The 224,731-nt window shown below is 44.5% G+C and overlaps 1 protein-coding gene and 3 long non-coding RNA genes across 4 annotated transcripts, besides 23 other annotated features; 2 read left to right on the top strand and 2 right to left on the bottom strand.

Moving 5' to 3' along the window:
• Positions 12,701–13,267: an enhancer, noted in NCBI's record as "H3K27ac-H3K4me1 hESC enhancer chr5:141659605-141660171 (GRCh37/hg19 assembly coordinates)". NCBI's record gives its function as "activates a minimal SCP1, AML or CMV promoter by ChIP-STARR-seq in naive H9 embryonic stem cells {active_cell/tissue: H9 hESC(naive)}" and the evidence as "EXISTENCE:reporter gene assay evidence [ECO:0000049][PMID:30033119]".
• Positions 13,268–13,834: an enhancer, noted in NCBI's record as "H3K27ac-H3K4me1 hESC enhancer chr5:141659038-141659604 (GRCh37/hg19 assembly coordinates)". NCBI's record gives its function as "activates a minimal SCP1, AML or CMV promoter by ChIP-STARR-seq in naive H9 embryonic stem cells {active_cell/tissue: H9 hESC(naive)}" and the evidence as "EXISTENCE:reporter gene assay evidence [ECO:0000049][PMID:30033119]".
• Positions 46,083–46,874: an enhancer, noted in NCBI's record as "H3K27ac hESC enhancer chr5:141625998-141626789 (GRCh37/hg19 assembly coordinates)". NCBI's record gives its function as "activates a minimal SCP1, AML or CMV promoter by ChIP-STARR-seq in primed H9 embryonic stem cells {active_cell/tissue: H9 hESC(primed)}" and the evidence as "EXISTENCE:reporter gene assay evidence [ECO:0000049][PMID:30033119]".
• Positions 46,875–47,667: an enhancer, noted in NCBI's record as "H3K27ac hESC enhancer chr5:141625205-141625997 (GRCh37/hg19 assembly coordinates)". NCBI's record gives its function as "activates a minimal SCP1, AML or CMV promoter by ChIP-STARR-seq in primed H9 embryonic stem cells {active_cell/tissue: H9 hESC(primed)}" and the evidence as "EXISTENCE:reporter gene assay evidence [ECO:0000049][PMID:30033119]".
• Positions 56,105–56,833: an enhancer, noted in NCBI's record as "H3K27ac-H3K4me1 hESC enhancer chr5:141616039-141616767 (GRCh37/hg19 assembly coordinates)". NCBI's record gives its function as "activates a minimal SCP1, AML or CMV promoter by ChIP-STARR-seq in naive H9 embryonic stem cells {active_cell/tissue: H9 hESC(naive)}" and the evidence as "EXISTENCE:reporter gene assay evidence [ECO:0000049][PMID:30033119]".
• Positions 60,184–60,684: an enhancer, noted in NCBI's record as "H3K27ac hESC enhancer chr5:141612188-141612688 (GRCh37/hg19 assembly coordinates)". NCBI's record gives its function as "activates a minimal SCP1, AML or CMV promoter by ChIP-STARR-seq in naive H9 embryonic stem cells {active_cell/tissue: H9 hESC(naive)}" and the evidence as "EXISTENCE:reporter gene assay evidence [ECO:0000049][PMID:30033119]".
• Positions 69,827–69,876: an enhancer, noted in NCBI's record as "active region_23317". NCBI's record gives its function as "activates an Ori minimal core promoter by ATAC-STARR-seq in GM12878 lymphoblastoid cells {active_cell/tissue: GM12878}" and the evidence as "EXISTENCE:reporter gene assay evidence [ECO:0000049][PMID:35858748]".
• Positions 76,730–76,899: a silencer, noted in NCBI's record as "fragment chr5:141595973-141596142 (GRCh37/hg19 assembly coordinates)". NCBI's record gives its function as "represses an EF-1alpha promoter that drives an FKBP-Casp9 reporter gene in an ReSE screen in phorbol 12-myristate 13-acetate-treated (for megakaryocytic differentiation) K562 erythroleukemia cells {active_cell/tissue: K562(+PMA)}" and the evidence as "EXISTENCE:reporter gene assay evidence [ECO:0000049][PMID:32094911]".
• Positions 87,102–87,602: an enhancer, noted in NCBI's record as "H3K27ac hESC enhancer chr5:141585270-141585770 (GRCh37/hg19 assembly coordinates)". NCBI's record gives its function as "activates a minimal SCP1, AML or CMV promoter by ChIP-STARR-seq in primed H9 embryonic stem cells {active_cell/tissue: H9 hESC(primed)}" and the evidence as "EXISTENCE:reporter gene assay evidence [ECO:0000049][PMID:30033119]".
• Positions 91,000–92,199: an enhancer, noted in NCBI's record as "P300/CBP strongly-dependent group 1 enhancer chr5:141580673-141581872 (GRCh37/hg19 assembly coordinates)". NCBI's record gives its function as "activates an origin of replication core promoter dependent on BRD2, BRD4, P300/CBP, MED14 and CDK7 cofactors, with strong dependence on P300/CBP, by STARR-seq in HCT116 cells {active_cell/tissue: HCT116}" and the evidence as "EXISTENCE:reporter gene assay evidence [ECO:0000049][PMID:35650434]".
• Positions 100,246–138,896, top strand: LOC107986455 (uncharacterized). Its single transcript, XR_001742907.3, has 3 exons — positions 100,246–100,382; positions 123,795–123,910; positions 136,335–138,896. It is a non-coding gene; the product is annotated as an uncharacterized LOC107986455 (long non-coding RNA).
• Positions 105,708–106,237: an enhancer, noted in NCBI's record as "H3K27ac-H3K4me1 hESC enhancer chr5:141566635-141567164 (GRCh37/hg19 assembly coordinates)". NCBI's record gives its function as "activates a minimal SCP1, AML or CMV promoter by ChIP-STARR-seq in primed H9 embryonic stem cells {active_cell/tissue: H9 hESC(primed)}" and the evidence as "EXISTENCE:reporter gene assay evidence [ECO:0000049][PMID:30033119]".
• Positions 107,211–108,106: an enhancer, noted in NCBI's record as "H3K27ac-H3K4me1 hESC enhancer chr5:141564766-141565661 (GRCh37/hg19 assembly coordinates)". NCBI's record gives its function as "activates a minimal SCP1, AML or CMV promoter by ChIP-STARR-seq in naive H9 embryonic stem cells {active_cell/tissue: H9 hESC(naive)}" and the evidence as "EXISTENCE:reporter gene assay evidence [ECO:0000049][PMID:30033119]".
• Positions 108,107–109,003: an enhancer, noted in NCBI's record as "H3K27ac-H3K4me1 hESC enhancer chr5:141563869-141564765 (GRCh37/hg19 assembly coordinates)". NCBI's record gives its function as "activates a minimal SCP1, AML or CMV promoter by ChIP-STARR-seq in naive H9 embryonic stem cells {active_cell/tissue: H9 hESC(naive)}" and the evidence as "EXISTENCE:reporter gene assay evidence [ECO:0000049][PMID:30033119]".
• Positions 111,537–111,737: a silencer, noted in NCBI's record as "peak5506 fragment used in MPRA reporter construct". NCBI's record gives its function as "represses an SCP1 promoter by STARR-seq MPRAs in K562 erythroleukemia cells {active_cell/tissue: K562}" and the evidence as "EXISTENCE:reporter gene assay evidence [ECO:0000049][PMID:32103011]".
• Positions 111,964–112,482: an enhancer, noted in NCBI's record as "H3K4me1 hESC enhancer chr5:141560390-141560908 (GRCh37/hg19 assembly coordinates)". NCBI's record gives its function as "activates a minimal SCP1, AML or CMV promoter by ChIP-STARR-seq in naive H9 embryonic stem cells {active_cell/tissue: H9 hESC(naive)}" and the evidence as "EXISTENCE:reporter gene assay evidence [ECO:0000049][PMID:30033119]".
• Positions 118,049–118,343: a silencer, noted in NCBI's record as "tiled region #837; K562 Repressive non-DNase unmatched - State 21:Repr". NCBI's record gives its function as "represses a minimal TATA promoter and a strong SV40 promoter by Sharpr-MPRA in K562 cells {active_cell/tissue: K562}" and the evidence as "EXISTENCE:reporter gene assay evidence [ECO:0000049][PMID:27701403]".
• LOC124901096 (uncharacterized) lies at positions 124,920–129,733 on the bottom strand. The gene is made up of 2 exons (XR_007058978.1): positions 129,344–129,733; positions 124,920–129,066 (listed from the first exon to the last, which is right to left on the bottom strand). It is a non-coding gene; the product is annotated as an uncharacterized LOC124901096 (long non-coding RNA).
• NDFIP1 (Nedd4 family interacting protein 1) lies at positions 138,867–184,528 on the bottom strand. Its single transcript, NM_030571.4, has 8 exons — positions 184,270–184,528; positions 161,412–161,499; positions 160,965–161,095; positions 157,490–157,577; positions 155,449–155,573; positions 152,678–152,744; positions 148,631–148,736; positions 138,867–141,576 (listed from the first exon to the last, which is right to left on the bottom strand). The coding sequence occupies exons 1-7, from the start codon at positions 184,330–184,332 to the stop codon at positions 148,633–148,635; spliced, it is 666 nt and encodes a 221-aa protein (NP_085048.1). The 5' UTR covers positions 184,333–184,528; the 3' UTR covers positions 138,867–141,576; positions 148,631–148,632.
• Positions 147,840–147,929: an enhancer, noted in NCBI's record as "active region_23316". NCBI's record gives its function as "activates an Ori minimal core promoter by ATAC-STARR-seq in GM12878 lymphoblastoid cells {active_cell/tissue: GM12878}" and the evidence as "EXISTENCE:reporter gene assay evidence [ECO:0000049][PMID:35858748]".
• Positions 184,099–184,168: a silencer, noted in NCBI's record as "silent region_16470". NCBI's record gives its function as "represses an Ori minimal core promoter by ATAC-STARR-seq in GM12878 lymphoblastoid cells {active_cell/tissue: GM12878}" and the evidence as "EXISTENCE:reporter gene assay evidence [ECO:0000049][PMID:35858748]".
• Positions 184,239–184,368: a silencer, noted in NCBI's record as "silent region_16469". NCBI's record gives its function as "represses an Ori minimal core promoter by ATAC-STARR-seq in GM12878 lymphoblastoid cells {active_cell/tissue: GM12878}" and the evidence as "EXISTENCE:reporter gene assay evidence [ECO:0000049][PMID:35858748]".
• Positions 184,239–184,777: a biological region, named in NCBI's record as "H3K27ac hESC enhancer GRCh37_chr5:141488095-141488596".
• Positions 184,276–184,777: an enhancer, noted in NCBI's record as "H3K27ac hESC enhancer chr5:141488095-141488596 (GRCh37/hg19 assembly coordinates)". NCBI's record gives its function as "activates a minimal SCP1, AML or CMV promoter by ChIP-STARR-seq in naive H9 embryonic stem cells {active_cell/tissue: H9 hESC(naive)}" and the evidence as "EXISTENCE:reporter gene assay evidence [ECO:0000049][PMID:30033119]".
• Positions 184,429–184,698: a silencer, noted in NCBI's record as "silent region_16468". NCBI's record gives its function as "represses an Ori minimal core promoter by ATAC-STARR-seq in GM12878 lymphoblastoid cells {active_cell/tissue: GM12878}" and the evidence as "EXISTENCE:reporter gene assay evidence [ECO:0000049][PMID:35858748]".
• Positions 190,120–204,643, top strand: LOC105378204 (uncharacterized). The gene is made up of 3 exons (XR_944368.3): positions 190,120–190,268; positions 194,999–195,188; positions 204,512–204,643. It is a non-coding gene; the product is annotated as an uncharacterized LOC105378204 (long non-coding RNA).
• Positions 191,916–192,116: a silencer, noted in NCBI's record as "peak5504 fragment used in MPRA reporter construct". NCBI's record gives its function as "represses an SCP1 promoter by STARR-seq MPRAs in K562 erythroleukemia cells {active_cell/tissue: K562}" and the evidence as "EXISTENCE:reporter gene assay evidence [ECO:0000049][PMID:32103011]".
• Positions 204,644–224,731: the final 20,088 nt, after the last annotated feature.

Here is a 224,731-nt window from a genome sequence, read left to right as displayed (position 1 = left end):
AGAGTTTCACCATGTTGGCCAGGCTAGTCTCAAACTCCTGTCCTTAGGTGATCTGCCTGCCTTAGCCTCCCAAAGTGCTGGGATCACAGGCGTGAACCACTGTGCCCGGCCAGAAAGGGCTTATCTGACCTCCCTGTCCAAAATAGTCCACCTTTCAACCTCCCACCTCCCCTTAGCCTAGTTTATATTTCATCACTACCTGCTCTTATTTTATATTTACATTTTTTACTTTAGGTGTTTATTGTCTGTCTTGTCTACTAGAATGTAAGCTCTATGAGGGCAAGGAGTTTGTCTTTGCTCACCATTATATTCCCAGTGCCCAGGAAGCTGGCTTATGGTAGGTGCTTAATAAAAATGTGTTGAATGAACAAATGAACAAATGAATGAATTTACTGGGCGTTCATGCACCACGGCACTGTGTAAGGCACTTTACATATTATATATACATTTGTTCATCCTCACAATTATTATCACTACAAAGTGACTCCTCCCTTTTTTTTTTGAGACAAGGTCTTGCTCTGTCACCCACTCCTGCTCACTGCAGCCTTGACCTCCCAGGCTCAAGTGATCCCCCAGCCTCAGCTCCCTGAGTAGCTGGGACTACAGGGTGTGCCACCACACCTGGCTGGCTAATTTTGTTTATTTATTTATTTATTTATTTTGTAGAGCTGGGGTTTCGCCATGCTGTCCAGGCTGGTCTCGAACTTCTGAGCTCAAACGATCCGCCCACCTTGACCTTCCAAAGTGCTGGGATTACAGGCATGAGCCACTGTGCCTGGCCCATGTGACTCCCATTTTAAAGACAAAGGAAACCAGGTTAAACTCTGAGCTTTGCACAGCAGAGAGAAACTTCCACATGCTGCTCCCTCTGCCTGGAATCCCCTGCCTCCTATTCATTCCTACTTGATGTACTTGACCTTCAAGGTCAACTCGGTCATCTTTTCCTCCATGCAGCCTCTCCTGTGTCAAGCTGGTCAGGTGTCCCTCTGCCACTTAGTGTAGGCTGCCTGGTTTCTCATCCCACCTCCAACAGCAGCTGGGTGGTGTAGGGAGGTTACTTAACCCCTCTTGCATTTTAGTCTCTGCATCTAAAAGGAGGGAGAAAATAGTACCTGCTTCATGAGACAGTTGTGAAGATTAAATAAGGTAAGTAATGACCTTCAAAGAGTGCCTGACATGTGGTAAGTGCATTTGTCTGCACTTCATTGACCATGCTGTGTTATAACTGTTTGTTTAATGTCCATCCCCTTTGCTATGGTTTGAATGTTTGTGTCCCCTCCAAAATTTATGTTCAAACTTAATCCTTGATGCAACAGTATTAAGAGGTGGGGCCTTTAGGAGGTGATTACATAATGAGGACAGAACCCTTATGAATAGGATTAGTGACCATATAAAAGGGCTGGAGGGAACTAGTGAGGTCCTTTTGCCCGTCCATCCCTTCTACCATGTGAGGATACATCATTAATCTCCTCTGGAGGATGCAGTGTTCAAGATGCCATCTTGGAGGCAAAGACCGGGGCCCTCACCAGACACCAAAGGTGCCAGCACCTTGATCTTGGACTTTCCAGCCTCCAGAACTGTGATAAATAAATTTCTATTGTTTAGCCAGGCGCAGTGGCTCACGCCTGTAATCTCAGCACTTTGGGAGGCCAAGGCGGAAGGATCACGAGGTCAGGAGATCGAGACCATCCTGGCTAACACGGTGAAACCCTGTCTCTACTAAAAATACAAAAATTAGCCGGGCGTGGTGGTGGGCATCTGTAATCTCAGCTACTCAGGAGGCTGAGGCAGGAGAATCGCTTGAACCTGGGAGGTGGAGGTTGCAGTGAGCCGAGGTCGCGCCATTGCACTCCAGCCTGGGCATCAAAGTGAGACTCGGCCAAAAATAAATAAATAAATACATAAATAAATTTCTATTGTTTATAAAGGACCCAGTCTCAAGGATTTTGTTATAGCAGAACAAATAGACTAAGACATTCTCTTACTAGTCGAGTGTTACTGGAAGGCAGGACCACACTAACACTTAACACAATGCATGGCACACAGTGGGTTAATGATCACTGTTTGCTAAGTCAACAATAGTAATAGTAAAAGCTGACATTCAGGGTGTTCCTTTTATATGCCAGGCCAGATGCCAAACACTTGAAATGGATTAGCTCATCACCTAAGCCTCCCCACAAAACCATGAGGCACTATTATTTTTTGTCATTTTACAGATAAGAAAACTGAGGCCTTCAAAGTTTAAGCAAATTACCACCCAAATAGTAAATGGTGAAGCCAGTATTCAAACTAAAAGGAAGGAAGGAAGAAAGGAAGGAAGGAATGAAGCAAATCAACTTGACCTTACTATTGGCTTAGCCAACCCAGAGCTCAAGGGGATTAGTGTACACTTGTGTGTAAAAGGGCTGGAGAGCTAATAAACTTGCAGATCTCCCACCCCGAATCCCTAACCTCCCTCTGGCTCCAGCCTAAGTAATACAATGGCAGCTAATTGCTTCCTGCTGCCCTGATGCTATCTCTGCCTATCAAGCACCCAGCTTGGCGGGGGCGGGGGGTGGTGCAGATCTCATTTTCCCCTGGAGACTTGTCTTTGTTCACCTCTGGTTGAGGGTTGGGGGGGCATGGTGTGCAAGCCCCGTGGATTTCCTTGCCTCTCCACTTCCCTCTACAACAAATTCCTGCAGAGGAATGTACGTACCAAAGCCACCTGATGAATAAATCATCAAACCCCGAGGAGCAGAGCACAGACTGCAGCCTCCATCCTCACTCTTCCAAAATCAGGAGAGAGAGAAAAAAATTCCATCTCTGAACACCACATTGGGGGAAGTTTCCACTTGCCCTGAGTTTCAACCCCTTCAGGGACTGTCGGAGACACATGGCCGAGTGCTGCTAGCACCCAGCGCACAGAGCGGGTTGGGCTTGTCCAAGGCTGGAAACAAACTGAGTTGGTCTGGTCTTTCATAGGTGGTCCTGTTAGCCTAGGAAATGGGTGCTGAGAAAAGAATAGTAGATGTGCTGCTTGAAGGCCACAACACAGGAAGGATGGAGTAGTCCAAAGAATGTGGGTTTCATGGGTGGCCTTGGGTTCAAATCCCAGCTCTGCATCCACTGGGTAGGGAACCTTAGACCAGTTCCTCATCCCTTCTTCGCTTCAGTTTCATCATCTGTAAAATGGGTATCATAATTCTCATCTGACTTGATTGCTGTTGGGATTAAGAGGGATGTTGGCAGTAAAATACCAAGGACAGAGGAGCTAGAAGGCACACTGTAACAGTTAGTTCCATTCCCTCAGAGGAAGAGAGAGGGCCAGAGCGGGGCTGAGGAGAGCTGCTCAGACAACGGGTCCCCTATCTCTAATACAAACGTACTCTTTAATCACTGCTCTCCAGGTCACATGGCTGTGACCTGTTGATTATCATTCACCGTCATACTCGTAGGAACATGAGTTTACTGCCAAAGGCCTTTGAGATGCACAGTACAGTTTCAAACATGCTCCCTGGACACTGAGTATAGTGCTCAAGGCTTCTCTTCCATAATTAATTTATCCAATAAATATTTGTTGAGCACTGACTATTTGTCAGGCCTGGGAGCTGGGATGAACCCGACAGACGTAGAGCCTGCCCTCTGGAAGCCTGGCCATCCAACTGGGGGGACAATACTCATGCTTGGTGGCAACGCTAAATGCAAGGCGATAATGTAAGTTACACTGCTGGGCCCCTTGATTCCGGGTTTTTCATAGAGCCCTTTTATACGGATGACATGAAATGAAGGCACCATTTGTTGAAATGAAGAAATGTAAACACTCTGCAAAGGCATCCATGATGCCCAGAAGGTGAAGCATGCCATGGTACCAGTCTCTCAAAGCAGCCAGTAGAGGAATGGGACCCTTCCCTACAGGCAAGGCCGCTGGCACTCCAGGAAGTGAGGTGCCCTCCTCACATGGGATTGCTGGAAGAAACAGGCTGTGCATACTGGCTTTTCTCGACTCCTATGCTGATATTCTTTCCATGGTGTCAGGGAATTCATGCCATCATGTCCCCTCTCTGAGGATTTCAGACCATCGACTGAACAAGGTAACTGAGGGCCAGAGTAAAGCTGGGGAAAGTCGGATCAGAGCTTACAGGGCCTTGAATACTAAAAGAACAGTGCTGGTTTTCTGAGCAGGGCAAGCGAGTTATGAGCTGTACTTGGGAAAGGGGAGCACTGAAAAGGCAACAGTCATGGGAATTGTATAGTATCAGCGATCGTTGTTGAGGCCAGTGCTCGCCCCAATCCTGCTGTTACCAAGCTCATTTTAGAGATGAGGAAAAGGAGGACCAGAGAGGATATGCCAATTGCCCAAAGCCACATAGCTGGTAAAAGGGATTTGAACTCACAGCCTGTACTCCTGGATGCTGCCTTACTATCTGGGTGAGAAAGAATGAACTAGAGAAAAGGTTGTGGAGAAGGAGGGAGGCTGGTGTGCAATGGAGGAGACCCGTGAGAAATATCAGCAAGAGGCTTGTGCCTTCCCACACCCTGGGCCAGGCTATTGCTGGCGTCGTCCTCCGACAGGACTTGCCCTTTCTGCTGTGTCCCCTGCTACAGCACTCTTTCACTTTTTGCAGTCTATTGAAAGCTGGTCCACCCATCCCAAAAGCTACTCTCTTTCCTTACCTCTCATTGCTCTGATGGCCTCCAGCCCCTAACTCTGCCTTTGAAGCCAGGATCAGGATATGGTTCTGCCGCCTTCTGGCTGTGCAACCCAGACTAGTCTCTGGAGCTGTTTCCTCATTCGTCAGAAGGATGTCAGAAGACCTACTCACAGCCAGGTATGGTGGCTCGCGTCTGTAATCCCAGCACTTTGGGAGGCGAAGGCAGGCGGATCACTTGAGGTCAGCAGTTTGAGACCAGCCTGGCCAACATGGTGAAACCTCATCTCTAGTAAAATACAAAAAAATTAGCCATGTGTGGTGGTGCATGCTTGTAATCCCACCTACTCAGGAGCTGAGGCAGGAGAATCACTTGAACCCAGGAGGCGGAGGTTGCAGTGAGCCAAGATCGTGCCACGCACTCCAGCCTCGGCGACAGAGCAAGACCCTGTCTCAGAAGAAAAGAAAAGAAAAGAAAACCTATTCACTGGAGTTCTGTAATAATTAATGAAAGGCATTTCTCTTTCATTTTCATTTCTCTTTCATTTCTAAAAATCAAAGCACTGTGTGTGTATGATGAGTGGCTTCTCATGAATATTGCTGCATTGCCACTGGACTGACTGTGTGTGTGGCTTGTTTTTTGTTTTTTTGTTTGTTTGTTTGTTTGTTTTGTTTTGTTTTTGGCCTCTTGTCTGCCCCTCTGTGGTAAACTCCACAGGGAACCTATCATACTGAGGCCTCCACTCTCGGTCTGTCTTGCTGCAGAAATGTTCTGGATACCACAACGGCCAGCCACAGCCGAGGGGCCAGCCTGCTGGGCCTTCCCCACCACCCGCCAGCCTTTTCCTGTGTCTGGTGTGAACTCTTGTTTCCGAGGCAGCTGCAGCCCTGCACAATTCCACGATTTGCCTCCTTCCCATGTAACCCATTTCAGGATTAGCCAGCCAGGAGGTCATAAAATGCAAAAAGGAAGTGGGAGCATCCCACAATTGTAGGAACCTGGACTCTAAGGGAAGTAACCTGTCTGTAGGTCTGTCTGCCTTTGGGGAAATGGGCCATAAATTGTAGCCTTAAGGGCTGGTGAAAGGATATGAGCTATTTATAAAAAGTCTTGGGCTTTTGAATTGCCTCTTTAAAGAGGCAATAGTTTTCTCTTGGGTAATTGGGGCTTGGTATCAAGGGCTCAAATGTTTCAGCAAACAAAGCCCCCAGGGCACAGCTGGGGAGAGTGAGGCTGAGGAGTGTTTGCAGGAAAGGATAGGAGCCACAGAGAAGGGCCTGGCCATGGGTCGGACAGTTCTGCTGTACATTCACAGGCTCCACTGTGTACCAGGCCCGGCTGGTCACTGAGCACATATAGATTAACTTATGCCTAAAGATTGTTCTCTTCCTTCAAAAACTAGCAGGTGGGCCGGGCGCGGTGGCTCACGCCTGTAATCCCAGAACTTTGGGAGGCTGAGGCGGGCAGATCACAAGGTCAGGAGTTTGAGACCAGCCTGACCAACATGGGGGAAACCCTGTCTCTACTAAAAATACAAAAGTTAGCCAGGCGTGGCGGCCCGCGTCTGTAATCCCAGCTACTTGGGAGGCTGAGGCAGGATAATCACTTGAACCCGGGAGGCAGAGGTTGCAGTGAGCTGAGATTGCACCACTGCACTCCAGCCTGGGCGACAGAGCGAGACTCCGTCTCAAAAAAAAAAAAAAAAATCTAGCAGATGGGCTGGGCACAGTGGCTCATGTCTGTAATCCCAGCACTTTGGGAAACCGAGGCCAGAGGATCACTTGAGGCCAGGAGTTCAAGACTAGCCTAGGCAAAACCCCATCTCTCAAAAAAAAAAAAAAAAAAAAATTAGCCGGACATGGTGATGCATGCCTGTGGTCCCAGCTACTAGAGAGGCTGAGGCAGGAGGATCACTTGAGCCCAGAGTTCGAGGCTGTAGTAAAGTACGATTGTATCACTGTACTCCAGCCTGGGCGATAGAGTCCTGTCTCAAAAACAAACAAACAAAAAAAGAAACCAAAAAATCAAACAAAAAACAAAAACAACTAGAAAGAGCAGATATGTGAGCCATGCAAATGTTCCTGGAGGTTTGCAGAAAATGCTGTGACTTCGCACATGTTGTTTCTTCCACCTTGAACACTCCTCCTTAGTCCCTTCTTTTTTTTTTGTTTTTTTTTTTTTTGAGACGGAGTGTCACTCTTGTGGCCCAGCTGGAGTGCAATGGCACGATCTCGGCTCACTGCAACCATCGCCTCCTGGATTCAAGTGATTCTCCTGCCTCAGCCTCCTGAGTAGCTGGAATTACACGCGCCTGACACCACACCCAGCTAATTGCTTGAACCGGGGAGGCGAAGGTTGTGGTGAGCTGAGATTGCGCCATTGCACTCCAGCCTGGGTAACGACAGCGAGATTCCATCTCAAAAAACAACAACAACAACAATAAAACACTACAAGTCCACCAATGGGTTATTAATTAAACAAATTGTGATAGAACACAGTGGAGTATTATGCAGCCATAGAGATTTTGTTCCAATATGGAACAATCTCCAAGAAAAATAAGCGTTAATTGGTGAGTATGGCATGCTCCCACTTCTGTAATTATACATGAGTTTGTTTGACTGTGGGGAGACTATTTCTGGAAAGATACACAAGGAATTCCAACATCACTGGCCTCTGGGGAAGGGATGTGTGGAGACTTTTCATGCTCTACCCTTTTGTGTTTTTAAATTTTGTATCATATGCAAGTAATACCTATTCAAAAAAAGAGATAAAGCTTGAAATTTATTTGTAAATTAAAAAAAAAATCCGTCAGATCTAGCTTATAAATACAGCAGGAAAGAAAGAAAAATTCAGTGCTCAGTTCTTGTGTTTCAGTTTATAGTCCCCCAGCACCCTGTACCGCTGCCTTGCACTTATTATACTTGGGGAGATTAATTAGTGAGTCTGAAGTATTTGCTATTACTCATGTTCCCCATAAAGTGTAAACTCCTTGAAGTTATGAAGAGTATCTCTCATATACTTTGCTGTATCTCTGGTGCCTGCTAAACAACAACAACAATAAAACAAAACAAAAACCCTTTTAAAATGATGTTGACCTCTGACAGCTTAAATTCATCCTCTTCCAGGGAGCCTTGCTTGATTGCTCACAAAACATCTCCTAATTTTTTTTTCTTTTTTTTGAGACAGAGTCTTGCCCTGTTGCCCAGGCTGCAGTGCAGTGGTGCAATCTTGGCTCACTGCAACCTCCACCTCCCAGGCTCAAGCAATTCTCATGCCTCAGCCTCCTGAATAGCTGGGATCACAGGCACCTGATACCATGCCTGGCTAATTTTTTTTTTTTTTAGTAGAGACGGAGTTTCACTATGTTGGCCAAGCTGGTCTGGAACTCCTATCCTCAAATGATTCACCGGCCTCAGCCTCCCAAAGTGCTGCAATTACAGATGTGAGCCATTGTGCCCGGCCAAATATCTCCTAATTTTTAATGTCTGCCTGGTTTTCTTTCTTTGATTTATTCAACCAATATTTCTGAGTGCCTACTAAGTGTCAGACACCTCACAGTTCTATTTTGCCATACAGTCTTTTGCTCATATTTCTTTCCTCCTCCATTTGATCACTGCAAGGTGCAGGATTTGTATCTTATCCTTAGATCTCCTCATAGAACTTTTTAAACTTAATTAAGTTACTATTATTTTTAATTTAAATAAATTATGTATTCATTTATTTTTAATAAACAGCTTGCTCTGTTGCCCAAGCTGGTCTCAAACTCCTGGGCTCAAGCTATCCTCCTGCCTGGGCCTCCCAATGTGCTGGGATTACAGGCATGAGCCACTGCGCCTGGTCTCCTCATACAACCTTGAACATTACCTCGCACATAGTACATGCCAAGTATGTTTTTGTCACATAAGTGAGGGGATTATTTCCAATTTATGTTCTAACCAAATGAGTTAATACAAATAAATAACATGGGTGCAAACACTGATTTCCTGTTTTGCCCTCACAGCAAGCCATTGAGATCAGCACATTTTTGCAGATGAGGACACAGGCTAGAGCATTCGGTGACTTGATCAGGTCACACAACTACTAAGAGGTGGAGCCCGGACTCTAGCCCAGGCTGGCCTACCTCTGGGAACCCTCAGAATGTGGGAGAAGCACCATGTTACCTCCTGTCCAGGCTCCAGGCTACATTTCTGAGAAGGCCTTGAGGGTAACACAATGGGAAATGGCTCCTCTGGTCTCACAGGTAACATTCTGGGACCTCCTCCTGCGGCTAGGCAGTGGCAGGGTAGATTTTTTAAGGGATTGCTTTAATGACAATGGCATTTTATGCCAGTGGTTCGGTCTGGGAACAAGCAAAGAGCACCTACAGCTGCACCACAAAGGAAGATGTCATAGGTGGGCGGCCAATACCTGGGGAAGGGGGCAGTGTTCCCACCAAAGAGGTAGAGGGGTGGTGGGGAAGCAGAGCAGCGGCACAGAGCAAGGGGGAGTGACAGCTTGGAATGAATAGGGCTCTCTGAGCCTTGTGAAGGCCAGGCCAAGGACTCCATCATTTAGGTGATAATACCACCAAATAATCCAGCCCAGAACCCAGTTCTGGCCTGGGTAGAGAAAAGGTAGGGGTGGACAGGGCTGCTAGTCAGGGCAGCCAGGTCCCTGTGAGTTTGGAAGTCTGGTCAGGAGCAGCACCACAGAGGGTCGCAGGGGTGAATGGCACAGAGGAATACAGCGAGACTGCAGGACTTGGCGGCTAGACCCATGGAACACAGCTAAATCTCGCGCCCCAATAATAAAATGAAAAATTATTAGAAAAGAAAAGCCGGCAAGTGCAATAATCTACCAGGAGCAAGCAGAAAGCCTCCATGTGCAGGTACAACATATGCTTGCTGGCGAACGCAGGCATCTGCTACAAGCATGATCGTTTGACTCTCTGTGCCAGGCATCGTGTGAGACAGTTTGCCTTTTTCATCCCATGTCATCCAACAGCCCCGGCAAACAAGGTGCTCTCACCATTTATAGATGAGGAAACAGGCTGTGGCCCAAGTCTCATGGCTGGGAAGTGGTGGAGCAGGTGTTCAAACACAGCTCCATCTCACCTCAAAACACAGGCCTTGGATCCCCAAGTTCTACAAGGCACTTCCTGCCAGATGCACGCTCAGCACTTAACATGCACGATCTTGTCTAATCCTTGCAGCCACCCAATACCTAGTGTTACAAATCAGGGCCAGGACCAAGGTGAGATGAGTGTGTTGGGATTACAGGTGTGAGCCACTGTGCCCGGCCTACGTGCCTTTATCTTAAGACAGGATCATTATTACTGATTTTTTCTTTTGCTTCAGGCTCCGGGCTGGCTTGGTATGAGTTTCCTTTATTTAAATGTTTGATGCTTTGTTCATCGCAGATTTTTTTGCATTGATTTTGACTCTCTAAAAATATTGCATTTAAGTATTATTCATCTTGATGACTGAGGTTTTAGGGAGTATCCCTTAAATTTTATACTCACAGCACCTGTCTTGCTCACCTTCCCTGGTCCTAGCCCTGAATTTGCCCGCTTTTCAGATGAGGAAACTGATATGTGGGCAAGGGGGAGGTTGCGTTATTTGCCTTGATTACAGGGCTGGTAAGTGCTAGAGCAGAAATGAGAACTCAGACAGTCCAGAGCCCATTGTCTTAAAATAAAACTAAACCTTAATTCCATGTTGAGTTTTCAGGGATCTGTGTCTTGTGGTCAGGGCATTTCTATCTCGGTTTGTCCTGTGGTTTCCGGGCATCACATTCACCCTCTTTGCTCCCATCTGGTGCTTCCTCACCCCCAGGACCCTGAGCCCTATCTGACTTTCCAAACTATCCTCCACCCACCCGCCTCCCTGGAACTCTTCCTTTCTGGTGCCACTACGCCTGGCTAATTTTTTTGTTTGTTTTTTTTTTGTTTTTTTGAGATGGAGTCTGGCTCTGTTGCCCAGGCTGGAGTGCAGTGGCACGATCTCAGCTCACTGCAACCTCCGCCTCCCGGGTTCAAGTGATTCTCCTGCCTCAGCCTCCTGAGTAGCTGGGATTACAGGTGCATGCCACCATGCCTGGCTGAATTTTTGTATTTTTAGTAGAGATGGGGTTTCACCATGTTAGCTAGGATGGTCTTGATTTCTTGACCTCGTGATCCGCTCGCCTTGGCCTCCCAAAGTGCTGGGATTACAAGCATGAGCCACCGCGCCCAGTCAACTTTTTTGTATTTTTAGTAGAGATGGGGTTTCGCTTTCTTGGCCCGGCTTGTCTCAAACTCCTGGCTTGTCTCAAACTCCTGGCTTCAAGTGATCTGCCCAGCCTCTCAAAGTGCTGGGTTTACAGGCATGAGCCACCATGCCGGCCAACTTTTGATTCTCACAAACCAGATGTGGTTTCTCCATCCTCTGTAGGAAAGGCCTTCTGTGTGCACATTCTCTGTGAAAGGTTCTCTACCCTCTCCTGCATAGGCCGTTTCTGGACTCGTCTTACTCGTCTTCCCAGACAAGTCAACTCCCTGGGGCCAGAACTGCAGGAGGAAGCAAGTTTAATCTTACTCATGTTTAAATGGCCTCAGTACCTGGCCTAATGCTTTATTCATCATAAACACTTAGAAAAGGGTTTAAAAAGAAATTCAGCGTTAGTGATGATCAGCACGCAGGCTCTGCATCCAGACTGACTTTGTTCAAATCCCAGTACTGCCACTTATTAGCTATCTGACTTTAGGCAAATTACTCAACCTGTCTGTTTCCTCAACTACAAAATGGATATAATACTCAACAACTTAATGCAAGTTTCTGGTACACCGGACTCACAGAACACACTCACCAAATGTTAGCTATAATTATTATTAGGAAAATTAATGTGCTAGCCATTTACAGGATGGATTAGAGAGGCAGAGTACAGGTCAGAGATTAGCCAGGAAGGCCCTGAGCTAGAGTGGGGTAAAGAGGACAGAAAAAGTCAGGAAGGATACAAAGAAGACAGGGAGGTCAGGGTGAGCTGAAGGCATTGTTTGCGGGGATGGGTGGGTGTGGGGGTGTGTGTGTGTGTGTGCAGGCTCAGATCGCTGGCTCCTGGGACCTGTTGACACCATTTCTGCATCAGAGAAACCATGGGCCAACTTGTCCTGACCAAATGCTGATGGAGCCTAAGACCCACAACATGGTGCAGCCAAAGGGAAGCTGCGAACAGATAGATTCCAAACTGCAAAAGGAAAAGCAAAGAGCGAATCCTTAGGGCGACAAGTCAGCAAACCTTCCTGTCCCTCAGACAAAATTGTTGGTGGGAATTTGCTGCACGTCCTCTTCTGGCCCCAGAGGTGCTGAGTTTTTTATGGAGGGAGGTGGGAGTAGGGGTCCTTGGCAAACCAGCTGGAGAGCAGCGCACCCCCCTCGCATGCAGGGGCATTTGGTCAAGTGGCTGGAAGGAAGGGCCATGGGAAGGCCATAAAGGGCAGCCTGACCCAGGGCCTCTGGTCATGCCGTGCCAGAAGGGCCAGGATCAGGGTTGAGCAGAGGACTTTCCCTGGCAGGACGCCAGGCAAGAGGGTTACTTTTCTCATTTTCTTCCCATCTCTCCCTGCTCCGTTGGCCCCTCTGGCACACTGAGCTTCAAGCTCCTTCCTCTCCACAAACCGAGGGGTTTTAATGTTGGATGAAAATAAATCTGCCTACCGTCGAAGACTCTGGAAATAAAAAGAATTCTCTCCTCAGAGTGACAGGTTGACTCGAGGGGGGCCAAAAAGCCACCTCCATTTGGTGCCTGAAATTCCTGCCGCCTGGGGTCTGACCCTGGAGGTGTCATTATCACCTAGTAGCATCGTTAATGTCTGGGGAGGGGCCCTCTGGAGGCCTGGCTGGGAAGGCTGAGGCCCCAGGGAGGCACAAGGAAAGGGCTCCAGACCAAATCTCCCTGGGGACTCGCTAAGAAAGGAAGGAGGCCTTAGACGAAAGGGGACTCAGAGGAGTTGAGAGACAAATACAGCCTATTTCACAGATTCCTGAGCACATCCTGTCTCCCGGAGAACCAGGATGTGGCGCTTCCTCAGGTCTCTTTGTACCAGTATTGGCTTCTGGGCCAAGAATGTCCCAGCTAAATCCTGAAAAATCACACGGCTCACCATAAACCACCCTCCTCCCTTTCTCAGTACCCTGGCCCCAGACTTCTGGGGAAAACAAAACACAACCCAGAGAGTTTCACTGCAGTCCCCAGGGGCTGGGAATGGAAGCAGCAGTGGGAGCTGAGCTCTTCAAAGCCAGTCATGACATCAGAACCGCTGACATCTCTACTCCCACCAAACTGGTTCAGTGCTTCTGAGAGGGCCTCAGGCTGGCCCTGCTTGGAGGAAAGCTCCAATTAGAGGGTGCGTTCCAGATAGCCCGTGGGAAGGCCGGCTGGGCAGGCTCACAGTGGTCAGTGCTGCCATCAATCACTCAGCAGGCGGTGTGTTTGGCAACGCTGGCCTTTGCTTTGTGGCTGACTAGTGACTAGCCGTGTGACCCTAGGCAAGTGACTTCATCTCTCTGGGTCTCAATTTCCTCTGCTATGAAATGGAGCTGATAATGGATGCTACTGCCTAAGATCTCTGAGAATTAAATGCTTGCCAACTTTAGGATAGAGACCCAAATACCCAACCCACCTGGGAAGCCCTGCAGGCCCTGGCCCTGCCTGCCTGCCCGTCACTGCGGGCTGCTCTCCCTCCTGCTTGCCCCTCCAGCTGCTTGGGCCTATCTCAGGTCCTCAGCACTCAGCCATTCCACTCGGCCCCCAGAATATGAGCTTCCTGGGAAATCTCTTCCCCTCAGTAACTCCTGCCTAGACCCCTGCCCCTCTTTGAATCAGGCCCCTGCTCTAACCTCTTGGAATACCCTCTTTTCCCCTCCACAGCTCTTGGGCATGGTCCATCTTTGGACATTGGTTTAGGTAATTTTGTGTTCAGGGTTAGCTCCTCTGGCTACACTGTGAGCTCCTGGAAGACAGAGGCTCTTGTCTTATTCACTGTGTAGCCTCAGTGCCCAGTATATAGCTGGTGCTCAATAAATCTTGGCTCAATGAAAAAAAATAAAATGAGATGGTGCAGGCAAAATACCAGGCACAGCTCAGTACCATTCACAGCCACAGCCGCTTTGGCTGCTGGTGTGAGGCTGCTGATCCAAGACCCTCCAGGGGAGAAGATGATAGAGACAGGCTGCTCCCTGCAAGCTGAAAAAGATGAGCCAGGAAGACAAGGTTGACATCAACAGGGAATAGTCAGGGGCAATATTGAATTAAATATTCCACTGCAGGGTGTAATTGCTTCAGAAGCTCAGAGAAAAAGGAGCTAATGAGTGCAGAGAAAAAGTATATCAGAAAAAATAGAACTAAAGCCAAAAGAAAAGTGGCATTGGACTAGCAAAGGAGAGTGGGGTAGAATTCAGGTAGGAGGAAAATCATCCTTCAACTAGCTACCATTTACCGTTAGTACTAGCAGTACTTATCATCAGAGTCGTCATTGAGCCAATATTCAATTCCGCATTTACAATGGGGCCAGGTATTTTACCAAGCCTTTTTTAGAACTATTTTGTTTGACCTTTGAAACATCCCTAAGAAAGTTCTTTCATTATCACTATTTTAGAGGTAAGGAAGTGAAGGCTCAGAAAGTGTTCTGTAATTTTCCCAAGAGCATATCACTAGTAAGCAGGAAATCTGAGATTCACACATAGACCACTTCCAGACTGAGGGGCCAGGTGAAAGCTGGGACAGCCAGGCAGCAGCACTTACAATGAATGGGACAGCAAGCCTGGAACCATATGGCAGTGAAGCTGGAATGAGGATGATGCAATGAATGCTGGCTTAGGGGTGGCATGGCTGGTCCATTCTAGTACAGAATGGGTGGGAAGGGGCAGGGACAAGGAGCAGTATTTCAGAGTTGACAGTCTGAGCCCATGGGCTGGGGTGGCCATGCGGGCCATGAAGTGAAAGAGATGGATGGATGCAGGGGATATTTTATTTCTTTCTTTTTCCCTTTTTTTTTTTTTTTATTTGAGACACAGTGTCACTCTGTTGCCCAGGCTGGAGTGCAGTGGCATGATCTAGGCTCACTGCAACCTCCTCCTCCAGGGTTCAAGCAATTCTCCTGCCTCAGCCTCCCAGTAGCTGGAATTACAGGTACATGCTGCCACGCCCAGCCAATTTTTGTATTTTTAGTAGAGACGGGGTTTCACCATGTTGGCCAGGCTGGTCTTTCAAGATCTGCCTGACCTCAAGTGATCCACCCGTATCAGCCTCCCAAAGTGCTGGGATTGCAGGCATGAGCCACTATGCCCGGCCTGCAGGGGATATTTTAAGGAAGAAATAGAGCCAGAGACCTGACTGGCTGTATGTGGGAGCAGGAGGGAGGATTTAAAGGCTATCATTTAAAGAGAACTCTGGAGTTTTAAGTCAAAGCATAATGTGAGTTCATCCCCCATCCTCTCAACAGTACTTGAGGAATTTCTTTTGACAGTCTTCCTCAGAACTTAGGAACCACCTGTTTTTCCCCACTCCCTAGTATTTTAAAGGTATCCTCCCCTGAGTCCAGTGGTGTACTGGTGCTGGCTCATAAGAGCCAACTGCACACATCTTGTCCCAACTCCATTGTTCAGCAACATCATGTTGGTTGTTTGAAATCAGCCATGGAGGGGTGGAAATCCGCAAATGCCGCGGATCAGTGCTTTTATTTTCCTGTAGAGCTGGTTGTTAAACATTTACCAGCACATGTCTGCCTGGATCCAACTTAAATTTCTCCCACTGCACATCAGGAATTTTTCCCTTCCTGCTGTGAATGAAGAACAAAGAGGGAGGATGAATAGATTCAAGAAAGGTTGCAATGGAGTCCCCTGTCAGGAAGCTCACCTCTTGAGCTAAAGTTAGTTACAATAACTACCATTCCCTAAAGACCAGCTTTGTGCCAGAATCTGAACTAGAACTCCACTTGTGTCATCTAATTCAATCATCTCATCAGTGATAGGGATGTATGAGGAGTAGGTCCTATGGTCAAACCCCTCTTACAGATGAAACTGAGGCTCAGAGAGGTTAAATCACTTGCCCAAGGTCACTCAGGCAGCAAATGACAGAGTTGGGGTTCAATCCAGGAAGGTCTGTCCCCAGATCCCTTGCACTTGACATGTAGGCAGTTTCTTTTCAGGAGACCTTTACAGCCTTCTACCCGGATCAGTCTTGACTAGTCCTCTTCTTAGCAGTACTGACCACCCACCTTGCCTAGTCAGTTGGGATCCTCACTAGGATCAGAAAACAACTCTGACTGGTTTAGCAGAAAAAGGATTTGTTTAGGGGTTACAAGGTAGCCCACAGAATTGCTAGAAAAGTAAAGAATTAAACTTGGAAAACAAGCAAGAATCAAGGGAAATGGACCCCAGTCCCCACCTGGTGAGGATACCAGTGTCATCACAACACCACTGGATGCTGGCACCAGCTTTGCTTCTGTTGACAGCTGCTCATGGCTGCCACTACCCAGGATGAATTCTCTTTTCCTGCTTCTCTGCATCACCAGTCCTAGGCCCTGAGTCCCAGTGGCAGCATCAATCACTTGGCCTCATCATAACCTCCAGAAGGGAAGGATGGGCTTCTATAGTGAGAAGTAGGTCCTTCCATCAGGATTCTTACAGTGGAGAGATCCCCAAGCATCTATGGGGGTTCAGTTGCCAGGGAGCTTCCAAGAGCTCTGTTGCTTGCACACACTGGTTTTCCCTAAACCCTTGGCCACTTACACATAGTCAGCTTGTTTGTGTTTCTTTGACCTGCTTGCAGACATTCAGAATATCACCCACGTACAGGTATGTGGCTCATGCCTGTAATCCCAGCACTTTGGGTGGCCCAGGTGGGAGGATCACTTGAGCCCAGGGGTTTGAAACCAGCCTGGGCAACATAGTGAGACCCCATCGCTACAAAAAAATTAAAAATTAGCTAGGTGTGGTGGCGCACAACTGCGATCCCAGCTATTCGGGAGGCTGAGGTGGGAGGATTTCTTGAGCTGAGACGTTTGAGGCTGCAGTGAGTTTTGATCAAGCCACTGCACTCCAGACTGGGCAACAGAGTGAGACCCTATGTCAAAAAAAAGAAATGTCACTCAGGACTTTTCTTATTCTGTTCTATATATATATATATATATATATATATATTATATATGTTATATATAATTTATATAATATATAATTTATATATAATTTATATATTCTATATATAAATTATATATAATATATATTATATATAATTTATATAATATATTATATATATTTATATAGAACAGAATAATATATATTATATATAATATATATTATATATAATTATATATAATATATAATATATATTATATATAATATATATATTATTTAATATAATATATAATATATATAATATATAATCTATTATATATTATATATATAATATATATCTATATCTATATATATATTATTTTATTTTATTTTTTTTCTTTGGAGACAGAGTTTTGCTCTTGTTGCCCAGCCTGGAGTGCAATGGCGCCATCTCGGCTCATCGCAACCTCCACCTCCTGGGTTCAAGCGATTCTCCTACCTCAGCCTCCCGAGTAGCTGGGATTACAGGCATGTGCCACCATGCCCGGCTAATTTTTGTATTTTTAGTAGATACAGGGTTTCTCCATATTGGTCAGGCTGGTCTCAAACTCCCAACCTCAGGTGATCTGCCTGCCTCGGCCTCCCAGAGTGTTGGGATTACAGGCGTGAGCCACCGCGGCCAGCTATATTTCTTTCTTCACCATGTTAGGATATATTCAGTTACAAATGTGTAAGACTCATAAACCACTGAGCAACATGTCTGCCCCAGCCAAGGACTTTATTTCTGCCCCAGCCAAGGACTGATCCTGATGCCACAGCCAGGTGCAGTTCCTCCCTGAGGTTTACATGGGGCAGTGCCAGCTGTTGGTAGCCAGTTAGGTTATCTGAGGTATCGTCTGCCTTCCCAGGAATCTCTGTGGGCTGAGTGCCCTCAGCTGTACTTCCAATCTAAAGGTGATGGAGTGAGTCATTAAGGTAGGTGTGGGACTGGGGCTACCGATACTAGCTTTGTTCAACAATGCTCCTCTGTTGAAAATTCTTTTTCATTTAGCGTGACTCACTCTATTTATTTATATTTATTTATTTTAATAGGGACCATTGCAATGGGGTCTTGCAGTGAGGGAGAAAGAGTGGACTCAATTCCCTCACTCTTTTTTTTCTTTCTTTTTTTTGTTTTTTTTGAGATGGAGTCTCTCTCTGTCACCCAGGCTGGAGTGCAGTGGCGAGATCTCAGCTCACTGCAACCTCCAACTCCCGGGTTCAGGTGATTCTCCTGCCTCAGCCTCCTGAGTAGCTGGGATTAAAGGCCTCCACCACCATGCCCGGCTAATTTTTGTATTATTAGTAGAGACAGCGTTTCACCATATTGGCCAGGCTGGTCTCGAACACCTGACTTCCAGTGATCTGCTAACCTCGGCCTCCCAAAGTGCTGGGATTACAGGCATGAGTGACTGTGCCCAGCCTCACTGTCTTTTTAGAAAGAGTGCCTGGTCTCCTTTGGGTCTCTGGGCCTTCGTGGCACAGGTTCCATAGCAAAATATTATAATAATGACAATAAACAGAGGGGAGAGAGAAAGGAAGACAAAACTTATAAAGATGAATGGCTCAAATGTATTAAAAATATAATCTGGCCAGGCGCGGTGGCTCATGCCTGTAATCTCAGCACTTTGGGAAGCCGAGGCGGGCAGATCACGAGGTCAGGAGATTGAGACCATCCTGGCTAACACAGTGAAACCCCATCTCTACTAAAAATACAAAAAATTAGCTGGGCGTTGTGGCAGGCACCTGTAGTCCCAGCTGCTCAGGAGGCTGAGGCAGGAGAATGGCATGAACCCAGGAGGCGGAGCTTGCAGTGGGCCGAGATTGCACCACTGCACTCCAGCCTGGGCAACAGAGAGAGACTCCGTATCAAAAATAAATAAATAAATAAATAAAATAATAATCTTCAGTCAACCTCAAAGTCACCCAAGCCAGGCCTGCATTTCAGGAGGTTGCAGATATTATATTATCCCAAGTACATCATTATCCTTAGAGCATCTTTGCCTCTAGATTGATTTGTTTAGAGAATGTGTGGCACAAAGTCCTCAGTGACATCTGGGCTATGTTTCCTAGAAAGGTTTTGTCGGAAACCTACCAACCTACCACATGCCCCCATCCTTTTAAAAATTAATAGACTTATTTATTGAGTTATTTACTGAGTTATTGAGTTGAGACAGGGTCTCACCTTGTTGCCCAGGCTGAAGTGCAGTGGTGTGATCACAGCTCACTGCAGCCTCAACCTCCCAGGCTCAAGTGATCCTCCCACCTCAGCCTCCCAGATAGCTGGGACTACGGGCGCATGCCACTATACCCAGCTAATTTTTCAAATTTGTGTAGAGGTGAGGTCTTACTATGTTGCCAGGGCTGGGACTTTATTTTTTACAGCAGTTTTGGATTTACAGAAAACTTAAGCAGAAAGTACAGAGTTTCCATATAAGCTTTTTTCTCTCTCTCACAGTTTCCTCCATTATTAACCTCTTGCATTAGTGCAGTGTATGTGTTACAATTGATGAGCCCATATTCATAAATTATTACTTACCAAAGTCCATAGTTTACATTAGGCTTCACTCTGTGTTGCACCTTCTATGACTTTTGACAAATGTGTAAGGACTTGGATCCACCATTACAGTATCATACAGAATCTTTCCACTGCCCTAAAAATCCCGTGCATTCCTCTTATTCATCCTTCCTTCCCTCCCCAGTAAACTCTGGCAACCACTGACTGATCTTGTACTGTTTCCATAGCTTTTCCTTTTCCAGAATGTCATATAGTTAGAAACATATAGTAGGCAGCTTTTTCAGATTGACTTCTTTCACTTATCAATATATATTTAAGTTTCCTCTGTGTCTTTTCATGGCTTGATAGCTCATTTCTTTTTAGCTCTGAATAGTATTACATTGTGGACGAACCACAGTTTGTCTATTCACCTGTTTAAAGACATCTTGGTTGCTTCCAAGCTTTGGCAATTATAAATAAATCTGCTATAAATATTCCTGTTCAGGTTTTTGTACAGAAATCAGTTTTTAACTCCTTTGGGTAAATACTAAAGAGTGCAATTGATCATATGGTAAGAGTAGGTTTAGTTATGTAAGAAACCGCCACGCTGTCTTCCAAGGGGGCTGTATCATTTTGCATTCCCAGCAGCAATGAATGAAAGTTCCTGTTACTCTGCATCCTTATCAGCATTTGGTGCTGTTGGTGCCTTTAGAGGTACCCAGGGCGTCTCCTAGAAATTTTTTTTTTTTTTTTTTTGATACAGGGTCTCACTCTGTCTCCCAGGTTGGAATGCAATGGCACAATCTTGGCTCACTGCAACCTCTGCCTCCTGGGTTCAAACAATCCTCCTGCCTCAGCCTCTTGAGTAGCTGGGACTATAAGCATATGCCACCATGTCTGGCTATTTTTTGTATTTTTAGTAGAGATGAGGTTTCACCATGTTGCCCAGGCTGGTCTCAAACTCCTGAGCACAAGCGATCTGCCTGCCTTGGCCTCCCAAAGTGCTGGGATTACAGGTGTGAACCCACCGTGCCCAGCCCTAGAAAGGTTTTATCTTGCAATCAACCTACCCATACCCTCATCCTGTTTTTTATTTTAAAAAATTATTGTTTTTAAGTGTATTAGTCTGTTCTCACACTGCTAATAAAGACATACCTGAGTCTGGGTAACTTATAAAGGAAAGAAGTTTAATGGACTCACAGTTCCACATGGCTGGGGAGGCCTCACAACCATGGTGGAAGGCAGAGGAGGAGGAAAGTCACGTCTTACATGGCGGCAGGCAAGAGAACTTGTGCAGGCGAACTCCCATTTATAAAACCATTAGATCTCACAAGACTTATTCCCTACCATGAGAACAGTATGGGGGAAAACGCCCCCATGATTCAATTATCTCCACCTGGCCCTGCCCTTGACATGTGGGGATTACTACGATTCAAGGTGAGATTTGGGTGGGGACACAGTCAAACCATATCATTAAGTCTTTAAATTCAGGAGTAATTTGTTACACAGCATGAGGTAACTCATATAGGAGCCCTAAGCCACCACCAACTTTAAGGTATGGGAGTCAGCCATGTCAAACCCTCCAGTCTCAGTCAAGCTTTCAGATGACTGCAGCCCTCACTAATATGTGACTGCAATCACATAAGAGAACGAAAACATTCCTGGACCACAGAAACCATTTATTTCCTAGACTTCATCATGACTATCCAATGGAAGTTCAGGACTATCTTTGATTCTTCTCACTTAGCAGAACTAGGGAGGAAAAAAGGGAGCAACTCTGTGTTCTAATCCTGGCTTAGTTGCTTGTTAGCCACCCATCAATAAACAAGAACCTTTACTTTCTAGGGCTTCAGTTTCCTGAGTAATAAAATACTCTCTCCCTCTCCCTCTTTTTAAATTGTCATTATTATAATATTTTGCTATAGAGCCTGTGCCATGAAGGCCTAGAGACCCAAAGGAGACCAGCTGCTCACTCTCTGTCTCTTTCTCTTTCTTTCTTTTCTTTTCTTTTTTTTCACAGGGTCTTACTTTGTCACTCAGGCTGGAGTGCAGTGGCACAATCACAGCTCACTGCAGCTTCAACCTCCCAGGCTCAAGCTATGCTCCCACCTTAGCCTCCTGAGTAACTGGAACTACAGGCATGAGCCACCACACCCAGCCAATTTTTTATATTTGTAGAGATGGAGTCTCACTGTGTTGCCCAGGCTGGTCTCAAACTCCAGGGCCCAAGCAATCCTCCTGCCTTGGCCTCCGAAAGTGCTGGGATTATAGACCTGAGCCACTGCACCCAGCCCAGGTACTCTTTCTAAAAAGACAGAGTAAGGAAGTTGAGTCCTCTCTTTCTCCCCCACTGCAAGACCCCATTGCAGTGGTCTCTATTAAAAAATAAAAATAAGACAGAGTGATGCTCAGTGGAAAGGAATTTTCAACAGAGAAGCATTGTGGCAGTGCCTTGCAAAGTGTTACTTATCGAACAAATTTCAAGTGTCATGTTAATGGAGGGGACCAGCAGTGAAAATTTCAAAGTGATGTCTATCTGACTTTGGACCATTTTATCAGATTTCTTCTCCATAGCAGAGTTATTGTTGAATTGCATTTGGGGTATTCTTAAGCTAAGACTGTAGGCACACCTCTAATGGCCTGATGGGAGAGGTCAGCCAAAAATTAAAATTCGCAGCATAATCCACAATGTACCTAATCCACTTGAACATAACTATCCTCAACAAAACATTTATATAATTATTAACCATGCAGACTGCTCCATCCTTCCTTCCCTCCACTTCTTTCTTTCTTCCTTTCCCCTTTCCTGTCCCTTTTAGAGATGGAGTCTTGCTCTGTTCCTCAGGCTGAAGTGCAGTGGTGCTTATTGCAGACTTGAACTCCTGGGCTCAAGCGATCCTCCTGCCTCAGCCTCACAAGTAACTGGGACTATAGGTACATGCCACCATGCTGGGCTAATTTTAAAAAATTTTGTTTTGTAGAGACAGGGTCTCACTATGTTGCACAGGCTGATATGAAACTCCTGACCTCAAATGATTCTTCTGCCTTGGCCTCCCAATGCTTTGGGATTACAAGCAGGAGCCACCATACCTAGCCTGGTTCTACCTTAGAACAGTAAAAACTAAAATAATAACCATAGTGATTACAATTTTTGGGGCACTTACTATGTGCTGAGCACTGTGCTGAGTACTTTACATTCCATTATCTCAATTAATCCTCTCCCAATCCCATGGTTAAATATTATCCCTCTTTAACTGATTTAGAAAAGATTTTGATTTCCAGGTAAAGATGGAGGATTGAATACACATAACTGTGTTTGTACACATCTAAAACTCCACTAAAAGAGTAAATTGATTACATCTGTGTGGTATAGCAAAGAAAGAGTAATTTTTATTTTTTGAGACAGAGTCTCACTCTTGTCGCCCAGGCTGGAGTGCAGTGGCATGATCTTGGCTCACTGCAACCTCCACCTCCCGGGTTCAAGTGATTCTCCTGCCTCAGCCTCCTGAGTAGCTTGGATTACAGGCGCCTGCCACCATGCCCAGCTAATTTTTGGACTTTTAGTAGAGACGGGGTTTCACCATGTTGGCCAGGCTAGTCTTGAACTCCTGACCTCAGGTGATCTGCCCGTCTCAGCCTCCCAGAGTGCTGGGATTACAGGCATGAGCCATCGCACCCAGCCTAAATTTATTTTTTTTTAAGAGCCAAAGAATGTCTAGCACATATTATGGGCTCATAAATATTTATAGAATAAAGCAATGAATGAAGAAATTAATAAGCTTACAAAGTAAATAAAATAGACATTGAGATAACACTGACAAAAATTTGGAAGCAGGGATAAATATCAACTGACTTTGCAGACTTCAGAAAGTTGACTCCTAAGTCAGGTGTGGAGAAAGCCAAGGGGCAGCCAGATTATACATCCCCCAAAGGCTCAGGAATAGGGAGCACTGGTTAACTCCTAAAGTAGGGGTAGAGTGGAGCTAAAAGCAGGGTGCTGGTTAAAACTTGGTTTAAGAAGCTGTTAAAGCCAGGCATGGTGGCTCACGCCTGTAATCTCAGCACACTGGGAGGCCAAGGCAGGCGAATCACCTGAGGTCAGGAGTTCGAGACCAGCCTGGCCAACATGGTGAAACCCCATCTCTACTAAAAATACAAAAAAAGAAATTAGCCAGGAATGGTGGTGCACACCTGTAATCCCAGCTACTCGAGAGGCTAAGGCAGGAGAATTGCTTGAACTCAGGGGGCAGAGGTTGCAGTAAGCCCAGATTGTGCCACTAGACTCCAGCCTGGGCGACCGGGCGAGACTCCATCTCAAAAAAAAAAAAAAGCTGTTAAAGCCCAGATCCCCTCCCCCACTTCAGGAGTGACTCCCCATGTCCTTGCCTCAGTAGAAGATTTAGGTTTCTTTTGAGAAGAGGGTAGAATGGGAAGACTCTGGGCTGGAGAGAAATCTACAGCTGAAGGTAAAGGCACCACGGAAAAACATGGATTAAGCAACGTTGACATACTGAATGCTAAGACACAACCCCAGCTTCAACAGCTTCTTTCCTGCCTTGGTTCCCAGAAAGCTGGCAGCCAGTCTTGTACTCTCCTGGTAGTGCTGTAGGAGTTATTAAGAAATTATTTTAGGCAGATAGAGAGGAAAAGGGGTCCTTGGGAAGTTTTCGTTTTTAAAGCAGCTCTTGGAGCCAGGCCGGCACATTTGATATGCAAATGAAGGCCATTAGAAACTGGGTCCACCCAAACACGGCAATTCTCTTTGCCTTCTTGCCCTTGCCCCATATGTTCCTGGCAACATGGTTACCCCCACATATCCCCACGTGTGTAGAACATCATGGCGCCCTGCATTTGCATATTAAAAGGCTAGGGTGAAAAGGTCAGCTTTTACGTGAATGACATGCCTGCTCAAACCAATTCCTTAAGCCCTATGCAGGCCTGGAGCGGTGGCTCACGCCTGTAATCCTATCACTTTGGGAGGCTGAGGTGGGCGGATTGCCCAAGCTCAGGAGTTTGAGACCAGCCTGGGCAACATGGTGAAACCCCATCTCTACTAAAAATACAAAAAATTAGCCGGGCGTGGTGGTGCATAACTGCAATCCCAGCTACTGGGGAGGCTGAGGCATGAGAATCACTTGAACCTGGGAGGCGGAGGTTGCAGTGAGCTGAGATCATGCCACTGCACTCCAGCCTGGGCAACAGAGGGAGATTCTGTCTCAAAAAAAAAAAAAAAAAAGGCCCTATGCAAATCAGACACCACTTCCTCCAGCCTCTACAAATACCTGGCTGATATCCACTGCACTTGGCGTTTACGCTTTCGGCTTTGGAGCCCCTGTCCTTCTGTCTCTGTATGGGGGAGCTTCTTCCTTCTGTCTTCTCCCTTCCTTCTTGTCTATTAAACTCTCCGCTCCTTAAAACTACTCCACTTGTGTCGGTGTCGTTTTTTCTAATTCGACGCAAGGCAAAGAACCTGGTGTTCCTCCACTCATTGGAGCTGTATCAGTAGGAGACTAGAATCCCTTCTCTGGGGAATCTGACTAACCCAAGAGGAAAGATCCAAAATAGAAAAATCAGAAGTGTCCCATATATTATCCTGTATTTGTGTACTAAATTTTTCTGGCAGAATGACTGCTTGCTGAAAAAAAATAAAGATAGCTTAAAGTAGGTACTTTTTTATGGTTTTGCAAATTCTGGAGAACAGGGACTGCTTCTTCCTAAACAAGATCTCCAGTCTTGCTATTAGTCTAGAATAGTGAATATATATTCCATAAATGCTTGCTGAGTGAAAAAAAAAAATCTCTTATTACTTGATTACCCAGTTGAGAATAACTATGTCAAAAAATCTCTGAGATCATATGAATATATTTCTATATTTTCTTCAAATAATAATACATTAAATTATAAACTTCTAACAGTGAACAATTAATGGTTATTGCCACAATGCAAAAAATAAGATTAAATTAAGGGCTTTATGACTGCAGGAACCATTTCTATATTTTTTGCAATTTTATCCCCAGTGCCAACTAGCAATACATGGCACTTACTAAGTAGTACTTAAAAATCCTTGGTGGATATCGCTGAAGTATCATCCTTCTTGATTTTTTTCATTTGTTTCTCACTCACTTATATATTTCTTTTGAATAAGTGTAATAATTTAATGTGTGGCTTTGGTAATAAGTCTTCATGAACTGAAATTAGATGTAGTCAAGTCTTCTCTTCCAAGGTGAAATATGACTTTCTTTTCTCAGTCTTTGCTTCCCTAGATTAAATCACCAGGTAGCTCACTGTTAAGTTTCAAATAAAATATGGTAATTTAAATGCTAAAAAAAGAAAGAAAAATCAGAAGTTTCCCAATGAAGGAGTCAGTCAGATCAGCATACTGCAAACATCAGGGTCAATAAGCCCCACACACTCAGAGCTACCAGTAAGTACCTCGTTCTTTTTTTTTTTTTTTTTTTTGAGATGGAGTCTCGCTCTGTCGCCCAGGCTGGAGTGCAGTGGTGTGATCTCTGCTCACTGCAAGCTCTGCCTCCTGGGTTCATGCCATTCTCCTGCCTCAGCCTCCCTAGTAGCTGGAATTAAAGGTGCCCACCACCATGCCTGGCTAATTTTTGTATTTTTAGTAGAGACGGGGTTTCACTGTGTTAGCCAGGATGGTCTAGATCTCCTGACCTCGTGATCTGCCCGTCTCGGCCTCCCAAAGTGCTGGGATTACAAGCATGAGCCACCACGCCCAGCCAAGTACCTCATTCTTAACTATGAACAAACATATTTATCTCACTAGATACTTGGGGACAGCGAAACGAAAGGTAGAGACTAAAACAAACATTTAAAGAAGCATGTTGGGCTGGGGGCAGTGGCTCACACCTGTAATCCCAGCATTTTGGGAGGCCAAGGCGGGCAGATCACAAGGTCAGGAGATTGAGACCAGCCTGACCAACATGGTAAAACCCCCGTCTCTACTAAAAATACAAAAATTAGCCAAGTGTGGTGGCGTGCGCCTGTAATCCCAGCTACTCAGGAGGCTGAGGCAAGAGAATCGCTTGAACCTGGGAGGCAGAGGTTGCAGTGAGCCAAGACTGTGCCATTGCACTCCAGCCTGGGCGACAGAGTGAGACTCTGTCTCAAAAATAAATAAATAAATAAAGAAGTATGTTGGAAGAAGTAGAAACAGTATATAAAGAAGAAATCTTTTTAAAAAAACTATCATTACTATTTTTAGTGTCAAGAGATTTTTGCATTCCTGAAAAAAGAACAGTATGCTATAAAAAAGGAATATTCAGAGAATAACAACAATAACAACAACAAAAAAAAACTCCTGGAAATTTAGCACAAATTTAAAACTGAATAGAACTGTTGGAAGACAAAACTGAGGAATTCTCTTAGAAAGTAGAGTAAAAAGACAGAGATAAAAAATAAGAGAGAGGTAATAAGAAAAATGGAGGACCTATCCAGGAGATTAATCTTCAATTAATAGGGGTCCCAGAAAGAAAGAATACAGAAAACGAAGGGGAGGAAATCATTAAAGAAATGAATCAGTCAGGGTATGAAGAGAGCCATGACATGTGATATAGGATAAGGGATTTGTTTTGGGAGCTGGACTATACACAATTGTGAACCTGGTGGGGCAGTCTCTGCAGACTGCTGCCTTTGTAACTAGCATTGGGCCTAAAATCTCCATAGACTGGGCAGTTGGGAAGGAAAGCTGAATGTGGATGAGAGCAGGCACAGAGTGGAATCCAAAAAGACAAACTGGAACCCAGGTCTTTTTCTCACTGCCTCCAACCTCAATGCCACGGGTGATCTACAGTAGAATCCGGTACCCTCTCCACCACCACAGAATCACACACACACCAGCCAAAGAACTTGCAGTGTCTAAAGGAACAGTTATGGTAGAGCTAATGGAGCTGTGAGTCCAGGTGCTGCCCCAAACCAGTTAGGTGAGGCAGCAGGTGCATCAGGGCCTGGTGCTGGACACCAACCTTCAGAGCATAAAATATGGCTGCCACTTCATTTCTAGCTTCCAAATCTGCTACAAAATGGCCTTGGTGGCCAACAGTAGCCTGACACCATACAGATAAGGAAACACGAGGGGGCCTAGTTCTAGCTTAGCTAGGACAACAGTACAAAGCCACCACAAGAAATAATTCAATAACATTTATCAGGATAGAAAGATATGTTTAGCTGGGTGTGATGGCTCACACCTGTAATCCCAGAACTTTGGGAGACTGAGGCGGGCGAATCACCTGAGGTCAGGAGTTCAAGACAAGCCTAGACAACATGGGGAAACCCCATCTCTACTAAAAACACAAAAATTAGCTGGGCGTAGTAGTGCGTGCCTGTAATCCCAGCTACTCGGGAGGCTGAGGCACAAGAATCGCTTGAACTTGGAAGGCAGAGGTTACAGTGAGCCGAGATCATACCAGTGCACTCTAGCCTGGGTGACAGAGCGAGACGCTGTCTCAAAAAAACAAAAACAAAAACAAACAAAAACAGAAACAAAAAACAGAAAGACATGTTTAATTGAGTCCACAGAGCACTCTAAATAATGGATGAAAAACAGGCTCACATCAAGGCACATTGTTGTGAAATTTCAGAAAACTGGGGACAAAGAGAAAACAAATTCCCAGAAAGAAATAAAATAGGTTTCAGGCAAAGAATCATGACATCGGATGATTCGACAGCAACTCTTTTTTTTTTTTTTTTTTTTTTTTTTGTCCCTTGTGACGGAGTTTCGCTCTTGTTGCCCAGGCTGGAGTGCAATGGTGTGATCCCAGCTCACCGCAACCTCTGCCTCCCAGGTTCAAGCGATTCTCCTGCCTCAGCTTCCCGAGTAGTTGGGATTACAGGCATGCACCACCGCGCCCAGCTAATTTTTGTATTTTTAGTAGAGACGGGGTTTCTCCATGTTGGTCAGACTGGTCTTGAACTCCCGACCTCAAGTGATCCGCCCACCTCAGCCTCCCAAAGTGCTGGGATTACAGGCGTGAGCCACCACGCCCAGCCTCTCGACAGCAACTCTGAAAGTCAGAAGACAATGAAACTGTGTCTTCAAAATTCTGAAGAAAAATGACTTGCAACCTAGACTCCCACACCCAGATTATCAGTTAAAAGTAAGGGCAGAAGAAAGCATTTTCAGCAAAGGTCTGAGGAGGCCCCTGACTAATGTAATCCACCTTAGAAGAGCTGAGAGTCTGGCAGCAGGGAACCAGCAGCAGCAGGAGGTGAAGGGGCTCCTGGGAGACAGAACAGAGAGAGCCCGAGCAAGAAGCTGCTGCTGAGGCCAGGGGAAAACCAGGCCCAGCTGGAGAGCTCAGTGGATCTGCAGGGACTTCGCCGATGGGAAGCTGAAAGAATGTCTAAGTATTTAAGGACGGGTGCAGTGGCACCAGCCTGTAATCCCAACACTTTGGGAGGCTGAGGCTGGGGAGGATCCCTTGAGCCTGGGAGTTCAAGGCTGCAGTGAGCCATGATTGCACCACTGCACTCTGGCCTGGGTGACAGAGCAAGACCTTGTCTCTAAAAAATAAATAAATAAATAAATAAGAAAAGAACGTCTTTATATTTTAATGTATTGAGAGGAGACTCACAATTAGGGATTCTTTAGGTTGAATTTATGATCATCATAGAAAATACTTAGCAAACAATAAAGACACATGCACACGTATGTTTATTGCGGCACTATTCACAATAGCAAAGACTTGGAACCAACCCAAATGCCCATCAATGATAGACTGGATTAAGAAAATATGGCACATATACACCATGGAATACTATGCAGCCATAAAAAAGGATGAGTTCATGTCCTTTGTAGGGACATAGATGAAGCTGGAAACCATCATTCTCAGCAAACTATCGCAAGGACAGAAAACCAAACACCTCATGTTCTCACTCATAGGTGGGAATTGAACAATGAGAACACTTGGACACAGGAAGGGGAACATCAGACACCGGGGCCTGTGGTGGGGTGGGGAGAAGGGGGAGGGATAGCATTAGGAGATATACCTAATGTAAATGACGAGTTAGTGAGTGCAGCACACCAACATGGCACATGTATACATATGTAACAAACCTGCACGTTGCACACAGGTACCCTAGAACTTAAAGTATAATAATAAAAAAAAAAAAGAAAAAAAAAAGAAAATACTTAGCAAACAAAAAAATATGAGTATTACCTCCAGGGAAAGCAAAAATTGTACAGGAAAGACAAATATGCATAAAATACTACTGGTAAACAAATGTTTGTTCAACCATGAGGGTGTCACCTAAACCACATGCACTTCCTTGGGCCCTAGGGAGTTGGGAGGGACAGCTTCTCGTCTTTGTCACAGAGTACAGAGGAAGAGGAGCCCACCAGGACCGAAGCTTGCATTCCCAGTAAAGAAGCTGGCAGAAGGGGAGGAAGGAAGGAAGGGCTGAGGAGGAAAGAGGAGGCTCCCTGGACAGGGACAGGAATGTACACAAGGACAAAGCAGACTCAACAGGGCAGCCTGCAGGTGTTCATTTTTGAATAAGTGCTTCCAGAGAGCACATAGCAGGAGTGCAAGTAATATCTTCTGAATGCATGAATGCACGAGCAAAAGTCAGGAAGCTCTTTAAGGGCTCAGAGTCACCTTCCTGAACCCTAAGCAGAGTTAAGGTGGATGTGTTTTGAGGCTGTCATTAGGAAAAGAGTGCTGGAAGGCCAGGTTTCCCAGCAAGGCCTACGTGTGATGGTACCCTGGAGCTGCCCCTACCAGCTCTCAAGAGCTCAGTGTTAAGTTTTCAGGAAATTTACAAGCCAGTTGTAGCTCAAAACTGGCCATGGTGGGAGAATTATTAACACAGCAGAAATCCATAAAAAATTACAAATGAGGTCTTTTTAAAAATTTCAGAAAGCTGTTGTTAGGCCGGTTACAGTGGCTCACGTCTGTAATCCCAGCACTTTGGAAGGCTGAGGAGGGCAGATGGTTTGAGGTCAGGAGTTTGAGACCAGCCTGACCAACATGGTGAAACCCGGTCTGTGCTACAAATACAAAAAAATTAGCTGGGTGTGGTGGCACGTACCTGTAATCCCAGCTACTCTGGAGGCTGAAGCAGGAGAATCGCTGGAATCCGGGAGGCAGAGGTTGCAGTGAGCCCAGATCACATCACTGCACTCCAGCCCGTGCAACAGAGCAAGACTCAAACTCAAAAAAAAAAAAGAAAAAAGAAAAAGCTGTTGTTAAACATTTACCAGCACACCACAGCCTACATGTGCTAAAAGAGAGAAAAATAGACACAGACGGAGTGAATAGGGAAGGTATAGTGCTAATGTTAATTATAAAAGCTAACATTTATGGAGCAAGTACTATATGCCACATGCTAGATTTGTTGCTTTAATATAGTGTCTCACTTAATTTTGTAAAGCTCTGTGAGGGAGATAATTATTTTTTACCTACTTTACCCACATTGGGACTAAGGCCCAAAGAGACTAGTAGATTGCTTAAGGATATAAGCACCAGTAACTGGAAATCAAACTTCATGCCTCAAATTTAAAGCCCAAGCTCTTAACTATAACACCACAGTCCAGGCAATATTGCAAAGTGGTTAAGTGTGAGGATGCTGGACTGATGTGCATGGATTCATATGGTGGCTCTGACACTGACCTTGAGTGAGGTAATCAATCACTCTATGCCTCAGTTTCCTCATCTGCAAAATGGAGTGAATAATAGTATCTTCCACATGAAGTCGTACTTTCCCCACAGCCCAGCACTTAGCCTGGTACTAACAACAAAGTTAGTTGTTATTGCTTGAATTATTGACAAAGTTTGACAGTTTCTATTTTATCTATATTTGATGAGACTGACTCAAAAAAACTAACATTTGATCTCTGGAGGATGCATAAGAAATGAGTTCATTGGTAGCCCTTGAAGAGAAGTGGGGACAGATGCGGAAGGGAGGCTGAATCAGTCAAGATTTACGCAGAAACAGAAACCACACCAGTCATTTGAACAGAGAGAACTCAATATAAAGAATTGTGAATGTGATGTAAAGTTGCTAATCAGGTAACTGAAAAGGTAAAAAGAGAACGCATCAACTTTGTATAGACAGAACCACTGCAGGAAGCAGCTGCCAGCCCTGGGGCTGGAAAAACAAAAGGAAGAGTTGGAATTAAATTATTAAAACTGGGCCAGCCGCGGTGGCTCATGCCTGTAATTCCAGCACTTTGGGAGGCCGAGGCAGATGGATCATGAGGTCAGGAGTTGAAGACCATCTTGGCCAACATGGTGAAACCCCATCTCTACTAAAAATACAAAAATTAGCTGGGCATGGTGGTGGGCGCCTGTAGTCCCAGCTACTCAGGAGGCTGAGGCAGAAGAAGAATCGCTTGAACCCAGGAGGCAGAGGTTGCAGTGAGCCGAGATCGTGCCATTGTCGCCTGGCGACAGAGTGAGACTCTGTCTTAAGAAGAAAAAAAAATTATTAAAACTAAGAAGTTTGGAGAGGGGCCCTCCTATCATGTGCTGGGGCAGAGACCCCTGAGGAGGAGGGCACCAATGGCTACTGCTGGTGTCTGTGAGCAGGAGGCAATGAAGCTGATGGTAGAAAAACTACAAACATGGCCAGGCGCGGTGGCTCACGCCTGTAATCCCAACATTTTGAGAGGTTGAGGTGGGCGGATCACTTGAGGTCAGGAGTTTGAGACCAGCCTGGCCAACATGGCGAAATCCCTTCTCTACTAAAAATACAAAAATTAGCCAGGCGTGGTGGCATGTGCCTGTAATCCCAGCTACTCAGGAGGCTGAGGCAGGAGAATCACTTGAACCCTGGAGGTGGAGGTTGCAGTGAGCTGAGATCGCGCCACTGCACTCCAGCCTGGGTGACAGAGCAAGACTCCATCTCAAAAAAAAAAAAAAAAAAAAAGAAAAGAAAAAGAAAAAGAAAAACTACAAACTGGATTCGACTGCAGCTTCAGGACGGAGTTGCTGCTTCTGGGTGAAGCAGCGCTGCTGGGGTGATGTTCACGGTGAGGAGGCAGACGGGAAGCCGACAGGAAGGAGCGAGTCCCTTCTTCCTCCTCTGGCCTTACCATCTCCCTGGCACCGTTACTGGGAGAATCTAACATGAAGCAGCTGACAAAGCAGAAATGTGCTTTGCAAAGAACCCCAGCCCTAGCACCCAAAACCTGAGAACAAAAGGCTGGGCTGGGGCTGAGAAACAATAACTTAATAACTAGCACAGAGGCTCCTACCGAATACCTATTTTACCTTTTCAATTTTATTTCAGGGAAAGTGTTACTTAATTTTAAAAATACATAAAATTTAAGTTTAAAAGAAAAGGAAACCTGACATTTGTCACTGAGCTTGGCCTGTGATATATGCTTGGCCCCAATTAAGTACTTCATACACAATTATTGAATGAATGAGCGAGTGGAAAGAATTCATGCAAGCACACATTTGCAATCATTTGTCAAAAGCTACTCTGTGCATTGTTCTAGACGTTGAGGATATGGTGGGAAACAAGCACAGTGCCTACTTCCACGGTGGGGGTGGGGAGCAGACTAAACAAGTAAACAAGTAAATGCATTTATTTCAAACAGTGACAAGGAGTAGGAAGGGCATAAACATGGTGATAGTGCAGTTAGGATGGGGTATAGTGGGAGAGCACTGTGGATAGGGCAGGGCCTTCTCTGTGATGGTAATATTTAAATTGAGACCGGAGGCCAGGCGCAGTGGCTCATGCCTATAATCCCAGCACTTTGGGAGGCAGAGGAGGGCGGATCACCTGAGGGCAGGAGTTGGAGACCAGCCTGGCTAACATGGTGAAACCCCGTCTCTACTAAAAACACAAAAATCTGCCAGGCGTGGTGGCGCATGCCTGTAATCCTAGCTACTTAGGAGGCTGAGGCAGGAGAATTGCTTGAACCTGGGAGGCATAGGTTGCAGTGAGCCCAGATCACGCCACTGCACTCCAGCCTGGGCAACAGAACGAGACTTTGTCTCAATAAAAAATAAAGACTGGAAAGATGACAAAGGACCAGTCCCACAAGATCTGAAGGAAGAGAGTTGGAGGTGGAGGGAGCAGCAGCAAAGACCCTGAGACAGGGGAGAGCTTGGTGTGTTCCAGGCAGTGACTGAAGGGCTGGGGACAGGAGTGTGCTGAGGGAGAGAGAGGGCAGTATCTGAGCCATCAGAGCCCAGAGGTCCCCATCTGGATCTAGCTGGGCTTAGGAGACTATGGTAAAAGGTTTGCAGTTTACCATGATAGCATTTTTAGCGGAAGTTAAAATCAGATTTGTATTTCTCAAAGATGACCCTGGCTGCTGGGTGGAGAATGTATCACAGTGGCCAAGAGCTGAAGGAGGGTTTGTGATTGTGGATGCTGGTGAGGATGTGGAGAAAGGGAACCCTCATACACTTTTGGTAGGAATGTAAGTTAGTATGGCCACTATTGAAAACTGTGTGGAGGTTACTCAAAAAACTAAAAATAAAACTACCAGATAATCCAGCAATCCCACTACTGGGTGTTTATCTAAAATAAAGGAAATCAATACATCAAAGAGATATCTGCACTCCCATGTCTATTGCAGCACTAGTCACAATAGCCAGAATATGGAATCAGCCTACGAGCTCATCAGTTCATGAATGGATAAAGAAAATGTGGTACACGTATACCATGCAATACTATACAGCCATAAAAAAATGAAACCTGTCAATTGCAAGAATGTGGATGGAACAGGAGGTTATTATGTTAAATGAAATAAGCCAAGTGCAGAAAGAAAAATCGCATGTTCTCACTTATATAAGGAAGCTAAAAAAATGGATCTTATGAAGACAAATTGGTGGTTATGAGAGGCAGGTAAAGTTGGGAGGAGGGAGTGAAGAGAGGTTGATTAATGAGTACAAATACACTGTTTGATAGAAGAAATAAGACCCAGTACTTGATAGATCAGTAGGGTGACTATAGTTAATGGTAATCTATTGTATATTTCAGAATAGCTAGAAGAGAATAATTCAAATGTTTCTAGCATGAAGAAAAGACAAATACTGAAGGTGATGGATATCCCAATTATACTGATTTGATCTCTATAAATTATATACATGTATTAAATTATTGCATGAACCACCAAAATATATTTATTATGTATGAATAATAAAATAAAAAATGAAAAACAGTGGAAGGAAGGGACTGTATTAGTCTTCTAGGGCTGCCATAACAAATTAGCATAAACTGAGTGGCTTAAAACAACAGAAATTTATTCTCTCAGCTCTCTACAGGGCTGAAGTCTGAAATTAACATGGCAGCAGGGCCACGCTCTCTCCGGAGGCTCCAGGGAAGAATCTTGTCCCTTTCAGCTTCTAGTGGTCCCAGGTCCTCCCTGGTCTGTGGCATCCCTCCAATCTCTGCCTCTTTCTTCACGTGGCCTTCTCTCTGTGCCTTCTGCCCTGTGCGTCTATGCTTCTCTTTTTATTTATTTATTAATTTGTTTTAGAGACAAGGTCTTGCTCTGTCATCCAGGCTGGAATGCAGTGATATAATCATAGCTCACTGCAGCCTCAACCTCCTGGGCTCAAGTGATCCTCTCACCTCAGCCTCCTGAGTAGCTAGGACTCTAGGCGCATGCCACTGTGCCTAGCTCTCTCCTCTTTTGGTAAGGGCACTTGTCATTGGTCTTAGGACCCATTCGGTTAATGCAGGATGATTTTATCTTAAATTCCTTAATTACATCTGTAAAGACTTGTTTAACTAATAAGGTGACATCCACGGGGACCAGGGATTAAAAGTTGGACATATCCTTTTGAGGGGCACATTTCAACCCACTGCAGAGACCAATGAGAAGATTAATGCAGGCATGCAGGTGAAGGGCTATAGTGGATTAGAGTAGGGAAGTGACTGCAAAGATGGAAAAAAGTGGATGGGTTGGGTGGATGGTCATTAGTCAGGGTTCTCCAGAGAAACAGAAGCTATAGGAGATTATATATGTGTGTGTATGTAAGGATGTGTGTGTATATACATATATATGTGTTTATATATACACACATGTATTATATGTGTGTGTATGTGCATGCATATATATATATATATATATATCTATCATGGCTAGGCACCATAGCTCATACCTGTAATCTCAGCACTTTGGGAGGTTGTGGCCAAAGGATTGCTTGAGCTCAGGAGGTTGAGGCTGCAGTGAGCTGAGTTTATACCACTACACTCCAGCCTGAGCAACAGAGCAAGACTCTGTCTCAAATATATATATATATATGTATTATATGTGGGATTGGCTCACATGATTGTGGAGGCTGAGAAGTCCCAAGATCTGCAATTGGTAATCTGGAGACCCAGGAGAGCCAATGCATAGTTCTAGTCTGAGTCCTGAGGCCTGAGAACCAGGAGAGTTGATAGTGTAAGTTCCAGTCCAAAAGCTGGCAAGCAAACGTCCCAGCTTAAGAAGTCAGGCAGGAGGAGTTCCCTCTTATTCAGTTTCTTTTTGTTCTATCCAGGTCTTCAGCTGATTGAATGAGACCCACCCGCCTTAGAGAGGGCAATCTGCATTACTCAGTCTACCAATTCAAATCTAAATCTCATCCAGAGTGACCCTTACAGACACATCCAGGAGAATGTTTGGCCAAATATCTGGATACCCTGTGCCCAGTCAAGTTAACAGAGGAAGTTAACCATCACAGGTGGGCAGTAAGGGACAAAAGGAGGAAATAAAAATCTCATGTTCCAGGAAGAGATATATACTTGAGAGTAGCCCTATTCAGGGCCAGATGGCAGAGGTGGAAAGACAGGACCTCAGAGAAGGCAGAGGCTGGTGAATATTGCCCTACTGGAGAAGAAAGCTGAGTCACTTTAATGCTGATTACCCTCTTGCAGCATCTTTCTTCCCCCATCTCTGGAAAAGTATTTCCCTGCCAACTATGGAGGCACATTTCTCGTTTAGGAGGACATTAGTTGGCTGTGATGGCATTATCACCAAGTGAATGGATCAGTGCGAAGCTAAATTGCACTGGGCACCATCTTCTGAAACCTTTCCTCTATACCTCCAGTTCATGCAGGACTGCTCAGGGATATATAATTAGTAATGATTTATCATGCTGCCTAAATTCTGTAGCATTGCTTTTGCAATGAGAGTGGTAGTTCTTTGTTTGTTTGTTTTTTGAGATGGAGTCTCGCTCTGTCTCCAGGCTGGAGTGCAGTGGCGTGATCTTGACTCACTGCAACCTCTGCCTCTCCGGTTCAAGCGATTCTCCTGCCTCAGCCTCCTGAGTAGCTGGGACTACAGGCACGTGCCACCATGCCCAGCTAATTTTTGTATTTTTTAGTAGAGACAGGGTTTCACCATGTTAGCCAGGATGGTCTCAATCTCTTGACCTTGTGATCTGCCTGCCTCAGCCTCCCAAAGTGCTGGGATTACAGGCGTGAGCCACTGGGCCCAGCCGAGAGTGGTGATTTTTATATCAGTGAAATTAGGAGAACTATGGCTACACTATAGACCTTCCAACTTCTACCATCTTATTGTTTTCTTCTTATATTAAGATAGACTCCTCTGAGATTTTGATATATAAATATACTCTACAGAATTTCACCCCAGTATTTAGAGAGGATCTTCCTCCAAGGTCTGTTCTAGGGAAAGACACTGTATTAGTTACCTATTGCTGTGCAACAAATTACCTCACAACTTAGTAGCTTAAACAACAAACATTTATTCTCTCACAGTTTCTGTGGGTCAGGAATCCAAAAACAGCTAAAACTGTGTGGTTCTGACTGTCTCGCATGAGGTTGCAGTCTAAATGCTGGCTGGGGCTACCATCATCTGAAAGTTTGACTGGGTGTGAAGGTTGCTCTTCCAAGTCGTCTCACTCACATGGTCATTATGAAGAGACCTCAGTTCCTTGCTGGCTGGCAAGGAGGCCTAAGTTCCTTGCCGTGTGAGCCTCTCCATAGTGCTGCTTGAGTGTCCTCACAACATGGCAGTCAGCTTCCCCCAGGAAGAGTGAGCCCAGAGAGAGAGCAAGGAGGTAGCTGAAAGGTCTGTTATGATCTGAGCTTGGATGTCACACACTTCATCATTTTGGCCACATCCTGTTTGTTAGAAGTGAGTTACTAAGTCCAGCTCACATTCAAAGGGAGGGGAATTGCTACTTGAAGGGAAGAGCATCAAATAATTTGTGGGCATATTTTATATGTCCAGGTACTCTGGGAGCTTGTTTCTGACACCAAGCAGGCTCTGAGAATGGCTATTTTTTATTTAATTTTATTATTGTTATTTTTGAGATGGAGTCTTGCTCTGTCACCCAGGCTGGAGTGCAATGGCACAATCTCGGCTCACTGCAACCTCCACCTCCTGGGTTCAAGCGATTCTCCTGCCTCAGCCTCCTGAGTAGCTGGGATTACAGGCACCCACCACCATGCCCAGCTAATTTTTGTATTTTTTAATAGAGGTGGGGTTTCACCATGTTGGTCAGGCTGGTCTTGAACTCCTCACCTCAGGTGATCCACCCTCCTCGGCCTCCCAAAGTGCTGGGATTACAGGGGTGAGCCACCACACCTGGCCTGAGAATGGTTATTACACAGTAAAGGATGGATTTTATTTTATTTATTTTTTTATTTTTTGACAGGATCTTGCCCTGTCACCCAGCCTGGAGTATGGTGGTTTGGTCATAGCTCACTGAAGCCTTGACTCCCTGGGCGCAAGTGATCCTCCCACCTCAGCCTCCCAAGTAGCTGGGAACACAGGCACACACCACGATGCCTGGCTAATTGTTTTATATTTTTGTAGAGATGGGATCTCTCCATGTTACCCAGGCTGGTCTTGAACTCCTAAACTCAAGTGATGCCTCCACCTCGGCCTCCCAAAGTGCTGGGATTACAAGCAAGAGCCACTGTGCCAGGCCGAATCTTTCAGACCATGCATATTCAGAAAAACTGAGCCACAGGTTAGGATTAGATCTCTCTCCCTCCCCATGAGTTGGGTGGTAAGAACACCAATAGCAACAGCACAACAACAATAATAGTACCTATTATTTGCTGAGCACACTGGAGAATGTTCACATTTCAAGAGCAGGAGCACTGCCTGTCTAGTTCTCTATTGCCAGCACTTAAAAGCAGGTGTTAAGTGAATACTTAGGAATAAATGAATACATTTCTCATTTTAATCTCACAAGAACCTAATGAAGTAGATACTATGATTGTTCTCATTCTACACATGGAAAAACTGAGGCACAAGGAGATTAAGTAATTTGCCAGAATGACATGGCTAATAATGGTAGTTCGGATTAGAACTCCAACTATTTGACACCAAACACCACCACTACTCCCATTGGCCATAGAGAAATAGATTGATGACTCACAATTACAGAACAAATGCTGGTAACGATGGGTTGGCTTGGACTAATGGAAGATGAGGCTTGAATTAAAATAAAACACTGGATAATCCAAAAACCACTTTCATTTGGCTCAGGAATATAGCCAGAAACATATTCTCAGAGGAGCAGCTACATTCAAACCATCTGGACTTGGCTTCCATCTTTACCCAAGGCTGACATTTTCTGGAAGGGATCCTCAAAGGATGCAGCCCTGTCCCCCACTCCCCAACCAGCTGCCCTGAGCTAGTGCATCCCTGAGAGCCTCTAGAAAAAGAACACCCACAAACACTTCCAGAAGCCGTGTCCCTGTTTTTTAATCTCTCTCTTCCTGAAGTCTTGCTTGTAACTCTTGTTTTGCAAATAGCATATTTCTTCCTACCATGCCCTCAGGAAGAAAATATATTCCTTAATTTGAATAAACAACCTGTGATTCACGTTGGAGGGACTCTGTATGAGGACCAGAGAAAGGTCCATTTCCCAACACGTGCTGGAGGGGCCAGCTGAGAGTTGTTTGTGTCACAGGATTAAACTCCAGCTCATATTCTGACTTATTAAATATACCCAAGTCTTTTGGTTTCTCAGAGCCCTTCCTGCCAACTGCAGCAACCACAGGCGGATACCACTGTGAGCACAGCCCAGATGTGGGAGCGCGAGTGAGTGGAGAGAAATGCTGGGAAGACCAGCCGAAGCTTCAAACACAGGGCAGGCCTCCCTCAAGTGGAAACCTGGAGTCGGCGTGGCTGCCGCTCGGCTCTGGTCCTGACCCAGTGAGTGATAGGCAAGGTACCCACTCTTTCTGGACTCAGTTTCCTTCTCAAGAATTCGGAGATAACTGCAGGGCCTTCCTTCTCCGAGGAGTGAGGTAAATATGCCAAAGGAAGCTCACTCCAATGTGGATAAAGACAAAAGGGTGAATTGGCTCTGAGAGTCTCATGGGTTGAATCTGACTTGTGGACGTTTTTCAAAAAAACCAGCCTGGGCCCGGTGGCTCATGCCAGTAATCCCAGCACTTTGGGAGGCCAAGGGGGCCGGATCACCTGAGGTCAGGAGTTCAAGACCAGCCTGGCCAACATGGCAAAACCCCGTCTCTAGTAAAAATACAAAAATTAGTTGGGTGTGGTGGCGGCTGCCTGTAATCCTAGCTACTCGGGAGCCTGAGGCAGGAAGAATTGCTTGAACCCGGGAAGTGGAGGTTGTAGTGAACCAAGATCATGCCATTGTACTCCAGCCTGGGTGACAGAGCGAGACACCATCTCAAAAAAAACAAAACCAAATGTTCCCCAAATTTAAATTAGTTGCTAATATTAAAAAACAAAGAGGTTTTACTTTTTAAAAAATTCAGATACCCAAGAATTGGAAAATCTGACATCAGACAGGTTGCATCCCCAAAGGGTACAATGAACCAAAGCTAAGTACTGGCTAGCACTGACTTTAGACAGGGCAGAATCTTACCAGTTTACCACAGTCTCCACCACTCTCTGTTGTCAACCCTATTTTACATTCATCATTATCTAAATGTAACTTAAGTATTTTATTTGATTTTTCATATGTCAAAATTATAAGGTTTCCTTCCAGATTTCCTGTTTGTAAAATTTCACATAGTTCATTAAAGCTGAGCTTAGAGGATGTTCTCGCTTTGCAGATACTTTGTGTGTATGTTAGTTTGTTGACTGGATAATCCTGGTTCTTATAAACTTTTGGGTTTGGAGTTTTTACCATAACTCCAGAGGTAGCTGGCCAGCCTGAGAAGTGGCAGAGTACTAAGAGAAGAGAGGATACAGAGGGAATGTATGGCCCATACTCCACTCAGCCTTAAGATTAAGATCTAGGCTGGGTGTGGTGGCTCACACCTGTCATCCCAGCACTTTGGGAGGGAGGCCAAGGTGGTTGGATCACCTGAGGTCAGGAGTTCGAGACCAGCCTGGCCAACATGATGAAACCCCATCTGTACTAAAACTACAAAAAATCCGCCAGGTGTGGTGGTGCACGCCTGTAATCCCAGCTACTTGGGAGGCTGAGACTAGAGAATCACTTGAACCCGGGAGGCAGAGGTTGCAGTAAGCCAAGATCATGCCATTGCACTCCAGCCTAGGCAACAAGAGTGAAACTCTGTCTAAAAAAAAAAAAAAAAAAATTCCACAGTCACATGAGACCTGGACTAGACTTAAGTGGATGGGGATGGAAAGGAGGTAGTCTTTGCCACACTTAAGGTTTTTTTTGTTTGTTTTTTGTTTGTTTGTTTTTTTGAGATGGAGTCTCGCTCTGTCACCCAGGCTGGAGTACAGTGGCATGATTTCGGCTCACTGCAACCTCTGCCTCCTGGGTTCAAGCAATTCTCCTGCCTCAGCCTCCTGAGTAGCTAGAATTACAGGCATGCGCCACCACGCCTGGCTAATTTTTTTTGTATTTTTAGTAGAGACAGGGTTTCACTATGTTGGCCTGCCTGGTCTCAAACTCCTGACCTCAGGTGATCCTCCCGCCTCGGCTTCCCAAAGTGTTGGGATTACAGACGTGAACCACCACACCCCGGGCTGCCACACTTAAATTTTTTTTTTTTTTTTTTTGGAGATGGAGTCTCACTCCATCACCCGGGCTGGAGTGTGGAGTGCAGGGGTGCGATCTCGGCTCACTGCAACCTCTGCCTCCCAGGTTCAAGCAGTTCTCCTGCCTCAGCCTCCCAAGTAGCTGGGACTAGAGGCACATGCTGCCATGCCCAGCTAATTTTTTTGTATTTTTAGTAGAGACAGGGTTTCACCGTGTTGCCCAGGCTGGTTTCCAACTCCTGAGCTCAGGCAATCTGCCTTCCTTGGCCTCCCAAAGTGCTAGGATTACAGGCGTGAGCCACCGCGCCCGGCCACACTTAGATTTTAATCCAGCACAGGAGTCAGCAAACCTTGGCCAGTGAGATGGTCACCTGTGGGTTTTTTTTTTTTAACTTATTTATTTTTCTGCTTGAAGGGGACAAGCAAAGTCACCTATTTTTGAGAATAAAGTTTTATTGGAACACAGCCATACCCATTTATTGCCATATTGTCTATGGTTGCTTTTGCCTTAGGAAGGTGGCATTGAGTAGTGTCAACAGAGACCACGCAGCTGGCAAGTCTAATATGTTTACTATCTGCCCTTTTATAGAAAATGTTGCCAAGCCCTGATGTAGTACCTTGGGTTGCTAGGAACAGAGGCCCACCCAGGTTAGCTCTGTTTGTGGTCAGAACGTAACAGGAAATGTGCTAGATGCCAAGGGCATGAGCTACAGAAAAATCAGGCCTTGGCCAGGCGTGGTGGCTCACGCCTGTAATCCCAGCACTTTCAGAGGCTGAGGTGGGTGAATCACCTGAGGTCAGGAGTTCGAGACCAGCCTGACCAATATGGTGAAACCCCGACTCTACTAAAAATACAAAATTCGGCCAACGCGGTGGCTCATGCCTGTAATCCCAGCACTTTGGGAGCCCAAGGCAGGCGGATCACAAAGTCAGGAGATCGAGACCATCCTGGCTAACACAGTGAAACCTCGTCTCTACTAAAAATGCGAAAAATTAGCCGGATGTGGTGGCGGGCGCCTGTAGTCCCAGCTACTTGGGAGGTTGAGGCAGGAGAATTGCTTGAATCCAGGAGGCGGAGCTTGCAGTGAGCCGAGATCGAGCCACTGCACTCCAGCCTGGGTGACAGAGTGAGACTCCATCTCAAAATAAATAAATAAATAAAATAAAATAAATAAAAAATATAAAATTAGCCGGGCATGGTGGCACATGCCTGTAATTCTAGCTACTCAGGAGGCTGAGGCAGGAGAATTGCTTGAACCTAGGAGGTGGAGGTTGCAGTGAGCCGAGATCGTGCCATTGCACTCCAGCCTGGGCAACAAGAGCGAAACTCCATCTGGAAAAAAAAAGAAAAAGAAAAATCAGGCCTCAAGAAAGCTAAATCCCACAGGTTTTCCTTGTGGGATTTCTGTTTCTCTCTCTTTCTTCTCTGCTCTTTTTCCACTGCCAACCTTCCTCCACTTACTTTGTCTGTCCTCAGCTTGCACCAAGCTCCTCAGGACTACCCAGGCCCCATCTACATCATGCAATTCCCCAAATGGCCTTTCAGCTTTGGTTTCCATTGCTAATGGCCCCAGCCTCTGAGTTTCCCAATTCTAAACTCCCAGGGGAGGAATTTGATTGGCCCAGATCATCTTTTCAAGTCTATGGGCCTTGGAGATTCTTAGCTAGCCTGTGGCTGCCCCCTCCTCTCAGTCAGGGCTCTGTCCCCCTGCCATCAATATCAGTGACCATGGAGCATTGTCCCATGGAGCAGAAGGTGTTGTCCACTTAGCAGGGGTGGCAGGCATAGAGCCCTCATTTAGAAGGGAGTGCAGCAGGGCAGGAACACTTAGCTAACTCAACTTGTGAAAGACCTGGTCATTTATCAAAATCAAAGGTCATTCTTCTAGCTTGCTTATTCACAACATTGACTGAAAAGTGAAAGTCTGAATTATCAACATGCCCACTATGAGAGGTGGTACAGAGTCCTCCTGAAGTTTGCAGATGGGTATAAGGTCAGCAGAGGGAGAGAAGAGCCAGATCAACTGCCATCAATTGGTGGGATTTCAGACATTAGAGCCTTCTCCTCTCTAAACTGGCAGGAGAAGAAGGGGCAGGAGGAAACCTAGCCTGGCAGAACTTGTTCTGGTTCCGCCACAAACAAACCGGTGATGAATGCGTTACTTTCCTTCCTCCCACCTCACCCCAGGCCTCAGTTTCCCCACTGATTGAAAGCTTAGAGCCTTCCCAGTGATGATCAAACTGTGCCCTGCAGCACCAGCACTTGGAGGGCTTGTGACAACACATGCTGCTGGTTCCTACCCCTGGAGTTTCTGGCCCAGCAGGTCTGGGTTGGGGCCTGAGAATCTGCATTTCTAACAAGTTCCCAGGACTTGCTGATGCAGAGGACCCAAGCCCACACTTGGAGGGCCCCTGGTCTAAATCATCGCTAAGGCTCCTTCCAGCCATGGCACCCTGGTTCTAGTCTGCTCCTGGGGTTAGGTTTGGTGAGATTCCTGGTCAGTGTGGAGCACTGGGATTGTGTGCCAGGGAAACCTCTTGCTTGTGTTAAGAGGCCTTTCCTGAGCTGAGTAGAGATCTGATTGTGCCCCCCCCCCCCCCGCCACTACCACCTTTTTTTGCCTCTCACCACCACAAGGACCATTTTACCAGAGAGTCCTGGGCTCCAGAAATACCCAGCCGCCTTCCCAGTCTGCTGGAAAATGTTGACTTTCTGTTTCCCTCCTTGGCCAAATTTTGTGGGCAGCGTGGCTCCCCGACACGTAGGCCGCACAATTGGCTCTCACAACTCACTTCCTCAAAGGTGATCCCATGTCGTTCTGCTGTCCATGATAAACAGCTCCAGACTGGGCAGCCCAAACCCAGGGGAAAGCCAGCCTGCTGTGGATCTGGAAAGTTCCCCACAGGCAGAGAGATGGCAGCTGTTTCTCTGGCCCAGGCTGAGGCCAAGCCACAAGCTGGGAGGACAACTTGGAGCTCAGGCGTCCAACCAGGGCTGCAAATTGCCCCTGCAGGGCCCGGCCGAGTCTGAAGGAGCCAGAGGAGGCGGAACTCTGAGTGACGGCTGAGTGGGGAGACACCCTTCATCATCTTGCTAAGTCACTAAGAGGTTTCTGAAACAGGTGGCTCAAATTTCCTTGAAAACCCAGAATAATCCCCCATTTGAAGTGTGCGCGAATCTTGTTGTCACCACCTAGTATTAATGGGCAGGCACCGCAGAAGGGAAAAGGGGTTTTCGGCTGCATTTTTGCACACTGACTTGCCTGACAAGCTCAATAAAAGCTTAAACAAATATTAAAAAACACACAGAGAGTCAGGCTGGTTTAAATTAACTTCCCAAGCACTTCACCTACTGTAGGAAGAAATTATAACAAAATGTCAGAGCAAAAATAAACCGCGCATGGAAATAAAAATAAAACATGAAATGCCCTCTTACAACTAACTGTTCAGTACGATTTAGTTCATAACAACATATCATTGTACATGAAGTTTTCATAGTCCTAAAGTGTATTTGGGCATTAGGAATGTTGACTTTGAAAATTTCATATTTTACACGTTGGGAATCTGTCCCTTTCCCAGAAGTCTTATAGATGTAAACCACTTTAAAACCAAACCAAAAAAAAATTCTCTGTTAACTCTGAAATAATTCTTCCACATAGAATATGCTACTTGACTTATGACCCCAAATTCCATTTCTCTTAGGTGTTCGCATCCTTAGCCTGCTGCGTAGGCTCCACAAAGACCCTGCTCCTCAGTCTTGGAGAAGAAGGAAAGCGTTTGGGGTTGAGATATGACAGGTTCAACTCTGGCCATCTTGAAATCTCACCCAGAGGTGGAGTTTGTGAAGGGGAAAGATCCTTTGTAATCCTTGAGCTGTGGCTTGTTAAATCCTCCAACCTCAGTGCTTATACTGAGCTGGATATACAGGTGCTTCTTGATTTACAATGCAGTTATCTGCCGATAAACCCACTGTAAGTTGAAAATGTCGTAAGTGGAAAACCCATTTAACACACCAACCTTACCAAATATCATAGCTTAGCCTAGCCTACCTTCAACACTTACAGTGCTCAGAACACTTACATTAGCCTACAGTTGGGTGAAATCATCTCACACAAAGCCTATTTTATAACAAAGTGTTGAATACCTCATGCAACTTATTGACTACTGTACTGAAAGTGAAAAACAGAATGGTTGTATGGGTACTCGAAGTACAGTTTCTACTGAATGCGTGACACTTCTGCGTCACCGTAAACTAAAAAAAATCATAAGTTCAACCATCATAAGTCGGGGAGTATGTGCCCTGAAAGATTAAAGGAGAGGGATGCTTGGAGATCTCTTTCCAGGATAGAATTAAGAGACAGAAGGAAAGCAGGGGAAGGACAGAGAAAGGAAAGGAAAGGAGAAGGTAGGAAGGGAGGGAAGAGGAAGAAATTTCAGAAAGGAGGGGAGAAAAGAGGGGAAAGAGAAAGAAGAGAAAATTTAAAAAGCAAGGAAGAGGCCTGGCGCGGTGGCTCACGCCTGTAATCCAGTACTTCGGGAGGCCGAAGCGAGCTGATCACTTGAGGTCAGAAGTTTGAGACCAGCCTGGTCAACGTGGCAAAACCCTATCTCTATTAAAAATACAAAAATTAGCTGGGCATGGTGGCACACGCCTGTATTCCCAGCTATTCGGGAAGTTGAGACAGGAGAATCTCTTGAACCAGAGAGGTGGAAGTTGCAGTGACCTGAGATTGCGCCACTACACTCCAGCCTGGGCAACAGAGTGAGACTCTGTCCACCACCCCACACCCACCCCCGAAAAAAATTAAGGAAGAAAAGATGGAAGGAAGGAGGGAGAAAGGCAGGCAACTGGGCATTTCCTGCCCAGTTCATTCATCTTGTAAAAGTTCTTTCACAGGCTGGTAACTCCTACTTGGTTTGTTAAGCCAAGCTGATACACCCTGGCTTTCTAGCCAGGCAGAGTGTGGGGGCTGAGAAAGACTTTGTGGGCCTACGTGTCCCTTCTTCCCCTGCCAGATTTCTGTCACACCTCAAAGGTGATTTTCTTTTCTTTTTCTTTTTTTTTAAAGACGGAGTCTCGCTCTGTCGCCCAGGCTGGAGTGCAGCGGTGCAGTCTCAGCTCACTGCAGGTTCAAATGATTCTCCTGCCTCAGCCTCCCAGGTAGCTGGGATTACAGGCACATGCCCAACTAATTTTTGTATTTTTAGTAGAGACAGGGTTTCACCATCTTGGCCAGGCTGATCTTGAACTCCTGAACTTGTGATCCGCCTGCCTCAGCCTCCCAAAGTGCTGGGATTACAGGAGTGAGCCACCACGCCTGGCCTCAAAGGTGATTTTCTGGGCAAGAGTTTTCTGGCAGGGACTGGGTGGCGCAGCCTGGTAGGGTCTTCCGTGTCTGCCTCCCAGCCAGAGTTTCCATGGGAGACCCTTACTGGCCTCAGAAAAGCCAGCTTCCCCTTCCTCTGGTGTTTTCTGGGGGGCTCCCACAGAGTGCTCCTGCATCAGAAAGGAGAGCCAGAGGCACCCCAGGAGAGCAATGAGAAGGAAACATGCAGCCGTTTGGCGCATGTAAGGATACGCAGGTGTAAGTACGTTAAGTGGTGTCTCCATATGTAGACGCATGTATGGGTGCCTGTGTATCTTTCCTGGTGAGCTAATTACCACCTTCCCGAGAGCCTGGGAAGTGACTCACTATCTGGCAGAGTATGGACAGCCATGCCAGGGACTCAGGCCCAGCCATCCCTCCAGAATGGACTGGAGGCTGTAGAGAACCACACAGATCCAGCGTGCCAAGGTCCAGTCCAAACAGCAAACAGATGAAAAAATGCAACTTATTTCTCTAATCTGCTTGTGCTGATCGTGCCAGAAACAAATACCAGCAGGCCTGGATAAAATGTTTCTGTTCATTTGCCTCGGCTCTGAGCCACCAGCCTCAGAGTGGAAGGAAAAAGAGCAGATTCTGGGGGTGTTTTGTCTGGCTTGCTGGGCCCTTCTGCCCCTTTCCCCTCTGGAAAGGAGGGACGTGGCGTTATCTGGAGCCCCCCACACTCAAGACCTGAAACAGCCCCTTCAGTTTCCCACAAACAAGTTTCAGAAGCGGAAACTGGTGGTGGCTCCCCAGGGTAGAAATTGAGAGCTCAACACTAAACCACTTCCTTTGCCTGGTAACAATGCATGAGGAATTTCCACAAATCCCCTTAGTTGTCATGGCTTCCGCTCCTCAACCTGGGAGAAGACAGCCTGGGACATTCCACCTCCCACCTCCAACCTCTTTTGATCTATTTGGCTCCTGGAGGGGCTTGGAGATCAACAACATACATTTCCCTTCCCTATTTTTCCACCAGGAGACAAGAAACATCCAAGTCTGACCAAGCGTGAGAAGAAGCCCAGCCCAGCCCAGCCCTGCAGCATCACCAAGGGCTGTTTTCTAGGTTTGGAGAAGAAAGGAGCTTAAAGGAAGGGGTTGCGGACAACCCAGGAAGTAGAGTACAGTGCTAAGGGTGTGACCTTGTAGAGTCAAACAGACCTGGGCCCATGAATGGTCTCCACCACTTTTGAGCTGTGTCGCATTGGGAGGTGACCTGAGCTCTCTGATAATCAAAGGTCCTCAAAAGATGGTCATGAGGGGCCAATGACAGAGGTGTTTTGTTTTTTTTTTGTTTTTTTTTTTTTTGAGACGGAGTCTTGCTCTGTCGCCCAGGCTGGAGTGCAGTGATGTGATCTCAGTTCACTACAACCTCCGACTTCCTGGTTCAAGCAATTCTCCTGTCTTAGCCTCCCGAGTAGCTCGGATTACAGGCGCGTACCACCACGCCCAGCTAATTTTTGTATTTTTAATAGAGACAGGGTTTCACCATGTTGGCCAGGATAGTCTTGATCTCCTGACCTCGTGAACCACCCGCCTCGGCCTCCCAAAGTGCTGGGATTACAGGCGTGAGCCACCGTGCCTGGCCAATGACAGAGGTTTATAAAGCACTTAGCACTCTGCTGACAATCAGTAAGCACTTGATCACTGTGAGCTGCTGCTGCAGTGACCCCAAAGGTCTACTCCCTTGAGACTCTTCAGCCTTTCACAGCAGAACCTCAGTGCCCCTCACCTGCCATGAGGGTTATAGGTCTATGTGCACACAGACCACAGCCACCATGTGCTCCAGCCCATAAAGACCCTTAGAAAAACACCCGGTGTGCATGCCAATGTCCATGCCAGCAGTGCTTCCCACACATGCTCCTGGAGCTTCCTGCCCATTCTCAGGGTACCAGTGGAGTGCTGGGTTCTGAGCAGAGGCCAGGAGAATGAGGCCCTGCCAAGCTCTGGACCTCACTCAGCCACCGGAGATCAGGGCAACTGTGCTTGTGTCAGAACTGGTCTAGCCTCAGTCCCTCATTTTCAAAGTGTGCTGGGAAGAATCACCACCTTATTGGAGCCTCAGATCCTCCACCTGGAAAATGGGATGGTGTTATGAACTAAATTGTGTTTCCCCAAACACAATTCATATGCTGAAGCCCTAACCCCCAATGTGACTGTATTTATGGAGATAGGACCCAAAAGGAGGCAGGAGGGGTTAAATGAGGTCATAGGCTATGGTTTTAATCAGATAGGACTGGTGTCCTTATAAGAAGAAGAAGAGACACCAGAGACTCTCTGTCTTGGTGTGTGCACAGAGAAGAAGCCATGTGAGGAAACAGCAAGAAGGTGACCATCCGCAAGCCAAGAAGAGAGGCCCCACCAGAAACCAACCTGGCCAGCACCTTGATCTTGGACTTCTAACCTCCAGAACTGTGAGAGAATAAATTTCTGTTGTTTAAACCACATAGTCTATGGTATTTTCTTATGGCAGCCCAAGTAGCCTCATATAAAGAGGTGGACTGAATCGGCACCCTGTGAAGGAAGAGTGTGCATTAGAGGGGCCCCAGCGACCAGCCACCATGGAAGGCAGGCACAGGGGGGCTGGGGAGATGGGCTCCTGATCCTCCATACCCATATCATTGGAGACGGCATATATCATGGCTAGGGTTTATATATATATATATATTGGGGTTTAATTACCTATTTTTTTTTTTAAGAAACTTCTCTTGCTGAATAATTTTTTGAAACCACCGGACTGAAGGATTTCTCATCCCTGTGCTGAAGAATTGTGGAGTCACAGGACTCAGGGACCTGCCCAGATTTAAGGGTCTGTGACTTGGGAGAAATCTTGGTTTCCAATATTAATGGAACATTTAGCCGGAACCAGGCTGCCTTACACGCTTTACACACATTAACACATTCAATCTTCTCCTAAGCCCTCCAAGATAGGTCTGCTTGTCATCACCATTTTGCGGATGAAGAAACTATGGCTCAGATGGGTTCACTCACTTGCTCAGGGTCATGCAGAGTGAGCTGTTTGATTCTAAAGCCCATGTCTATCTTCCACCATCCTTGAAGAAGGGAGAGGAAGTCACTAGGTAGTCATTCTGTCAGCAAGTATCACCCGCAACCCCATGTAGCCAAAAACCTGCCATATATAGTGAGGAATCTCCTCATACCATCTCAGGATCTCAGGACATAAGTCAAGGGGTTGGTTTCCTAATTCTCCTTGGAATTCTATGTATCTCATAAACATGGGTTCAGATCTGTTGTTCCAACGTATTTTTGCATTTTATGCTACATATTTGGATTAGGACTTTTTAAACACTAAAATGAATTTATATAAAGTGAGTAGATTGTCATTTTGAACTCAGTGTTTCTTAATGTTTTCTTACTGGACCTGCAGGATGAACAATGCCTCATTAAACATTCCAGACATTCAAGAAAGGATGAGTGGAATAAAACTGTCATTATTTGCGGAGGAAGGATTAGCTACATAGAAACCCCAAAATAATATGCAGATACAGCGTTTGAATTAATAAGAGAGGTCTGCAAGATTGCTGGATACAAGAATCATTTGCATTTCTATAGAATTTCTATACATCAGCAACAATCAGTTGCAAAATGTAAATTTCTTATAAAGATGCCCATTTCTAATAGGCACCAAAACATTTTTAAGCACCTAGGAATGAACACCAAGGATTCCCACACACAGAGAAAAGTCTACATAATGACACAGAGATAAGGTGGACATCTGAAAGCCAAGAAGAAAGCCTCAGAAGAAATCAACCCTCCTGGCATATTGTTCTTGGACTTTCAGCCTTTAAGACAGTGAGAAAATAAATTTCCATTTTTTAAAAAGTACTTAGAGGCCAGGCACGGTGGCTCACACCTGTAATCCTCGTACTTAGGAAGGCCAAATTGGATGGATTGCCTGAGCTCAGGAGTTCGAGACCAGCCCAACATGGTGAAACCCTGTCACTACTAAAATACAAAAAATCAGCTGGGCATGGTGGCGTACACATGTAGTCCCAGCTACTCAGGAGGATGAGGCACAAGAATTTCATGAACCTGGGAGGCAGGGGTTGTAGTGAACTGAGATTGTACCACTGCACTCCAGCCTAGGTGACAGAGTGAGACTCTGTCTCAAAAAAAAAAAAGGACTTGGGAATAAATCTATAAAAGATACACAAAACTGTCTTAGTCCATTTTGTATTCCTATAAAGGAATACCCAGGGCTGGGTAATTTATATATTAAAAAAAAGGCTTATTTGGCTCATGATTCTCATGACTGGAAAGTTCAAGATTGGGCATCTGCATCTGGTAAGGGCTTCAGACTGCTTCCACTTACGGTGGAAGTTGAAGAGGAGCTGGTGTGTGCAGAGTTCGTATGTCGAAAGAGGAAGCAAGAGTGTGAGAGGGGAGGGGGATGCCAGGCTCTTTTTAACAACCAGCTCTTGAGGAAACTAATGAGTGAGAGTGAATGAGTGAGAACTCATTCACTCCCCAGCCACACCTCAAGGAGGGCATTAATCTAGTCATGAGGAACCTGCCCCCATGACACAAACACCTCCCATTAGCCCCTACCTCCAACATCGAGAATCAAATTTCAACATGAGGCTTAGAGGGGTCAAACACCCAGAACTCTTTATGGAAAAATGATCAAGCTCTAAATGCTACTTTTAAAAGTGGGAGGATCACTGAGGAGTTTGAGACCAGCCTGGGCAACACAGCAAGATCCTATCTCTATAAATTTTTTTTTTTTTCAATTAGCCAGATGTGGTGACATGTACCTATAGTCCCAGCTACTTGGGAGGTTGACGGAGGAGGATCACTTGAACCCAGGAGTTCAAGGCTGCAGTGAGTATGATCATTCCACCATACTCCAGCTTGGGTGACAGAGTGAGATCTTGGTTCGGGGGTGGTGGGGGGTGGGTGGCGGGGAAAGCCCTAAATAAATGAAGAGAAATGCAATGTTCTTAGGTAAAAAGATTCAATATCATAACTGTCAATTGCCTTTAACGCAACACCTGTAAAAATCCCAACAGGCTTTTTTTTTTTTTTTTGAGATGGAGTCTCGCTCTGTGCCCAGGCTGGAGTGCAGTGGCGCGATCTTGGCTCACTGCAAGCTCCACCTCCCGGGTTCACGCCATTCTCCTGCCTCAGCCTCCTGAGTAGCTGGGACTACAGGCCCCTGCCACCACGCCTGGCTATTTTTTTTTTATTATTAGTAGAGATGGGGTTTCACCGTGTTAGCCAGGATGGTCTCGATCTCCTGACCTTGTGATCCGCCCGCCTCGGCCTCCCAAAGTGCTGGGATTACAGGCGTGAGCCACAGCGCCCAGCCCCAACAGGCATTTTTAAGAGACTTGAAAAGCTATTTCAAAAATGTATATAGAAGAGCAACTGTCCAAGAATGTCAAGGCACTTATGAAAAAGAGTAAATTGAGGGGAACCTACCCTACCAGATACCATGATTTAACTTACCATTGAGACTGTAGTAATAAAAATGATGTGGTATTGGAAAGGGATGGACACATAGATCAATGGACCAGAACAGAGAACCTAGAACAATATCCATGTATATATGGAGACTTGATTTATGACTCAGTGGGCATTTCAGATATTGGGTAAAGCCTGGACTATTTAATAAATGGTGCTGAGACACTTGGTTAATTAAATAGAAAAGAGTGGCCAGCTCAGTGACTCACACCTGTAATCCCAGCACTTTGGGAGGCCAAGGTGGGCGGATCACCTGAGTTCAAGAGTTCAAGACCAGCCTGGCCAACATGGCGAAACCCTGTCTCTACTAAAAATACAAAAAAATTAACTGGGCATGGTGGTGTGAGCCTGTAATCCCAGCCACTCCAGAGGCTGAGGCAAGAGAATCGCTTGAACCCAGGAGGCAAAGGTTGCAGTGAGCCGGGATCCCACCATTGCACTCCAGCCTGGGCAATAGAACAGGACTTCATCTCAAAAATAAATAAATGCAAATAAATAAATAAACAAATAAATAAAATAGAAAAAAGCAAAATTGCATCCCTGCCTCATACTATATACCAAAAAATCCATTCTAGGACTTAAATATGAAATGCAAAACTATAAAACCTTTAAAAGGCAACAGAGAGAAATACTGTTATATGCTTAAGAATGGGGAGAATTTTTTAAACAAGAACAGAAGCCCAAACTATAAAGGAAACAATTGATAAATTCAACTACATTTTTAAAAGAGAGAGTAAAAAGATAACTTAGGCCAGGTACGGTGGCTCACGCCTGTAATCCCTTTGGGAGGCCAAGGCGGCCGGATCACCAGGTCAGGAGTTCGAGACCAGCCTGGCCAACATAGGAAAACCCCGTCTCTACTAAAAATACAAAAATTAGCCGGGTGTGGTGGCACGTGCCTGTAGTCCCAGCTATTCGGGAGGCTGAGGCAGGAGAATCGCTTGAACCCTGGAGGTGGAGGTTGCAGTGAGCCGAGACCACACCATTGCACTCCAGCCTGGGTGACAGAGTGAGACTCCATCTCAAAAAAAAAAAAAAACAAAAAAAGAGATAACTTATTGGGAAAGAGATAACTTATTGGGAAAGGATATTTGGGACATATTTAAATAACAAAGGATTAGTATGGAGAATATATAAAGTATTCCTACAAACCAAAAAGAAAAAGCAAAAATAAATTATAAACATGAGCAAAAGCCTTGAAAAAGCCTTTCAAAGGGGAGGAAATACAAGTGGCTCATTAGCATGTGAAAATATACTTAACCTCATTAGTAATCAGAGAAATACAAATTAAAACCTTGATGAAGCCAGGTGTGATGCCTCATGCCTGTAATCCCAGCACTTTGGGAGGCCCAGCTAGGAGGACGGTTTGAGGCCAGGAGTTTGAGACCAACCTGGGCAACATAGTGAGACCCCATTTCTACAAAAAATAAAACAAACTATCCAGCTGCAGTAACACGCTCCTATAGTCCCAGCTACTTGGGAGGCTGAAGCAGGAGGATTGCTTGTGCCCAGGTGTTCAAGGGTGCAATGACCTATATGATCATGCTACTGCATTCCAGCCTGGGTGACACAGACCCTGTCTCAAAAAAAAAAAAAAAAAAAAAAAAAAAATTCCTTGAGGAGATACTCTTCCACACTTACCCAACTGACTACAATCAGAAAGCCAGACAAGGCCAGGTCTTGGAGCAACAAGAACAGGATGTGGAGCAACAGAACTGCTCTCCACCACTAATAGTAGAATAAACTGGTAAAACCACTTTGGAAAAGAGCCTCGCCTTAGCTAATAAAGACAAATATGCACATGTTCTACTACCCAGCAATTCCAGTCCTATGTTATGCACTCTAGAAAAACTCCTGCCCAAGGGTACCAGGAGGTATGCACAGATGTTCATGGCAGGGTTTTTCAGCAGGGTCAGGACCAGAAGGAGGAAGAACGGCTCCTAGGGCAAAAAACTTAAGGTGGTACTCCCCTACTCCCCTTCAGGACTGTTGTAGGTTGTGGTCTCTAATATTGCACGCGCAGTGTTGATAGCAAGCTGAATGATAGCCCTTCAAAAGTACATCTGTGTCCCAAAACCTGTGCATGTGACCTTATTTGGATAAAGGGTTTTTGGAGATGTAATGAAGTTAAAGATCTGAAGATGAAATCATTCTGTTTTTTGTTTGTTTGTTTGTTTGTTTTGAGACGGAGTCTCACTCTGTCACCCAGGCTGGAGGGCAGTGGTGCGATCTCGGCTCACTGCCAGCTCCGCCTCCTGGGTTCACGCCATTCTCCTGCCTCAGCCTCCCGAGTAGCTGGAACTACAGGCGCCTGCCACCACGCCTGGCTAATTTTTTGTATTTTTAGTAGAGACGGGGTTTCACCGTGTTAGCCAGGATGGTCTCGATCTCCTGACCTCGTGATCCACCCGCCTCGGCCTCCCAAAGTGCTGGGATTACAGGCGTAAGCCACCGCGCCCGGCCTGAAATCATTCTGGATAGACTGGTTGGGTCCTATATTCAATGACAAGTGTCCTTAGAAGAGACACACAGAAGAGGGACACAGGGAGAAGAGGGGAAGGCCATGTGAAGGCCAAGGCCGAGGTTGTAGTCATGCAATCATAAGCCATGGGCCAAGGACACTTGGAGCCACCAGAAGCTAGAAGAGGCAAGGAAAGAGTCTCTGCTAGAGCCTTTGAAGGAGTATGGCCCTGCCAACACCTTGATTACAGACTCCTGGCATCCAGAACTGCGAGAAGAAAAATTTCTGTTGTTTTAAGACACCAAGTTAGCAATAATTTGTTATGGCAGCACTAGGAAACTAGTGTGACTTCCCTCTTCCTCACCCTAGTCCCAGGCCTGTTGCTCAGGATAGTAAAAAAATGAAACAACTCTAATGTCCATCAACAGTGGAATACATGAATAAATTGTGGTGCTATTTATAATGGAATATTTTAGCAGAATGAATGAACTGCAGCTATGTAGATCAGTTAGGATGGGCCTCGAAACCAATGTTGAGTGAAAGAAGCAAATCAGAGAAAACTACAGTGTATGATTCCATGTATACATTTCAAAAATGAGTAAAAGGATACAATGTATTGTTTAGATTTGCATGCACAAATGGTAAAACTATAAAGAAAGCAGGTGATTTATCAACACAAAACAGTGGGTGCTTCTGGGAAGGAGGGACATGTGCTCAGAAAGAGGCACTCGGGGCTTGTAAGGCTGCAGTGTTTAAGCTGGCTACTGGGTGCCGTGGTAGTTCTTGTATTATTCCTCTTTACATTCTATATCTTGCATTTAATATGCTTTTTGATATCTTCAATATAGTTTGTAATGAAAATTAACAAAGCAAGTATAGGCTATGGAAATTAACATGCATGGTATAGTATGCTGTGTCTCTTCTTAGATGAAAGATCCCATAAGATACGGGCTAGTTAGATTGTGAGTCAGCCTGTCAATCAGTCATCTAACACGTATGCACCAAGCTCTGGTACAGTGTGAGGCTCTGGGTTCCATAACGAAGTAACACATTTTAGGGAAAGGTAATGGGAGTGGAGACAAGAGAGAACACACAATGATTTATTTGCAAAATTAATTTTTAAATCCAAAAATGTGTTTAAGGGCCATGACTTACAACATTTTCTGTTACTCAAAGTCTTAAACCTTTCCAGGATTGATACATGAAAACAGTTCAAAGGTGGGAGTTTGAACACATGCATTCCAAAAGCCCGCTAGAGTAAGATGAAGGGAATTAAAAAAAAAAACAAAAAACCCAGGCCAGGCACAGTGGCTCACGCCTGTAATCCCAGTACTTTGAGAGGCCGAGGCAGGCGGATCACCTGAGGTCAGAAGTTCGAGACCAGCCTAACCAACATGGATAAACCCCATCTCTACCAAAATACAAAATTAGCCAGGCGTGGTGGCACATGCCTGTAATCCCAGATACTCTGGAGGCTCAGGCAGGAGAATTGCTTGAACCCGGGAGGTGGAGGTTGCAGTGAGCTGAGATTGCACCATTGCACTCCACCCTGGGCAACAAGAGCGAAACTGTCTCAAAAAAAAAAAAAGACAAAAACCTAGAAGGACAAAGTGAACAGGGGAAGAGACAGCAGCCAAAAAATAAGGAAAACAACATAAACCAACAAAAACCCAACAACAACAACAAAAAGCAGACCCATAAGTCGTAACCAATTTAGCAAACCCAACAAAGCTGGCTCCTAATCCAGCAGTCGGAATGCTGAGCAGCAATGTGATTTGCACTGCAGATCCCTACAGAGGGCTCCAGGATCTACAGCACCAAGGATCTCTAGCAGTGGAGTGTTGGTGGTGGGAGAAGAGAGACAGATCCTCTCATATTGTTTTATATTATCTTATACTCAAAAAAGGGAAGAGAAGCAAAACTAAAGGCAGGTAGCCCAGTGCCTAGGAACCAGATCCGAAACCAAGGAACCAGACCCGAAACCAGGCCTGGGCCTGCCTGACCTAAGCCTGGTAGTTAAAGATCGACCCCTGACCTAACCGGTTATGTTATCTATAGATTCCAGACATTGTATGGAAAGGCATTGTAAAAATCCCTGTCCTGTTCTGTTTTGTTCTGATTACCATTCTGATTACTGGTACATGCAGCCTCCAGTCACATACCCGCTGCTTGCTCAATCGATCACGACCCTCTCACGCAGACCCCCTTAGAGTTGTGAGCCCTTAAAAGGGACAGGAATTGCTCACCCGGGGAGCTCGGCTCTTGAGACAGGAGTCTTGCCGATGTTCCCTGCCGAATAAACCACTTCCTTCTTTAACTCGGTGTCTGAGGAGTTTTGTCTGCGGCTTGTCCTGCTACAGTGGAGCTTCCGAGCCCGAAAACGGGCTGTACAGAAGCCAGACTCCACACCCTCCCACTCGCCATGCAGTCCGGTTGCTGCCTCTCCCCAAAAGCTGGCAGAGACAGGCGTTTTATTCTCCGAAGAAGGAACAACAGAGGGTCAACAAGCAGCACAGGTGACTACAGTGGGATTAAGTTTACAGACTGTGTGCTGAGACAGCCCCAGCCCTCTGCCTTCATCTGTCCCCAGAAGGTGGACAGCCAGGCGTCGACCTTCCAGGCGGGAGATTGGAGGATTTTTATGCTTTGAGACACGGAGGAGGCAGAAGAATTAGCTTTTGTGCCTTCCAAACCTGAAATAAAAATCGGAGTGGCCCTGAGCTGCAGTTTCCACACAGAATGGAGTGGCTTCTGGGGTACCGGGAGGCCAGGAGGGAAGAGCTCAGATGATCCGCAGCCCTGCCTAGGGTGGGGGTGGTGCTCAGGCATCGCTAACCTGTCTCAAAGGGCTTCTCTCCGGCTGTGGGTGCTGTCACTTGGGGTCACAGATCCGCCTGAGTGTTCTGCTCCAGAAGTCAGAAAAGGCCCCAAGTAACTTAGCGTGACTTAAGGCCTCATGACAGAGACCCCATCATGAATCAGAAAAAAAGAGCAGAAATACTCATTAGAAACCCAAGAGAAATTTTGAAAAGATCCAACCCCCCCACCCCCACTCCCTGCTCCAACCCCATTGTCATCGGCTCAAGCCACAAAGCCTTCGGTCCCTGGGGAGCCCCAAGTGCCCTTCTTCCCTGCGGGTACCACACAGTCTGGACAAGAAAGCATTCCTTTCGGTGGGGCCAGGAGGAAGTGGGCCCAGCCCTGCCAGGCAGGAGGGGAAGAAGGATTCCATTCCCATTGTTCTCGCTCAGACTGCCCTACAATGGGCAAAGGAGCAGGAGGAGGGGGGGCCTGGGGGCCTGTCCGACCAGCTGGAGCAGCAGAAGGGGGCCTTCCCACCTCCCTCCTGGGCTCTTGTGTTTTCTCCCTCTCTTCCTCCCTACTCTGGATCTCCCACACCCTCTTCTCCCCCTTACCCACACCCCCCCACCGCCCCTCAACAGTATCTTCAGTGTGCAGGAAGCTCAGGGCCCAGGGGCCCCGCCCTGATGCCTGTCACCTGTCGCCAGACCCTGCTTGCCCTGCGGAGCTCTGCGGCATTCCTTCTCGCACATCTGTAGCTATGATCCATGCAGTTAAAATCTGAACACATTCCCAACCTGGCAGAGCCCACCCCATGATTCCGAGGACCACAGCCACACTGGGTGGAGTTCGATGACTGATCGACTTCTTCCATTGTGATCATCACCCCCACACACTCACAGGCTGGAAGTGTGATGGCTGAGGTCAGGTGACAAGTGACTAATAATAACCACTTCTTTCACTGCTTTTAACAAATATGTGCCAGGCACTGTTACAGGTGCTGGGGATACAGCAGTGAACTAAACAAAGATTTCTCTCTTTAAGTAGCTTATGTTCTAGCAGGCAGATCCTTCCTTGTTTCTCTGCTCTCAACTGTGTGCCAGGTCCGTGTGACAATAAAATGCCTCCTTGGCAGGGGTGTGCAGGAGTAGGGTTTTTGATGCTACCTAAACCTGTCCTCAAGGTCTGCTTCTATCCATCTGCAAACTGTATGACCTTAGGAGAATTTTTCCTTTTTTCCTTTTTTTTTTTTTTAAATGAGAAAGGGTCTTATTCTGTCACCCAGGCTGTAGTTTAGTGGCGTGAACATAGCTCACTGTTACCTTAAATCCTTGGGCTCAATTGATCCTCTTGCTTCAGCCTCCTGAGTAGCTGGGACTACAGGTGCATGCCACCATACCTGTCTAATTTTATTTATTTTTGTAGAGATAGGGTCTTGCAGTGTTGCCCAGGCTGGTCTTGAACTCCTGGTCTCAAGAGATCCACCCACCTCAGCCTCCCAAAGTGCTAGGATTACAGGCATGAGCTATCATGTCCACCCAGGAGAATTTTTCCTAGTTTTCTAAGTCTCAGTGTCCTCATCTGTAAGATAGGGTTTGTTACTGAAATAAACATTATTGTTAAGGGTAATGGTAGTGTATTACCACAGGGGTTGTTGTAAGGGCCCAGTGAGAAGATGTGTGTCAAGAGCATCTTGAGTGCTATGGATGTAATAAATAAATGCTCAATAAACATTAGGTATCATCATGAGGTCACTCCTCCTGGGGGAAGCTATCCATAGGAGGGAATTTTCTTTTTTTTCTTTTTCTTTTTTTTTTTTTTTTTTTTTTTTGAGACTGAGTCTCGCCCTGTCGCCCAAGCCGGAGTGCAGTGGTGCGATCTCGGCTCACTGCAACCTCTGCCTCCCGGGTTCAAGCGATTCTCCTGTCTCGCCCTCCGGAGTAGCTGGGACTACAGGCGCATGCCACCACACCCAGCTGATTTTTTTTTTTTTAGTAGAGACGGGGTTTCACCATGTTAGCTAGGATGGGTTAGGAAGGAATTTTCACCCTGGTTTACATTGTACCTGCAAAAGTTCCACTTGCCTCGACTGCTCCCTTCTCTGTGACATCTTATTGTGAGCCAGCTCCAAAGCCAGAAATACCTTGGGTTGTTTATTTTCCACTTGTGCATATGCTTACCCCAGTGGATGAGCCTCCCCTGAGGCTTACACTCAGGAGCTGTAATTGCAACCTGGCAGCCAATGCATGGAGCCAGAGGACAAGATCCAAATGCAAAGAAACTCTCTATATGGTTCAGACTTCTGCAGTCTTCGAGAAAGGACGATCCAGGAAGGTTTTTAATTGTTATCGGGCTATTTAAGAGGAAACAGCGTGCTCTGAGAGGGTCCTTTGTGAGCTACCAAACCAGAAGATGATGCAAGTTTCATCAGTTGTTTCATAGGTTTATTAGTCCGTTCTCATGCTGCTATACAGATACTACCCAAGACTGGTAATTTATAAAGGAAAGAGGTTTAATGGACTCACAGTTCTGCATGGCTGGGGAGGCCTCCGGAAACTTACAATCATGGCGAAGGCAAAGCAAGCACCTTCTTCACAAGGTGGCAGGAGAGAGAACCACAAAGAAGGAGCTTCCAAACAGTTACAAAATCATCAGCTCTCTTGAGAACTCACTATCGTGAGCACATCATGGGGGAACCACCTCCATGATCCAATCACTTCCCTCTCTCAACACGTGGGGATTACAATTCAGTATGAGATTTGGGTGGGGACACAGAGCCAAACCATATCAACAGGTGTTGGCACAAAAAGGCAGATTCCGTTGTGGTTCCCAACGGGGAGAACACAAGGGTGTTTGAAATCATTCACTGAGACCGGGCGTGGTGGTTCCCGTCTGTAATCCCAGCACTTTGGGAGGCCAAGGTGGGCAGATTCCTTGAGCCCAAGAGTTCGGGACCTGCCTGGGCAACATGGCAAAACCTCATCTCTACCAAAAAAATATAAAAATTGGCCGGGCGTGGTGGCTCACACCTTTAATCTCAGCATTTTGGGAGGCCGAGATGGGCAGATCACCTGAGCTCAGGAGTTTGAGACCAGCCTGGCCAACACGATGAAACCCCATCTCTACTAAAAATACAAAAATTAGCTGGGTGTGGTGGTGGGCACCTGTAATCCCAGCTACTCGGGAGGCTGAGACAGGAGAATTGCTTGAACCTAGGAGGTGGAGGTTGCAGTGAGCCAAGATCACGCCACTGCACTCCAGCCTGGGCAACAAAGAGTGAAACTCCCTCTGAAAAAAAACAAAAACAAAAAAATAAGCTGAGCATGGTGGTGCAGGCTCAGTGGTGCACCAGGGTGGGGACTGTTTACCATTGTTGCCATTAAATCCTGCCCACAAACGATGTCCAACTCTTCATGTTTATAGTGGGAGGGAGAAAACCATTTCAGAGTAGATATAAAGGAAGACCCTGAGTTTGCGAACCCCAGCTTCTCTAGAGATGTTAAATCCTAGTCTCATTTGGGGGCCATCTATACAGACATTGAAAGACTCAAAGAAACATCTGAGGAGAATATGATCTAATCCTATTGTCTTAAACAAATGTGTTTTCTGAGTTCTTCTCACCACAAACTTGACTTAATGAAGCCCCACACTATACACAGCATCCTGCTAAATGTTACCATATTTGTTTGTTGTCAAAGTGCTTCAGACATTTAATGAGGTTCCATTGAATTCTCAAGCTCCTAGATACGCAGAGTAAAGAGAATGGGGCACAGCCAACATTTCTCTCTGTTTGGATCTGAAGATTTGGGATAGGCCTAGATATCACAGAATCCAAGTCAGATTTTACCACGTGCGAATTGAGGAGTAGAGGCAGGGTAGGTGCTGTTTGCCATTCTGTGTATGCTGTGTCCACTGGAATAAGAAATTGGTATCAGCTCAGAAATCTCCAAGGGGACAGGTTCAAGGTGAAGGCACAATAAGCCCCAGAAAGGACTATGTCTGAGTTCCTAATTATGGTATCTCTCAGAGCCTGGCAAAATAGCACACAGAAGACCCTGTGTCAGCCCGAGTTCTGGTAGGAAATAGGTGGCACACTCAAACTGGATCAATAAGCAGTTTAATAAAGTCTGTATGTACGAGGTTTAAGTAAAGTAACAAGGGACAGTACAGTGTCCCAGGGCAAGCAATACTGGGGGGTTCTTTAAATTCCTAGGGGCAAGAAGGGGCAAGAAGAGGGAATGGTTGCCCATCCAGGGCACCACAGCAGGAAGAGGTTTCCTCTGCACCTCCGTCCAGCCTCCTGCTGGTGCTTCCCATTGGTTGAACCTAACTAGAGGGCAGAAGGAAAGGGAGGGCAAGGATGCAGTCCACACGCCTCTGCCTCTCTGGTCACAGAGCAGGGTAGAGAAAGAATAGACTGGATCTGGAATGGCAAACAGAAGACACCTAGCCCAGCCCTCAGAAAGGATTTGCTGGTTGACCAGAAGCCAGCATCTGACCAATACGAAGCTAAGAAAGGGGCCATGCGATGCTTCTCTCTGTTAGCTTTGCTTGTGGATAAAATCAACTTACTGAGCACCTATGCACCACGCCTGTGTTACCGGCATCACATAAACGATCTTAATCTTCAAAACATCACTGAGATGAGCAACGTTATTATCCCCATGTTACAGATGAGAAAATGGATTCTCAAAGGGTTTATGGAATTGGCTCAAGGCCTGTGCTTATTAATGGAGGAATAGGAACTAAAATACAGTTTCCTTTATTTTATTTATTTATTTATTTATTTATTCATTCATTCATTCATTCATTCATTCATTCATTTTGAGACAGAGTCTCACTCTGTCACCCACACTGGAGTGCACTGACACAATCTTGGCTCACTGCAACCTCTGCCCCCTGGGTTCATGCGATTCTCATGCCTCAGCCTCCTGAGTCACTGGGTTTACAGGCGCGCACACCACACCCAGCTAATTTTTATATCATTTTGGTAGAGACAGTGTTTCACTATGTTGGCCAGGCTGGTCTCCAACTCCTGACCTCGAGGGATCCACCTGCCTTGGCCTCCCAAAGTGCTGGGATTACAAGCATGAGCCACTGTGCCTGGCCTCTTTATTTTTATTTCCCAACTTTTTATTATGAAAATGTTTAAACATAGAGAAAGGTTGAAGGGATAAAACAATGAACATCTTTGTACTAACCACTTAGATTCAACAACTGGCAATATTTTGTCATATTTGTTTCATCTATATGTATACATAAATCTGTAGATTTTTTGGTTTACCTTTTCTGTATTTCTTTTTCAGTTTTCTATTGTGTTAAAGTACCTATAACATACAATCTACAGTCCTGATCATTTTTAAGTGTACAGTTTGGTGGTATTAAATACATTCATAATGTAGTGTAACCATCACCACCATCCATCTCTATAACTTTTTTCACCTGTAAAACTAAAATTCAAACAAGAGAGTTTCAACAAACCCATTAAACAACAACTCCCTACTTCGGGCTGGGCGTGGTGGCTCATGCCTGTAATCCCAGCACTTTGAGGGGCCGAGGTGGGCGGATCACAAGGTCAGGAGATTGAGACCATCCTGGCTAACACGGTGAAACCCCGTCTCTACTAAAAATACAAAAATAGCCGGGCGTGGTGGCACATGCCTGTAATCCCAGCTACTAGAGAGGCCGAGGCAGGAGAATTGCTCCGGGAGGGGGAGGTTGCAGTGAGCCAAGATCCCACTTGGAGTGCCACTTGGAGTCCCACTGGAGCGCCACTGCACTCCAGCCTGGGCGACAGAGCGCTCTGTCTCAAAACCAAACCAAACCAAACCAAAACAAACAAACAGACAAACAAAAACTCCCCACTTCTCCTTCCCCTCAAACCTGGTAACCGCCATTCTATTTCCGTCTCTATGATTTTGACTACTCTAAGCACCTCATATAAGTGGAATCATGAGGTATTTGTCTCTTTGTGATTAGCTTATTTCACTTAGCACCATGTCCTCAGGGCTTATCCATGTTGTAGTGTGTCCCAGAATTTCCGTATTTTTTAAAGCTGAATGACATTCCATTGTATGTAGGCACCACATTTTTGTTTCATTCATTCTGGATGAACATTCAGGTTGTTTCTAAATCTCAAGTATTGTAAACAGTGGGGCAAGAAACATGGGAGTGCTAACATCTCTTCAAGTTGCTGATTTCAATTATTTTGGATAAATACCCAGAAGTGGGATTGCTGTATGGTAATTCTATATTTAATTTTTTGAGGAATCTCCATGCAGTGTTTTCCATAGCAGCTGTATCATTTTGCATTCTCACCAACACTCTACAATGGTTCCAATTTCTCCACATCCTTGCCAAGTCTTACTATTTTGGTTTTTTGATAGCCGCCATCCTAATGGGTATGAAGTGATATCCCATTGTAGTTTTTATTTGCAGTTCTCTAATGATTAATGGTGTTGAACATCTTTCTCTGTGATTATTGGTCATTTGTTTATCTTTTTGGAGAAAATGTCTATTCAAGTCCTTTGCACTTTTTTTTTTTTTTTTTAGACGGCATCTTGCTCTATCGCCTAGCTGGAGTGCAATGGCACGATCTCGGCTCACTGCAACCTCTGCCTTCCGGGCTCAAGCAATTATTCTGCCTCCAGCCTCCTGAGTAGCTGGGATTACAGGTGACCGCCACCACACCTGGCTAATTTTTGTATTTTTAGTAGAGACAGGGTTTCACCATGTTGGCCAGGCAGGTGTTCAACTCCTGACCTCAAGTGATCCACCAACCTTGGCCTCCCACAGTGCTGGGATTACCGGCATGAGGCACCATGACCAGCCTCTTTCCACATTTTTGAATTGGGTTGTTTGAGCTAAATATGTAGATTTTTCCTTGGGAAAAATATAAAATAAGTTGTATAGTTCCTCATATATCTTCCAAAATGATGGCATTCTCCTCATAATCACTCTGCTACTGGCACAGTAAGAACATTAACATCAATTTCTAAATATCAATCAAACCAGCTTAGAGTCAAATTTCTCTAGTATTCCCAAAATATCTTTTATTTTATTTAATTTTTATTTAAATCAAGAGCCCATTAAAGTTTGAGCACTGCATATGGTTTTCATGAATTTTTATTTTTTATTTTATTTTATTTTTTGAGACGGAGTTTTGCCCCTGTTAACCAGGCTGGAGTGCAATGGCGTGATCTCAGCTCACTGCAACCTCCGCCTCCCGGGTTCAAGCAATTCTCCTGCCTCAGCCTCCCAAGTAGCTGGGATTACAGGCATGCACCACCATGCCTGGCTAATTTTTGTATTTTTAGTAGAGATGGGGTTTCTCCATGTTGGTCAGGTTGGCCTTGAACTCCTGACCTCAGGTGACCAGCTTGCCTCGGCCTCCCAAAGTGCTGGGATTACAGGCATGAGCCACCGAGCCCGGCGGTTGTCATGAATTTTAAGCCTCTTTTAATTTAGAACTGCATCCCAACTTTTTTTTTTTGAGACAGGGTCTCACTGTATCGCCCAGGCTGAAGTGCAGTGGCAGGATCTCAGCCCACTGCAACCTCTGCCTCCCAGGCTCAAGCAATCCTCCTGCCTCAGCTCCTAGAGTAGCTGGGAATACAGGCGTGTGCCGCCATGCCCAGCTAATTTTTGCATTTTCTGTTTTTTGTTTTTTCGAGACAGTTTCCCTCTGTCACCCAGGCTGGAGTACAATGGCGAGATCTCAGCTCACTGCAACCTCTGCCTCCTGGGGTCAGCCTCCCAAGTAGCTGGGATTGCAGGCATGTGCCAACACACCCAGCTAAGTTTTGTATTTTTAGTAGAGACGGGTTTTGCCATATTGGCCAGGCTGGTCTCGAACGCTTGGCCTCAAGTGACCTGCCCGCCTCGGTCTCCCAAAGTGCTGGGATTACAGGCATAAGCCACCATCCCTGGCCCCAACTTTCTTATTAAACAATATTGGCTTTCTTTTTTGTTTGTTTTTTGTTTTTTTTTTTGTTTTTTTGTTTTTTTGAGACGGAGTCTGGCTCTGTCACCCAGGCTAGAGTGCAGTGGCACGACCTCGGCTCACTGCAACCTCCACCTCCCAGGTTCACCTCATTCTCCTGCCTCAGCCTCCCAAGTAGCTGGGACTACAGGTGCCTGCCACCCCGCCTGGCTAATTTTTAAAATATTTTTAGTAGAGACGGGGTTTCACCGTGTTAGCCAGGATGGTCTCAATCTCCTGACCTCGTGATCTGCCTGCCTCGGCCTCCCAAAGTGCTGGGATTACAGGCGTGAGCCACCGTGCCCGGCCGATATTGGTTTTTTGAAGAGGCCAGCCCTGCTGTCCTATTGAACACTCTACATTCTCCATTGGTCTGATCATTTTCTCATGATGTCATTTAACTTGTTCTTCTGTTCCTCATCTCTGTAAACTGGAAGTAGAAGATGAATTTGATTCAGATTAAACATTTTTGGATGGAATGCTTTATAGGTGATGCTGGTCCCTCCTGTTGTATCTCCTCAGGAGGCCTTTCATGCTAAGTGGCCCTTGGAGCCTGCACTTTTACCTGCCAGTCAACAGACAGTTCCCCAGCTGGGGGTGAGGGTAGAGGAAGGCCTGGAGATAAGCTTATCAGCCATTAGAAAAATCTGTCTTGGCTGGGCGCGGTGGCTCACGCTTGTAATCCCAGCACTTTGAGAGGCCGAGGAGGGCGGATCACGAGGTCAGGAGATCGAGACCGTCCTGGCTAACACAGTGAAACACCATCTCTACTAAAAATACAAAAAATTAGCCTGGCGTGGTTGCAGGCCCCTGTAGTCCCAGCTACTCGGGAGGCTGAGGCAGGAGAATGGTGTGAACCCGGGAGGCGGAGCTTGCAGTGAGCCAAGATCGCCACTGCACTCCAGCCTGGGCGACAGAGCAAGACTCTGTCTTAAAAAAAAAAAAAAAAAAAAAAAAAAAATCTGTCTCATGGCAATCCAGACAGGGGATTTCATATTGAGATTTGTCTGGATGGTAGAATGGAAAATCTGTGGGAAAGTACAGGACAAGAAGGGGGAGAGGCAGGTGCCACTGCCTTCTGCAGAGGTGTAAGTCTCCACATTGTTGTAACCTATGTCAGTTTCCAAGTGCTCCAAGGAAAGGGAAATTCCCCACTGCGAAGCATAAACGTAGACTTATGCCTCTTTCAGAGGCGAGGCCACCCCTTTCCCACTACTCACGTGCACACACAACCAGGGATGTTCACCTTTCTTATGTGTTCCCTTTTGCCCATCAACTTATGTTCTTTTTTTTTTTTTTTTTTTTTTTTTTTTTGGTCAAGGACTCTCCTGCTGCAAGAAATAAAAATCCACTCCAGCTAACTTAAGTGAAAAGGGCTATATCAGAAAGAAACAGGAATATAAGGAAAGAGACAGGTTCCTAGGGGTCCTGAAGAAAGAACTGTTCAGCTTCTCTCAAACAACACCCAGCATGTTTAGTAGACTTGTTTTGGGGTGTCTGGCCAGCACACAAACCCCCAAGTGCCCTAAAAGCCCTGGTTTTTAGGACACCCTCCTTTGGCTATTGCATTATGGTTGGTCACTGGATCTACACTGAACCAGTTCAATTCTGCCTCCCAGAAATTTGGAGTTGGAACTAAGAGATGCAGGTCAGTCTCTGCTGGTTGCTTGAACTGAGAATGTGCTACTTCAGTAAAGCTGAGGAAGCCATCATGCAAAGAAGGAACAATGAGGCTGACACACAGAGAAACCAGAGGTGTCACAGGGTGCCAGAGAAAGGAGAGAGGCACTGCCCAGAGGCTTTTCCACAAGAGACCCTGGTTCCTTATAATTCACTCTTCTAGGTTTAATCCAGTTTGTAATGAGTCTCTGTTACCCTGCTACTAAATTATCCTAACCAAACAGTAGCAGACCAAGGGCAGGGCACAGAAGCAGCCTGTCCCAGTGGGAGGAATATTTTCCCTGACATTGTTTAGAATTGCTGGTGTATGGCAAGCACCTTTAGGTTGGTTTTATTCTTTATTCTCTTTTCATTCTCTGCAGACAATGCACCCCCTTATTGCCTGCACCGGGGGGCCGCTCCTGCCACCCTGCTCTTTGTACACTGCTGTGACTAAGTCAGTGAGGACCAAACCGGAAAGTTTTTGGAAAATGCTTTTGGAAGGGTTTTGGAAAATGCTTTTTAAAGTGCTTGTTTCCTTCTGCCTTCCTGGCCCTAATTCAAATGTGCCCCTGGAAGAAGCCCCCAGAAAGCCAAGAATTCCCAAAAGGCCCAAAGAAGGAAGTTTATCCTCTTTCCAGCCTAAAGAGGGGCAGAGGACATCTCTGCCTGTGGGAATCAGCCCTGGACCTCAGTGGGGCCAGAGCCCTAGTGTGAGGCCTGTTTCCAGCTAAGCACCTCTCCAGAGGCCACATTAGTCACCAGATTATGGATTTTCATCATGGTGGGAAGACGGCTGGTGTCACCTGCTTTCTGTAGGCATTCACTCTTCTGTTTACTCAATAAGATCCAGCTCTTAAAAGGTAGGGAGGGTTAAAGATGGGAACCCAGAAGCCTTCTTGGTGGAGGAGAACTTGCACGCAAGACTTGCAGACACAACTCAAGCGTTACTTTTCCCAGAGATATCCCAAGAAAGCCAGCCTCATCCCAAGCCTATGTGAGCATGCCCCTGCTGGGCTGAGATAAGCTACCTCAGGGAAGCAATGTTGCACAGTGGTTAAGAATGCGGTCTCTGAGCCAGGCTCCATGGCTCTGACTGTAATCTCGGTACTCTGGGAGGCCGAGGTGGGAGGATCACTGGAGCCAAGGAGTTGGAGACCAGCCTGGACAACATAGTAAGACCCTATCTCTACAAAAAGTAAAAACAAATGTAACTGGGCATGGTGATGCACACCTACAGTCTCAACCACTCAGGAGGCTGAGGCGGGAGGATTGCTTGAGCCCGGGAGTTCGAGGTTAGGGTGAGCCATGATTGTGCCACTGCACTCCTGCCTGGGTTTGAATTCTGGCTTCATCACTTAACAGCTAATCACTTCAGACAAGTTGCTCCATCTTACTTAGCCTCATTTTTTTTGTTTTGTTTTTTTGACACAGAGTCTCACTCTGTCACCCAGGCTGGAGTGTAATGGCATGATCTCAGCTCACTGCAACCTCTGCCTCCCGGGTTCAAGAGATTCTCCTGCCTCAGCCTCCCAAGTAGCTGGAATTACAGGCACCTGCCACCACATCCAGCTAATTTTTGCATTTTTAGTAGAGACAGGGTTTCGCCATGTTGGACAGGCTGGTCTTGAACTCCTGACTTCAGGTGATCCGTCCGCCTCTGTCTCCCAAAGTGCTGGGATTACAGGCGTGAGCCACTGCGCCCGGCCACGATGTCATAATTTTTAGTAGATATTACTGAGTTGTGCAAACATCACCACAATTCAGTTTAGAACATTTCTAATACCCCAGTAAAATCCCTGGTGCCCATTCAGTTCGTCCTCATCCCATCCTCACTCCCTGGCAGCCACTAATCAATCTACTTTCTGTCTCCATAGATTTGGCATTTCCGGGCACTTCCTATAAATGGAATCATACAATATGTGGCCTTTTATGTCTGGCTTCTTTCACATAGCATAATGTTTTTGAGGTTTATCCACACTGTAGCATATACTGGTACTTCTTCCCTTTTTATTGTCAAATAATATTTCATTGTATAAATTAACCACATTTTATTTATCCACTCATCAGTTGATAGACATTTGAATTGTTTCCAGTTTGGGGCTATTATAAATATTACTGTTATGTAATATTTGTATAGATGTTTTTGTGTGGATATATGTTTTCAATTCTCTTGGGTCTATACATAGCAGTGAAATTGCTGAGCTGTATGGGGAAGAAAAAGTATGGGTTGTCTAACTCTTTAAGAAATTGCCTCCCTGTTTTCCAAAGTGGCTTAGCCTCAATTTCATCATCGGCAAACTCAATATACTGAGTCTCTCCCTTGTATGGATATAGTGGGGTTTGATAAGTCAATGCATATAAAACATTCAGTACAGTGCCTGGCTCATGGTAAGTGTGCGATCACTGCAGCCTCAACCTGCCAGACTCAAGCAATCCTCCTACCTCAGACTCTTAAGTAGCTAGGATTACAGGTGCACACCACCACACCCAGCTAGTCTTTGTAGTTTTGGTAGAGATGGGGTTTCCCCATGTTGCCCAGGCTAGTCTCAAACTCCTGGTCTCAAGGGATCCGCCCATCTCGGCCTCCCAAAGTGCTGAGATTACAGGCATGAGTCACCATTGGCACCCAGCCAATGCTACTTCTTTAATTAACTTCCTGTTACTTACCTAACTCTTCTGCGGCTCTGGTAGCTCTTTGAAGGTAGGGGTTGTATCTCAACTGAGTCTTTTTTTTTCTTTTTTTGAGATGGAGTCTCACTCTGTCACCCAGGCTGGAGTGCAGTGGCGTGATCTTGGCTCACTGCAACCTCCGCCTCCTGGGTTCAAGCAATTCTGCCTCAGCCTCTCGAGTAGCTGGGGTTACAGGCACGTGCCACCACGCCCCACTGATTTTTGTATTTTTAATAGAAACAGGGTTTCACCAGGCTGGTCTTGAACTCCGGACTTCAGCTCACCTGAGAATCCCCAGCCTAGCAGAATCTCACTCACGCCAGGTGCTTTGTCGGTGGATGAGGAAACTCAAATATAGAGCCCACTGCGGGGCAGGACAGGTGTGGCACTGCCCCAGAGGCACACAGTCCAAGGGAATTGTGAGAGGGAGACTCCTGGGGAGTGCATCAGACAGGACTTCATGTGGGAGGCAGCCACTGAGCTGGGCCTTGAAGACCACTTTCTGCAGGGTCACAGGATTAATCCATAAAGAGATGCTCTCCACACTTCAAGGTAAAGCACCCAACGTCTTCACCTTCAACTAAATCCTGAGGCCCTTTTTTTTCTTTTCAGCGTCAAGGATGAAGGATGGGGCGGACACTGTCTGTTTTCTCAGTGACCTGGCAACCTAACCTAACAGCTGTGTCCAGCATCAAATACTCCTCCTCATCCCCTGCTCTTGCTCCCCAAGACCAGGAGCAGGCGCTGGAGTGCTCCTCCCTGGGGCTGGGCCACAGGCCTTAAAACTCTTTACTCCCACCTCCTTGGGGTACCCCTTCACACCTTCCTGAACATCCTCCAGGCCTATGCACACGACGGAGAGCTGGGGGTGGGGTGTGGGGTGGGTGGCAGCGACTGGGCCGTGGAGAGGATCGGGGCTCTTAGGGTGCTTATTCAGATGCAGTGTTGCTCTTTGCCCACCTCCCCTCACTTCCTCCCATGCCTCTCAGAGAAGTGAAAATAGAGCTGATGATTGGTGCGAGGAAGCCTGTGCCCATGGCCCGGAATTCCTCCAGCCTGATTCACGGGCTTTGGTTCTAATGCACTAGAATTCTCCACTGGGCGGGGGCACCAAGAGGATTCTGGACCACAGCGGTCACACCTGCTGCTCACTTCCACCTCTCACATCTGCTGTGAGGCCCACTCCCCACCAGCTCCATCAGCCAGAAGGCTGCTGTGGCTGGGGTTGCGAGAGAAGGGAGGCGGAACACTTCCTATCCCAGGGGCAATTTCAAAATCAACGCATCCCTTGCCGACCCAACGGCAAACCAACTGCTTGTTTAAGGAAATCAGTGGAATGTATGCAATTAATTACAGGGCAAATCTCAAGTCAGACTAAATACTGGAAATCAGGAACCAGAGTCCAAGTCCCTTTCGTGATCGGAAGGGGGAACTTCCCGATTTGATTGCAGAAAGCAATTTACTTCAATTAGCAGTGACATAAACAGAGTGATTGCTTAATAGGAGCACTGAATCTCTAAAAAATAAACAGCCTGAATTGCATCCTTTACCATTATATTAGCAGCATGGGATTGCTTTTCCCAAGACAGGTTTGATTAACTCTTTAGGAACCATCCTCACTCCTAAGCAGATCTCTTCAGAGCTCCTAAAAAGTCTTCACATCATGGTCCTGGCATTTGTTGTGCACCTCGGGCATATATGTTCATCAATTTGCTTGTTGCTTTAACTTTCAAGTCTTTTAATCCTCTATAATCCTGTGAGATATGTATTATTATGCTCATTTTTAACAGAGGGGGAAAATGAGGCTCAGAAAATTCATGGTGGTGATCTTTTCAAATACATACCTAATCATGTCATTCTCCTGCTTAACTTACCCTCGAAAGCCTTCCAAACCCCTCAGCATAGCCTCCAAAGCCCTGTGTGATCTGTTTCTGGCCTACTTCTCCCACCTCTGCTCAAACCACTTCTCCGCTTGCTCACCACATTTTATATTTTCAGGCCACTGCCTGTTTTGCAAGCGCGTCAAGCCCATTCCCATCTCAAGGCCTTTGCACTTGCTGTTCCCTGCGCCTGGAGCACTCTTCCTCCATTTCCAGAACTGACTTCTCAGCTTCCAGGACTCTGTTCAGAGGCTACGTCCTCAGAGAGGAGTTCCCTGTCCGTCCCATGTTCCCCACTCCCTTTCGGCTTTTGACTAACACTTAGCATGATCCAAAATTATCTTGTTTGTTTATAGTTGATGTATTTCTTGTTTGTCTCCCTCCTGGAATATAAGCTCCAGGGCGGCAGAGATCCTGTCTCCTGTTTGTCTTGTTCATTTGCACAGGGTCAAGCATACGGTAGGCAGACAGAAGATATTTGCTTAATAAAGGAAGTATTGTCCCTGCTTTTATACAGATGAGGAAATGGAAGTTGGGAGAAGTTAGGCCATTTCACAAGGTCAAACAGCTGGGAAGCAGCTCCAGGGGATTCACAGGATTCAGACATCGCTTTCTCCCATGCAGCTACACTACTTTTTTGAGGACTCTCCTTTCCTCCCTATTCTCTTCCCCCACCACCTTCTCACCTCCACCCTACCACCCCAGCCCCAGAAAGTAGGCACTCATCCAACCAGCCGGGAGAGCATTAAAATCACAACCACAAAGCAAAATCTCCTCTTCCTGTTTAAACTCCCTCCTGTGGTACTGATGCTTCTTAGCCGGACAGGGTCCCGCTCATTGCAAGAATGTGAATTCTGGAAGTTAAAGATCTTAACACCCCTCTCCCTCTGGCTCCCCACCTTGAAGGATTTAGATACCGAACTGGGCTCCCCTTAGGAAATGCATCCCCGGACTTGGACTGTGGAGGTAGTGGGCAAGATGTTTGGTGAAGCTTTCGCTGCCCTGTGACCCCACCCACCCCACAGCCAAATCCTACCCTTGGCCCAAGCTCCCCACACTGCCCAGTGAATTGGGGCTGTAAACTGGAGGAGGGAAGGCTGGAGAAGCCAAGGTCAGTGGCGGGAGAAGTGCAATGGGAGAAGACCAGGGAGAGGGTGAACACTGAAGAATTTGAGAGATGTGTGAGTGCCCCAGAATTGGGCTGTAGGGAAGTCGGCCTCCCTGAGCAGGCAGCCGTGTCGGGGCTGACCTGAAAGCAGAGGTCTGTCCCTTAGATGCTGGCTGGCTTTGGGGCTCAGAGTCTTCATCTGGTCCCTCCGCAGCATCACCTTCAGGAGAAGTTCAAGTGCAGCTGTCATTGCAGTCCCAGTTTCACTATCCATTCCCTGTGTCTCCTTGAACAGGGCTTTAACCTCTCTGAGGCCACTTCCTGCTTGATAAGGAGACCACATCGCCCACCCTGCTTCATATGCAGATTTCTTTTTTTTTTTTTTTTGAGACGGAGTCTCGCTCTGTTGCCCAGGCTGCAGTGCAATGGCGTGATCTCAGCTCAGTGCAACCTCCACCTCCTGGGTTCAAGTGATTCTCCTGCCTCAGCCTCCTGAGTAGCTGGGATTACAGGTGTGCACCACCACGCCCAGCTAATTTTTGTATTTTTAGTAGAAACGGGGTTTCACCATGTTGGTCAGGCTGGTTTTGAACTCCTGGCCTTGTGATCCACCAGCCTCAGCCTCCCAAAGTGCTGGGATTACAGGCGTGAGCCACCACACCCAACCATATGCAGATTTCAATAGTTTTTTTTTTTTTTTTTTTTTGAGATGGAGTTTCGCTCTTGTTGCCCAGGCTGGAGTGCAATGGCACGATCTTGGCTCACCACAACCTCTGCCTCCCAGGTTCAAGCGATTCCCCTGCCTCAGCTTCCCGAGTAGCTAGGATTACAGGCATGTACCACCATGCCCAGCTAATTTTGTATTTTTAGTAGAGACGGGGGTTTCTCCATGTTTGTCAGGCTGGTCTCGAACTCCCGACCTCAGGTGATCCGCCTGCCTCAGCCTCCCAAAATGCTGGGATTACAGGCATGAGCCACCACGCCCGACCAATAGTTTTATTTATTTATTTTGAGATGGAGTCTCGCTCTGTCACTGAGGCTGGAGTGCAGGGTGCGATCTTGGCTCACTGCAGCCTCTGCCTCCCAGGTTTAAGTAATTCTCCTGCCTCAGCCTCCCAAGTAGCTGGGATTACAGGCATGAGCCACCAAGCCTGGCTAATTTTTGTGTTTTTAGTAGAGATGGGGCTTCGCCATGTTGCCCAGGCGGGTCTTGAACTCCTGGGCTCAAGTGATCCACCACACCCAGCCCAGATTTCAGTAGCTTTAAATAAGAGAACGAATGGGAAAGTGCCCTGGAAGGTTTAAAGTATAAAGTATACTAAGGAGGTACTTTTGTTTTAGCCTAAATGGGAAAGAGACTTTCCCATTAACATTCTTTAAACATCTGTCAGAGGTGGCGTTTCCTATGCTCATTGAACAGGTATGGAAACAGGCTCACAGAGCAACTTGCCTCCAGCTACAGACCCCTGAAGTCTAGGTTTTAATCATTGTCTATGCTGAACGTATGCAGCTGGGACTAGATCCATTCAGACAAAATCCTGGCGAAAGGTGAAGGGCGGTGGGTGAGGGGTGTGGAGTACAAGACGCAGATGGGAAAGGGCATGGGCCACTACGGCCATGGAAAGGGCTTTTTAGTTCCAAGTTACAATAAGCATACACTAAGACAGAGTCTTGCTCTGTAGCCCAGACTGGAGTGCAGTGGCACCATCTCAGGTCACTACAACCTCCGCCTCCCAGGTTCAAGCAGTTCTCCTGCCTCAGCCTCCCTAGTAGCTGGGATTACAGGTGCCCACCACCACACCCAGCTAAGTTTTTTTGTATTTTTTAGTAGAGATGGGGTTTTACCATGTTGGCCAAGCTTGTCTTGAACTCCTGACCTCAAGTGATCCGCCTGCCTTGGCCTCCGAAAGTGCTAGGATTACAGGCATGAGCCACCGTGCCTGGCCGAGGCCAACATCTTTAAAAGCCTCCCTGGCAGCGTGTGCACATGGCCTGGTGAGAACAGGAAGCACTGGGCAATGGGGCTGGGAGAGGACGAATTTGGGGTACACTTCAAAGGTAGAACTGGCAGGGCCTATTGAGTGTGGGTGAGGATGACTAAGAGGACTAGTGGTTGACAATGCTCTGCAAAGGGGTAAAGCAAAAGTCCAGAGCTGTTTCTTGCTGGGGACATGTAAATAATTTAAGAAGATCCTGAACCAAGGGGATAAATGTGAAAAACTCTTGAAAACGGGCCTCATGTATGCCCTCGGAATAGCGATGTATAGCACCTCTAGCCTGATTGGCTAGAGCCACTCCATTTCTTTCTTGAATTAGGTATTTATTTATTTATTTATTTACTTACTTATTTATTGAGATGGAGTCTCACTTTGTCGCCCAGGCTGGAGTGCAGTGGCGCCATCTTGGTTCACTGCAACCTCCATCTCCCGGGTTCAAGTGATTTTCCTGCCTCAGCCTCCCGAGTAGCTGGAACTACAGGCACATGCCACCACGCCCGGCTAATTTTTGTATTTTTAGTGGAGATGGGGTTTCACCATGTTGGCCAGGCTGGTCTCCAACTCCTGACCTCAGGTGATCTGTCTGCCTTGGTCTCCCAAAGTGCTGGGATTACAGGCGTGAGCCACCATGCCCGGCCTAGGCTCCTCTTTTGTCCCTTCACTGTTAATTATTCCCAGCCTTTTGGGTGAGACAGAATCTTTACTCTTGAGATTCTAGTGCAAAAGGGGCTTCAGAAATACCTTAACATGGCTTCACTTAGGCTTTGATGCCAGCCTCGGGCCTATGAGCCTCCAATTCTCCCCTGTGACCATCAGGAGAGAAAACTGAGTCCCTTTCGAGGTCGTACAAAGTTTCCCAATGAGCTTAAACATCACCTCCTCCATGAGGCCTACCCTGACTACTTTAAAATAGGAATTCTGCTTCTCTATGATTCTCTGTCTTGGTACCTAGGGCATTTTTCATTCACAGCAGTTACTACAATTTATAATCAACAACTACTCATTTAATTACTCATTTGCTATCTTTTCCCGACCAGGCCAGGCACTCCCCAAGGGCAGGGAATTCTCTGTCTCTCTTGCTCACTTCTGTGTCTGCAGCACTTATGCACATGGTGGGCACCTAGAAGGTGCTTTATATCTATCTGCCCACTACATTCAAGGCACTTGACCAGGGCTTTGGAAGCACTAACCCATCCTTCCCTCTCCCTTGTGGGTTCTCTTGGGCCCCAGAGCTGTGTTCCCCTCATCTGCCTTGGGCATTTTATTCCCAAGGGGATTTATCAGCCCCAGTAGATGCCACCTGCATGGTGTCACTGAGGTCAAAAAAGTTAATAACAGAGAAAGAAGCCAGGCTTTTCTTGTTAAAATGAAAATGCTCAAAGGATCATTGCAAATGTAACTTATTCAGTCAAAAACCATGGTGCCAGGCGCTGTGCTCAGAACTGGGACGTGGTGGTGAGCAAGACCAACATGATTCCTGATCCCTCTTGAAGTTCACCATCCAGTAGGTTCCTCAGAGTCTTTTCTAAGAACCATTTTTCTCCCAGTGTAGACCTCCATGGCCAGGGAATCCAGCTCTTTCCCTTCCCTAGCCTTGCACGTGGCAGCTTTCAAGCTCCCTAAGGAAGGAATCCATGCAGTAAACCCCACCCTTTCCACCTCCAGGCCAAGGGGACACTAGAGTGAAGTTTTCATATCTTAGTCCTGTGGCTCATTAACCACATGACCCCTCAAGTCTCATTTCTTCACCTGCAAAATGGAGATCAAGAGACCCTACCCCTTAGGGATGCTATGAGGATCCAGTTAGATGCTGCCGCTGATAATGACGGCTAACATTTTTTGAGTTCTTTTCTATACCAGACACTGTGCAAGCATTTTGTCTGCATTATCACATTTAATCTTCCTAACAACCTCACAGGGGGGCTGTCATCACCACTGTTTAGAGATGGGGACATATAGGTTATATCATTGCCCAGTGTCACACGGACATTAAGTGGTGGAGCTGGGACACAGACCCAGCCATTCCACACTATGTCGACCCTCCAACCCACTGTCTTACACAGCCCCCCTGGTGAATGCAGGCAGAGTGCTTTTCTTCGTGCCTGGTATACAGCAAGTGCTCCACGAATGGCGCCTCTTACTCAACAGCTGGAGGCTCCCCATGCAAGACTTCCCAAGCTTCAACAGTTCCTAAGGATTGGCCCGTGACCACTCAGCAGTCAGATCCTCCCCAACCCATTCCTGTTCCAAGTCCCAAATCTGCATCCTTACAAAAGCTCAGATTGAAACAGACAGTAGCTGGAAGGCTGGCCTTTCCCATAATTTCCCCAGCAGTCCAATCACTGTGGCCACCCAGCGCTCGGCGCTGGCTGAAAACCCAGATCTCAGCCTCCCCGGAAGCCGAGTGAACAAGTTGGCTCAACAGACTAATTTTTTCTCCCTGTTCCCTTCATTCTACCCTCTGGTCCTGGCCTGAATCAAAACAGCAGGGGCCTGGGAGGTAGCTCCGGGTACCACTGGGACAAGCACAACTCGGTTCCAAAGAAAATGATAGTATGAGGTCACTCATTATAATATTTAGCTCCCAGAAGAAACCGCTGTGAGCCCCATCCAAACCACAGACAGCTTTGGCAGCCCCAGTATCCTCTTACGGTTACATAAGCTTTGCAGGGAAATAAATACCAACTCATCTCGAAGGAATTTTAAGGACTAATAAACCTTAACCAGTCTGTGCAGAGAGGGCTTCCTTCTGAAGGAGGGGCTGCGGTTTTAGAGAGGAAGGATTGAGAGGGCTCTGGGGCAGGGCTGGGAGGGACACCTTGTGGGCCTGGCTGCAGGACATTCCTCAGATAGACTCAATCCTGCAGCCTCATTTGTGGGGCAAAAATCTCCAAGGTCAGCAGGTCAGCCATGTCCCAGGCCACCTCCTTCTTGTATACCATCAGGATCCACTCTCTAGTTTCCTCTTATAGGTAGTGAGTTACCTATCACTGGAGGTATTCAAGCATATTCAAACATAAACTGCATGGCTTTAAGAGACTGTCTAGTTCCAATATTTTATTTTATTTTATTTTTGAGATGGAGTCTCACTCTCTCACCCAGGCTGGAGTGCAGTGGCATGATCTTGGCTCACTGCAACCTCTGCCTTCAAGGTTTAAGTGATTCTCGTGCCTCAGCCTCCTGAGCAGCTGGGATTACAGGCATGCTACAACACCTGGCTAATTTTTGTATTCTTAGTAGAGATGGGGTTTCACCATATTGGCCAAGCTGGTCTTGAACTCCCAGCCTCAAGCGATCTGCCCGCCTCAGCCTCCCAAAGTGCTGGGATTACAGGTGTGAGCCACTGCACCCGACCCCAAGATAGTATTTTATATTATGTTTTTCAGGTATAGGAACTACCCTTGGCATCAGCAAAAGGCAGGATGGTACAGTAGTCTCTCTGTCTTATCCACGGTCTCCCTTTCTGCAGTTTCAGTTACCCATGATCCAGTAAAATATTTAGAAAGAGGCTGGGCGCGGTGGCTCACATCTGTAATCCCAGCACTTTGGGAGGCTGAGGTGGGCAGATCACCTGAGGTCAAGACCAGCCTGGCCAACATGGTGAAACCCCATCTCTACTAAAAATACAAAAATTAGCCAGGCGTGGTGGCGGGTGCCTGTAATCCCAAGCTACCCAGGAGGCTGAGGCACGTGAATCGCTTGAACCTTTAAGGCAGATGTTGCAGTGAACCGAGATCATGCCATTTACACTCCAGCCTTGGTGACAAGAGCAAAACTCTGTCTCAAAAAAAAAAAAAGAAAGAAAGAAAGAAAGAAAAATTAGAAATAAACCACATTCACCTGCCTGGCCAATATGGCGAAACTCTGTCCCTACTAAAAATACAAAAATTAGCCGGGTGTGGTGGCCCATGCCTGTAATCCTAGCTACTTGGGAGGCTGAGGCAGGAGAATCGCTTGAGCTGGGGAAGCAGAGGTTGCAGTGAGCCGAGATTGTGCCATTGCACTCCAGTCTGGGTGACAGAGTGAGGAAAAAAAAAAAAGAGACCACATTCACATAAATTTAATTGTAGTATATTGTTATAATTGTTCTATTTTATTATTATTGTTGTTAAGCTCATATTGTGCCTAATTTGTAAATTATACTTTATCACAAGTATGTATGTATAGTAAAAAAAAAACATATTACACACATATAGGGTTTAGTACTATCCATGGTTTCAGGTATCCACTGGGGGACTTGGAACGTATTCCCTGTGGATAAAGGGAGATGACTGTATAGATAAAAGAACTTGCGTTGGGAACCTGAAAACCTATTGTGTTGTTTTAGCTGGGTGACCTCGGGCAAGCTGCTTCACCTTTATGAGCCTTGGTAAGAAAGAAATAACAATTACTCTCTTCTGTCCTCCCCACCTGATTGCTGGAAGGGGCAGAGAAATTGTAGATGTGTAAACATGTCTTGCAAATCACAAAATCCTATGCTAGTAATGGTGAGATGCCCCAGGTACCCAGGGGACTAAGTAGGGATGGGGGCTTTCTGCCTGTGGTAATAGGAAAAGCACTAGAAGCCCAGCCCGATCACCACTCCATGGTCAGGTTCTTCCATTGCCCTTTGTTTTCTGGGGGAAGCAAACCAAGTGTGTTAGGGTGAAGGCTATAGATTCTGAGGCCAGACTCCCTGCATCTGAATCCTCGATCAGCCATTCACTAGCTGTGTATCCTCGGGCAACTCACTTGACCGCTCTGTGCCTCGGTTTCCTCATTTTATATTTGTATAATAATGGTACCAGTCAGAAGTGGTGGCTCACACCTGTAATCCCAATACTTAGGGAGGCCAGGAGTTCAAGACCAGCATTGGGAAAACAGTGAGACCCTGTCTCTAATAATAATAATAATAATAATAATAATAATAATAATAACAGGGCTGGGTGCGGTGGCTCATGCCTGTAATCCCAGCACTTTGGGAGGCTGAGGCGGGCGGATCACGAGGTCAGGAGTTCGAGACCAGGTTGACCAACATGGTGAAACCCCATCTCTACTAAAAATACAAAAGTTAGCTGGGCGTGGTGGCGCATGCACCTGTAATCCTAACTACTCGGGAAGCTGAGGCAGGAGAATCGCTTGAACCTGGGAGGCGGAGGTTGCAGTGAGCCGAGATCAAACCATTGCACTCCAGCCTGGGCAACAGAGCAAGACTCTGTCTTAAAAAAAAATAATAAAATAAATAAATAAAATAATACAATTAAAAAAATAATAATAGCCTATCTTAGAGAGTTGTTAGGAGGATTCAACAATATATATCAAGGGCTTAGAACAGTGTCTGGCACAAAGCATGTTATGAATGTCTTCCCCAGCTAATTGAGTTAATTTTCTGTTAGCCCTGTCACTGATCAGTCCTGAGGAACAGAAGACAAGCTGGGTAAATTTTGTAAGGAATAACAAAAACAATGACTACCATTTAATGAGGTCTTGCTCTGTTGCCCAGGCTGAAATGCAGTGGTGCAATCACAGCTCACTGCACCCTCCAACTCCTAGACTCAAGTGATCCTCCCACCTCAGGCTCCTGAGTAGCTGAGACTATAGGCGAGCACCATCATGTCCAGCTAATTTTATTATCTGTAGAGAAGGAATCTCGCTATGTTGCCCAGGCTGATCTTGATCTCCTGGGCTCAAAAACAATCCTCCTGCCTTGGCCTCCCAAAGTGCTAGGATTACAGACATTAGCCATCGCCCCCAGGGGACTTTTATTTTTAATTAATTAATTATTCTCTTGAGACAGAGTTTTGCTCTTGTTGCCCAGGCTGGAGTGCAGTGGTGCAATCTTGGTTCACTGCAACCTCTACCTCTGGGTTTTAAGTGATTCTCCTGCCTCAGCCTGCTGATAGCTGGGATTACAGGCGCCCACCCCCACGCCCGGCTAATTTTTTGTATTTTTAGTAGAGGGCGTTTCACCACGTTGGGCAGGCTGATCTCGAACTCCTGACCTCAGGTGATCCACCCGCCTTGCCTCCCAAAGTGCTGGGATTACAGGCATGAGCCACCTCGTCCAGCCAATTTTATTTTTTTAGAAATGGGGTCTTGCTCTGTCAACCAGGCTGGAGTGCAGTGGTACAATCATAGCTCACTGCAGCCTCAAACTCCTGGGATCAAATGATCCTCCTCCTGCCTCAGCCTCCCAAGTAGCTGGGACTACAGATGTACACCGCCACACCCAGCTGATTTTTAATTTTTTTTTTGAAATGGGGTCTCGCTGTGTTGCCCAAGCTGGTCTGGTCTCAAACTCCTAGACTCAGGTGATCCTCCTTCCTTGTCCTCCCAAAGTGCTGGAATTACAGGCGTGAGCTACCACACCCAGCCTACTCATGTACCTTATCCTATCTAATCTCCATAATAGTTCTTTGAGGGGGTAGAGAAGAGGGGACTAAGCCGCACTGAGGTTATATCACTTGTCCAAGATCACAGAGCAGGCAAGTAATGGTGTCAGGTTTGAACCCAAGCATTCTGGAATGAAAGCCAATTCTCTTAACCTTATTTGAAGTTTGGGGTATCACCCAGGCTTCTGGGAGGGGCAGCAGGGCAGGACCTTGGTGATCCTAGTCCCCGCAATGGGGGGTGAAAAGAAAATGTCTGGATGATGTGTCATGAACACAATGGGTGACCCTCAAGCCACACCCCAGTGCCTGGCCACTCACAGGGATCCTGGTACCTCTAGTTTCCAAGGAGGAGAAAGTCCTGCCTTCAAGGCCAGATAAGACAGCGCAGTGTCAGGGAACAAGTATCAAATCTGAGGGAAGTGTCAAGTGCAAGAAGAGACAGAATCTCATCTTAGCTGGAGTGGTCTTCTTCCCGGCCCCCAGGCTGTGGACAGAGGTTAGGGGACACACTTCCAGAATGTGTCACTCCCAGAGGAGTGAGCCTGTGTGGGCAGAGCAAACTCTTAGAGGTGAAGCAGCCTGCTCAAGTCAGCCCAAGCCCAGGGAGAGGCTATATCTGGGTGGCCTGCATAACCAAGGCCACCTCAGGGTTAAATCAGCCAATGACCACGGGGCTGGAACAGGACCCCCTAGTCCCAGAGCTGACCGAACACACCCCCAGAGCACCAGGGCCAAGATGCTTGGGCACCACTGCTGTCTCCCCACCAGCAGCAGAGACCCCGCCAGGCCCTCCAGCAGAGAGATCTGATTGCCCCTGGAGGCTAAAAGCAAACACACTGTGATGCCTTAAAGTTCTCACTGGTTGACAATGCCCATGGAAGAAAGAGAACCTGCTTGATCCTCACTCTCCAGACTTCGGTGCTTCCCAGAACACACCGCAGGCCGAGAAGGCCCTAGAAAGGTGAGGCCTCACCCCTCTGCGCCAGGCACTGCGCTAATCACGGCCAAGCTTCTGGAGATGTGGGTGTCGAAGGACATGGCTAGAAGATGGGTGCGGCCAGGAGAACTGGTAGGGGATAGAAACCTTGGAAGCCTTCTGAAAATCCCGAATAGATGCAGCTATGAAATCCCACCTGGTCTACTACTCATTCACCAGTAGGCCAGCAGGTGGTTTGGGCCTCCTGCCCTGGCCTAGGAAAGTGCTCTAGGCAGCCATCCAGGAGGCTCACAGGCCAGCTTCATTGGAACCCGTCAGCACCCCCAGCCCTCAACAGCAAGGCACTCGTCCCACAGACCCTCCCCCTACCACAGCAGGCAGGCAGCTGGCAGCTTATTTTATGAACATCCAAAATCCAAGAGGAACCGCAAAACCACACTGGGTTGTAGACAACCAGTCCTGAATGAGGCTGAGGCCGGGGATGCCACTTGCCCCCTCCTTCTAGGCTGGGCTTCGGCTGGGCTCAATCAGGGTCACCGCTGCCCTGTGTGGAGCAGTGGTGGGAACCCGCTTTCTGTCCACCAGCCTCTCCTGACCCCCACAACTCCTCAATCAGCTCTGCGGGCTGGGAATACCTGCTTTCTCCCCAGGTGGACTTGAGAATGGGGGATAGGGAGAGGCAGTGTGGGGCATGACATAGCTCAGAGGGTCAGTAACGAATGGAGACTCTTCACTGCCCATGACTAACTTCTGAGAAAGGGGAAGGCATCAGAGGTGTGGGGAACTCTAGTAGCTAAAGATGGCATGAGGGAGGGGAGAGGGAGGAAGGGAGAAATGTATCACTCACTGAGCATTATGTTGGGGAGGTTCCTGTGTCAGGAGATGGAGTTGTACTGCATTCCTTTTAACGATGGTGGCTAATATTTCCGGGTGCCTTTTTCAGCTGTGAGAGTTGGAGGGCGTAGAGACAAAGAGATGGCTGGACCAATAGCGTTAGAGCTTCTCGCCGCTTCTCTTTCTTCATCCCAGTGACAGCCTCAGAGGTGGTAAGATCTTAGCTTAGACTTTATCTTCCCCTAAGTGCAGCTCCCTACGCATTTTGCACCCCCATCCGTTATTGTTTTTCTACTGTGCTTCTCATTTCTCTCAGAGCACATCGTCACAACGCCAATTCGATTCTTTTTTTCTTTCTTTTCTTTTTTTGTTTCTTGAGACAGGGTCTCACTCTGTCGTCCAGGCTGAAGTGCGGTGGCACAGTCACGGCTCACTGCAGCCTTGATCTCCCCAGGCTCAAGGGATGCTCCCACCTCAGCCTCCTGGGTTGCTGGGACTATAGGTGCACACCACCACGCCTGGCTACTTTTTGTATCTTTTTTGGTAGAGACAGGGTTTGGTCATGTTGTGCAGGCTGCTCTGGAACTCCTGGGCTCAAGTGATCCTCCTGCCTTGGCCTCCTGAAGTGCTGGGGTTACAGGAGTGAGCCACAGTATCTGGCCCTTTTTGCTTTTTTATTATTGTTCTTCTCCACTAGGTTATTAACTCCATGAGAACCGATGTATTCTAAGTGCCTAGCATAATTCCCAGCACATAATGAGTACATAATGAGTATTCAATTAATATTTATTGAATGAATGAAGAAATGAATGAATGAATGCTAAGTTCAGAGGGAGATGTCAAGAAGCATAAGATAAGCCGACCCCTGTGGCTCACACCTGTAATCCCAGCACTTTGGGAGGCTGAGGCAGGAGGATCACTTAAGCTCAAGGGTTTGAGACCAGCCTGGGCAACATAATGAGACCCCATCTATATTTAAAAAAAAAAAAAAAGGCATAAGATGTGATTCCTACTTTTACTCTTACTATTTATGTAGTGAAAAGGTGGATGTGTAGAAAGAAGTAGCCAGTAAGAGAGGTCATTCAACAAATGGTTTTGAAATAATGGTTTAGGGCATTCCTAGGCAAAATGGACAAACCTGGAGCTAAACTTCACACCTTATCCAAAAAGTAACTCAAAATGGATAGTAGATCTAAATGTAAAATATCAAACTTTTAGAAGAAAACATGGGAGAAAATCTTTATGAACTAGGGTTAGGTAAAGAGTTCTTAAACCTGACACCAAAATCACAATCCATGAAGAAAAACATTGATAAATTGGACTTCATCAAAATTTAAAATTTTCGCTCTGCGAAAGACCGCACGCAGAGGATGAAAAGGCAAGCCACAGGTTAGGAGAAAACATTTGCAATTCACCTTTCTGACAAAGAACTTGTATCTAGAATATGAAAAGAACTCTAAACTCAACAGGAAGAAAATAAATCCAATAGGCAAAGACTTCAACAGGCATTTCATGAAAGAAAATAAACAGATGAGAAATCAGCACAAGAAAAGATGTTTGCCGTCATTAAGCAATTGGGAAATGCAAATTTTAGCCACAATGGCATACCACTGTACACCTATTAAATAGCTAAAAACAACTGCTGCTATACCAAGTGCTGGGGAGGAGGCAGAAACTGGAGCTCTCACACCGTGGTGGTGGGATTGTAAAATGCTGCAGCTACCCTGGACAACAGCTTAGCAGTTTCTTATAAAATTAAACACACTTGCCATATGACCCAGCAATTGCACTCCTGGGCATTTATTCTATAGAAATGAAAACTGTAGCCAGGGCGCGGTGGCTCATGCTTGTAATCCCAGCACTTTGGGAGGCCGAGGCAGGCAGATCACCTGAGGTCAGGAGTTTGAAACCAGCCTGACCAGCATGGTGAAACCCTGTCTCTACTAAAACTACAAAATTAGTCAGGCGGCTGGGCGCGGTGGCTTACGCCTGTAATCCCAGCACTTTGGGAGGCCAAGGCAGGCGGATAACAAGGTCAGGAGTTCCAGACCAGCCTGGCCAATATGATGAAACCCCGTCTCTACTAAAAAAATACAAAAATTAGCCGAGTGTGGTGGCAGGTGCCTGTAATCCCAGCTACTCGGAAGGGTGAAGCAGGAGAATCACTTGAACCTGGAGGTGGAGGTTGCAGTGAGCCGAGATTGCATCATTACACTCCAGCCTGGGCAATAAGAGCAAAACTCTGTTTCAAAAAGAAAAGAAAACAAAACAAAACTATGTTCACAGAAAAATCTGTACGTGAATATTCAAATCAGCTTTATTTGCAATAGCCAAAAAGTGCCAACAACCAAAATGTCCTTCAAGAGGTAACCAGATTAAAAATAAAGTGTGGGCCGCAGTGGCTCACACCTGTAATCCCAGCACTTTGGGAGGCCGAGGCGGGCGGATCACTTGAGGTCTGGATTTTGAGACCAGCACGGCCAGCGTGGTGAAACCTCATCTCTACTAAAAATACAAAAATTAGCCAGGAGTGATGGTGCACACCCGTAGTCCCAGCTTCTCAGGAGGCTGAGGCAGGAGAATTGCTTGAACCCAGGAGGCGGAGGTTGCAGTGAGCCGAGATTGCACCACTGCACTCCAGGCTGAGTGGCAGAGTGAGACTCTGTCTCAAAAAAAAGAAAAAAGAAAAAGGTCGGGAGCATCTACACAAGAGAATACTGCCCACGGGTGTTATGCTGAATTCCAAAAGCTAATCTCAAAAGATACTTGCTATATAACTTATTTTATATAACATTCTCAAAATGACAAAATTATAAAAAGTGGTGGCCAGAAGTAAGGGATGGGGCGATAGTGTGACTATAAAAAGGGTAGCCCGAGGGAGTTCTTTTGTGGTGATGGCACAGTTTTGTATCTTGATTGTAGTGGTGGTCGCACAAATCTATACAGGAGACAAAGTTTCATAGCACTATGCACACATACAAAAGTTCACATATAAATTGGTGAAATCCAAATAGGGGCTGCCATCTAGTTAATATTGCCATACGAATGTCAATTTCCTGGTTTGTTAATGTGCTGTAGTTATATAAGATATTATCACTGGGGAAGCTCAGGGAAGGGTACAATGTATGGACAGGACCACTCTGGACTAGTTTTGTAACTTCTTCTTCTTTTTTGAGATGGAGTCTTGCTCTGTCACCCAGGCTGGAATGCAGTGGCACAATTTCAGCTCACTGAAACCTCCGCCTCCTGGGTTACAGCTATTCTCCTGCCTCAGCCTCCCGAGTAGCTGGGACCGCAGGTGTGTGCCACCATGGAGGGCTAATTTTTGTATTTTTAGTAGAGACAGGGTTTCGCCACGTTAGCCAGGCTGGTCTTGAACTTCTGGCCTCAGGTGATCTGCCCGCCTCAGCCTCTCAAAGTGCTGGAACTACAGGCGTGAGACACTGCACCCAGCCTTATTTTTGTAACTTCTTATAAGTCTATAATTATTTCAAAATAAGTTACAAAAAATAATAAGGGCAGTAAAGATTAAAGTCCCCAATGTGCAAAATAAGTGTTAGAAGCTATAAGCACCCAGGGGAGTTCTGGCTCCCGTCCAGTTGGGAGTGGTGATATTTATTAAGTACCTACTCCTCATTGCATGCCAGGCATCATGCCCCACACTAGGGGGCATTCAAAGACACTGGTCTTATTCTCCAGAACGTCATAATAAGAGAGAAGGAAGGTGGGAGTAGGATGGAAAGATATGACCATTGTTAGGTCTGGGACCCAGTAGACCCACTGTAAGCTGCATCTTGGTCAGGACTCCATTTGTTACCTGGACCCCCACATCCCCACCTGACAGGGGAGCTATGATGACACTTCAGGTCCTTGGGTGTCAATGTCAACTCAGACCCTGTGTCCAACGGTCCTCAAATGTCTAGGTATTGTATTCCCAGTTCCCTTGTGCAGAGTGACCTAAATAAATGGCCATAGGTCCTGTTGGGGGAAAGCACAGGGGTATCACATGCCAGCAACAGGAGTTTTACATACCATGGTAATACAGGGTTCTTCTTTCTGGAAACCCAGCCACTTTTCTTTCTGGAAACCCAGAGGAAGTTTCACCATGTTGGCCAGGCTGGTCTCAAACTCCTGACCTCAGGTGATCTGCCCGCCTAGGCCTCCCAAAGTGCTGGGATTACAGGCGTGAGCCACCGCGCCCAGTCGGGAGCCAAGTTCCATAGCAGCATCTTTGCCCTCAGCCCTGGCCTGCAGAGGAGAGCCACCACTGAACATTTTAGTGATGCTGGTGCCCTTCTCACCAACACATTGTGTCCTCTGAGCCCTTTCATGGACCGTATGAATAGACAGACATTCCGGCTGCCCATAGCCTATCCATTTTGGCACACTCATCGCCTTGAGCCTTTTAATCCTTTCCTCCACCAACTGCCACAGCAATTCTGGCATTTCACCTTTGCTCGGCAGGATGGTCACTTTCTCCGCACCTCTGGGGCATCCTAGTAGTGATGCCCAGTTAGTGCCATCTCCCTGGATGCTGCATCTCAGGAAAGCTCTTCCCTGTGTGCTGCGATGTTCTGGTCCTCTGATCGACAGTCTCAGTCCAGGCCCCTGCGCACTCCCCTGGTCCCTGTGTGTGCTGCCGTCTGGCTTGGTCCTGCAACCCCTGGGGAATGATCCCTTTCCTCCCGTATCAGGGGCATTGCACACCCAGCTGGATCATGCTGTGACCTAACCTTATTTTTAGGCCTAGTGGCCAGGAGGGGAGGTGGGAGCACTTCCTGAGAGACACTTCAGGAGAATGGCCTTTGCAGTGATCTCCAGCACAGGGACAGTGCTAGCTCCCACTCGTGTCGGTGGGCCATTCTGCATGCTCGGAAGGGTCAGCTGAGTCTGGGAATTCACAGGCTTCTGGAGCATCCATATAGATGTCTCCATCACACATATATATCACAGCCAGGTTTTACCCACCAGGGCCTTAACCTTGGTATAATGAAACTGCTTCAATGGGCATTTCATCCTGCCCTGTGCTGTAGGAGGTTAGAATTTCTTTGTATGCAAACAAAAAGGCCCTCTGGCTTCACAACTGCCTTTCAGTTGCCTGTTATGGCCCTCAGCTGTCTGTTCTTTTTCTGAAGGACATCAACTTTCTATCCCATACCCTATCCTTAAAGCAACTGTGAACGCCAGACCTCTCAAATACCTCATGCATAACACCTACTAGTGCGTTTCCCCCTCCTTCCTCACCAGGGGAATCCATAGTTGGGCCACTGCCCTGACCCAGGGGCTGCTGTGCCTCACCCCTCTTAATGCTGGCCCCGTGATAACTGGTCCAGTTCCAAAACCCACCTGTCAACTGCTTTCTGGGACCATTCCTTGTACCAACTATCACAAATTGGGTTCTCCAGAAGGCAGAGGCTGATATGGAGTTGAGGGTGCATGATGTTTACTAGAGATCAATAACTGTGAAAGGAAAGAGGTGCACGGGAACAGATGTAGGCAGAGGGAAAAGCCAAGCTGCAATGCAGACCTGTCAAATGCGTGGCCAGCCCAGTGCAGAGCTCTGGAGCAAATGTTGCAGCAGAGTTACCCTTGCCAGGCTGAAGTGGCCAGGCCCTGGTGCCCTCATCTCACCTGGCCCCCAGATTGGGCTCCCCTAGGGAGGCCATGGGCTCAGGCAGGACAACCCCTGTGGGAACAACAGCTAGAAGCTCCCTGCTGAGAGCACCGGGCTGGGTACCATGTCTTGCCTTAAGGGAGAGCTGGGTGATGATGGAAAATGAAAATCCTTGTGGCTGATGAGAAACTTCTGGAGAGATTTGAAGTATGGTTGGGATTTTAACAGAAAAAAGAGAAGGGAGAGACCTTCTCAATGGAGAAAGCCCCTGAAGGCTTCCTAGAAGACGGGAGAATGAGAGGCTCTGGGAAAAGGTGGGACTCTTGGGGTAGCCCCATCCGGGAGGCTGTCTTCTGGGCCTGGAGACACAGTGTGGGGTTGGGGAGGGGCCTCATGGAGTCACTTTTAACAGGCTGGAAGCCTCTTGAGGCTCATCATCTATTTGTTTCTCTCTCTTGAAAAATCGTTGTGACTATTCTTGCATAAACCCCAGAGATCTGCATGTGCCATCCACAGAGGGCAGGCTCCCAGTAGTGCCCCAGCTGGAGTCCATGACACTAGCAAAGTTCTTAGAAGGAATATCTGGCACGTAGCATCACTATTGAGAAAGCAGAGGGACTTGCCTCCTCAACCCCTGCAGGAGGTCCTGGCATTCCAACTGGACATCATCACTTCTGCTGATTTCTGCCCAGGAGGGGTCACCACCCCTCCCCCAATGCCCAACTGGCTGCAGGCGGAGCCCTGGGGGTTCACCCACCTCTCAGGAGCAAAAGGCCAAAGCAATGTGGTAAAGCTTCGCTGTACTGTTAACAATTTGAAACGGAGAAGAAAGAAAACCACAAGAACAACCCTTTGACCATCTACACACACCTCACAGTGTCTTGAAATCTACTTCATTGCTCATTTTGAAAGAACTAAAAATGAGGGTCCTCGCAGAGAAGTAAAACACCCCTGACTTGAGAAGACACTAACACAGAGGGGATTTTCTTTTTGCTTTTTATGTTTGCCTTCAATTGCACTTGAATCCAGATAAACACAAAGTCCCGTTGACACCCTCTTCCCCAGTTCCAGTCCCTTTCTGGAGGTGACCATGGTCAGTGTTTATCTTTCCAAATCTGTCTCTATGTATGTACCTACCTATATGTGTACAGATAAAAATAATTTTTGCGGCAGCATAAAAACATATTCTCCATAATAGCCTGAAGCTTGCATTTCTTTTTTCTTTTTCTTTTTTTTTGAGACAGAGTCTCACTTTGTCACCCAGGCTGGAGTGCAGTGGCACGATCTTGGCTCACTGCAAGCTCCGTCTCCCAGATCCAAGAGATTCTCATGCCTCAGTCTCCCGAGTATCTGGGATAAGAGGCGCGCACCACCATGCCTGGCTAATTTTTGTATTTTTAGTAGAGACAGGGTTTCGCCATGTTGGCCAGGCTGGTCTTGAATTCCTGACCTCAGGTGATCCACCCGCCTTGGCCTCCCAAAGTGCTGGGATTACAGGCATGAGCCACCGCACCCAGCCCTGAAACTTGCATTTCTTACACATAAATATATCTTGGAAATCTTTCCATATTAGCAGTGTGGTGGCATTGGAATGCATCCATTTGGGAAGGCTGGATTCTGTCTTCCCTGTATATGGCCAGTTAGGGGGGACCAAGAGACGTTTAGGCTGAGATTTGGATATCCTGTATTGCTGCTCATTTGACGGCTGCAGCTGCTCCACCTGCCCTGTGTCCTCCTTCAGCAGCTCCATCTCCTGCGCCAGGTGTGTGTTTGGCTTTGTGATGAAGGAAGAGGTCAGCTGCTCCCGCAGGACACTTGTACCAACAAGTTGGAGGTGGAGAGAGACTCCTGTGGATCTTGTGGGCTCCTGCTGGTTCTCACTCTTCCCTACTTACATCCCTCTTCTCTTCCTGCCGTGTGGATGCCAAGCTCCAGTGTCAGATGAGAAGGTAACAGCCTTCCCAAGACAGTTTAGCCAGCTCCCCGATTGCTTAAAGTCAAATCCCCATCTCTCTCTCTCTCTGTCTCCCTCTCTCTCTTCCTCTCCGTCTCTCTCTCTCTTTCTCTCTCTCTCTCTCTCTCACACACACACACACACTGTACCTCCTAGTGGTTCTACTGCTCTAATTGAACTGTTGAGAATACATAATGATACTTCATTCTTTATTCTTTTTAACCACCATGAAAATGGCAATGTGATTTAGCCTCTCTCCTATATGAGACCTTTGGGAAGGTCCACTTTGTTCCTCTAACAAACCATGCTATAATAAGCACTCTTGTTCATATTTGTTTGTTTTTTAAACCATATCTATAATTAGTTCTCCAGAAAAATTAAGCTGATGATTCAAAAAGTTTGCATATCTTACATTTTAGGAAGTAGGTCCAAATTGTAGGAAGGCTGCCTGGAACCAATGTAGATAGGGAGCATTGATGCAGTGGTTTTAGTCTCTTCCCCCAACAAGGATAGAGAAACATTTGACAACAATCAATTAGTCAAGATAAGCACTTTCCTTGGGTTCAGCAGTATACTTGGCACTAACACGTACCCAACATAGGAATTCCCAGACTGTACAGTATGCTCAAAAAAGTCTAAGGGACACAGAGAGTGTAGTAGGTTGAATCATCAATCTCAATACTTCACTGCCCTGTTGCAGCAGTATCACACATCCATACCTTTGCCATGGTCATGGGAGGGCAAAGTGTGCCATTCACCCTTGAATTGGGGCTTGGCCTTGTGACTTGTGTTAAATGCTAATTACAGATTTCAGATGTGAAGTGAGCTGAAACTTGAAATATGATTGTGCAGTTGGGCTTGCCCTACTTTTTGGCCATGAATAGAATATGCCTCAGGTGGCCGGGCGCAGTGGCCCACTCCTGTAATCCCAGAACTTTGGGAGGCCGAGGCGGGTGGATCACCTGAGGTCAGGAGTTCGAGACCAGCCTGGCCAACATGGTGAAACCCTGTCTTTACAAAAATACAAAAATTAGCCAGGCATGGTGGCATGCGCCTGCAATCCCTGCACTCCAGCGTGGGTGACAGAGCAAGACTCCGTCTCAAAAACTGAAAAATAAAAAGAATATGCCTCAGGTATCTGCTGATCCAAGGGGGATGAAAGACATGTGGTACAGACCTCAACTCAGCCACAACCTGGAGCCAAGACCCACAGATGCTAGCAGAGAGCAGCGGAGCCCCAGCTGGCCTAGAGACAGATCAGAATCACACATTGCATTTAGTCATCATATCTCTTCAGTCTCCTTCAATGTGAAACAGTTCCTTAGCCTTCATGGCCTTGACACTTTTGAAGATCACAGGTCAGTTTCTCATGGAATGTCTTTCAACTTAGTCCTCATGACTCAATCCTGGTTATGCATCTTTGGCAAGAATATCAGAGAAGTGATGCTGTGTTCTTCCCACATCCTATTAGCGCATTTCCTGCCTTGCTTTCCATTTGTCCCATTGCTGATGACGTTCACTTTGATCACTTGATTAAGGTGATGTCTGCCAGACTTCTTCACTGAAAAGTTACCCTTTTCCCCCTTGAAATTAATAGATGCTTTCTGGAGAGACTATCTGAAACTATGTAAATATTTATTTATTTATATTAGTGTGGAGTCATGGTTTCCTAAATCAGTCAATGGGTTATAACCATTACTACCATAATTTATTTTGGTGTTTAAATTGTCCCAGCTTTGCTTAATAGAAGCCCCTTCAAGTTGGCTTCTGTGTTGACATATCCTCATCATTTTTTTTTAGCACTTTTTTGCTTTCTGACACAACAGGATCTTCTAGGCTTTTCTTACACTTTCTATGCCTTAATATGGGAATCAGTCATTTCTGCAAGGAGCCCTAGTTCCTGCTATTGGAAAATGGTATTTAGAAGATCTGGGTGCTGGATGTGTTCATTGCTAGTGAGGTGTGTCACTCTTCCCAGGCCCTCAGAGCTAGTGAACATTGCTATCTCGTTTTATTTATTCATCCATCTACCTATGTGTTGAAAGCCATGAGTTCTGATATAGATCTCAATTCCAACACGACATTACAGGGTTCACTTAGGTTCTGTTCCTCTCCGTGATTGTAACTCCCTTCTCTGACTCTGAGAAATCTGGCTCCCATTATTCCTAATATATGTACTTTTTGATGACTTTCCCTGCTGTCACCCATCTGCCATCATCATCCTTTGCCCTGGACACGCTTCTCACCTTCTGACTCTCTGTGCCCAGCTGCCCTCTTGCGTGGACACCCTCTTCATCTCTCTAACACCCATATGGGGATGTTCCTCTATCTGCATGGACTCTGATCCTTCATGCCAGGCCTTTCCTCTGTGTAGACAACTTCTTCCCTCTCTATAGACTATGATACCCGCCGCCAGGCCTCTCCTCCCCATGCACACTCTCCTCTCCCACCCAGGTTCTGTCTTCCCACACGAGGGCATGCCCTTTCACCACGTGGATACGTCCCTCACCTTTCAAAGGCTCTGACATCCTCCTCCTCAGATGCCTTCTCCTCCCTGTCTACTCCCCATGCCAGGCAGTCTTTCTACATAGACACCCTCCTTACCCCACTCAGGCTCCGACACCCCATTCTGGACTACAGCAGTCTCTCCCAGGTGTACTAGGTGCCTGCCTTGCTTTGTCCTAATGGTTTTTAGAACAATCTGGTCAGAATGGGATGGGAAAGCACAGGAAAGGAAGTAAAAAAGAGGGGAGAGAGCCAGGCTGCTAAGTGAAGAACAGACTGTAGGGAGGCAGGAGGAGAAGGAAGACCAGGTGAGAGGCTATCACAGCAGTCCCATTGAGATGATGGTGACTCAGGTGGTGAGAAGTGGTCAATATTCCAGGTATATTCTAAAAGTAAAGTCAGTAAGAAATACTGATAAAAACACTTGGGAATTCAACCCAAGGACCATTTTTTTGTTGTTGTTTTGCTTAGTTTGCTTAGTCATGGCTCAAGTGGGTTGCAAATAGAAACCCACTCTAGGCCGGGCACGTTGGCTTACGCCTGCAATCCCAGCACTTTGGGAGGCCGAGGCGGGTGGATCACTTGAGCTCAGGAGTTCGAGACCAGCCTGGCCAACATGGTGAAACCCCATCTCTACTAAAAATACAAAAATTAGCCAGGTGCAGTGGTGCATGCTTGTAATCCCATCTACTCGGAAGGCTGAGGCAGGAGAATTGCTTGAACACAGGAGGCGGAGGTTGCAGTGAGCCGAGATCACGCCACTGCACTCCAGCCTGGGTGACAGAGTGAGACTCCATCTCAAAAAAAAAAAAAAAAAATGAAAAAAAAGAAACCCACTCTAACTTAAACAAAGAGGATAAGAGGATGAATTTGTAAGGATTCAGGTGTAGCTCTCAAGCTCTCAGAACCCAAAGGCAGGAGGAGCAGCTGGGTCTCACAAAGAGTAAGAACCAGTACCCAGAGAGGCGCCCGGTGCCGGGGCAGGCGTCCTTCCTCTATCTGACTCCGGCCACATGGTCGCTCGTCAGTGCTGCTGCCGCACACCTGCTCTATTCTTCTCCCTGGCAGACCTCTTTCCTCTGTTCCCCATGCACACAGCAGAAAATGGTGATGATGACCCACAGCTCCTGTCTTACCTATTCCTGTTCAAAAGACCAATGGGAACCAAAGAGTCTGATTCCTAGTTCCAAGTTCTCAGGAAAGAGGTTCTGAGTGGTCCAGCGTGGGTCAGTCGCCCATCTCCTATGGCCTCCTAATAAATATGTCAATATGTTGTGATACCCCATGTAGTGACCTCAAATTCAGCACCACCTGGACAAGTCAGTCAGGAGTGACACTCCCTTACATGTATTCCTTAAGGGGCATTAGTTCCAGGGAAAAAGAACCAATGATACGAAAGGGGTATGGCAGGAGGCATGTGTTTCATGGTTCCACAGGTTTGGGAAAAGGTTAAAGGGGGACAGGGTTACATGGTACAAACCTGGCTCCTGGAACTATTTTTATTTTTTTTTAGTTGTTATATAATATTTGACCTATGTATGGGCTACATGTGATATTTTGTTACATGGATAGAATCCCTAATGATCACGTCAGGGTATTTGGGATAGCCATCACCTCCAGTATTTATCAATACATTGTTGCTGACTATATTTGTCTTACTCTGCTATCATTGAACATTAGAATTTATACCTTCTGCAAGGCGGGTGGATCACTTGAGGTCAGGGGTTTGAGACTAGCCTGGCCAACATGTTGAAACCCCGTCTCTACTAAAAATACAAAATTAGCTGGGCATGGTGGCACGCACCTGTAATCCCAGCTACTCAGGAAGCTGAGGCAGGAGAATCGCTTGAACCCGGAAGGCGGAGGTTGTGGTGAGTTGAGATCGCATCACGGCACTCCAGCCTGGGCCACAGAGCGAGACTTCGTCTCAAAAAAAAAAAAAAAAAAAAAACTTATACCTTCTGGCTGGGTGTAGTGGCCTCAGGCCTGTAATCCCAGCATTTTGAAAGGCCAAGGCAAGCAGATCACTTGAAGCCAGAAGCTCGAGACCAGCCTGGGCAACATGGCGAAACTCCATCTCAAAAAAAAAAAAAAAAAACTTATACCTTCTATCTAATCGTGTGTTCGCACCCATTGGCTTGACCTCTCTTTCCTGGACCCATTCTTGATTGAAGTGGGGACACTTGTAGGGACCAGGGGTCAATGACCTCAAAAGTGTCCCTTATTCGCCTATCAAATGCAAAGAGTTGAGCAGTGGTTGTGAAGTACATGGAAACAGATGAGGCACAATCGGCCTCCTCAAGCCAACAATCTCTGAAGGGAACTAAGAAATACCACAGTGAGAAATGATCCAAGACAGCAAGGATTGTGTGGCAGGAGCTCTGGGGAGCATTGGTGACCTTCAGAAATGGAATGAATCCCACTTACCATCAGGCTGTAATCAGCAGCATCTCAGTTCACAGGACAGAAGCGGGGCGGGCAGGGAGAGGGGAGAGGAGAATTCTGGTTACTCTGCCGTGGGAAAGGCAGGCCCAGCAGAGACCCCTTGAGCAACACTGCCCTCTTATTCTGCAGGCAGTGGGTCTCTACAGGGCCTTGGATCCTCTCACCGCTGATTTATGGCTTGTGCAGCCAGCAAATTTATACTCTCTGTGGCTTTGTTTCTATAGTATTGCTCCTCCAAGAGCTGGCTTTATACCTCAGACATATAAATCTGTTAGAGGGTGGTATATGGCCCAAGAAGTCTTTACCGGGTAGGTAAGATTTTGTTCTCATCTATAGATTCTTTCAGAGTCCCCCCAACCTGAGTCCCCCCTTTATGTATTCAGGCTGTCTTTATTCATTGGAAAAACCAATCCAATCTACAGTGCCAGTGGTTGGGAGATGGGGCCTGTCTCCTTCCTAATGCCCTAAAATGTTCACAGAACCACCCAGTTCCCCACAGGCTGGAAGAGTCAATCTCAGTCACCTGCAAAGGAATTTTGCTAATACCTTTGTTTTTTGTTTGTGTGTTTGTTTAAGTAGAGACAGGGTTTCCACCATGTTGGCCAGGCTGGTCTTGAATTCCTGACCTCAAGTGATTCGCCGGCCTTGGCCTCCCAAAGTGCCGGGTTATTAGCTCTGGTTGATTCCGCCGTCTCTCAGACCTTGGCCAAAGGGGCGACACAACGACAAAACAGATGTGGAATCCTGTTACAACTAATTTCAGTTGTCATTTAAATCTTACACGTCTAGAATCATATTTGCAGTCTAAAGCAATATGGTGCTAGGGTGAAGAAGGAAGTGTCATGCAAATTCTTGAAATTCCTGCTCATTTCCCCCTCTTACTTTCTGAGTGTTGTTTGGTTGAAGGAAAGCTCTAGTGTTTGATGTAGGGATGGTGTGGCGGGGGGAGGGTGGATGAAAGATATTTATTTTTTGTGGCTGAATAAGCAGAGCTTGGAACAGACCATCTCCCACTTCCAAGCCAAGCAGCACATCCCGATACCTTCCTCAGGAGTGGCCTCTGCTTCTAGGAGAGGCAGGAGGAAGCCAGTGCTGGCCTGGTTCGTTTATGGGGAGGGTTTGTTGGACAAGAGCAATGAAGGACTAGTTCCTGGGACTCAGCACTGAGCATGGAAGTGGTTCCATCATGCAGGCTCCTTCTTTGATTCAGGGACCATAGATTTTGGTCACAAGGAAATACTAAGATAATAAGAGTTCCTTGCTTTCCCCTGCAAGGGAATGGTTCACTCTAGGTCAGTGCTTCCAGAGTAGGTTTCATGCAACACTAGTCCCATGAAACTGGGAAGCCCAGTAGTTAAAACATTTGGTGAGGCCGGGCACGGAGGCTCATGCCTATAATCCCAGCATTTTGGGAGGCCGAGGCAGGAGAATCACCTGAGGTCAGGAGTTTGAGACCAGCCTGGCCAACATGGTGAAACCCTATCTCTACTAAAAATACAAAAATTAGCCCGGCATAGTGGTGCGTGCCTATAATCCCAGCTACTTGGGAGGCTGAGGCAGGAGAATCGCTTGAACCTGGGAGGCAGAGGTTGCAGTGAGCTGAGATCGTGCCATTGCACTCCAGCCTGGGCAACAGAACAAGAGTCCGTCTCAAAAAAAAAAAAAAAAAAAAAAAAAAAGTGCCGGGCACAGTGGCTCATGCCTGTAACCCCAGCACTTTGGGAGGCCAAGGCAGGTGGATCACCTGAGGTCGGGAGTTCGAGACCAAACTCCAGTCTGACCAACATAGAAAAACCGTGTCTCTATTAAAAATACAAAATTAGCCAGGCTTGGTGGCGAATGCCTGTAATCCCGGCTACTCAGGAGGCTGAGGCAGGAGAATTGCTTGAACCTGGGAGGTGGAGGTTGCAGTGAGCTGAGATCACACCATTGCACTCCAGCCTGGGCAACCAGAGCAAAACACTGTCTCAAAAAGAAGGAAAAAAAAAAAAAGTTAGCTTTACTTCACCTGCATCCCAAACCTATTGAACCAGGGAACACACACCTCCTGTCATTGCCCCTTCTTTTTAATTTTTTTTTAATTTTGAGACAGAGTCTCGCTCTGTTACCCAGGCTGGAGTGCAGTGGTGAGATCTCGGCTCACTGCAACCTCCGCCTCCCAGTTTCAAGCGATTCTCCTGCCTCAGCCTTCCAAGTAGCTGGGATTATAGGCACATGCCATCAAGCCTGGCTAATTTTTGTATTTTTAGTAGAGACGGGGTTTTACCGTGTTGGTCAGGCTAGTCTCAAACTCCTGACCTCAAGTGATCCGCCCTCCTCGGCCTCCCAACATGCTGGGATTACAGGCGTGAGCCACCATGCCTGGCCCATTGCCCCTTCTTAAAAATCATCAGGTTTTTTACCCTGGAAGTAGTGCTGTAAGGAACACACTTAAGGGAATGTTCCTCTTGACTGATTTGTCCTGGTCGTGCTGGATTTGGGGTCACCACATGAGGCATCATAAAATATTGACATATTTAATTCCATCCATGAACCAGGAACATTTTGCTCCTGAGAAATGTCTGTCTGATAGAAAAAAAAGAATCTGCATCTCAAAAAAGATAAATACATAAATATTTTAAAATATGAAATGATTTAAAAATTTTTAAATCAACATAAGCTTACCTATCTAAGGAGAACATTGAACTTGACAGCCAAAGGACATCTAGCCAGCATGTAGTAAATCTGTAGAAGAAAAAAATCCGGCGGGGCACAGTGGCTCGCACCTGTAATCCCAGCACTTCGGGAGTCTGAGGCGGGAGGATTGCTCAAGCCCAGGAGCTTGAGACCAGCCTGGGTAACATGGCAAGACCCCATCTCTACAAAATCAAAAACTTAGCTGCACGTGGTGGCATGTACCTGTGGTCCTGAGGTGGGGGGACCGCTTGAGCCCCAGGAGGTTGAGGCTGCCGCTCCCTGTGTTCATGCCACTGCACTCCAGCCTGTGTGATAGAGCAAGACTCTGTCTCAAAAAATAATAATAATAAAAATAATTTAGAATTGAAAGAATTATCTCTCTCTCTTTTTTTTTTTCTTTTGAGATGAAGTCTCACTCTGTCACCCAGACCAGAGTGCAGTGCCACCACCTCGGCTCACTGCAACTTCCGCCTCCCAGGTTCAAGCAATTCTCCTGCCTCAGCCTCCTGAGTAGCTGGGACTACAGGTACCCACCACCACACCCGGCAAATTTTTCTATTTTCAATAGAGACGGGATTTCATCGTGTTGGCCAAGATGGTCTTGAACTCCCGACCTCAGATGATCCACCCACCTCAGCCTCCCAAAGTGCTGGGATTACAGGGGTGAGCCACCACACCTGGCCTGAATTATCTCTAATTCATCAATGTCTACCATGAGCTTCTTTGTTAGCCCAGTTCATTTTGATTTATTCAATAACTTAAGCTCTTTAAGCTTCAGTTTCCCTGTCCACCCTACAGGCATGTCATCCAGAGAGGCTCAGAATGGCATGTGTGTGTATGTATACAAGCCACCCAGTGGGTAGCAGTGGGGTGGGGGCTTCCACCAGGTATAGCCTTAAATAAAGAAGCTGCACTTTCTATGCATACTGAGAGTGGTGGGAACAAAAGTTACAGCTCTACTATAAATAAACGGAGGTGTTTCTTTTTGTTAAATAATGATGCTACCTCTCTACGGAACACAATGAGCGAATCCAGAGAGGGCTCAGTCTGTCTACCTGTCTCCTGGGAATAAAGGATTTCTCCTATAAATCACTAATTGCTCACTTTAAGAGAGTATTTTATTTATTTATTTGAGACAAGGTCTGGCTCTATCACCACTGAAGTGCAGTGGTGTGATCTTGGCTCACTGCAACCTCTGCCTCCTGGGCTCAAATGATCCTCCCACGTCAGCCTCCTGAGTAGCTGGGACTATAGGCATGCATCACCACACCCAGCTAACTTTTTACACTTTTTGTAAAGACAGGATTTTGCCATGTTGCCCAGGCTGGTCTCGAACTCATGAGCTCAAGTTAATCTGCCTGCCTCGGCCTCTCAAAGTGCTGGGATTACAGGAGTGAGCCACTGTGCCTGGCGAATAGTTTAAATTCTGAACAAACTGCCAAAGGACAGGTTGGTGGCTTCACTGTGCCAGTGGCTGTGGTTTTGCCTAGGGCCTAATGCATGGGCACTGGAATCAGAAGGCCCGGGGTGCAAATGCTGCTGCCACCATGCCCCAACTTTGTGACCTGGAGCTGCTAACTTCCTCTCCCTGAGGCCAAGTGCACACCTGTAAAATGAGGACAACACTCAGCCCTACCTCACAGAGCCCTTGGGAGGTAGCAAGTAAGGCTGAAGAAGTACTAAGTACAGGGTTTTGTACCTATGCACAGTAATTATTTTTCCTCATCAGCAAGTGAGGGCCAGTTGCGGTAGCTCCTGACTGTAATCCCAGCATTTTGAGAGGCTGAGGCCAAAGGGTTGCTTGAGGCCAGAAGTTCAAGACCAGCCTGGGCAACATAGGGAGACCTTGTCATTATAAAATAAATAAAAAGAAAGTTTTTTTGAAAAGTGAGGATTATTACTATTACTATTTCCATATCTCTCTGCTGCATTGTAAGACATGTGACTATCGAGTGATTGATTTTCTTTTTAAACAGCAGAACTCTTATGTCTGTAAAAGTGAATGCCATTCATTCATGGTCATCTCCAACGGGACTGAGCTGGACATAAGGAGCACTGAATTACAACAGCGCCTGTGCCCCGTCCCCCTGGGACTGCACTAAGCGAGGCTAGGAAGGACACTGTGCACTTTCTCTCGCTTTATCTTCAGGGTCCAGCACAAGGCCCAAGAACACAGTAGGGACTACATTCATGCTTTCCCAGTGGCACCTTGCCCTTGTTGGCAATGTTTTCTGGCCTTCAGATTCTGAGCCATCAGCTCTGGCATAACCTCAGTGGTGACAAGCCTTCAACTTTATTTCTGGAAACCGTAGGCCATTTGGAGCTCAGACGGCAAATAAGGTGAGGAGGAGTTTGTCCAATGATGGTGAGTGAGACCATTTTTGGTCAAAAGTGCAAGGAAGCAGTTCAGCGTGCAGGCCCTGTGAATGGGGGTGCCCCGCGGGGCAGAGAATACGCGAGTGCAAGTAAACGTCTGGAAACAGCGTGCACGCCTTGGTGGTCAGCAGGTCAGCTGGCTGGAGGTGAGGACTGATTTGTCTCTTTAAGTCTGTGGCCTTAACTCTGGGCCTTAACTCTGGGGCTTCCAAGTCACAGTGGTGGAAAATTCTGATTGTTTCATTTTAAAGGACAAAATAATAATTTGTCCTTAGATGATGTGTATGTGGTGCGATTTTCTATTAAAAAGAAGGAGTATATATGGACTATCTCAGGAAGGATATGATGGAAACCGGTAACAGGGCCTGCCTCTGGGGTGGCAGTGGGGGAGGGGGCTGGGGACAAAGGTTCCGGGGGCCATGTATTTTTCTCATACCGCATTGTGTACCTTTTAGATTTTATACTATTTGCATGCTATTGCCTATTAAACAATTATGAGCAACAGAGCAGGAAAAGCAGGAGGAAGCAGCAGCATTCCTTTCCTGTATAATAAATATTTAACCTAAGTTTTCTCTCTAAAAAAAAAAAAAGTAAACCATAAAAGGATTAACAGGAAGCGAATGACCCCATTGGGCCTGTTAGCACATCCCAGGGTTGCTCTCCCAGCCTGACAAAAAAGAAGTACGTTTCGCTTCCCCAAACTATGTAGGCTTGTGGTTGAAGACAATAAATACCCTTACCCTAGACCCCCATGGATAATTTGCAATAATCAACTTTACAAATAATAATCCTGTAAATTACATTTTGAAAGAAAGGGCTCAATCCATCAGCTCCTACACTCCTCCCTTTGTTGCCAGTTCACTGCTCAGACACCTCCCCTTAAGGGCGAGAGGGACAAAGAAGGGTTAGAATCCAGCTTTTTCATCACCTCCTCCATGAAGGCTGAGCTCTAAGACCACAACCCGTGACTGAAGCGAGGGTTTTGGATCATTTGTAATTGTTCTTGGACGACCCACGATTTTTTGTTTGCTAACACTAGTCCTGGGAGGAAATGAATTAGCTTTAACTGAGGACAGGTAGGAGGCCCAAATTCCTTCCACTGTAGATTTTACATTCTAAATGAATGACTGTGTGACAGGCTCTGGGGAGGAACCAGGGACAGTCACTTTTGTCTCTGACATGCCCAGTATCCTTTCCTCTGCCTTCAGGAACAGCTCCCAGGGTTGGTTTGGGATCCACCCTGCCACCCTCAAGGTGAGGCTCCAAAACACAGCCATGGGGAGGAACACACGTCCTAGCCTAAGCCAATCACTGTTCCAGATTCCCTGGGCCACGGGGCTTAGATCAGGAAAGGAAAAATGGCCCCAGGGGAGCCAATGGGCCACAGAGGCCTTTCCTGGGAATGCAGAGCCAGAGACGGGCACTCTCTCTGGCTAGACTTCGATCCTGAGGCTGAGGGGCTGCTGGTGCCACCCCATCTTGTCTTCACAAGGAGTCTACGGCGAGAAGAGAGGGAAGAGAGAGTCCAGGGTTGATGTGTGTCCTCTTTGGGCCCTGAATCCCTTCCATTCTCATCCCCACCCCCAGGCATCCTTGTATATGATCCAATAAATTGCTTCTTTTTTCTTTTTTTCTTTTCTCTTTTGTTTTTTTTTGAGACAGAGTCTCACACTGTTGCCCAGGCTGGAGTGCAGTGGTGCAGTCTCGGCCTACTGCAACCTCTGCCTCCCGGGATCAATCCATTCTCCTGCCTCAGCCTCCCGAGTAGCTGGGATTACAGGCGCCCACCACCATGTCTGGCTAATTTTTTCTATTTTTAGTAGAGACAGGGTTTTCACTATGTTGGCAAGGCAGGTCTCGAACTCCTGACCTTGTGATCCACCCACCTCAGCCTCCCAAAGTGCTGGGATTACAGGCGTGAGCCACTGCGCCCAGCCAAACTGCTTCGTTATTAAGCCAGAGTGGGCATGGGCTTTTCTGGGTCTTATAACCAAAATGGTCCTGTGTGACATACTAGTGTGCAAACTCTCGGAGACTGAAGCTTGAATCAAAAGCTGGAAAAGCAGTGGGACCCACTTTGACCAGTGAGCATCTTTGAATTAAACCCTGGACTATTCCATCAAAGTTACCATGGCCTATATTCTGTTACCTTTCTTCTCTTGGGAACGTGGGAATAGCAGAGGGAAAAAGCCTGAAATGTACGTTAATAGTAGGCCATTTAACGGAGGTTTACCCGCCATCTTACTACTGGTAGCCCACTCCCTCCCACTAAAAGGGCATTTTTTGCCCAGCCCCAGGGCTTAGAGTTCAGAGCTGCCTCACAATTTCACTGAAGAGCAGGACATTCTCTTACTGGGAATCACAGAGTCCTCTGAAAGCACAGGCCCTTATAAGTAAGGAATGAGCCTGAAGATAACACAGGGTTAATAATCTGCTTGTCAACACTTTGAAACTCTCTCTCAAAGTCAGTTCGCAGGCAGCAGAGCTAGCTGATGAAACCCTGAATCAGAGTCCTCATATGGGATATTTCCTCCCCTCTGAGCTCCAAACTACCATTCTGTTTCTTTGATGGTATAGGAAATTCATGGACTTATTCCCAAATTGAACTCTCAGAACATACTGGCCAACATAGCACGATCCCATCTCTTAAAATTGTGTGTGTGTGTGTGTGTGTGTGTGTGTGTGTGTGGAGGGGGTGCACACCTGTGGTCTCAGTTACTCAGGAAGCTAAAGCAGAAAGATCACTTGAGTCCAGGAGTTCGAGGCTACAATGAGCTATGATGGTGCCACTGCACTCCAGCCTGGGTGACAGAACGAGACCCTGTCTCAAAAAAATTTTTTTAAAGTGAAACACATAAAAAGATGCTCAGCACCTCTAAAACTAAAAACGAGTTATAATTTTACATCCACGAGATGGACTATGATGAAAACAATGGATAACATCCAACCCTGGTGAGGGTATGGAGAAATAAGTGCTCTTGTATCATGTTGAGGAGAGTGCGTATTATTAGTACACGGCCCCCTGCAGGTCTTCCTCTCCCCGCACATGCACACATGCTGCACCCCACATCAAGAGGCAGAGCTTGGCTCCCACCCCCTTTGAATCTGGGCTTGCCTTGTGACTGACTTTGATCAATAGAGTATGGCAGCAGTGACATTCTGGAACCCGGACCCATGCTGCGAGAAACTCAAGCCACATGGAGAGACCAGTAAGAGGGAAGCCAAAGGCGCTCCTGGGGATAGCCCCAGCCCAGCACCAGCCAGCACCAACTACCAGCCCCACCAGTGAGAACGTTCGGACCCTCCCTGTCCAGCACCACAGGAGGCAGAGCCACCACTTAGTCCACCTACAGAAACATGGGGAATAATGAATTATTGTTTTAAGCCATTTAATTTCGAGGGATTTGTTACTTAGGAATAGATAACAGAAACAATATTCATTGTCATCTTGTATGAAATAGAGAAAAAATTGGAAGCAAAAAGCCATCAGTAGGAGAATGGTTGCATAAATTATAGTCCAGCCATACCAGAAATGCTGCACAGCCATTAAGAAGATTGCTGTGAATCTGAATGAAGTGACAGAGGAAGGCCCCCAAGATAGGTTAATGAAAAAAACAATTTTTTGTTTGTTTTTTGAGACGGAGTCTCGCTCTGTCACCAGGCTGGAGCGCAGTGGCGCAATCTCGCTCACTGCAACCTCTGCCTCCCGGGTTCAAGCGATTCTCCCGCCTCAGCCTCTAGTAGCTGGGACTACAGGCACACGCCACCACACCTAGCTAATTTTTGTATTTTTTAGTATCGATGGGGTTTCACCATGTTGGCCAGGATGGTCTCAATCTCTTGATCTCATGATCTGCCCTCCTTGGCTCCCAAAGTGCTTTACAGGTGTGAGCCACCGCACCCGGCCAAAAAAAGCAATTTTTAAAACCATATGCCTAGTATGATTTTGCTATGTAAAAAATATGTGATTTGGGTAAACACATTTAAAACTATCAAAAAGATATACACCAAACCATCAACAGTATTTACTTATTGGGGGAAAAAATGGATTTGGGGCAAAAAAGCGTATACAAACTTTCACTTTTGATTTCTATACAGTTTAATTTCTTCTGCTGCTTCTTCCTCCTCCTCCTCTTCTTCTTCCTCTTCCTCCTCCTTCTTCTTCTCCTTCCTTCCTTCCTTTTTTTTGACGGAGTCTTGCTCTGTTGCCCAGGCTGGAGTGTAGTGGTGCAGTCTCGGCTCACTGCAACCTCTGCCTCCCGGATTCAAGTGATTCTCCTGCCTCAGCCTCCCGAGTAGCTGGAACTATAGGCATCCGCCACCAAGCCCAGCTAATTTTTGTATTTTTAGTAGAGACAAGGTTTCACCATGTTGGCCAGGCTGGTCTCGAACTCCTGACCTTGTGATCCGCTCACCTCGGCCTCCCAAAGTGCTGGGATTACAGGCTTGAGCCACTGTGGCCGGCCTTCTTTCCTTCCTTTCTTCCTTCCTTCCTTCCCTTCCTTCCCTTCCCTTCTCTTTCCTTCCTTCCTTCCTTCCTTCCCTCCTTTCCTTCTTCTTCTCCTTCTTCTTCTTCTTCCAATGAGCATGTACTCATGTTTTATAGTTTTATAATCTAATAAAAGAGGACAGATTTCCAAGCTTTTTTAACCCAGTCCCCTGGCTTCCTGAGAAGTTAGGTTGAGTCCGGTCTCATGTTAGCTGTCCTTTCACTGAGCACCTATGATAAAACCAGGCACCCCACATACTATTTCCAGTTCTCACAACAACTAGGCATTATTTTTCCAGTTTTAGAAATGCGCCCATGTGGGTTTAGAATGGATAGGGAATGTTCCAAGTGTCACCCAACTGAGTGGCGGAACCAGTGTTTTAATCCAGGTGGACCCCACTTCAAAGCCCTGGTGCCCTTTCAGGTAAGACCTGGGCCGGCCTGAAGGAGCTGATGGTCTGGCCGGGGACAAGAACTCACACATGGACAGAAACTACTGGATGCAATGACTGCACACAGGGACCTGGGTTCAAATCCCAGCTTCACTGCTGACCAGGTATGAAGCTGTGGACTAGTGACAGCCTCCTGTGTCTTAGCCATTGAGCAAGCATCTACTAAGTACCTCCCAGGTGACAGGTACTGCTCATGCCAGGTCCCCACCACCTTGGGAGGGAAATCCCTGCCCCATGGAGCTCATGATATAATACTTGAGCCAGATATGAAACAAGTAACCAGATAAACACATGATGTAACCACAGAGGATAATAAAAGCTAAGAAAAAGAAATACTGCCAGATGCAGTGGCCAGACATGTAGTCCCAGCTACTCAGGAGACTGAGGTGGGAGGTTCACCTGAGCTCTGGAGGTTGAGGTTGCAGTGAGCTGTGATCATGCCGCTGCACTCCAGCCTGGGTAAGAGAGCAAGACCCTGTCAAAAAGAAAGGAAGGAAGAGAGGGAGGGAGGAAGAAAGGGAGGAAGGAAGGGAGGGAGGGAGGAAAAGGAAAGAGAACAAAACATAAAAATGCCTCAATTTTCCTGTCTGTAAAATGGGATGCTGATGATGCCAATTTCACAGGACTCTCGTGCTGAGTCAATAAAATATTTTCTGTCAGATGCTTAGTGCCAAGCTGGGTGCACAATGAGTAAATGGGAGTGACGGTGCTGATATGCTAAGCTGTGTTTGTACAAGCTGTGATAAAGAATTTTTAAAAGGTGCATGACAAATATTTGCTAAATGAATGCAACAAAGAGCCATCACCTGGGCTAGAGCAGTCAGGGAGGACTTCCCAGAGGAGGCACCAGAGGAGCCTCTGCTCAAAGCTGGACCACACTCTGTAGGGCAAAGGCCTCCACCCTGCGCAAGAGGTTCTGGAGTGTCCAAACAGAAGACAGAGGCAAGGCAAACAGGCCAAGCACCCTGCTAATGTGGTTAGTTTGGGCCTTATCTCTGAAAGGAGCTGGGTCTCAGACAGCTTGTCGGGGCTGACCACAGGGCCTGCCGAGAAACCAGATTCAGAACATGCGCTTGCTGCTGCCACCACCGGGAGGGCGGTGCGGGTGGGGGTGCAGGAAGGCCTGGGGGAGCGCCGGGTTATTTGTTATGGGGTGAAGAGGAAGCTGTAAGTGGTCCTCTGTCCTCCATTAACAGCAGGATGGAGTCAGGCTGGAGCCACCAGCTTTGGAGTCAGCCTTGTTTTTTAAACACACATGGCTGGCCCAGGCCTTTTAACCCCCAAACACCCCAGGGTTCCTGCAGGAAAAAAACAGTAGCCTTTGGTCTAGAAACTCTGCAGCTGGGGTGTAGCTTAGGGCATTTCTTTTTAGCTCAGAAACAAACAGAAGATAAGAATATTGTGATAAAAGGAACTGTACTTTTATAATGGATTATTCAAAGTCAGGGAGTCTGGGATGGTTATAATTCTTTATACTTCAGACTCTTTAATGTACATCCACAAAGCTAAGAGCAAATAATAAAAATGGATTATCCTTGTCTGCAAAGAAACACAAACTATTTATTTCTACCCAGTCCTCCCCCACCCACTCTCATCACCAAAAGTTGATGCAAAGAAATATAAACGATTTACTGCAAAGAAATACAAAGGATTTATCTCTCTCAATCCTCCCCCACCCACTCTCATCACCTGAAAGTATGAGACCTAGAACCATTTACACAAGTCTATGAGTACTTCACCCCCTCTGAACCTCCCCCAACCCTGTTCATTGGGACCCATTCTATAGCACTCTTCGGTGGGGTGAAGGGGTGATTGTACCAGTGATTCTTAACTTTTTGGAGAAGTCCCAGACAATTTGGGAAGCTCATGAAGGCCATGGACCCTCTCCCTGGAAAGATGCACACCACACAGAATTGTGCACTGTATTTCAGCAGTTCCAAGACTTCTCAGTCTTGGAACAGTACTTCCCAGATACAGTACTTCCCAGGTCAGACCGATTGGTAAATTTCTTCCAGCTCTTATTCTACAACTGATTTGCTCCCATTCAATACATGAGATAATCCTTAGCAATCAGTCTGATGATAAAAAAAATCTCAGTGGCTCAGAAACACCCAGGAAGTGTTTCTAAGGCTCAATAGTTAGTAGGGTAAGAACGGTTACCACTGTGGGAGGACTAGGGCATTTGCAGCAGGCACCTGGATAGCAGCTCTGAATCCCCACTTAGACTGGTGACATGAGGATAGGGTCCCTAGGACCCTTACGGCCAACAGGATTTCCACTGCCTTATACCCACAGATAGGCTGAGAAGGTGAAGCTTCTCCAACCCCCCAGTGCCCATCATGTTCTCATGAGGTCTCACTCTGAGGCTATGCTCAGGCCCTATACTCCACAACAGGGGTCTGCAAGACCATGCTGCTGAGCAGGGGGCAGGCTGGGTCTGAGAGTCCAGTCCAGATGGGTTTGGGCCCCAGACTTTGGAGAAAAGGCAGAAGTGAACACAGACTAACCATGTCCTCATCCAGCCTGGATGAAGGATGACCCAAAGGCTGGAGCTACGGTTCACCCCAATCCAAACAACTACTGTGGAGGGTGTGGGAGGCTGTGTTTTCCAGAGCTTGCAGTTCTTTATCTACCAAATCGGGCTTCTGTACCACCTCCCCTCTCCCTGACACACAAGAATCATCCCAGCACTTCTGGAAAAGTTTCCAAGGCAAAACTGCTGCCCTGAAGGCAGTCCCTTCAGGAACCAGGGTGATCAGGACAAAGCAATTTCAGGAGGCGGGAAGATCATAATCCACAAGACTTTGGTCAGGCTCAGTGGGAGCAAGCCAGCCCCAAAATGCGGTAATGATTACTAACAGACGATGCTCCCAACCTTACACGTGTTCCACATCCACAAACTGGAAAAAATTGTCAAATTAAATATGAAACAGGAAGTAGAGATAAAGACCCATGCACACACTGCGCACAAACTCACATACACTCTTCTCGTTAGCATGGGATGAAAGCCAGTGGTGACGATTTTTAATTAGAAAGGAGGACTCATAGCTGCCTCCCAAGGCCAAGGCACTCGGCTCTGAACACCAGGCCAGAGTTAACCCTTGCAGCTCCAGGGCGGTGCCTCATTATAAATGGCCCCACTCTACAAAAATTAGCTGGGCATGGTGGTGGGTGCCTGCAGTCCCAGCTACTTGGGAGGCTGCGGCAGGAGAATTGCTTGAACCCAGGAGGCAGAGGTTGCAGTGAGCCAAGGTTGTGCCACTGCACTCCAGTCTGGGCAACAGGGCAAGACTCTGTCTCAAAAAAATAAAAAAAAGATAAATGGCCCCTGCCGGGAGTGGTGGCTCACGCCTGTAATCCCAGCACTTTGGAAGGCCGAGGCGAATGGATCACCTGAGGCCAGGAGTTTGAGACCAGCCTGGCCAACATGGTGAAACCCCATCTCTACTAAAAATACAAAATCAGCGGGGCGTGGCGACGCATGCCTGTAATCCCAGCTACTCGGGAGGCTGAGGCAGGAGAATCACTTGAACCCGGGAGGTGGAGGTTGAAGTGACCTGAGATTGCGCCATTGCCCTCCAGCCTGGGCAGCAAGAGCGAAACTCTGCCTCAAAAAAAAAAAAAAAAGAAAAAAAGATAAACGGCCCCACTGCTAGAGGAAGCTCATCAAAGTTTTCTAACCTTGCTTGGTTAATTAAAGAATCATTAAGAAATGGGTGGAGGGGATAGGAGGAAGAAAGGAAGAGAAGAGAAGAGAAAAAATCAAGGGGAGAAGAGACTCTCGTGGCAGCATCAACCCCTCCACCAGGAGAGTGCTGGTGTGGAGGCCATGCCCTCTGAAGCCTGAGAGAGACAGGTTAGACTCCCAGCTTTTCTGTTCACCAACTATGTAACCATGGACTTACCCATCCTCTTGGTTTCAATTTTCCTTGTCTGTGAAATGGAAATGATAGCATGAACTTGACAAGATTGTTGTTAGGATTAAATGAGATATGTATGAAAAGCACCTATTTGCTTAGAACATTATAAATTCTCCAAAATGATGGCTACTACCTGGCCATTAAATTAGTTTCATTATTATTCTTTAGTCTTCTTCTGACCATGTTTGAGGAAAATCTTTCCTCTAAATAAATATAAGGGGATAAACTATCTCCTGTAGATACTGATTTCAAAGTGTGGGGATAGGGTAGGGAAAGTAAGTAGTTGCCTTTTCCTTGAACGGATTCGCCACTCCCCCCCACCACCATCACTGTGTCAGCTGAGAGTGAAATGTGACATCCTGGATGGACGAGTCCAGCAGTTGTCCTTTAGGGAAACCAGCCCACGCCCTACAGAAAAAGACAACCAGAGCTCTAAAACAGGAGCTAACGCCCCACCCCACCCGAACCCTTTCCCTGCCCATCACTCCTGAGTAGCATTTGACTCCAGCTTAAGTTGCTGCTTGAACGGCAGTTTACTGACAGCGATGCAGGTGCATGCATTTCCCCCTTCCTCTTACCAAGTCTATCTGAGAAAGAACAGGCAGGAGAAAGTGGGCTTGATTCTTTCTAAAACAAAAATGATCATTTTAGAGATAATCGTTATCATCCTGAAAGAGCTCTTCACATCTCAATGACCAGCTAATGCATAGAATATTGCTGGGCACATAGTAGGTGTGCATAAATACCTGTCGAGTGTCCAAATGGACAAAGTGACCCAGTCCCCACAGTGGCTACTCCTGAGGCACTCACATGTCAATAATAGAGACATACAGAAAGAACTCTCCCCCCAGACCCCGAACAAGTTTCCAGGTACAGGGTCATAGTACGCAGTTAAATTATGGCTTCCAATACATTTACAAAGTCAGTTTTGAAAAGAATTTGTTTCTCTCTTCCCTGTCAGCTTTATTCACCTACTCTTACTAAGACATTGGATCCAGTACCTGACACATAGCAGGTTTGTAATAAATAGGTGTGTAATAAAAAGTAATGAATGCATTACTGATGTCAAGAGCCACACTGCTGGCCTGATATAACCGTCAGAAAAATACGGCAGCAGAGCCCCAAGCAAGCCAGCCATGTGCATTTTCTTCCATTAGCGTCCTGTACCAGATAGTATCTTTCTAAATGGAATCATAAGACCTGACCTGGTATAGGAGTGCAGCACTGCTGGCTGACTCCAGTGACTCAAGCCGCATGGTTTAGAAAAGAACAGCCCACTTTTTATTAGTAGCAGTAGAAACAGTGCCAGTAATTGACATTTTGTGAGCATGTATTTGCCGGACTCCATGCTGGCTGATTTACATCTGATATATCTTTTAATTCTCACAACAATCTTATGAAGTAGGTTATATTATCCCCATTATACAGATAAATAAACTGTAGCTGAGAGAAGTGAAATGACTTGCCCAAGGCTGTGCAGCTAGTCTGTGTGCCTCCAGAGGGCTTTCTCATCACACCTCTGAGCTCTGACTCTCCAACCTGCCCCAGCTTTTCCCTGCATTCCAATCTCACCCAACAGTATCCATTCCTCCAACACCTCCAGACATCTGTTCAAGCATTTTCCTTGGTCTGGAAAGTCCTTCCTATCTTTGCCAACCATGGAAAGGCTCCCTATATTAGTCTATTTTCACACTGCTATAAAGAACTGCCCCAGACTGGGTTATTTATTTATTTATTTTTGAGATGGAGTCTCACTCTGTTGCCCAGGCTGGAGTGCAGTGGCGCAACCTTGGCTCACTGCAACCTCTGCTTCTCAGGTTCAAGCGATTATCCTGCCTCAGCCTCCTGAGTAGCTGGAATTACAGGCGGCCGCCACAACGCCCGGATAATTTTTGTATTTTTAGTAGAGATGGGGTTTCACCATGTTGGCCAGGCTGGTCTTGAACTCCTGACCCCAAGTGATCTGCTCACCTTGGCCTCCCAAAGTGCTGGGATTACAGGTGTGAGCCACTGTGCCTGGCCGGGACTGGGTAATTTATAAAGAAAAGATGTTTAATTGACTCACAGTTTTTCAGGTCTGGGGAGGCCTCAGGAAATTTAGAATCCTGGCAGAAGGAGAAGCAGTCACGTCTTACATGGAGCAGGCGAGAGAGCAAGTGTGTGAAGGAGACACTGTCAAACACTTGTAAAACCATCAGATCTCGTGAGAACTCACCCACCATCACGAGAATAGCATGAAAGAAACTGCCCCCGTGATTCAATCACCTCCTTCCCTTGTCACATGGGGATTAGAGGTCCCTCTCTCACTTAACATGTGGGATTACAATTCAAGATGAGATTTGGGTGGGGACACAGAGCCAAACCATATCACTCCCCTTATCTTTCAAGGCTTTGCCTAAAGTCTGCTCCCCTCTAAAGACTTCCCCAGCCCTCCTCACAGCCTGAGGCAGAACCGCTGCTCCCATTCTTGGCCTGTAGTTCAGAGCATCAGGGCACAAACTCACTGTGCTTGCAGGGAAGAGTCAGGATCAGTTCACCTTTGCACCTCCAGCACCTAGCACAGTCAGCTACCTGCCACTCGGCAGAAATTCAATAAATGTCTTATAATTAAGTAAAATCAAGCATATCATTCCCAGAATAACAAAATAGAGAGCAAACCTTCCAACCCCAGGACATTCTGGTCCCGTCTGCTCCCTAAGAAGTAGCTGACTGCTCTGGTTGAGAGGGGAGCAGAAAGAAGCTTAGAATTAGGCTGAGAGCCCCGCAAGCAGCCCTGGCAGGGGTCCAGCTCAGGGAGAGCCAGGTGGGGCTCCTACAGCAGCCTTTGTGATAGTGAGGAGCTAGGCAAGCTCAGCTGGGTAAAGGCCATTTGGTTCTGGGCGGTCATGGCCCTGAGCCTGCAGACAAGGCCTGCAGCACCAGCCCTGCACGCCCTGCGGTCCCTTTGGGTCACCCACACTCACTGGCCGCCTCTCTTCGTTTCTGATTCCACCTCAGAGAGTTATTGCCTTTATCACAAGGAAGCCAGGAGAACAAGTTACCTCCTGGGCTTATCTTCAAGTCCAAGGGTCTCCTTGCTGCTGGAACAGGAGGCTGTTCCCCCTGCAGTCCCAGCTTTTCCTGTTTGCTCATCTCTCATCAGAGAATTCTGAGCAGAGGAGAGAAGAAGCAGACGAAGGAGAAATTGTACCATGGAGACACCTGTGAAGGGCTGGACTGAGGGCTGGGCTGAGGCAGGCATGGGGCTCTTCCTGGACAGCAGGGTTGTGGGGTCTGCTTGTTGCCTTCCAGCCACAGAATGAATTAAAGACCCTTGGAAATCTCTTCCAGCCCCACATTCTAGAATCTTTCTGAAGATTGGTCACATGTGCCTGTGGGCAGGGTAGCCATAATTTATTGTTCTGAAATACTTTTTTTTTTTTTTTTGAGACGGAGTCTCGCTCAACTGTTGCTCAGGGTGGAGTGCAGTGATGCGATCGTAGCTCACTGCAGCCTCAACCTTGTGGGCTCAAGTGATCCTCCCACCTCAGCCTCCCAAGTAGCTGGGACTACAGGCGTGTACCACCACGGCTGGCTAGTTTTTGTATTTTTTGTAGAAACAGGGTCTTGCTACGTTGCCCAGGCTGGTCTCAAACTCCTGGGCTCAAGCGATCTACCTACCTCAGCCTCCCGAAGTGCTGGATTACAGGCATGAGCCAACATGGCCGGCCCAAAATTCTTTTAAAATAAAGAAGTCACAGGCGTAAACCAGGCCTACCCCAGGCAACACTTTTCTACCTAAGGTGTTGAGGACAGGGAATGTTTACCCAAATTTTGGTAGATCCAAGATTAAAACCTGGAATTACCATTCAAACTTTTCCAAAAGAAATGGCCACTTCTCAACGAGAGTTTGACAACCCACTTCTCTGAGTAACATAATAAGATACATGATAAATCATAATAGCATAGAGCCTTTGCCTAATGTACCCTGGTTTCTCCTGCAGCTGCTCTGCACAGAGGCACGTGCCCTGGGGCATTTTCTGGGTGAAGCAGACACTCCCAGGGGAGAGCACAGAGATAATGCTAAATGGCCTGTTGTACAGAATGATTCCTGGCAGTGCCACTCCTTGTAAGGGGGAAGGGAGAAGGGCCTTCATCTTTTCCCAGGTGTGAGAGGGGAGGGACGAGCCAGTGGCCACTGATCTCTGGGTAGAGTCCCTTTGTGTCTTGTCTTTTGGGCTGACCCCACATGCCTCTGGGAGATGGGGGCTGGAGTAAGGGGGTGGTACTTACCGAGCTTCCCCGAGACCAGAATGTGGGCACAGGGTCCCGGTTCCCCTTTCTTCCTCCCTGCTGGCTCTGCTGTGGGATTATTTTTCAGCACAGGGACAGGTTTCAGGGCAGTGCAGGACTTAGGGGCAGCCTACTCTTACTTGGGGTGTAACTCAGTGAGCCTACACAGAAGCAGGGTTCCTCTCCTAGCTCCTCAGGTGAGGTGAACGAGTTTCTGGGATGAGGCCTTAGGAACCCCCTCTGTAACCTTGAGAAATCAGGGACAAGTGTCCGTGGGTGACCAAAACCCCTGACCTCCCAGGAAGGATGGTGTATGTGTGAAGTCAGAGATCAAAGGATCAAGTGTGGAGTCTGTTGGGAGCACTGGTTCCCTGAACTCCAGGCAGTTTTGCCAGGCCCCGTACCACAGTCCATCAAATCCAGTCAACCTTTAACTTCAATACGTAGCTTAGCTTTGTACCAAAAATAAACACTTGTGAAATAATAGATTTTGTAAATATTTTATTACATAAAGAAGATAGAAGCACTTGATAGATATGGACACGTGTATATTTTAATACATAATTATTAAACTTTAAAAAATCTTTATCCGGTCGGGCACGGTGGCTCATGCCTGTAATCCCAGCACTTTGGGAGGCCGAGGCAGGCGGATCACAAGGTCAGGAGTTCAAAACCAGCCTGGCCAATATAGTGAAACCCTGTCTCCACGAAAAATCCAAAAATTAGCGAGGTGTGGTGGTGGGCGCCTGTAGTCCCAGCTACTGTGGAGGCTGAGGCAGGAGAATCCCTTAAAACCGGGAGGTGGAGGTTGCAGTGAGCCGAGATCGCACCACTGCACTCTGGCCTGGGCGACAGAGTGAGACTCCATCTCAAAGAAAAAAAAAAATCTTTATCCATGAACCTCCCGGAACCATCTCACCATTTGGGAAACATAGGTATAGTGATCTGAACTCAGGCACCAGCAGGAGAGGGGAGGGAGAGAGCAGAGTGAGGTTGGGGAGTTGGGGAGTTACTTTCCCAGCTCCTTCCCTGCGGAGTCATCCTGGGCTGGCTGTGTCCCTCTTTCAAAGCCACAGCACCTGCCAGGGAGGCCTCCCCTTATGCCAGCCCTTATGGGGCCTGGTGCCTGCTCCCTTCCTTGCTGCTGCTTCTTTTTTTTTTTAATTGAGACAGAATCTCGCTCTGTCGCCCAGGCTGGAGGGCAGTGGCACCATCTTAACTTACTGCAACCTCCGCCTCCCAGGCTCAAGCGATCCTCTCGCCTCAGCCTCCCAAGTAGCTGGGATTATAGGTATGTGTCACCATGCCTGGCTAATTTTTGTATTTTAGTAGAGACAGGGTTTCACCATGCTGGCTAGGCTGGTCTAGAACTCCTGACCTCACATAATCCGCCCGCCTCGGCCTCCCAAAGTGCTAGGATTACAGGCGTGAGCCACTGTGCCCTGCCAAAGATTTTTTTTAACTGCTGCAATACATTTAATACCTTGCTAACACATTGTTTTGATGATTACCTAAAAATGGAAAAGTTAAAATTTCAAAAGTAACACATACCTTGTAGATAGTAACTAACTTGTCTCTCACCTTCTCTAAACTGTTTCTTTTACCGCCTGGTAACAGAGCAGCATGGTTGAATGGAGAGTGGGCTTTGATACAGACAGAACCAGTCTCCTAGACTGAAGAGCTGTGTGGCCTGGGGTAAACTGTGTAACCTATCTGAGCTTCAGTTTCCTCATCTGAAATATAGAATGATAATGTCTGTCTGTCTTCCAGAGATATTAAAGATAAGTGCATAATACGTGACCAATAAAAGATTGCTATCAGGCCAGACAATATATTGGAGCTTATTTTTACAAGTCTTTTTGGGCTGCATTGTCCTCTGCTCGGTTTCTTGTGGGCACCCGTCTCACCTCCCAAACTAGACAGTGAGCACCTTAAGGTTGCCTTCTGTCCGCTTAGCCTGAGGACGCGGCCCACAGACAATGCTCCGTGAATGTCAGGTGAGTGGTGCGTTGAAGCACCTTTGGTCCATCGTTATTATATGAAGAGGGGAAAAAATAAAGACTGGAAACATTTTTCCATTCAGGAAGAGGTTGGTGACACCAATGAGCCTTCCACAAGCAAAGTGTCAGCAGGAGAGATAATGACACTACCACCTCCAAACGCCCTTCCAGCTCATTCCAAAAATGGAAAAAACACAGGATCTGGAGATGAAGCTCGCTGTTCTCGCCTCCCTCCCCAACCTCACCCAGGGCACCAGCCCGGAATGAAAAACATTCCATATAGAGGCTTGGGAGCACGGTCTGTCCCAGGCAAGGCCCTCGGACCCATTTCTAAAGAGCTGAAGAATCACAGGAGAAAGAGAGGAAAGGGAGGAAGAGGAAACCTCAACCTTTCAGTTACATTCACTCTTCCGCCTCCTAAAGACCAAACACATTTTCCCAACTCCTTGCTCCTTACTCCTTGGAAGGCTGAGGAGGGCAGATTGCTTGAGCTCAGGAGTTCGAGACCAGTCTGGGCAACATGGCAAAACCCCGTCTCTACAAAAAATACACAAATTAGCTGGGCATAGTGGCATGCACCTGTAGTCCTAGCTCCTCAGGCAGTTGAGATGGGAGGATCACTTGAACCTGGGAAGTTGAGGCTGTAGTGAGCCAAGATCACGCCACTGCACTCCAGCCTGGGCAAAAGAGTGAGACTCTGATCAGGCATGGATGCTAGAAAGCCCTTGGGTAAAATTGGTCGTTGTGGGATCAGATATTCACACAAGGCCAGAATATCACCCTTTAAATTACTTGCTGGTTGCAAGGCGGAAAATGGACACGTAACTGCCGTGGAGGGATCAGGTGAGTCTTTTGATGTTTTGGAAGACTAAAGATCTCTCTGGTCCCACATTGTCACCTGACCTTTTTGCTACTCCTAGTTATACCTAAGTCTTTCAAAAGGCCAATAGGAGATCTAAGCTTTTTTTGTTTTTTTTGAGACGGAGTCTTGCTGTTGTCGCCCAGGCTGGGGTGCAGTGGCACAATCTTGGCTCACTGCAACCTCTGCCTCCTGGGTTCAAGCGAGTCTCCTGCCTCAGCCTCCCAAGTAGCTGGGATTACAGGCACCCACCACTACACCCAGCTAATTTTTTTTATATTTTTAGCAGAGATAGGGTTTCATCATGTTGGCCAGGCTGGTCTCGAACTCCTGACCTCGTGATCCACCGACCTCGGCCTCCCAAGGTGCTGGGATTACAGGTGTGAGCCACCGTGCCTGGCCGAGATCTAAGCTTTTTTAAAAAAAATTTTTTTTTTTTTGCAAAGTAAACTTCAAGGACTAATCCCTTTCCTGGACCTCCAGACTCTGGCTCAGAACAGAATTAAGAAGGGCAGTTCTAGAAAAAACTAGAGCCTGATGGAATAAAATAGACTCAGACCACTCCAGTCTAGAGAAGCCACACCCTGTTCTGAGTGCTGACTGCAGCCAGGCACAATCCCGAGGTCAGCTCTCAGCAGCGGCATGCACTCTGATAGCTAGAGAAACAGAATCTCAGAGAGCTGGAGTATAACAAATCTGTCCTATAACCTGCCCCAAGTGGCTCAGCTAAAGTGGGACAGATTTCAAACCTGCCTCTCTGAAAGTAGAGCCTGGATTAACTGACCATCCAAGCTTTTCTGCTTTCTGCTTTAAAAAGACTTTGGGGCTGTCATCTCCAACCAAACACATCAGCCACAGGAGTCAAGGATGGTTGATCCATTTAAAGCACTGACCAACACTTACTGTAACTCTGAATTGGGTGAGGCTTGTGCGGGAGTCAGAGGCAAAAGCCTGGTCTCTGGCCTAAAAGCGCTCATAGTCCATTTGAAGACAACACTAAGAAACATGAGATTACTAGAAGGGATAATATCCGAGATTGCATGGCACCTCCCCGGACACTGTCTTTGCACTGGCTTCCTCCTCCTGCTTCTCTGCTCATCACACTGCACTGCAATTATATGTTTACAGTGACAATGGTCTGGTTAAGCTCAGGATCTTGCCTTATCTTTATCCACTTAACACCTGCAATGCTGCCAGGGATGGAGAAAGGGTGGGAATGGGAAAGAAAGTGACTAGGTGTGCAGAGGAAATCACACCAATTCTCCACCTTATCTGCCTGGGCCGGGTCCTGGGAACGGATCATGTTATCATCCTATTCCTCTCTCTGCCACCACCATACCCGTTCCTGACTCCCTCCAGGTGGTCTGGGTTCCCTTGACTTCCTCCTGAGCTGTTACTTCTGACACAACCACACGCACAGATGCTAAGGGCTCTGCTCCAATCTGCTCCAGCCAAAGGCCACCTTCAGGTCCCTGGCCCTGCCTGGCTGTTCTGTCCTTAGGCTACTACTTTGTCAGTGCTATGCCCTATTTTCTCCAGCCCTCAGCTTCTAGGCTCTCCAGTTTTCTCCATGGGTGATGGGGCAATGAGTTGCCAGGCCGATGGGATTCAGCCCCAAGACCCAGACAAGGGGTCAGAGAGAGCAGTAGAGGCCCCCAAATCAGGATAAAGCCTCATTTGGGGACACAGCAGTGCTGCCAAGACTTTCTTGGGTCAGGCCTGCTCCCTCCACATGTCCTCTGGGCTCTGGCAGGATAAGAGCATGACAATGGCTGGGCCAGTTTCTTGGTACACAAGCCCCAAAGACCTGGGTTTCCCCTGACTCTCCCTAGCAGCCAAATAACCTCTTGAAGTCCTGGTGCAACTGTTATTCTGATTGAGGGGGCAAATGAGCAAATTGAAACCTTAGAGGCAGCACCTGTTCCCAAGGAAAAACCCCCCCCTCCCCCACCGTTGGCGCTCCTGCTGGCTGGGATTTCATTTTCAGTGTGGGCAGGCTGCTCAGTGCCACGTTTTCCTCCTTCCTCCCCAGGGATGGTGGTGAAAACGCATGATTTGCAGGCTCCCACATGGCTGCAGTGACTCCATGTGTTTTTTCACTGCATATTCTCATTGTCACCTTTTTGGTGTCCTATAACCTGCACATATTGCCAAAATCCAATCTTGCCTTCCAAAGCTTTTTCAAATTTTGATCAATCAGGTCAAAATTATTAGTATCACAATCAAAAGAGTATCTGAAAAGTTAAAGCTGAAAAAATTTGAAAAGCACAAAACCTGAATTCTATCCTTTTTTTTTTCTGAGACAGAGTCTCGCTCTGTCTCCCAGGCTGGGAGTGCACTAGCACAATCTCTCAGCTCACTGCAAACTCTGCCTGCCAGGTTTAAGCAATTCCCCTGCCTCAGCCTCCCACGTAGCTGTGATTACAGGCGTGCACCACCACACCTAGCTAATTTTTGTGTTTTTACTAGAGACAGGGTTTCCCTATGTTGGCCAGGCTAGTCTCAAACTCCTGGCCTCAAGTGATCTGCCTGCCTCGGACTCCCAAAGTGCTGGGATTACAGGCGTGAGCCACCACGCCCAGCCTCTGTCCTTGTTTTTAAAGCTATACTACAAATTTCTGGTCTTTGTATTTTTTGTTGTTTTTGTTGAATTTTTTTTTTTTAAACAAAACAGGATCTCACCCTGTCATCCAGGCTGGAGTACAGTGGCACAATCATGGCTCACTGCAGCCTCAACTTTCTGAGCTCAGGCAGTCCTCCCACCTCAGCCTCCCGAGTAGCTGGAACTATAGGTGTGCACCACCATGGCCCACTAAGTTTTTAAAAATGTTTTGTAGAGATGGGGTCTCACTATGTTGCCCAGGCTGCTCTTGAACTCCTGGGCTCAAGCTATCCTCCCATCTCAGCCTCCCAAAGTGCTGGGATTATAGGCATGAGCCACTGCACCCAGCCTAAAGCTGTACTCCAACTTTCTGGAATGTGTACTTGAGTTTGAGGCTGAACAATTCTGAGGTGATACAGTCTGGATCTGTGTCCTCACCAAATCTCATGTTGAATTGTGGTATCCAATGTTGAAGGTGAGACCCGGTGGGAGGTGATTGGATTATAGGAGTGTTTCTCATGAATGGGTTGGCACCATCCCCTTGGTGCTGTTCTCCTGATGGTGAGTGAGTTCTCGAAAGATCTAGTTGTTTAAAAGTGTGCGGCACCTCCCCTCTCCCTCCCCCCACCCCCATTCTCCAACACCTTCTCCTGCTCCTGCCATGTTAAGACGTCTGCTCCCCCTTTGCCTTCCACCATGATTGGAAGCCTCCTGAGGCCTCCCCAGAAGCAGAGGCTGCTATGCTTCCTGTACAGCCTGCGGAACTGTGAGCCAATTAAACCTCTTTTCTTTATAAATTACTCAGTCTCAGGTATTTCTCTTTTTTTCTTTTTTCTTTTTTCTTTTGAGACGGAGTCTCACTCTGTCACCAGGCTGGAGTGCAGTAGCGCAATCTTGGCTTACTACAAGCTCCACCTCTGGGGTTCAAGCGATTCTCCTGCCTCAGCCTCCTGAGTAGCTGAGACTACAGGCACGCACCACCACACCCAGCTAATTTTTGTATTTTTAGTAGAGACAGGGTTTCACCGTGTTGGCCAGGTTGGTCTTGATCTCTTGCCTCGTGATCTGCCTGCCTCAGGCTCCCAAAGTGCTGGGATTACAGGCGTGAGCCACCGCACCCGGCCCCAAGTCTCAGGTATTTCTTTATAGCAATGCGAAAATGGACTAATATATGAGGTTACACATTTATATTGATCGGGGTGTAGAAAATACTACCCCAAAATGTGGCACTTTGGCATACTGAGTATTTTAAACTGAAAGAAATTGAGAAAATCTCAGAAGCAGAAGTCTTTCTGACCTTTTCTCTCTCTTTTTTTTTTTTTCTGAGACTGAGTCTTGCCCCGTTGCCCCAGGCTGGAGTGCAGTGGTGCGATCTTGGCTCACTGCAAGCTCCGCCTCCTGGGTTCAGGCCATTCTCCTGCCTCAGCCTCCCAAGTAGCTGGGACTACAGGCACCCACAACCATGCCCGGTAATTCTTTGTATTTTTAGTAGAGACGGGGTTTCACCATGTTAGCCAGGATGGTCTCGATCTCCTGACCTCATGATCTGCCCGCCTCAGCCTCCCAAAGTGCTGGGATTACAGGCATGAGCCACCTCGCCTGGCCTCTGACCTTTTCTCTTGAAGAGCCTTATTTGACAAGTGTTCTGCCCTATACCTGGAAGAAAGGACTATTACACAGAGAGGCCAAGAGAAATCTGAACAAACAGGCTAGTTTGTTACCTTTAGATCATACCCTTTTGACCTCCAATCATATTTCTGCACAACTGTCCATAAAAATACAGTTTTCAGTCAGGTGCGGTGGCTCACACCTGTAATCCCAGCATTTTGGGAGGTCAAGGCAGGTGTATCACTTGAAATCAGGAGTTTGAGACCAGCCTGGTCTCAAAGTGAAGCCCCATCTCTATGAAAAATACAAAACTTAGCTGCGTGTGGTGGTGCATGCTGTAGCCCTGGCTACTTGGAAGGCTGAGGCAGGAGAATGGCTTCAACCCCGGAGGTGGAGGTTGCAGTGAGCCAAGATCATGCCAGACTGGGCGACAGAGAGAATCCATCTCAAAAATAAAATAAAACATAATGAAATAAAATAAAAATACAGTTTTCCCTGGGTCGGGTCTTCATTTCTTTCTTTTTTTTTTTTTTATGAGATGGAGTTTCACTCTTGTTGCCCAGGCTAGAATGGTGCAATCTTGGCTCACTGCAACCTCCACCTCCCGGTTCAAGCGATTCTCCTGCCTCAGCCTCCTGAGTAGCTGGGACTACAGGCACCCGCCACCACGCCCGGCTAATTTTGTATTTTTAGTAGATACGGGGTTTTCCATGTTGGTCAGGCTGGTCTCAAACTCCCGACCTCAGGTGATCTGCTTGCCTCAGCCTCCCAAAGTGCTAGGATTACAGGTGTGAGCCACTGCACCCGGCAGGGTCTTCATATTTGAATGCTCCTGCATCACGCAAAACTTTGGTTAAACACATTCGTTGTTTTTCTATTGTTAATCTGTCTTTTGTTATAAGGGTGTTGGCCATAAACCTTGAGATAGGTGAGGAATATATATCCCTTTTCTTTCCTTATCCCTTTTCTTCCCTACAATATTCATTCAAGACATTCAAACTGAGAAAGTCAGTTCAAAATAATAAACTTTCGAAGTTGTGTCTTACCCCAAGAGACAAATACTTAATGTACCCCATTAGTTCTATTTTTTATTGTATGAATTCATACAAAACTATTCTGACAATGATCAAGGATGTTTCCAGGACCTGCTCTCACACGTTCCCTCACCCCCACCAGCTTTTGGCAAAGATAGTTGACTAAATACCACTAAATAGTGGCTTTTTTTTTTTAACAATGACCTTATTTTATCTTTTAACTTTAACTGAGTCTTATATACAGACCTGCCCAACTGGAAAGCTTTTACACATGCTTCAGAATGCGGCAGTATTGCACAATGGTTTGGGGCAGGTTCTGTGGTTAAACATGGGATGGAACCCCAGCTCTACCTGGCTCAGCTGTACGGCCCTGAGCAAGTGACTCAACATTCCTACACATGGGGACCCCCGCTGGAAAATGGAGATGGTAACAGGTACCAGCCTCACACCTAGGAGGCGCTCACTTCATGCTCACTGCTAAGTTTCTTCTGTTTGTCCTGACTTTATAGCTTTCCCTAATTGCAATTCCCTGCTACAAACATCACAGATGGAGAACACATGGAGGGAACAAATGTTAGGTAGCCTGCTGAACCCTAGGGCCAAGTTCACCAGTAATCCTACTAGATTTTAGCATCATAATTCCTCTATCTGGCATGGCTCCACCATCAGGGCCCAGATGACCAAAGACACCCAGGAAGGGAATGAAGACTTCCTGTTGTTTAAAACTGTCCTTCTGTCTGTACTTCACTGCCCTCAGCAAACTGCCACTCCACAGCCATATGATCCTGATTCACTTCCTCTGCTTCCACAGCCAACATCTTCTCAGCACCAGAGAGAAACCTAATTCGCCCTTACTCCTGGGTTGCTTTCCATGTTGTCCTCAAGGTGCCTCGGGCATGGGCCACCAGTAAGGATTCACCCAGTGAGGATTCAGCTGTCACCTAGAAACTCGAAGTCTTCTCCCCATTGAAAGCTGTTGAGCTCACCTAGGCAGGCTCAAACCAGCTGACATCTGCCCTTTCAGCTAAAAACCTGCTTGCCGCAATAATCAAGATATTTCCACAACATAACTTGATGGGGAGGGGAGGGGACATTAATCACAGATTATTAAATGATGGTACGGTCAGGTGATGGAATATGACTCAGCCACTTAAAACAATCTGACTAGAGACTATGAAAAAAGATGTTCAAGACAAGAGGAGTGAAACAAAAAGCAGAGTCAAAAGAGTTTGCACAGGTGCTCTGGACTGAATTGCATCCCCCCAAATTCATGTGTTGAAGCCCAGGCCCCCTCAACATGACTGTAATTGGAGGCAGGGCCTGTGAGAAGGTGATAAAGGTTAAACGAGCTGGGATCCTAATCCCATAGGGTTAGTGCCCTTATAAGGAGAGGAAGACACATCAGAGCTCTCTCTCTGCCATGTGAGAAGGCCGCCATCTGCAAGCCAGGAAGAGAGGCCTCACCAGGAGCCAAATCAGCTGGCACCTTGATCTTGGACTTCTCAGCCTCCAGAACTGTGAGAAAATAACTTTCTGTTGCTTAAGGCACCTAGTCTGTGGTATTTTGTTATGGCAGCCCAAATTGACTAATGAGACAGTGAAATGCAATTTAAAAGTTAAAAAAAAAAATTTCCCCTGCATGTGTGTTTATCTATTTTCTACCTGTATACATATGCAGGCACTGAAAACAGACTAGAAGTAGATACACCAAAATGTTCACAGGGGTAATCAGTGCATGGTGGAGTTAGGGATAATTATTTTATTCATTTTGCCTGTCAGTATTTTCAATAATGGCCATGCATTACTTTTAGAGATGGGGGGAATTAACTCTAGAAGAACATTAAAGCTTGCCTCTCCCCTCACGTCTTCTTTGGCTTGAGTCACATCTCACAGAGAGAAAGACCAAGGCACGCTGCACCAATGAGCTCCCCGAAGTCATGCTTCCCCTCCCATGTCGTGCTGGCATCCTTTCTCCGAGGAAGAGAATGAGTTTCCAGACAGCAGAGCGGGCCCTTCTCAGGGCCAGGATGGTCCTGGCAGCAGTCGTTCTCTAACACATCACGACATGTGTTTCCAGTAACTCTGTTTGTGGCCGCTTTCTTCTCTTATCACTCCTCCTGTGACCTTTGCTGGTTGCAGACTTACCGACTGGAGCCAGGTGGATTTGTTTGATTTTTGTTGATGGTTATTAGGAAGAGGAAGTGCCAGAAGGGATTACCTCAAGTTTAAACCTATTTCCAGCAGAGTCCCAGGGCCTTTAATTACACATGTTGGGTCTGTTTGGTAAAGAAGTGGTCAAAGATGTGCTTTTTATCTCCCTAGGAATCTCCTGCGACTGGCAGCATTCCATTTGTGCCTGATGTTCCTGTAAACTCCAGCCACAACCCCTGTGGGGAGGAGGGGCTGCTGTGGAGAATGAGATATGAAGTTGAAAGCTGGTGAGAGACTTTTTTTTTTTTTTTTTTTTTTTTGAGACGGAGTTTCTCTCTTGTTACCCAGGCTGGAGTGCAATGGCGCAATCTTGGCTCACTGCAACCTCTGCCTCCCAGCTTCAAGCAATTCTCCTGCCTCAGCCTCCTGAGTTGCTGGGATTACAGGCATGTGCCATCACACCTGGCTAATTTTGTATTTTTAGTAGAGATGGGGTTTCTCCATGTTGGTCAGGCTGGTATTGAACTCCCAACCTCAGGTGATCCACCTGCCTTGGCCTCTCAAAGTGCTGGGATTACAGGCGTGAGCCACCATGCCCGGCCACGTATCTGGGAGTTAAAACCACCATATCTGGGAGTTCTTGGCCAGGCCGTGTCATATTGTCATTCCTGACAATAGAGGAAGATTAGAACTGCACCTGACAATAGAGGAAGATTAGAACTGCATCAGAATTTTGTTTTCTGGACCACACTATTGCAGTCCCCAGAAGAGTGTCACGGGTCAGCCACTGCTGAACACAAGGATGAGGACAGTCGGAATGCTAAATGCCCAGCCCAGCCCACCCAGCCCAGTCCAAAAGCAGCCTTTTTTTTCCTTTTTCTTTTCTTTTTTTTTTCTTAGTGAAATAGTAACAGACTATAGGGAGGCAATAGCTGTCTCTGGGACTATCAAGACACCAGCTCAGCTGCGCAGCAGACAAATGTCACTTTTCTGATACAGGTGGCCCTAATCAGAGAGATCCTACTACAGCTGGTGCTCAAAAATAACCTTTCCCCCTCTCTGATTTACCCAGGCAAGTGAAAGAAGACAGACTCCAGGATTACATTCTCCAGAGCATGAGTATGTTGCTCTTCTTTATCTAACTTGCTGGTTAGAGGGATTGTCAAATTATAAAGTTGGTTAAGGTCCAAGATTAAAAAGTTTAATATGTAAAATGCAATTTTATTGGGGAGGATAATGAGGATGCTTCGTTACTGAGGGTCTTGGCATATTTTGGAGTAACCGAGAGTCAATAAATTAGGAACTATTCCTCAGATGCTTTTATTAAAGACATAGCAATATAGGTCAAATGCACGTACAATTTCAGATAATAAGATTCCAAATTTTCCTTCAGCTTATGCCCCAGAGGGTATGGAATTTAGAGAGGAACATTTAGTTAAAACGGAAACATGAACAAGTGGGCTTTTCGTTAGAGGCCTTTTTCATCCTAGGCTGAGGGACCTTACTGCACAATTCTGCCCCTGGAAGGTTACTTCATCCACAACCCTCAATATCCCAGCAATATCCTTTCAGCAAGAGCACACAGAACACAGATTCTTGCCCCAGTCGCTGGAATCCTTCAACCCCCTCAAGGAGGGCTAAGCAACATTCTTTTTCTTGGCATCATTGCCTCATTAGAGCAACTAAAACAGGTCCTGAAAGATACAGGGCATGGCCTCCACCATAAGAGTGCCTTCCCTGGAGTCAAACCCAGCCTCCTCTCTGATGCTCTTAGCACCACTCTCCATGACCCTAGCCTGTCCCTGTGCCAGAAGGGCTGTCTGGGGTGGGTGGCATGAGGGGGTATTTTAGTTTACCCACAATTCTGCTGCAATATAGACATGTAGTCTTTAAATCACATATTAGGGTTTTTTAAAGCATGGCACCAATACACTGATGGCACTCTACATGATATTAAGTAGTATTAAAACATAGCTTTTTTTTTTTTTTTTTTTGAGATGAAGTCTCCCTCTGTTGCCCAGGCTGGAGTACAGCGGTGCAAATCTCGGCTCACTGCAACCTCCGCCTTCCAGGTTCAAGCGATTCTTCTCCTCTGCCACCCGAGTAGCTGAGGCTACAGGCACGCACCACCACACCTGGCTAATGCATTTTTCATTTTAATGGTTATGTAGTTATTTTAGTGTGGATTCAAGAAAAAAATTAGCACATCAATGGTTTTTCCATGGCTATTATTTAGGAATGAGGGTAAGAAATAACACATTTAATTAAAAATTTTAAATGGTAGGTAACTTAATAGCATAGGTGATATATAAATAGGGCAAAATTCATGAAGGCTACACTTTGGGGAAAAGATGGCTACAGTTTAGGAAAAAGAGCCACCCATCCCACTCTGTGGCAGTTGGACAAATTAACCAATGTATATGAAACACTTGATAAGTATATTAAAATGCCAAAGACAGCCTTCCACAGTGCTAACAGACATGGAATCAGAAAGTTGAAGTTCCGATCATAGCTCTATCATTTACTTAGCTCTGTGATCATGGGCAAATTATAACTCTTTTAGAAATAAAAATTCCTATCTCATAAGATTTTCTGAGAATTAAATGTGATAACATTTATAAAGCATTTAGCACAGCACCTGGCATATAGCAAGTGCTTAGAAAGTAGGAGTGATTATAATTGCAAAGGCCTCATTTCTAAAGTAGGCTACCCATGTATCTGCCCTGAAGATTACCCTCAAAGAAGATGCAGCCCGAATAGTACAAGAACATTTAGTCCTTTGATTCATAGGTCAGCTGCCAGAGAAATATGCACGCAGACGCATTTGCAAACCCCAAAATTGCATACAATTTTAAGACATTAACAGGCCCCCAATTGACACCTCCTTTAACCATAACCCGCACTGACTATACACCTGGTAAACTAAGATGGAAAACCAGGGTAACAAGAGGTATCTCCAACTACTTCCACCATAGGGAGGCCTGGACTCATCCCACCTTCCGGGTGCATTCCTAAGACTGACTGGTTCTCTTTGGGTGCCTCTTAGTACACAGGCTATCACAGCTTTATTCTCTATGTGGGCAGAATGCAAATAAGGTCTTGAGGGCCCCCCCGACACCCTCATCCCCAGTAACTGGCTTGTTCTCCCTGCCCTGGCTCAGCGTAGTACAGCCCAACCTTGCAATTTAACTCAGTGCTGATGGAGTTGGGTAAACTGAAGTGCCTAGCAAATGTACGTGGAAAACCATGGTCCCTGATAAGCTGCTGATACGGTGTGCTTGTGCTTCCGCCAGTTCTATTTAAACACTGATAGGCCCTTGGGCAAACAAGAAGCCTTTTGTGCTCTGAGCATCCACAACTGCCATCCTGAGCCCAATCTGGACATGAGCAAGCCTCACAGTGGGTGGAAGTGAGGGTGGGGAAGAGACAAACTTTTCCTGCATTTTATCAGATACATGCACACAGGCAAGACCAAGCTGATCTTCAAACCTGGGGGCCCCAATCTTTCCCCACACTCCCTACCCTACCTCACAGTGATCTCTTAACAATGGAGATTTAGAAAAATTTTTCTTTTTCTTTTTTTTTTTTTTTTGAGTCGGAGTCTGGCTCTGTCGCCCAGGCTGGAGTGCAGTGGCACAATCTCGGCTCACTGCAAGCTCTGCCTGCCGGGTTCAGGCCATTCTTCTGCTTCAGCATCCTGAGTAGCTGGGACTACAGGCTCCCGCCACTACGCCCGGCTAATTTTTTTTGTATTTTTAGTAGAGACGGGGTTTCACCGTGTTAGCCAGGATGGTCTTGATCTCCTGACCTCGTGATCCACCCACCTCTGCCTCCCAAAGTGCTGGGATTACAGGCGTGAGCCACCGCGCCCGGCCTAGAAAAAATTTTCTAGAAAATGCACTGTAGTGTTTGTAAAGTTCTACTTTTTTTTTTTTTTTTTTGAGATGGAGTCTCACTTTGGAGTGCAGCAGTGTGATCTCTACTCACTGCGAACTCTACCTCCTGGGTTCAAGTTTCTCCTGCCTGAGCTTCCCAAGTAGCTGGGACTACAAACGTGTGCCACCATGCCCAACTAATTTTTGTATTTTTAGTAGAGATGGGGTTTCACCATGTTGGCCGGGCTGGTTTCGAACTCCTGACCTCAGGTGATCTGCCCACCTCGGCCTCCCAAAGTGCTGGGATTACAGATGTGAGCCATCAGGCCCAGGCTGTAAAGTTGTACTTTTGAATTTAATTTTTTTTTCTTGAATATTAATGTGGATTAGAGACTTGCTCATGAAAATTTGATTCTGGCCAGGCAGTTTGGTCATCACCTGGGAAGTTTTTACAAATGCAGAATCACAAGCCCCAGCCTAGACCTCCTAAACTATTACCTGCATTTTATTAAGCTTCCCAGGTAGTTTGTAGGCATATTAAAGTGTGAGAAGGACTAGATTCGAGCATTTATGTATAAGGCTACTAGAAAGGTATATTGATAACAGTAAATGATTATAGCTTCCTTTCAGATTTGCAACAGATTTTGATCTAAATATTGAGTATAAAAAATAAAAGTTAAATTTAAAGGATGAGACTGATAACAATCATAACTTCTCAAATCTAAATGAATATTTCCTGCAGATAAGTCAATATATATGACCTCAACTGGGCAGCTTTACTCACTCTTCTCTAACATAAAGACACGCTCTTCCCATGAAGGTTCACATCTGTATACATTACAATTGCTGGCATTTTAAGAGGCTAATGAAACACTCTATTTTGCGCTATTGACAGAAGGCAGATTTCTAAAAATCAGAGTTAAGATGTTCCATAATAAACACGGGTTAACTTTGTAAAATAAAAAGGGGTGGGGGCAGGGATGATGGTAGGGGGAGAAGTATTGGTTAGTGGTCAAGAATGCCTTGATTTGGATTCTTGCTCCGTCCACCGGGTGACCTGACCTCTCTGGGAGCCAGCTCCTTTAGTGTAAAATAGGGATAATAGCGCTGTTGCTGTTCAATTCTGGAGGGTTAAAAGATTCTGCGTGAAAAGGACTGTAGCAGCACTTGAACACAATAAATGTTGAATAAATGTAAGCTATTAATATGAAATTAGAATTGAAATCCTGTCTCGAGATACCATTTTGCTTAATTGAGAGAACTTGTCATGTCTCTGTCCAGCACTTGATCTGACTCTTAGCTAGAAAGGTTCATACTATCAGCTGTGCCTATCTCACTGGCTTAGAGAAAGGATAAAAAAAAACCCTGCAGTACAAGCTGGGGGTGGCGGTGGGGGCACTGAAGCCACGCTCCAGGTGAGGTGGGGAGGCACACTGATGGAGGGGTATGAGCCCACTTCATGGGGAACATGCACAAAGAAGAAAACATCTCAGGCTGCTGTGGGAGGGCAGATGTCCTGTGCCTGCAGTCCAGAATCCCCCTCATTCCCACCTTCAATAAAGGGAATCCTGTGGGAAGAGAAAGGAATGTGTTAAAGTGTAGATCAAGAAGGGACAGGAGAATAAAAAGAAATGGAAGCAGGTGCACACACAGGAAAGATGATGAGTGTTCTATTGTTGTTAAAGAGTTCATGCTCTAACAACACAAACCAAATTAATCCCAGCCTCCCCACTTAAGGACGGTAAGGGGCAAGTCAGTTAACATGAGTCTCCATTTTTTTAAAAATATACAACAAGGATCACAGTATTCCCTACCTCAAAGGGTTGGGGAGATGATTAAATCTACCTGTGAAGAAGAAAGCAGAGTACTTCGCACATGATAAATGCTCAATAAATGGTATTCATTACTATCCATCTATGATACGCATCTGCAACACAAAAATACACATGTTTACTGTAGGTTTAATCCCAGGGTCAAGGAATTTGATGTGAACTTCCAATCAACAGAGAAACCAGGTCTCTTCTGGATGCCCTATGGATGAAAGAAGACCAAGGGTATAGGACGCCTTTGTCATAATTGTTGCAACAGTCTAATTATTCCTCTTGGCAATGAAGCAATGGAAAAAAGAGGTATTAGAAGTTGGCTTTAAAAACACCATCATCGGCTGGGCGCGGTGGCTCAAGCCTGTAATCCTAGCACTTTGGGACGCCGAGGCGGGCGGATCACGAGGTCAGGAGATTGAGACCACGGTGAAACCCCGTCTCTACTAAAAATACAAAAAATTAGCCGAGTGTGGTAGCGGGCGCCTGTAGTCCCAGCTACTCAGGAGGCTGAGGCAGGAGAATGGCGTGAACTCGGGAGGCGGAGCTTGCAGTGAGCCGAGATTGCGCCACTGCACTCCAGCCTGGACGACAGAGCGAAACTCCTTCTCAAAAAAAAAAAAAAAAAAAATCATCGAGGCCAGTTGTGGTGGCTCACACCTGTAATCCCAGCACTTGGGGAGGCCGAGGAGGGCGGATCGCTTGAGGTCAGGAGTTCGAGACCAACCTGGCCAAAATGGTGAAGCTCCGTCTCTACTAAACATATAAAAATTAGCCGAGTGTGGTGACGGGCGCCTATAATCCCAGCTACACGGGAGACTGAGGCAGAAGAATCACTTGAACCAGGGAAGTGGAGGTTGCAGTGAGCCGAGAAGGCACCATTGCATTCCAGCCTGGGCAACAAGAGTGAAACTCAGTCTCAAAAAACAAAAACAAAAACATCATGGGGCATTTGTCAGAACGAGCTGAAAAGCAGAAAAAGACAAGATAATCTACACTGCAGCAAAGACTATTTAAAAAATTTAACATCTGATATAAACAGAATGGCTTAAGAGACCTCATCTCACTGGGCTGTGCCAGTATGCTAGTACTACCTATGTAAAAATAATAAATTCACAAAAACAAGTCTGAAAAAGAACAAACAGTTGATTTTTGGAGATAGTAGGCTTAGAAAGTGACTTTTTAGATGTGCTCATAAGTTTTGCAAAATCAGGGCATTTTGAAACCCCTGTAAGATTGACGGAGGAAAAAAAATGTATAACGGTCTAACAGTTTTAGGCAAAGTAAGAGATGAGTGTTTACTTAGGGCAGTGGTTTTCAAGCCATTTTTTTTTCAGCTGCAGAACCCTTTTTGTAAAACAAAATCTGAGATCCCAAATACTCTGAGTAAATTTATTTATATATTGTTTTAGTATTTGTTCATGTCTGTAAATGAGATCACAAATAACCACACAATTGAACACATATTTGAAAATACATCTTATTACATGATTAAGGCTGTTTTTAAAAGATAAAATTCCAATTAAAAGTTTATAGAATCCTAGTGTTTTGTGGAAGGTAATTCAGAAGCATCAGAAGGATTATGAAATTTGGGACTAGCCAGGTGCTTCTCCATGGAGGCCCGAGAGTTGTCATAGATTCATGCAGATGCCATTGGAGGTGATCTATATAGTGAGAGAGAACAAAGAGCAGAGGACACCCCAATGCTTTCTGTTTAATGGCCAAGCCAAACTAGTACTGAAGGGGCATGAAGAGGTGAGCCTGTGAACACTGTGACAAATGCCACCACTGTGAAAAGCTCCCCAGATCCCCCAATAAAGGGGAAAACAGGCAGGCCCTATCTGGGCAGGCTTGGATTGGCAGGACTGGGTTGGGGGGCACAGACACAGGCTGGAACCATCTATCCAGGGGCATACAGGAACGTTCCTTGGAGAGCTTCAGGAAGAGAAAGCAGGCATGTGGTTTTCTTGTTGGATGCGGCTAGATGGAATGGGAAGATAGAAAGCAACTAGGGTTAGGCCGGGCGCGGTAGCTCACGCCTGTAATCCTAGCACTTTGGGAGGCCAAGGCGGGCAGATCACCTGAGGTCAGGAGTTCGAGACCAGCCTCACCAACATGGTGAAACCCCCATCTCTACTAAAAATACAAAAGTTAGCCGGGCACGGTGGCAGGCGCCTGTAATCCCAGCTACTCGGGAGGCTGAGGCAGGAGAACCACGTGAACCCAGGAGTCGGAGGTTGCAGTGAGTCAAGATCACGCCATTGCACTCCAGCCTGGGGACAAGAGTGAGACTTCGTCTCAAAACAAACAAACCAAAAAACCAAAACAAAACAAAAAAAAGAAGTAACTAGGGTTCAAATGGCCCAGGGTTAAGATTTGGAGAAAGGAAAGGGAGAGCGGCCACTGAGAAAATGGCCCTATCTACAGTTGTGTAGGAATTTAGGACAGAGAAGTAACAAGAGTGATCTAAGCAGCACTGGAAACGTAGGGGAAGGGGGAGGTGTCGAGAGGGCGGCAAAGAAGACATGGAAAGGGCAGGGAAAAGAGCAGAGAATGTAAGGCCAGTGCAGAAAGAAACAAAGCAAAGGATAAGAAGTTCAAAGGCTGCTTCGAATACCTAAATCCATACAAAGATAGTATACGGCAAGTCTTGTAATGTAATACAAATGGACTAAGCAAAAAAGAGGCCAGAGTTTCAGCCTATAGAACTCAGGAAAGGAAATGAGAATCAAAGTTTATTGAATCTGTAGAGTGTTTTGATGTTAGTGAGTGTTGGAAAATTATTTGCCGGGGGAGGGAGGCTTTGGTTGCTTGGTGGTAAAGAACGCAAAATAATCCCTTTTATAGTAATCTGTGAAGATCAAATGAACATGTATATAAGTTCCCACATAAACATATGATAATATTACCAGAAAAGCAATAGTAAATCATATTCTCATCTGGGCTGCAGGAATTTAGGAGGATAAGAATGATCTGATTTATCAGGGATGGCCTAATGACATTTAGGAAAGAAGGAATGAGGAAAGGCAGGGTTTATGAGAGCTATACGGTCCTGAAAAGGAAATGAATTCCCTCGGTTTGAATTATAGGTTTGGGCTTTTCATGTCCTGCCCTTAGACCCAATACTATAGCTGATCAGCTGTGAAGAGCTGTTTGCTAGATGCTGGGCACTTTACCTCCCTAAAAATGGCCCTGTGAGAAAATATTCCAGCACACAGATTAGAAAACCAAAGCTTGGATAGGACATGCAAATGACCCAAGATTACACAGCCAGTAAATGGGGAGCGAGGGCTCAAGCCCTAGGCTAACAGTCACAAGTCCCCTTGGCAGCTGGTTTTCTAGGTCCTGGCCACATAGCACCCTGAGATGTTCCCCCATCCTTTTGGCCCTTTTGGGGGTGGCCTCTTCAAGTGGCAGTAATCTCTCCTTTGAGGGCATTTGGTTTTACGAACATCTTTAAAAGTGCCCTTCTGGTGAAAATTAAGTTAGCAGCAAGCTTGAAAAGTGTAAAAAGCTTCTTCCATCACTATGCAAACGAAGCAGAAAAACATTACATATTAAGATTTCTTGGACAGGAAAGCACTTTGTCTCCTACCAATCTCCTCCCAGACTAAAACCTCCTTGTGTTCAGGGGCTGTCTTGTACAAATCTTTGTATATACTACATCCAGCATAAAGTCATGTATGTCATAACTGGCTAATAAGATAGTTTTTATCAAATAAAGGCCCAAAGCAACTATATGCAAGAAGGCAGAGCACAATTATTTATAATACATAAAAACTGTATTTTTCAAAGTAGATCATCACTTCTAACACAGGTGATTATACAAATTCCATCTGCAATTCTTTCTGAGGGGAATAAACCACTATGGATGGAGGCAAAGCCAAGGACACATAGAATTTGAAGATGGAGGGAACGTTTTCTTGGCTTCTCTTCAGTTGTCTGATGTCACCAAAGAAGTGGGTTGGCTTGGATAAACTTATGACCTCTGTTTGGCCCTGTGTTCCTAAAAATTTTATGGGAAGGTCACTAATAAACTAAGTGTGTAAATGCTCCGCCATCTAGTTAAAAAATAATAACTGCTACTGGAGCTGACTTATACTACATATTTTCTGCAAAACACATTTACTTACCTTTCCTTCTAATAAAATACACCCAGCAATAAATAAAAGGCAGTAAAAAGTATCCATGGCTTGCTATTAAACTTGATATATGTTTAACAACAGGTTTTAGTATACTGTTTTTAGAAGGATCAGGTATTTGAAAATAAGCACCCAATGAGTACATGATTAAGATTGGCACCAAGGTACAAATATAATAATTTGTCCCAAGTACAGTGTCTGTACTCAGAGAATTTAAATGTCTACCCATGAAAGATCAGATTGCACTTTAAAATGGTCAATATACTGCTAGCAATGAGTCACTTGTATAAAAATGCCACTCTAAAGCACATTATAGTCTTTTTGGGGTTTTTTGTTTTTGTTTTTTCAAGTTTAAACTACAGTCTAGTGGATTTAGTTCTTCATGCTTTTGCCTAAGTGCTACAATGGCAGGGAAAGAGGCTTTGGAATTTCAGATTTTTTTTTCTTTCTTTTTTGTAAAGAAAACCTCTCAAGAGGGTATCCAACCACTTTTTGGAGACATAAACATATGTAAAGCAAAGTGACCCAAATAAAGGAAGAATTAAAAAAAAAATATATTTATTCTTCAATTTAGGCCAATTCTCTTTTACGGGCTCCTTGCAATTAGCTGGCAATCTTGTCCTGTGGGTCTGAAGGATTAAAGCAGGAGCAAAGAACAAAAGGAGTGTCTGCTACACTCCTCCATCGGTCCTTTCTAAACAAATCAGACTTCATCTCCTCCAGTGCCTCCTTACCACCTCATCTTCTTTCCTCTACCCATAATCCCTTAGGGGAAGGACTGTTAACATGTGAAAATGCTACGTAAATGAAATTCCTTCAGAATCAACACAGATTTGAAAATGGCTCCAGAAACTAGAGGGTGGTTTTTATGGTTTTCTCATTTTGGAATTTTGGGCAAAGCACAGCTTTTTGGATCACTGGATCTTTAAAAGATACATAACAGTAGGTAATAAGCCACCCAAATTAAGTTTACCAGAAATTTAGATGTACTCCTTTCCCTCTTGCAGACAATTGAGGACAATGCTCCCAGAAGGTCACTACATTAAAGGAAGCATAGCCTGGGAGCGGCAGACATGACGTCTATTGAACTTACTGTTCCATCTGTCACTGACATGGGCCACATACAAATCTCTAAAGTTCTTGGGGTCTTTAAGGCGCCTGCTAATCCATTCCTTTTCCTTTACCCTTAAGTCATTCCAAATAGGAGGATCTATTCTGTGTTTAAAGACTTCCAAGGAAGAGTCCACAATCACTCAGCCAAATATTTTGAAATTAATTTCCCTATAGCCTTTCCCCGTTGTTCTGAATGCACATTCCTTCCCATAGTCCTGCCATTCTGAAGAGGAAAATATTGTGGCCATGAGCTTTGAGACCTATATAAAGACAAAATAATTCTTAATCTACCCAACCATCAATTTTTTTTTTTTTTTTTTTTTAAAGATGGAGTTTCACTCTGTTGTCCAGGCTGGAGTGGCACAATCTCGGCTCACTGCAACCTCCGCCTCTGAGTTCAAGTGATTCTCCTGCCTCGGCCTCCCAAGTAGCTGGGGATTACAGGCACGCACCACCACACCCGGCTAATTTTTGTATTTTTAGTAGAGCAGAGGTTTCACCATGTTGGCCAGGCTGGTCTCGAACTCCTGACCTCAGGTGATCTGCCCACCTTGGCCTCCCAAAGTATTGGGATTACAGGCGAGATCCACCGTGCCTGGCATCCATGAAATTTTTTGATGAAAAACTAGTTCATAATTTATAAAGTGTAGATACAAATGTACTGCACTCAGCCTTCTTCTATGGAAGTGAAGATGAGAGGTAAGTACTTACTTACCCATTATCCTTACCCTTATTTGGAAGCTCTGTGGAACTACTGTAGGAACTAAGTCTATAATTCAATGAGGTGGATATTGGAAAAATATATATATAAGTCCAATACCTAAATCTAGAGAACTGCTAAACCAGAGAAGAGCTTACGGACAAAAATAGGTTATACAGATTCAACTCACTTCACAGTCTCAGGGACAAAATATATAATTAACCAAAAAGAGAAAAAAAGATGATTTTTGTCCTACACATGACCATGCATATACAGATCTAGGGCTTGAGAGTCACTGAATCAAACCTATAAAAATATGGACTGCTAATTTTGCTTCTTCAGGTCACCAGTGCCCACTATTTTCATCAACTATATAGTACCAAAGCATACTAGTAATAAATAAATAGTAATAAATACATAAAAAGTAATAAATAGTGAAAATGTTGATCCATCTGATTTCTCTGCAATCACTGATTTATCTGCAATCTGTTAAAATATAAACTGGAAATAAATCATATACATGAAAATCCTCAGTGTTGATAATCAGAGAAAAAAGCAACATATTAAAATGACATCCAAACAGAGGAACTGCCAAATACGGCCTATGAAATGTTCTGTCAAAATAAAGATGTGGAATCAGGAAGCAGATGGCAAAATTCTTTCTAAAACCTCACTTAAGCAGCATTTTAGGCATTTCTGACAGTTCTGCAAATGAAAAGAGGGATGTTTCATCAAGAGTAACTCTAGCCCAGTTATGATGATAGGTTGCACCAGTCCTCTCCAACTTGGCTCAGGAAGTATCTGGCTTAAATGGGGGAGGGGAAGTGGGAGGCAAAGCAGCTCTCAGCAGGGGACACGAATGCAAACCCAACTATGCAAGGTGAAAATCACTCTAGCTTTGGCATTTTGGTTGAATTTCATTAGAATCAGGCTGGGTTTCATAACCAGAAGGCAGAACTTCCTTAGTTTTATACTTTTTCTAATAATGCTTTGTCAGGGAAATCATCTTCTCTATTTTAGAGATTTCTTTTAGATTTTTGACCTGTTTTCTTGTTTCCCAGGCTGCGTATATCACTCGCGAACCTTCCAGACAACTGAAGAATAACAATGAATACTGCCATCTTCCCAGAGCTCCAGCACTAATCTTTGTTAAGGCTTAGAGGAAACCACTTTTCTCAGTTTTGATGTCTATGAATCTGCAATCACTAATGAATGGGGAAAAGTCTGTGAAACATTTATTTCCTACATCAATGATTAAAATTAGCTGTTTTTAGAGCAGAATGAACAACATACAAAGCAGGTTGGACGACATCTATTTCACACAATTGCATCTCAGTTTCTGACCTAGGTAAAATCCTGCATAAATGTAGGAGAATCCTCTATATTAATATGTTCTGTATTCAGGTTTAAGAGATGTGCATTTACATTTACATTTTATTAATTCATCAACTGATACTTAAGAATTAAAACTCTCAAAATCAGAAGACGATGCTTTTTGGTAAAGAAAAAAAGAAACAGGCTATAAGTAAAAACAGGTATAAAAATTAACACAAAACCTTTGAGTAATGTATTTATCCTATAAGCGGAAAATTCTGAGAATAATGGAGGACTGAGGGGATTAAAATGCCACGCAGTAGATGGACTATTTCAGATTTTATAGTCAGGGAAACTGGCTTCGGGAGGACAGCTCTCAATTCATGTACTTTACGTAAGAGCAGTTCTTTCTATAGGCCATAAAGTTGTAGGTGATACAATCAACTGGGTTATAAAATAGCTTCTTTTTAGAATGGAGATGATACAAAAATCAATTTCTACAACCATCATTTCCTCCTGAACACCTCTTTCACTTTCAACCTAAACTTACTCTCCCCTTTGGGAATTCCCAGTGTATTTCTTTGAGATGTCTTCCACATTAACAGTAGAGCCTACAAAGAACCAACATGCAGAGGCTACTTGTCAAAGGGCACTTTCTGTAGGTAGTCTAAAAGAACACAATTATACACATACACAAACGTGTACAGGTATACGCAAAAGGGAAAAGGAGATGCAAGAGTACTGTACTACTGCTTTAACAAATGCTCTCACCCAATCCACCTTATCCATCTTACAGGATAGAAACACTATTTAGGGTTTAAAATACGCAAAAAAACATTTTTTTTAAATATATAAACCATCTATGGAAGCATATTTTGCCTTCTGTTATGACCCTCATCATTCCTCAACTCATATTCTAAAAGCCTGAGAGGTGAAAATCTTCTGAACAGCTGAACCACCCACAGAACCTGAAAATTATTATACATTTTGCACATGATTAACCTATATTCACCACTGAGGTTTAACCAAGAACCAGATTCACATAGGTAATAGGGGTCACAACTACTTTTTCATAAAATATACCCTCCTACTGGCCAGGTGAGGTGGCTCACGCCTGTAATTCCAGCACTTCAGATTGCTTGAGCCCAGGAATTCAAGACCAGTCTGGGCAACATGGCAAAACCCTGTCTCTACTAAAAATACAAAAATTAACTGGGTGTGGTGGCACATGCCTGTAGTCCCAGCTACTTGGGGAGGCTGAGGTGGGATGGCTTGAGCCTGGAAGGTGAAGGTTGCAGTGAGCCAAGATCACGACTTTGTACTTAAGTCTGGGCAACAGAGCGAGACCCTGTCTCAAAAAAAAAAAAAAAAAAAAAAAAAAAATCTATGCATCCATCTATCTATACAAACACACATCCTCCTACTTTACATAAATGTACAATTCCATGTCTATTCTTAGCATGTTTTCAGTTAAAATTAGATTACTGATGTTTACAAGAAGCACGGTCAAATGATTTTTTTCATTTTATGTCAATGTTTACACGCCAACCCTCCAGAAGGTTGGGACAATGGGAAGAGGGCATTGGACTGGATGTAAAGCCTGAGGCCAGGGGTCTAGTTTTGTTAGGGTCTAGATTCTCACCCCAGAATCTTACCCCCTCAGGCAATCACTCAAATTGAAATATCACTTCTATTGGTCCTGATACTCTACTTCAGTAGTTATCTTACTTCTTCCTTTGAATGTAAACCATTTATAGCTAAGTAGAGTATATTTTAGTATAAGAACACAGTGAAGGCTGGGTGCGGTGGCTCACACCTGTAATCCCAGCACTTTGGGAGGCCGAGGCGGGCGGATCACGAGGTCAAGAGCTCGAGACCAGCCTGACCAACATAGTGAAACCCCGTCTCTACTAAAAATATAAAAATTAGCTGGGCGTAGTGGCGCGCGCCTGTAATCCCAGCTACTTGGGAGGCTGGGGCAGGAGAATCGCTTGAACCTGGGAGGCGGAGGTTGCAGTGAGTGGAGATCGCAACACTGCATTCCAGCCTGGGCGACAGGGCGAGACTCCGTCTCAAAAAACAAACAAACAAAAAACACATAGTGAAGACCAAACAAAATTTCATCTGTACTAATAATGACTCACGGTGGGCCAGAGCTCAAGTCAGTATGTAATAAGAAAGCAAAGGGAAAAAAAAAATCATTTACTTCACTAAAACTTCTGTTGTTTCTTTAAAACTCTAAACAAAATTGACCCTATAAGTAAAGATATTCATTCTTATCATTTTTTAACAAGCAAATTTTAATAATGCCTTTTATTTCTATACAAAGCAATGTAACTTTCTGAAAAAAAAAATGGCTATACAGAACCCTTTAAACATAAGAGTACAGAGTTTCAAATGGCAACAAGAAGTTAAGAAACATAGGGCACTGTGTCGTTATGGGTGAATCCTAGTCGTCCTGCAGCCCAAGGTCCAAGCTAGTTTACTCCATAACCTTAAGTAAATAACCGCGGTTCCTATGAATACCTTTCCAAAACCATTTATTATAAAAACTCACTCTTTATCCATTATCAGTATTAACGTATCAAAGTGAGAAAGAACATGGGAGAGAAAAATGACAATTAATGCAGCGTGAACATTTTCATCCTGAATACCAGTAAGGACTCTAGATGATATATGGTGCCCACTTCATGTGCCTCAAAAGATTTTAATTTTCAGAACATTTAAACGATTAAAGAGAAATCATCCTCTTAACTAGGTATTTTAAAGCGTATCAAACTGTAGGTTTACATTTGACAAAGTCTTATGGACCACCAAATACGTAGAAATAGGAATTCCAAATATTTCAGTTCGTTGAATATACAAAACCAAATAAGGCGCAAGGACCTGAAGAATAAACACAAAGCTAGTCTACAATGTTTGAGTTAACGTGATTTAGGACCCTTCTATTTTGTTCTGCAAGATAATTTACATAGTTCTCTCTGCTATATGTGTCCACATCTATTCAGATTGTTACAGATCTTTTCATTCTGGAACTTAGAACATTATAGGCCATACAAACTTCCAAACTCCATTGTTGCTATAATCTGATTCGAAATGGAAAAAAAAAAATCTTCAAAGAAACTTCCATAAAACTCCCTTCTCTATTATCAAATATAACTTCTGAAAAAGAACACACTACACTATTATTCATAATAATCCATAAACTGGTTAGAGGGATCATTGAAATGTCAATCCAGGAGGCTCCTAATTTTCCTGTTTGGCTTTCAAACAACCCACACTTCTGTGCATTATATACTGATATCCTGAACGACTTCCTATGCTGATTCTGGATATACATACACAGCAGATGAATGGACATTTGCAGCTATCAGACTGTGCTGGTGCTGATTTGTGTAGTAATTTGACCATCTTGGTGTATTTTTTCTTCATATTTCTTAAATAGAAAATGAAAAAAATCAAATGGCTGATATCATAAAAACAACTGGTCTCTAAATTTAAGATTGAGACAAGAATAGAAATCAGGAGAAATGAGGAATCTTTAATTTCAACTGACTGAATGCTCACAGGACTCAAACCAGTTGGTGCATTCAACTGAGAAAAAGAACAAATGAGAACATGCAGAAAACACTGGAAATAAATTATCTAAAATTATGTCTAAAAATTGAAGCATAATTAGGAATTCCAGAATGATTTAAGATCTCTACAACTCCTCTCTACTTTTTTAGTCCATTATCTTTTACAGAACCAATGTTCAAATACATTTTTAGGAATGTATTTAGTAGGATATAAGAGGACTTCTTGTGCTGAAAATGAAGAAAAAAATTGACCCAACATTAGTTTTTTAATCGCATCTACTGAATGATTCCCTAAGATTAGAAAAAATTGCCTTAGCAATCAACAAATGCAAGCCAAGAAATTAAGCACTAATCTACAGTAAAAGGTGCTACACAAGAGATATTTATTAATGTTCTGTTGTATTTACAGTTTTAACATAGCAAACCAAGATGAATTACCACTTGGGCAGAAAGCACATCATTCTACATTATAACCCACTGGTTTCTGCTAACACATTGTAAAAGCAAGTAGTACAGTATGTTAGGGATCATCTCAAAAGTTCCAAGCTACTTCTTTCTTTGCTCCTAAGTACCTAATCCTCTCCTTACTCCCAGACTTTGGCCTAATCACCAGGAGACAAAAGGAAAATAAGGGGGGTGGGGGTGGGGGTGGGGGTGAAGAACGCTAATTATAGAAAGAGTGTCAAGAATTACATTTTAGTAATTAAGCTTCATTTGTATCCTAGTGCTTTCTGTTTTATACAGTGACAACACCTTTAGAATCCCTTAGGTACAATAAGGTACCGCAGAATTGTGAATACAGGCTATAAAAAATTAATGCTTATTATTTACCAATTAAAGACTTATTTTTGACCACACCTTAAATGTATTTTTGCACTATGATTTTGCTTCCAGGTGTTCATACAGAATTGAATAAATTTCTAGATTAACTTGAACAGCAAATATGGATTATGTGCAAAAACACAGTCATAGCAAAAGTTTAACTTTTGAGAAAACCCCTTTAAAATGGCCAGCATTATACATATCTTACAATATTTAATTCCAAGTTCATTTTGAGATGGAGGATGAATAAAGCAAGACTGCCCCCTACCGACTACAGGGACATGGCTCATGCTACTTAAAATGACTACAAACAATATATAAGGCATTATTAATACATCACAGACTTGATTGCAAGAGCTTTTTCAAACATTAACCACTAATGATTCAATGATTACAGAATTCTGCATTAACTATTAAAATTTTACACCTAGGAACAAATAGAGAGAAATGATCTTTTCAACAGTACTTTATTTTTTTAAAGCAGGTGATTATTCCTCTGTGTTCTGCATCTTGATTCACTTCCTGCAGGTGTTCTCTTGCTTCTTGAGAGAGAATTCATAAATGCAGGAAGGCCTTTGCCAGAAAACATCTGCCAGAGAAGGATATTGAATATTGAAACTCTAGTTAGCTTGTTATTTTGGCTAAGAGAAGGATGTAGTCACAAAAGAAGGCAGGATGTTTGGAGACACAAGTGCATTTTAACATAGTTTTAAGATTACTGTATACTGACATCACGGTATTCAATAAACATTAAAATTTCAGTTCTTAAAGTTATCAAGGCCTCTAGAACTAGAAAAAACTGGAATGCTTTTTCTAAAAACTCCTGAAGTCAGGAGTCTCTCTTTCCAAACCTCTTAACAAAAGAATACAATGGAAGCAGTGCTACTGCGCATCCCACACTGAACGCTGTCAGCAATGACTGAAACTTGGGACAGAGAGCATAATCCAAGTGCACAAGTAATTTTCCTAATATACCTGAAGATACTGTTTACCCTAACAATTCCACTAGATATTGCACAAGGAAGCTTTCCAGTAAGGATGCCAACCATGTCATGCTATACCTCAACCGAGCATGGCAAAATTAGAAAACAAGGATAAACTCACAGGTACCACAAATACTTTTAAAAAACAAGTTTTCCTAAAAAGTCATTGTATTTGGGGCATGTTTCTCTTAAAATAATACATGTACTTTCAAACTAAATTTTAAGAAAGGAATATATCTGACTGAAATAAATGCTCTCGAAATAATGCCTACGCATTTTACTAAATGCAGTTTTCATCTAATACTTTGAGGCATTTCTGTACTAGTATATTGTTTTGGTTCTCATGAAAATAACTTGGGAAAAACTACAAGTAATTCCCTATATTAACAATAAAAGAAGAACTATTAAGAATAAAAGAAGAAACACTAAAGAGATACATTTACTGCTTAATAAACATTTATTGAGAAACTATTTTGTGGTACTCAGCAAGAAGTGAGAGTTGGATGGGCTCAAATATCGGCCTATAACTTACTTTTCTATCCTCCAAATTACTATAAAAGCCACAAGAAACTCTTCTATGTCTTTTCTTTCTTTTCTTTTCTTTTTTTTTTTTTTGGAGACAAGAGTCTGTCACTCAGGCTGGAGTGCAGTGGCGCGAGCTCGGCTCACTGCAACCTACACCTCCAGGGCTCAAGCCAACCTTCTGCCTCAGCCCCGCAAGTGACTGGCACTAACAGGCGTGCACCACTATGCCCGGTGTCTTCTGTATCTTTTCTGATTAGATTACTGCGTAAGTATTTAAAAGGCTGCCAAAATGGAGAGAGACTACAAACACACTGGAGGAAATGAACATATTTTAATATTATCAACATTTTTCCAAACTATAAATTCATTTGTGTTGTGATTTGAAGTAAACCACTGAAACTGATACAAGGACATCTTTTCTTTAGATTGAGAGACATAAGAGATTGAAAGACCTCGGAAAGCACAGAGACAGAGACACAAAAATATGAGGAACTCTAAAAGCCAAGCAGAAGCAAAAAAGAAAATTGGCAGATGAATATTAAATGAATGTTTTTGCAATGAGGCCAGACTCATTATAAACATAAATAATTTGTTTTATCAGTTTCTATATATTTTTTTTTTTTTTTTTTTTGAGACGGAGTCCCGCTCTATCACCCAGGCTGGAGTGCAGTGGCACAATTTCGGCTCACTGCAAGCTCCGCCCCCCGGGTTCATGCTGTTCTCCTGCCTCAGCCTCCCGAGTAGCTGGGACTACAGGCGCCCGCCACCACACCCAGCTGATTTTTTGTATTTTTAGTAGAGACGGGGTTTCACTGTGTTAGCCAGGATGGTCTTGATCTCCTGACCTCGTGATCTGCCCGCCTTGGCTTCCCAAAGTGCTGGGATTACAGGCGTGAGCCACCATGCCTGGCCCAGTTTCTTTTAATAGATGAAAACTGATGAAACAGTGACTAGTAGGTCAAAACAGAGTTTGCAAGAATATACAATATGGTACGGACAATTACCTGGCCACTTCCTTAGTTTATGATGCTTTAGCATAGGTAAACAGCTTTAATAGATCCCTCAAAGTCAAAGCCTGACACCCAACAAACATTAAAAATCCCTTTGCTTGTTCAGTAAGAGAAGTAAAAATTAAATTAAAATAAAATATCTCAAGAGGACCTAGAGAGGTCACCAGTGGGTAATCTCAATCACCACACAATCTCCAAATGAAAGACTGCTAGAGGGCACTGCTGTCTGAGACTTGGAGGCTTGAGTGGCAGTGTTACAGAAATGCTGGCAGTACACAAACTGAAGAACAAACAGATCTTAGGGACTCTGGACCGTATTACTAAATTATAGATCAGATCACTTTGTAAAAAAAAAAAAAAAAAAAAAGGAATCCAATAGCCTACAGATCATTTAATTCCAAGAGGAAGACAACCAGTTCTTCTTGGAGACATGTAAATTTTGTTTAGCAAAAATTCTACTGGAAACACCATTTCCCTATTATCTTGCTATCTTATAACATAGTCCAATAAGTAAACCTTTACCTTGAGATGAATTTCCTTTAATAAAATAAAAGAAGTATTAAGGAACAGGAGAAAAATTACAGAAAAGGAGAAATGAAAGTGTCTGTTATCACATGGAAAAAAATTAAAATATTTGATGCCTAATAGGTACAGCTCACTAGGTCACTTTTTTAATTATGAAGGCCCTAGCTCATTAATGCTAGGGCTCAAAAACCTCCTTTTTTCCTTCTATTTCAGATGCAGTTAAAATAAATAATTTTAAAATATATTATGCTTCATATGTACAAGTGCTTTTGGTACCACACAAATAGTGTTAGATATAACCAATCAACTGTGTTACCACCTTATTACTGTAGCTAACTCCTCATTCACCTGGCAGCATCAGAGGAGGTGGTAATCCATAAAAATGTATTTTCCAGTGAACTGGTAAATAAGAAAAGTATAAACACTTTACATTTTTTACCATTTCAGGTACAGATGTTTATAACAGGTATCTGTTTCTTCTGCTTCCTCAGTCACATACTTTTTTTTTTTTTTTTTTTTTTTTTTTGAGACAGAGTCTCGCTCTGTCGCCCAGGCTGGAGTGCAGTGGTGTGATCTTGGCTCACTGCAACCTCCACCTCCTGGGTTCAAGCGATTCTTCTGCCTCAGCCTCCCAAGTAGCTGGGATTACAGGTGCACACCACCACACCCAGATAATTTTTGTATCTTTAGTAGAGACGGGGTTTTGTCATGTTGCCCAGGCTGGTCTCAAACTTCTAACCTCAGGTGACCTGCCCACCTCGGCCTCCCAAAGTGCTGGGATTACAGGCGTGAGCCACTGCGCCCGGCCCAGTCACATACTTCTTGATGGCCACTGTGCACACCTTTAGCAGTTCCTTCTGGCATTTTGTTATGAAGTAGGAAAACAGATAACAGCTTATTAATACATTTTTCCCTCCCTTAAGCTTAAATGGACTCTGAAAAGGAACCTGAGAGCTGCCCCTATGATAGTAGTACATGAGCTTTAATGTTTAGCTTTTGTAATATCTACTTTGACTGATTAGAAGGAGGTGTTTTGGGATCACTTCAAGATTGGTTTATTTGTACTATATTTCAGGTAGCCTGACTAGAAAAGTCACTATTCTTATGCCCTTTTCTAGTAAAATGCCAAATCTTAGTACAATATGGAAAGTATATTATTTTTCTGTTTTGGTAAAGTTATTTTAAAAATTCTGTATCTGTATCTTTCTGGCAAAGTTATTTTAAAAATTCCCTACCTGTGTCTTTCTTCAGCTACCTTTTAATTGGTGACATCTCCATCAAAGAAGTAGAAGTCCATAAAAGAAAATAAAGCTTTTGGGAACACTGACCCCATTTTCTAAAGTTTGTGTTCTCTGATTGGCCATTCCCAGCTTTCTACTTGCATAAACTCTGTATTCTGATCCTTTTGATGGCTTCAGGTTGACAATGTCAAGAGAGGCAATTTAGCAGAGTAGTCACTAGTTTACCAGTGATTTTCCTCAGCAGGAGTTAGCCTAGGATTTTTAAACTACATTTTCCCTCTCCCCTATCCCTATCTCCCTAGAAGAATCACTGTACATGACAGTTAGAAATAAGATCAAATTTATCCTTTAGTAATTTGACTGCCTGCTAGGCAAAAACTCAACAACCTTCTGACAAAATTCAGAGCTCATAATCTCTACAACATGATAATTAACAATGCTGCAACAAAGAAATAACTGGCCAGGTGTGTAAAAACAGGAAAATGTAACCCAGAGTCAAGAGAAAAATCCATCAATACAAATAGACTTATCTAACCTGATGTTGGAATTAGCAGATAATTACTTTTTAAAAACTGTGATAAGCATAATAAAGAATCGATAGGGAGGAAAAAAATAAAGCTTTCTTACTTCACATGACGGTTTTCTAGTATGTCTTCTAACAAAATTAAACTAAATGTCCTCTGAACTAGAGAAAGAAGGGATTCTACATCTGGATCTGGACAGAGTTCTTACCCTTTCAGTGGACAAAGGGAACTCAGTCCCATAGGATATTATGGCTTTTCAGGTTCCCTCTGGGGATCCCTGGAAAATTAGTGAAGTCATTAGAATTCTAAATTCTGCTGTAAGTTCCTCAAACCCTTAATTTAGAGCTCTGAATTCTCTGGGTGTGTCAGGAATGATTTCAAATAAACCAGGGTATCACAGTTAAATAGAAAAGCAAATAAACTCTATTATGCCCTCCAATGGTGTGCATTCATTTACCTCTGAGAAAGTTTCTGACAACTCTTAACGTACACTCCTGAAGCACCAGCAGGCTCAACACTTGAATCTCCCTTAGTACTTCCTACAACATTATTATTACTAAGGACTGCCTACTTCAAATCACAACCCCACATACATAGTTTTAAATTTAGAATATCAAAAAACATTTCAGAAATTTTAGAAAATCCAAACAATAACAACAAAATTTTCAGTAAAGCACCAAACAACACAGGAAAACTGAGACGTTCAGGCTTTCTGTCAACTGGGCTGCTATTTCTTATGCTTAGAACCAAGATGAAGAAGGTATGCAATCCCCTAATAAAGATTCAGATTTCTTTCTAACTGAAGAACAAAGAGAATAGACAGAGGTGTGATCTCAGTCCATTTAGAAATTCAGAGCTAACATTAGACTACACCTACAGAATTGATGACTTTTTTTAAAAAGAGAAAGAAATCTGTCCCCTCAGTATATCTTGGGTGTCAATGTATTAGAGGGAAAATATTAGGTGATTTCAGCACCCTTCATAAGGAGGACTTGTAGCAACCCAACAGTACTAGCTTTGGAATCCTTGATAGGTAAAAGTTAAACCTAAGGCTAACTATAAATTCCAATCTGATATATAGATGAAAGATGACAATGGTAACTAAATAAAACTGCAAAGAATATCTAATAAGTCTCTTATGTTCTAGACATAAACAAAGACACATTGTAGGCATTAAGGCCCAGGCCAGTGGTATGAATATCCATCTGTGTCCAGACTGTGTGACTGAATTCAAATTCATGACATGCTACACATTTTCAGACATGCAATCAAAGATTCCTGTTTTTTAATAATGAATACTAGTTTTTTTAATAATGAAACTAACTTTAAAAGCAGTTTAAGCCTTCTTTACCTACATACATTTAATTATCCATGTAAAATGCTTAATATATTATCTGACACATGGAAAACTCCATGAGTGTTAATTTTAGTTTACTATACTATGCTTGAAAAAATGTTTGTTATATTCAAGAGGGTCTCATTATATGATTCTGTTGCCTAAAAGCTTTCAATGCTGTTCTATCACCTGGAAAATCAACTATGGTAGATGCTTTATTTTCTTGAAGCATACCTCCTGAGACCACCACAAGTCTTCAAAATTGAGAACCTCACGATTAGTATATGATTGCCTATATAAACTGACACTCTGCGAGTACAGAACAAATTCGTGCTCCACGTGGGCTTAGTCTTGCATTGACCCAACATGTCGCTGGCTCTATCAATTTCATGGTTCTACTGCAAATGGGCTTGGTGCTCAAGGTATCTGAGAAACTTGTTTCAACCTGACTTTTTAGCCTTGACCCTCAATACTCCTTTATGCCCCAATCAAGCTGCTATCCTCTGAACAAGCCCCATACTTCCCTATTTTTGCTCTTCACTCTGCCTCAGATGATTCTGAAATTCTTCCCCACACTCTCCACTATCATGTAAAGTTTATCTGAACTACACCACCTATCCTTTATAATGCTTTGCCTAAGACCTTCAACTGGACTGGCCTCTAGGTGGTGCTCAAGGTTCCACTCTATGATTAACACAGTCCCCAAAGCCCCAAGGAACAAACAGCCAAGTCCAAGAAAGCCTATTAGAACTTGCTACCACAGAGAGCTCTCTCTGGTGTACTCTTTCTCAAGATTCTCTACCTCTTCCTTCAGGCAGCCATTGATGTAAGATGGAGTGTCAGCCTCTGGGGAAAATCATGTGTGAATCAAAGAGCCTTGGCAGGGCTTAGTCCTCCTGTTCTAGGCAAGGGAAAAGGTCCTTTCTCCTCTTTTCTTGAGTTTGACCTTCCTCACATTAGAGTGGTATCAGAATGTCAACCTGAAGAAAGCCATGGGGAAAGCCTCAATGACAATTTTAAAAGATGGAAGACTTGGTGGGCTTGTCAGCAGCCCAGACAAAAGGAGTTCTTAAAGTACTACACAGTCTCTCCAGGTTCTGGGATTTAGGGGCAGAGATGAGTGATTAGGCCTGAAGGGTTCCTTCTGAATGTCATCCTCTGGAACTGGTGCAACAGTAAGCAGTGGCTTCAGGATGCTGGAATTCAGTCAAGCAGCCAAATATCCCAGCTTTCTGATGACTGCTAAGACCCCTGCCTCTTTCACACTGTCAAAGCATGAAGTAATGATTTCTCCTATGGCAGTTTTTCTAATTTGACTTTATCAATAGCTTTTTGTAAAAATCCCTGTTACTAGACAAGAAACTGCTAAAAGGCAGGGACTGTGCCTTCTTTACTTTCTCTATATGCCCCTATCACAGATACTTACTCTAAAACTGAACAGAAATCTACAATGTAGCACATGGTTACACTGGGACTAGAATAAATTTTTTCTTTAATACCTTTAATAAATAAAGAGAACTCTGGTCCTGGGGAGATTTGAGAAAGTTTCTGGCATCTTCCGAACTTTTGCATAATTGATAAATCCTCTGAGAAACAGGAGAAAGCCTAATTTAAAAAAGAAAAGTCATGAATGAATTTATAATTTCCATGTTAAGTCCCCTCCCCAGAAATCCCTCTCCTGATAGCGATACATTGTTATTTTTCTGCTAAAGGTAATCAAAACATTAGCAATTTCCTCCAGAATCTGCAGAGGATTTTCATACCAAATTATCCATCCTTCAATGAGAAGGTATAATGTAAGAGTCAATAGTGTCTTTTGCACATTCAGAATTGAATTGGTCTAAAAAGGAAATAAAAAATAAGATGGAGCCAAACATTTACATATGAAAGCCTCATTGAGAAACATCAAAATCTACCTATTGAGTTCCAAAAAAGCATTCCAAGATAATGAACTCCAAACAACAACAACAACAACAACAACAAAAAGAGGTTATAACTGTGTTTTTCTCAAGTAAAAAGAAAAAATGTAACCTTCCTTGTCATGGGCTGTTTTTTCTGTCGACAGTATATAATGTTGTCCACTAGATGTCAGGATCCCCTTATCTATTACAGCAATTCTCATCGTCTCAACTTGAAACTTTGTCTACTATTATTATTATTATTATTATTATTATTATTATTAACAGACAGGGTCTTGCTCTGTTGCCCAGGCTGGAGTGCAGCGGTATGATCACAGCCTCTGCAAGCTTGAATTCCTGGGCCCAGATGATCCTCCTGCCTCTGCTTCCCAAGTAGCTAAGATAACAGGTTCATGCCCAGCTAATTTTTTAATTTTCTGTAGAGATAGGGGTCTCGCTATGTTGCTCAGGCTGGCCTTCAACTCCTAGGCTCAAGTGATTCTCCTGTCTCAGCCTCCCAAAGAGTTGGGATTATAGGTGTCAACCACTGTACCCAGCCTATTTCTCTATTCTTAGTAAGACTCTTTTTGTGTGACTACACCAGAATCTATACATTCACAAAAGTTTGTACCTCCTAAAACTGTCAGCAGAGAGGTGATATGCCCCTCCAGTGGAAACTCAGATACTCCTCCTGGCCTTCCTCTTTCAGAGATGGTCTCTGAGCCTTTAGCACATTTTTTTTTTTAAATACTTTTACTGGGATACTCAGTGGTAGAAAATGGTACTTGGACAGTTGAACTGATTTTTAGCAGTAACCAAGAGCTGTCAGCTCTGAGCTTGGGGAACATCATTCTGTTTGGGACCCAAAGCAACAAGTGACTATTGAGCAGGGGTTACCCCTTCAAATACTAAGTTGGGGTATGGTGGTGGGATCTTACTGAACTGGAAGGCACATGACCTGTATGGAGGAGACAGCAACAACTCAGCTCCAGCCAAAGGGTGCCATGTGAAATGTAGGCTAGCTTTTCTTGATATTCCAACTTTCAAGAAAAGTAAAAACATTCAGGCGTTTTATGTGAAATAATTTTGATTTTTAAAATGTTGGCAACTAATTTAAAAAAACTTGAAAAATAACTGTGGAACAAATAAACTATAGGCTAACTATAGCTCAAGAGCAGCCAGCTTGGGAGCTCTGCACAGAGCTCTGCAAGACAAAACACCATTAAACTGGTTCTCTTCAAAAGGGAAGTTCCCAAAATGACCCGAATATTGGGCACAAATGCTCATAAGTGTATCCAAACTCTTATTAATATATATATATATATATATATATATATTTTTTTTTTTTTTTTTTTTTTTTGAGATGGAATCTTGCTCTGTTACCCAGGCTGGAGTGCAGTGGCACGATCTCAGCTCACCGCAACCTCCGTCTCTCGGGTTCAAGCCATTCTCCTCCCAAGTAGCTGGGATCATAGGCATGAGCAACCACAGCCAGCTAATTTTTGTATTTTTAGTAGAGACGGGGTTTCACCACGGTGGCCATGCTGGTCTCGAACTCCTGACCTCAAGTTATCTGCCTGCCTCGGCCTCCCAAAGTGCTGGGATTACAGGCATGAGCCACCACGCCGGGCCAAACTCTTATTTTTTGCTTACAAGCAAATGGTACATAGCAAGAATGATCAATGATGAAGGATTATAAAACCTCCTCCCATGAAACTTTAAAAGGGAATCAATCCATTAAATTTCTTTAAATTATTTATGCCATAAGCAATCAATCTGAACATACGCTTAAGGGCTCCTCTTTGGTCCATTCAGGATTTGACTTGGGGAAACACGGGTGGTCAGCCTTTCTCTTAAAGGTACAGTTTAGAAAATAAGCAAGCCAAGGAACTATTTCTTCTAAATTATTCTCCTGTTGGTCATTTTTATTACTGAAGTTCTCAATAATCAATAGAGGAAAAAAAATTACTATTTCTCTTTCCTTAGAATTCTAATGACCAATCATAGAGTACATGATGCTGTTGAGGAGGTGGTAGATGGTGCGATGAATGATTTATGTTTTCTAAGTAAAATGTAGGGTCAGCAATGCAAGGCTCTGTCAGTTTTGGCAAAACAGGTCCTGAACTGTTTTGTTTTGTTTTTAGAGACACTGTCTTGCTGTCACCCAAGCTGAAGTGCAGTGACGCCATCATAGTTCACTGCAGGCTCCAACTCCTGGGCTCAAGGGGTCCTCCTGGCTCAGTCTCCCAAGTAGCTAGGACTACAGGCACAAACCACCATGCTTGGTTAATTTAAAAAAATTTTTTTGTAGAGACGAGGTCTTGCTATGTTGCCCAGGCTGGTCTTAAAATCCTGGCCTCAAGGTGAAATCCTCCTGACTCAGTCTCCCAAAATGCTGGGATTACAGGCGTGAGCCACCATGCCTGGCCCAGGTCCTCAATTTATTAAACACCTGCCAGGCATGGGTGCCAGGATGTCCTAGCCAGAACCATTAGCAGAACCACCACCAAGGATCTTAATTAAGGGGGCAACAAGAAGCAAAACAGGACATAGGAGAAACTGATGTCACAGAAGCACAGTGAGGCAATCACACCATCTTTAATAGCCACAAGATGGCCCTGTTATTCTTTTGTAGAAATGACAGAAGTGATGGTGGTCTCTCTAACTGTATCATATATATTTTCTTTACATATAATCAAGAAGCCAACATTGAAATAATTTACTCCAATGTTCATCTCTTTGTTTTAATGTCTAGGAAAAAAGTATTTAAAAATAAATATTTAGAGTAAAAAATATAATCCAGGCCAGGCATGGTGGCTCAGGCCTGTAATCCCAGCACTTTGGGAGGCCGAGGCGGGCGGATCACAAAGTCAGGAGATCGAGACCATCCTGGCCAACACGGTAAAACCCCGTCTCTACTAAAAATACAAAAAAATTAGCCGGGCGTGGTGGCAGGTGCCTGTAGTCCCAGCTACTCGGGAGGCTGAGGCAGGAGAATGGTGTGAACCCGGGAGGTGGAGCTTGCAGTGAGCCGAGATCACGCCACTGCACTCCAGCCTGTGCGACAGAGCAAGACTCTGTAAAAAAAAAAAAAAAAAAAAAAAAAAAAGTCCTCTTGCCTATTGTAAAATAGTTCTTATTCTCACCAACGGTAAACTAAAGCATTCTGGAAATCCAATGGTGGTTCTTTCAGAAGTTATGTCTAGCGAGGTTACATATTTTCTGTTTTCTACTGACAGACCCACCAAAGATGGGCCACCTGCACTTATGAGTTAGTTCAACTGGCTGCAGTAAGCGTATAAGCAATTCTGGTTTGAGTCTGTGAATGCTGTGTGGCAATAGCTCACAAGGGGAAAAAAACTGACAGACTACAGAGTCATCAGCATACCCCATTTATCACATGGGGGAGAAGAATATATGTATAGGTTAGGAAGAACCTACAACCACAAAGAAACTTTTTATTAACGTGCATGTTACTCTGATGGTAACGAAAGACTATTTTTAAGAAAGCAACATTTTAAAAATGTTTATTATTAATTGTTAATATATTACTATACAGTAATCAAGATGAACATTTACTACAAGTAATTTTACTTATAAAATTTAATGTAATGTTTTCTTGCCTTTTCTTACATTAAAAACACTTACCTAAAACAAGGAACACCCACCAGAGCCAGTACTGACCATCAAAATATCCAGGGAAATAGGTGGAAAACTAAAAAATAAGGCAAAACACTTTATAGCAGCTTAACAGACACAATTTCTCATTTTAACTTAAGGGTACACAAAATCACAAAATGCAAGACTTATTCTTTTTTTTTTTTTTTTTGAGACGGAGTTTCGCTCTTGTTGCCCAGGCTGAAGTGCAATGGCGTGATCTCGGCTCACTGCAACCTCTGCCTCTCAGGTTCAAGCGATTCTCCTGCCTCAGCCTCCCGAGTAGCTGGGATTACAGGCATATACCACCATGCCTGGCTAACTTTATATTTTTAGTAGAGATGGGGTTTCTCCATGTTGGTCAAGCCGGTCTCAAACTCCCTACCTCAGGTGATCCACCCACATCAGCCTCCCAAAGTGCTGGGATTACAGGCGTGAGCTACCGTGACCAGCAAGACTTATTTGTTCTACCAATGCCATCACTTAGCCTTTAGAATAATTTTAAAATATAAGTGAAAGTATTTTACATATTACTAGCTTGAAATGGTTACAATAAATGCAAATCTATTTCCTTTCAAGGAAAAGCAATTGTTAAATATGACAGCTTTTAGCTTTATTAACTCCTTATTTTGAAAGTATACAAAAATTGGTTTTTTTAGAAAACATTTTCCCCACATAATATTTGCTCTTCTAGAAATGTGTTTCAATAATGATCGTTTTACTTTGCCTATTCAGTGCCAAAAGCAATTATTATTATTATTAATTTTAAGAGACAGGATCTCACTATGTTGTCCAGGCTGCATTTGAACTCCTGGGCTCAAGCAATCCTCTCACCTCAGCCTCCTGAGTAGATGATACCATTGCCTTCTTTCTAATGAGGCCTGATTTTCTTCCTACTCCTCCAGCCTTGTCTTGACTTTGGAAGCTTTATCATGTATACCAGGGTAATCCCCTTCCCTTGCTGGTTTAGGAATGGGCACAGGATGCCATTCTGACCAGTGGAAATTGAGGGCTTCTGAGAAGCTTTCCTTGCTTCTCAAAGAAAAAAACAGTTCTTTCTAAAGGTGGTAGAAAATTTTTTTTTAAATAGTTCTTTTTCTTCTCTTGAGCACTGTCGTGTTTCAATGTAATACTGATACGTGAAACTGCCATCTTTTAACCCTGAGGGGAGGGGGGACCTGTGCCAATATGCTGATATGTCAGCTGTCCTTGATGATGTCAAAGAACCACTGACTTAACTAACCTTGTCAGGGACTTGTTTTCAGGGGAAATAAAATTTCCCCGTTTAAAAAAACAATTAAAAATTTTTTTCTAAGCCATTTTGAGCTAGGTTTTTGTTACTCACAGTCAAAAGCATCCTACCTGATACAAGTTAATTCATTTAACTTTTTTTTTTTTTTTGAGAAGGAGTCTCGCTCTGTCGCCCAGGCTGGAGTGCAGTGGCACGATCTCGGCTCACTGTAAGCTCCACCTCCTGGGTTCACGCCATTCTCCTTCCTCAGCCTCCCGAGTAGCTGGGACTACAGGCCCCCGCTACCATGTCTGGCTATTTTTTTTGTATTTTTTTAGTAGAGACGGGGTTTCACCATGTTAGCCAGGATGGTCTCGATCTCCTGACTTCGTGATCTGTCCGCCTCGGCCTCCCAAAGTGCTGGGATTACAGGCGTGAGCCACCGCACCCGGCCCATTTGATTCACTTTTTAAATGCAGTTGAAAATTTAGTTTGAAAAAAAAAAAAGACTGGAATTAATTTTATTTCTCTTTTCCTTGGAGGCTTTGGTGTCCAAGAGTTTAATGTAGTTCGAAAAGTAAAATATAGTATTTTCTTTGTTAATAAAGTAACAATTAAAATTTAGGGAAGGAATGAAAACCTCTTTAGGGCTCGAGTTCTTAACCTAAAGTCCATTATTATAGATGAGTACATATTAGCTATGTGGGGGAAAAGCTTACAACTTTCATCAGATTCCCAAAGGATTCTGGAACCCTAAAAACGTTAACAAATGTTTTATAATAAATAAGGTGGCACTACGTAGAAAAACTACAGTGGTCAAGCAACACCCATTAGTTAGTTAAGTATGCCAATTTATGACGGATAAATTGGTTTTGTTTATAAGGTTGACGATAGCAATAAATTTATCTGAAATCAGAGGATACTTTAAAAGCCTAGATCTTTTACAACTGTAAATTACTTCATGCAAATTTAACTAACTGGTAACTCTGAAGTCACTAAAGACATACATCTCTGTAATTTACTTGAGAGGTAGGCTCCTAATGGAGCAATACTTGTTAAACAGTTTTGGCTCCCCAAACATTTTGGCATAAGCAATCCTGGAAGGGAGAGGGGAAGAGAAGGAGAAAAGAAAAGAAGGAAGAAGAGAGCTAGATTAAAACTGTAACAGAATTAATGAGAGGAATGGCTGCTTTTGATGAGATATCAAAGGGGTAATATCCTTCCTTTTATTATAAAAACAACTAATTTCAGAACATATACATTATCATATTATAAACATTAAAAACAAACAAAGCAGATGGTGAACAATATTAATGATAGACCAGTTTTCAATAGATTTGACAACAAAACTTGTGTGCATGAACCATTTGCAAATGATTTTGGTTCAGCTTCATCATGAAACCACAGACAAACCAAAAATCATTTAACACACTGAAATAACTTTTAAAAAAGCAAATGAAAAATCGAATATTCAAAAATATTCTGATTATTGCCTCTCTGTAGAGCCCATCTTTTCTGTTATACAACTTACCCTGACAATCAGGATCCATTTAATTAGAGAGAGACCAAATCCTGAAATGGCCCCATACCTTCCTGCAGCTGAAGTGGTCAGGCAAAAAGACAGGAAAAACCCAATCCAGTTAAAGAGGAATGCCACTGCAAAAGCAGAGGAGGGGAAAGATGTTAGACATGTCCTGTTACCCAAGAACAAGAGTGCCTTACACCTGCCTCTGTTTAAATGACTTTCCAAAGGATAAAAGACAGCCTGTCCTCCACAACCGTCACCATACCTCCTCTAAAACATCCATTCTTCTGTCTTTCCCCAAAAAGCAAACAAGAAAAACTCCTCCCTATCAGGTTTTACACACTTATGTCTACTGCTAGTCACTTTCAAAAACGCCTTAATAGGCTGAGCACAATAGCTCACATCTGTAATCCTAGCACTTTGGGAGGCCAACGTTGGAGGATCCCGAGCCCAGCAGTTTGAGACCAGCCTGAGCACCACAGTGAGACCCATCTCTACAAAAACTGAAAAAAACAAAACAAACAAACAAACAAACAAAAGCCGGGCACAGTGGTGCACACCTGCAAGTCCCAGCTACTTGGGAGGCTGAGGTGGGGGGATCACTTGAGCCCAGGAAGTCAAGGGTACACTGAGAAGTGATCACACCACTGCACTCCAAATTCAGCCTGGGCAACAGAGCAAGACCTTGTCTCAAAAGGAAAAAGCAAAAAAAACAAAAAACAGCAAAAAGCAAACCTTAACATTCACCAAACTGTATACTTACAACCTCTGCTTTTTTTTTTTTTTTTTTTTTTGAGACTGAGTCTCACTCTGTCACCCAGGCTGGAGTGCAGTAGCACGACCTTGGCTCACTGCAATCTCTGCCTCCCAGGTTCAAGTGATTCTCCTGCCTCAGCCTCCCGAGTGGCTGGGACTATAGGCGTGCACCGCCAGGCCCGGCTAACGGCTAATTTTTGTTTTTAGTAGAGATGGGGTTTCTCCATGTTGGCCAGGTTGGTCTTGAACCTCTAGCCCCAGGTGATTCGCCCACCTCAGCCTTCCAAAGTGCTGGGATTACAGGCATGAGCCACTGTGCCCAGCCTTTGACCTCTTTTTTTTTTTTTTTTTTTGAGACGAAGTCTCACTCTTGTCCCCCAGGCTAGAGTGCAATGGTGCGATCTCACCTCACGGCAACCTCTGCCTCCCGGGTTCAATCGATTCTCCTGCCTCAGCCTCCTGAGTAGCTGGGATTACAGGTGCCTGCCACCACACCCAGCTAATTTTTGTATTTTTAGTAGAGATGGGGTTTCACCATGGTGGCCAGGCTGGTCTCGAACTCCTGACCTCAGGGCATCTGCCTGCCTCGGCCTCCCAAAGTGCTGGGATTATAGGCATGAGCCACCATGCCCAGCCTGACCTCTGCTTTTTACTGTGTGTGTTATATATATATAGTCCAGTAAATAAAATAAATGCCTTCAACATTAAATAAGTGCCCCCAAATAATCTGATTCAAGTCACTCATCCTCCTGTTCTCTGAATTTTGACAACTTATATAACATCACCTCTAAAAGCATTGCATTTTCTTATCTTTCTAATACAACAAATAAAGGAAATGGTTGCTCACTTCTATGTGAGGCACACAAAAAGATAAATGGCAAGTAACATGAAGGGAGAAAATCAGGCTGACTTTGATCTGTCAGAAAAAAGAAGCTTTCAGAGCAAAATTCATCAAAGGCATTTAATTCCTATTCTACAGATTAAGTATGAGTAGAAGCAACGCAAAAGGGCCCCGTAGACCTGGAAGATGAGGCTTAGCTCATGTAAAAATGCAGCATCCTCATAACTGCTTTAATTATATTTTCCACAGATATTCATGAAAATAGAAGGCAAAGAGAAGGGATATTAAAACAAAGGTATATTAAGCTTTGAATATTCCAGTAAAAGGCACCAAATAAACATAATGTATTAATATATTAGCTCAACTAGTTATTTTAATTCAGTCAGATTCACCCATAATCCAAAGCACTCTAGTTTGTAGGGGGTGGTTCTGATATGCATACATACTTACTGAAAAAAGTTAACATGAAAATCCCATCATTTCCTATCCTCAGCTGGTCAGCATCATCAAAATCATCCCGACCCACAAAATCCTCATCCTAAATGAAAAGAAAAAGAATTATTTCTAGGCAAAGGGAAGACATAAAGAAAAATGAAGGGTTAAATTTGAGTAGCAAGGAAAAAAGTTATTGCTTTGGTTCAGTTCAAAATTATGAGCATTAAAGGCTCAATGTGTGTTTAAAATTCCATTTTGCATTATTAATATATAATTAGAAAAGAAGCAAATCTTTCTTCTATCCCCAGTGTTCTAAATGAAATTTTCATCTTATAACCCAAGTTCTTTAACAATACACTTCAAAAATTTAATACACTTCAAAAACAATACACTTCAAGAATAGTTCACAAAGAACTATTTACTCTTCCTTTAAAAAAATATACCTCAAGAAAAGACAAAAGACAAAATTTACTTACACATTTGGTTTAAATTCTAGAATATCAGTAATCGAGGACCTGTTTAGGACCTAAAATATTAGTAATTAGAGATAAAATCAGCCAGGTGCAGTGGCTCATGCCTGTAATCCCAGCACTTTGGGAGGCCAAGGCAGGCAGATCACGAGGTCAGGAGATCGAGACCATCCTGGCTAACATGGTGAAACCCGTCTCTACTAAAAATACAAAAAAATTAGCCGGGAGTGGTGGCGGGCACCTGTAGTCCCAGCTACTCGGGAGGCTAAGGCAGGAGAATGGCATGAACCCGGGAGGCAGAGCTTGCAGTGAGCCAAGATCCCACCACTGCACTCCAGCCTGGGCAACAGAGTGAGACTCCGTCTCAAAAAAAAAAAGATAAAATCAACCAGCTCAAGTGCTTTACGAGGCTGATATAGGGGAAAAAAGAATAGTACGATCATACATGAATAGTCCACAGAACTGCCCACTGCTCAACTCCATAAGCATGTATTTGTATTGGTATACAGATCTAAATCTCACTTCTAACCTTATCAGCAGATAAGATCTTTTCCATCCTAACTTGATAACGTAATATTGCAAAACTAGAAATAACATGATCATGAACAATACCAACACATGTGGGCTATCTTTTTAACTGATATAGGTGTGTGTTGAGATATTTAAAAATAATTGAATATATACTTAAAAGTGATAGATTTGTACACAGTTCAATGAGGGCTCCTTAAATGAAAAATATTTTAGGGAATATCAAAACTTGTTGTACACAGAAAAGGGTCTGGAAGACCCAAATTGTTAACAGTGGTTCCCCTGGGGAGTGGGAACTAGAGAAAGGGAAGTCGGTGGCAATGGCAGCTTCCTTTTCTAACTTAACATACTTCCTCTATTGTTTGAAATTTCTATAAAAACGAATTTTTATAATTAATTTTTTAAAACATTAAATACCTAGTATTCTTACTTCGTATCAGCAGAATAAGGTTTTGCCAAAATTAAAAGCTAATTGTTTTTTGCATAACTATTCAAAGATATACTCCAAAAAATATATGGAAGTAACATCTAATAATATTACGAACACCTTCTAACTGTTCTTCCTGTCCTCTTGGTATCTCTTCTACCATGATGCATCCTAGAAATTGCTGCCAAGTTAATGTTTCCAAAACACCACACAAGTCCTCTCATACCCCTGCTCAAAAACTCTGAAGGATTCTCTAAAAGCTACATATGAAGTTTAAATACGCCCATCTAACATTCCAAAGATTCTATAAACAACAGTTGTAGTCAGGACTTTCTATCTCCCTTCACAAACTCTTGCTCATACAAAGCCAATTACTACATCCACAGAACTGCCTTCACCTGGCTGAATTCACACCTGCTTTCTGTGCCTTTTTCCCTCTGGAATGTTCTTACCCATCAAAACTCCGGGCCCACATCAAATCTCATTTTCCCCTATGATCACCCAGTAAAAAGTTTCAGTTCTTGATGCCCACTGCTCTTATGTGTCTTAGTTATCAGTATTTGTGGGCCCTTTACCCTAGTTGGATTTTAGGCTTTTGAATAACAATGAGGAACACTGCCTTATACAAAGCTTTTTACCTATCCACTGTAAAATATACTGCATCTTATATTTAAAAAGTGCTTTATACATGTCTGCTGAATACTAGAGCCCTTTAAGAAGTTCCTAAATATGTACTTGTATCAAATGAAAGTATTCTGAAGAGTTATGTGATTAATCAGAGCTAATTTCCATACTGATCTATTTACCATATATTGCAACAGATCTGCAGAGTACAGTGAAACAAACAAGGACTTTGGATTCTAGAATATCTGGGTTTGACTTTCACTTCTGCTACTTATCAGTCATATGACTTTGGGAAAATTACTTTTTCTCTCTGGACCTAAATTTTCACATCTGTAAAATGGAGATAATATAATCTCTACCTTTCAAGGTTACTATGAAGATTGGAAACAATATACAAAATATATAAAAGCATCAAGCACAGTACCAAGCATGTGGTTTGCTTCCAATATACGGCAGTTACATTATGATGGTCTTGCCCTTAGACACTAGGGTTTTTAGTTTCTCCCTGGTACCTGTAAGAACTGAATGCACATCATCGCCATTTAGGATCATCCTAGATTGGGCTCATAAACTATTTCTACCAAGCAATGATTTTAGGAGCTTCGCTCCTCACAGTAGGTGTGGTCTGCAAACTGTCTACTATCTTAAAGCCAAGAGGGGAACATCTGGGCCTATGCCATCACACTGCCCAGACTAGGCTTCTGTACTTGCTCATCACTCACTCCAGTTACTTGCTAGAATAGAGCCTAGAGGCCTGATGGTCCCCGCATTTCTGGGGACTTATCCTGCTTCCATTCTCCCACAATGCCCTACCTTCATCAGCCTCAATCTGGATGAATATTTACAAAATGACAAATGCAGCACTCACATATCTGACATCAAGAACCAAGAGTGCCCAATAATCTCCACTGGTTTATATGGCATCCCAATCTCCACCTCCATGAATCAACATCAGGCTAGATGGAATCTGAACTCACTATGTCCCCACAAATGACATGATCTGGACTGCTGGAAGAACGGAGTTCATCTAAATCAATGTGAAGATCCCTCTTATGAGTTTAATTCTACAAATTTGCATATATTTATTCTCTTCCTAGACCTCCCTAGCAGCTATCCACCCAACAGCAAAATATTAAGTGTGCAGAATCAAGGAAACATTAGTGTGCTTCTGCTTCAAGATACTTCAGCCATCCCAGGAGACTTGAAAAAGTAGTGGTAATAGGAGAGATGAAGGAAAAATGAGCAGGTCTGACTAGTAATTTACCTCATCATTTTTAAGAAGAGATGAGTTTATTATCCCAAAAGCAAATGTACCTGATTTTTAAAATTAGCTCTACTTTCACTAATCAATACAATCATAAGTAACGAATCAAAATTGGATAATGAAAATAACTTAATTCCCACAGAGCAGCCATCAAGTAACATGGCAAATTATACTCACTCTCCCAGGAACCAAAGGGATAGTAGCTTCAGCCTTGGTCCTCTCCGCTTCATCATAACTGGGCAGTGTTGTAGCTACATTGTAAGATGGGGGCTTTGGAAACCCAGACTCATCCTTGTAGTCAAAATATGCTGCAGAATTTTAACAGTCACAATTTTTTGATGATTAGCTGAATTGAAATAAAAGGAGTTCCACTAACTCTAGCAGACAAAACCCAGCCATTCCCTTAAGAGTACATACATAACAATTGAACCAAAAGACATTCTTAGATGAATGTAAGAGACTGGGGGTGATTTTTAAATGTATCCACTTCTCAATTATTTAAAATCCAGACTTGCTTTGTAACCTTTCTTCCAACTGCTTCTGAAGCTTTTTTTTTTTTAAACTGTAATGTCAAAGCACAGAGTGTTTTTAAGGATTCCGTGATCACCTTGCCCTGTTACCTACCTGCGCTCTCTGCAGAAATGCTGCTGTAAGGTGGAGGAGCATCACCTGCAGCCTGTTCAGGTTCTCCAGACTCTTCTTCATTCTGCAACTAAATAAAAATTTCATATTTTAATGTAAGCATAAAGCCAATTAGAAAGATAAGAACCCAAAAACTGAAATAAATAGCCTTTCTCGAAAGCTATTTGGCAACGTATTTTGAAAGCCTTGAAATGCACAAATCCTTTAAGAAAAGTATTCTACTCCCAGGAAGTTATTCTATGGAAATATTCAAAGAGGCAAAATGGGTACATATAAGTGTTGTGTCAGCAAAAATTAGAAACAACCTAAATTCCAATCATAGGAGACAAATAAATTATAGTACATCACACAAAGGACTACTAAACGGCCATTAAAAATTAAATTTTGCCATCCTGGCCAACATGGCAAAACCCAATCTCTACTAAAAATACAAAAATTAGCCAGGCATGGTGGCACACTCCTATAGTCCCAGCTGCTCAGGAGGCTGAGGCACAAGAATCGTTTTAACCCGGGAGGCGGAGGTTGCAGTGAGCTGAGATGGTGCCACTGCACTCCAGCCTGGGCAACAGAGTGAAACTCTGTGTCAAAAAAAATATACATTAAATTTCAGCCAGGCATGGTGGCTCACACCTGTAATCCTAGCACTCTGGGAGGCCTAGGTGGGTGGGATCGCTTGAGATTAGGAGAGTTTAGGAGTTCAAGACTAGCCTGGGCAACATGGCAAAACAAACCCTGTCTCTACAAAAAATACAAAAATTACCCGGGAGTGGTGGCATGCACCTGTGGTTCTAGCTACTCAGGAGGCTGAGGCAGCAGGATGGCTTGAACCCAGGAGGTCGTGGCTGCAGCGAGCTAAGATTGTGCCACTGCCCTCCAGCCTGGGGCATGAGAGAGACCATGTCTTTAAAAAAAAAAAAATTAAATTTCATTACTCAAATAGATATTTACAGTGTACTATTATTACATGAAAAAAGCTAAACTTGCCAAACAATAGGCATCATATAATCCTTTTTAAAAAGGCAGACATATAATGGAAAGGAGGCCTAGAATGAGACATTTACAGTTCAACACTGTTATTTCTAGGTAATAGGAGTACAGGGGAATTTTTCCTTTTTGTTGTGTATCTGCATGTTCAAATATTTTGTAGTGAATATTTATCACTTGCATACTTTTTTTTTTTTGGAGAGACAGGATCTCACTCTTGTTGTCCAGGCAGGAGTGCAGTGGCACAATTATGGCACACTGTGACCCTGGCTAACTTTTTTTAAAATTTATGTTTTGTAGAGATGGGGTCTTCCTGTGTTGCCCAGACTGGTTTAAAACTCCTGGCCTCAAGTGATGTATACTTTTTTAAAGTTAGAAAAATAATCTGTTAAGACAAAAGACAAATCACAGACAAACCATGTTACCATTATATTCCACATGCACACCAAATTAAATCTTAAATAATTGAGACACTTATGAAAACATAAAATTCTCCCTAATTCTACATATATCTGTCAATAGATATCCCTTTTCCCTATCTCAGCAACTTTTCTGCCAGTCAAATCTTCAATTTTTTAAAATAACTCGCACTGAAAGTGTCTGCTGTTGCTAGTCTGTATAGTCTACACAAGTCATCTTCATAGAATAAAGACATTTCATTTGGTTTTTCCAGTCCAGTGTGACAATGAACTATATTAATTTAAAACATGAGTTGGCTGGGACTAGGAGCCAATCTGAAAATTAATAACAGAATATTTAGTGATATAACTGACGTAGGGGTCTGGTCCTGGCTTCGGTATCATCAGGATATACAGAGCCAACTGACATACTTGTAAAATACATACCACCTCTAAACCATACCGCTACAAAGAACTCTATCTTGAATTGAGACAGAAAAACAGAGAGACCGAGGTGTACTAATGTGAAGTAGAGCTCCATAATCCATTAAATTTTCTTTCTTTCTTTTTTTTTTTTTTTTTTTGAGATGTAGTTTCGCTTTTGTTGCCCAGGCTGGAGAGCAATGGTGGGATCTCGGCTCACTGAAACCTCCACCTCCCAGGTTCAAGCAATTCTGTTGCCTCAGACTCCAAGTAGCTGGGACTACAGGCGTATGCCACCAGACCTGGCTAATTTTTGTATTTTTAGTAGACGTGGGCCAGGCTCGTCTCAAACTCCCGACCTCAGGTGATATGCCTGCCTTAGCCTCCCAAAGTGCTGGAATTACAGGCGTGAGCCATTGTGCCCGGCCACAATCCATTAAATTTTAACTGATCATCTCAATCTCCACTCACTATGCTGTTCAAAACCAGATGTCAATAAATTTTTCTGACTAATACTACAAAAGCTTCAATTTCAAATGAATTCTTGTGTCAAATTCTCATCAGCATCTACCATCTGGGTACATTTTTTCGAATCCTAGTAATCTAATGTTAAACTTAAGGTACTCCCAAAATAGCTGTATTATAACCTAAGATAATTTTTCCTTTTAAACAAAGACATGTGGCCAAAATAGGTGCAGTAAAGCCAAATGCTCCTGGGACACCGAACTAGGAATTACTTAAATAGAGTTCTTGGGACCATGGTTCACCTAAAATACTGGTTTTAACATTATTTGAAGCTCTTGGCAAGGTATTCTTAGCCTCCTCACACCTAACCACTCTTGTGCTGTGGGAAGGTCACCAAAAGAAGCAGAAGAGTCAGCAGCAAGAACAAAGGCAAATACAGACTTTTCGAATATGTTCCCTTAATATACTGTAGCCAGTAATGAACTTCATTTAAACCTAGCTTGGTTTATACTTAACCCGTTTTATATTTCCTGAGCTTGGTGTCAAAGTAATCACGTTACCCCTGCATAATTTAGGTCTCAGAAAGGAAGCATGACAATTCTAAGAAATACAGAAATCCAAAGAACAAAGAGGTTAAGAGGTCTTCTATGACAATATTTATAAGATAGGCTGCCTGTCTCCTGGAAACTTGGAAATGTTAAATTTGATCATCCCCCACCATAGTAAAAGATGACAGTGCAAATAAATTCCAGCCTTCTTAGAACCACCAATTTTCACTTTGGTAAGGAAAAAAACACTTCCAGGTGAAGAGTTTGCTCCACTAAAATTCACTACTTTAGAATAGTGTACTTTTTTCAATTGAAAAATAAAAACAATTTAAAACACCATTATGACTATGGTATAATCCCAAGACCTCACTGTACAGGCTTCTCACTCTGGCTTATTTCTATAATGCTGGTGATAAGATTAGGCTCCATCAAGAAAGCTGTTTAAAACAAAACACTGCAATGTAGGGGGATCGCGGGGAGAGGCAATCACCTTCAAAAAGAGTAAGCACTTAGTGCCTGCCATCTGCATGCATAATAACTTGCTGAACAATGGAATCCTTAAATATACATCTTTTTACACTTCAGGGGCAACAAGTCAGGCATTCACTAACAAGTGGAGGAACCATGTGCGCTAGAACTAGAGTGTGCTATAAAATTGATTACTTGGTTCCAAAATTTATTTTTAAGATTCCCCTTTTCCACCCCTGGGAACCCTTCTGTGCAGCCTCCCTGCCATGTCCCTGGAGCTCAGGGATCTTCGGGCTCTTTCCTGACACTTTCTGAAAGAATACGCGGCATTGTCACGTTTGGGTTAGAGTTGGAAAGATGCTCAGTCTCTTCCATCAACTGGGTCAGTGGAAGCCCGAGTCCAATTTAACTGTCACAGAATCTGGGTTGTAGGGGATACTCAGAGAGACAGATCTGAAAACTGGGACAGATCTGGGAACTTCTGCTCTCAGTGCACAGAGATGTTGGGCAAGGGTAGGGGGGATATCCTTTGAGTGACTGTGATAGATAATAAATAGCTGTTGGACACTGGATTTTTTTTCCTGTCATATAATTTCTGACCAATTTTACTAAACTTCAAATATGATTTATTTTTTTGAGACAGAATCTCACTCTGTCACCCAGGCTGGAGTGCAGTGGTACCATCTTGGCTCACTGCAACCTCTGCCTCCTGGGTTCAAGTGATTCTTCCGCCTCAGCCTCCCAAGTAGTTGGGATTACAGGCATGCACCACCATACCTGGCTAATTTTTGTATTTTTAGTAGAGATGGGGTTGTGCCATGTTGGCCAGGTTGGTACCAAACTCCTGACCTCAAGTGATCCGCCTGCCTCAGCCTCCCAAAGCGCTGGGATTATAGGCGTGAGCCACCATACCCGGCTGAAATATGATTTAAATGGCATTTTTTCCAAATACAGCTATACAATTACCTACACAGGCCATACAAAGTAGAGTTTAATACAGAACTACCTATAACTACCTATGCCTCCATCGCTAAGAAATAAATAATCCAATCACCTGAGAATTCAGATGACCTTTCACTTTCTCACACCCAGAGTGTGCCATTACTCTTTTCCTGATTACCTTTGCTCCCTTCTATGTGCTGAGCAGACTAGAATGGCTCCCCAGAAGAACCCTAAAACTCTTCCTACTTCAGATATGTCACAATCTGCCATGGTGCCTTTGGCCTTGATGACCTTCAATTTTAAGAAAACATTTATTTACAAATAGGTGCTACTAAGGTTTTGTTCTCAAGTCACACCTGTAATCCCAGCACTTTGGGAGGCTGAGGTGGGCGGATCACTTGAGGTCAGGAGTTTGAGACCAGCCTGGCCAACATGGTAAAATCTCGTCTCTACTAAAAATACAAAAATCAACCAGGTGTGGTGGCATGCACCTGTAGTCCCAACTACTCGGGAGGCTTAGGCACGAGAATCACTTGATCCGGGGAGGTGGAGGTTACAGTAAGCTGAGATCAAGCCACTGCACTTCAGCCTGGGCGACAAAGTGAGATTCTGTCTCAAAAATAAATAAATAAATAAAATAAAATAGAGCGTTTTTTTTTCCCTCCTTATCACCTTCCTCTGTATCTAGGTCCTATTGTTATTAAAAATAAATATGACATTTTTATGAATCTCCAACACAGAAATCATATATAGTTCTAATTCTAATAGAAACAAACTTGAATTTAACACGTTTAAGACATTATACCCTACAGATTTAAACTATTATTTGAGTTCCCAATCAGCAAGAAAGCTTCACCACCGCCCTCCTCACTAAGCAGTTCTAAAATGAGTTGTTTTTAAGCAATAGCAGAGCTGGGGCTAGGATTAGGGCTAAGCAAGGGGCAACATTTATAACTGTAGCAAATGGCAGGACCTAAAGGCACTTAAAAGTCATTCTTGGATTATCTATATTTACTAAGAATGAGAGAACAACAAAAAACCCTACACTAAACAAAACCCATAAATCCTTATATATGAGAAAAGGTATCAACATACACCTCAGAATTCATACAAACAAACAAACAAAGCACGTGAAAAATAATGCTGAAGTATCCAGTAAGTCCATAAAGTTGCAAGTATTTTCACTACTTAATTTTTTCTTGGTTTGGTCATATTTAAACAGCAAGAAAATTCTTGTAAGTTTCAAGTCCCTTCTTTAAGTTATTAAAAATAAATATCAGAAAATTCTGGGTCAATGCTTGAACTCTAGTTTTGAATGTTATTTACTACTTCTATCTTAGAGTTAATTGCTAAAACTTTTACCTTAAAATGCAATTTTTAAAGCTCTCATTACCAACCCACTACTTCTGCATAGTCCCTAAATCCTACCAAAACAAGGCAGTATAATTACAAAAAGTAAACAAGCACATTTCTTTTGGTAAACAGCTGAGTATGCTATTTTACTGCTGTTCAGAAATAATCATTAAGTTTGTGTGGCCTGTACATTTACTTTATATATTGTAAATATAAACTCTGTTATTCTAACATCACCAAATTATTTACATTCAAGAAAAATTCTCTATCTAATTGTTATTAATTAGGGGAAGATATTTTAAATAATTCTGACAAGATAAGAGAGACTAAACAATAAAAAGGCAACCCAATTATAAAATGGGCAAATGATTTGAACAGACATTTCTCCAAAGAAGATATACAAAAGGCCAGTAGACACAAAATGCTCAACATCATTAAGTCAGCAGGAAAACGCAAATCAAAACCAAGACTCAATACCACTTCATGCTTACTAGGATGGCTATAATAAAAAAGACAGACAATAACAAGTGCTGAGTATGTGGAGAAACGGGAACTCTAATACACTGCTGGTGGGAATGTAAAATGGTACAGCTGCTGTGGAAAAGTTTGGCAGTTCCTCAAAATAAGTTAAACATAGGCTGAAAACACAGTGGCTCAGCCTGCAATCCCAGCACTTTGGGAGGCTGAGGCAGGAGGATCACTTGAGGCCAGGAGTCTGAGACCAGCCTGGGCAACACAGCAAGATCCTGTCTCTACTAAAAATTTAAAAATTAGCCAGGCATGGCGGCACACCTGTGATCCAGCTACTCAAGACGCTGAGACAGGAGGATCACTTTAGCCAAGGAGTTCAAGGCTGCAGTGAGTCCAGTCTAGTCTGTTGCTCAGTCTGAGCAACAGAGTGAGATCCTGTCTCAAACAAAAACAGCAACACAGATTTATATTAACATCAAGCAATTCCACTCCAAGGTATATACCCAAGAGAACTGAAAACAAGTTCACACAAAAACTGGTACATGAATCTTCACAGTAGCATTATCCATAATAGCCAACAATGTTCATCAACTTACGAAGGGATCGACAAAATGTGGCTTATCTGTACAATGAAATATTATTCACCCAGAAAAAATGAGATACTGACACATGCTGAAATATGGATGAACCTTAAAAACATTACAGTACAAGAGGCCGGGTGTGGGTAATCCCAGCACTTTGGGAGGCCGAGGCAGGCAGATCACGAGGTTAGGAGATCGAGACCATCCTGGCTAACAAGGTGAAACCCCATCTCTACTAAAAATACAAAAAAATTAGCTGGGCGTGATGGTGGGCACCTGTAGTCCCAGCTACTTGGGAGGCTGAGGCAGGAGAATGGTGTGAACCCGGGAGGTGGAGCTTGCAGTGAGCCGAGATTGCGCCACTGCACTCCCGCCTGGGCGACAGAGGCGAGACTCCGTCTCAAAAAAAAAAAAATCTTCAAGTTGCTCATAGGGAGCCAAAAAAAAGAAAAGAAAAACCCACCAAACCAATTACCAGAGTTAGACTATCCTCAATATCTCCCATGGAAAAGATAAATGAAAATCCTCTCAATAGCAAAATGAAAACACATTTAAAAATCAAAATTTGCCAAAGGAAAAACTAAGTAATCAGAATAATGTTTTAAAAAGTCAATACAATAACAGATGAAAAGAATACCCTAATTTTGCAGTAAATCCCCTCACAAAGCTAACCGTTTGTAAAGCTTTCTATTTAAAATTTTTGTGGTTATCATCACTGTTAATATGTATCAATATAACTGATGAGTACACCTTGGTTTTGAAAGAGAAAATTATTTATGTTAGAATGAGTCCTTAGAAATGAAAGCACAAATACTGTGACCTATGATCATCAATTTTATGGTTTTCTTCTGATCTTCCTATTCTTTACATAGGTCCAAGTAACAAGTGAAGGCATGCCATCCAAAGAGAAAGGCAAGGAACTAGCAGAAATCAACCCTCATCCCCGAAGGCACTAATTAGCCAACCATGGTTATGGTAGTAGCACTGCAAGGTTTTGGGGTGGCACCAGAAAATTATCATCAACCTGCCAACCCCTGGGATCTGTGTCTGACATCCAAATATTTCTAGTACTGATGGCTCCACCAAGATATTATCAAGCAAATAATCCTCTGTTTTCTGGCACCCAGCTTGAGGAAAACCTACAGCCAAGAGCCTTTGAGGTTAACGGTAGGTCCTTGATGGGTCATGATCTTACAAAGACTACGGAAATAAGGAGCGACAATTGTTCAATATTTCCAAATAGTTAATAGCAAGTCTAGCTGCTCATGAACATATAGCATTTTAAATTAAGAAGTAGCATCTACACTATTTATAACCAGTCCATATCCTCAGTAATGTGAGTTCTTTTTCTCCACTTCTTGGTTCCATAAGAAAATTCAGGCTTAGCTCAGAGCTCCAGGGCCCATTTGAGAAGGATTTAAAGCCCTAGAGAAAGACAAGTTGAAAAGGAGACTACACACCTGGCTCCCTGACTTTGACAGAATAGCAGGAACTGGTCATCTTTTGTTTACAGAGTAAACAATACTAAAAATAATGGCTGTATCAGACTCATTTTAAAATAATTTATATAAAATCTAGTCCATAATTTAAATGCAAAGGTGGTAAATACATTCTGTTTTAACCTCTCAAGACCCCGTATATAGATTTCATCTAAGATATGTTAAAGCTCTAAAATAGAAACATGGAAGCACAAACAAGCTCCTAATTATTTGTCATTTAAAATGATACATTAAGCAGCTCCTTCCAAAGGAGAAAAAAAAGTCACAAAAGACCATGGACTACAACTGGCATCTATTCAAGAATTATTTTATGGCTGGACATGGTGGATCTCACCTGTAATCCCAGCACTTTGGGAGGCTGAGGTGGAAGGACTGCTTGAGCCCAGGAGTTCAAGACCAGCCTGGGCAACATAGCAAGACCCTGCCTCTTAAAAAAAATAATTCTTTTAGATTTCAAGAACAATTTTAAAAATCACTTGTTTGGGCCAGGCACAGTGGCTCATGCCTGTAATACCAGCACTTTGGGAGGCCGAGGTGGGACGATCACTTGAGATCAGGAGTTTGAGACCAGCCTGGCCAACATGGTGAAACCCCATCTCTACTAAAAATAGAAAAATTAGCTGGGTGTGGTGGCATGCCCCTGTAGTCCCAGCTACTTGGGAGGCTGAGGCACGAGAATCACTGCAACCTGGGAGGTAGAGGTTGCAGTGAGCCGAGATTACCCCACTGCACTCCAGCCTGGGCAACAGAGCGAGACTCTGCCTAAAACACAAAACAAAACCAAAACACACACACGAGAACTCTACTATTCATTCAGAAGACACCATTAGGAAAGTGAAAAGAAAATCCAAAGAGCGGGAGGATATATTTTTCAGACAATGGACTTATATCCAAAATATATAAAGAACTTCTTAAAATCAATAAGGAAGCCATTCAATAAAAAAAGGGACAAGACTTGAATAGACATTTCACAAAAAAAGATATCTAAATGGCCAATAAACTTACAAAAAGGTGCTCTATTTCATTAGTCATTATAGAAATGAAAATTAAAACCACAGATGATGACCAAAATAAAAAACAGAAAATACCAAATGTTGTTGAGAATATATAATAACCAGAATTCTCGCACTACACTACTGATGGGAGTATAAACCTGTACAACTACTTTAGAAAACTGTTTGCTAATATCAACAAAAAATGAATTTACACATATCCAGCAATTCCACTCCTAGTTATATGTCCAACAGAAACATTTACATATGATACCAAAAGACACATAAGGAGGGAAAAAGCAACAGTATTCATAAAACTGGAAATTATTCAAATGCCTATCTACAGTAGAATAGGTAAATAAATTGTGGTATTTTCACATAATGAGACAGCAGTGTGCATGAATAAACTGTAACCCACATGGGTAAATTTTGCAACATCATGTTGAGCAAAAGAAGCCAGACTCAAAACAGTATTTACTGTATGATTAGATTCATATAAAGATTTTTTTAAAGAACAGGCAAACTAAACATACCAGTGAGTATGTCCCGGGAGGAGAGTGACTGGAAAGGCACTGAAGGGATCTTTTGGAGTGCTGGCAATGCTGTTTCTGGATTTAAGTACTAGTTAGCTGTGCATGTTCAGTTTGTGAAAATTCATTGAGCTGCACATTTGTGATTGTACATGTTTTTATACATAAATCATACTTCACTAACAATTCAGAAATGGGAGAAGAAAAAGACTGTACGAGGAATAGTGATGCAGACTGTGAGCCCTCTGTGGACTGAGACCTTTGCATGGTTTATCACTGCGTTCACCCCAGCACTTACCAGTGAGTGGCACAGCATGGATACATTAGTGAGTGTTGGCCAAAACAGGCATGGAGGTGGATTTCTAACAGAAACTTAGCTGAAGAAATAGCAGCTAATCTTAATACCATTTTAACTTACCAGTTCGCATCTATGAAAAGTATTCATATTACTTTACAAATCTCCAAATAAATTCACAGGCTATGCATGTAGCCATACACAGATGACTGCTATAACTGTAGAGAGGACAGTGATGATGGTTTCAGGAGAGGAGAACAGCAGGTATGGTATCCCCATCAGTACTCAGCACAAGGAGTGCATTTTAAACATGGAAGAGTTGAGGAGAAACATGGCCTTACAAAGCAACTAAGGCAAAAGCAGCTCTCTCCTACTGACTGGTCTAAAAGAATACGTGTGAAACAAACAAACTTTCAAAAAAGATTGCTATGATTTGGATGGCAGTCACAGGTCTCTGATTTATTATTGTTATTTTGCACAAGGTATATCTATACTATGTATTCCTTTCATATGTATCCATAATTTCACAATAAAAATGAAAAGAATAGTATGGCTTTATAGTTACCAATTTTAGAAAGAAATAACAGAAAAGAAACACAAAGGAGAAACAGGCATCTCCAACCTTTATCTCTTTAGAAATGAGAAATGTTTAACATTTAGTATTCAACCTACAGCACTTAGCATTAAGTGCTCAGGTGTTCAATTAAAGTTTGTATTATATATGAAGGAAAACTTATCTTGATCACAATGTAATTCCTACAATATTGTTTCTTCTAAAAACAACCAATTAGTATATCCCAAGAATGGAATATTCCACATTGAAAAGACAGTGAAATCAAATGTAGACACTGAAAGACAGTGACAGAGCCATGCCTAGAACCCAGGCTTGCATGTTGACTGCAGCCTGCTCAGCTCTGATAGTGAGAAGTTCCAAAAGCTATGCTTGCTCATTAGCCTGGAGTAGAGCATACTCAGGTAGACATTATGGGTGGGAAAAGGTATTCTATTCAGGAGAGTCCACCTTGATTCAGGCCTGGTCATGAGGTCCCCTCTTCCTTCAAGAACAAAGAGAGCCAAAAAGTAGGTGCATCAAGCATTTAATACCTTTCCTGTTACACTATCATCACAGAATGTTTCATTCTACAAGTATTCAACTGCTAGGTTAATTTAACAACTCTCATTAAATGTGTCAGGCCACAACTGATGTGGGGTCTGGGGACAGAACAGTGACATGGCTGGTGTTTTTGGCCTCACTAAGTCTGCAAGTTTAGCAAATGAAACACAAAGAATTACACTTACTGTATAATGTCCAATTAAAGATTAGACAGTTGCCTCTTATTCCTCCTGAAACCCTCTTAAATATAAATGTGAGTAAAATGTTGTTTGTTTAAAGGCAAAAAAACTTACAAGCAACAGGAAAGGAAGCAGCAATAAATTTCTGAAAGCTAGAAGCAGGATGACAAGTGGTAACTGACTCAGCAGACCCAAGAAAGCTAAATCCTAAACCAGAAAGCCAAAAAACAACCTGTTTTGTATCCCCCAAAAGCTCAAGAACTGGTGGCACCAGGTACTGGTAGAAGTACAAGTGAAAATGAGATTTATAAACAGACGAGATTGGGCATGTTCAGAGTGGTATGGCTGTAGACGAGATTTATAAACAGAAAGAAAGTTTGGGCCGGGTGCAGTGGCTCATGCCTGTAATCCCAGCACTTTGGGAGGCTGAGGTGGGCAGATTGCCTGAGGTCAGGAGTTTGAGACCAGCCTGACCAACATAGTGAAACCCCGTCTCTACTAAAAATACAAGAATTAGCTGGACATTGTGGTGCGTGCCTGTAATCCCAACTACTCGGGAGGCTGAGGCAGGAGAATTGCTTCAACCCGGGAGGCAGAGATTGCAGTGAGCTGAGATGGCACCACTGCACTCCAGCCTGGACAACAGAGCGAGACTCCGTCTCAAAAATAATAATAATAATAATTTGACAACAAGTAGCTAAATCAACACTGAATTCTATAGAGAAAGGACTGTGATGATTAAAGGGACTTGGGTTTTATCTGTAGCGCTTTCAATTTTTATAGGATTGTATTCATTGTTAATCAAAATTTAACAATAAGTCTAAGATGAATTTGGTAATAGATATATGAGTGTTATGTTATACTATTCTTGCAACCTTCTCTAAGTTTAAAATTATTTCTAAATAAAATTTTCTTTAAAGGTACTTTAAAAAGAAAGCAAACATGATCATTAGCAGAAAGTTTGGAAAATAAAGAAAAATCAGTCCTACCATTTTTCTTAAAACGTGTTGTTTAAAAAGAAAAAAAAAGACACTATGCATTTGTGAAAATTTATAGAACTTGATAGCACAAAGAAAGAATCTCAAGGTATGCAAATTTTAAAAATCCACTTAGGTGGCTGGAGGATGTATGCAAAATGTGACAAAACAAGATAACTGTATTATAAATGTTTGAAACAACCTCACTCAAGTGGGTGGAGGAAAAGGTGCTGACCTAAGTAACATTTGGAAATAAGTAGAGTTTTTAAGACTAAAGGCAAAGGAACTGTACATATGCTTTGTCCTGTAGTGGTTATAATACTATTTCCCACAGGGGTGTGGGTTAATAATTCTGATACAACTTACACATGTATATCAGAACTGAAGAATGATGTAAATGGATGGTGGAAGTGAGCCAGGTTTCTCCATGTTGGAGTGGGAGTTTATAGATAAGGGGAGTAGGCTAGAGTGACCCATATGGTAACAAATTAGAGGTGGAGATATTAGTATGAACTTATGTTTAGCTTAATATAGATAGATGGTACATACAGAAATAGTTACAGATGTGTATACCCACAGGTTAATATACAGACATATATAGTTCCTTGCTCTGTCAGCTTAGAAGGCCTAAAAGCAATGACACCCTAGTAGCAAGGAGCACAGATCTTGGTTTGTAGTATTATTTTTCAATAAAAGGAACCTAGGCTCCTTGGAAAAATGCCTGATTCTAGGATAGTGCAGGAAATATATAAGATGAGCCTAGTGCCAAAAAGTATGGAAGTGGTTAAAAAAAAATCCACAATGATGGAGGTATGCAATTTAAGCAATAAAATAAAGCAGTTATTGGATAATTGGAAGAATAAAATAAATATTTATGAGTCTATACAGATATAAATACTAAACAAATTATCAGAGCAGAGACAAATGCCCCATGCAGGAAATTCCAAATAATTCATGTCAATACTTGGCCCTCAGCGAGGTGTTACATAACTCCCCACTCCTTATGTGTGGACCATGCATAGTGACTTCCTTCCCAAGAGTAAGTATGGAAAGTGGGGTAAAACGTATCTTTACAGAAGAGAAACCTGAGAAACACTACCTCAGCCAGGTGATCAAGGTCAATGTCAACAATGATAAGTCATGTTGAAAGTGTGCATTCTTGATATGATGTGATGAGAACAGCACTTTACCTGTGGTCTTCCCCCAAATCCACAGCCCCAGTCTAATCATGAGAAAAACATCAAACAAACCCCAATTGAGGGACATTCTACAAAGACCTGACCAATACTCCTCAAAACTGTCAAGCTCATCAAAAACAAGGAAAGTTTGAGAAACTCACAGCCAAGAAGAGCCTAAGGAGACAGGACGACTAAATGTAACATTACCACATTATATCATCCTGGATCCTGGATGGGATCCTGGAACAGAAAAAGGACATTAGGTAAAAACTTAGAAAATCTGAACAAAGTACAGACTTTAATTGATAACAATGTACTAATATTGGTTCAATAATTGTGAAAACCGTACCATACTGATATAAGATGCTAATAGGGAAAGCTGGGCATAGGGCATATGGAAACTCTCTACTGTCTTCTCAGTGTTTCTGAAAAATTAAAAATGTTTCAGCTGGGTGTGCTGGCGTGTGCCTGTGGTCCCAGCTACTTGGGAGGTCAGTGGGGGAATGATCGCTTGAGCCAAGGAGTTTGACGCCAGCCTGGGTAGCAACATAGCAGGAACCCATCTTAGGGGGAAAAAAGTTCCAAAAAGTAAAGTCTATTTGAAAGTACAGATTTATTTAAAAAACATTTAAAGCCAAGGAAAGGTTAAGAAGAAAGCCTGAAGATGGAGGGTTGCAGTGAGCCGAGACTATGTGGCTGCACTCCAGCCTGGGTGCAGAGTGAGGCCCTGTCTCAAAAAAAAAAAAAAAAAAGCCTGTAGAACACACACCAAACTTGAGGAGCAGTTACAGCTCTGCAAAGAGATAGGGAGGAAAGGGAAATCAAGTTTTTCTTTAGAAAGTTACTGTTTGAATCTAGCACATGAAGAATGTATTACTATTTAATACAAAATGCTTAATTTTAAATATCACATTTAAGCATCGAATGATAAAATGAAATCGGCCAGGCGCAGTGGCTCACACCTGTAATCCCAGCACTTTGGGAGATGGAGGCGGGTGGATCACGAGGTCAAGAGATCGAGACCATCTTGGCCAACATGGTGAAACCCCCTCTGCTAAAAATAGAAAAAATTAGCTGGGCGTGATAGCGGGCGCCTGTAGTCCCAGCTACTCAGGAGACTGAGGCAGGAGAATCACTTGAGCCCAGGAGGCGGAGGTTGCAGTGAGCTGAGATTTCGCCACTGCACTCCAGCCTGGCGACAGAGTGAGACTCCGTCTCAAAAAAAAAAAAAAAGCAAAAAAAGAAAATGAAATCATTATTAAACAGGCACCACTCCCTAAACCCTTATATCTCTATTCATAAATTGTCCAGTCTCCAGATAGACCTCCAAATTGTATTCAAGCCTTTGATTATGGTAAGTACTAATTAATATTGCTGAGATAAACTAATTTAAAAGACAAAAACAGAAAAATGGTCAAAGATTATGCTAAATTGCTCGGGGAGGGGGATAAGAAATATATTATACATATGGGCCGGGCACGGTGGCTCATGCCTGTAATCCCAGCACTTTGGGAGGCAGAGATGGGCAGATCACTTAAGGCCAGGAGTTCGAGACCAGCCTGGGCAACGTGGTGAAACCCCATCTCTACTAAAAATACAAAAATTAGCCAGGCGTGGTGGCATGCACCTGTAACACCAGCTACTTGGGAAGCTGAGGCACGAGAATCTCTTGAACCCAGGAGGCGGAGATTGCAGTGAGCAGAGCTCTCACCACTGCACTACAGCCTAGGTGACAGAACCAGACCCTGTCTCAAAAATAAATAAATAAATAAATAAAAAAGAAGAGGAGAGAAGAGAAAAGAAAAATACATATGAAGGTAGCCTGGGCATGGTGGCTCACACCTGTAATCTCTGTAAGCCAAGGTGGGTAGATCATTTGAAGTCAGGAGTTCGAGACTAGCCTGGCCAACATGGTGAAACCCCACCTCTACTAAAAATACAAAAATTAGCCGGGCCTGCTGGCGGGCACCTGTAGTCCCAGCTACTCCAGAGGCTGAGGCAGGAGAATGGCTTCAAACTGGAAGGCAGGGGTTGCAGTGTGCCAAGATTGCGCCACTGCACTCCAGCCTGGGGAACAGAGCAAGACTCTGTTGAAAGAAAGAAAGAAAGAGAGAGAGAGAGAGAGAGAAAGAAGGAAGGAAGGAAGGAAGGAAGGAAATAAATAAATAAATATACATATGAAGGGAACTGCATTAATAAGAAAATATTTCACTAGGAATGCTCTTAAACTTGATCAGTGCTAGTATTTAGGACATTTAATATAAATTATGTTATTCAGAAAAATCATGAGTAAGCCTTATTGTAACAGCAGGATGTGCTAAGTGATATCAAGTTACACTTGCTTTACTACCACTCTTGGTCAAGTTAACAAGACATATCATACAGTCATCCCTCAGTATCCACTGGGAATTGGTTCCAGGACTCCCCACAGATACCAAAATGGGAGGATGCACAAGCCTCTGACATAAAATGGTATAGTATTTACACATAACCTACCTCATGTACTTTAAATCATCTTTACTTATAACACTTAATACAATGTAAATGCTATGTAAAATAGCTGTTATAGTGTATATTTTACTTGCACTATTATTTATTATTGTATGGTTATTTTCCCCTATTTTCAATCTGCAGTTGGTTGAATCTGCGAATGTAGAACCTGTGGATACCCAGAGCCTACTCTAACTCATACCCCCACCTAGCCAACCACTAGAAGCAATTACCACTGGAAAGTATGTCAAGCCCAAAAAATTTCATACATGATGTTTGCCAGTTGCCTAGCTTATTGGCAACAATGACTTGAAAAAAAGATAAACCATCATGCCAATTTTCAGTATGAATGGAACAGAAGTATTAAAGTTGCTTTATCTAAATTGTCCATTATTATAAGAATATAGGCCGGGCGCAGTGGCTCACACCTGTAATCCCAGCACTTTGGGAGACCGAGGCGGGCAGATCACTTGAGGTCAGGAGTTCAAGACCAGCCTGGCCAACATGGTGAAACCCCATCTCTACGAAAAATACAAAAAATTAGCTGGGCGTGGTGGTGGGCACCTGTAATCCCAGCTACTCAGGAGGCTGAGGCAGGAGAATCGCTTGAACCTGGGAGGCGGAGGTTGCAGTGAGCCGAGATCGCGCCATTGCCTTCCAGCCTGAGCAAGAAGAAAGACACTCCATCTCAAAACAAACAAACAAAAAAGAATATAATTCTTCTAAGCTGTTGTACTTGCTTAAAGGTAAAACAAGAACATTTTAAGAAACCAAAATAATTATTTTAAAGCCCTAAAAACAAATAAATCTGAGGATGTCACTTGAATCTCTTGGAGACTTTTTTTCTTTCTTAATAAAAATATGAAGTTATTCTCATGGTAGGATTTACTTTATAATCTACCATAAAATTATGAAATATAATTAATGTCTAGGATAAAACAATTTGAAGTTATGTGCAGTTAAACTACTGGTGGCATCAGCTTAGAGCAAAATTCCCTAGAGCAGTTCAACTGGGCCTTGGTTTCTGCCCAAACCAGGAAGCACTGCCCTATTTTCAGGACACAGATAGTATGATTAAGCCAAATAAATCTTGCCTAACAAGTGGTCACCCATGGGATCAGGTAAGAAAACAAGGATAGATTAACAGGAATCTATCACTGCTACAAAAACAAAGCATGAGGCTTGGCAAGAGTGAGCCCAATCAATACAAAGGACAGTTAGTTATGGATCCACAGCCCGACACTGACAAATCCTGTTTCCATACTCCTCACAGATTACAAGAGAGCTCTCATGATATATTCCTCATGTGATATCTTCTTGAAATATCATACCATTTGTTTTCTTTTAGCGTTACACATAGAAATATTTATCAATATATGATTTCTAGGATTCGTTTCAAAATAATGTGGTGAGTATAAGTGAAATAATATTGGCCATTCATTCACAATTGCTGAAGCTGGGTGATGGTACATAAAATTTCTTACACTACTTTATTATTGTATGTGTTTGAAATTTCCATAGTAAAAAGTTGAAAATGTAAACATCATGAAGAAATTACTCCTACAACTCGACAACAAAAAACTCAATTCAAAAATGAACAAAGAACATGAATACACATTTTCTCTAAAGAAAATATCAATGGCCAATAAGCACATGAAAAGATGCTCAACATCGCTAATTATTAGGGAAATAGGGATCAATACTGCAATGAGATACCACTTCACACCCATTAGATGGCTACTATCAAAAAAACAAAAACAAAAAAGAGAACATAACAAGTATGTTGAGGATATGGAGAAATTGGAATCCTTATGCATTGTTGGTGGGAAAATAAAATGGTGAAGCTGCCATGGAAAACAGTATGGGAGTTTCTCGAAAACTTAAAAATAGAATTGCCGTATGACCCAGCAATTCCATTTCTGGGTATATCCAAAAGAACTGAAAGCAGGGACTTGAAAGATATTTGTAGACTCATGTTTTTTATAGCAGCATTACTCACAATGACCAAAAGGTAGAAGCAAACCAAGCATCCGTCAACAAATGAATGCATAAACAAAATGTGGTACATATATAAAATGGACTATTATTCAGCCTTAAAGAGGCAGGAAATTCTGACACATGCTACAACATGGATGAACTCTGAAGACATTATGCTAAGTGACATATGCCAGTCACAAAAGGACAAATCCTGTCTAATTCCACTTATGAGAGGTACCTACGGTAGTCAAATACATAGAAAGTAGAATGGTGGCTTCCAGGGGCTGGAGGAGGGGGAATGGAGAGTTATTGTTTAATGGATATGGAGTTTCAGTTCTGCAAGGTGACAAAGTTCTGGAGATGGACTGGTTCCACAACAATGTGAATGTACTTAATGCCACTAAACTGTATACTTAAAAGTGGTTAACATGGTAAATTTTATGTGTATTTTACCACAATTAAAGTTTTCAAAGGAATAATTTACCCATCTTCCTAATATTTTTATAAATTTTCTTTGATCACTGACCATGTAGGCCACAAATACAGCATATAACTTAAGAAACTTTGACATTTAGGTTATGTTGGCATTCTGTGATATAACTTCTTTTGAAACTGAAAAATAAGCAAAAAAGCCACATAAGCACTATTCATTCCTTCCTCCAGGATCATTACTTCATCTAATAATTTAACATGAATATGGTTTGACCTATCAGAGATGAAATTCTTATGCTCATCAAAATATTCCTCCATAATCCTGAGAGAATTTATCCAAAAGTATACCATTCCAAAATCTGCACTATAATGTCATCAAACTATCATACAGAGTATTGGTGATGCTCACAAGTGGGCAACTTCTTTAGCAGGTAATGAGGCAAGTCCAGAACTAAACATTCTGTAATCTGTTTGAACCTACATGGCAGTGTCATCATCACCCACTTACATTGAATTCAAATCCAAGTATCCCAAAATACTTGAAATGAATTGGCAAAATTCATGCACACATCTACCGCAGAAGATCTGCGTTCATCTATGGATGAACGGGAGTTAACGTCCTCAGAGAGAGAAACACGCAACAGGTTTCTCAGCACTCAGTATGGGCCTACTTAGGTCTTTCTAAAATAGTGCTTCCATACTGTCTGAGACAGTCTCAGTTTCAAAAGGCAAAAATGAAAAAAAAAATAAAATAATGCCAGGGGAACCTATAAGCCTAGCCTCTTTTTTTTTTTTTTGGACAGAGTCTCACTTCGTCGCCCAGCCTGGAGTGCAGTGGCGCGATCTCGGCTCACTGCAATCTTCACCTCCCGGGTTTCTCCTGCCTCAGCCTCCCGAGTAGCTGGGACTACTACAGGCACGTGCCACCACGCCCAACTAATTTTTTGTATTTTTAGTAGAGATGGGGTTTCACCATGTTAGCCAGGATGGTCTCGATCTCCTGACCTTGTGATCCGCCCACCTCGGTGCCTTTTTTTTTTTTTTTTTTTAAGACAGTCTTGCTCACCCAACCTGGAGTACAGTGGCGCGATCCCAGCCTACTGCAAACTCTGCCTCCTGGGTTCAAGTGATTTTCCTGCCTCAGCCTCCCAAGTAGCTGGAGTTACAGATGTGCACCACCACACCGTGCTTTTTTTTTTAAACAGAGTCTTGCTCTGTCGCCAGGCAGGAGTGCAGTGGCACGATCTCAGTTCACTGAAACATCTGCCTCCCAGGTTCAAGCGATTCTCCTGCCTCAGCCTCCTGAGTAGCTGGGACTACAGGTGCACGCCACCACGCCCAGCTAATTTTTGTATTTTTAATAGAGATGGGGTTTCACATGTTGGCCAGGATGGTCTCAATCTCTTGACCTCGTGATCTTTGTGATCTGCCTGCCTTGGCCTCCCAAAGTGCTGGGATTACAGGCATGAGCCACCTTGCCTGGCCATTTTTTGTTTTGTTTTGTTTTGGTTTTTTTTGAGACAGTCCCACTCTGTCACCCAGGCTGGGGTTCAGTGGCACAATCTTGGCTCACTGCAACTTCTGCCTCCCAGGTTCAAGCAATTCTCCTGCCTCAGCCTCCCAAGTAGCTGGGATTACAGGTGAGTGCCACCACACCTGGCTAATTTTTGTATTTTTAGTAGAGGCAAGGTTTTGCCATGTTGGCCAGGCTGGTCTCGAACTCCTGACCTCAAGTGATCCGCCCACCTCGGCCTCCCAAAGTGCTGTGATTACAGGTGTGAGCCACCACACCTGGTTGAGCCTACCCTTTCTGCATAGTCTGTCACTATGCTAAATTCAAGTTGTCCACATATTACACTACCAATAAAAAGACCATAAAGACAAAACTGTGTTTGCATTTATGAATGAATCATACAGTTTTCCATTACATTTACTTGGTGAGAAAACTAGCTCAATTTGATTAACCAGATCAAATAGAAGTCAGAACAGCCCTGTGTGACAACCAAAGAGTATCATGCTCCTATCAAGTTGCCTGGACAATTCACCATCATTCTATAATTCAAAAGCCTTTTAAAAATGCATATTCGCTGACCAGGCATTTCCATGGCTAGTAATTTATGCTAAGGAAACGGTTGAAGACGTATGTGAAATAAATTTCAATGAAAAAAACTGTAAACATTCTTAGTGACCAAAGATAAGCAATTAGTTAAATTATGATTCAGCCATACAATTACATGCCATGCAGACATTAAAAATATTTTATATAGAAGACATTAATAACATTGTGTGAAGAACATTACAAAATAGAATTATGAACCTATTTCATTATTTATCTAGCATGCCTTTGTAGATACATGTGCATGATACACATGTGCAAATGTATGAATGCACATGTCTGAGAACAAGATACACATGGACACGTGCAAAAGTATGTGCAAGTATGATCGGGGCTCATAAAACTGCACACAAATGTACAAAGATATGTCTGTATACGTATATATGGGTACATAAGAGAATACATATGCATGTGTATATATCTGCTAATGCATACACCTATATCTGGACTGTGAGCCTGTGTTTTAAGTAGGTGAGTGTGTGTATATCCTTATAATCACTACTTAGCAGCCTGTGACCTTGAGGCAAGTTACTGAGCCACTTTGAGTCTTTGACAATGAGAACAAACCCTGGTTCATAAGGGTTTGGTATGAATTAAAAGAAAAAAAAAATGGATGTAAATTACTTAATACTGTGATTGTTGCATAAAAAAATCAATATTAGCTTTCCTGCATTCCTTATCTGTACACACATATACTGATCTATAACTATGTATATTTACATAGCTATAAACCCACAAGAATGCACATTAAAATATTACCTTTGGTTATCTATTTGGTTTTTGTTTAGGGAGGGTTTTGCAGTTTTTTGGGCTTTCATCTTTTACAATTTTTCTAGGAAGATTTTTTTCTCTTTTTTTTATACTTCAATTCTGCATAATTAAAAAATATTAAATGCCACACTAAGGAATACATGATTTTGATACTCCAGCAAATTTTTTATATTCTAGCAGTATGTCAGCATTACCTAATAGCTCAAGAAGATGGCAGTACAAAGAAAAACCACAGCTCTTTTGCTCGTTAGCCTTATCCAAGTCAGGATGAAAAGGATGAAATCAGATGACAGTATACAGTAGGGGTGATTTGCAAACACTGTGGTGACAGTTAAGTGGCATCTGTTATTCCCATTTTATTAAAGCAGTAAGGAACCCGCAGGCTGCCCAAGGTCATAGAAAAAAAGCATGTGCTAGATCCATGTGCTCTGAAGAGATCTAAGGATTAACTGCATTGCCACAATTTGGGCCGTGTTTATAAAACCAAGAAGTGAAATTCTTAACTAGTCATTTTGGGAGTCCAAGCCTGAGTGGGGACGGATTGCAACACATGGCTGATGATAGCAAAACAAACCAGTAACCGGCCGGCCGCACCAGGGTTAATCTACGTTTTCATCGTACTGGCTGGCTTTCCTTACTTCTAAAATATAAAATTGTAGATCGTCTAAGATAGGACATTTTATTTGATAAAAGGAGGATTGACATCTGTATGCACCGAAAGCATCTGAAACATGACAAACACAAGCCGTTATTTGCGGTTCCAATCAACATCAGTTTACCACCTGGCTCAATTCCCACCATTACTGTATGTTAGATTAACACTTCCAAAAACCCTGCAGAAGGTCTCTAAATTTCCTGGGGGAACTTAGCTACAGACGCGGAGTGAAACAAGCAGCTCTTTTCCCTGGGGCCTCAATGTATTAAATCAAACCCGAGAAAATGATCCAATCATTTCCTATACATTTCCTCCCCAGCTATGCCATCAAATCTCTTAAAACGTCACTTCCAAGCATTTAAAATACACCCGGCACACGCCCTGCAGACTTCATCGTAGCTCTCCCTTTTGGGGCATCACCACAGCCAAACATCGCCTCTTCCAAATCTACTGCAAACTGCGGGCTTGTCTCTTGCTTCATTTTTTACTTTTGTCTTAAAACGGAGGCGAGGGGGATGGGTTTCGACAAACTAGGCTCTGAAACCCTGAGCAATAGCATCTTGCTGTGGGGAGCTATCGGCAGCAGCAGAGATTTTAATCTTTTCTCTCCACCCAGTTTCCGTTTCATGCTTTTTTCTTTCTTTCTTTTCCAATGACATCAAACCAAAGGTGGAAAAATGAAAAACGAATGCCTCAGATCGATGCCGCCTGTGGGTCGCGGGTTCTGACTCAGGGACCCGCCCGCCCTGGGAAATGCGGGAAACGAGGCCGGGAGGAGGACTTTCCACCGCCGGAGTCCCACCTGGGGTCGCAGACGGGCAGGCCGGGCCCGTGGCAGCCTCGAATCCGAGCCCGGGGCCCGACCCGCCCCTCCAGGCCCAGCGCGGCCTGCCAAGCCCCGGCGTCGAGTTGGCCGCGGGCCGGCCAGAGAGGCCTGAGGCGGCCAGCGGGCAGGGCAGAGCCAGGGACCGGAGTTCGGGGCTGGAGTCGGGCGCCGCTTACCTGCTGGTACCGGCTGCCGCAGGCCGGCTCGACCGCCGCCAGCGCCGCCAACGCCAACGCCATGGCGCAGCCGGCAGCAGGGAAGCAGAGCGAGCGAGCGAGCTAGCTGAAGGGGCGCGGCCGCTGCGGCTTGGGAGCGCTGGGAGGCCGAGGGGGACGCGCCTTGGGTGGGTCTCGATGGCCGCCGCCGCTCCCGGGCGAGACGCTCTTCTCAGGCTGTAAGCACCGCCGCCGCCGCCGAGGCTCCGACGCGGCCCCTGGGGAAGAGGCGGGGACTACGACGACGGCGCTGCGCCGCCGCCCCACCCCCGACTCGCGCCGCCCTGCCCGGCCCGGCCCGGCCTAGCCTAGTCCTGCGCCGCCGCCCCGAGGTGCACCGGCCCTGGTGTAGTTGCTCCGACGACCTGAGCCTCCGAGGCTCAAGTGTTGTATTCGATTCCACTAAAAACGAATTACTAACAGGCCAGCCCAAAGCAAGGGCGATGCTGCTGATGAGCACCTCGTGCCAAGCACTGAGCTTCACCTACGTGCCCTCATCCAGCCTTCAGCACAACCGCCCTGACGCAGGGACCACAACCCCATTCTCGAGGTCGTTGGCAACCAGAGAGGTTGACAATCTTCACAGCAGCGACCTGATCCCTCGTGTCTGGCAGCAGAATCGTGGTTCTTATTCACTCCCTTCTTTTATCTGCCGTACTCATAAACCAGGGGTCAGCCAGCGACAGGGAGGGGGCCAAATCCGGTCTGCCACCATGACTGTGAAAAGTACATGAAATTCAAGTTTCAGTGTCCATAAATAAAGTTTTATTGGAACACAGCAGCACCCATTTGTTTGGTATGGCCTGCAAACCCTATAATACTTGCTATCTGACATTTTACAGAAAAAGTTTGCTAACCCTAAATCCTTGAGAACTGCTTGGATCTCAAATCCTACTTAGGGTGGATGATTATAATAGCATCCTCATGTTTATGCCATCCTTTAGTATTTTAACAGCCTCATCTGCGGAATCGGAAACAATATTTTCCAAAAAAGCTCCCTGACTCGGTGACATGAAGTCAAAACTTGAAGGGTTTGGCCATGCTAAAGGCTTTCCCGACCACAGGAACAGGTGCAAAGGGCGGTCCAGAGAGAGATTGTCTTGTGGAAGAACAGAAAGGAGGCTGGCATAGCTGCCATATAGGAGATACAATTATCAGTGTTTCACAGATGAGGAAGTTATGCCCAAAGAAATTAAATATCTCACCCAATGACACAGAGCTACTAAGGGGTGAAGCTGGAATACAACTCCATTAAGCCAGCTTTCTTACCCAGTATTGCACAACTAAATTATAAGCTTTGTGAAGACAAGAGTATTTGTCTTTTAAATCTTATTACCTCCCAATGCCATGTAGCACAGTATAGCTATATAGCAGGCTTGCAAGGTCTGTTTCTTTCACACCCAGCCATCTGCAATTGCTTCTACCCACATGTCCTACAGAGAAAAACAAAATCTTCCATCTCTGAAGCTTGTTGCAATTCCCATTTCTTCTTCATTGCCTTTCCAAGTTGGCAGTGTAGAGGTTATATTAATATGATTATTGTCTTAGCTTCTAATTTTGAAGTTTAGTTAATTATGTATTTTAAAAGAGAACTGTGTTTAGAACACACCCTGAGGTTTCTGTATATATGAGAAAATTGTAATCAATAAAAACTCTAGATGTTTACCATCTTCACTTTGAGTTCTCTCTCAGCATCCAAACTCCTCTATATCTGTCGCTATTTCCAAGTATTAGTCTCACATATTAACATGCTGGGAGAGCGAACAAATGTAGCAACATTCCAAGCTCTCAAGTCTATTTAGAGCCTCCTTACTCTGTCCCTCAGTTGTTGTTTATAATCCAGAAAAACAACATTTAAATGTAATCAGGTACAGTGAATCAAACATAATGTCCTGCCATGTAGTCTTGTATAAAGGGTGCAAAAATCTAATTTGAAATTTTTTAAAATGTCAGCAGTGGAAAGTAGAAATCCAGACTTCTTTGTCCAGATTGTCTACATTTACGTGTAAGAAAGAATAAAAAAGAATGTCCACTGGGCACAGTGGCTCACATCTGTAATCTCAGCACTTTGAGAGCCTGAGACTCGAGGATCACGTGAGCCCAGGAGCCAGGAGTTCGAGACCAACCTGGGCAACATAGTGAGACACAATCTCTGAAAAAAAAAAAGAAAAAGAAAAAAGAATTTGTCGGCCTACCACATAAGGCTATTGGAGCAACAACTGCAATCTTTATGCATGTCTGCAGTGCTGTGGCTTTTGTGGAAAAGATGTTGCTACCCTTCTATTTCTTTCCTAAATTACTTTCTCCCTCAATATCTATATACTCCCTGCATGTGGACACAAATATTTATCATAATATAAATAACAGGCTTTATCATAGAAATATTTTGCATTGAAAGTAAAAGAAAATTGATCTCCAACTTCTAATCTCCTTTTCCTATGTCCTCAACCAAAATGTTTTGTAGTCACGGTAAAGATTTTGGTCTTTTTTTTCTTGAGTTCCCCAAAGCCTCTAATAAGTAAATTGAGATTATTTGCCTTGATTTGATGGGTGGATAAATTGGAGAATTGAGAAATTGAGTCACTGCTATATTAGGCCTCCAGCTGGCAGGCAAATTGTACAACGAAGGGGAAAACTGAATTTCTGGCTCACAGATCCATGCCTGGTGCAAGCCAAGCAGACAGAGAAGATAATCCAAAGCCATAAAAATTGTGCTCTTTGGCTTCATCTCGAGATGTTGTCAAGAGAGTTTCCACAGAGAAAGTTATTAATTTCAGATTGCTGCACTTAGAAACTTATTTCCCCACAGAATAACAGTAATACTTTCCATGTGCAGTACTGCATATGTGAATTGCTGACTCTGAATCATCCCTCCTGAGAGAGAAAAGAAACATGGACAAGTATAAGCATAACTCATGTCCGTATCCCTTTCCCCCTGCAATATAGATACAAATCTCTAGGATAAATGTGACCTTCTGTCTTTCATATCCACATGAGGCTTGACCTAGGTAGTGCAGAGCTCAGTAAGTAACCAAGAAGGGTTTGTTAAATGTGTTAAATTTAGACAAAAGCCTCATTAGTCTAATATCTCATTTGAGGCCTTGAACTTCTCCAGCTAGTCTTCACAGGGCTCCAATTAAACCATGAAGTTTTATTTCTATGACTTACTACTTCTTTTAATTCTCACTACATTACCACAAGGTTCATTAAGAGCAAAAGGTAATATCTTCATATTACAAATAAAGAAATTATCCACTGATAATTACTACTGTTATGGAGCACTTCCAGAATCTTGGACCTGATGGTACATCATCTGCTTAATCTTCATAACAAACCCATTCTGCAGATTCTTGAAGAGACTCAGGAAATTTACATAACCTACTCAGCTTTGTGAGCGGTGGAGTCGAAACGCAAACTGGGATTTGTCTGGCTCCAAAATGTATGCACTGCTTTGGGTGTGGAGAGAAATACGGGACATAAATAGACAGGAGATAGAAAGTTCTAACCTTTGGAGTCTTCATGATGAAATAGAGATGATAGTAAACACTTATTTGAGACATTTTTAAAATATAAAACTTACAAGTTATTTACAACTGTGTTGAGCTATATTAACTAATGCTGAGAGATAGTGAAGAGAATTATGTGGCCAGCTGGGATAATCAGGTAAGGATTGGGAAGAAAGGGTTTTGAACGAGAAAAGGGCTTTGTTGGCCAGGTGTGGTGGCTCACGCCTGTAATCCCAGCACTTTGGGAGGCCGAGGCGGGAGGATCACCTGAGGTTGGGAGTTGGAGACCAGCCTGACCATCATGGAGAAACCCCATCTCTACTAAAAATACAAAAAACTTAGCCGGGCGTGGTGGTACATGCCTGTAATCCCAGCTACTTGGGAGGCTAAGGCAGGAGAATCACTTGAACCTGAGAGGCGGAGGTTGCAGTGAGCCGAGATCGCGCCATTGCACTCCAGCCTGGGCAACAAGAGTGAAACTTCATCTAAAAAAAAAAAACAGAAAGAAATAAAAGGGCTTTGCTGTCATGGGAAGAGAGAAAGTTGTCAACCTGAAATAACAACAGAGAGATTCTCCAAAGACAGTGAGTTTATTTGTGAATCCTCAAGATTGCAATCTGGGATATGTATGCACCTCATGAAGGGCCATGGATGTACCCAGAGAGGGAAAGGAAGGCAAAGGTTTTAAAGGCAAAATGAGCAAGGTTACATAAGTTGTTTTGAAACTATTAACCTTGGCTACAAGGATCAATAACAAGGGTGGTATCACTCCAAGGCTGAACAGACAGTTCCTAGGCAGACGTCTTTGTGTAAAGTTGTGGTGGCCTTGTTCAAGGTTGTGGTTTTCAGAAAGTGTAACCTAAAAATAGATTTTAACGTAGACATGTGTGCATGAGAGCCCCTCCTTTATGGCCTCCCGACTCCTATTTGTCGGGGTATAGAATAAGTGACTCCATTTTGATTCTTACAACTTTCACAAACTCATGAGTATAATTGTACAAAAGCTTAGAACTTAGTTTAGAACAAAATCTTAGAACTTAGCAAACTTTTAATGTTAAGGAATAGATAGAAATATTTTAGGCTTTGTGAACCATAAGCTCTGTTGCAGCTACTCCACTTTGCCATTGTATTGTGAACACAGCCATAAACAATGCCAAAGTGGCAAGACTGTGTTCCAATAAAGTCTTATTTATGATCATTGAAATGTGAATTACGTATGATTTATTTTTTTATTTTTTTTATTTTTGAGATGGAGTCTCACTCTATCGCCCAGGCTGGATGGAGTGCAGTGGCATGTTCTTGGCTTACCACAAACTTCGCCTCCTGGGTTCAAGAGATTCTCCTGCCTTAGCCTCCCGAGTAGCTGGGATTACAGGCACCTGCCACCACGCCCAGCTAATTTTTGTATTTTTAGTAGAGACAGGGTTTCGCTATGTTGGCCAGGCTGGTCTCAAACTCCTGACCTAAAGCAATCCACCCGCCTCAGCCTCCCAAGGAGCTGGGATTACAGGCGTGAGCCACCGTGCCCAGCCTCAACATATGATTTTTATGTGTCATGAAATAGTATTCTTCTTTTGATTTTTTTTTCCAATTAGTTAAAAATGTAAAAACTGGGCTGGGCACGGTGGCTCACGCCTGTAATCCCAGCACTTTGGGAGGCGGAGGTGGGCAGATCACAAGGTCAAGAGATCGAGACCATCCTGGCCAACATGGTGAAACCCCGTCTTTACTAAAAATACAAAAATTAGCTGGGTGTGGTGGCACAAGCCTATAGTCCCAGCTACTCAGAGGCTGAGGCAGGAGAATCGCTTGAACCCGGGAGGCAGAGGTTGTAGTGAGCTGAGATCATGCCACTGCACTTCAGCCTGCCCGACAGAGTGAGACTCTGTTTAAATAAAAAAAAAAAAAAAAAAAAGTAAAAACTGGCCAGGCACAGTGGCTTATGCCCGTAATCCCAGTACTTTGTGAAGCCGAGGCCAGAGGATCACTTGAGGCCAGGAGATTGAGACCAGCCTGGGAAATATAGCAAAACTCTATCTTTCCAAAAATAAATAAATAAATAAATAAGCCATTAGCCAAACATGGTAGCAAACGCTTGTGGTCCCAGCTACTCAGGAGGTTGAGGCAGTAGGATCACTTGAACATAGGAGTTTGAGGCTGCAGTGAGCTGTGATCACGTCACTGCACACCAGCTCTACACAATAGAATTAAAAAAAAAAACAAAAGTAAAAACTCTTCTCAACTCTCAGGTCAAACAAAGACAGGCAGTAGGCTGGACTTGGCTCCTGAGCAGTAGTTTGCCAACCCCTAGTTTAGTAGCAAGACAAAAGAAGTTATTTGCTATGAGATTAAATAGAGAGTTTAAGCCAGAGACTAATGCAGAACACCTACTGGAAAAGGAAAGGAAAGAGAGAGGAAGATAAGAATTTATGAAAGATCCTAAAATATAAACAGGTAAGTGGCTTTTATGAAACAGTGAGTCAGAGGCCAGATGCTTTGGCTCACACCTGTAATCCCAACACTTTGGGAGGCCAAGGCGGATGGATCACCTGAGGCCAGGAGTTCCAGACCAGCCTGGCCAACATGACGAAACCCTGTCTCTACTAAAAATACAAAAATTAACTGGGTGTGGTGGCCCAAGCCTGCAATCCCAGCTACTTGGGAGGCTGAGGCAGGAGAATTGCTTGAACCTGGGAGGCAGAGTTTGCAGCGAGCCCAGATCACGCCACTGCACTCTAGCCTGGGGGATAGAGCAAGACTCCGTCTCAAAAAAAAAAGAAAAGAAAAGGTGAGTCAGAGGAAAGGGGTTCGTCAAATAAGAATCCAACATGGGACTCCTGATTCCTTGGTTTACCTTCCTGACACTGGAATTCCACAGATTCATTTATTCAGCAAATATTAATTTAGCACCACTATAGATAAACACTGTGACTTTATGCCTAGAACCTGAAACTATTTAAAAAATGGTCTCTCATTTATTCTACAAAATGAAATTAAGAAATGCTGAAAGTGGTTATTTATGTATTCTAGCTACATATGCGTAAGCTTCAGTATGTTGTGTCTTTCTTTTTTTGTGTGAGGCAGAGTCTCACTCTGTCACCCAGGCTGCTGGAGTGCAGTGGCACCATCTTGGCTCACTGCAACCTCCGCCTCCTGGGTTCAAGTGATTTTCCTGTCTCAGCCTCCCGAATAGCTGGGATTACAGGCATGTGCCGTCACGCCTGGCTAGTTTTTGTATTTTTAGTAGAGACAGGGTTTCATCATGTTGGTCAGGCTGGTATCAAACTCCTGGCCTCAAACGCCTTGGCCTCCCAAAGTACTGGGATTACAGGCATGAGCCACTGTGCCCAGCCATGTATGTTGTGTCTTTAACTAATTTCATCTCAAAATATTTTCTTTTTTTTCTTTTTTCTTTCTTTTTTTTTTTTGAGAGGGAGTCTCGCTCTGTCACCCAGGCTGGAGTGCAGTGGTGCAGTAATGGCTCACAGTAACCTCTGCCTCCCGGGTTCAAGTGATTCTCCCCCCTCAGCCTCCTGAGTATCTGGGATTACAGGTGTGCACCACCACGCCCAGCTAATTGGTCTTGAACTCCTGACCTCAAGTTATCCACCCACCTCCCCCTCCCAAAGTGCTGGGATTACAGGCATGAGCCACCATGCCCGGCCTCAAAGTATTTTCTAATTTCTCTTGTGATTTCTTCTTTCACCCATTGGTTATTTAAGACTGTGGTTTGATTTCCATATATCTGCAAATCCCCCAAATTTCTGTTATTTATTTCTAATTTTATCCCATTGTATTTGGAGAACATACTTTGCATCATTTCAATCCTTTTAAATTTATTGACGTTTGTTTTATGGCCTAGATTATCAAATCTACCCTGGAGAATGTTCCATGCACGCTAGAGAAGAATATATATTCTGCTGTTGTTGGGTGGAGTGTTTGTTAGGGAAGTTTAAACTTTCCCTCTGAGGGTTCAATAACTGAGTCTGTTGAAATAAATGGACAAAAGATTAACAGGAGAAGAGGCTATTAACTTGCAAGCCAATGGGAGTCACACCAAGTATGAAACTCAAAGAAGGACCTGACAGATGGAGTTTAAATACCCTCTTCACAGGGGAGATGAAGGCAATTTTAGAGGAAGAGTTATCACTCTTCATATGGTTAGGCTTTGCGTCCCCACCCAAATCTCATCTTGAATTCTAATCCCCATGTGTCAAGGGAGAGACCAAGTGGAGGTAATTGATTCTTGGGGGCAGTTTCCTCCAGGCTGTTCTCATGATGGTGAGTGAGATCTCGTGAGATCTGATGGTTTTATAAGGGGCTCTTCCCCCTTTGCTCAGCACTTCTCCTTCCTGCTGCCTTGTGGGGAAGCATTGCCTTGCTTCCCCTTTGCCTTCTGCCATGATTGTAAGTTTCCTGAGGACTTCCCAACCATGCTGAATTGTGTGTCAATTAAGCCTCTTTCTTTTACAAATTACCCAGTCATGGGCAGTTCTTTACAGCCATGTGAAAATGGACTAATACAAAGAATAAGTAATTTTTAGGGGAGATGAATGGGCCCAAAGAAAAGACAATAGCCTGGGACAAAGGTCCTCTGAGCTCTGGGGAAGGTGGTGACAAGTTATGGGAAGGTGAGGGGACAGAACTGCAATGCAAATATTGTCTTAGTATGCAAATAAGGTCTCTCAGGCAATATGATAAGTTTGCTTGGGTGGGTGTAGTGACAACCTTTTGTTTCTTCTTCCTGATTTATCTTCCCTAGGCAATGAGATTTATTTATTTATTTATTTTTATTTTTATTTTTTTGAGATGCAGTTTCAGTCTGTCACCCATGCTGGAGTACAGTGGGATGATCTCGGCTCACTGCAACTTCCGCCTCCCGAGTTCAAGCCATTCTCATGCCTTAGGCTCCCGAGTAGCTGGGATTATAGACGCCCAACACCATGCCTGGTGAATTTTTGTATTATTAGTAGAGATGGCGTTTTGCCCTGTTGGCCAGGCTGGTCTTGAACTCCTGACCTCAAGTGATCCGCCCACCTCAGCCTTCCAAAATGCTGGGATTACAGGCATGAGCCACTGTGCCCCAGCTGGCAATGAGATTTTAAACAGTGGATTAAAGACAATTGTGTTTATTTTGAAAGAACTTCCCTCAATGAGATAAGGGACCTTCAGAGAGAGCCTGTCCCCACCCTTGTGGGGAGAAACAAGAGAAGGTCAGAGAGACACTGATTCTGAGGTCACTTCTAAGGCTTTCAATTTCCTTTAATTCAAAGTGCTCAGTATTCAAATAATACGCCATATTTTGGTGTATTATTTTCTGAGCCCCAACAGTTCTATAGGTATCTATTAGCTTTAGCTGGCTTATAGTATGGTGTAAGACTTCTATTTCCTTGGGAGTCTGAGGCGGGCAGATCATGAGGTCAAGAGTTCGAGACCAGCCTGGCCAAAATGGTGAAACCTCTTCTCTACTAAAAATACAAAAATTAGCCGGGAGTGGTGGCACACATGTGTAGTCCCAGCTACTCGGGAGGCTGAGACAGAAGAATTGCTTGAACCCGGGAGGCAGAGGTTGCAGCGAGCTGAGATCATGCCACTGCACTCCAGCCTGGGCGACAGAGCAATACTCTGTCTCAAAAAAAAAAAAAAAAGACTTCTATCTTTTTATTGATCTTCTACTTAGTTGTTCTCACTGTATTGAAAGCAGTTTGTTGAAGTCTCCAACTACTGCTATTGATTGTCTATTTGTCCCTTCAATTGTGTCAGTTTTGATTTGTGTATTTTGCTGCTCTATTTTTAGGTGTATATATATTTATAATATCCACTTATTTTATGCACTTGATCCTGAAAGGATTTAGGAGGTTACTGTATAGCAAGAAATCACAAATTAGAAGTAGATGAGAAAGAAAAAGCAAAACAAGAGTAGCAACATAAAATAGACTTTGTCTTCTTGTTCACTTTTGTTGCCATGTGAACAGGGCCTGTCCCATAATAGTTCTTCATAGAATTAAAATAACACCAAGAATAAGGTTAACACAAAAATGAATTTATACATTACAAGTGTACCGTAAACTTGGCATCCAATTAAAATGGAGACCTGATTGGTTATACAATTGATAGTGACCCTGAGCTAAATAAAACAAGAGATGATACCAAGAACAATAGAGAAATTCCTTCCAAGGGTTGTCACTAACATTCAATTATAAATATGCCAAACAAACTCCTCCATCCTAAACAGAATATATGCTTTAAGTTTGGGAATTTCCCCTTCCCAGGAGTGATGCTATAGTTAGTCCCCATGGGCTGCCACATCTGATTGTGCAAATTGTGTACTGTCCAACTCCAGGTTATCCATCACATTGCAGTCTATGCAAACAACACCCTCTCCCCAACCACACACTCTGCATTGGGTAATATACAACCTAGGCTCCTATAAGAGTGACTCCATAAAATCTTTAAGTGATTCCTCCTCTGACAAATGGCTTAGTGTTCACTGTATATTTAGGGATTGTAAAAGAACAGAATATGCTACCCCAAAATATACTTCTTTGGCATAAGGATTATTTTGAACCAATTATTTTAGGAAATAGCAGACATGGGAGAATCTCTGAAAACAGAGAAGTTTCCCATTTGAAAGGGAAATTTACATTTATAAAGGAAATCTCCATGTGTAGGGATGTCTTTCTCTGTACTAGGAAGAGAAAGATATTCTAAATCACAAGAAATTCTTATCAGTGGAGAAGGCACCAACTTATATCTGCATAACAAAGCTTACCCTTGTTTACTGTACATTTCCTGGTTGCCTTCTCATAATTTACCTCCACCACACAATTCTTTCACTGATTTAGCTGAAGATGGTATTTAAGCCTGAATTCTAAGCCACCTCTCTGAGAGTTACTCATTTCCCTGACTGCCCAGGTTTATATGAGATATACCTGTTAGTAAACTTCTTTTGTTTTTCTTCTTCTTCTTTTTTTTAAAAAAATATTTCTTTCTCTGTTTTTTGTTTTTTTTTTTTTTTAAGAGATGGAGTTTCGCTATGTTGCCTAGGCTGGTTTCAAATTGCTGGACTTAAGTGATTTACCCACCTTGGCTTTCCAAAGTGCTGAGATTACAGGAATGAGCCAAGATACACGTTAGTAAACTTCTGTTTGTTTTTTCTCTTGTTAATCTGTCTTTTGTTACAGGAGCCCCAGCAGATAACTTAGAAGGGTGGAAGGAAAATTATTTTTTCCTCCCTTACAAGGTGTTGTGGGTGGCCAAGAAATGAGGAACAGCGTAGTGTTCATCTACAAGGAAATGAAGTCTCTGAACCTCATCTTTGGACACAATGTTCCAACCAGTTGTCTTAACCAAGTGCCTTGAAAAGAGAACAAGGTGAGTAGAGAAGGTGCTTCACTTCTCCAAGCTCCCACACTGATTCGTAAGATAAGTCAAGGGGTTCTCACATTTCCTAGGACGGTAGTTTTCTCACTGTATTTAGAGAGTATCAGCAGAAACACGATTGCACACGGGAAATGCTAAAGCTAGGAGCTCTGCAGTGTGTCAGGGGAGACGCATATGTGTTAATTATGACGCAGAAGAGAAGTGACCCTCAGGGGCCCTTAGTGGAAGAAGCCGTGTTGGCTTGCACTCAGCAGCAGCTTGTGGGCATGCACGCTGGTTACTACAAGTCTTCAGGGAGCTCTGCTCAGGTGACTCAGCAGGCCTCAGGCAAAGTACAAGAGAATCTCTAGTTCTAAATAAGATTACACGAGGACCAGAAAATAATACCTGAGTTTTTGTTTTGTTTGTTTTGTTTTGTTTTTAGACAGAGTCTTGCTCTGTTGCCCAGGCTGGAAGTGCAGTGGCACGAGCTTGGCTCGCTGCAACCTCCGCCTCCCAGGTTCAAGCAATTCTCCTGCCTCAGCCTCCCTAGTAGCTGGGATTACAGGCGTGAGCCACCACGCCCAGCTGATTTTTGTATTTTTAGCAGAGACAGGTTTCATCATTTTGGCTAGGCTGGTCTCGAACTCCTGACCTCAGGTGATCCACCTGCCTTGGCCTCCCAAAGTGCTGGAATTAGAGGCGTGAGCCACCATGCCTGGCTGCTGAGTTTTTTTAAGTACAATAGAAATCCTGGCCCAGTTATTCATAACTTCTCCCTAACCTTATCCCCAAGTTGGGACAGTCCTTTGTCACATCTTCAGTAACTAAAACCCACAGAGAGCAGCAAAGACAAGCCCCTCTCCGTGTCAACTTCCTCCCCTGGAGTGAGCACTGTTATGAAAGAATCGGGGTACAAGGTGGCTGGGCGCAGTGGCTCACACCTGTAATCCCACCACTTTGGGAGGCCGAGGTGGGCGGATCACCTGAGGTCAGGTGTTCGAGACCAGCCTGACTAACATGGAGAAACCCCGTCTCTACTAAAAATACAAAATTAGCCAGGCATGGTGGCCCATGCCGGTAATCCCAGCTACTTGGGAGGCTGAGGCAGGAGAATTGCTTGAACCCAGGAGGCGGAGGTTGCAGTGAGCCAAGATCGAGCCATTGCACTCCAGCCTGGGCAACAAGAGCAAAACGCCATCTCAAAAAAAAAAAAAAAGAATCGGGGTACAAGGTAAGACACCACCTGGCAATGAGGCCTTTCCTGAGTTCCTTATGGCAAAACAGGCCACAAAACCTTGGATTTCCATTTCTAGCAGAATAATAGGCCACCTGCTTCATGGCTGAGGGAGGCTGTGTTTTTGGCTCTCGACACACCAAACACCCTCTTGCCTTTACCTGGTGAGCCAGTATCACTTCATCAGCAAGCATGGTCAGATTAGTTTATAGCTGCTCCAGAACACCAGGTTACATTCTCCTTGATGTATTTCACCATAAAAAGTTGTAAGGCACATTTTTTATTGTTCAATGCCCTAACAAGGGGCCTCTGACGTCATGAGTCCCAAGAATGCTGTTTGAATAACACATGACTTGAGCAGTTACTTTAAGTGAGGGACTGTGCCGAACAATTTTATATTTATCATCTTTTTTTATTAAAATAAACACATGAGGTAGTGTCTACTTCTATCTCTGTTCTATGAGTGAAAGAACAGGTCATATGGAGGTTATTTTGTGTTTGTTATTATTATGTTTTATTATTTTTATTTTTTGAGATGGAATCTCACTCTGTCACCCAGGCTGGAGGGCAGTGGCACAATCTTGGCTCACTGCAACCTCCACCTCTTGGGTTCAAGTGATTCTCCTGCCTCAGCCTCCTGAGTAGCTAGGATTACAGGTGTCCACCAGCACACCCAGCTAATTTTTGTAGTTTTAGTAGAGATGGGGTTTCACTATGTTGGCCAAGATGGTCTCGAACTCCTGACCTCAGGTGATCCACCCACCTTGGCCTCCCAAAGTGCACGGATTACTCACCACGCCTGGCCTGTGTGTGTGTTGTTAGAAGATTAGGGCTAAGAGGACTTTATTTGGTTTGAGTCTTCATTTTACAGATGAGGAAACTGAGCTCAAAGGAGTTAAGTCACATGCCCATAATCACGCACCCAGGAAGTGGTTTTAGGGTGGCACACATCATCCAGCTCTCTGTGAGTCTGCGGCCTAGCCTTTCATGATTTGAGGGTTTGTGCCACCCCCAAGTATTCTGTCATCCTGCAACCAAACTATGCTAAAAGGCGGGGCGGGCAACACACTGCATCAGATTGAAGTCAAACTTCGTGCCTCAGAACACACAGAGTCCCTCTAGCCCTTAACAACTTTCTTTTCAGGAAACCTGCCAAGTGCTTGGTTACCTTTTGAGTTCTTCCTGGGTGTCAGGGAACACATCTAAAAATAGATCTGTCCCCAGCTCTCCCAGAAGAGGCTTGTAACTTAAAAATGTCACTCCCTCCTCCCTTCCAAAACACAGACTTCACTGTTCCTTCCTTCCAACCCAGCAGCTGCCTAAGAATATACCTTCCTCTTACCTGAAGACTAGACTTCCTTCTTCAGGAAGGGACAATAGTGTCTCTTGCCAGGAAGGAAAGACCTTTCATATCAGCTTTGACAAAAATTGCTTTCTCTAAAGCAGAATGACTTCAGGGAAAAGGATGTGGGTCTTGTCCTGGTCTTTCACCTCCTAAAGATCGGCAAAATGGGACAATGTATATAAATGTGTTTTATAAATTGCAGATACCAGGAACTATCATGTGTCTCTGCATGTGTTCCCTGATTCTTCAAAATTGCAGTGGGTGGAAGGGAGACTTCTCTAGTGATACCTCTGGTGACACAGATTTTCCGGCCACAGAAACTCGGGGAAGTTTTTCCTGGTGTGGGCTTTCCGTGGGTAACTCCTTGTGTGCTGAGATGACATTAGAATGATTGCAGAGAGCAGGCCTGAAGCTGGGCTGGGCTCACACCAGCTAAAATTGAGTTTGAAGCAAGCCAGCAGAATTGAGGAGACAAAGAAAAAGAGCCTGTTCACCCATGGGAGTCTCTCCCAGTTGATTCTGTACCTTGTTAACCTGGAGTTGGTCTCAACACTAAGAAAAGACGTGTTTGCTAGCTTCTCGCCAGTACCATGCAATGCTTGAGCTCCACTGAACACTTTGTCATGTTAGAAGTGTTTCAGTTATCTTTATTTTATTCATGTATTCACTCCTTCAATAAATAGATATTTAATTCTTACTCCATTGGCAGCTTTCTCTGTTTAAAAGACTCCATTTGCTGTCCACATATAGTGAATATAGTTTGAAGGTAAACAATTGTTTGAATACAAAAAATAAAGATGGGCCCATTTCTATTGTGCTCACTCTCTGCCACCCTCCTTTCCCCCAACCATAAACTAGAGGTCACTTTGGTGATAGTTTCTGTTCCTGGGAATCACTGTGCTCCTGAAAAGCACTATTTTTAGAAGGCCAGAGTACTCTTTTTTTTTTTTTTTTTTTTTTGAGACAGAGTCTCACTCCCATGGTCGAGGCTGGAGTGAGTAGTGAGACACGGCTCACTGCAGCCCCGACTTTCCTGGGCTCATCAGGTGATCCTTCCACCTCAGCCTGCTGAGTAGCTGGGACTACAGGTGCACACCACCATGGCCGATTAATTTTTTGCATTTTTAGTAGAGATGGGGTTTTGCCAAGTTGCCCAGGCTGGTCTCAAACTCCTGGGCTCAAATCATCTGCCCACCTCAGCCTCCCAAAGTGCTGTTATTACAGGCATGAGCCACTGTACCCGGCCTCCTTATATATAAATTTTTTTTGTCCATCTTTGATTATTTCCTTAAAATGGATATCTATAAATGAAATTACTGTTTTTCAGATATAGTACTTTTTTAGATTCTTGATCTACATTGCTAAAGTGCTCTCCAGGGAGATTGTACTGATTAATATTCCCACCAGCAGGGCACACCAGTACTCATTTTTCCACACTCTTACCAACATTGGTTATTGGCAATTTTAAAAAAGTCTTTGCTAATCTGATCGAGTGTGGTGGCTAATGCCTATAATCCCAGCATTTTGGGAGGCCAAGGTGGGAGGATTATTTGAGCTCAGGAGTTTGTGATGAGCCAGGACAACACAGACCCTGTCTCTATTTTAAAGAAAAGAAAGGGGCCGGGTGTAGTGGCTCATGCCTGTAATCCTAGCACTTTGGGAGGCCGAGGAGGGTGGATCACGAAGTCAGGAGATTGAGACCATCCTGGCTAACACAGTGAAACCCGTGTTTTCTACTGAAAATATTTAAAAAATTAGCCAGGCGTGGTGGCGGGCGCCTGTAGTTCCAGCTACTCAGGAGGTTGAGGCAGGAGAATCCCTTTCACCCAGGAGGCAGAGCTTGCAGTGAGCTGAGATCACGCCACTGCACTCTAGCCTGGGTGACAGAGCAAGACTCCGTCTCAAAAAAAATTTAAAAAAAAGAGAAAAAGAAAAGAGAGAAAAATCTTTGCTAATCCAATGCACACGCCTATTTATATCTTTTTATAATTAGTCTTTGATCTATAAGCATTCTCTATATATTAGGAATATTACCCTTTGTTTATTGCAAATATTTTTCACAGCTTATCATTTGTCTTTGAGTCTACTCGGCAGCATTATTTGCCATATTGAAGTTCTTTCGCTTTTTTTTTTTTTTCTTTCTGAGACAAAGTCTCACTCTGTCGCCCAGGCTAGAGTGCAGTGGCACAATCTCAGCTCACTGCAACCTCCACCTCCTGGGTTCAAGCAATTCACCTGCCTCAGCCTCCCAAGTAGCTGGGATTACAGGCATGTGCCACAATGCCTGGCTGATTTTTGTATTTTTAATAAAGACACGGTTTCACCATGTTGGCCAGGCTGGTCTCGAAATCCTGACCTCAAGTGATCCACCCGCCTCAGCCTTCCAAAGTGCTTGAATAACAGGCATGAGCCACCGCACCTGGGAACATTTTTAAAATGTAGTCAAATGTATCCCTCCTTTTTTTTTTTTTTTTTTTCTTTTTTAGGCTTAGGAAGGTCTTCACCCCCAAAATCACAAAAATACTTAGCTCTATTTTCCTTAGTGTTTTTATGGTTTCTTTTTTACACGGACATATCTGATCAAGTAATTTATTTAGGGGTAAGGAAGCTAGTAATCCAGATTTTTTTTTTTTAATGGTTAGCTGGATTCCATACCATTTGTTAAATGACCATTTTAAAAGTCTCCTTTATTTCTGGAATCCCACCTTTTTTCTTTTCTTTCTTTCCTTTTTTTTTTTTTTTTTTTTTTTTTTTTTGAGAAGAAGTCTTGCTTTGTTGCCCAGGCTGGAGTACAGTGACACAATCTCAGCTCACTGCAACCTCTGCCTTCCAGGTTCAAGCGATTCTCCTGCCTCAGCACCCCCACCCCCTCCCAGTAGCTGGGACTACAGGCGCGTGCCACCATGCCCGGCTAATTTTTGTATTTTTAGTAGCAACGCGGTTTCATCATGTTGCCTAGGCTGGTCTCAAACTTCTGACCTCAAGTGATACACCCACCTCAGCCTCCCAAAGTGCTGAGATTACAGGCGTGAGCCACTGTGCTTGGCCCCCCACTTCTTTTTCACTCACCTCTCCATATGTTTATTAGTGTCCTGTTTTTTAGAAGACAATTCACAAAGACTTCAACATACAAACTAGATAACGTAAGGAAATAGAACTGTTCAGGCTACAGATAGTAAGCTGTCCTAATTACCCCTGAAATTATTCAATTTTTTAAAAGCTGAAATTTTTACATATTCTTATATCAGCTTTATTAACATATAATTCGTATACCATACAATTCACTCACTTAAAATATACAATTCAGTGGCTTTAAATATATTCACAGTTGTGTAACCTTCACCACAATCAATTTTAGAACTATTAAAAGACAGCAGGTCCAACATGGTGTCACTCATGCTAAGGTTCTATGCCACCAAACTGAAACCTAAGTTGTTTATTTATAAGATTTGACCTTCTGAGAAACCAGGAGAAAGGCAATGGCCAAATCCCATAAAGCCAACAGGATTTCCTATACACCTCTACAAGGAAAGTAATCTTGAAATGATTAACATACTGTTGGTTCATTGTTTCTTCTTTCCTGCATTTTTTTCTACGTGTGAAATTCACCCATTCTGTGTAGCTTGTGAGAGCTCTTTTCTGTGTTTTACTTTATTTATTTATTTATTGAAACAGGGTCTTTTTTGCCCAGGCTGGAATGCAGTGGCATGATATAGTTCCCTGTAGTCTCAAACTCGTGAGCTCAAGTGATCCTCCAGCTTTAGTGTCCTGAGTAGCCAGGACTATAGATACATGCTGCCATACCTACATGGCTGGCTAATTGTTTTGGTGGCAGTGCGGGGGCGTGGGCTGTTGCTTTGTTTGTTGCTCAGGCTGGTCTTGAACTCTTGGCCTCAAGCAATCCTCCCACCTCAGCCTCCCAAAGCACAGGGAGTATAAGTGTGAGCCACCATGCCCAGCCTTCTTTGTTTTAGACTGGATGCTGCTCAGTTCATGAATTACTAATAAAAGCCAATTAGATCTTTAAAATTAAATTTGTTGAAATTTTGTTCTTTGACGGAACATTTCCATCACCCCACAAAGAACATTTCATATACATGGAATCATACAATATGCAGCCTTTTGTATCTGGCTTCTCTCACTTAGGATGTTTTCAAAATTCATCTACAGTACAGTATATATCCACATTTAATTTCTTTCTTTTTTTAAATTGAGGTAAGGTTCATATACCATGAAATTAATCATTTTAAAGTGTTTAATTCAGTGCCATTTAGCACCTTCATTATGTTGTGCAATCATCACCTCTATCTAATTCCAAAGCATTTTCATCATCCAAAAAACAAAACATATGTTCATTAAGCAGTCACTCCCCATTCCTCCCCTCCAGCCCCTGGCAACCACTAATCTACTTTCTGTCTCTATGTGGGTTTGCATGTTTTGGACATTTCATGTAAACGGGATTACATAGTATGTAACCTTTTGTGACTAGATTCTTTCATTTAGCATGTTTTCCAAGTTCATTCATATTATAGCATGTAGATATACTTCATTTCTTCTTATTGTCAAATATTCTTTTCTATGGATATACCACACTTTGTTTATTCATTCATCAGTTGATGGACATTTTCATCATTTACACTTTTGCCTACTATGAATAATGCTGCTATGAACCTTCTTGTACAAGTTTTTACGTATACTATATACTTCTCTTAAAAATAACTTTATGTTTTGCATAAAATCATATACTTATCTGCAGTATCAGTCCTGTAAGCCATCTTTTCAGGATGATTAAAAAGTTTATTTGCCCACAACCTTCTTTTATTTTTTTGAGACGGAGTCTCATTCTGTCGCCCAGGCTAGATTGCAGTGGCACGATCACGGCTCACTGCAACCTCCATCTCCCGGGTTCAAGTGATTCTCCTGCCTCAGCCTCCTGAGTAGCTGGGATTACAGGCATGCGCCACCATGCCTGGCTAATTTTTTTGTACTTTTAGTAGAGATGGGGTTTCACCACGTTGGCCATGGCTGGTCTTGAACTCCTGACCTCAAGTGATCCACCCACCTCAGCCTCCCAAAATGCTGGGACTACCAGCGTGAGTCACCAAGCCAGGCCACAACCTTGTTTCTTTAAAGCCAAATGTAATTTCATTTGTGAAGGCCTTAATCCTATTAGTCTATGCTAATTTAAACCACCAAGGAGAAAACTAAATTAAGAAATTTAAGCTGGGCATGGTGGCTTACGCCTATAATCCCAGCACTTTGGGAGATTGAGGCAGGAGGATCTTTTGCGTCCAAAAGTTCGAGACCAGCCTGGGCAACATAGTGGGACCCTGTCTCTATAACAAAGAAAAAAAAAAGAAATTTAAGAATTTAGTTAAAACTGTAATCTGGGGGAATTATATCTAGGTGGGTGCTCAGAAGGACCCAATGACGATGGAAGTGATGCTCAAGCAACTCTATTCATGTCTTTCTTTATGTACTAGGGGCAACTCCATTCATTTATTTATGTACTTGAGGTTCAATTTTTAATATTAACATAAACATCTAATAGAGTTTGCCTATGAATCCTGCCATTAACAGGATTGCAACATACGTGGTTCAGTAAAATCAAAGAAGCAAAACACAGGACGAAGTTTTTTAAGGGACCCAGTCCCCCACTAGATTCTAAGTTCTTGAGAGCAAAGATTGCATCTTGTTTGTGGTGGGCACACCAGAAATATTTGTTCAACAAAAAAATAAGGAAAGCTGTGTCCAGAATCAGATTTCCTAGCCTTTGCCCCACCCACTCACTCCCACCCTATTGTTTGCTCTTTCCCCAGACCCCAGTTCCACCTAATTCCAAGGGACAAGATAGAGTCTCAGATCACAATGTATCGAAGGCAGGTGTAGTTGGAAGATGGTATTTATCTTTGTGGGGAAGGAAGGGAGTAGCATCAACAATGGAAAACCAAATGATCTTGTTCCTTCCTGTGCACCTCATTTGCCAGTTTTGGAGAGACAGCAATTTTTTTAATACCTTGAAACACTGGAGTTTGTATTGAGAAACAAAAGAAAAAAGCTCAAAGGTGGCTGTGGAGGTCTCTATCCCTCCTTCCAAGGCTCACTGACCCCTCGATGACCTGTAACTGTAGCTCTGGGAGAAACGAATAAGCAGGCGGTTCAATGCTGCTATTTTAGGCAGTTAGTCGATGTGGGCGGTTAGTCTGGTTAGTCGATGTGGGCGGCAGACACTGGGGTTGGTGTGTTGGGAGAAGGGCTTGAGGGGTGCCTGTATAAACTGGCCATAAAAATATGGGACAATAAGTTGTGGAAAGCCACAAGAGGCCTCTGAGGAGGAAAGCCTAATTGCCATCATGTTCCCATGCTCAGGGCAAGACCCGCTCTCTTATCTGTAAACACTGTGTTCAAGGAGAAAGACACTCCTTTGAAGCATTGGAATGTAGACAGACGTGCAGGCTCCTAGTTAAGCCCGCTCCCACTAGCTACTCTCCGATAAGTTAAAGATACGCAGTTTGAGCACAAAGGAGATTCATTTAAACCGCTATTGCTATAGATTATGCCTATGACGCACTGCCTCCCTTTCACTGTTTCGCACTGAACATCTGCTTCTTAGATCTAAGTGATGGTAATCAATAGTGTGTAGACCAGAGCTCTGGGCCTTTGCAGTCTCTGATTTGCTCTGGCCCCCTGGCTCCCACTTTTATGAACTCTAAACCTGTCTCTTCTCATTCCTTTGTCGCCACTGGACTTCAGGTACCCTACGGGTGGTGTTGAGGCTGGTCCCCAACATTGGTGGAAGAAGCACCTTTATGGACCAGACAGCCATGTACTCGGTCAGCCCCACTGCAGATACGCCGGAAGGAGGTCCAAAAGCCGTTTTCAGGGAGAGGACTCTTTGCCCCTTGTTAGTTAAACCTTGGCAGACATGCTGGGCAGGAATGACATACCCTATGTGTAAGTACCTGGAAAACCCCACGGTGCTCCCACACACTCAACCGGAAGCAGCATTTTCAGATCTGCTCGTGCTGGTTCTTCTGCATTAGTTGATAGTCAGTTTAGATTTCAGATGTCACTGTCCCTGAAGGGCCTCCCCTGGTGCCTCATAAAGGCCAAGAGACCACAAAAGTTGAATGGCCAAGCCAGGCTGGCACGACGCAGTGCCCTAGCTATCTCCTTTTCTGCTGCAGAAGCGCACTACCGGTGACGGGCAGTAGTGAGTGGGAGGGCCACCATCTGAAATGTGCTGCTCCTTTTGATGAGTGGGTACTGTGTTTTTCTCTGCTTTTAGCTCCTATTCTGAAGAAATGATAGTGATTTTCACCCCATCCCCGATCAAACAGGACTGTGACTTACGTTTCCCAGTGTTCATTGCTAATTTCATGCACCATTAAGTTTTGTAGTCTCCCATGTCCATTAGACCTTGCTTCTCCCTCTGGGATGTTGGGACATTGTGGGGAGCATATTGTGATATGTTGGCATGCTGGGGTGGGGGAGGCCACAGCTGACTTGGGAGAACTTGTCCCTTGGTGACACCCACCCACACTGAGCTTGAACTTCAGACAAGGGAAATTGACTCTTACTCCACTCCCCACCCTCACCCCATGGCAGCCTGGCTCACCAACCACAGCGAAGCCGGACTTGGCCTCTTGGTTCTTCTCAACACAGCTCCCCAGTCAGACACCACCAACTGAACTGAATTGGCACTATTTGGTAGTCTAGCCTGACTTATAATAACAATTGAAAAAGAAAAGATAAATCTGTCCTCCAAACTGGATTCAGTTATCACACTATTGCTCGGATCTATTGTATCACTTGGAGCCCTGCGCTTACAGTGCTATTCTGTGAATTTCTTCTAACAACAAGAGTCTATAAGGTGAGAGGGCCCCTTGTTCTTTCAAAGAGAAAGGAAATGTCTCTTAAAGCATCATTTAAACTTAAATTTTAATGTTGTTTAAGCATGGAGAAGTACAGAGAAGAAAACATTTGATGACCCACATTCTTATTGCCCAGCTCACTCCTGACTGTATTAGATAATAATTATGACATTATAATAGTTACACATGCATACGAGTAGAAATTTTAAACATGAAAGCATAACACGACAAGTGCTAACTTCTATTCCTTCCTTCCTAATGATAACAGCTATTGATTATTAATAGTTTTTCATGGGTTCTACCAGAAAAAGTACATGTATGTTTATATTCTTTTCTAAAAGTTACCAAAAAGGGGGAAAAGGGTGAAGCGTACTCTACAATATGTTCTGCAGCTTGGTTTTTTTTCTTCTAACTGAATTATACAACTGGCATTCTTTCCTGATCCACCTCATTCATTCATTCACATGGTCTTCCAGCATATGGATGTGCCATAATCCATAATATGGATGTACCATAACTTAATCAGTACTCTGTTAATGGTAAAACATCTTTTGAAGACTTCAGGGGGCTCATTGACCCACTTGAACTGTTATTCATCAACAAAGGAGGAAGGACACCTATTTCATTCATTCACTCAAAATCCTGCAGCTCTAAAGATTATTCAACTTGGTCCACAACTTCTGGCAAATACAACTACAAAGGAAAGCATCAGCAGAGCTGGGGCTGGGGTGTGGTATGAATAAAGTCATTTGCAATGCACCAGAATAAAGATCCCTTGCAATGATCACGAGCTGTAAGCACTGACAGTCCTAGAAGACTTGGTCATGTGATAGACCAGGTAGCATTGCCCGGAGTAACATGAAGGCAGCATTGCTTCACACAGAGACTTCAAACTAACAGTGTCTCCCAGAAGCCTTACAGCACTGAAAATGCTTCACTGTATTTTATTCATAATGGATATATTCACTATAGATGCTGAGTCTGCTAAGCCAGCTGTGTTTTCCTGTCACCAAGATGCCTTGATGCCATCTTAATATACACATATTTAAAAATTCTCCATGGAAGAACATCTTTACTTTGTCTAACTCTAATTGTGCCAGGGAATTGAAGTAGTCAGTTCAGATAATGCTGAAACTTATTGACTACTTGTTAGTTCTGTGTCCTGGAGCCTGTGATCTAACCATTCTAAGCCTATAAAATGAAGGTAATGATGCCTACCCCATAGGGTTGATGGGATGATTAACTAGGATAATTTATATCTACAGAGAAACATATATGGTGTGCCTCCACTTATGTAGTTAAACAGCTATCTCTGTTTATTTACAAAGAGAGATGTCTGGAAAGATGTTTATCAAAATGTTAAGCTTGGTTTTCTCTGGGTGTGAGATTTCTGAAGATTTTACTTTTTTCTTAGTTCTTTTCCATGTTGATTGGATTTGTTTGTTTTGTTTATACAATGATTAAGAGTGATTTTTACATTTTTTTAAAAAGCCGTTTTCAAAATGAGATAATGTTTATAAGGAAAATCACACATAAGTACTCAATCAACGTTGTTACTGTTAAAAGCTATCAGGAAAAGACCACTCACTCTATACCAGAAAAATCACGATTTAACTATATTTAAGACCCACCAAAGCCCAATTCTTTGGGGTTTTTTTGTTTGTTTGTTTTTAGAGACAGGATCTCACTCTGTCACTCAGGCCGTAGTGCAATGGCATGATCATGGCTCACTGTAACCTCAAACTCCTGGGCTCCACAATCCTCCCACATCAGCCTCTCAAGTAGTTAGGACTATAGGTGCATACCACCATTCACCACACCCTGCTAATTAAAAAAATTTTTTTTTTCCTAGAGACAACGTCTTGGTATATTACCCAAGCTGCTCTTGAACTCCTGGCCTCAAGTGATCCTCCTACCTCGGCTTCCCAAAGTGCTGGTATTACAGCTGTAAGCCAGCATGCCTGGCCCCAATTCTTAAGAATATGGGCTTTGGAATCAGGTAGTCCTGGCTTTGAATTACAGTTCTTAATCTTTGTTTTTCCTCCCTACATCTTTTTTTTTTTTTCTCTCAAGACGGAGTCTCGCTCTGTCACCCAGGCTGGAGGGCAGTGGCGCAAGCTCCGCTCACTGCAACCTCCGCCTCGCAGGTTCAAACGATTCTCCTGCTTCACCCTCCTGAGTACCTGGGATTATAGGCACACAACACCACGCCCAGCTAACTTTTGTATTTTTAGTGGAGATGGGGTTTCAAATGTTGGCCAGGCTGGTCTTGAACTCCTGATCTTGTGATCTGCCCTCCTTGGCCTCCCAAAGTGCTGAGATTACAGGCACGAGCCACCGCGCCCGGTGCTTTTTTTGTTTGTTTGTTTTGTTTTTGAGACAGGGTCTCACTTCGTTACCCAGGCTGGAGTACAGTGGTGTCATCTCGGCTCACTGCAACCTCTGTCCTCTGGGCTCAAGCAATCCTTGAACCTCAGCTTTCCGAGTAGCTGGGACTACAGGTGTGCCTCCACACCTGACAATTTTTTTTGTATTTTTGGTAGAGATGGGGCCTCACCATGTTGCCCAGGTTGGGTCTGAAACTCCTGAGCTCAAGCGATCTGTGCACCTCAGCCTCCCAAAGTACTGGGATTACAGGCAGGAGCCACCATGCCCAGCCACGCTACGTCTTTTTAGATGCTACACTTTGAGGAAAACACTTCACCATTTGTAGCCTTGGTTCTTCCTCTGTAAAATAAAATGCTTTTCTCCTCTATCCAATAACCCAAATCCTACACAGCCTTCAGAACTTTCAGTGTTTCCAGCTGTCCCAAACACTTGGAATTCCTAGAGTACTTGCAAGCCTGGTTACTCTTCAGGGCCCTGGATATAATAACAAAACGTAGTCATGGCCAACACAGCTAATTCTCTATGTAATATCTACTCTTCTCTTTCTCTTTACCAACAGAACTTGAATTTTATGCAGGGCAGCAATGTGCCCAGTTAAAAATACTCAGCCATGTGTGGTGGCTGCTGCCTGCAATCCCAGCTACTAGGGGGTATAAGGCAGGAGGATTGCTTAAGGCCAGGAGTTTAAGACCAGCCCAGCCGACCCCATACCTGAAGTAAATAAAAGTTAAGATACTCACCTTCCAGACTTACTTGCCACTCAGAGTGGCTCAGTTTGACCACTGGGAGGTATATAAGCAGTATGAGGTATGTATTAGTCTGTTTTCACATTGCTGTAAACAACTGCCCAAGCCTGGGTAATTTATAAAGGAAAGAGGCTTAATTGACTCACAGTTCAGCATGGCTGAGGAGGCCTCAGGAAACTTACAATCATGGCAGAAGATGAAGGGGAAGCAAGGCACCTTCACACGGCAGCAGGAAGGAAAGGTGCTGAGTGAAGGGGAAAGAGCCCCTTATAAAACCATCAGATCTTGTGAGGACTTACTGTCGGGAGAACAGCATGGAGAAAACTGATTTTCCCCATGATTCAGTTACCTACACCTGGTCTTTCCCTTGACACCTGGGGATTATGGGGATTACAATTCACAATAAGATTTGGGTGGGGACACAAAGCCTAACTGTATCAAGGTATAAACAGTATTATCATATAAGGAGCTTCCAAGACAATTGTATCCCTCATCAGAAGGGAGAGATTCAGCTGATACATACTCTTTGAACTTTATTCTTCCCCTGTTCCTGCCTGAAGAAAGAAAATGACACCTAGAATGGTTGCAATCGTCTCATAAGAGCCACATTCTAGGAACGAGACAGCAGGAAAACAGGAAACCCAGGCCTTGGTGGGTTCGTGATAAATCCTGGACCACATGCCCCAGACTTCTTGTTACATGATGAAATTAACTCTTAGTGGGTTAAGCCACTGTTGTCAGGATTTGGTTACACGCAGCCAAATGCAGTCTTGAGTGAATAGCCTACCTTAAAAGGTTGCTGTGAGGATTCGTTTGAGATAATGTTTGTGAAACACTTAGCCCAGTACCTGGAACACAGGCATAGCCTAATAAATATTTGCTGATGAGTTGCAGTTTTCTTCCTTATAAAAAAGAATTAAGTGCTGGACATGGCGGCTCACGCCTATAATCCCAGCACTTTGCGGGGGTGAGGTGGGCGGATCACTTGAGGTCAGGAGTTCAAGACCAGCCTGGCCAACATGGTGAAACCCCATCTCTACTAAAAATACAAAAATTAGCCAGGCGTGGTGGCACGTGCCTGTAATCCCAGCTACTAGGGAGTCTGAGGCAGGAGAATTGCTGGAACCCGGGAGGCAGAGGTTGCAGTGAGGCGAGATCATGCCACTGCACTCTAGCCTGGGTGACAGAGCAAGACTCTGTCTCAAAAAAAAAAAAAAAAAAAAAAAAGGAATTGAGCCAAGCGCAGTGGCTCATGCCTGTAATACCATCACTTTGGGAGGCCAAGGTGGGTGGATCATCTGAGGTCAGGAGTTCAAGACCAGCCTGGCCAACATGGTGAAACCCCGTCTCTACTAAAAATACAAAATCAGCTGGGCGTGGTGGCGTATGCCTGTAATCCCAGCTACTCGGGAGGCTGAGGCAGGAGAATAGCTTGAACCCAGGAGGAAGAGGTTGCAGTGAGTCAAGATCAAGCCGTTGCACTCCAGCCTGGGCAACAAGAGTGAAACTCCATCTCAAAAAAAAAAAAAAAAAAAAAAAAAGGAATTGAAAATCTGATCCAGAGTATAGACAATAATAGAAACTTGGGAACTTTATTTGTTAAGGTGTTAGAATAATGCCCAGCACACAAACACTTTATAAATATTTGTAAATATAATTCTAACAGATGTTTATTGAATGCCTCTTATGTGCCAGGCACTGTTCTAGATGCTGGGGCTACAGCAGCGAGCAAGACAGTATTCCTGCTCTTATGGTACTTTCATTTTAGAAAAAGTAGGAGGTGGCATATGTAAGAAAATAAAGGTCAAGAAGTTGTCAAGAAAACAAGATGATGTGAAGGAACTCCTTGGGTGAGTTATAGAGAGAATGCCTTCTGAAGGTGGTGACATTTGAGAACTACAAAACCCTTGGCACAAATGACTCCATCCAATACCATTGACCACCCTCCCAACCTTGCTGCACTAAGAGACTTGACTAAACTCTAGCATGACTTCTGGCCCCAGCCCCACTTTAAGTGCCTGCTTGAGAAAGCTCAACACTGCCAAAAAAATGTACTGTTCCCACCAAGACCTGACAATAGGTTCCTGATTTCTTTACTCTTAGAGCCTTTACTTTAGAAAGCTTGCCATTATGAATCCTTTCCCTGCCCCTTTAAGATGTAAATATGTTACCATTCAGAAAAGTTTCCTCAAGGACATAGGAGCCATCTCTTTGAAAGGCAGACATCCAGGGAGGTAGTACTTCTGTCTCCCAGTTCCTTTGGGAGAGTAAGAGCCTAACTTCTGTGGGTGCCTTGCTCCAATTTACAAAACTACCTCCTGCCCTAATGATAGGAGCAGTTTGTTTCTCCTCCACAGAAGTTCCAGTTAACAAACCCAGATAGCCCAATCAGGTAGACTAAAGCCCCCTTAATGTCCTTTAGTATCTTTCCTTTAGCACACTCCGGGATTTAAAAGGCTTTCAAGCTTTTGTTTTGGTGGAGTTGAGCTGCCTTTACACTGAAGTCTCTCTCCCTTGTGGCAGTAGTACTGAATAAATTTTTTTTGTCTTACCACCTGTAACAAGTGGCTCTGTTACTCTTTGACACATTGAAAGTAAGACCTGATTTGTAAGAAGGAGCCAACTCCTGAAAAGTCTGGAGGCAGAACATTGCAGGCAGAGGGAGGCTCGTCAAAGGACCTAAAGAAGTTATAAATTTGGAGTTATGGAGGAATAGTCTTTCTGAAATTACCAAAAGTTTGTATCTGCAACCACAGAGAGGAATGGGTATACAGGGAAAATTCACATTTTGTGGAGCCTGAGGTTTATACAATTTGGATAACCCTCTTTAAGAAAAAGAATGCAGCCGGGCGTGGTGGCTCATGCCAGTAATCCCAGCACTTTGGGAGGTCGAGGCAGGAGGATCACTTGAGGTCAGGAGTTCCAGACAAGCCTGACCAACATGGTGAGACCCCGTCTCTACTAAAAATACAAAAATTAGCCGGGCGTGGTGGCATGTGCCTGTAATCCCAGCTACTCAGGAGGCTGAGGCAGGAGAATCTCTTGAACCCGGGAGGCGGAGGTTGCAGTGAGCCCAGATGGCACCACTGCACTCCAGCCTGGGTGACACAGTGAGACCCCAACTCAAAAAAAAAAAAAAAGAAAAAAGAAAGAAAAAGAAAAAGAAGGAAAAGAAAAAACAGAAAAAGCATACAAAATTCCAAATACAAAATGGAGCTTTGGAAGGGACCTTTGCAAGTGAATGGCCCCGAAGCTTAAGCTTCAGCTTTATGAACTTCCTAGAAAATCTATTTAGACCTGATCTGATGACAAAAACTAGATTTGAAGTATGAATTATTCAGAATTATTCAGACTCTTTTAGCAGTGAGAAACCCATTTGTGCTAGATTAAGTGAAAAAAAGTGGACATGTATAGTAGCAATCCAGGGTATCTCACAGGACAAAGCATGATAATTTAGCTGGGGCAAATATATGTTGCAACCAGAGACTCAAACACCAGCAGCACTCCCCATCTTTCACCTGTACCTCTCTAAACCTACACATGTGCTTTGTCTCTATCTTATCTTTGCAGATAACCTCCATCTGCTTTCCTGACCCATAGGATAGAAAATCATGGCCGTCTAGAGCAGCAGTCCCCAACCATTTTGGCACCAGGGACTGGTTTCATGGAAGACAATTTCCGTGGACAGGGGATGGAGGGATGCTTTTGGGATGAAACTGTTCCACCTCAGATCATCAGGCATTAGTTAGATTTTCATAAGTGGTGCTGAGTGCATACCCTAGATCCCTCACATGCACAGTTCACAATAGAGTTCCTGCTCCTATGAGAATCTAATGTCACTGCTGATCTGAGAGCAGGCGGAGCTCAGGCAGTAATGCTTGCTCACCTGCTACTCACCTCCTGCTATGCAGCCCAGTTCCTAATAGGCCATGGACTGGTACAGGTCCACGACCCAGGGGTTGGGGACCCCTGGTCTAGATCACTTCACTTTACGTGTTACGGCTCCAACTGCCATGTTACGACTTCCAGCATTCTCACGGAAGCACTCTGACAGGTTTGAGTCACATTTCATCCTCTGGTCAAAAACCAGCACCTAGGAGACCACTCAACCCTGGAATCAAGACAAAAGCAGTCATCTGAAAAAGAGGAATCACTGTGTGCCAAGAAGCAAACTCAAGCGGTGTCTGCCTCACCTGTTAACGTCTGACTGTAGAACAGCTCTGCCCAAAAGAAATATAATGCAAGCCACAAATGTAGGTCACACATCATTTTCAATTTTCTAGCAGACACATTAAAGAAGTACAAAGAAACATATGAGATAAATTTTAGTAATATATTTTATTTAGTCAATATTATAACTTTAACATGTACTCAATAAAAAATTAGGTATGTTATGTTCTTTTTTTTTTTTTTGAGACGGAGTCTTGCTCTGTCACCAGGCTGGAGTGCAGTGGCACAATCTCGGCTCACTGCAACCCCCACCTCCCAGGTTCAGTGATTCTCCTGCCTCAGCCTTCCTAGTAGCTGGGATTACATGTACGAGCCACCATGCCCAGCTAAATTTTTGTTGTTTTAGTAGAGATGGGGTTTCACCATATTGGCCAGGCTGGTCTCAAACTCCTAACCTCAAGTGATCTGCCCACCTTGGCCTCCCAAAGTGCTGGGATTACAGGCGTGAGCCACCGTGCCCAGCCTGCTATGTTCTTTTTTACATACTGTCTTCAAAATCCAGTGTGTGTTTTACACTTACAGCACATCTCAATTTGGGCTAATCACATTTCAAGTGCTCAGTAGCCACAGATGGCAGGTGGCTACCACAGTGGACATGCAGGTTTTCATTTCTTGGCTGAGATCTGGTTGATGCTACCACCCCTGTACATCACAGCAGGCCCAAGTCTGTAGTGATCAAACGCAACCATTATCTTGCCTGATGCCGTTTGTCATTATTGTGTCTCTACTCTTGGGCTCTGATAAATGTGCAGGATTAATCATCATTGGCTTTCACAGTGCACACAGCAAAAACACACTCACTGCCAAATTGCAATTACAGAGTTCTTTCTTTGATGGATTCAGAGTTAATGTCTTTGTACTTCCTTTATTCCAGAAATGAAATAAAAGCCCCCCCCACCGCCCCACACACACACACACACACGCCCACAGAAACCTGCAGCTCCATCAGCAAATTGTTCAGGCGCGGTAAGGAGGTCATTAGACTGGTTTTATATGGAGGCTATAAAGCATCAGGAAAGCAGATAAATTTCAAAATACTGGTTACTCAGCTATACTTCAGCTCGGCCTCCCAAGGGTACTAAATGCATTTCTCCAAAGTGTGTCTGCTTTCTCTTCAATTTGCTGTATCCAGGTGCATAAGTTCTATGAGGCATACTCCTTTCTCATTATATATGTATATTCTGAGCTTGACAACATGGATATTTACAGGTCAGACCTGCTCCATCTCACTTTGAGAGCCTTGTTTCTAGTCTGTCTATAGATTTTTCAGGTGAGTTTTGTTCAAAAGACCAGATGTAATGGTTTAGAAGTGTCTTATTTTTCCTTCTGGAGGCAATTTGTAACAAGGCCTACTAATTTGATAGCTACAATAAATTGAGCACTTACTATGTGCCAGCATCATGCCAAGTGATTACAGACATGATGTCATTAATTCTTGCAACAATGCCATAGGTAAGTATTGTGAACCCCCATATCACAGAGAAGGAAATGGAGGTTAAAGAAGGATTGAATAATTTGTGCAAAGTCACACAGCTACTAAGCATCAGAAGCAAGATTTGAACCTGAGTTGCCTGACTCCAAAGCCTTAATTGCTGAGGTCGGCATGCAAGTTGGGATAATTTCTGAAATATAAGGTCACCAAGCCTCGCTTCAAAGGGCTAGCACTTCCACCAGATGGTTTTTGGGGCGGGGTGTCTGAGAAGAGAGGGTAGTGGGAATAAGGTCACTCGCAAGTAGGGCTGGAAGGCAGCAAAATGGGGTTCCTCTTATGTCAGAAAAAATGCAGACAGATGTGTGAGTGCCTGGGAGGGAAGCAGTTGACCAATCCTAGCGAAGAAGGGCTGGCCTCCAGTTGGCAGCCATTGTAAACCAGCTCCGACATGAGCAGGCCACCTGGCTTTCAGTAATGTACAGATAATGGCTCCACCAAGCCTCCCTAAGGGGCTATTTGGATTAACTAGTTAATGGTTATATACTAGTTTGAATAGGCAAAGGGCCCAATAAATTCTCTACTCAGACCTTTTTAGCACAGAACTGAGCCCCTGTTAATTATAAATGTTAAAGGAAGATCAAGCCCTCTTGAGTTTTATTGCATTAATCGAGCCATTTGGCAATACTAGGCCAGACAGGAAAACAATAGCATGCCCACATTAATTAGCCAACTTGACTCTGACAGACAATGCCAGCCATATTCTTAGATCCTGAATTTAATCTTGGCAACCTCAGGTGGAGGGCAGGCCTTATATAAATATTTGTTGAAAAACTAAATGCAAGAATTTGGGGCCAGGCGCCGTGGCTTATCCCTGTAATACCAACACTTTGGGAGGCTGAGGCGGGCGGATCACCTGAGGTCAGGAGTTTGAGATCAGCCTGGCCAATGTGGCGAAACGCTGTCTCTACTAAAAATACAAAAATTAGCTGGGCATGGTGGCAGGCGCCTATAATCCCAGCTACTCGGGAGGCTGAGGTAGGAAAATCACTTGAACCCAGGAGATGGAGGTTGCAGTGAGCTGAGATTGCACCATTGTACTCCAGCCTGGGTGACAGAGTGAGACTCTGTCTCAAAACAAACAAACAAACAAAAAAAGAATTTGACATTTACTTAAGCACTTATTATGCGCCAGACAGTGGATTACAAATACCAAGGTTTTTTTTGAGACAGAGTCTTTCTCTGTTGCCCAGGCTGGAGTGCAGTGGTGCTATCTTAACTGTAACCTCCGCCTCCTGGGTTCAAGCGATTCTCCTGACTCAGCCTCCTGAGTAGCTGGGACTACAGGTGTCTGCCACCACACCTGGCTAATTTTTGTATTTTTAGTAGAGACAGGGTTTCACCGTGTTGGCCAAGCTGGTCTCGAACTCCTGGCCTGAAGTGATCCATCTGCCTCAGCCCCACAAAGTGCTAGGATTATAGGTGTGAGCCATCACACTCGGCCACAAATAACAAGCTTTAAAAGCCACCCCTCTCCCTCTCCCTCTCCCTCTCCCTCTCCACGGTCTCCCTCTCATGCGGAGCCGAAGCTGGACTGTACTGCTGCCATCTCGGCTCACTGCAACCTCCCTGCCTGATTCTCCTGCCTCAGTCTGCCGAATGCCTGCGATTGCAGGCACGCGCCGCCACGCCTGACTGGTTTTGGTGGAGACGGGGTTTCACTGTGTTGGCCGGGCCGGTCTCCAGCCCCTAACCGCGAGTGATCCGCCAACCTCGGCCTCCCGAGGTGCCGGGATTGCAGATGGAGTCTCGTTCACTCAGTGCTCAATGGTGCCCAGGCTGGAGTGCAGTGGCGTGATCTCGGCTCACTACAACCTACACCTCCCAGCCGCCTGTCTTGGCCTCCCAAAGTGCCGAGATTGCAGCCTCTGCCCGGCCGCCACCCCGTCTGGGAAGTGAGGAGTGTCTCTGCCTGGCCGCCCATCATCTGGGATGTGAGGAGCCCCTCTGCCTGGCTGCCCAGTCTGGAAAGTGAGGAGCGTCTCCGCCCGGCCGCCATCCCATCTAGGAAGTGAGGAGCGCCTCTTCCCAGCCGCCATCACATCTAGGAAGTGAGGAGCGTCTCTGCCCGGCCGCCCATCGTCTGAGATGTGGGGAGCGCCTCTGCCCCGCCGCCCCATCTGGGATGTGAGGAGCGCCTCAGCCCGGCCGAGACCCCGTCTGGGAGGTGAGGAGCGTCTCTGCCCGGCCGCCCCGTCTGAGAAGTGAGGAGACCCTCTGCCTGGCAACCACCCCGTCTGAGAAGTGAGGAGCCCCTCCGCCGGGCAGCTGCCCCGTCTGAGAAGTGAGGAGCCTCTCCGCCTGGCAGCCACCCCATCTGGGAAGTGAGGAGCGTCTCCGCCCGGCAGCCACCCCGTCCGGGAGGGAGGTGGGGGGGGTCAGCCCCCCCCCTGGCCAGCCGCCCCATCCGGGAGGGAGGTGGGGGGTCAGCCCCCCCGCCCGGCCAGCCGTGCCGTCCGGGAGGGAGGTGGGGGGGTCAGCCCCCCGCCCGGCCAGCCGCCCCGTCCGGGAGGTGAGGGGCGCCTCTGCCCGGCCGCCCCTACTGGGAAGTGAGGAGCCCCTCGGCCCGGCCAGCCGCCCCGTCCGGGAGGGAGATGGGGGGGTCAGCCCCCCCACCTGGCCAGCCACCCCGTCCGGGAGGGAGATGGGGGGGTCAGCCCCCCCCGCCTGGCCAGCCGCCCCGTCCGGGAGGGAGGTGGGGGGGTCAGCCCTCCGCCCGGCCAGCCGCCCCGTCTGGGAGGTGAGGGGCGCCTCTGCCCGGCCGCCCCTACTGGGAAGTGAGGAGCCCCTCTGCCCGGCCAGCCGCCCCGTCCGGGAGGGAGGTGGGGGGGTCGGCCCCCCGCCCGGCCAGCCGCCCTGTCCGGGAGGGAGGTGGGGGGGTCAGCCCTCCGCCCGGCCAGCCGCCCCGTCTGGGAGGTGAGGGGCGCCTCTGCCCGGCCGCCCCTACTGGGAAGTGAGGAGCCCCTCTGCCCGGCCAGCCGCCCCGTCCGGGAGGGAGGTGGGGGGGTCGGCCCCCCGCCCGGCCAGCCGCCCCATCCGAAAGGGAGGTGGGGGGGCCGGCCCCCTGCCCGGCCAGCCGCCCCGTCCGGGAGGGAGGTGGGGGGTCGGCCCCCCGCCCGGCCAGCCGCCCCGTCCGGGAGGGAGGTGGGGGGGGTCAGCCCCCCCGCCCGGCCAGCCGCCCCGTCCGGGAGGGAGGTGGGGGGGTCAGCCCCCCCGCCCGGCCAGCCGCCCCGTCCGGGAGGGAGGTTAGGGGGGGCCAGCCCCCCCGCCCGGCCAGCCGCCCCGTCCGGGAGGGAGGTGGGGGTGTCAGCCCCCCGCCCGGCCAGCCGCCCCGTCCGGGAGGGAGGTGGGGGGGGTCAGCCCCCCCGCCCGGCCAGCCGCCCCGTCCGGGAGGTGAGGGGCGCCTCTGCCCGGCCGCCCCTACTGGGAAGTGAGGAGCCCCTCTGCCCGGCCAGCCGCCCCGTTCGGGAGGGAGGTGGGGGGGTCAGCCCCCCGCCCGGCCAGCCGCCCCGTCCGGGAGGGAGGCGGGGGGGGGGGGTCAGCCCCCCTGCCTGGCCAGCCGCCCCGTCCGGGAGGTGAGGGGCGCCTCTGCCCGGCCGCCCCTACTGGGAGGTGAGGAGCCCCTCTGCCCGGCCACCACCCCGTCTGGGAGGTGTGCCCAACAGCTCATTGAGAACGGGCCAGGATGACAATGGCGGCTTTGTGGAATAGAAAGGCGGGAAAGGTGGGGAAAAGATTGAGAAATCGGATGGTTGCCGTGTCTGTGTAGAAAGAAGTAGACATGGGAGACTTTTCATTTTGTTCTGCACTAAGAAAAATTCCTCTGCCTTGGGATCCTTACCCCCAACCCTGTGCTCTCTGAAACATGTGCTATGTCCACTCAGGGTTAAATGGATTAAGGGCGGTGCAAGATGTGCTTTGTTAAACAGATGCTTGAAGGCAGCATGCTGGTTAAGAGTCATCACCACTCCCTAATCTCAAGTAATCAGGGACACAAACACTGCGGAAGGCCGCAGGGTCCCCTGCCTAGGAAAACCAGAGACCTTTGTTCACTTGTTTATCTGCTGACCTTCCCTCCACTATTGTCCCATGACCCTGCCAAATCCCCCTCTGTGAGAAACACCCAAGAATTATCAATAAAAAAATAAATTAAAAAAAAAAAAAAAAAAGCCACCCCTCTAATGTGATTATTTTGTCTGGAGATTGGGAATGTTATCACACACTCTGAATGTGGATTTCTCCATCAGCCAGTGCACAACCAACAATACAGCAAAGTATCAAATCATTGAACAATCCTGCTTGATAGCAAACTGTCAAATAGTTGCTCACAACAAAGACAAATTGAAACTCTGACAATAACTCTCTTGGCAGGATGACCCTGGAAGATAGCAATAGTCATTTGCCAGATTCAGCATAAATAACACAATTTCAGGAGTTGTTTTAACAAATGAAAACAGAAAAATTTTGCAGAGTATTTTCATCTTTGAAGGATCAAATCTATTCAAATTTCTACAAGGCAAGGATAAGTAAACTCCCAATTAGAGGTACAAGTCATGCTTTGATCACATACCACGCCCTCAACTCTTAACTGTTTAGGAAAATGTGAATGTGCAGGTTTCTGCAGAAATAACCAGGCAGCAGATTGTCCAGCAGATTTCAAAAATGGCTAGACCCTGTTAGTCATTTAATGTCTTAACTTCACACGGGATAAACACAAGACAAATCATTGCCAGGCTGAAGTATTCTCTCCAACCATAATTTATTCATTCATTTTTCCATTCATTCAACTAAGATAAATTAAGGGCCTACTGTATGCCAGGCACTGTTCTAGGCATCAGTGAAGCAGGAACCAAACAAAGATTACTTGCTGTCCTAGAATTTACATTTTAGCAACTACTTTCCATTTGCCAACAGAACCAACAGAACTGATTACACTTCAGGTCGTAGTTTAACAAAATGAAACAGCCTTTTGGGCTAGTACTCAGATTGGCTTATGTTGATTCATTCTTTCCACAAATATTTACTGAGTAGCTACTGAGCTACTTTGTAGCAATACAAATGTGTATGAAGATGGGTATCATGCTTTCCCAGAGCTATCTCCTTGGAGATGTAGGAAAGGAAAAAGCCTTTTCCCTCCACCCGCCTAGGTTCAATGACTGGGACCCCTAAATCAAACTGATAAAATGTTAACAAGAGGAGAATAAACTGAAGTTTATTAACACATGTATCAACATATACACATGAGCAATGAATGATGAGTAATTCAAAGTGGGGGTTAGAATAGGGGCTTACACAGCATCTTAATCAACAAAGATTAGACTTAGAGAAGTGACAAGATGAAGGAAAAGGGCTTTTAGTTTCTAGGGTAGCAAATTGTGGGAAAGTAAATATATGGGTTAACTAATGGCAGATAAGGGCTAGTCAGTAAGGTTTGCTATATAGATTCTTCTGGTTTAGTCTCCAGGCTGGTAAGGGTCTAGAATTGCCTCTGGTGATTAACTTCTTCCCTTCCTGATAGAGAAGGGATGGGGGACAGCTTTATAAATTTATGTCCATAGCTGGGTACCATAGTGTTTGCCTGTAATCCCAGCTACTCCAGACACTGAAGGGAAGAGGATCACTTGAGCACAGGAGTTTGAGACCAGCCTGGGCAACATAGGGAGAGCTTACCTAAAAATAAATAAAAAGAAAATATATGTCCTGCTTTTAGGCAAATAGGGTGTTGTAGTCTGTTTTGTGCTGCTATAACAGAATATCTGAGACTGGATAATTTACTATGAACAGAAATTTATTGGCTTACAGTTCTTGGAGGCTGGGAAATCCAATATCAAGGTACTGGCATCTAGCAAGAACCTTCTTGCTGTGTCATCACATGGAGGAAGACAAGAGGGCAAGAGAGGGTCAAATTCATCTTTTTATTAATGGCACGAATCCCAACCATGAGGGTGGAGCCTTTATGACTAATATGGTTTAGATTTGTGTCCCTGCCCAAATCTCATGTTGAATTGAAGGAAGGGTCTGGTAGGAGGTGATTGGATAATGGGGGCAGATTTCCCCCCTACTGTTCTCATAATAGTGAGTGAGATCGCATGAGATCTGCTGGTTTAAAAGTGTGTGGCACTTCCCCCTTCACGTGCACTCTCTCTCTCCTGCTCCACCATGGGAGTAATGTGCCTTGCTTCCTCTTCACCTTCTGCCATGATTGTAAGTTTCCCCAGCCATGTGGAACTCTGAGTCAATTAAACCTCTTTTCTTCATAAACTACCCAGTCTCAGGTAGTTATTTATAGCAAAGTGAAAACGAAATAATACAATAATCAAATCACCTCTTAAAGGTCTCACCTCTTAATACTGTTACAATGGCAATTAAATTTCAACATGAGTTTTGGAGGGGACAAACATTCAAATCATAGCATAGAGGAGGGACAGAGAGCTTTTCTTGTAACTACTTCTCATTTGTCTTCAGCTCAAAATAATTCTTAGGCCTAAAGTGGTATATTGTGGGGTGGCATATTCTGCTACCCTTCAGAAACATATAGCATTTATTAAGACAAGAAAACAGGCCAGGCGCAGTGGCTCATGCCTGTAATCCCAGCACTTTGGGAGGCCAAGGCAGGTGGATCACCTGAGGTCGAGAGTTCGAGACCAGCCTGTCCAACATGATGAAACCCCGTCTCTACTAAAAAAAAAAAAAAAAAAAAAAAAATAGCTGGGGTGTGGTGGCAGGTACGTGTAATCCCAGCTACTCGGAAGGCTGAGGCAGGAGAATCGCTTGAACCCGGGAGGCGGAGGTTGCAGTCAGTCGAGATCGTGCCACTGCACTCCAGCCTGGGCAACAAGAGCAAAACTCCGTCTCAAAAAAACAAGAAAACAATAATACAAAGCATTAAATGCCATGAGCAGGCCGGGCTCAGTGACTCATGCCTGTAATCCTAGGACTTTGGAAGACTGAGGCAGGTGGATCACAAGGTCAGGAGTTCAAGAACAGCCTGGCCAACATGGTGAAACCCCATCACTACTAAAAATACAAAAATTAGCCAGGCGTGGTGGCATGCGCCTGTAGTCCCAGCTACTTGGGGGGCTGAGGCAGGAGAATTGCTGGAACCCAGGAGATGGGACTACAGGTGCAGTGCCAGTAGCCGAGATCTCACCACTGCACTCCAGCCTGGTTGACAGAGTGAGACTCCGTCCTGGAAAAAATAATAATAATAAATAAAATAAAAGCCATGAGCAAAGTAGATAAAGCTGTGAAAACTCAGAGAAGAAAATTCACCTTCATGGAGGAAGTAGCTAGGTGGTGCTGGAGTTGGACTTTAAAGGATGAGTATGATTTGCATATGTAAAATGGAGGTAGGTGGGGCATATTAGCACAAAGGACAATCTGTAACTGATCAAAAGTAATCAATCTTGTTTTATAATGTATATGTTAGTAAAACACATTGAAAACAGACTTGAATCTTTCCTTAAAACTTATTTATCCAAATGAAGTTTTAAAGCAGCTGTTGCTCTCAGTTCAACTGAACACTCAAGGTCTATCTACAATGAATAATTGAAAGAGTTAAAAATTGAGCCCTTGCTGGTGATGCAAACCTGTAGTAACAGCTACTAGGAAGGCTGAGACAGGAGGATCACTTGAACCCAGGAGTTGGAGGCTGTGGCGTGCCATGATCACATTCAGGAATAGCTATTGCACTATAGCCTGGGCAACATAGGGAGACCCCATTTCTTAAAAATAAATAAATGCAAAGAGTGGAAAATTGGTTTTATTTCATATGCCATCTGAGGAACAGACTGCTAGAAGTATTGTGTGTTGCAAATAATTCTGAGGCTTTACTAAAAAGAGTCTGTGATTGATTACTAATGTCAGAAACAGGCACAGGATGTGGCAGTGGCTCTATTTGCCATCCTTGGATTAAGGTCAGATGTCTGAATTGCCTAGTGAAAAGTGCTCTGTAACAGTGGTTTTCAAATTGTTTTTGTTTTTGTTCTTTGCAGCAGAACCCATTGTTTCAATGAAATCTTACTCAGAATCCCAATCTATTAAAGAGTGGAGCTGTCCTCCTTGAAGCAGAGAATGGAAGGGTCAAGGGTCTCACCACCGACCCTCCTCATCATTCACTACAGGGCACCCAGAACACTCCCTGAAAAACTGCCGCTTTATGAGATTGTTGCTTTTCATGTGACAAGAAGAAAAGCATGTGATAATTTGTTTATGTTGATTTCTACAAGAGGGATGATAATCACCATTTTACAGATGCAGAAACTGAGGTCCAAAGAGGTGAAGTGATAAGCCCCAGGCTCATGAAAGATGGTTAGTGAAGAAGTCAAGGACTAGAAGCCAGGTCTTCTCCCTCTTACACGAGCTAGGATGCTACTGGTCTCTGGCCCTGCAGCTCCATCGGAGCTTGTCTTGGGGCTGAACACCAGGGACTTTGGAAGAGAGCTGAGTTTGGGTTGAAATAAATGCAGTGAAAAAGGAGATAGTCCTGCCCTTCTGTCTGAAACTCTGCCTCACTCTGCCTTCAACTACATATCATTTTCAAAAGCTCCTTTATCATTGACACATTAGAGATATGCAATCTTGAGCAGCTCCAGACTCCTGCACAGGCTGAAGTTTCCTCCACACTCCATGTGACTTGCAGGAACTGCAGCAACCTGAGCATCAGCCTCCACCTCTTTCCTCAGCTGTTTGAAGGAGAACCTGTCATCTCTGCCTGGACTGGAGCATGGGGTGGAGCTGCAAAGGGTGGTTCCAGGGACAGGGTGGTCACAGTGAGTCCATAGTAAGGCATTTTACAAATTGTAAAGCACGTTTATTACCCCATCAACCCACTCTCGCATCCTCGCCACCGTCATATGTAGCCTGGACCACTGCAGCAGCCTCCGGTCTTCTCCCCTTACCCACTCTGGTCTCACTATGATCACTTCCATTTTCTGCATGGCAGGCAGAGAGGTCATTTAATAATGCAGATCTGACTGGGTCACTGCCTTGCTTAAAACCCTTCAAGAGCTTCCTATTTTCCTTAGTACCCGGCTGGAAGAGCAGTTACTTGTGAAGAATCATGTGTGGGGGTGTGTGTGTGTGTGTGCATGTATACTCTCTCAAAGGATGGTGGTTTATGATATTTAAACTGGAACATGACATTAGTATAAGCTTCATTTGATACATGGTAGGGTATATTTATTTACTTATGTATATTTATTTAGGTCCTGGCTCATCCACAAAAGAATTGGAGTGACTGGGTATATAATACTGTTCCCACCAGGCATGGTGGCTCACCACTGTAATCCCAGCACTTTGGCAAGCTGAGTGGGAAGGATTGCTTGAGCCCAGGAGATTGAGATCAACCTGGGCAACATAGCCAGATCCTGTCTCTAAAAAAAAAAAAAAAGCTGGGTGTGGCTTGAGCCTGGGAAGTTGAGGCTGTAGAGAACCATGATTGTACCTCTGCACTCCAGCCTGGGCAAAAGAGCAAAGAGCGAGACCCCATCTCTAAATAATAATAATAATATAATGATAATGATGATATTATGTTTCCTGGGCAGGCAACAACAGGAAGCTTTCTCAGCTACATTTTGGAAATGTCAATCCCATTGTACGAACCACCTACAGTCTAAAATAATAATAAATTAATATTCCATTATCCTAGAAGTCCTGAAGGGAAAATAAGGGATGAGATGCCTGCAGAGGTGCTCTCTCACAGCATCAAGGTTATTTCTGGATCACTGAAAGGGCATTCCAATGTGCATTGGGAGAAACTGTCATTACCTAAGATAGTATCCTCTTGGTTTTTTGTTTGTTGGTTTTGTTTTGTTTTGTTTTTTTTGAGACAGAGTCTCTCTCTTTCGCCCAGGCTGGAGTGCAGTGGTGCAATCTTGGCTCACTGCAACCTCCGCCTCCTGGGTTCAAGTGATTCTCTTGCCTTAGCCTCCTGAGTAGCTGGGATTACAGGCACCCGCCACCACACCTGGCTAATTTTTGTATTTTTAGTAGAGACAGGGTTTCACCATTTTGGCCAAGCTTGTCTCGAACTCCTGATCTCAAGTGATCCGTCCGCCTCGGCCTCCCAAAGTGTTGGGATTACAGGCGAGAGCCACTGCCCCTGGGCTCCTCTTGTATTAATATCATCCTGGCAGTGGCCCCGGGTCCCTAAGTCATGGGGGCCATTCCCTCAACCATGTTTTTCACAATTTATTAATAGAAAAGGGCCCTTGGTGGACCAATTTTTTAAACATTTTCTTTGAAG

The sequence above is a fragment of the Homo sapiens genome, chromosome 5 (assembly GCF_000001405.40).
Source record: "Homo sapiens chromosome 5, GRCh38.p14 Primary Assembly".
NCBI lineage: Eukaryota > Metazoa > Chordata > Mammalia > Primates > Hominidae > Homo > Homo sapiens.
This window is presented reverse-complemented; position numbering and strand designations above follow the sequence as displayed.

What these genes read in the sequence shown, in the direction of transcription:
- NDFIP1 (NM_030571.4), bottom strand. Translation starts at nt 184,332, where the DNA reads ATGGCGTTGGCGTTGGCGGCGCTGGCGGCGGTCGAGCCGGCCTGCGGC. An exon ending in TTTCATGTTAACTTTTTTCA is followed by an intron (nt 155,574 to 157,489) that starts GTAAGTATGTAT and finishes CTGCTTTTGCAG; the next exon opens with TGGCATTCCTCTTTAACTGG. An exon ending in AATGGATCCTGATTGTCAGG is followed by an intron (nt 152,745 to 155,448) that starts GTAAGTTGTATA and finishes CTTATTTTTTAG; the next exon opens with TTTTCCACCTATTTCCCTGG.